Raw genomic sequence first — 288358 nt, 5'->3', positions numbered from 1 at the left:
CGTCTGTTGTAAGAAAGAGCAAACGTGCATTCCCCTTACAAATTAAACCAATCCCAGGATAAACTTGTAGTTTCAATCACACGTTGAGCTGCACGTGCATTGAATGTAACATAAGTATTACTCAATGCACATATAAAGAAGAAACAAGTGTACACTGTACATGGATTGTCTTCACGTGTGACCTGTGAACAGGGTTACTGTTTGAGAAAATCAGGGAACATAGGGGCTTTCTTTACATCTTCAAGAGGAGCACTGCAAAGGGGCAGAACTGGGTGTGGCTGATAGAATACCTTTTCAGAGGCTTCTCCAAGGATGATGATAAATAAATCATTATGTAGGCCCAGAAACCTATTAAAGGATTCCATGTTTGGGCCATTAGCAGAATCTATCATTTGGCATAGGAAGTGTGATTATAGGTGGTTGTGAGCTCGTTCTGCTGGCTGGTGTATGTGCAGGAATGAAAATAATAAACCACACACTTGGTTTATATTCAGAAAAAAAATGAGAGTTCTTTATTGTAGGAACTCCATACTCTGATAGGAAATGAAGAGAGACAGATCCTAACTACCTATCTAGTTTAAGGATGGGCATGGATGCTAAAATCAGTCCTGCATCCATGCTGCCAAGATGGAGGGAGGAGAAGGAGAGAGATGTTGCCTGGAACAATGCCAGGAAGACAAGAGGTGAGAAGGAGGAAACCAGGAGGAAATCATGAGACTAGTAATCTACATATCAAAGGACAGTCAGAGCAGTAAACAGTAAACAGAGTGCCCTGACTTCTATATCTTTCTAACTCTTTGGTTTGTCTCCCTCAGAAACCTGAGGAAAGGGACAGCGATGAATCCTCCTCTTCCAACAGAGGAAACTGGAAGGATCTGAGATGGCCCAGAGTCTCATAATGAAAGCAATGGTCCCATATGCTGGGTGGGTCTTTCAAGGTTAAAACCAGGAATTGACTTTGTCTACACACTCCTGTTTGGATTTCTCCACACCATGCATTACCAAGTAGTTAAGAGCGGCAGGACTCTAATCTGGACAGCCAGGTTTGATTTGCCACTCCTCCACTTGAAGCCAGCTTGGTGTCCTTGGGTCAGTCACACAGCTCTCTCAGAGCTCTCCCAGCCCCACCCACCTCACAGGGTGATTGTCATGAGGATAATAACAACACACTTTGTAAACCACTCTGAGTGTGACATTAAGTTGTCCTGAAGGATGGTGTATAAATTGAATGTTGTTGTTGTTATTAACAGGCACGCAGCAGACATGCAAGGGTTTGTCACAGGTGGGTTTAGAAAGAAAAATTTATAGAGGATTCGGAGTTGGAAGGCTAGCATGAATGGTTATTTGGCAGCTTCGAGCACTGCTCGGCTTCCTATGGCCTTTTTAAAAAGTCCATTATGGTGGCTTGGCACAAGCTTATTATATCTTTCCATGCCTCAGCTTCTCTGAGATCTGTACCAACAGAGTGACAGAAGAGGAGTCTCAAAACAAACATAACAATAAGAGAGGTCAATCTGCTCTTCCGCACTTCATATAGTTCACCAAGAAAACAGCTGGCAATGGATATATCCTCAGTGATGTCAAGAATCCAAACTGTGCCAAGAGTGCCAAATGATGAACACTTCCAACCTGAGCCATCATAACAGTGATGGAAAAGTAACTCTATGAATCTCTGGAAGGGGAAGATGTAACTGTGACGCTCCCCATACATGGAGCACAGGACTGCAGCCTTGTGAAAAATTTCCAGCCTGGCCCGGACACCATGGCCCCAAAAAAGATCCCCTCTGGGTCCTGCTGTACAGTTGAGTTCAAAGAGGCTGCAGCCTTTTGATGAATTGGAGAAACAAGTGATAAAGGGTAACTAATGGAAAAAAGAAATGCAGTTGGCTGAGATTTGTTCTCACTGCGGCATCGATTACCCATAATTCATACAGACTCTGGCCAAGCAGTCCTATCTCTTTACAGGACTCATTTCTGTAGACTGGAAACCAGTTCTAATTCCAGGAGATCTCCAGGCCCCACTGGGAGGTTGGCAGCTCTAGTGTGAGATGTTAAGGACACTAGAATGGAGAACACATCGGTCAGGTCTGGGTTCAGATGTGCTCAAAAAAAGAGGGAAGTCCCTTCCTGTGAATAGCAATCAATGCAGTCAGTAAAGCTGCACTTTAAAGTATTTAAAGTGTCAATTTAAAGTGCAAAGTCATAAGTTAGGAATAAATAATCAAACAACTCTACAGAATAAATAGTTATAACTACAATACCCACAATTCAAAATGGGCTCCAAATATACAATGATATATGATTATGCTGAACTTTCTCCAAATGCTGTTCCTACTGGAAAATATTAAATGGACGCTCCCCAGCCAAGGTAAGTGTAGGATTTCAATGTTGTTCCTGCCAATTGTTAATATTGTCCCTTCTCTCTTACAGGTAGCAACCCCTGGGAAGTCCGGCAGTAGAACTTATACCGCTCGATAGGCTGGTAGTTCAAGCCAGTGGAAAACTTTTTCAAGAGCATACACAGTAACAGTTGACCTGTTAATAAAATAATCCAACATTCACAAATATGCAATGATATGTGATTATGCTGAACTCTCTCCAAACAACTTTACTGACTGCATTGATTGTAGTTCACAGGAAGAGATTTCTCCTCTTCCTCTCCTTTTTTGAGCTTTTATATCCCGTGACGGCCTTTCGTGTTTGGCTGGGTTCAGATATGGTCAAACAGAGCCTCAATCTAACTCTGGTGGTCTTAAGTAGAGATGGGCACGATCCAAAAAAAATTGCCGATCCAGCTGATTGTGGATCAGCGCCGGTGACGATCCCAACTAAACGATCCACACCGATCATCTCCCGTTCCCGATCCATGGATTGTGGAGGCCAAAGCGGGGCGCACTGCTATTCCCAGCTATATGGGAAGGTGGGTGTTGGCGGTAGCCACCGGGCCCAGCGGGGATGGGGAGACGGCGATGAGCCACCTCCCCTCAGGGGGCAGGGGGTCTGGCCACTCGCTGGCGGCACCCCCCATGTGCCCGCCCGCCAGGCCAAAAAGGAGCGCGCTGGCGAGAAAAGAACGGTGGGTGATGCCGGCGGCATCTGTGTTTGTGTTTGGCCGTCTGTGTTTGGCCATCAGAGCTGCCTATCAGAGTTTGCAGGGATGAGATTGGAGTGCCCATGGCTACAGAACACCCCCTTCCCCCTCCCTCCCCTGAGTGTCTTCTCCCAACTTGTTACTGCTTTGCTGCTCTGTGGTTGGAAGGAAGCCCTGCTGATCAAGGAAAGCTGGGCTTCCATTTGGGTTTCCAGGGCGACAGAAGGAGGGGAAACACAGCTCAGGCATTCCCCTGGCTCCGTTGCCCCGGGAATAGATTACTGGCGCCTGAGTGTCTGGCTTGCCGATCCAAGCACGATCCAGCCCCGATCCAGCCCCCTCCCGATCACTGGATCATTGGCCGTGGCCGATCACGATCCGCTGAGTCACGATCGCGCAATCGCCATTATCGTGGGGTTTTTTTTAATTGTAATGCAGATCATGCCCATCTCTAGTCTTAAGGAAGTGGCTGTTGATGTCACTTCAATATAATGTTGCTGTATGGCTGACCATTGTGATAGCTAGGGATGACTGCCCCCCCCCGCCAACCCTGCTCACCTGGCTGGCGGGGGGGGGGGGAGGAGGAGGTAGACCAGGAGTCCCAGAACGCCTGGCAAAATGGCATGCATGTTCCAGAGGCCCTGAAAATGTCATTTCTGAGTTGAAAACTGGAAGTTATGGGGTGTCAGCAGGGCCAAACAGGCTTCAAACATAGCAAAAACAGTAGAAAAGAGCAAGAATCTAGTAGCACCTATAAGACTAACAAAATTTGTGTTAGGATATGAGCTTTCCTGAGTCACACAGCTCACTTCTTCAGAAGTGACTCTTCTGAAGTAGTGAGCTGTGTGACTCAGGAAAGCTCATACCCTACCACATATTTTGTTAGTGTTATAGGTGCTACTGGACTCTTGCTCTTTTCTGCTATTACAGACAGACTAACATGGATACTTATCTTGATCTACAGCAAAAACAGTACGTCTGGGACTGATCTGGCCCCAAAGAGATGCAGTTACTTCTGGTTTTTTCACTGGAACTGACATCACTGGAGGGCTTCCAGAACACACAGGCATTAGAGACATGGATCGAGCCCTACTACCTATCCACTAACCTCTCCTGGTTTCGAGGGGTGGTGGTAATCCCAATAGTAGCTGCCTCTGGGTAGCCTGGCTATGGCCCTTTTCTGGGAAAGATGAAATAAACTGAATTGTTTTAAGTTTCATTTATTACAGTTGGGCATTAATGAAGACTGTGCATTTTCACGTTCCAGCTTGCACACTTTCTATTTCTTTGGATGGACCATCTCTATGCAGATGGAAGAGACTCAGTTTCATTTTCCTGACATTAGGTTCACTTATAGCACACTTTGTGCGAGAGGTGTGTTTTTTTACAGCCTGCAGTTTCTTTAAAAGCATTATAGAAGACATGAGGTCATCTTTCTGGCACCTTTCCACTTGCTGTTCTCTGCTGAAACCTATATCTGACTTCCAGTTATTTTACAGATCAGCATTCCTGTTAAGGGAAAGGAAATCTTGAAGATGAATAAAAATGCTGACTGATTTACCGTTCAAGAGGCACCTGCACTGTACCTGTGGAGTAAAGCTGCCTGTATACTTAGGAATTCTTGGCAGGATTGCTAAAAGGGTACCTAGGGCCACAGGGTAGGCACAGGGTAGCACAGATAAGAGTGTCATTTGTATCATTAGATTCCAGGCTCTTCCAGTCTGAAAACAGAAGAGTTCACATTCAGTGGCTACACAAGGAGAAGGTCAAGAAAGCCACTGGGCTTTCCCATCCATTGGGCATGCATCCTACTTGTGTCCTTCCATCGTAAGAAGAGTGCAGTCCCAAACACAGTTATACCCTTCTAAGCCACTTGACTCCAATGAGCTTATCAGGGTGTAAATCTGCTTAGGACTGCACTGTTCTTTTAATGGACTTAAAGCAAGTTACAAAGCTTTTGAAAACATATCAAATTTAATAATTTAAAACCACAAGTAGATTAAAATCCAATGAAGACTGTCATCTTTGCCTTAAAAATTTATATTTATTTATGTCATTTATAGTCTGCTGAGACTCAAGGCAGATTACACAGGGTGAGATTAGTACAGTCAGTATCAAGAATATTTCCATCAACAATGTCATAGGGTAAATAAATGCAAGTTTACAAAGACATAACATTAGCAAGAATCCAATACAGAGTTGAAAAAATGCTGAAACAGAACACAGGCAGTTCTAGGACTGACATTAGACAACATGAAGCACAGGTAGCTCACAGGGGCATATATTTAAAACAACAAGTAGGACATAAGGCAACATAGTGGTGAAGACTATGGTCCCTAACTCATTAATGAAGCATTTGAGACCCCCTCCTATCTGAGTAAAAAGTCCTGAGTAATACAGCCCTCCTATCTGAGTAAAAAGTCTTTTTGAATAATATGGTTTTGCGTTGTTTGCAGAACTCTAGGAGTGTGGGAGCTCTCCTGACCTCCTCAGGCAAGCTGATCCACAGGGTAGGGACCACCACAGAGAAAGCCTGTGTATGGGCTGCAGTTGATTTCGCCCATGTGCAGGGTGGCACCTGCAGGAGACCCTGTTCAGATGAGCAAAACGGTAGTGGAGGAACATAGGGAGGGAGGCGGTCCCGTAGGTATGCTGGACCAAGGCCGTGAAGAGCTTTTTATGGGATAACCAATACTTCGAACTGAGCACAGTAACTGACTAAAAATGACTAAGGGCCAAACTACACATGACGAATGACACTTGAACAGCAAGTGGATTGAGTGGAGGGCAAGTGAACAGGGAGAAACACACTTGCTGTTCAAGTGTCATTCGTCATGTGTAGCTTGGCCCTAATTTGGAAAGGCTGTTCTGCATCAGTTCCCCTGAGGGTAACACTAGAATGCCAGTAACATGGGAACCTTCCAGACAGAATCAGGGAGGCTGTTCTACAATACACTGCACTTGGGTTTAGAAGGACGATGACTACTTATATGTTGGCACCTTAAGCTGGCCTTGAGTGGAGCTGCTATTTTAGATTCTATTGGGACAGGCAGTCTTGAAGTTATGAGAGTCCCAGCTCATGAATTAGACGTGGAAACAAATAGGAACCAGTGCAAGGACCTTTAGACAACCATAATACAAGCATTCTGACCTACTCCTGCTAATAAGCAAATTGTACCAGCCGAAGTTTCTGTTATCTCAAAGAACAGCCCCATGAAGGGTATGTTGCAACAGTCCATCCTCAAGGCTACTGCATGGCATGGAACTGCTGGAGAGGAGACAACATGTGAGCAATTTTATTGACATAAATACTAGTACAGGTAGGGTTGCCTGTGCCAGGTTGGGAAATTCCTGGAGATTTGGGGGTGGAGTCTAGGGAAGGTGAGATTTGGGGGAAAGGGGGTTATAATGTCATAAAGCTCACCCTCTGAAGCAGCCATTTCCCCCAGGGGAACTGATCTCTGCAGTGTGAAGATCAGTTGTGGTTCTGAGAGATCTCCGAGCTCCTTCTGAGGAATGGAAACCCTATTCATCTCCATTTTGTCTAGATTCAGCTCAGCTTCTTTCACCTCAGCTGTCTGTGGCTGCCAGCTACTTGCCTCAGACTGAGAACTCAGCTACAAGAGACAAATTACACAAGAGGGTGCACGTGAAGGGAATCACAATGTTAGCTGGGAAGCTAAATTTTAAGTTTTAAAAGAGATTGTAAGGCTTTGTTAATTTTCTCCGGGAAAATATGAGCACGTTCCATTAAGCACATGTTCAGTGCTGAAGATGTACCATGCTGCAGGTTGAGGCACAGCTACAAGAATTCCAGGCACTACCTGTGAGTTTGGGGTGTGGGAGGGGAAAGGTAGAATTGTGGCATGTAAATAGCTTTTTGTTTCATAAAAAGGGGTTATATCCTTTGCTTTACCCTTAATATTCTTTGCTCCCCCATTCTTTTCAAATATAGTGCATTTTTTCACACACTACTTTTCAAAGGATAAACAACATAACCCACAATGAGCACAAAATTCCAATAACCTGATAGGATAATACTTTAAACAAGCCAGGGATTTAGGACTTATGCGGGGCATCTCGTTTTCCTTACCTCCTCTATTTTCTCTTTCCATAGCAGAGCAATGATTTGAACTTAGATTTCCCAGAATCTAGTCCAAAATTCTAACAGCTATACCACAGTGGCTTTCATGGGATAGCTGCTGTTAAACAGGAGTGAACAGCCAAGCTTGGGTGAGCCATGCAAGAGGTGTGCTAGCAAGTCACCTGGTGGTTGCTACCAGTCCTGACCACAATTCCTCCTCCAAGGGATGGATTGGCCATTATGGGCATCAAGATGCCTGCTGGTGGGCTGATAGCCTCCCCCCATAACACTTGGGCAAGGCTAGCCCTTTGGCAGAAGAGCTTTGTCCAGCCTGCCTAAGCTCTGCATAGTGCAGTAGAGGCGAGGGGAGGCAGCGCCCAGCCTGCCCAAGGCAAGGGGAGGTGGCACCTGGTCCACCAAAGTAATGCTTAAGGAGAGAGATGAGGAGGTGCCTAGACCCGCCCCCCCACATGTGAGGGTGTGGGTGGGGGGGGTGATGCTTCTCTTCTTTTGCATAGGCATACACTAAGTGTGCTTTTGATGACATCACTTCTGGATTAAAGTGGAAGTGACGAGGTCTCAGAGTCTCTCTTCACAAGATAGCTCAGCACGTGTTCATCAAGTGTAGGGAGACATAATGTTAGCTGGGAAGCATAGTTTAAAAAGAGAGCAGGCAGAGATCACTTCTCAGAGGGTTTGTTAATTTCATCTTCGCCTCCCAGAAGGCTCTGTCAATTTCACCTCTCCAGTCTAAAACTGTGTGGGATCACAACCAGAGGGAAGCGAGGAATGGAAATGGGCTGGAGCTGCCTTCCAGAGCCGGGCTTGGACCTGGAGTGGTTATAATGGGCTGAAGTTTCCCTTCTGGCATTTCACAGCCCCTTCACACAGCTCCAGTGTATAGCAAAGCCTTTGCCCTGCTGCCGGCTTTGTCTTTTTAAACTACCCTTCCTGGCTAACATTGTATCTCCTGACACGTGTTCTTCACATGTCAGATGTCTCATGTAAAGAGACTCTCAGTGGGGCTGACTCTTTAGGAATCAGCCCACAAGATAGTGTTTGAGATAATTGAAGCACGGGACCCCCAAGTAAGAGGCCAGCGTCCCTCGTGTACAAATATGCTTGTGTACAAGTCTTTTGGTTTTATACATTGCCATGTAGAGATTTGAGGGGTAGGAGTTGCAAGAATAATATCAAGAAGAAATTTTTAAATGGGAAAAATTCAGCATGACAAACATAAATGGGTATAAAAATAAAGCCTTGCGCAAGAGAGAAAGTGAAACAGGTTTTTGAATCAAACCCTTGGGGATAAGAAATTCGCTACCATCCCCTAAGCCTAGCCTACCTCACAAAACTTTTCTGAGGATAAGCAGGGAAGGAGAACCATGTCTCTCCTGAGGTTGTTGGAGGAACACAGGATGAAAAAATGTGAGACGGTTCAATTCTACACTGAGGCCGTTCCACATGAAACCATGTGACGACGACGTACAGAATGACAGTATAGGATTCATACGCTGATGGATATTGATCTATTGAAGTAATTCACCTCAAGGGGTGACATATGTCTGCTTTCAGGTCCGCCCCTACCAAAACACCCTCAATCCCCACCCGTGCTCAAATGAGCAAAAGGAGAAAATGGGGGGAAGGAGAAGGATGTCATTGACACCTCAATGTCACTTTTAGCTAGACAGGAGTAATGTCCCTAACGGTCTAGGATTTTGTCGATCTCTGTGTTTTTTACCATAGAGAGATCACTTCTGGGTTTCAGCCACAGGTGATGTTGACATGTTGATGGTGTCCTTTTCCCATACCCGGCCTATGATGCTGTAGCATCCATCTGGATGGAATATGCTCAGGCAATGAGTTAAAGTATCCCCACCTGGAGTGAGCTGATGCCCCAACAGCATGTCGTCTTCATGTCACTAGTCCTTTTCTTGTGCACCTTTTTTGTGCATCTTTTAAGACACTCTTGTGGTGTCCTGGGCACTCTACGTGCCCATACACCAGGTAGCTTTTGGGCTTGTGAGCACAGATAAAGTGATCCCTTGTATTTACTGTCTGGGAGGCACTTTGCGGAACATTCTACCACTCTTTAGCACAGGTCATATGGTTTATTATTGCCCTCACACCTACACATACACTAGTACATTAAGGGACATCTAAAATTCCAACTAGGAAGTGTGTATTATCTCATTAGTTATGGCTGTGTATGATCTATAAGATTTTTTCATGTGGAGTGCGTACAAGTGAATATCCCTTTATTTTTCTGTGTTTTTTTCATTCTATCCTTTCTACTTTGTAGCTATCCCTTTGTTTACTTGGTAGTAGTAAAAGCCCATTGACAAACTTCAGTGCTGTCCTTAATTCTCCACAATTTGTCTAGAGTCCTGTCCTCCTTTTCTCCCTCCCCACTCAGCTCTCCTTGCCATCATATTGCAGGGAAAGTTAGCACATCCCATCAGACCCTGGTATACATGCGGGGGGAGGGGGAATCCTGGCTTATATGTTAATCCTTTTGGTGCCACTATGCACTCTGGATATGCTCAGAGGGACATCTAGGGACGGAGGATTGACATGAGGGGCCATTCGGATAACATGCCTGCTCAAGTTCCAGGGAGTTCCAGGCTGGTATCTGCCAACCCTATATCGCCTCTCAGATGTTCCTATCCCCCTTGGGATATTCTGATCACGATTCTGCCATCTCCCACTGTTCACCAATGTCAGCAATGGTATGATGTATTTTTTTTAAAAAAGGTAAGCTGATTTACTTGACTTCATGGCACCTTATTGTCCCCTGCCCCAAATCTGCTACTACACCAACACAAGGGGGGTAACAAGCTTCAAACAAGTACAACAACAAGACCTGCTACGCCTGTATCCCGCTAAGGAGTGTGAAAACTCACCCGCATAGAATTGGAAGGGACCTCCAAGGTCCAATCCCCTGCACAATGCAGGAAATTCACAACTACCTCCCCCAAAGGGTAGGTAGTTGTGAATAAGGCTGCAAGCTTATTTCAGCTAATTCTAGCTAGAAGCTCCAAGCTCCGCCACCCCCCCCTTCACATTCCTTCCACAGAAACCACACAGTTAGAAACAGTGCTAATTCTTAATGGTGACGCAGTCCCCCAATTTTTTTGTTTTAAAAAGTTAGGACTAGGAGTGCCAACTGGGCTGGAGAAAAATGTCCCATTAATTGAGGCTTCACATGTAGAAATGGGCAGTTGAAGCTTTTTCATGGCATGGAAGTAAATAGCATCACCTGGCATAACATCGAATTTAAGTCTCTGTTAAATTGGCAAGATGTTTTTCTCTAGGCCTGTTGGCCAGCTTAGTTGGCACTGCAATCAATTCGACTACAGGGCCTTGAGGGTGAAGGCAACATGAGAAAAAGGATTGGAAAAACCATTCCCGCACCATAGAGATTGTACTTCTATTCTATACAAACAGCAAAAAAAAAAAAAGTACAACAAATCGGCCCCCCTGCGGAAAAATCGAGACGAGAATATTATTGCTGATGTCGTCTGGTATCAATGTTATAACCTGTGAAAAACTGAAGACACCATGTCTGATGTGAAATCACACATAGACATGTAGGTATGTATATAGGTTTTATTTTTTATATGATTTCAGAAGGGCTATACATTTTGTGAAAACACTTCAATGGTTTCCTCCCAACAAGTTCTCTATCGAACAAGTCCTGCTTTGACAGGTGCTGTAATGAAGGTGTGGTATGGGCAAGTAGGAATTCACCCTTAGCAATAAGGTATTTCCAAAACGGAGATGAATACCTGTCAGTTCCCTGCTAACTTGTACGATGACTGACTCTCAATAGCCAGGAAATGATCGTCATTCAAATACTGGCTTGGGTGGACCAGAAGCTTATGTAAATATTCTTCCCCCTCAAAATTAGCTGTTTCCCAGGTTTCAGAAATTTAGGAAAAGAAAGAGAGAGAATGATCACATAAAGCCATTTACCATAATCCAGAGACAAAAGTTACAAGGGAATTGCAGGTTGTATCTGGTCATATTGTACATTTATATACCGCATCATTCATATAAACTGCATTTAAAATTGTCAACCCAAGCAAAAGTTTCTGGCACATAAAACGGTTCCTTTATGCCCCAAGGCTTTTGTGCAGACAGCTCTCCAATCATGCCATTTTAAACTGCAAAAGGGTGGACTGTATGGTTAAATTACCTGTGCTCTGGAAGCACCAAGTCATTGGAAACAAATAACGGACCATCCTTAAGATAAGTCACACTTTTTGAGGTCTTTTTAACCCCCTTATCCCTGTTTGTCACACTCTGACCCACTTTAACTAATTATAAATCCCTCATTTTTCACAAATTTGCTACTCTCTTTCCGCCTTCTTGAGTCATGGAATACTTTAGGGATGGTCTCTAAACTGAAAAAAAATGTTGATCAGGTCAAATCATTCAGAACATCAACAATTACTTTTAAAAAAGACTCGGCCACCAACAGCAGCAATGTCCTTTTATTCCCCGTCACTCGTTCCTCAGGAGAAAATTCATTTTTGGAGGACGGACTGTCACTAAAAATTTTTTAAAAAAAACATTTTAAGGTAGCCATATTGAAGGCACTAGGAAAGAGCAACTTAGCAATGTGGCTTAATTTATCCCTACTAAATATGGTTGCAATTTGGGTTTTTTTAAAAGGAGGTAATGCCAGGATCATAAATCTCCATTTTCCTGGTCTGCTCTGAAAGTTAGAATGATTTTAAGGCAACCACACTGTAAAATTCTACTAGCTTCAGAGGATACAAGCCCAGCCTGGCAGGTATAGGATTGCCAACCTCCAGGTGAGGCCTGGAGATGTCCCAAAATTACAACTTATCTCCAGATGCCAAAAATCAGCTCCCCTGGAGAAAGTGGCTTCTTTGGAGGCTGATCTCTATGGCAGCACATCTCTGCTGAGCACCCTCCTTTCATCAAACCCCATCCTCCACAGGATCTGCCCAAAGAATTTACCAACCAGGAGCTGGCAAAAGGGACCTTACCTCATCATAAGCTATGCCCGGTATTCTCTGGGAGTAAGGCTGCTATCCTATGGCAATTATTACCTTTCTATGATATAGTAAGCACCACTAAACGCAAGGGGATGTACCTCTGAGTAGACATGCACAGGCTGGTGCTGTCAGAGTCTCTCCTGTGCTTGAAGAAGCTCAAATTTTTCACAGCTTAAAGTCCTGGTGTTCCCTCACAAAGTGGAGATACACACTTGAGCAAAATTCCCACTGTACCTATGAGAAGCAAAATTCTCACTGTGCCAAAGGAGAAGTGGGTACAGCCCCCATGCTGCTTCGGCAGTCCATTTCCTCTAGGCCAAAGGTCCCTAAAGAAGGGAATATGGCAGCCTGCTTCCTGGCAGCCGGGCCCTCTGGCTGACTCTGCCCTCCTAAGCACCTGAAATATTCACACGTCCATTCCGTGCTTTATTGCAGAGTACCACAATCTGAAGTAGTCCCAAACCAGGCTTTACTTAGGCCTACAAAGGCGAGCTGGCTGAGCCTCATTCTCTTTTCTTTGTCTCATGCAGTTTGTTCAGAATAAAGTCATATTCTACTTATTTGAGAAAGCCCACAGTATATTCTTGAGAGAAGGTGGCATCTTAAAGAAGCCTATAAAGTCTTCCAGGGATTGCACCCAGCTGTCCTGCACTGCTTCCATCATTTCAAACTAGGGTTACCAGCTCCAGATTTAGAAATTCCAGGAGATTTGGGGGATGGAGCCTGGAGAGGATGGAATTCAGGGAGGGACCTCAGTGGGGTATAATGCCATAGAGTCCATGTTCCCAAAGAGTCATTTTCTGCAGGGGAACTGATCTCTGTGGCCTGGAGATCCAGAAGATCCAGGAGATCTTCAGCCACCACCTGGAGATTGCAAAGAAAAGAAAGAGGCTGCTCCTGTTCTCTCTTTATATACACCACCTGGAGATTGGCAACCTTACTTCTGACCCAAGTAACTGTTGGCAGGGCACCTATGCAGCAGTCAGGACACTAAACTGATTAAAGAACAACAGTTTTACTAACAGAAATAACAAACTGGTTAAGAAAGAGAAGAAATCAAACTAGCAGTCTTGATAGCTGAGAAAGTTTACGTGCAGAGAACTGGAAGAAAAGCCTAGAAATAGCATTCTGCAGACAGATTCTGCAGACAGACAAGGAAAAGCTCTTTTCGAAAGAAGGTATTCACCCTATAGTCCTGCCTAGCTAGAGCTTGCTGCCCTCTGCAGGATCTTTTCTTCTTTGTACACGAGACGTTGCTTACTTTGACAATAATATCCACAATGTTTGACTTGAGAAGTTTACTAATTTCAGGGCGGGGCCTGGAGTTCTCCTAGAATGACAGCTGATCTTCCAGACTACAGACATCCAGTTCCCCTGGAAGAAATGGCAGCTTCAGACAGTAGATTCTATGGAATCACTTTCCTGCTCAATGAGACAACATCACTTGTGACATTGCCGCACCAGCCACAGATGTTCCCCCGCACTTTACTGGGGCCAATTTGGCGCTCAAACGAGTCAGAATTAGCTCCACTAAAGTGCAGGAGCACAGCTGCAGGCAGCATGATGATGTCATTTCCCAGAAGTGACATCATCATGCAAGTGCGCGCGCAAAAAAGGACACGGAAAAGGCATGAGGTAAATGCCACTCCCTGCCTCTCACTGGGAGGGTAAGGGGACCTGGAAACCCTAATGGCAACTCTGTTACCTGAGGCTAACCTTTTCTGGGCTGCCATATTTAAGCTTTTATAAATTGGGAAAAGGCAGATTTTTTAAGGACCAAATTACATCTCATGTGTGAGGATATACTATCCAATGCTCTGATGTGTCATCTATTTATTTATTTAAGCATTTCTACCCCACTTTTCTCCAACACTGTGGTCTTAAAGTGGCTTCCAAATCAAACACAAAATATACAACAAACATAAAACCTGAAAAACAACAACAATGCAATACTCCAGCATACTGGGCAAGTCGTGGATTCACTGGCTTGGCTCACTGAGATCCCCAGGCTTCAGACTTTATCTCTTGCCTTTCCACTCACACCAAAAGCTTGTGCCTTGCCCAAACCATAACCCTCAACAAAAGAAGGGAACAAAAGCTCAGCCTCAGTCAACTGGTAGAGATATTCCCAGACTTCGGGCCATGTTCAACCTGTAAACACCCATAGCCTCAAAAAGCAGTTGTGTGAGGCCCTCATATGGATCACAGTCTACATAAGGGAAGAATTAACAGTTTCCCCTTGTGTTCTTTCCCCAGTCACAACCAACTCGTGTGAGTTGCTTTTAGTCTCAATAGGGGAAAAGACAGACAAAAACAGGGTGCCTGTCTTTTTCCTTATGAGAGTCAAACGCCAAAGGAAGGAAGAAAGCGCAATCAGAGATATAACATAGGGATGCCAGGTCCCCTTACCTTCCCAGTAGGAGGGTGGGTACCTCACCTTCTCCGTGTCCCTTGTGCATGCATTACCATGCCTGCATGATGACATCACTTCTGGTGGCATCACTTCCAGGTGATGTGATTGTGCAGGCACAGGAGCGCACACACTTTGCAGTGGGCCAATTTGGGCATCAAACAGACACAGTCTGTTTGGGGCCTAAATTGACCTGCTGCGAATCGTTGAAGTGCTCTTAGGGCAGTGCGATGATGTCACTCCTGGGAATGACATCATCATGTCACCCCAGGAGCACACCCGGGAGGCCCATTTCTGCACTTCCCCCCACCCCCACTGGCCAGGTGAGTGGTGGCAGGGGGTGGAGGGTGGGAGTGGGAGATCCCCCTCTCCCATCGGGAAACTGGTAACCCTATCACAGGAGGAAAGTGTTAAAGATCCCTTTCACTGGCATTGTTCCGCCAGGCATTCGGTGGTTGAAGAGGGTGGTGCCATGTCGGCCTCCCATCTTTGGGATGGGGGGGTTCTCCCCACCATTGCACGTGGTTAATTTATTTCATTATTGTTTTGTATGTTGATTTTAGTATTGTTGTTTTCTTGTTTTTATTGATTTTAACTTGTTCACCGTCCAGAGCCTCTGAGGATGGGCGGTATATAAATTGAAATATAAATAAATAAATAAATAAAATAAATGGTAACTCAGATTTTTGGCTGCTTTTTAAGGCACACTGGGAGATCTGATCATGGATCCCCAACATAATACATAACATCCTTACAACCCTATTAGGGCTGCGGCCCTACCCACAACTGCTCCATCAACTGAAAACATTCTTTGTTTCTCAGTTTTGGGAAGATTCAACTATCATATTTTATTAAAGAGACAACAAAGCATGGGTTTAGCTAGTTTATTAAATAGCTAATCTAATCTATTAAATAATTTATTAAAATATGCTCACGTATTTTAAGAGTTTGCAGCGCTAGGCAGCCTTACCCTGGCTGCCCTCATATGGGCAATAGAGATGGGAACGAAGCGGGAAAGTTGAGGTTTGTGGTTTGTCGTGTTTCACAAACCACGAACCATGAACAGACACGAAATTGCCTAGTTCGTGAATAGGTTCGTTTGGTTCATGAATACATCACTTTTGGAGGAGGAGCAGGACTTCAGAAAGCCCATCCCCCCACCTTTGCCTAGGAAACTGATTGATCTGCATCAGGCTGTCTGCAGTGACAAACTAAAAAATGAACAAAATGAACCAACCTAAAAAGACGAACCACCAGTTCGCAAACCAAAAACGGCCTGGTTTGTAACGAACTTTGGTTCATATTTTGGTTCTAATGCACAACTCCACCTTCAGCAGCACATGGCATATGCCTGTAGGGGAGAGGTGGAACCTGCTTATAACTGGATGACTACCAGCCTGCCAATATCTCATGCCTTATTTCATCTGAGAGGAGGCCAGGACAACAACCTTCCCCAGCCTTCATGGAATACATTTGCCATTGTTTTGGGTTGAATATGAGTTAGAAAGTCCATAGGCAAACAATGAAGAATACCTTTAACCAGGGCTTTTTTTCTGGAAAAGAGGTGATAGAACTCAGCGGTAGAACTCAAGATGGCACAATGACGTCACTTTGGGTTAGCAGGAACAAGAGAGGAGTTTTTTAAAAATTTAAATTGCCCATCCGTGAAAATGGTCACATGGCCGGTAGCCCCGCCCCCTGATCTCCAGACAGAGGTGAGTTTAGATTGCCCTCTGCGCCACTCGGCGGCACAGAGGGCAATCTAAACTCCCCTCTGTCTGGAGATCATGGGGCGGGGCCACCAACCATGTGACCATTTTCAAGAGGTTCCAGAACTCCATTCCACCGTGTTCCTGCTGAAAAAAGCCCTGCCTTTAACATTACTTAGAAAATAATTTAGAAAAATTAGCCATTTTCTCACAAAAATCACTTATTGGACATAAGTGGAGATGATACCAGATTTGATTTACACAGCCCCATTTCAGTATTTCATCAAGATGCAAACCTATGAGTCATTTTTACACTCTTTTCCTTCATTTTTTCAATATTAATTTTGCAAGAGTTGTGTATAAACGGTGCAAAAATGATATAAAAGAAAGAAATAACAAGGTTGAAACTTACTAGCTTTTCTGTTGGAGGAAAAGGGGCAAAGGGCCACTGTAAATCCCCTTTAAAGGTTGTAGATTGTGAGGCCTATGCAAAAGGCAACACAGTATGGTGTTGCAGTAAGCAGGAGGAATAGATCATGATTCTTCCCTCTTAGGGCCAAGCTACAAGTGCTGAATGACACTTGAACGGCAAGTGAACAGACTCACATGTATTCCTCCCTGTTCACTCTCGCTCCACTTGCGCTCCACTTGATCACTACATGATCAAGTGGAGTGCAAGTGAACGTGATCAAGTGGAGCGCAAGTGAACAGGGAGGACTACTCGTGAGTCTGTTCACTTGCCGTTCAAGTGTCATTCGTCACTTGTAGCTTGGCTCTTATACCAGTGGAAAAGCTACTTGGATCTAACCTCATCAATGACAGCAATGAAAATGAGGCAGATGGAAACCGTTGACAATGACAACAAACTCTGTCAGAAATGAAAATGATTATATTATCTCCTCTGAGATTTAATCTAGCTGTTATGGTAAACATGTGGCAACTACTGAAAGAAGCAATCCCTCTTTGATATTTACGGCAACGTAACGTGTTGTGACGTCACAATGTTTTGCCTTTCTCCTTCAGCCATTAACTACCAATGCCAGGAGACAGCAAATTGCTGAATATCATGATGACATCATAGCACATCATTTCTGTTATGCATTACGGAAGAAACTGGACATACAGTTTGGCCCTGAGATGCATTAGAAATTTCCGTCATCTGGAACACAAATCTGACAGCAATTAATGTTAGATGTAATATATTAGTCTGATTTCTTAACAGGCATATTTACATGTAAATATGAAATTCAGCATTTTCAAGGTGACTAGTAGTTGTAATAATTAACCAAATTAATTGCATATGTGTAACACCTTTTTTTTTAAGTTCAAAATATGAAATGTTTGTTCTAGCCCTGCCACCCACACATAGCATTTTTCTATTGCCTGGAATTAACTAGTTCAATACTGAAAGAAGGAAATGTTTCTGTTTTAATGTGGGAATGGGCAGGACAGAGGAATGGAAGAGCCTTTATAAGGCACTCAGGATACCCTGCAGAATGGGGCCTCCAAATCTCTTCCAAAGCGTGTGTCAAGAAGACCTTATCTCAACAAGGTAAGAAGCCATTCTTTTCCCTCTCAAAATTAACCTACCTTATGAAATCAGTGTGCAGGTATTATCCATTATCCGTGTGAGGTACAGTCAGGCAGTAATGCAGTGGACAGAGCATTTTGGACTTCATTCAAGGTTCAAATCACAGCTCAGCACTGAAACTCATTTGGTAGCCTTTGGGCAGTTATTTGCTCTGAACCTAACTACCTTGCAGTGTTGTTGTGAGCTTAAAATGGAATAGCCACTGTGAATGCTTCCCTGGGGTTTTGAAAGAAAGGTGTGATGCAAAGGCAATTGACAATTAAAATATGGTACGAATGTGAAAAGGGCACGAGATTCAAACCTGGAGGGGCTTCATTCACATCCCAATCTTTTTTGTAGATACAGTCATAGCCTACATTAAACTGATATTTTATACAGTAGATAGAGATTTCCTAAAATCTGTAAATCATAAAATAGCATTAGTTTCAAGGTTAGGGTTAGTTTCCGAGCCTAACCACACATTGTAGTTATCCTGGAATCATTCTCAGGCCCTCTCAACAGATGAGGTCCGGAATATGCATCTATTATTTAGATTTCTATCCTGCTCCTGTACAAAAGCTCTGAGCAGCTGACTCAAATATTAAATGTCACATTGAGAAGGAGAAAACAAATCACCAAGCAAAGGTTTCCCCTTGGATAGAAAAGCTATTCTATAGATATCTATTTTATTAGATAGATTAGATTAGATTAGATATCTATAGATATCTATCTTATTTTTATCTTGTTCTCCATGCAAGGAGCTCAGGGCAGCTTACACGATCCTCCTCTTCCATTTTATAACAACAACAACATTTGATTTTTATACTACCCTTCAGGACAAAGCCCACTCAGAGTGGTTTAAGAAGTGTGTTATTATTACCCCCACAACAAACACCCTGTGAGGTGGGTGGGTCTGAAAGAGCTCTGAGAAAGCTGTGACTGACCCAAGGTCACTCAGCTGGCTTCAAGTGGAGGAAAGGGGAATCAAACCTGGCTCTCCCGATTAGAGTCCTGCTGCCCCTACACCAAACTGGCTTATTCTTGCCACAACCTTGTCATTAGTTTAGGATGAGTAAGCATCATGGCTGAAAAGGGGTTTGAACCTGGGCCTCCCCAATTGTATCTAATGCTATCAATACCCCTGCTGTATGCAGCTGAGAACATCTAGTGAGTACAAACACACGTGCTTTGACACTCAGAGCGGGACCACAAGTGACGCCTGACACAGGTTGGACACTAGTCAGCTTCCCTCAAGTTTTGATGGGAAATGTAGCCAGCCTGGCCTTGCAGCTTGACTCTCTGACTACTGTCCAATGGACTTTTCAACTGTCACTTGTCCAAGATTCCGCCAAGCTGCCTACATTTCCCATCAAAACTTGAGGGAAGCTGGCAAGTGTCCAACCTGTGTCAGGCGTCACTTGTGGTCCCGCTCTCACTTGAAACAACTGACAACAACCATTTCCTTCCCTTTCCTTTCTCCCATCGAAGCTCTATGAGACAATGCTCTTGAGCAACAGAAATAGCGCCTCTGACTTAAAGGATGAAAGGACTGAGAAAAAAATAGCTACAGCTAAAGTAATTTTAGGATCTTTATCCTAAAATAATAAAAGAATAAAAAGAACAAAGCATCTGAAATTGAAGATTCAGAATGGCAAGCTAAAAGGCGGGGAATAAAAGAGGCCTAAAATCCTCAAATACGGGCACTCAAAAGAATGTGGAAAGAAGTATCAATCTTATCTAAAGGCCATGGAAAGAATCAGAATATGGAATGTTCAGAAATCTACCTTGGCGAATCTGAGAAGGATTAGCAATGCATTAAACCTAGCCAGGCAAAAAACCTTTGCATAGAAAGGGATAGTTAAGTAATATACGTATGATGGAAGAGGGGTTTTTTGGCAGGGAGGTAGGGAAGAATACTAAAATATTGAGAGGAGCAGACCAGATGTGCTCTGAATGTAGTACTCAGACAATCGATCTATCTGCTTCTTAATTAAGGCAAGCATCTCATGTTTCCCAGCCATTTCCATCAATGGCAGTCCATAAAGATGGATCATAAGAAAAGCTCTGCTGAATCAGACCAGATGCCATCTAGTTGAGTATTTCATTTCCCACACACACAATGCCATTCTAAGCTGAGTTTCACTCCTCGAAGTCATTGAAGTGAATGGGCTTAGAAGGATATAATGTTGCTTCACATTTAACTGTAAGGGTGGTCCGTTTTAGTCAAACGTAGCATCTTATCATTTGCATACAAAATTATAATGGGGTTCCAGACAACACTGCTATCAATCTGCTGCTGTTCTTTCCATGTTACATTCCTTCCTCCCCTTCTCCCACCTCGAGCTGATCTGTTGCAATCTTTTTTGTTTTTTTATGTAATAGAAATGCAATTTCTGTAGTGTGTGGATGGTCTTTGCACTACTGTTTCAATAATAACAGCAACAGCAACAGCAACGCAACAGCAATAACAATAATATAACATGCGATTTATATACCACCCTTCAGGATGACTTAACATCTACTCAGAGTGGTTTACGAAGTATGCTATTATTATCCCCACAACAAAACACCCTGTGAGGTGGGTGGGGCTGAGAAAGTTCTCAGAAGCTGACCGACCCAAGGGCACCCAGCTGGCTTCAAGTGGAAGAGTGAGGAATCAAACCCAGTTCTCCAGATTAGAGTCCTGCGCTCTTAACCACTACACCAAACTGACTCTCTATAGTTCTTTGATGACATATTATGGCACGGGTTGCAAACCATAACCTCAGTTGTCAAACTCCAAATTGCTTGTTAGGAGCCAGTTTAATGTAGTGGTTAAGAGCAGCAGGACTCTAATCTGGAGAACTGGGTTTGATTGCCCACTCCTCTGCTTGAAGCCAGCTGGGTTGCCTTGGGTCAGTTACAGCTCTTTGGAGCTCTCTCAGCCCCACCCACCTCACAGGGTGATTGTTGTGAGGATAATAATAACACCCTTTGTAAACCAGTCTGAGTGGGCGTTAAGTTGTTCTGAAAAGCAGTATATAAATCAAATATTGTTGTTGTTGTTGTTATTGTTAGTTGCCATTCTTTAAAAAAATTGTAGTTGGTGTTATTATACCATTACGCTGCTGAGAATTAGCACCATTTCCATATCTACTGATCCCATCTTAATTCAGCTCAAACTTGAAACAAAAGGTATGAAGGTATACTTCTGCCCATGTCAGTGAACAGAAGGGGAAACCGGTGGATGCATGATCGTAAAAGAACAGAACTTGCTGTGTGGATGGGAAAAATCTAGGATTTCAAAAGCACAACATCCACCAATATGTGGATTGTCCAATGTAATGCTGCTAATGCTAGAACGGTACCAGCAAAGTTGCAAAGAATAGTCCCCCTCCCTTGCCTCAAGTGATACTAAGAACACATTTCTATCCGTCAGAAAATGCAAGTGGTTCAAAGCCTGATTCTTTTTGCCACTGGCTGCATCCTCCTGACCCATGCTCTTGAGAATGGCCGAAATAATGGGGATACCTGTTTTTCAAGAATTCAGTGGCGTGAACTTTGGAAAGGAATTCACAAATTGGTAAGTAGAACAGTGTTCCTAATTCAATAAGTTTTTTAAAAAATTCTTTTGCAGAATTATGACAGCAAACTATCAGGGTTTTCTAGTCTGAGCTTTTAGGTCCAAGTCATGACCAGGGAAGGGCCGGTGTGTGCATTGCCCCACCTAGAATAATTCATCCCACTGAAGTATTTCAAAAAGAGGATTTAAACTTGTAATAGGACAGTTTACATTTGAAGAATGAGATAACAGAATAGGAAAATGCCTAGTTAGGGGGAAAAAACAGTGGTGTTTGGTGGAGTCAGATTATTATTCCTCTTCATGATCGACTGTTCTGATCTTGCCTTCTTCCAAATCCGCCTCCAGTGGGAGCAAATAATTCTACTGCATCTCTGCTCCTGGTATGTTTGCACTGTCGCTGGTCCTCAGCGGAGGCTGACCATCGTATCTATGCATGAGTCAGTGTTCTAAGCATGTCTCCTTGTAGTACATAAACACAGAAAGATGGCTCTTCTGAGAGTCAAATCAGAGGACCTGCTTGGAAGTTTGTGTTGGGAACTCCCAGTAATTATTTTAAATTCAAGAATTAAGTACGAGGGACTGATTTGGATCAACATCACAATCTGGGGTGTGGCAGGTTAAACCATACCTGTTTGTTACCCCTTCTGGTGTGTGTGAGGTAGGCACCACCTTTTGGAGGCTTCTGCTACAGCTACAGAACAGAATTATTTAAAACAGTTTCTGTTTTCAATAATAGCTTGAATGGGCTCGGGCTTAACTCTTTGAATTATCTGTGTGAATTGTTGTTAATTATGTGCTTTAATTATACTAATAAATGATTATCTGTTGTTACCCATCTTGGGTTTTTACTATGTTGGGAGAAAGGTGAGGTCTATAAATGTTCTAAATGAAATAAATAAATAAAAATATTGTTGTGCCATTTTCTTTCTCCTAGCTTGGTTTCCCATTATGTTAACAAAATTTTAGCATGATTTGGCATCAAACAGAAAACCAGCCAAACATGTTGCTGCAAAAACAAACGGGGGGAAGAGAGGAAACTCCAAGGCTCTAAATATATAGGCCGAATCCACATGTCTCAAGTTTTCCGCTTTCCCCCCGCCCATCAATCGCTTCTCAGAGGGCTGTTCACATAGTCTTACCTCAATCCTGCCATTCTCTTGCATCTTTTGCATTGCGCCTCAGACGAATTTGTCATGCATTCAAACGCTTCCCTTGCGTGGTTCTCACCGTGGATGTGGACAAATAGAAGCGTTTTACAAGGAGACCGCCCCCTTCAAACCACCCCACTTCCGTGTTTGCAGCCTTTCCGGAACACCATCCCTCTTCGCCATGCAATTATCAAGCTTTCCCACTCTCTCCACAGTATGTCTGCCTGCCTGCCCTTTCCCTTTTTTTAAAAAAAAAGGGGGACTTTCCCAGCATTGTTGCACAATCCCAGCCATAAATCTTAATCGGGGTGCTCCAAAATCCCTGCGGAGACATCAAGGGGTGGCGTCATTTCCATTTCTGTGTCATTTTTAGGATGCCGAACAGTCGGAGATATCGGTGGCTGTTAAAATGATTATTTTTTAACTGTTGAAATTACTGTTATAGCGGAAATCCACCATTCTAACATTACATTCAAGCGTCAAATAATTAGTCTGCCCGTTTGGAGAGTTTGGATCACCCCCACCTTAAATATCAGTTCAAATTAGCCCACCAGAATAATGGTCCAATGAATTTCAAAGAAGAAGGCATAGAATAACATTAACCAATCACAGGCATCGTAGGGGTGTGGCCTCGCTATAGCAATTTAGCAAAAAAAACACTATAGCGGAAATCTGATGAAAAGTGAAAAAAAAATGAACGTGATGTCGTCATCAGCGATGTCAGATCTAAACCCGCCCCGTATCGCAAGATTCTACCAGAGATGTGGACGAAGTATATCATGAGGCAGCGGCAGTAAGAGAAGGGATGTGAACACAGACTGGGACATTGCGGGATAGAATCCAGCGCGATTAATGCACATGAAAAGCGGAAAGTAGGGAAGTGTGGATTTGGCCATATTTGAGAGATGAAAGGAAGGGATACACTTCCAAGGATTTACCAGTAGTGGTGAAATGATCCATTGTTGTTCCATTTCCACATTAACTATTGTGTTTCCTCCCTCTTGTCAATAACCATCTTTTCTTGATTTAAGAACATCAGTCATAATCTGGAATGCTATTTTATGGAGAGGGGTAATTTGTGTAATGCAAGAGAGATGCTAAATCCGGTAAGATGTTAACCACAAAACATTTTTTACATTGTTGCTGCTGATTTGAATATCATCCCATGTGCCAAGTATTATAGTAACTGTTTGATAAAAAAAGTGCAAATTTATCACCACAAAATTTAAATTATGCATTGCCACTTTTATTAGTAGTTCATCCTAAACTAAGGGAAAATAACAGGATTTTTCTTCATGAGAACACAATCCCGTGCTGAAGGGAAGAAAACCAAATGTTTAATGCAAGAGTCACCAATGTGGTGCCCATAGGATCAATTCTGCCCACTTTCCTGGTGCCTGCCAAGTGTTTTTATAAAGTGGGTGGGGCATTTTGCCAAGCATGCCTTCTGATTGGCCGTTGGAGTATTGATTGGCTGGGCAGATTTTTAAAAACATTGGTTTGCCAGAAACTGCTTCCACAGCACAAAGATTTTTACTGTATGACTGAAGGTAAACTGTAGCTGCCACTTTGTGGTTGGCTCTGTCACCTGCAGCAGCCATTTTGTGGCAGCCATTTTGTTGTCGCTCCCACCACACTGTGTCAGAATGCCAAATGTACCTGCAGGCTCAAAAAGGTTGGGGGACCCCTGGTAATAGGATGCTCTGTACAGCTTTCAAACTTCTGTGAATGTCATTTTTAATAGGTTGACAGAAAGAAAGAAATCACCTGAAACTTCATTTACATGCATAAAACACAGTGGATTCTGGCTCCTGAAAACATATGCTGCAATAAAGCTGCAATCCTAAGCATACTTACTAGCAGGGCTTTTTTTCTGTGAAAAGAGCTGGTGGAACTCAGTGAGTTGCCATAGAAGAAAATGGTCACATGGCCAGTGGCCCCACCCCCTGATCTCCAGACAGAGGGGAGTTTAGATTGCCCTCTGCGCCACTGGTGCGGTGCGGACAGCAATCTCAACTCCCCTCTGTCTCGAGATCCGGAGGTGGGGCCACCAGCCATGTGACCATTTCAAGAGGTTCCGGAACTCCGTTCCACCGTGTTCCAGCTGAAAAAAAGCCCTGCTTACTAGGATGTATGGCATACCTGAATACAAGAATCGGCTGTACACCAAAACAGACCCTTGGCCTATCAAGGTCAATATTGTCTATTCAAACTGGCAGCAGCTTTCCAGCATCTCAGGCAGAGGTCTTTGACCTCCCATTACCTGATCCTTTTTTAACTGGAGATTCCAGGGACTGAACCAGGGGCCTTCTGCAGGCAAAGTAGATCCTCTGCCTTGGAGCCATAGCCCCAGGAGGGAAGTACCTGCCATTTATCATAAAATAATGTAGTCTGAGTATGCCTACTTAGGAGGACTGCATTACATGTTAATTTTGTAGGCAGCACAAGGGTATTTTTAACTACATGCACAGTTACAAGATCAAAATTCTACCTCTTTGTTTTATGGAAGTAGCACTTGTTTTAAAAATGACCATTCTCAAGAGGTTTAAGCCATATACTCTTCCTCATTGCCTGAATTCCTTGCACTCTTGCAGTAAAATCTGAATTATGCTAGCTTCTACCTGTCTACAGTCAGGGCTGGCACTCCCATTGAGGTCAGGTAGGTGGTGGCCTCAGGCGCAGGGTGCTGGAGGGAGCGCCGGAGGAGGCACGGGGGGCGGGAGTGCACACCACAAAGCAGCAGCCTCCTATCCCTCCCGCCCCACAGCACCGCTGCTGCCAGCACAAGCCCCCGGCCAGGCACAGCTGCCATGGGCAGGCATCTGCGGTGGCACAAGCAACCATGTGGGAGAGCTCAGAGGCAGTCCGCCACAGCAATTGGGACGGCGGCGGCGTGCGCGCTCCCATGATGATGTCACACATGACATCATCACATAGGCTGGTGTGCGTGCACTTGTGCGCTTGCAGGGGTGGCAGCTGGCCGGCTGGCCGTGAGCACCGCAAACCCTTGCACCACCCCTGTCTACAGTACAGTACACCATGCTGGTTTTTTTACAGTAGGCAATTACATTGAAATGGAAGGCAGGCAGGCCAATCAGGTCTCTTTCAGCTTGCTTTACGTTCTGATTAACTTCTTAATCATGGCATGTATGTACCCCAATGTTTGAACCCAAAGTGCTTGAACTTTTGCAAACATCCTGTCAAACAGACAAAAATGCTGAAGTGGCATTTTCACAGATCCAGCGGGATACTTGCAAAATGTACATATGTACACGTGCATGCGCACGTACACACACAGAGAGAGAAATGTCAGTGGCCTTCTCCGCAAGCCTTATGCTTGAGGAGGGTGGGAATTTTATCACAGAAGGAGGATATCAGTATGTGCTAAGAGGGGTGACTCAACAAGACCTTTTCTTATCACAGCTCATGCCCACAGCTGGGGAGGCAGTAAATACAATCGCTGTGGTCACTCTGCATTTGCATAAATGTCCTATTCATGCTTGATCTCCTGAGCAGGGCTCAGCAATGCTTGCTGCCCAGTCGGCTGGAATTCCCCGTGATGTAGATCTGGTTGCATTAATCTAGGGGCCCTGTGATTTTTATATCACAGGCAGCTATCAAACAGTTATTAAATATGGCGAAGGCTGAGGCCAACTACTTACAACTGGCCCTACAGTGTTTAGAAATTGACATGAGATATAGCCCCCTTTGTGCTGGCTTCACTTGTAATCTAATGGAGAGGTGGCCAACCAACACTGCAGCAAAAGCCATCGCCTAAAATATAAATAGGTATAATTCTCAGTGTTGTATTTTGGACTTTTACAGATTTTCTCTGACCATTCAGCCATTGTTCAAGTACTCCATGAAATTGCACAGCTCTTTGAGAGGTCAGATACTCCCTTCCCCAATAGGAGAAACTTTCAGCGGGACATCTTTCAGGCACATGCGGACTTAAAAAAATGCGTAAGTGGAACAAACGATATTTGCTACAGAATTCTTAGAACAAAATGAAGCTTTATAAAGACAGTGATTAGGGATGCAATGATTGGCCACCAATTCATCAGGTAGTTTCGTTTAAAAAAACATTTTTAAAAAATGTAAATTAAATTAATCCCTAGCTTTCTGCGGAGATTTACGGGCCGTAAATCACATTTTTCAACTGAGGCATGGAGCACCATTGGATGGTGTGAGCTTACACCTGGCCAATAGGAGGATGAGTTGTGAGGCTCCTCTTGCTGTTCAAGCATCTCCTATGTGCTTCCCTTCTTCCATGAACCATGTGGGGTTGCCAGTATTGGTGCGGGTGTCTAGCAGGGTTCCAGGTGAGACCTGGAGATCTCTCAGAATTACAATTGATTTCTGGACTACAGAGATCAGTTTCCGTGGAGGAAATGGCAGCTTTGGTAAGTGGACTCTTTGACTTAAAACCCTTACTAAGCTCCTTCCACTTCCCATATCCTGCCTTCCCCAGGGTCCAGCTCCAAATCTCCAGAAATTTCCCAACCTACAGTTTGCAATCTTAGTTGCTAGAATATAGGTAAGCTTAATTGATCAGCACCTCAAGGCAATTAAGGGAGAAAAGCCATTCCCAAGACATCATTTTCTTATGTGTCCTGATGGAGGGGGCATTCATGGACTTAGCATCTTACAATACAATCCTAAGCAAAGTTACTCTAGCCTAAGCACTGTTAGTTGCCTAAGGGAGAGGAAATAAGACTCCACACCTCTCAGCACATCTTAATGGGCAAGCTGGAATAGTTGAAGTAGATGGTAATTCCAGCCAAGCTTGAAGACAGGGTAGAGTTGCTCAAAATGTGTAGATAGCCCGCAAACAGAGTGTGAGTTTACACTAGAGATAGGCACGAACCTAAATACGACCCAAAAAACCTCACAAACTAGGTCGGTTCGGGGTTCGTGAACCAGGGTTCGTGGAAGCTCCTTTCCATGCTGGCTCATTGGGTTGTATTTACAGGAGCAGTTTAAATACGATAAACTGCCCGTTTAATGGCCCTGCTGCGCAGGTCCCTTTAAACTGCCCAAACCCCAGCCCCTTCACCCTCAGCCCCACACTTACCTTATCCTGCAGTGCAGCATCCTTCCTCTCCTCCAAGGAGGGGTGGGAAGGTCGCTTTTGGCCTCTTCTGCTACCCTGGGTGCCTGCAGGACAACAGAAGAGGCTGAAAACAGCCTTCCTGCCCCTCAAATGGCCACTGTGGCAGCCATTTGAGGGGCAGGGATGCCATTTTTTGCCTTCCCTGCCCCTTAAATGGCCGCCACAGCAGCCATTTGAAGGGCAGGAAGGCTGTTTTCAGCCTCTTCCATTGCCCTGCAGGCCCCCAGGGTGTCAGAAGAGGCCGAAAATGGCCTTCCCACCCCTCCTTGGAGGAGAGGAAGGACTGCGCTGCAGGATAAGGTCAGTGTGGGGCTGGGGTTTGGGCAGTTTAAAGGGCTCTGCTGCCTGCTAGCTGATAGTTTAAAGGGACCTGCCACTTGCAAGACAGGAAAGGGCCCTTTAAGCTGTTAAATGCCCCTTTCCCTGCCATTGTTAAGGCCAGAAGGGGGCATTTAAACCCCATGAACCACTAACCACGAACTGGTTCATAACTGGTCCAGTTCCGTGGTTCCTGGTTCATTTTTTTTGTTTTTGTTCCGTGCCCATGTCTAGTTTACACCCCCACTAATAGTAAGAAAAGTTTTATTGTGTTGGTCAGTTATCAATAAGATCCTAGTTTAATCTATATGTTGGTGTTTCACTTTTGATCAAAGTACAATGGCAGAAGACATCTTAGAAAGAGAAAAGTACTTTGAGTACTGCTGCTTTCCTTTAGACTAGGCTAACAGGAAGTAATTTGTCCAAAGTAAGGCAGATAAGAGATTTAAATCTGGGCCCAAATATTGTTCCCTGCACTGCACTGACTCATTCAGAGGAAACGGAGGACATGATTTTTCCAAATATGTGGCTATCCTCTAGGGGGTTCCTGACCAAATTCTCTTCTCACTTAAGCCACAGGTAGAATCGAGCACCGATCCTTCTTTGCACAATAACACAGTAACAGAATGTTTCCAACATCTGCACACCTTTTTGAACAACGTAAGTAAACTGAGCATTTCTTATGAGGAGTCTGTGCTTCTAAAGATGTTTTTGACGCTTTATGGATTCCCAATCAAATATGCAGAGTATAAAATGATTTGTGTTATCATATTTCCTACATGCAAAAATGTTCCAGAGAGCGACCCTTCTTATGAATATGAAAAGCTGTGTTGATATCCACATGGCAGTTGTCCTACAAGTAGAAGGAAAGGGGTCAAGGTAAAGGGGTACAACGGAGGGTGAAAGCCTATGCTCATTTACCTGGGAGCAAGCACCAGTGAACATACTGGGACTTCCTCCTGAGTAGGCATGTATAGGTATAATAATAACTTAGAATAACATTTATATACCGCCATTCAGGACGACTTAATGCCCACTCAGAGCGGTTTACAAAGTATGTCATTATTATCCCTACAACAAAACACCCTGTGAGGTGGGTGGGGCTGAGAGAGCTGTGAGAGAGCTGTGACTGACCCAAGGTCACCCAGCTGGCTTCAAGTGGAGGAGTGGGGAATCAAACCCGGCTCTCCAAGTTAGAGTCCCGCGCTCTTAACCACTACACCAAACTGGCTCTCTGTGAGTCTCATCAATATTATACCTTTGAAACATAAACTCCTTTACAAACCTAGAATTATTATTGTTGTTGCTGATGTTGTTTAGTCTGCCTTTCTCACGGAGACTCAAGGCAGATTACAGTGAAAACCAACACAATCAATGACTGGGACATTCAAATAGACAGTACAACGGAGTACAGATTGCAGAAATTGAAATTGAAAATTTGATCTAAATTTTACTATTTATTTTAATTAATAATAATTTTTATAGTCCCTGCAAGCAGGCTCAGAGCAGATCACATCGATAAAAGACAATATAAAAGATAAAAACAGGTAGCACAACAATAAAACCTACAACAGTACAATTCAATAAAACACAGCAGTGCTCATATTGCACAGATCCCTCAACATCAAAATGCAAAATTTATCACTTCTACCTGTAAACATTAGAAGTACACTTTATATGACAGTATCCTCAGTATGTTAGTTCAAACTCCTGCAACTTATTTCCTTGGCTATTTAATACTTGCTGACTGGTCTTGTTCTGCAGCTATCTGATTTGTAAGTAGGGTTGAATCCAAAGGTTCTATTCCTTCCACTGGTAGTCCATGCTGCCTGCACTGCAGGAAGGTTGCAGCCTTAAAGCAAACAATTTGGATCCAATTGTTAACACTTTAGAAGTTCCACACCAGAGTGCTCTATTGTTTTATTAGAAAGTGTGAATTTTCAGGAGGGTTTTCATACACAGGTAACAGGGCTGTGCTATAAGGAGCTGCTTCAGAGATGTTTCTATAAAGGGATAGGAACTATAGACTAAACTACTGTGCACTGTCTGTTACTATCATTTATTATGTCATGTTAAATTGCTTGTGTTTTGTTACAACATTTTTTCAGCTCTATATCAGATTTCTGCTTGTTTTCAAATTTCTGCAGTTCTATACCCTATTATGTATTGTTTATTGAATGTCCCAGCTGTTAATTGTATTGAATTACACTGTGTGATCTGCCTTGAGTCTTGGTGAGAAAAGTGGGTGACAGACAGACCGACAGACAACTTGGATGCAGTTTTATGATGTTGCATACCATTCTGGGTTTTTAAAAAAGTTTCTTATAAACCTTGTCAGTTAGCAAAATAAAATAAAATGGCCAAATGAGAAATGGAGCATATAGGGTTGGATCCAGCTAGCTTTTTTACTCAATCTTGCAATGTTCCCCTCCATACTACAGCCCCCATGTCCATGTGTGGAGAAGGGTGGAGAGTGCCCTCAAGTAAAATTTGACTTATGGTGACCCTGGTAGGGTTTTCATGGCAAGAGACTTACAAAGGTGGTTTGCCATTGCCTGCCTCTGCAAACCTGCTCTTCGTTGGAGGTCTCCCGTCCAATTACTAACCAAGACCAACTCTGCTTAGCTTCTGAAATCTGATGAGATTGGGCTCACCTGGGTTATCCAGGTCAGGGCTTTGTCCATGTAGGTCCCATGATGCTCCACATTTTTGGAATGACCAAAGAGAATGCCTTCTCTTTTTTCACTGGCAGAGAAATTGGATGGATCCAAGCAGCATGCTATAGAACAGACCTAACTGTAAAGCAGATTGTGACTCTTTAAAGCAATAAACAAATGTCTTCTTTCCTTTCTTAAAGGATCCCAACAATGAGTGCGCTTGGGTAAAGGCTGCCATGTATTCCATGGAGACTCTTCAACGCCTTGAACTCCATTTCAAAGGAAGACTGTAGTTATCTGTGAATTAAATCAAGCGGCTATATAGATTTATACTGTACAATATATGTAAGCAAAAATAATTGTTTCCAAAAAAATTATAATAAACACTTTTTAAAGAAAGGAAAGCAGAAAAGATGTCCACCTGTCACTCCTTTGTTCTGTTCCATCATGACTTCTCCAAGTATGAGGCAGCAGAATTTATTAGGTGGGCATTGATATGTCATTGCATAGGGAGACCTACACTGATCCAGACATCCCTCCACTTTGCCCACAGACATCCTTCCCACATCCTTATTCTGCCCTAATCATGTTAATGGAAAGCGGTGCTTGGAAAACTCAGACAGGTGTGCCATGCCTGTGTAGGCACTGGCCTTCCATGTGCATCTCACCAGCCCAGCACCCACAGCCAATGGCTGGATTTGTAGACTGAGCAAGAAGGAGGGTTGCCAGGTCCACTTACCTTTTTCTTCCCAGAAGTCTTCATTTTGTGCATGCACTTTACCCATGCACTCTCTCGGGCCTGCGAGATGATGTCACTTCCAGGAAGTGACATCATCACACCAGCCATGGGCATGCTCCCACAGGCATGCTCCCACGGGGCAAATTCAGCCCATTTGAGGTCAAAATTGGCCCCAGTGAAGTGCAGGAGCACACTCGTGGTTGGTGTGATGATGTCACTTCTGGAAGTGATGTCGCTGCTCTCCACTGGGAGTGCACCCAGTGCACGCTTCCTGGGTTGCCTGCCAGTACTGGGCAAATGCCAGGGGGTGGGGTTGTCTGGAGATTGGCAGGGAATGGGTCAAACCCTGGGAGATTGCCAGCTGCCAGCAGCCAACAGGGAAGCCTAACTAGAAGGTTCTTTCTCCATTCCTTGTATGTGCATAATTGATGCATAATTGAAAGTTGATTTTCCCCCACCCTTAGGCACATCTTATCACATGATAACATTATTGTTGGCTTCTCTACAGTTGGAGATTGGATATCTGAATGATCCCTCATTTGGGCTAGGAGCATACTCCTGCCCAAATAGTGGCTGGGGAGGTTTTGTTCTCATCTCACTTAGAGAATGGTAGGCCCCAGATATTGGGGTTTGGAGAAATAACCGCTGCTGAGGGGTTCAACTAAGGAGCTGGCAAGGAAGGGAACACCAATTAAAGCTTACCTCGTGTGGCTCAGGGGCAACTTCTCTCTGCACTAGTATGGTGCAGCCGCAGGTGATGAAAAGGAAACTATGACCTGTGGCCATGTTGAGCTTGGAGCGAGGGTGAGTTGCTCAAATACTGACAAACCCAGTGGGGCAACCTCTTAAGAGGACTTGTGCAATAAAGGGAGTGAGTTTATTTGCACACTTCAGACTGAGGTTAATAAACCCTAGTTTAATGGTGTCTGGTGTCTTCATTTTGGTGTATGGGGCAATTAGAAACTTTACCTTCGAGTTTTCTATGCTCATATAGCCAAGGGATACTTCTACCTCCAGTGTGAAGTGTTATAGTTCAAGAACAACTTTACTACATAATCTGCTGTTTTGTGCAAATGTTGCCTCAGTACTGATTGTTAGTAGTAATGCTGTGATCCTTGCAAATAACATAATAGGGTGGCTGGAGACCTCCTGGAATTACAACTGATCTTCAAGCCATAGAGATCAGTTCCCCTGGAGAAAATAATCAAAAAATGAACTTCACCTGCTTGCAGGGCCAGCCCGCCCATTGAGGCTGGCCTGGCAGCCGCCTCGAGCACTATGGCACTGGAGGGGCGCTGGCCCGGGGGCAGGGGTGTGTGCCATGGAGCAATTGCCCCGTGCTGCTGTGCCTGGCCAGGAGTGCATGCTGGCAGCAGCAGCACAGGGCCACTGAGCGGGCAGCCTCCCAGCCCTCCTGCCCAGTTGCTCTGTGCTGCTGCCACCAGCACACAGCTGTGGGCCAGGTGTGGCAGGTGGCCGAGGCGGCGCGTGGAGCATCTGAGCTGGAGGGCTGGGAGGATGCACACTGCTGCGTGCCGCCCCGACCGCCTGCTGTGCCTGGCCTGCAGCTGCTATGCCCAGCCAGGAGCGCATGCTGGCAGCATGGGGCAGCTGAGCGGGAAGCCTCCCGTTCAGTTGCTCTGCAGGCCAGGTGCAGCCGGCGGCCAAGGCGGCCAGCTATGCCTGGCCCACAGAGCAACTGAACGGGAGGGCTGGAAGGCCCCCATGCATTCACCTTGCCCTGCATGATGATGTCACACATGGTGATGTCATCACGCAGTCCGGTGCGCATGCACATGCGCATGCAGCAGCTACCCTTAAGCTGCCTCAGGTGCCAGCGATGCTGGAGCCAGCCCTGCCGGCTTGCAATGTCCATTTTTATCTTGAAGTGATTGCCATATTGTAGATATGGATGTAAATCAAAATGAGAGTCCTTTTGAGGTTACATGCTGCTATTGGCAGCATTCATTGTTCATCAGGTAGCCTGCTGGAAGCAGCTATTGGCACATGCTCAAGCTTACTGATTGGCAAGCAAAGTCAAGACTGTCCCAGGGGCAGGGCATACACAATTTAAAATTATGACTTTGCAAAAGCAAATTAATGGAGGACACTGGAAAAAGAAAGTCTGCATTTCGTTTGGCTGTTGTTGTTTTTTTTAAAAAAGATAAACAATCCATCTCCTCCAAACAGCATCCTTCAACCAATCTAAATATTTTGCCAAATATATAAAATTGTTGCTTAGTTGCCTTGATAACCATTGCAATCTCCAAAAATTCCCATGTGGCATTAGAAGAATCGGTACGCACAATTTTTTGCAATCCAGTTTATTAAATGACTGGTATTCAATAATTTATTATTATTCCGCCTCATTAGCAAAAAGCTCTTGCAGGGCTTCCATAAGTCAAAAACAAATCCAGTCTCTGTAAATATAGTAAGACAGAAGCAAACATATCCACAATAAAACAAAAATCACTTGTCACTTTCCCTGACACTAGGCAAGCTGTTGATTGCTCATCAAGGAATCCATTTCTGTTTTTCTCAGTTTAAGTTCTAATCGCTTAAGAAAGGAGGAGAGCGTATTATGCACACCAGCCAAGGAACATGACAGCCAACTTCAGTTGTTTTTCCCAGCTTGGTTAAGTACTGAAAGCTGCACTTTCTCGCTGCCACCGTGTGGCCATGAGTAGGAAAGGAATTTCAAAAGGAAACCACAACAGCTTAGCCCCAGGCAGGCCATACACACTATTCGCCACATGAGAGCAGTCTGGCTCCTTTTGTTTGGAATCTGAATTCTGACGCCCGTCTTGCCAACAAGCGGGGAAACTTGGAGAAGATCACAGTCATGCTGGGAAGAAGGCACTCTGCCATCCTGCCATCACTGCTAATTCTTCCTAGGTGAGAGGAAGGTATAGGGACAATTAGTCACTGTTAGTCTCCTTTTTTGCGGGTTTGACTGAGATCCCTTCCAGCTTTCTCTGCTTTTGGAATGGGGAGCCCTTCAGAATGATCGGCAAGTACAGCCCAAGCTGTTATCAGCTGCTTTCACACCTGTTGGATAATGCACTTTCAATGCACCTTAGTAATGTTTGCAGGTGGATTTTCCTGTGTGAAACAGGAAACTCCACTTGCAAGTAATTGCTAAAGTGCATTGAAAGTGTATTATTCAACATGTGTAAAAGCAGAAGGAGTACATGTAACATGTAGGGTTGGAAAAGACATTGACTTCAACACTTCCCCCTGGCTCATCCAAAGCTAGAAGCCTGGTCCTTAGCAGATTCAGAAAGAAGAAACAGGGGAAGTATATAATAAATAATCATTTTAAAGGGCATTTTAACACATGCACGTGTGTGTGTTTGCAGCTGCAGGAGGGTTGCATAGAGCGGTATAGTGAGGGAGACAGGTTTCTTAATCTTCCTAAAATGAAGTTATATTACCCTCCCTCCCCCGATCTCTCCTTGGAAATCATAGTTCCAGAAGCTGTAATGTGTGCCAGGAAGAAAAGGCCCGCCAGGGGCTAGAGAGGGGGCACAAAATTGGCATCAAGGGTCATGTAGTATAAGAGCTGAGCTGCATAAATTATAAATCACTATGCATGTTGTCTCCTCTCTTTCTGTCCTCCCTGCCCTCTTTCTCTGGTGTCACGTCTCCTTTTCTTAACCTTCAGGCCAACTTGTCTCATTTCTTTCTCTGCAGTGTCCTGATTTTATTTTAAGCACCATACAATAAATAATCTATATACAACCAGTTCCCAACATTCTTCCCCACTCTCCCAATAGGTTGTCACATTCTCATGTGACCAAGAAATAAAACCCAGGATGGGTTTGTGCGGAGGCAGAGGGCAGACTTGATGGAGCTCTTTAACCATTTCCATGTTTCATGTAGGGTTACCATTTGTTCCTATGAGGGAAAGGAAATGTTTGCATTTGGGCACAACTTGCATTGAGATCAAAGGAAGCTTGACCTTCATTTATGAGAGTTCTACAAGGGGCTGTAAACTCTAGAGACCCATGCAACATGCTAAGCATACCTTCCCATCACAGCGACAGATTTTTTCTTAGTAATAAAAACCATTTCTGCTTTCACACGGACAGATCCCCTGCTGTACTTGGAATGTTTGCAATGGGGAAAGTCCATGGTATGAATAGATGTGGGAACTTCTCTTGTGGGCGCCACGCTTCTGCATGAGTCAGTAATGTTACTAGCATATTCTTGGTGCAGTATCAGGCCATAAGGAAAAAGCATCCCTCCCACAAAGAGAGCATAAGAATCTGAATGTGTGGGGTCACTGCCCTATAGATGTAGTAAAGCCACATGATCTATACCAGGGCTTTTTTTCTGGGAAAAGAGGTGGTGGAACTCCGTGGGTTGCCCTCGGAGAAAATAGTCACATGGCTGGTGGCCCCGCCCCCTGATCTCCAGACAGAGGGGAGTTTAGATTGCCCTCCGTGCCGCTCGGCGGCACGGAGGACAATCTCAACAATCTCTTGTGACTATTTTCAAGAGATTCCGGAACTCCGTTCCACTGCGTTCCCGCTGAAAAAAAGGCTTGGTTAGTAATTGGATGAGAGACCTCCAACAAAGACCAGGACTGCAGAGGCAAGCAACAGCAAACCACCTCCGTTAGTCTCTTGCCATGAAAACCCCACCAGAGGTCACCGTAAGTCAGCTATGACTTGACGCCACTCTCCACCACATACCTTGATAGGAGCAACCTTAGGCCAATGCATTTAAACCTTGTGTCACCCGCTACACAAGATCTACTGGCATGAACGATCATCCAAAGTTCTAGTTCATATGAAGCTTTCAAGACCACCTATCAACAACTTGCTTATGAACAGACTGGCTTTTCATGTATGTGGTCATCAGCATTTAGCCCAAGTACCTTCTCCATGGCTACCAATACCTTCAATATCATGACTTGCAAGAATCTGCAGCATGACTGCAGAGGAACCACAAGGCCTGGCTATGGTGCAGGGCTAGGAGTGCAGTCCTCTTAGGCAGGGATCTAGGGAGGGCTTCCTGGCGTGGAAGTATTTACAGAGAAACGAGCCCTGGGTGAACTAACAAGCGTGCCATGCAAGGGCCTGCAAAAGAATGCTGCCTTTTCTTCCTTCTCTGCAAGGACTTTTAAGTGGCTCACCACTAACGGTGCCAGGTGCTCTCAGCTGTGGAGTCTGACTGTGTGCTATAAAATGCTATTTATGGTGCTAAGAATAAAATGTGGCTAAAATACTTCTCTTGTCTGTATACAAGTGCTAGTTAATGAAGGGGAAAGGGAATCTAGCCCATGCTGCTTTGAGAGCGGGAAGAACATTATGGTATTGAAGTAAATTATTTACGATTCATTGGAGAGAATTACATAATTAGAGAGAGAAGGTGGATGGCACGAAAGTACAATGTCTCTTCCCTGTGATATAAAGACTCAGGGACTCCAAAATATGTGCATGTGATGGGCTTCCTACGGTCTCCTTAGGCATGATAGGGTTTCTTTTCTTCTCCCCCCAACCATATCTTCTCTCCGTCCATTCTAATTCTATTCTCCCCCTGCTTCCCACTCCCTTCTCCCCACCTCACTCAATTGCTGCTATGCTACAGGGAGCGAGTTTCCTCCAACGCTTTTAGCCCATCGCCTAATGGCCTAAAAGTAGCAAAAAAAGGTCTCTGCAATATTGCAAGGGCCTCTGGGACTGTCAAGGACGTCTTCCTTGGTGTAGGCTCCTTAAACTCCTATTCTTAACAGCACTTCTGACTTACCTGGGTTGAACTTCAGTTTATTGGCCTTCCTCCAGTTGTTACCTAAAAAGGCAGTATCCTGATTAGTTGGGGGGAAATTAGCTTAAAGGAGACAAAGCCAGAAGGGGTATATGGGATTCTCCACCAATGTTTATGGGGATTTTCCTCTTGAGAGAACTCTTGAAATAAACCAGCCAGAAGTTCAACCAGTTTTTTAAAAAAGATAAATAAAGGGAAAATATACAAACACACACACACACACACACACACACACTGGTGGTTAGGGGCTCCAGATAGAGGGCAAATTACTCCCTGGGGCAGGCTGACTTTTTGCTCCAAAAACAATAACTTGATACATTTTACGGTGGTGGATGAGGTGGGAGAGGCTTGATGGGTCTACATAAGGTGGAATCCAGGCATAAAATGGTGCTTGATGACCTAGTGTGTACCATATGGGAAAAGCTATCAGATTTGGTGAATAGTGTTAAGTATTCCTTAATTAGGGTAAATGTGTGAGGGGAAGTGAGGCCAGATGTTGATGAGACTAGTCAAGAGTTCCTTGGGAGACTCTCCAGGGCGTGGAGGGGGCCATCAGTCAGCCAACAGCTCTGACTCTCCTTCTGAAATATTTTTCTCAGACTCTTTCCTGGCTATCATTTATTTTAGGCCAGGCACTGTCTTACTTATGATATTTGAGGAAGGGTGTTCATGGTTTTCTATCGTAAACTGCTCCTCAGCTAGAGGAGGGGCCTGACTGCTAACACAGGCAGTTAACATTTCCAAACAATTGCTCTACCAGCTGAGCAGAGAACCTGTAGACTGTGCTGGCCTGAAGCAAGAGCCACCCAGAAGTAACTAGCAAAAGTCACAGGGGTTAGATTTCAGACAAAGCCAGAGAGCAGAAGCTGAGATCTACAGGACCAGGGAGAGTTCCCCCTGGTAAGCCCCAGGCCAGACAGACGTTGCTTCAAGTTGCTTCAACTGCAGTCTGAGCTTTGTTGAATATTCTGAGTAGCAAAGAAGGCCTGTTCAGTGCCTCATGGCGAAGCACTAGAAGGAATTGAATGGCGGTGCAAGGTGTGAATGTTTATGTCACTGGACAGGCAGCTCTGCCTCTTCTGCCCTCCGTTCCCTTCTCCTTCACTCTTCTTGGACAGCTGCATTCCCCAGGATGCAAGTGTGGAGTTTCAAGTGCATCTAAGGTACCGGAGGAGGCAGAGGAAGGAGGGTGGGAGAGAGAGAGTCTCTTCTCGTCCTCCTGCCTCTTGGTCTGGAGCTGCTGAAATGGCAGCAATAGGGGCAGTAGTAAACGGTGGCCACCTATTAAGTGCCATTGGGGAGGGCAGTGGAGAGGAGGAAACAGATGGAGAAGGTCAACAATGAAAGTCCCAAAGATTTCAGTAGGAAGAAAAAGGAATGTAAATGAACATGTATAACAGTGACAGAAATGAAAGCCACATTTTAAAATAATTTTAAAAATCTTTAAAAATTGCACATCCCTCATCTGAATGAATTCATTGTATTGGTGGCCCACAGAGCACGCTCTGGGCTGACTTGAGGTTTGTATATTAAACCAGAGGCAGAATCCTGACAACCCATACCTGTGGAAGACACTTCTCTCTTTGCGTCACTTTCCAAGTATCCAAGATGCACATGACACTCGGTATTCTGCACTGAATGTTGTTTTCAACATTGGCTGTAACATATAGAACCATTTCATAATCCTCTGTCATCAGTGAAAATGCATTCTGAAAAGCGCCCTTGGAAAATGCCGTGCGGTGAGCGCACAGGGCCGATTTCACAGGCAGGATGCTCCGCGGCAAGCACAGTGGAGTGCGCTCTTGCCCTTAGTCTCTAGATGCCTCAGTAGACAATATGTCTCTCTTCAAGCTGAGTCACTGCATATCCTCGTTTGAACTCACGAATGACTCAGAACGTGTGTGTGCGCGCACAGACATGCACAGATACACTAACAGGCTTCTGATGCTTTGCCGAGGCTCCTTTTAATTATGTATGCAAGTCTCACGCCCTCTTTCTGTCCTGATGGATCACGCTCAGCATTTTACTGTGTTCAGACAGGAGACCTGGCCAAAATTTTGGAAATGCATTGTTGATTAGAATGCTCTGTTTGGATGTATATATTACCAAACCAGAGAGTATCACGACAAAATGCAAAAACCAAGGAAATTCATGAAGACTAATGCACACCACCAATAAAGAATACTTCTATAATTCATTATCATCAATATCTTAATGTAATTAATCAATGGTACTCTGTATAGCCAATACTAAAGCACACACAACAAACCGCACCCCGGCAGCATAAATTTGCAGTACAATACATTGATTAGTACAAGGTCACATAAAGTTTGGGAACGAACTGTAATTGTATGAATATAGGTATCCGCACGTAGCACTTTATGTGACCTTCTTGTACTAATCACTGTATTGTACTGCAAATTTATGCTGCCGGGGTGCGGTTTGTTGCGTGTGCTTTAGTATTGGCTATACAGAGTACTATTGATTAATTATACTTTAAGATATTGATGATAATGAATTATAGAAGTATTCTTTATTGGTGGTGTGTGTTAGTCTTCACGAATTTCCTTGGGTATTGGATGTATATATTGACAACTAAGAATTTCAAATTTGTTGAAATGAACGTGATCACAAGAGCAAGTCATGCAAGGGAGAAACACGATGAAATTAGGGATTTAGAGCGGTGGGGTTGTGAAATTTGAAAACATCCCTTGAGAGTTCCAAACTACTTGTATTTTACTCCGCTTGGATGACATTCACACACTCGGCAAGGACAGTTCTGTGATAACACAATGATGGAACAGACAAATCCTCCACCTCTGCCCCACAGACATTCATATGTCTGAATTATGATTCTGATTGCAATTGGGTCTAGTAGATTTTTAGTGATTGAGTGCTATTGTAAAAAGAACCTTCCCACTTTTAAATTAGAAAAGATAGCTGTAGAGCCAGAAACCACATCTGCCTGTCATTCCAGAATCAGAGCAATATTGGTCAGATTTCTTTCTTTTAAGACTTTAAATAATTAAACAAGGAAACCTCTATCGGTGCCACTCTTTATGATTCTGTAGTCATTCTTCCACAGAAAACTGATACTTAATTATTGACTTCAAAATATTTCTCAACCTTAATTTAACTGTCCTTCTTCAAAGCTTATTAGCTCTTTTGTGGTGAGACCCAGGTTCAAATCCCCACGCTGCAATGGAAGCTTGCTGGACCTATCTTGCCTCTAGGGTTGCCAGGTGCTAGGGTGGGTGGAGATCTCCTGGAACTACAACTGATCTCCAGGCCACAGAAATCAGTTCCCCTGGAGAAAGCAACTGTTTGGAAGGTGGAATCTATGGAATTATATAACACTGAGATCCCTTGCCTCCCCAAACTCCACCCTTCCCAGGCTCCACCCCTAGAAGTTCAGAAACTTCCCAATCCAGAGCTGGCAACCCTACTGACCCTACAGGGTTGTTGTGAGGATAACATGGAGAAAAGAATGATGCAAGCAGCTTTGGGTCCCATTGGGAAGAAAGGCAGGGCATAAATAAAGTAAGTGAATACTTCAGCTCATACCACTCATTCATTTTTTGTCTCTCATTCATCTCACTCCTAGATCCCCTATCATGTCCTTCAGAGCTCTCATATAAGCACGCGCTTGAAGATCCTGCACATATATTCCTCCACTGGGCCCTATACAGTCTATCTATTCCTACTGCATAGCCACAGTTCATACAGCAACAGGGGGTCTATGTGTGATAGAGGAGCAGTAAACCTTATTTTGCCCCACAGTACTATGCAAATAACACCCCCAGGGTCTTGCCGCAGATGCCATATCATGCCAAGAGCTGTTCATGCAATCCCCCCTTCCAACAAGAAAAACAGTCTGATTAGGCATTCACAGCACCTTCCACTGAATGTCAGCCGCAAGCAATCTACGAGCCAGGGCACTGTCTCCATCTTGATGTACCTAAGCAGCCCAGAGGATGCATGATCCCACCACCACCAAATATATTGTTACAGCTTGCTTGAATACAATGCTATGGATATGGGTTTCTGTAAGTGAGTCTATGCCCTGACCTGGATAGCCCAGGTGAGCCAGATCTCATCATCAGATCTCAGAAGCTAAGCAGGGTCGGCCTTTGTTAGTAATTGGATGGGAGACCTCTAAGGAAGACCAAGGTTGAAAGGCAGGCAATGGCGAACCACCTTTGTTAGTCTCTTGCCAGGAAAACTGCACCAGGGTTCGCTGTAAGTCAGCTATGACTTGCGGGCACTCTCCACCAAGTGAGTCTATATTGTGGGCTTGGCCAGAAGTAGAGGAAGCTAGAGCCTATGACAATTTTTTTTCTTGACTTTAGGTGTCTTTTCAGTGGGGCTTAATCATTAGGAAATGGCTTTGTCGATATATGTTGCATGGCATGACCCCCACAGAATTGAGGGGAAGGGGTCCGTGTGTGTTCGGGAGTAAAGAAAAAGAACTTTTAATTCGAACAGCAAGAGAAGCAGACAGACACTGCAGGGAAATACCTGAAGCACCCTAAGGGGGCAGGATCTCTCCTTCCCCCTAGGGATCTCAAGTGGGGAAGCAGATCTGCTGCCTTTCAGAAAGGCCTCTTAGCCTTTGCTCCAACCTGTGCTCCATCTGTGCAATAGTTAATACAGAAAATACTACAAAAATGCCATAAACATCGCTCTCCTTCTCCAAAGGGAATTAGCCCAGATGGGTGACCTTGGTCCAGTCACTTTTCTCTCCACCTAACCTACCTCACAGGGTCATTGTGGGAAAATGAAAGAAGTGGAGAATGGTGAAGGCCACCCTGAACTACATGGAAGAAGGGTGGGATCAGAATGCAACAGAAACCCCATCACCAGGGCCAAAAGTTTTTAAGCACCAGCTTGGATTTTTGCCCCCCTGTGATACATAGTAAATGTCTATAAACATATAAAATAGGCTATGGAAACTTGGTATGGTCTGGCAAGCTATTTATTATGACTTGCTTGGTGCTGGAAATTTTGTTCTAACATGGATTAATCCTCAAATATCATCCATAGAATTATTGGGCTCTTGCTGAGCCACCTTAAAGAATCAGTGGAATTCAGATTCATTGGAGAATCACAAGAGAAGCTTGTCCTAGATTGATAATTTTAAAATATTTGTTGTGGAACCCCCTGAAGCGCCCCTGAAGGAAGATAACTTACACTGAAGCAGACCCCTGATCTACTGAGGCGAGTACTTACTGACTGGCAGTGGCTCTCTGGGGTCTAGGGTGAGGCCTTTCACATCACCTGATCTTTTAAACTGATATTTTAATAATAATAATAATAATAATAATAATAATAATAATAATAATAATAATAATAATAATAATAAACCTGGAAATCCTGGAGACTGAATCTGGGACCTTCTGCATGATGCAAAGTAGATGCTCTACCAGTGAGCCCCGACCCCTCTTCTACAATCCCATTTAACAGGCTGTCCCAAACTCTCTGGTTTTGTTTTCTTATAATAACTGCCACCACCATCCAGTAAGCATTACAAAACAATTTCTCTTCCAAACAAGAGTTTTTGCTGTCTCAGTGTTCTCTGGCTGACTGCTGTTATATAAATACCAACACTAGCTTCTCCGCCTACTCAATAGTTGACAGCCAATTCCCACCCCAAGCATCTTGTAAAAGCAGAGCAACGTTTGGCGTATTTCACTTTTACTTGTTCAGAAGAAAATTATTCCTTCTGATTACTCTGCACACGTGCAACTACCTCATACTGGGTCAGTAGCCAGTATTGTCTGCTCTGACTGGCAGCGGCTCTGCAGAGGCTCAGTAGAATGCCTTTCATATCAACTACAACTGTCAGGATCCTTTACACTGGAGACGCCAGGGACTGAACCTGGGACCTTGTGTGTGCATATAGTAGTAGAGAATGCTGTCAAGTTGTAGTCAACTTATGGCAACCCCTGCTAGGGTTTTCAAGGCTAACAGAGGTGGTTTGCCATTGCTTGCCTTTGCATAGCAACCCTGGTCTTCTTTTAAGGTCTCCCATCCAATTACTAACCGACGCTTACTCTGCTTAGCTTCTGAGATGTGAAAAGATCAGGCTTGTTCGGACTATCTAGATCAGGGCTATGGATGAACAGCAGAGGCTAAATTCTCAGCTTCAACATCTCCCAATTCCCAACCAGCGTGTATACAAGGGTAACAACAACAACTTCAGGACAACTTAATGCCATGCTCAGAGTAGTTTACAAAGTGTGTTATTTTTATCCACCCTGTAAGATAGGTGGGGTTGAGAGAGCTCTGAGAGAGCTGTGACTGGCCCAAAGTCACCCAGCCAGCTTCATGTGGAGGAGTGGGGAATCAAGCCCGGCTCTCCAGTTTAGAGTTCTTCTGCTCTTAACCACTCCACCAAAATGGCTTTCCTGGCATTACTGGGCTTCCTGACATTAAAAGGAATACAGATAATGTACGTGTAATGAGGTAATCCACTTTTTGTGTAGAGAAATACCAGTGGAGAAGACAGGCAACCTCCCCTTATGTTTCCTACCTGTGATGTCTCCTGAGGTGTGGTGGGTAGGGGTTGGCTTACTTACCCTGCTTCAGATTACTCTGCAGTCCTACTCTGTAGGAAGTACACAGCAGACTCTAGTAGCTCCAACAACAGGTCTCTTTATTGCTTGGTTCCCACTGGGAGAGAACAGATAGGTTAGACAACACTACAATTCACACACGGTGGGAGACTGAGGTTGTTTCCACATGTTCCAGCATAGCTCTAAACAAACACAATGAGGGCATCTTCCTGGCATGATTTCTGACCTCATTGTGCCACGATCCCGTTTTTCTGGCGCAATGATGCAAAAATCGCGCCAGGAAGACCCCTTTGTTGCGTTTGTTTAGCGCTATGCCAGGACTTGTGGAAACAACCTGAAACCAACACAGAACAAAACCTAAGTGAGGCACCTCCCATACTAGCCTTGAAAGGGAAACGGAAACTAGTTCTTGAGGGCTTGCTTAAAGGTATACACTACAATAGTTTCCCACCCAAATCCCCACTGCTCCTGTTGCTGCACAGTGGAGCCATGGGAACAAATTGTGCATGTGTGTCACTTCTGGCACAAATCTAGAAGGGACGTCACTGTATTTCCTTCCAGTTACTCAGCTGGTAACCCTGGTATACACATATGCATATACATACTACATGTTACTGTTCCTCAGGAGCCCACGTGTCTCAGCAAAGGTTCATAAAACAACTTTTTTGACTACTCAGTCTTACAGTCCCATAACAGCAGGGCCTTTGAACCTTGTCATAAATCTTTTCTCAACTTTGCCCTCTAATTAAAGTAGACATATTAATTACTATTTTATTATTTTATTACTAAATCTAATAGAAGCGCTTTTACCCTTTTGACTGGGTGTTTTTATTTGCACACTGCTGTGTAATATCATACACTTTGACCGAGAAAACTAGGATTTCTGCAATTTTATTTATCTAGATATTTATATTCTGCTTTTCTCTCCAGTGAGGACCCAAAGCAGCTTACCTCATCACACATAAAGTTTTGTCCTGATGACTCTGGTCAGACTTGATTTAGATGTAGGCATGCAGTTAAGAAGCCCTGAACATCTAATTAGCTTTCCTTTAGCAAATTATTTAACTCCTGGCCAGAGGTACACCACAAATAATGTTTTTGGTTCCTTACTGTGTATAGTATACAAGTAATACAATTATGGAGTGTCTGCTTCCTTTTAAAATTTTTATTATTACAGCAGACCAGGGCTCATTTCGAGGGGCAACGCACAGGAACGCAGTTCCAGCAGTTCCCCAAAGAGGTCACGTGTCAGGTGGCCCTGCCCACCTGACTCTCGGCCATTTTAGGCCCATTTCAGCCTGGATTGGGGCTGAAATGGCCCAGATCGGGCCTCTGACGGGTGGTAGATCACTCTCCCACTCAGCAACGGCCCGATCCTAGCCATTTTGGGGCCCTTTTTGCCATTTTCAGCCCCCTTTTGCCATTTTGGGCCCAATTTCGGCCCTGAATGGCCAGGATTGGGTCCAAAACAGCCAGGATAGGTGATGTCAGGGGGTGTGGCATCTGCAAATCAGTTATGCCCTTGACACACTTCCGGTGATGGCAAGGGGCATGGCATATGCTAATGAGTTATGCTAATGAGTTGTGCTAATGAGTTTCTTCAGTTCTTTTTCTATGAAATGACCCCTGCAAAAGACCATTAAGGAGAGCAATTACGAGTCCAAAAAGTATCTTACCCAAAGAGAAGAAGGTCACAGGCAAGGAACCTCTTCAAAGAATAAGCTTTCTGTCAGTTTAGCTTGTCATATTTATAGGGTTTCAGAACCTTTTCTTAACAGTAGTTGCTTCAAATTCTTGGCTAGTATCTTATGATTTCATATGTCAAACAAGATTATCCATATTTGAAAAATCTTCTTGAAACGTAACATACATAGCAAGTTCATTCTTGCTACTTTTTGTGTTAACAGAGTCTATGTAGAATTAATGATTACAAATTTCTCATACATCTGAGTATTTTGGGTCATCCACTAGTACGTCTATAATATTTTCAGCATCTATGAATTTAGACATTCCTGTCACTCTCAGATAGTCCTTGCATCTGGGCTGTGGCACGTGATATGCATTAGTATGAGTGAGATGGCTTCTTCTAATCTACACATGGCAATGCAACTGTGTAACTCTATTCTTTTATGCACCTCTCCAAGGTTGTTTTATTCTATGCCTAGATTCCCTTTGTGGCCTGTCTAGTTATAGAGCCGGGCTAGCCCTATTTCTGTGTGCAAAGGTGTCTTGAACAACATTCTTAGTCATATCCAGCAATTGTTCCCCTATAGTTCTAGCCATATCCATGACAGTTGTCTTGTTATGAATCAGACTTTTGGTCCATCAAAGTCAATATTGTCTACTCAGACTGGCAGCAGCTCTCCAGGGTCTTAGGCAGAGGTCCTTACTGCCTGGTCTTTTTAACCAGAGATGCCAATGATTGAACCTCGAACATTTTGGCAGCCAAACAGACGCTCTATTGCTGATCCACAACATTCATTCTCCCCTCCCCCAATTTATCCCCACAACATCCCCTCCTAAGATAGGTTAGGCTGAAAGTGACTGGCCCAAGGAAGCCCAGCAAGCTTCCATGGCCGAGTGGGGATTTGAACTTGGGTCTCCCAGATCTTAGTCCAAGACTGTGGTTCAGTGACAGAGCATCTGCTTTTCATGTAGAAGGTCCCAGGTTGCATTCTCATTATCTCCAGTTAAAAGGATTAGGTAACAGGTGATGTGAAAGCCCTCTGCCTGAGGCCTTGGAGAACCACTACCAGTCTGAACAGACAATACAGACCTTGTTAGACAATGGTCTGATTCATTTGTCCAATGTGCTACTGTACTGTACTGTAACCACTACACACATCCCAACCAGAATGGTAGGATACATGGAAGATGCAAACAATGAATATACTCTACTCTAAGCCCAGCCTTTCTCACAGGGTTGTTGTAGAGGGCAAAATAGACAAGAGGGAACTATTTATACTGCCTGGAACTCCTTGGAGGAGCAGGGGAATAAAAACATGAGGGGCAGAATATATTCTTTCTTTATACATATATATATCATCCAATAATTGTACTTTTTATGCTAGAGGTGATCAAAAGGTGTCAATAATTTCAAGTTTGTCCCCTCCACCCACAAAAAAACACCTCACAAAGACTGCATGAATAAAGACAGAATATTACTTTAAAGCTCTGGGGGGGGGGGAGGGGGGATTTGAGTTGGGAGACAGTTTGTTACAGTTGAAACTTGAAAGTGACAGTTGATCTGACACACTGAAGCTAGTATTGCTCACACCTCTTGCTGACATTGTGTGAGAGAGTATTGCAGACGGACCCCCAAACTGAATTTCTGAAGGTGAGGGAGAAAGAATGATATGACAAACCATCGGCCACTGACAGAATTTTTAAGAATCATATTCCCTACTGCCCTCAAAAGGAGGAACAAATTGGACAGAGCAAGAGTACAAAATTATTGAAATGTGAAAGATTGTACTTCTAACAAGGGAAAGGAGGTATAAGGCACTGGCAGTTAGAAAATGATAGAAAGGGTACCCAAGCTGAGTGATCAGCCACTGTTACAAATTATAGGAATTTAAGGAAGAAGAAGTTAAGGATATATGGATGGGTAAATTGTAGAATTATATAGAAAACAGAATAAACACAGTGAAAGGAAACAATGTATAAAATAGGTAAATAATAGTGTTCACATAGATTTCCCCCAGGGCAAAAATAAGGCTGCAATCCTAAGAACAGTTTTGAACATTTTCCTGGGAGTAAGCCATACTAAATAAAATAGGTCTTACTCCTGAGAAGAATTGCTTAGGATTGCTTTCTAAAACAGCAAAATTGGAGAGAGGCAGGTTCAAGTTAAAGTAGGAGACACTGATAGTCCAGCAAAGCTTAAGCAAAATTTGTTTTTATAACTCCCAAAAGGCAGGAAAGGGGACAAAGAATTTCTTCAAATTCACTTCAGGTTATCAGGCCTTAATGATAATCCAAGTAAGAGGGATGGGAAAATGAAGCAGACGGAGTGGAAAAGACAACATTTCTGAAACAGAATGAAATAAATAAATCTGAATGTTGTCATTATAGGCTATAAAGATGTATGAAGAGATGAATGTAGAAAATTCACCAGAGTGAAAGTAAATGAGGGAGCGAAGATAGTTTATTTCTAGAAAAAGGTAGGGAATGTCAAATGTTTTTATGTGTACATACACTGACAAAGCAGAACAGGGGAAGCATTGTTAAAGATACTGGATTTATTGTAAAAAGTCCAGTAGCAGATTTTGGACGAACCAACTTTATTGAGGCATAAGCTTTCGAGAACCACAGCTCTCTTCGTCAGATGGTTCTCAAAAGCTTATGCCTCAATAAAGCTTATGCTTATGCCTCAATATTTTGCAACTACAGACTAACATGGCTAACTCCTCTGGGTTTATTGTGGAAAGAAGAGGGACAAAAGAAAAAAATTAACATATACATAACAAATAACATGTATAAAACAGCAGTGAATTATTGTAGCTGAGACATACAGTAGACAGCAAAACTGCCAAATTGCAAAAGAGCCCTTCCAAATGCCACTTTACTAATTTTGAGACAAGGAGTTTGATTAAGTATCTGTCAATATGTCAAGGAGACAAGGAGTTTGGTTAAGTATCTGTCAATATGTCTCAGCCAAACACTTAGGTGTGAAAAAGTGGTGGCCATTATATATTTAGATATTTATATCCTGCTTTTCTCCCCAATGGGAACTCAAAATAACTTACATCATCCTCTTCTCCATTTTATCCATACACACAAATAGGTGAAATAGGTTAAGCAGAGAGAGAATTACTGGCCCAAGGTCATCCATGCATTTCCAGCACAGAGTGGGGATTCGAACCTGCATCTCTCCATAGTCACAGTCCAACATTCCAGTCAGTACACCATAATGTCACTGTGGCCATTGTCTCTTTAATGAGGTGTCCAACATGTTAATAAAATTGCTTATTGTACAATCATAATCTGTAACAACAATTTCTACATAACATTCAGCAACAGAATACATTCTGTTTTGTATCTATGAGAATAAATGTAAATGTAAATATTCAGCTTAAACATTTATGTCATGCTATGTTAGTCTCTTGCCATGAAACCCCACCAGGGATTGCCATAAGTCAACTATGACTTGAGGGCAGGATTTCATTCATATAAACCGATATCCTAAAATACATTCTTTGCCAGTCTAATAATCAATTTTTAATATCAAGAATGATACATTTCCCTCAGCTAACTGAATCTAACTTTTCTCCAAAAGTAATAATGGTAGTGTAAGATATCATTTAAAGACCAATTTACAATTGCTATGTGAATACTTCTACCCTATAATTCCGTTATTGTTATACTGGGAGCACAATCCTATGCAGAGTTACAACCACCATTTAAGCCCATTGACTACAATAGGTTTAGAAGTGTTTAACCCTGATTATGATTATACTGGGGTTGCCAACTCCAGGTCAGGAAATTCCTGGAGATTTGGGGGTAGATCCTAGGAGTGGTGGGGCTCAGGGAGGAGTTATAATACTGTGCAGTCTACCCTCCATAGTAACCATTTTCTTCAATGGAAGTGATCTCTATAATCTGGAGATATAATTCTGAGAAGTCTCCAGGCCTCAGCTGAAGGCTGGCGAGTCTACTTGCTTCCTACCTTACCTGTCTACACTGAGTTGATTCCAGCATTTTTTCTCTAGGATGGTTTATTTCTGGAACTGGAATAGGGCCAGGAGAAAAATTACTTCAGTGTTTGAGCTTTGAAGCAAGATGCAACATTAGGCAGGGAGCACTCTCGATATTGTTAAAAATAGGACTTCCTATCCCCTGGGTTCTTTGCATGAAAATGGAAGCTTGCCTGTCTTTTCCCTCCTTCACTGGGGCTAGTTGCAGCTGGAAGGCAATTTGTAGGAAAGGCTGTGGCTCAATTGTAGAACACCTGCGTGGCAAGGAAAAGGTCCTGGGTTCAATCTCTGGCATCTTTAGTTAAAAGGATGAGGTTGTGTGAAAGACCTCTACCTGAGACTCAGGAAAGCTGCTGCCAATCAGAGTAGACAATACTGACCTTGATGGACCAACAGGGTGTGATTTAATAGAAGGTAGTTTCACGTGGGTGTTCATGTATATGGGGGGGGGAGGCAGTGGTGCCTCTGTATGAAATAAAAGATGATGAATGATTGCAGAGAGATGCTGAATCCATGGTTCTCTCCTCTATGGAAAGGAGACCTACCATTCCTCCACACTGACATCTTCGGTCTGAACCAGTTGAGGGGGTTAATGTTGGAGAGGGGTTCAACCTTGAACCTTGAAAAAAAGGGGGGCATGAAGGAACACACACGCACACACACTAGATTGCTTTGTTCAGCTAAAGATGGTGTGATCCATTGGTGCAAGGTGTATTCTGTTGAGATTCTTGCAGTAGCAGAATGCATCTTCTACACTGGCCAGATTTAATGTTTTACCATCTGCACTGATGGCAGGAAGATACAAAAATATATTCCAGCTACTCATAGAGTCTGTCCTTGCTCTGATCATTTGATTGTATCACTGGCTCATGTATTATTTCATTGACAATGTTATAGTCAAGCATGCCTGGATATACTGGAACTGGTTTTTATAGATTAAAAAACCATTTTCTGAGCACAAGACTTAAAATTTCATTTGAGGTTGACCAAAGAATCACTGTAGAAGCAGCTAGGTTTTTTGCTGTGGAAATACAGACTGAATTAATATCTTGTGTATAATTTCCTTTGATAACCCCTAACCATTTTCATTATATGATGTTTTAGGAATAAATGATATATGTAGAAATATGATTTTCAGTTAATTAATGTTGTTTGTTCTGCTTCTGTGTGGCTTGTGGGCCTTAATTAAGATTAACTGACCGACTGAATGCATCTTTTGCCACTGGAACACACTTCCTTTAGCAGAGTGGACTGAGAGATACAACCCATCATATCTAATATATCTATAATTCCTCTTAGATATCCATAGGGTGTAAGAATAGCCACATATTGAGAAACACATTGCCAGTATACATATGAAACATGAGTTTCAGAGGACAAGGTATGTACTCTTTTCTCCTGGTTTCCTTCCTTCTTGTTTTCTTTTTGGTATGTTGTAGACTAAATTCCCTCCATGCATCTCATTGCTTTGAAGTCAGAATTTGGGAAAGTATACAAATCTCCTGTATAAAGGGTTTGTCTGGCCTTAAATAAGCATGAATAAGAGTGTGCTGTATAGATGTTTTTCACTACATCTATTTGTACAATCAATTGGTAGATATGTAATGGGAATAACATAATTAACAGTGAAATCCTAAGCAGAGTTACTCCAGTTACTACTCCAGTTATTCCAGTCTAAGCCCATTGAAATCAGTGGAGTAACTCTGCTTAGGAGTTAGCCGTGTTAGTCTGTAGTAGCAAAATCAAAAAGAGTCCAGCAGCACCACCAAGACCAACCAATTCCACTGCAGCACAAGCCTTCGAGAACCACAGCCCTCCCCACCAGAGGGCTATGGTTATCGAAGGCTTGTGCTGCAGTGGAATGTATGGTCTTGGTGGTGCTGCTGGACTCTTTTTGATTTTGCTACTACAGACTAACACGGCTAACTCCTTTGAACCTTTACAGAAGCAAACTGATCCCCACATCAAAAGGAGCTGTTTGCATCTCCATATCAAAGGAGTTGTTTGCATCTCCCCTCTCCTCCTCCCCTCCCCTCCCCTCCTCTATATTTGACCAGTTTCTGTTGGCCCTCCATGCATCTGACGAAAAGAACTGTGATTCTCGAAAGCTTATGCTACAATAAAATTGGTTAGTCTTAAAGGTGCTACTGGACTCTTTTTGATTCTGCTTAGGATTTCACTGTAAATCATGAAATAATGTTATAGTGAATTGAAGGCATCACAAGTGTTTCTTTTTAATGTGATAGACATCTTGGTTGCCAGATCATAAAAAATATATTTAAAAATCTGTAATTGAATTGTAAAATGACAATGAAGTAATAGCAATAACAACTGAAATTCATTCTAGGGAACAAGAGCTTGTCCTGACTTGGTATTTGCATGAGAAGGATGGAGGAGATTTTGCACTGAGCCCTGCATTTCCTGTTTTGCATGTGATCCAACTGGGCTATAACTAGATTAACTTAATCACTATTAGGCACCATCCATCTGATAGCTACACTTACAGTGCAATCCTAAGCAATGTTACTCCTATATAAGCCACTGCTAGTCAGATAGTTCAGGTTAAATGGTGTTTGCTGAGTGTTAGGCCCAGTTTAGATAAGACTGACAGTTTTTAAACTGGTCCTTGTACTTGCTCGTTTCACAACCTATATATAATAAGAAACGTTTCTGGTAGCCACTGATATGAGAGGTGGTTAAGGTTGCCAGCCTCCAGCCTGGAGATCTCCTGGAATTAGAACTGATCTCCTGGCCATAGAGATGTGTTCCCCAGGAGAAAATGGATGCTTTAGAGGGTGGACTATATGACATTATACCCTATAGAGGTCCCCCATCCAAACCCCTTCCTCTCCAGGCTCCACCCCAAAATTCTCCAGGAGTTTCCTGGAGCTGGCAACCCTAGCACCATAGACCTGTATTCTGGTTAGGATTGCAATCCCTCTGAATGATCATATGCACTAATGCTGTTCCTGGAACTACAGAAAGTGCCAGAAGTACACATTATCACCTGAACCTGATTTGCCAACTGCCAACTACAGCTAAAAATCAGTAGCCTAACTACAGTGATACATGCTTTGGAAATGTTGCCAACCTCCAGGTGGTGGCTGAAGATCTCCCAGAATGACAACTGATATCCAGGTCATAGAGATCAGTTCAGTTCCCCTGGAGAAAATGGCTGCATTGGATGGTAGATACTATGGCATTTTATCTTGCTGAGGTCCCTTCCCTCCCCAAACTCCACCCTCTCCAGGTCCCCCCCTCCCAAATCTCCAGGAATTTCCCAACCTGGAGCTGGCAATCCATTTCGGAAACCTCCCAACAGGACTACTGATGCATTTGTTAAGGGGTGATAGTAAACTGTTTATAAATTCCATTTATATCAACATATGGCCACAGACTTGTTAGTTAGCCATTGCTACGAGCCTGTACCATCTTTGTCAAAGGCCCTATCTACAGTGGCACTCTCAAGTAGGGTTGTAAAAAAAAAAAAGAAATTAAAAACATCCCTTTGATTGGCAGCCACTAGGAGGTGATAATGTTTAGCTCCATGCCATGCAAATTTCCAGTTGCTAATTTCTGTATCTAAAACCGCTATTAAAAATGCAGCTCCCCCCTCCCGCCTTTTCTTCAGCATTACTAGGCCAATAGCTGTATGCATGTCAAATATGGTTCCAATTGTGTGGCAGTGTGGGCAACTTCGGGATGGGCCTGGTGCTAATTTTCATTTCCTTAGGGTCCCCAAGGCACTACTTTGGAGGCCCTAAGTTGGGTGGGGAAAGGCAGCTTTAAAATGTAAATAAACAACAGCTTTGCTCATCTGAACAGGACCTTCTGTAGATACCACCCTGCCATGGACAAAATCAACAACTGTCTTGTACCAGCATATTCTCTGTTGTGGCCCTCACCTTGTGGAGTGGCTTGCCTGATGAGGTTAGGAAGGCCCCCACCGTCCTGGCTTTCCGCCAACTATGCAAAACTGAATTACTCGGAAGAGCTTTTTATGCAGGGAGGCGGGCGGTACTGTACCAAAATGGTTCTGAAAGATGCTTTGGAGGGTTAGGGACTTCAGACCATACTACTGTGTATCGAATGTTGTTGTTGTTCTTAATATTATTATTAATAATAGTATTAACTGACACCGGTTGCCTGGAGATCAGTTGCAAGTCCGGGAGATCTCCAGGCCCCGCCTGGAGGTTAGTAACTCTCTCAGTGGGGCTTAATTCTGAGTAAAGCTGCTGCTCTACGTCCCCCGCCCCAAAACCTTCTTGGGCAAGCGGCTAGTTCAGCATCCCTCGCAGCCCAGCCAGGCGGTCCAGCCCTCACCGAGCGCCGGCGGCTCCCTTTCCTGCCATTGGCCGTCGCTGCCTGCCCGTCAAGGGCGGAGTGGCTGTAAGCGGGGCGAGGGCGGGGCCCGGGTGCTCGGCGTTGCCGGGGCTGTCAGCAGGAGGAAGGAAGAGCTTGGCTCAACGGCGGCGCTGCGAAGGGGAGGCAGGCGGGAAGGAGCGCATCTCTGGCCGGCCGCGGGGCTCTGCCCGCCCCCCTTCCTGATCCGTTTCTCTCTCTCTGATTTAGATCAGACCCAATTCTTTTATTTGCACTTGTACCTAGAGCGGAGCCCCCCTCCACCGTCCGTCCAGCAACGGCCCAGCACTGCGCGCGCTTCAGCGGCCAAGGAGGAGCCCGGCGCGTATCGCGACCACCGCTTCGGGCGCTACACCATGCCGGACAAGAAGTTCTTCGAGAACCTCTCAGGGGCCGGGAAGGCCATCGGGGTGCTGACCAGCGGCGGCGATGCGCAAGGTGAGGACGGGAGCCTGGGGGAAAGGCAGCGGAGGGCGGTGCGAAACGGGAGGCTGACGGTTCCCACGTGTGGACGGGAATGCGTAGTGGATGCGAATGGGGGCTCCGGCGCAAGCTTGCCAGCCTCCACGTGGTAACTGAAGATCTGGTATTACACCTGATCTCCAGGCCAGAGATCAGTTCCCCTGGAGGAAATGGCTGCTTTGGAAGATGGACTCTACGGCATCATACCCTGCTGAGGGCCCTCCCCGCCCCGAATCCCTTCTTCCACAGGTTGCACCTCCCAAATCTGCAAAAATTTCCCAACCTGGAGTTGGCAACCGTGTCCTAGACCTTGTCGCGTCTAGACAAGGGAGTGTTGGGAAATGCTACGGAAGGGGACAAAGTTATGCAGGAACTGAGTACAATTTGATGCCGCCTTTCCCCCCCTGCTGAGCTTGTGGCAGCATAGATAGGATGGCTGGACGAGAGAAAGGCAAGGAGAAATCAACAGGAAGAAAATCAGAAGCTTTTAAAGCTAAACTGTTTGGGTTGCAGGAGTAACTGTGGACTTTTTGAGGGGGAAAGGATAGTAATGGGCATTGTGGCATGGCTTGCATTTACAATGAAAAAAGAAGGGGGATTTGCATTTCTTATCCAGACATATAGCCATGCTGGTGTGCAGCAGAAGAGCAAGACTGGGATCCAGTAGCACTTTAAAGACCAACTAGATTTCCAGGCTTGAAACTCCCTTCTTCAATTCCAGGAAATCTATAGTTGCGATTGGTGCCCCTGGACCAAAATCTTGATCTGTTTCTTGTCCAGTGTTTGAGCTGCAAACGTGCTTGGCTGGAGGCAGGCTGAAAAGTGCTCCCTCCTCCACCCCCCCCCCCAATGCATGACCTTCCTCCAAGAGGACTGAGCATCACCAGGCTCCCTGGGAACTCTATTATTGCTCTTAGCCTCTCTCCCAGGGGGAACAGCGGGAGAGATAGCCAAGGCTTGCATTATGTGGATTGGCCAAAATCATGTAACAGAGGAAGTGGCAGGGCGGGCAGATGACAGAGAAAACTGAGCCACATGAGTTCTGCCGCCCTGATGGCCAGCATTTTCCCTTTCATTTTTATGACTTTTTAAAAAATGGACCCTATATGCCAAAATGAGATGGCCCAGGCACCCATCAGTTGCTAAAGGTTGCAAAGCATAAACTACTTCAGAAAAAACCCTGTATGCTGAAAATAATCCAGGAAAGGCTTGAGGTAACAGGAAGGTTTTGGCAAAAGAGAAGCAAACGTGCAGTTTCAGCTGGACTCATTGATCCAGATTAATTGCTTCTGTTTTGGGCCTGCAAAGTAGTATAACCCACCTGCATACATTGAGCCTTCAGGAGGTGAACAAAATGGATTACAGTGGCTAAGTCAGAAAGAATTCTTGTGGTTTCTTCAAAATGCATCAGATGTTCTCATCCGGGAAGTTTATGCCACAGTAAAACTGTTAAGATTTAAAGGGCCATTGCATTCATTTTTACTTTAGATGTAGATTAAAATTGGTTTCTGGAATATTTATGACAGTGGTTAAATGACCTGGAATAAGTGCCTTGAAGAGAATTAGGAATCAGTAAAAAGCACACCTGGAATTCAGTCACCCCCATCCAACAGCAGTCAGGATTTCTTTGTTCTACGGTTACCAACCTCCAGGTGAGACCTTGAGCTCCCCAGGAATTACATCTTATCTCAGGATGACAGAGATCAAGTCTCCTGGAAAAATGGCTGCTTTGAAGGGTGGACTACATGGCTCCATATCCCCACGGAGATCTTTCCCTACCCCTAGCCTTGCCCTCTCTAGGCTCCACCTCCAAATCTCCGGGAATGTCCCGACTCGGAGCTGGCAACCGTAGGTGCTCGATACATGGCTCCCAACTTCCCCTCTCGCCCTTCGTGTGAAGGGTTGCACGCGTGCCTGTTAATCTGCGATTCGTAATTTGGTCAAATTCCATTGGAATGCAAGGAGTAGCACATAAAAAACCGGCTTCCCCGCCGCGCCCTGCAGCTCAGCGGATCGGTTGCAAGATTCCCCCTTCCAGAGGTTTGCCGCGTCGGAAGGGGTTAAAGAAAACGACTCGGCTGTGGGGAGGCGCGGAGATCGGAAGTAGCGCGAAGCGGAGCAGCTTGGAGGAATCTAAGGCTGCAGGCGAGGAAGTGCCAGCGGCGTCCGCAGTCGAGGCGCCTCGGTTTCCACACCAGCAATTAAGAGAGCCGCGTGCTGGGCGCTTTTGCGCACGTAGCTGCTTCTGCGCTGAGAAGCGCATTCAGGGGAGCACGCAACTGTCGCGCCTCTTTCCTCTTCCTCCTCCGAGTAACAGCTCTGCTCGTAGTAGGCTCCGCCTCCGGGCTCGGCGGCCCCGCCCGCAGTGTGTACGTGAGCCGTTGCGAGTCGCTGCGGTTTGTGTTGTCTGGCGTCCAAAGCGGCGTGCGAGGAGCAGAGCCGGCTTGCTGTTACCGGGGCTGGAAAAGGAGCCCCTTCAGATTGATTGGGCGATCTCTGGAGCTGGGCTCTAGTGGACTCCAGCCTTGAAATGATTTTCCGTTTACTCAAAATGTAGGGACCAGTTCAACCACACACACGTAGGTTGCCAACCTCCAGGTGGGGCCTGGCGATCTCCTAGAATTACAATGGCTCTGCAGACTGCAGTAATCAGTTCCCTTGGAGAAAATGGCTGCTTTGGAGAGTGGACCCTGTGGCATTATACCCCAATGAGGTCCCTCTCCAAACCCCACTCCAGGTTCCACCCCCAGATCTCCAGGAATTTCCCAACCCAGACTTGGCAACCTTAGCAGAGGACAAAGGTTTCCAGACAAGGGCTCATACCTGGTCCTCTTAGGGTGCACTCTGGTCTGTGCGCATTTGCCAGATAGCAAGCTCCACTGATAGATTTAGGGATGGAGCTTATACTTCTGTTGTGAATACTCAGTGTAGCCTTGGGGACTACTTGAGACAAGAAAAGCAGTTTCCTCCAAATGTAGAAAGACACATGCAATCTTTTACGTTAATTGTGCTGCTGAAGAACGTGACCCTGCGATGCCAGTGCCCTCTGCTGCCCTGTGCAAGGAGAGTGCTGGTGCCTTGGGGAGGGCTGGAAATCGCCTCCCTGAGTTTACAGCTTAGAAAGAACATAGATGTGCATCAGCCAGAGAGTGAATCCTGGCAGTACTCCCTGCATGACTAGAGCTTATATAATCAAAGCAGCAACTATCAATATGAGTGAGAGAGGAAAGAACATTCTTGCTGCAGCCTATAAACCTCTTCCTGAAACGAAGCCATCCTCCTCAGATTTGCTTTTCTAAGGCTAAGTAAATGCACTCACTAGGGAGCAGGTCCCATTGAACTCACTGGAAAGGTTTGGGGTTGCACCAGGAAGAGCCAAGAGACAACTGTAGCATGTGGAAAACCAAGAGGGAAGAAGGCGAGGTCTGGAAGCTGGAACTGGGATGGCAGCCAACCCCTTTCTTAGAGCCAACCCCTTTTTCTTGTAGGAGGAAAGAAAAGATAAAAGAGAATCCAGCTTAAAGGCTTTGAATGTTTCTTTTATTGGGAGGATTATCAAGAGTATCCCTCTGGGAAGGGGAAAGGTGGGGGTCTGGTTTTATTAACCTACCCAGAAACAGAACCTCTGGCAAAATATCTAATCTGTGTTGCACTAGCATTCTGGGAACAGGCATGCAGTTGGGCACCTATGAATCATGATCTTTCAAGGTCATTGAGACAACATGGGGCAAATGTGGACTGACTAATATAATATGGAGGAATCATTCTGGAATGAAACAGGAAATTCTTGGGGGAGGGGATGCTTTATAAAACGTTCTTTAGATCTACCGGTTTTCCTGGTTTTCTGCAGCCTCGATATCCAAGCACCCTTCTTTGGAGGAAGTATGTATTGTTTTAAGTTACAAGAGACTTTGAATGGCATTCTGTCACTGTGAACACTGTTCACTGGAGACTGGAAGCAGAAAAGAGCTTACATGAAATGTTCCAGCCAGTGTAGGTTTTTTATTGAACTTTCAGAAAATGCTATAACCGATTAAAGTGTAACTTGTGAAAACAACCTGCTACACAGTATCTCAGCTTTTTCATAATCGGGATTTACATTTTCACAATCAGCTTGTGGTTTTGATTTCATTGACTCACTAAATCAAGATCTCACACATGTTTATGTCTCAAGATTCTCGTATTTCTTATCATTATGTAGTTTCCTGGCTTTCTCTTCCTCTATATACATACAGCAAGACTGCAGTTTTAACATATCTGAAGCATGTGTATAAGTGGTTTTAAATGCAGGGGCCAACACAGCATTACACTTACTAGGCAGTAACTGCCAGTCTAAGCAGGTCTATTCAAAGTCCACCTCAGATCTATTTAATGGAGTTACTCTCAGGAAAATGTTCTCGGGATTGCAGTGTAAGATACTTAAATAGAACATTTCTAAGGAAATGTAGCTGGGACGAGGCTGCCAGCATTTTCCAAGTAACCTAATTTTGGGTATACATATCCATTACTGGGTATGTTTGAAAGAAAAGACATCCTTATGATGTCCAGACATTATGAGAAATATCATATGAAATTAGTATCTCTCTAAAAGAAAAGCAAGTTCTGCTGAAAAAGAATCCTGAAGTTAATACAAATCAAAGAAGGCCTTAAAAAGGAAGTTTAAGTTGTACTAGCTGATTTATTTATTTACTTTATAGCCCACCTTTCTCCCCAGTGGAATCAAAAGAGACTTACACTGTTCTACTCTCCTGTTTTATCCTCACACGACCCTGTGAGGTCACCAACAGGCTTCTGTGGCAGAGTGCTATATTGCTACACCACACTGGCTCTCTTTTGTAGGTTGCTTTCAGGCATATCACATTGAATAGCTGGTGACACTTTATGTCTTACTGACATTCTCATTGATTTCAGAGTAATTCTTAATTCCAGCAAAAAGAGTGTAGAATTTCATGAAAATGAGTTTATGGTTGATGTACCACTTGCATAGGCGAGCTGCGTTAACCCGGCAGATGGAGATGATGGCACTGCAGGAATGGCAGGGTGGCTGGTGAGTAGCTGGCCTGGTGAGTGAGTGAGAGTGGAGGGAGATAGAATATCCCCACTCACACCCCCTTTTGGGCCCCTTTTGTGTTATATCTAATTCTGAATCAGGCCATAGAGTGTGGATGAAAAAAATCCACACAGCTAGACCAGTAGAGAGGAAAAATTGGGGGAGGGGTCTGTAAGTCTGGGGGAAGCCCCAGGTTTGAAAAATATATACAAAAAAAGAATACATTGAGGGTAAAAATCTAAAAACCATAGAAGCAATGTGTGCTTCTTTGAGAGAAGTGTGGGATGTAGACTTAACAGTGAAATCCTAAGAAGAGTTACTCCAGTCTAGGCCCATTGAAATCAGTGGGATTAGACTGGAGTAACTCTGCTTAGTATTTCACTATAAATATGTATAAGTTAGGAGGAAGATAAAGTAAGACTGGAGGGAGGGAAAACAAAAAAGGGAAAGATAGGGGAGGAAAACAGAAAAACAGACATGGAGAAGTGGTGGGGGCAGAGGCCGCTATTGGGAGAAATAGAAAAGCTTGGGTAGAAGAAAGAGGAGATGCTGCAGGCAGTGCTATGGGGAGACAAAGAAGAAAAGCAAGAGGGAATAAGAAAATGAGACCCCCCTCTGAATCCTTATGAGTCCTCTACTTGTTTAAATCTATCATTGAATTGTGGGGAGGTTGAAGTGCTCCCCCAGTGGCTTCTGAGTGTTTTCATTTTTAATGTCTGATTGGTAGGGTAAGAGGAATTTTGTGGCGTCTGTTTGCACTTAACAAAACACCCATGACTGCTGTAAAATCTACAGATAGCATCACAATTGTTGGTATTCTCCCTCACGCTCACTCCTGCAGATCTGGTGACTCAGCCGAGGAAACTGATAGTTTGGTCTTGACTCACTGAGAAACTCCTGCTTTCAGGGACATCCTTGTCCATAAGATGAATGCCTTGAATGTCTTGCCCAATGACTGCTCAGTGTTCCCATCCTCCTTGGCTTTTATAAGTGCAGTTACACTGTGGAGAATTAGTATAGCATTTGATGGCAGAGAGTTCTTGGGGTAAAATAGATTGTGCCATTTATTTCAAATGCTCTTATTTTATGTACTATACAAAATATTCTGAATTAATTCCTTCTGGATCTAGGCATTTCTTATGCATCCATATTGTAGATCTTTTGTAGTTTCTCATGGCTCAACAATGCTATCTTCGCTGTCTCCCTTCCCACCATTGTACCGTCTCCTCCTTTGGTAATCACTGCTTTGTCATGCATGCTGGATTTATTTAGCATGTTTCTATGCCATCTTTTCAGAATGAAAGTGCTCTTCATAGCAGCCCACTCAGGTAGAAGCTCACATTTTTACTATGATTTTGAGAGAGAGAGAGACAGTGACTGACCATGACTGTGACTGTTGTGGAGAGAAATGCCAGCTCCCAGACTTACCTGGGCGGTTGGGTTGCAGCCTGCGAGGTGGCAGTGAGGCTTGCAGTGTGGTGGTCGCCATCTTCAGGTTTTCCTAGCAGCTGCTGCTCAGAGGCCCGTGCCCCAGGTTCAAATTTCCAGGCCAGCTAATCAGGGCTGGCTGGCCAGGCTGCTTAGGGGGTGAGGCTGGCTGACAGACCTGGGAGGAACTGTTCCTGCTGAGGTCCATCGCCAAAGTTCTTAGAGTGGGCTGGCCCCTGCCCCTCATCACTCTGCTCACAGCTGGCAAACCACCCTGCCCTCTGCATGCTGGGTTTCTTGGGGATTACCATCTTTAATTATTTTTTCCTTGTTACAACTGGGATTGGTGGTTTGGGCATTGGGCTTGGATCCATTTGTGGGGAGACTGGGCCAGCAAGCCCAGTTTTCCCAGAAAGGGGATCCCCTCAAGGAATCTTGGGTATGAGGCATGACAGGTGCATGTCCAGCTTGGGGGCTGTCAGGGTATCCTCACTTCCAGGTGGCAGGGGATCCACAGTGGGGTGTACACCCATGTGGTATCCTATTAGCTGCCATTCCATGGTTCCTCCCTCAGCTGGTGGTCTGAGGGGGTGTGGGCCAGCCGATGCTTGGATCCAACCCCTATGTGTCAGCAGTGCTCCACAAGCTGTAAACATTGGGCCTCTTTTAATTCCAGTTAACATGTTGTGTGCGTTCTGTGGCCCATGCCCTCACCCTCTCCCCACCCATCAGTGCTGGGCCTGCAACTGGCAATTGCACAAGGTGAACAGCTTTTATATAACAGGTCATTTCACTTAGCGAACCAAAATAACTAAACTCAGTGGTGTGCCAGTTTTTGTTAGCCACAAAATTTATAAAAACATTTATTATTTGTATTATGCTTTTTAAATCTCAGTAATCTTATCTCAGTAATCCTTACAATAATATATTGTGGGAGGGGGGACGAAGTGAGAGAAGGCCCAGTAAACTCATAATAAGGAAGATTTGAACAACGGATTTCCTACTTTCCTGCCATGCTATAAAACACTTCTCATTGTCTGAAAAAGCAGGGTTTAGCTACTGAGTCCGTGCGTCTGACGAAGAAAACTGTGGTTCTCAAAAACTTATGCTACAATAAAATAAAATAAAGTTGGTTAGTCTTAAAGGTGCTACTGAACTCTTTACTGTTTTGCGACTACAGACTAACACGGCTAACTCCTCTGGATCTACTCTTAAATTTTATTTTTGTTAATATTGTTAGTAACTCAGGTTTTGGCAAAAGGAAAGAATATTGAGTTTATAAACCAAACACAGAGGCTAACCTTGGCATGTGCTGTTATCATAAGAGGTCATGAATATGAAATGGAGCAGTGATGTGCACGTGTGTGTGTGCATTAGAAATGGGCATTTACTTTCTGTGTGCAAACATTATTAGCAAAATTTACTGAAGGGAATTTTATTTGCAAAGAATATTCACTAAGTAATTGACTCTGTTTTAGCTTTATTGTACAACATCCTAATAATCATCCGTATGCTAAAATGTGGAAAAGAATGGAATTTTCCAGCCTCTTAGGACTTGGAGCATTTCCATACAATTCAACTGTTCCCTAGTTGCATTTCAGAAACAAAATGAGGGTATGTTAAAGGAAGGAAAAGAAGGATTCAGCCATTAATTGATGGCATTCTAATTTAGCACACATCAAAAATGAAATGGGTTGGTAACAGACTGAAGTACATAAGCAATTTCATTCATCAGTAGGATTCCCAGGTGCCCGATGGTGGCAGGCAAACTCCTAGGGGTTTGCCTCCTTGCCCACTGATCTACCAGCAACTGGTGGAAGGTGGCAAGTCCCCAGAGGTCGCCTGCTTCTGGCTGACACCCCAGGAACACATGTGGCATGTGCAGTCCCAGGGAGCGCAACGACAAAACTCCTGGAAGTGATGTTACTGTGCTGGCTGCGGGCGCACTCCCGTGCTTTGTTTGGGGCCGATTTTGGCCCCAAATGGGCTGAATTGGCCCCACATGGAGCCAATATGATGACATCACTTCTGAGAGTGACATCATCGTGCAAGTGCCAGTAAAGAAAGAACACGCCACTGGCACGAGGTGTCAGCCACACACCCCACCCCCATTGCTGGGAGGGTATTATTTGTTTGGCAACCCTATTCATCAAACACATTTTATCTAAGGAGCCCCTTACTAATAAAATAAAAGTTTGAATTTCATCTGTACATGAAAATGCAGATCTGTTATCTACTATGGGCTTCACTTAATAGTATTCTACTACTCAGTGGGTATTGCTCGTCTGTGGAGAAGCCTAGGGCTACAATCTAATACACAGTTACATGAAGCCTATATCTTCCTTCCACTTTGGTTTTCAGGTATTGACATCAGGGTTGTCAGCTCCAGGTTGGGGAATGTCTGGAGATTTGGGAGGTAGAGCCTGGGGAGGGTGGGGCTGGAGCTCAGCAGATTATACTGCCATAGAGTCCACCCTCCAAAGCAGCTGTTTTCTCCAGGAGAACTGCTCTCTGTCATTTGGAGATCAATTGTAATTTCAAGAGATCTCCAGGCCCCACTGGGAGGTTGGCAACCCTAGTTGGTATAGGAAGGTGTGACAGGTCTGATATACAGGAAAGGTGTCAGATTATCATGCTACATTTATATATGGGTGAGTAAAAACACTTTAGCCTTGAACTCTACTGTAACTTCTCTCTGTAACTTTGCAGTGTTGTGCATCAGTGGGATGAGCAGTATTACTGGTTGAGAACACATTTATTTTCCAGAAATGGTAATATAATTACATTTTTGTAAATATAATTGCATTTCCATTACAGCACTTAAGAAGCCAGTAATAATGAAAGAAAGCATTGCTTAGCATGGCCTTCCATTTGCCTCCTATAATATTGTTCCTATAGCAGCAATATTATTCCTGTGTCTGTGCATTATTATTGACTTGTCAGAATTTTTCAGATTTAAGCAGCAGATGGAAATGATAACAAAAGTCCTAAGTAAGTTCTCTGAGAAGCTGTAAGACATTGAGAGGTGTTGAATATTGACACTGGATTCTATGCCTGCTCAGCACATGAAATGAAACCTATGGAAATACATAAACTTTTAAAAAAACTACAGAAATAAAACAAGTCTTTTGAAATAAGCAGTTCAGGAGGACTACCAGTAACTCTGTGTAATATACCTAATTCCTGTAATTCTTCCATCCTTTTTTGCTATTGAAGTGAATGTGCTCCAGTGACCATGTCATATATGTGGGGGATGGGTGTGTATACAATCCACATCTCAGTGGTATTTGCTGTGTTAGCTAAATGCTGTGTAGATGTTGTATACCTTTGGACACCATGTTCTGGGAACAAATGATAGGAGAAAGTCATCGCGTTCATGTCCTGCTTGTGCGCTTCCTTGGTCATGGACTGGCCACTACTGGAAATTAAATGCTGAGTTTGATGAACTTTTGGTTTGGTCAAACAAGTCATTTAAGCCCAGCCCTAACTAACAATATTTGAAATTCTGAGCAAGTTACCAGGCTCAAGCCTAGTTGAATTGGTATCATCTGTTGTAGAAGCCTTGACTTCTTCTTCCAGATATTTAGGGACCATCTGCAGAAACAGTATTTTCTGTCCGTCTCCCCCACAATACTCCATGGTTGCATCCTAGTATGGAAAACACTGAGGCTAGGATGAGAATTAGCAAAATTGCTCAAAGACAGCTGGCCAAAAGTAGTTACAAGTAGATTAAAGGCTGACTCCAAGATCTGATCAGAAACCTCTGCGTTAGCATGGCATCAAACAGGAAAAGAGATCTCCAGCAGTAGCTGATTTTCAGGTAGATGTAACCCGATTGGCTCAGTTGTTTCCTTTTACTTTATATAATTAGGAAGAAAGCTTATTATGGAAGAGATAGTAGGACAAGTGCAGTTCAATTAGGACACGACTCTGAAGGTGGATTTGAATTCCCTTTAGAGAGATCCAAGTTAAGCAGCTTTAATCATGACTTACGAGCTTATCATAGCTGGAGGAAACTTTAAAGAGCAAGTGAGAATTGTGTTCTTGGATGATGTTTCTAATGGCATATAAAATGGCCTTTGATTAAAGCAGGGTTCCAGTTAATCAATAAATATAGGTAAATGTTATTGAAGACAGTTAAGATGTGGTATAAGTAATCATTGTTTTGTTATGTAAAATAAAGGCAAAAATCTTTCTTTTGGCTTTGATCTGACAGGTTATTGATATAAATTGGGGGCTAATGGACAATTTGAACATCTGAAATGTGAGTCAAAGGTGACTTTGAGGGGTGGGGTTAGAAATAAGATAAGGTTGCAGAAGTGGAGTTGTAGAGCAAAGCAGTGTAACTCTATGGGAGGTGCTGAGGAACAGTAAGTTAGATTTTGCTGGGAGAGAGCTGGACTGGATTTTGTTGAAATAGATTAATCTCTCTTTGGGTCCAGTACTTCCTAGTTCCTACCTGTTTGTTTTTCTTCTGTACCTATGAGATTTCTATTATCTGTATATTTGTAACTGAATAAGGAAGATGCTGTAAGTGTGCTTAGACAAGGTATAAATCATACGTTATCTAAGCAGTTTGGGGGTATTATGGTCTCTGATACTGTCGAGTTTTGATCAGGGCTGAATTCAGAATCTTCCATCCTTATAGAACCAGGCTTTTGGCTATTGAGTTAGTTCTGATAGAGTTGGTATATAGACTACTTCCAGTTCCCAACCATTTTTACTGACAGTGGGAAGGCATTTCACACAACAACTGAATCACTGAATACTTTGGATCAGAAGAAAGACGTGGCTGCACATGCAAATCATAGCTAAAGACATTACCTAATATTATATTAAAATTATAATAGTGAGATGTTAGGAGAGAAGACTAGGTAAGAGTACGAGCTGTAAATTGACAGGTGAACCTTTAAGGTGTAATGACAAGATTATGTTGTCTGGTTTAATGAATTACCACATGTGGTAGGTCCCAAACCAAATGGCATATACCTAAATGTCTGATGAGTCAGTGACTCAGTTTTTGGTGCTATCTTTGGCCAGAAAAGTATTTTCCTAACAAGTCCGAATATGTCTGGCTGAAGTACTCCTGTCTTGTGGGACTGCTATGATGTTTTTCAAGCATTAGACAAAGCTTTCTCCTTGCTACTAGAGGTGCCATCTACAGAGTAGAGTTAGGGGTGTGAATATACCAAGCCGCAGTATGTCATGTCAGACTATTTGTCTTCCTAGACATATATTGCCTACTCACTCAAGGCCTCTGATAGATATCTTTCCAACTACACCGAGAATTCAACTGAGAGGATTTGCACTGGGTATCCTGTCTTGGCAGAGTGCCTGGGAGACTCATACCTGGATAAATGTTTGTGGAGACCAGTTTTCAATTATGGCACTTTTTGTTAAGAGCAGAGGATGTTGTTGTGGATCTGTGGGAGGAACCAGTGGAATTGGAGACAAGAGCCTTGTTGAGGCTGAGAGGTCATAGTGACTGAGTGAGTTTCATGGCTGAGTGTAGATATAAACTATAGTCCAAGTCCAATATTTATCTCTACTGACAGAGTTGTGCGATTGTTTGTGCTGGTATGCCATTGGCTGTCCTCATGGGCCTTCTCTGTTTAAAACACAACAGCTGTGCAGCCATGTCTTGTGAATTGCATGGAGAGGCTGCATACACACCCAGAAATCCTGTGTATAAACAAAGATGCCAAGGCACAGAACATAAATCTACTGAAGACTGTAGTGATTCAGGCATTTACTAGAAGCCATGTAATCATTGTAACAAAGCCTAATTTTCCAGCTTCTGCTGTCCTTTTGCTGGACACACTCATAATCTGATATGTTGTTTATTCATAACAATTGCTCATTGTTAAGCATACTTCAACTGAAATTTGGTAGCAATAATAGCTTCTCCTTCTGTGTTTCCTCCTTCCAGGTATGAATGCCGCAGTCCGTGCAGTAGTGCGTATGGGAATTTATGTTGGCGCAAAAGTGTATTTTATCTATGAGGTTGGTATTCATATTTGTTTGTATTGTCCACTGGCTGTCTTAGTAGAGTACATTTTGAAAGTTTTAACGAGTAAACAATAGATTCAGAAGAGTTAGCCATGTTAGTCTGCAGCAGCAAAATAGAAAAGAGTCCAGTAGCACCTTTAAGACTAACCAACTTTACTGTAGCATAAGCTTTCGAGAACCTCAGCTCTCTTTGTCAGATGCAAGAGTAAGCAAGACAGCAACCCTTATAGTCACAAGAAGAGGCTTGAAGATAAACCAGGGAGTATTGCTATTGTCTGTCAACAGGTCTGCATACCAAATGTATATAGGAGTCTGCAAGACATTGTAAGGGGAGAGGGAATGCACAGAAAACAGTTCCCAGATAACAAAACCTAACTTACTTGATATCAGAATTTGCTGCAGTTCATTTAGCAAGACCCAAGTTTTTATTTTTGGAGAAAACCAAGATTTTAGATTTGTTGTAATTTATTTGACAGGCAACAGGTAGTCTCTTACAGACCCTCTCCTGCTCTGGTCAGGTGCTTAGTTTTTGGCCTTAGTTGTTCATAAGCAATTCTGAAACAGGGTACAGACACATGGGAATCCACAGAAAAATATTTTGGGGTAGTCTGTTTTGTTCCTAGTCTTTTCCTTTTTCAAATTCACTCTACACCTGAAAATGATGAGGGCTGCTGCAAAGAGGAGAAAATTTCTCCTGCTCCCATCACTCTTTCTCTTCCTATCCAGCCAATGACATCCATGTCTGCTTCTGCAACCATATAATTTGTTGAAATCATGGGCTGAACTCATAGAATTGTAGAATCATAGAGTTGGAAGGGGCCTTACAGACCATTTAGTCCAACCCTCTGCCCAATGCAGGACAGCCTAAAGCATCTCCAACAAGTATTTGTTCAGCCACTCCTTGAAGACTGCCAATGAGGGGGAACCCACCACATCCCTAGGCAGCCCATTCCACTCAGATGCAGATCCAAGATATTATCTGTCCACATTTAGTTTTTAGTGCAGTGTGTATTTGGGTATGTACCTGAGTACACATTGAAATGAATGTACTGCAGATGTACCTTATCTACACTTTGATGAGTGCCTCATTTTCCCTGTGATCCTTTACACTGCTAAGAGGCTTTCTTGTGGGTTGGGAAGTGGATTTGATTTGCTGAGGGCACGAAAAATAACGGCTCCCAGACTCACCTGGGGGCCTGAGTTGCGGGCGATGCGAGGGGAGGCGAGCGGGGAGGCGGCATGGGGGCCGCCATGTTGGGGAGGGGTGGGGAGTGTCCAGGGGCCAGGTAACTCCACCCAGGCACATCCGGCGTGGGCCCCTGGTCAGGTGGCTGATCCCCACCCCTCAGCACTTGGCCCGTGGCGGCATCCCGCCCAGCCCTCCCTTTTGTCACAACTTTGGTCTGATCAGGCTGTGGATTGGGGCATTGGGCACTGATCCGTTTGGGGGGAAACAGGGCCCTCAGGCTCAGTTTCCCTATTATGGGGATCCCCATAAGGGGTCTGGGGAGTGAGGAGTGGCCAGTGCATGCCCAGACGGGGGCTGTCAGTCCCCCTCACTCCCAGGTGACAGGGGATGATCCACACAGGGGTGTACACCCACCTGGCATCCCACTGACTGTCATCCCATGGTTCCCCCCCTCAGCAGGGGTCTGAGGGGGTGGGTGGTTCATCGGCTTGGCAGGCGGGTCAGCCGATGCCCGGATCTGTGCCCTATGCGCGCCTTTGCTCCCTGAGCTGTAATCTCAATAAAGTTGTGGCCTCTTTACCTCCAGCACTGTGTCTGAGTGTTTCTTGTTGCCGTGCCCCCTCCCCGCTCTTCCCCCCCCCCATTTAGCACTCGCCTGCAACTCCTGCAAGCAAAAGGTGGAGTTTAGTTTGTTAAATGCATGTGTTAATTCACTGCAGAAGCTTCTTCAGTAGCCATCTGGAGAAGCCAAGAGGAAGATCCAACCAGTGTTTATGCTGGAGAAAAAGGAAGGACTATTCCTCTCTGTGTACCAAAAATAGCTATTTTGGCTGCATGGGACCTGCATGAACAAAAGTCCTGTAGAATGGGGCTGTAGTAAGAGGAGGAATTAGATGAGATCAAGTGGAAAAACTGTCTGGATCCAACCCACTGTAGCTTTTATGTTAATAAACCTCCCTTGTGTTTCAGGCATCTGAAAGAATATATATTGCATGGATGCAAAACACGTTGTCATGTGTTCTTTTCTCTGCGTGCCAGACTTTTTGTCAGTTTGACTCTGTCCCTTGCAAGCCCATGTCTGTCTGCTCTTACAGCTCAGCTGCTGAAGAGCTGTGGACCCCAAGAGTATACAAACAAAAAGAGCACTGTTCTCCTCGGCTGCTTTGTGGCATTTCTACAGCAATTAACTGAGTGCTTATTCAGTGAGTCACCAGTCTGCCAGTATTCAGAGTTTCTCTTTTAACTCACAAGTATTTTCTCATCTGTCCTGGCAGAAGGAAGCAGGTTGCTCCTTTGTCTTGAAGAAACTTTCTCATTTTTTCCTCCCGTGCTGGAATACAAACCAGCAAAACATCATCTCAGATTTAGTTGATGCCCCCCCCCCAATACTGCTCTCTAACAGTCCAGATTAATGTTATATTAAAAAGAGCCCTTTTTATTAATAGAACAAGGCCTGAAGGGCCGGTAATGTTGGCTTTCTTGCCGAATTCTTGAGCTAAAACATGGCAACGGGCTTCTTAACCCCCTGTTCACCAGCAAGGGGTTCTGGCACAGCTATTCTCTAAATATTTATTCTTGATATGAACTCTTTGCCCATTTTGAGGTAGGAATCCTTGTATTTTCAGTGATCCGCTTAGCAGCTGAAACAAACAGTATAAATGCAAGGTTCCGGTTGTTTTGCCTACTATAACACTATTTAATACAGGCTTGTGGTGTGGCGTAATCATTAAGAGTATTGGACTAGGATCTGGGAGACCCAGGTTTAAATCCCAGCTCTGCCATGGAAATTCGCTGGATAATCTAGGGCCAGTCACACTCTCTTATATAAACTTTCCTTGCAAGATCGTTGTGAAGATAAAATAGAGGAGAGAAGTAGGATGTAAGCTGATTTAGGTCCCAGTTGGGGAGAAAGGCAGGATATAAATGAAACAAATAAATATTATGCAGTGCTGGTGCATTGTACATTTCACTGATGTACACACACCTTGAATTGAACTAGCAGCCACTGAAACTGTTTTAAAGTAGCCAAGGTGTGTCCTCGTCCACTGTGGCTGCTGTGACAATAATCAGGCTACTGTATTCTGATCTCGCTGCAGTTTCCAAGTTGTCTTCAAGGGTAGTTCAGTATATAGTGTGTTATAGTAGACCAGTCATGAGGTATGGATTACTATGGTCTTGTTGGCTGAGTCTAAGGAGAGAGTTGGCAAATCGACTGCAACTGACAAAAGGCATGCTTGGTTGCTACTGCAAGCCCTTAACCTGCTCTATAATGCTAGCTGCATGTTATCCCCAGACTTTCTCAGGTCAAGAAAATTATCATGAGGGGACGGGGGTCGGGGGCTGAAATCTCTTTTCCACTCACTCTGCAGCTGTGATCCAAACTTGGTACTAGGTGTATCAGAAATCAGTAGAACATGCAATTTTCATGGGACTATTACACAGGATGGGGGAGCCCATACCTAACCTGTGTACTTCATAACATGTTTTTCTGTTGTTCTGGCTAATGAATGCAAAGAGACAAACATGGCATTCTTTTTTTGTTAAAAATGATTTTATTTAATGGATGGATTATATGTAAGATTTTGTCATTTCTGTTTAATGCAGTCTAGTGGAATTAAACAATCCTGAAATGTTCACACTGGCATGTTTCAGTGATGAACTCTTGTTTCCCCATCCTCTGCATTCTCCTGCTTTCTCATTCACTCCCAACCCCGCCTCCTCTCTGAGAGCTAGTTGTTCTGCAAAGTAATTATACCATGAGGTTGTGGGAAATAGTAGCCCCCATATCTGCCAGTGTTTGTCAGCTGACCTTCTTAGAGCTGAGATAACACGCTAGTTGTACTAGTTCTAATTTAGGAAATGCAAAAAAGGCAAATCAGCTGTGGATAAATTGCCTCCGTGACTGACCTGCCTTTGAACTTTATGTGACTGGCTTCCCGAATTCAGACATTTATCTAAAGGTAGCCTTGGATGACAGAAGAGTTTTATGCATTTAAGAACTTGTAGTACAGCATAATCTAGTTTTCACTGGACCCTTTAAATGGTTAGTACAAAATTTTTTAATTATTGCAATAAAACAGGAAAGAAATTAGGATTGAAGAACCAAAGGAGGGTCAGACCACATTTTACATATCAAAATAGGTCCACTCTTGTGGTCATTCCAGAGGGGTAGCCCCATTAGCCTATTGCAGCAAACGAAAACAAAAGTCCAGTGGTACCTTAAAGCCTAACCAAGTTTATTCCAGCATAAGCTTTTGAGAGTCAGACCTCAGTTTATCAGAAAGGAGTACAAAACCATTTTACAGAGACTTTTAAAACCAAACTCACAGAAAAGGGAGAGAGAGAATTATAGTAGAGAGAGACTGGTTGTAAATCCTACAGCCTTATGGCCATGGGTCTCTGTTCTCACACAAAGGATCACTGTCTCATTGCCTCCCAGTTGGTGGTATTGGCTGAAGACTATTGTACGCTATATATGTTCAATCCACAGTGGCTTGCCTGTTGAAAGTTAAGAATGCTTAAGAGAATGTTTATTCTGGGTATGGCTGTGGTTACTGTAGAATAACTAACTCAAAAACATTTAGCAACTTTTTTGTATAGATAGTTATTGAAGAGGGATGGAGTAGGAGGAAGTGAGGCCCGTGTCTTTGCTGTTTTTGACAGCTGAGAAAGAATCAACAGTTATAGCTTGGGCCTGGATAAATAATTTTAAAATGGGTTGTTCTCATTTTGAGGTAATATTATCTTAGAATATGTTACTTGGCAGGCCCAAGTTATTCTTGCTAGCTGGCAGGCAACGTACGCACAAGATTCAAGATGCATCTTGTTTGCACATGAAGATTTCTAGACTTCTAGAGACACAAGTGGTAGCTTTAGAGCACATGTGCAGGTAGACACTGGCATCAAAGTACTAAAATAGACATGGTCTAGAAAAATCAGGGTTATCCTGATAATCAAGGTGAATTGTAACATTTCATCTTGAGATCCAGTTCAGGTGTTTTGTATCACATATAGACATAGGTACAATCCAAAAATAATACCGATCAAGCTGTTCGTTGATCTGCTCTGGTGATGACCCCAGATCACCGATTCACTCCTATCAAGTCCTGTTTCCGATCTGGGATCTGGGATCGGAGGGGCGCCCCCCCACACACACTTAGAGCAGATGGGGGGGGGAAGTTTTTAACCTGGCGACGAGCCGCCTCCCCTCAGGGAGGGGATGTTTTCTCTCGCACACACGCACGCACTTAGAGCGGGGGGGGGAGACGTTTTTAACCCGGCGACGAGCCGCTTCCCCTCAGAGAGGGGACGTTTTCTCACACACACACACGCGCGCGCACACTTAGAGCAGAGGGGGGGAAAGTTTTTAAGGCCGATTCCACACTACCTTAGCTCCCGCTTTTCTTGTGCAATGATTGCTCCATCTGTTATTGCGCATTCTTCGCTTGTTTGTCCACATTACCCTTTGAATAGCGCTTCTCCTGCGCAATCCGTTGATCACATCCCCTTTCAAAAAGACGGGTAAAGGGGCGGGAAAAACCCGAACGGCTCCGCGGTTTTTTTTTTTTAAAAAAAAGGACAAATTGACGCTATATCGACAAGTAAGCATCCTGGTTCAATGGTACAACGACACCATTAAGATAATATATTTTAAAAAATCACCCGAGACACTTACGATGAGCGCTTGGAACATCACAGCCTGCATGCTGGTTGAAATCATCCGGGAATGGGTGAGCAGTCACGATCTCCTACAGCAGCATCCCACAGCAGAGCTTCATTTTGTCTTTGGAAAATTGAAATCTGTGCCTAACTTGTCGGCACAGTCCGTGTCGGGGCGTAACATGAGCCATGATTTCAGTATCATGTGGATGCCCCCCCCAATATATAAATTGAATTAACATATGAAATTGTTCCTCTGATATTTGAGGTCTGCCCGTTTTTTTAAAATGAGATTAATATGATGAGATGTCGCCATATCGACACGGTACTCTTATTTTTTAAAAAAAGGGGTGGGGACAAAGGCGGAGAATTACTCCTTAATTGGGAGGCGGGTCAAGAGAGGCTCGGAATTCAACGGAGGGCAGTTATTCATCAAAAGATAACCCGCGGCGAAAGTGCAATGGGCTGTGGCGACGCCATGGCGAATTAATGACGGCTTTGGAGACGATGCATGTGAACAGATGAAGGAATGGCGCTGCAGAAGTGAAAAACTGCCGCAAGAACAACGGTAGTGTGGATTCGGCCTAACCTGTCCCTGCCTCTCCGAATAGAGAGAGAGAGAGAGACACCCCGTCAACAAGTTTCAGCCAGCTTTTTTTAAAAAAAAGCAGGGATAGAATCCTCCATCCCACCTAATTTTAAAAGCAAGCAGCCAGTCTTCCAAAAGCATATTTTAAACAGGAAGAAAATAAAACCAGGATCCACATGGATCCTCGCGGATCCTATGTTTTTTTAAATAGGAAAAACACAAATGAAACATCAAATCACATACCAGCTTCTTGCAAAAAGCAGGTACTGGTCTGAGAAGCCAGGAGGAGAGAGATATCTCTTTTCAGTTAACTCTTTCAACGCACTGAACAAACTCAGTCAGGAGAGGAGCGCAAAACAGCTTGATAGCTGCTCTCAAAGCAAGGGTTTTTTGAAAGAGTTAACACTGAGAAGAGATCTCTTCTTAACTCTTTCAACGCACTGAATGAACTCAGGAGGAGCGCAAAACAGCTTCTGCTGATAGCCGCACTCAAAGTTTTCTCTCTCTCTTAACCCATTCCTCTCCCAATCACTTTGCTTATATTTTTCTCAGGAAGCCACCTTTTCACTCACAACTGTTTGCTTTTCCTCACTAGGGGAAATATTATCAAGTTTCAGACAGAGCTCAGGCATTCTCCTGCCTCCGTTGCCAGGGGAATAGATTGTTGGCACCTGAATGTCTAGCCTCCTGGTCCTATCATGATCGCCCTGGTCCAGCCCTCTCCCGACTGCTGGATCGTTTGCCGTGGAAGACAACGATCCACCAAGTCATGATTGGGAGATTGCCATTATCGTGTTTTTTTTTATCATAATGGAGATCATGCCCATCTCTAATCACGTAAGCACTTAATGACCTGAAGAATAAATTACAAACTATTTCCCATATAAATTACAATCAATTTCCCATATATATATATATAGTTAAAAATATCATCATTATTATTAACAAAACAAACAGGCAAACAGTGGCATTATCAAGGATGGTGATTTGCTCCCTATCTACAGTGGTACATAACAGTGCCAATGACTGGTTTAACATGCATGCCACAAAAATGTCAAGAGCATTGGGTATCAAATTTTGCACTAATAGTTGATGTGCTTGCCATTTTTGTGCCATACCTTTACTTCTGTGAACCCCAAAACATTCTGAAGTTTAATTATAATACCGCAGTCAGAAGTACAGTCTATTATGAAAAGGCTTGCTTTAGAAACCAGCAATGAATAGTTGCATTGCTTAAAGAGTAAGCAACAATCTTTTAGCTTGTGCCATACTGGACCTGATATCCTATGCATAGAACCATTTTTTCTGTACATTAGATGGGTTCATGGAGGAGAAGTCCATCAGTGGCTATTAGTCATGGTAACTGAAGGAAGCCTCCATCTACAGAGGCAGTAGACCCCTAAATACTGATGCTGGGAGGTGGCAGCAGGAGAGGTCCTCGGCTTCTATGCTGGGTCTGTTTGGACCTCTAGTGCAACTGGCTGTCCACTATGTAAAAGAGGGAGCTGGAATAGATGGACCACAGGTCTGATCCAACAGGCTGTACTTACATTCTTAAATGCTTTGAATGTATGGTGATCTACACTCATTTCCTTAGGGTTTTTATTGAAAAGATTTATGTACAAGGTTTGGAAGAGACCTCTGTTTGTAGAGCAAAAGCCAGTCCACATTGATGCTGTAAGGCTAGTCAGATCAGTTGGTTGGCTTTGATATAAGACAGCTCCGTGTATCCATCTACCACCAGAAATTAGCTCTTCTCTGCACACTTAATGGTCAAAGTCACATTTTGCAAATGTCTGAAGTACATTCAAAGAATAATTTGGGAACTGGTGTGTGTAAAAGTTTCTCATTGCTCATTAACAACATAATTTTTATGATATGTATGGAACTTTTTTTTAGCCCAATGCAGGTGAAAAATACTATCAGTGCTTAGAGGTATTTAGTCTGTTTTATCTGTTTGGGAAAATTTTAACAGATAAGGCTGAGAGCACATTTACTTTGGAGGCCATTTGTAGTGTGTTAGGGTGTTCAGAGTGCTTCACATGCATTACCTTGTCGTCATCTTACATTATGTATGTACATGAGTGCCATCAAGTCACACCCACCTTATGGCGGCCCGCACAAGAGGCTTTCAAGGCAAGTGAGAAGCAGAGGTGGTTTGCCATTGCCCTCCTCTGCAGAGTCTTCCTTGGTGGTCGCCCTTCCAAGTTTTGACCCTGCTTAGCTTCTGAGATCTGATGAGACTGGGCTATACCGTGCTACCTTCCCTCCTCAATCTTACGATAGCCCTGTAAACTAGATAAGTATTATTATTCCCATATTGCAAATGGAGAAGGGAACCTGAGAGTGGCTTGCCTAAAGACACTCAGTGAGTTCCATGTAAAGGTGAGATAGAAATTGATTCATCCTGATTCATAGTTCTGTGTCTTAACCTCTGTGTGACACCTGGTTATGTCCTGCTGCAGTCTTTGGTAGGACAATCAAAAAGAGTCCAGTAGCACCTTTAAGACTAACCAATTTGATTGTAGCATAAGCTTTCAAGAATCAAGTTCTGTTCGTCAGATGCCTGATACAGAGACTGGTCAAATACAGAAGAGCAGGAGAGAGAAGAGGCAATTAGGGGGGGAGGGGGAGGGAGCAATCAAAACATTCCTTTGCTAGTATATGTAAACATCTCCTTTTAGTGTGTGTATCAGTTGGCTTCAAAGGAGTTTGCCCTGTTAGTTTGTAGAAGCCAAACAGCTAGACCATCCAATTCCAATGCAGTATGGGCCTTCGATAACCACAGCTCTCCCTGCCAGATGCATCTGACAAAGAGATCTGTGGTTCCCGAAAGCCCACGCCAGGTGCCACTGAGCTCCCCCAGACCCCACCTCTGTAAAGGAAATCTGTTACCTGTGGTAATGTGATAACCATTCATAGTCCCTATTCAGTCCCAGCTTGACAGAGTCAAATTTGCATATGAATTCCAGTTCAGCAGCCTCCCATTGGATTTTGTTTTTGAAAGGTTTCTGTTGAACTACAGTGACCTTTAAGTACTTGATGGAATGTCCTGGTAGATTGAAGTGTTCTCCCACTGGTTTCTGGATGTTGCCATTTTTAATGTCAGATTTGTGTCCATTTATTCTTTTGTGCAGAGGTTGGTCGGTTTGCCCAATGTACAGAGTAGATGGACATTGTTGGCACATGAGGGCATATATCAGATTGGAGGATGAGCAGCTGTAAGAGCCAGAGACAGTATAGTTGATGCCATTGGGTCCTGTAATTGTATTCCCTGGGTAGATATAGGGGCAGAGCTGGCATCTGGGTCTGTTGCAGGGCCTGGTACCTGTGCTGGTGACTCTGCTGGCCGATTCATGGTTGTGAGTGAGAAGTCGTTTAAGGTTGGGGGGTAGGACAGTGAGTGGGTGGTGGTAGGCTTCTACTGATTGGCAGGGCAAAGAAGGATGAAACTGTTCCTCTTCCTGAATTGTTCCAGGAGGAGGCTTTTATAACTTACCTAAGGTTTGTGGACAGTTTCCTTTTATAACAAGTGCCCTCTCAAAAATACAGTGAAACCACAAACTGTCTAACAGTAAAGAGAAGCAATGGCTGTTCTAATAACTGTCAGTGAAGAAATTACATGGAAAAGCATGGTTGGGATTTTTAATATTTACATAAAAGCTCAAGCTACCTAAACCAAGTGTCCACATGTCCTGCAGCATACCTTTTGTTAAGTCTGGTATGGATTTGGGGACAAATAAAATCATCATTACATCAGTTGCTGCCCATTTTCTCCTTTCTTGATGTTTTACAATTAAAACACAGCCCTTTTCAGACATTCCAGTGAGTGATATAGATTAGAATGAAAATGCATGGGGTGTAGGATGGAGGCAGCAAATTTTGTCCCTGACATATGCACAGTTTGACATATGCACATTAAATTGAATGACTCTGTAGCACCTGTGCATACGCAGGTTATGCATGCATCACTTTCTCCATGTGCTGGGATCCCTATATCCAGCCATGTGTGAAAAAACAAAAATACTTACACTTGTATATGTGTAGACTGTCACCTGGACATTATTTCAAAGGAGTGTGTAACAGAATTGTGGTATGTAAATATTTTAAATATATAAAATAAATATAAACAGGGTGGATGAGGAGCTTGTGTGGCTGCAGTCTAGCCACTCCATGCATGTGTATTCTGCTCTTTAGAAAACATTTGAAATTAGCCTATTTCTACAGGCAATTCAAGGGTTACTCAGGTGGGCTTTTGCTAATATTCAAAGTGTGACGTTGAACTGTTAGGATTGCGCAATGCTTTTTCAAGACAGCACAATCAGACTTCTCCAAGTCTCCGCCAAAAACTCAGAAGGAAACTGACCTGACAAGCAGTGACTATGGTGTGTAGCTTTAGGAAGTCCCACATCTGCTCATGAAGAGTCATCCCTTTGAATGCATTAAGCAAACCGGAGACGATAGGGCTTTTCTTTAAACTAGACAGGTCTGTTAAATGGAAGGTATTATTATAAAAGCTGGTATATTCGTATGGTGTCCTGAGCAGGAAAGAAAAAAAAACTTAAAATCCTTTCGCCACATGTGCTGGGGTGGGGGAATGTAGGAAAATGCATCTAACCAAGACTGAAATGTTTAATGCGTATTATTTTTCTTACAAAAGATTCTTATTGGTCATAAAAATCCACTTTTATGTTGCTCTTTCAATAATTTCTTGGGTACTATAAAAATATTAATCTGTACAAACAAGGATTCATGGAAATTTCTTCTAATTGTTTCCTGAGTACTATAAACATATTAACCTGTATGAGCAAGAATTCATGGAAATTTCAAGTCCACAATGAGAATTTCAGCCATCCGCAGTTACCGTACTGTATTGGCCAAGGGGATTGACTGTTTCCATGCTTAAATGCTTCTTGCTAAGGTCTGATTTTAAACAGAAGAACTTGCACATGCCTCTCAGCATCACTTGTCTGCATCCACCACATGTGCAACATTAGCACACCAAGAGGTCAGTAGCCTTGGCATACTGATATTTTACACATAGCAGGACTGCAATTGTACTGGCCCAGTTTATATGTGATGCTAGGCCCAGGCAGAGTCACATGGATCGATTCCTCTACCCCTTCTGTGTCATATTTAAATAAGGCTTGTGGAGGGTTAGGTTTAAATTGAAAAGAAATGCACAAATTGTCTGATGAAGAGATGCGTTTGAGTAGAGTCTGTTTGACCAGAACTCAAACAGCAGATGATCGTCAATGTGCAGGCTTAAGCATGTACCTCTAGTTGACCTCAGAAACCTTCACCCGTAGTCAAAGGCACATGCAGATTGCCAGCTATCATTGTTTAAGTTACTGCTGGAAGTCAGATGACTATTATTTTTTATTTCCTACAAGATGGCCAAAGTTAAAAGTATCTCTAATATATAAAAGGCAAGCCGTGTTGCCGATGATTCACTTTTTATCCTGGAGCAAGCACAGTGAGTTGTCAGGAACATGGTGACAGAGAAGCCACAGAGGTGGCAGGGTGGCCCAGTACAGCGTGGCGCCCCTCCCAAGGCCCTGCAGTGGCACGGAGGCATGGTGCGGCATCCCAGCCCTCCCAAGGCCTTCATAGTGCGGCCCTCCCCTTTGGAGGCCCCTGCAGCAATGGAGAAGGCCGCCATGCAGTGGCCTCAGTGGGAGAAGCCCACCACAGGGCCACACTGCTCCCAAGCCCATTGTTCTCACAATGGGCTTGATTGCCAGTCTATTATATGTTTGTATCCATATCTTCCTCCAAGGTGGGCAATGGAATTACCCCATTTTCTCCTTGCAATACTGTAAATTGCCCAAGGCCAATTCATTGCTGATAGACGCTCAAAGAAAATACACTAGAATTATTTTATAGAATCATTTTATAGAACCAGAAAGTTATCGTACAATATGCCAAACATATAAGAGACATATGAAAATAGTCTAGTGTAGTCAGATTATTCCATTAGTATTCAAAATACTATCCTTATTTACTCTTTGTAGCCCTACAAGAGATTAAAATGCAGGGTGGCAAACAAACATATCAAAGTCAAATGGATTGTGAACAAGAAGCTTACTGAAACGAGCCGAACTTTTTTGCAAGACAAATTCTCACTAGTGTTTACACAATTATTGAAATGAAGGGGAAATTGTTACCCTTGTATAGATAATGGTACTCTATTCTGCAAACACCTGCCACTTAATCCTATCACTTAGAGAGATTCACAGGAAGTTCTTTTTAAAAATAGTGTAACTAAAAGGTTGAACAGCATTAAATGCAAGAAGTTGAAACTCTACTGTATTGATAAAATATGCCTAATGCATGCTCAGCTGGGAGTAACCCCTGTGCTACTAAGTGAAACTTACTTCCAAGTAAGCATACATAGGACTGGTGTATAAAAAAGTTTTATTATATGAGCTGCATTCACATGTAATAAGTAATCATGGCTTATTGTGATAAGAGCAAGGATATTCCCTAACATACTTTAATCCTGATTTGGAGAGAGAGAGAGAGAGAGAGATCAATTGTAATTTGGATGAAATTAACAAAGTATGGTATGTTATAGAACTAAATCAACTTCTGAGGCACCAGTGAGGCAAGAGAGTGTGCAAACCTGAGCCTTTCTAATGACGTAGTTTGGTATTATGTGTGATTGCATACCATGGAGCTTACTGTAAAGCACAAAAACAACCTGAAAAAACCCTAAATTCATTTCTTTATAACGATGCATGATATAATGCTTAACTAAATAGAGGTTTTGGACCGAGGTTTCTTCAGCTCATGTCTATTACTGTCCACTACCAAAATACAGTGTATATGATTATCTTAAATTAAGCCTAAATAACAGTGAATTGGCGGATCATGGAAGCAAAAGGACTGCATTCTAAATCTGACCTGCAGCTTATAGGCAAGAAGACCAAGCTTTACCTGCTGGCCTTATATGAATATGAATTTAGCATTCTTACCAGTCCATTTTAATCTTGTATTTAATTTTACATTTCATAAGTGTTTATGTTTGCATGGCAGGCTTTTCAAATGTTTCTCTCTTGCCATAGGGATACCAAGGTATGGTTGATGGAGGTGACAACATTGCTGAAGTGTCATGGGAAAGCGTTTCAAGCATCCTCCAAGTGGTAAGAAACAAATCAAGGAGAATTTTTAGACCAGCATTTATTTATTTATTGTTATTAAGTAAGCCCTGAAAGCTGAAGGATTAAAATCAGAGTAAGTAAGGAAAATGTGTAGCTCTGTGCCTCAGTGTTCTGACTTGAAAGAAAGTCCCAGATATGTATATTTTGGATTCCAGTTTTCTGCTACTATCTGGCATTTCCTATGCTCGTGTAATCTGCTGCATCATTAGCCAGGACTGCTTATTTTCTTCTGAACTGGAGAAATTCACTGCACACAAAAAGCAGCGGAGTAGCAGTTGCACTCGTGGTGGCAGACAAACTGGCAGAGCTTTGGTGCTTCCTTTTTGCTTTCATCCCCCACCTCCCATCCTTTAATAAAAGTCACAACAAACCATTCCTCTATTGCCTGTTTGATTTAAAGACTCTCTTACTATTGGTTTGAACGGGTTCCTGTTGTTGGAGGCAAATTCTGTGCCTCTCCTCTGCATTCCTCTGGCCATTCCCTGCCTGCTGTGACCTGCATCACGTAAGAGCACAGCAGTGCCAAGAGATATTTTGGAATCAAAAGAGCTTAGCTCCATGGCAAATTGTCATAGTTCCAAGAGCAAACTGTGGTTGCGGCTTTGGTTCCTTTTCCTGCCTCAAAGAAGAGGGATTAAGATTGTATAATCAATCATTAACACTTTTTCAGTAAAGCAATTTACATAACCCTTCTCTCTCTCATCAGTGTTATGGGTTGCTATAGGAAAACATTTCATTGCTTCACACAACAGGTGACAGAACTTCTGTCATGGACACCGGTATGATTAAAAATTGAGCCCAAGGGATTGCTGCTTCCTAACTGCATGTCAGACTCATCCAACTGACTTTCATAAGACGCAGCTGACTTGGTTTTACTTCCTGATTTCCTGATTTCCAGTTTCACTGTGTTTGCTAAGGGTGTGGTGGAAGGGAATACCAATACCAATACCAGCTTAAAAAAAAAAAGTAAAGGGAAACTGTAGTGCAATAACATAAGGAAGGCAAATCTCAGATCCAAATAATTCCTCTCAGGAGAAATGTTACAGTCCTGCAGTAATGCTTGTGGTATGTTGCTGTGTGTAGTCAGGGATAGACATACACTAGATGCATGTCACTGATTGTGGCCCATTTTCCAATGTATGTAGATACGTATATTATTTATTTATTTATTTTATTCGATTTATACCCTGCCCTCCCCACAGATAGGCTCAGAGCAGTATATTATTTATAGTCTAATTTTCTCACTGAGACTGAAGTCAAATAGGATCACCAGTTGGGACATTCAGTAAAAAATACAATAGGACATGCATTGCAGAAATTTGAAATGAAAGCCTATCAGCTATTTGAAATATTTTAGATTATGCATTCGGTTTCGTTTTCTCGGCCATGTCGGACGCTCCTCTCCGCAGGTCCGGGAGGAAGCGTCCGAGCACCCTGACCGGGCGGCTGATATGCGAAGATTAGCCCCCAGGACTCCCAGTGAGGGAGGCAGGGTCCGGGACGCTGCGGGAAGAGCCCCCTGAAAATCAATGCGGGGGGTAAATTGCCCGTTTGTCCCTATGGAGGCCGGCAGACGTGCGCGGCGCCTCGAGTGCTGCCGGGCCATGGAAAACGGCAAAGAGCAGAACTAGGCAGAAGCCTGTAAGTAAGCGAATCCCTTCTGTTATTACAAGCATACGCGAAGGAGTGGTGGGATCTGAAGCTAAGAAGGCTTGTTCTTCCCTCTCGCTGAGTTTCAGAATTCGGCTGGCGGTCCCCCCCCCCCTAAAATGGCAGCGAAAAAACAGAGTCCCGCTTTGGGCAAGTCAATCTCGGCTGCCCTGCAGGGGAAAGCGGAGTCGCTCGAGGAATTGGTGAAAAGATCGGTCATCGAAGCCATAAAACCCTTTGTTGACAAGCTGAATGAAACAGATCTAAGGGTGGGCTTAATTGAGAGCGAAGTGAAAACCATTAAGGAAGCAGCGGGGGGGGGGCAGAGAAGTCTGCTCGGGAAAGTGCGTCACTCGTGAGGGCTACGAATAAAGAGTTAAAGCTGGTGGAGAACCAGCTGATCGGGCTACAAGTGGAACGAACACAGACAATTTTGCAGCTCCAGAATGTGAAAGAGGAGGAAAATGAGGATTTATGGGGTCTGGTCTCGGAATTATTGGTGACACCCGCGAAGGCAACTAAAGAAGAGGTTAAAAGCGCCATTTTGGAAGTCCGTCGGGCTTCTTCAAAATATGCAATGAAGCGTCAGCTGCTTCGCAAGATCATTATCGATCTTTCATCTAAAAGGCTCCGGGACACTATCCTATACAACTCATACAATGCGGATCTGGACTTTTTGGGCAATAAAGTCAAGATACTGAAAGATGTCCCATTTTTAGTTCGGAAAAGAAGATTTAAGTATAAAAAGCTCGCAGCTCTTCTGAGGGAACGTGGAATAAAGTACAAATGGTTATTTCCGGAAGATATCTGGTTCAGTTACAAAGATCAAGCTTGCAAGATAATATCAGAAGATCAACTAAGGGATTTTGAGGACAAAAATCCGGAATTTCAGCAAGACACCAAGCAAGAAGAAAAGGCGAAGTCTGAGGGGGAGGGGGAGGAAACGAGCACTGCGGCTGCAGTTGCTCAGAGAGAACTGCGTCCGGGGCCCAGGAGGGGGAGGAAGACTTAATTTGAATTGTAATTTGTATTTCGTAAGGTCAACCACTCCATCAATATTTTACAAAGCTTTAATTTTGTTTTTAATAATGGCAGTTGAAGGGAAAGCATTTTGTGTAGTGTAGTGTTGTTACATGTTGTTGGTTTTTTTTTTCCTTCCCTTGTTCCCCTTCCTTTCCTTTGTATCGTTAGTTAATGTAGTTAATAAAAAGAATTAAAAAAAGAAAGAAATATTTTAGATTATGGTTCATTGTTTGAGCCCAAACCCACATTAAAACAGCCTGAGCATAACGAAGAAATCCCATCTTCTGCTGCCTCTCACTCCAAAGAGTTGCCAGTATAGGCTCTGCTCCCGACCCACAGAAATGGCAATAGGATTTTCGATGTGGTGAGGTGCCTCCACATTTGAAAAGAATAACTGAGAATCCAGAGAGAGGAAAATGAGAAACACTGAGGGAAATCACACAAATTCAAGCAGTCAAGACTGCAAAGTCAAGCAGTCAAAATAAGACCATACGTTCTGTATCTACCTAACATCAGAAAGGCCATTAGGTGTAAACAATTCCAAGCACTGTGCAAAGTGGTCCACTCATGAGGGGAGGCAGGAGGCCAAAATGGTTGATGGTAAATGTGGGGTTATGCAGGTCCAGGCAGAGGTCTAAGCCTCCAGAAAGCAAATAATTCAAAGTAATCCCAAGGAGAGCAGCGGCAGAGATGTATGACTGGCATCCAGAACCAAGACTTCCCCGCTCATAACAGAGGAGTAGATCTGGGTAGTTAAAAGCTCAGTTGGTTACAGATTTGGCCCCAGGGACAGGGCAAAAAGCCTGAGGAAAAAATGAAAGATTATTTTTCTGTCAGCTTTGGAAAGAGAGAAGTGGGTAATGGGAATAAGTTAGATACAAGCATTGACTGGTCAAAAGGGTGGAGGGGTTGTTTAGGGTCCTGGAAATATTTCCAAGCAAATGAACAAAGAGGTGGAGAGAGAGTTATTTGAGGGCATTCTTGATTGGCTACATGGCTTTGGTGGACCGTTCTAAAGCACCCTATAACACTATTGAGGCAGACTTCTATTTGCGGGGAATGCAAATGTGTGTTAAGTTCTTTCTGTGACAGAATGCTACTATGGCAGGATCTTCTATGACTCAAGGCAAACTGACTAATCATGGGGAGACTTTGATTAATGGTCTAACAGACAGACACTGGCTTCCCTCTAGGATGATTTCGTCTATAAGTGTAGTGGAATGAGGTACTTTACTCTGCTGGCTCTTGTGTCTTTGTTGTGGTAATGTGGCAAAAATTGTTTACTCACCAGTGAATGAAAGGGGCAAAAGAAACTGGTCTCATGTCAAGATAAGGGAAGGAAGACAAACCAAAATGGAGGCTTCTTGGCAACAGTATACTTGTGCAAGATGTTAGTAGCTCTTTAGTAGCAATGTATGTGTTAGACCTGTTGATTATTTACCCATCTGTTATATATAAAGCCATTATGTATTTCAGTACTGGCCACATGGTCGTAAATTAACTTCGTATATGCTACTCCCTTGTTTGGTTCTTTAGCCAATCCTTACAGATAAGTACTGGCAAGCCCCTGATCCTCCAACAGAGGAAAATACTGTCATCATCAGACCAGCGTGACTTGGCAGTGATTCAAACTGCTGCCTGTTCCATGGCTCAAAACCATATTCTTGTTTAATAGATCTGAAATGAAATGTTCCCTGTAGAAAATGATCACACTGCTTCCACAGTGAGGGTATGTCAAATCAGCAATACCCATGAATTGTCACTAGAATGAACTGGGTGATTTATCATCACCGAGTCATGCAGGAAATATGATGGGTGAAAGTGTTCTCAGCTTCACAGATAAGGAAGATGATGCTCTCGTGTATCGCTTCAGTTAACATCTTATATTTTAGCAAGCTGCTTACAAAGGGATAGGGAACATAAAGACTGTAGTCTATAACCAATCTATGCAAGTTTTCCCGCTAAGCCACATGTTTCCATTACATGGTGACTCACCTGTAGACTTCTGGTCCTTCGGGTGAAGGGAGCAGGAAGGGTTTTTTTCCACAGGCTTCATGAGTCTCACAGCATGGGAAAAAAGCAGGAAAAAAATTAAAGTATAAAATAAATATTAATGATCTATAGCACCCAAAATGAAATGGAATCATATTCTTTTCCCTTGCAGGGAGGGACAGTGATTGGCAGTGCACGCTGCAAAGATTTTCGGACCCGGGAAGGCCGTTTGAGGGCAGCCCGCAACCTGGTGAAGTGCGGGATTACTAACCTCTGCGTGATTGGTGGGGATGGAAGCTTAACCGGTGCTAATCTCTTTCGTGAGGAATGGAGTGGACTGTTAGATGAACTGGCAAAGAATGGTAAGTTTTGCAGCTCAGCCTGTGCAAAGAGTTCCATTGAAACAGGATTGTCACTAGAACAAGTAGTCCAGGCTATTACATGATTTGAAAAAGGGGAAATTAAATTATTCAGTCAAAAGAAGCTGGCAGAGCTTTATCTAGCTCAGTGCTCCATTTTGGAAGAAGTCCCAACAGACTCTTCATGGAAACATGGTAATATCTCTCTGCTATTTTCCCTATGCATCTAATATGAATTATGGATTGCTTTGAGATATCTTATGACATTTCTCTGTCCTTTCTTTCATTATGGAACTCAAAGTGACTTGCATAGGATTCTGGGGAGATCACCCATTTAATCACTGATCAAACCACCCAGACCTGTGTTCGCTTCAGCATCCTGTGTGCCCAGCCATACCCTGGTATATAGGCCTGATCAGAGGGCTGTGGTAATCACCTCAGTGTTCTAAAACCCAGAGTGCCTGTGCACCACTGTGTAGAGCACTGATAGAGCCCTGTTCCAGGCACATGACATGGACATGCCAGCTAGAAATAAGGCCGAGATGATGATGATAATAAAAACAACATTCAATTTATATACTGCCCTTCAAGACAACTTAATGTCCACTCAGAGTGGTTCACAAAGTGTGTTATTATTATCCTCATGACAATCACCCTGTGAGGAGGGTGGGACTGAGAGAGCTGTGAGAGAGCTGTGACTGACCCAAGGTCACCCAGCTGGCTTCAAGTGAAGGAACGGGGAATCAAACCTAGCTTTCCAGATTAGAATCCTACTGCTCTTAACCATTACACCAAACTGGCTTTCTGGAGGGCTGTCTCCCCTTTTATCCAAATAGCTGTAGTCATCATTCAAGTCCTGCCCTTCCCCTCACAAGCTGCCAAAGTGGCTCCTACAGACTTTTATCTAAGGGCCAAACTAGATATTACCCCTGACTTGTGGGGCTTCTTGTGCGCTGACTGCAGCAAGTGGAGCCCCACAGTGGGGCAATGATGACCTCCCCTCTGCAGCAGTTTCTGCTCAGGAGACCAGGCTGAAGCCCCTCCTCCTCCCTGTGCCATATTCCTGAGCTGACTCAGGCCCTGGTGTCCTTGGGAGCGTTAGTTCCCCTATGCCACACCTATCTGTAAAAGAACACAGTCGGGTCAGGAGAACTGATTTGGGTCAAAGGTAATGTCTACTTTGGCCGTAAACAACTGCTGCTGCAATGGGAACAAATAGTATTGTTAGGCCTGAGGCCTCATTCCTGTCATATATAATCATGTGGTCCATACTGCCTTATAATGAGGTGAGGGACAATACTAATCTTTTTTCTGAAGAATCACAATATAACCAATATATATGCTGAAAAATTAGGATGATAGTAGGGAATGACCAAACTCACAAGTCTAATCTTGGAATAATCAAATGCATGTCTGAGTATATAAAATGACATATTTTGCTCAACCATTTGACATAACACATGAAAAACATAGCTCTGGAGTAGTAGCAACGCTTCCCCCAAATTGGCCTGCCTTGCTGAAGAGGCCTGTTCCACTGTTCATTTTCTTCCATCCATATGCTAGAAACATTACTCAGTAATATATCACTTAGTGACTCAGCTCAATGTGTGAACTGCCCGCCTCCACTGAATGGGGAAAAGTAAATTTGGGACCTGTCTAGAGAAATAACAAGAAATTTTTTTCTTAAAAACCAAAGACGTAATAATACCCATTTGCCTGCCAGTTGTGAAAAAGTGATCAATATTTGTGATGAAAAGGTTGTGTAAGGAGAAGAATATGACTCAGTATTTGAAGGCTGTCAAACTGCTAAATTCTCAGAAGATGCTTTGTGAGACAAAATATACATCTGAGACTCTCCAAATGATAAAGCCCCCCCCCCCCCCAAATACGGTTAGGTCTATCTAGTAATGAATGTTCCCCATTTATGGGGCAGAGGTGCCATTTAATGCAACACCCAAACTGTAATGAAGTTTAGACTTTTCTCTCACATACTTCTGAAACCAGTTTTTACTTTTTTGTGAAACTGTAGGGAAGCCATCTACAATATCTTGATTACGATTTTGATAGGGTCACCAGGAGCTAGATAAACATTATTTGAAAATCAGAAGCAGCTCACAGATCGTTCTTGCTCTAGGTCATTCCCAAACATAACTGATCTCTCTTAAATTATCTTTTATCCAGTCAAAACGTGTGCAGTCAAACATGCACAGTATTAAACCCGTCCACTGATCCCATCAAATAAGTGCTTATTTATGACCCTACACAACTATCTTTTACTGAGTCAAGTCTTGGCCTTCTCTGAGCAGTATTTTTTTTAAAGATTTTGGTGAGGGGTCTTCTCTAGTCCTGTTACCAAAGGTCTTTTGACTGGATCTTTTGTCCTGTGTTCTTCTAGGTCCAGGCAGGTGCTGACTGCTTTCCTATGGATCCTTTGAGCAGTGGTTTTTAGAGAGTTAACTACTTAAGCAAAGTGGTAAGATGGGAGACCACTTTGCTTAAGTAATTATTCTCTAAAAACCACTGCTCAAAGGATCCATAGGAAAGCAGTCAGCACCTGTAAGATGAGAGAGAAGAGCCCCGTGGCGCAGAGTGGTAAGCTGCAGTACTGTGGCCTAAGCTCTGCTCACGACCTGAGTTTGATCCTGGCGGAAGCCGGGTTCAAGTAACTGGCTCAAGGTTGACTCAGCCTTCCATCCTTCCGAGGTCAGTAAAATGAGTACCCAGTTTCCTGGGGGTAAAGTGTAGATGACTGGGGAAGGCAATGGCAAACCACCCTGTAATAAAAAGTCTGCCAAGAAAACATTGTGATGTGACATCCCCCCATGGGTCAGTAATGACTTGGTGCTTGCACAGGGGACTACCGTTACCTTTAAGATGGGAGAGTGGCTCAGCTCTACATGAAGCAGGAAAAAAAAGTTTTAATTCAAGTCAGAATTTTTATACAGCTTTAATTATCTTCTCCCACTTAGAATAGTAATAATAACTGCACTTATATACTAATCTTCTAGACAGATTAGTTCCCTAGTCAGAGCCATGAACAAAGTTAGTGTTATTATCATCCCCACAATACAGCTGGGCAGCTGGGGCTGAGAGGATTGGCTTACTCAAGGTCTCTTGTGGAGCTCATGGCAGTAGTGGGATTTGAACCAGCAGAGTACTGATTCACAACGCTACCACTTAACCACTGTGCTACAGCAGCAACTTTATAGAAGCTTTGGGAGATACAATAGTATAACTAATATACTATATTATGTGTTCATTAAACATTTGGACATATAAATACTTAGGGCTACTCTTTTTGGCAGGTGAAATTGATGACGAAGCTGTTAAGAAGTACGCTTACCTCAACATTGTGGGAATGGTTGGCTCCATTGATAATGACTTCTGTGGCACGGATATGACCATTGGCACTGACTCAGCCTTGCACAGAATCATTGAAGTTGTGGATGCCATCATGACCACTGCTCAAAGGTACTCTGATCTCAGCCAAGGTGTTTGAATAACCATTCGGCTTTTAAACACAGTGAATGGAAAGCTCAAGCAAAGGCTAAAATTCCTAGTGTTTTATGTAACATTAAAATGTATCAAAGTGTGGTTCATTGCAGCATTTTGCCAAGGGTCCAAAGGAGGTCATTGCCACAGAGATCTCCTGACCAACAGGTGGAATTAGATATGACTGAGAACAGTAACTTCAAGTTTTCCTTGTTTTCCTATAACGTGTAATTTATGGAAACTGTGCATTTTCCCAGTGGCAGCCAGTCATGTAAATGGAGAAGTGCAACATGATGACTTCATGCCAAATGTTTCCATAACTACATGCTATCTGGCAAGAAGGAATTCAACATGGGATTCCTGTTTATGCCAACAATCCTTTGCTCCACCGCCCTACATTTTCTGCCTAAAGTAGCACTCTTGTACTCACTTCCATCTATTTATAAAGTCCATGAGGGAAGAAGCATCCAAGAAAGAAACTGACACTATCAAATAACTTCTGGATCTCATATCTGATTGTCTGTTGTAAGATTGATAATGCATATTAGCTCTTTCATCCATTGGGTTGCATCCAGCCAGAATGTTTGCTCAGTCTTGCCTGCTTCCCATCCTTATTACCGCTCACATCACATGTGGCTTTTGTCTGTGCAGATCCCATGATGCCAACCCAGCACAACTTTTTGGGTGGCCACAGACCCTCCCTCCCTTTTTCATCAGTGGAAATGGTGGTTGGATCCAACCCATTATCTTTTGAGTCACAAAGAGTGCCTTGTAGGAATGTTCCTATGTTGTATCAACAACTTTGCTTGGACACTTTGCGTGTAATCAGGGCTTTTTTCCTGGGAAAAGAGGTGGTGGAACTCAGTGGGTTGCCCTAGGAGAAAATGGTCACATGGCTGGTGGCCCCGCCCCCTGATCTCCAGACAGAGGGGAGTTTAGATTGCCCTCCGCGCCGCCGAGCGGCGTGGAGGGCAATCTCAACTCCCCTCTGTCTGGAGATCAGGGGGCGGGGCCACCAGCCATGTGACCATTTTGAAGAGGTTCCGGAACTCCGTTCCACTGCGTTCCAGCTGAAAAAAAGCCCTGCATGTAATACAGTACATAATTTGGTTAAATGACATCAAAATCAATGAGCTTTTAAGTAGCCTAAGAGTGGAAGCTTGTAGCCTCTTCCCTTGTACTCCCAGAAGGAAAGTAAAATCTGAGAGGCATTTCTGGAGTCTTAACCATAGCAGCTGAGTCCTGTTGTCATTTTGACAGGTATTTCTCACATCAGCAGACACATACAGTGGTATGAAAATAACATGTAGATATCAGAAAGTGTTGTGGGAGGCAATCTTGTCTTCTATGGATCAGGTACTCTTAAGTCAGGTTCTTTTTTAAGTATTCCTAGTTCAGTATGATCCTACAGATATTTATTCAGAAGTAAGTCTGGTGATATTCAGTGGAGTTTAATCCTTGGTAAATGTGCAGTTCAGCCTTAGCTCTGTAAATGAACAGCAAAAATGATCCAGGTTTTCCTATGAGCCTAGTGTTACAATTCATCAGGTAGAAACTATCACTGGAAAGCAATTTGTATTTGAGGAGTAGCACAGAGTCTTTCCTCAGCAATTTTACTAAATGTAAGTGTGGCGTAGTGGTTCATGTGTGAGGTTGGATGTGGGAAATGAAAATTTCAGAATGGCCTTGAACAATTCACGATCTTTCAGGCTAATGGACATCACATAGTTTTACTTTTCTGTTCTCAGCTCTTTGGAGGAATGTCAAGATACACGTGTAACAAATAAATACATTCCAAAGGTACATTTTTTAAAGAGGGATGTTTCTTAGGAAAGGAGTACGTTTACGTTTTTTGTTGCTCTGCAAGTATCAAACAAAAAACTTTTGGATCTTCTGCTTAGAAAGAAGATAGACAAGCTTATGTTACATTTGTGAAGACTATCTCTTCTATTTTACTGTTTGTCAGCGTTTTGACTTTTCTCTTACAGTTCAGTAATGTTCTATAAATGGGATTAAAAAAAAACTAATAATAATAGCATTGCTGGGTGCTAATTACTCTAGTATTGTCTTCTCGCACTAATGCTGGCTATTCCTTTCTGCTTTACTGAAGGCAAATGCCAGTCAGTTGTTTTTACAGTTGCTGTACTGGTGTTATATCTCAATGAGCCGTGGGGAAAGGTGGGATATAAATATTTAAATAAATAAAATGTTTATTTTCTTGTTTATTTTATAGCCATCAGAGGGCTTTCTGAGGTGGGATATAAATATTTAAATAAATAGATAAAATATTTATTTCCTTGTTTATTTTATAGCCATCAGAGGACTTTCGTCCTGGAAGTGATGGGAAGACACTGTGGGTATGTATTTTCCTCAATGGTAAACATTTCAGCACTTTCTAGTTCATGAACTTATGTGAATTTTCTGACTCTGTCCTAGATACCTAGCTCTTGTTAGTGCCTTAGCCTGTGGTGCAGACTGGGTTTTTATTCCTGAATATCCACCTGAGCAAGGATGGGAAGATCAGATGTGTGCAAAGCTTTCTGAGGTAAACCTTTATTACAGTGATTTTTTGAACTTTGCCCCAAGTAACCTTAGGCATCCTCAGAAGATTGTCTGAGCTTCCTCAGATCAGTAAATCCTAGAAAAACAGCTTGGCCTTGGGGTTGAGCTAAAATTGGGGGCCCGTTCCATGAACACTTTTCTCCCCCTGTGACATGCACCTTATTTTGATGATTTTTTCCAGCAGTGGTTTTTATGGGGACACAGAAGAGACAAGTCATACTGCCTGAGGCCTTTTCAAGTAGCCTGTTTTCTCTCGTGCACATACAGGTGGCAGGAGCGCTCCATTTTTGTAGCCCCAATTGACTGCAGCTTTGGTGTTAATTTGTTCCAAATGGTCATTTGTCTTAGCCGAATCTGTTTAGCTCTATGGGGTCACTGTTCTTGGGAAGAACATCGGCTATATATCAAACAAAAAATGGTGCTAAACAAAAAGTTGATAGAGGTTGCAAACAATGAACTGATTAATAAAAGATAAAGAAAAAGGGGAAAAAGGAGGGTTTCTCTGGAGAAACTGAGTCAGTAGTGTAGGACCTACTGGGTACCACAGGGTTCTCTGTTGTCCCCAGTACTCTTTAGTGTTTATGGCCTGCCATTGAATGGCATCTTGTGAAGCTTTGAAGGTGGATGTCATTGATAATCTGATGGCACCAAGCTCTGTATTTTATTTAGAAAAGCAGCAGCGGCAGCCATTTTCCAGCCCGAAGGGTCTGATTCGCTGAGCCTGGCTGAGATAAAATTATTAGCTTGTATCTGTAACTAACTAAAGCATCTTCCTCTACTGCAAAGAGCCTTCCTCATGCTTAAGAGGCTCTTCTTCTGAAGGGAAAGTCTTTGATGTTGGAGGAAGGTGTTTCTGTTAAGTGAGCAGAACGATAAGATATAAACTGAAATTTTGTGTTAGGTATATTCCAGGTTACTATCTGGTCTTATTTAAAAGGGTGGTTGACAGAGGACAAATTTGTTTGTTTGGCAGATCTGGCTGCACTTTTATCTTGTATGCTTTTTTTGTCTGACTGATAACTTGGTTGTAATTTGTTGCTTTCTTAGCTACCTTGTGTCTACAATATGTCTCAGAATCCTCTGCAGTGTGCTTGAATCTGTGGCAAACATGTAGGGGTGTCTGAGACAATGAGGTAATGTTGATTTATTACCCTGGTTTTGAAAAGAACTGATTTAACTCTTTTTACATCTGACTCTACTTTTAGACATCATATTGGCCCAGCATTGGATAGTTTGTGTTGAATGTTGTGTGGCTGCAAAGCAGCAGTTGGGTAGGGTCTGTAGGCTGATGTAAGCAGAAGTAGTGCATGAAATTATTCGAAGACTCTTGTTGAACTTTGTCTTGTAATACTTACTCTAATAATATTTTTGTGTTTCTTCCTTCCTAGAACCGTGCACGAAAGAAAAGGTTGAATATTATAATTGTAGCGGAAGGTGCCATTGATTGTCATAACAAATCTATCACTTCAGAGCAAATTAAGGAAGTAAGTCTCAAGCTCCCATACAGTTTACTGATGATATAAGACCTCCTCCTCCCATATTGTCCAGCCAGCCAGATAAGATCCTCTTCTCAAGCCCTAGAGCCAGTTTGGTGTTGTGGTTAAGAGTGCGGGACTCTAATCTGGAGAACCGGGTTTGATTCCCCACTCCTCCACTTGAAGCCAGCTGGGTGACCTTGGGCTAGTCACAGCTCTCTGGAGCTCTCTCAGCCCCACCCACCTCACAGGGTGTTTATTGTTGTGGGGATAATAATAGCATACTTTGTAAATTGCTCTGAGTGGATGTTAAGTCATCCTGAAGGGCGGTATATAAATCGAATGTTGTTGTTGTTGTTGTTACTACTACTACTACTACTACTACTACTACTACTACTACTACTACTACTCTCGGTGTCCCCCTCTGCAGAGATGAGGTGGGTGGTGACCAGAGAGACTGCTTTTTCAGTGATGGCAGCTCACTTTTGGAAAGCTCTTCTCTTTGAGGCTTGCCTTGTATCCATCTTACTTTTCTTTAAGTAACAGTCAAAACACTCCCCTTTACCTGTCTTTTAACTATTTCCCATCTCCTTTAGCTGTTCTGTGGTCTGCTCCAAGCCTGAGGACTTCTATAGATATTATTTTAGACTGCTCCATTTTCTTTATGCTGCTTACATGCCCTGGCATGTTTGCATTGGCTTGATTGGTTTTTTTTGACTTGATGATGGCATTATTTTATTTCTTTAATTGTGAGCCACTTTGAGCAGGTTCTGGAGAGGCAGCCTATATATTTTCTCAATACATTAAAGAATTAACTGAATTCTGTTCATCCATACTGTTCAAAGTCCATGCCGCTTCTCTGTGGTCATTGTTCATAACATATTTATACTTTCAGGTCCATGCAATAAATGTATCATCAACATCATTGAACTGTATTGTGTGCAGAGCTAGGAGGGAAAATGTTTCCACTTTTTTGCTGTTTTTCAAAAATACAGCCCAAGCTCCTGGCTACATATGTATTGAAAAAAATGTATGAGATCAGTTTCTACAGGCACGAGATAGTCAATGGCTGATGGCCCAAGGCTTCAAGGGATTCTGCTAGTCTATTTGGTCTGTCTCTAATGGCCATCTGGTAACCACTGTGCTGCCCTGGAAGCATTTTTTCTGGTTCCTGTGTGCCTTATCCATTTAAATCAAATTGAGGTATGATGCTTGCCCATCGATTGTCTCAGAAAGAAAAGCAAATTATTTCTGAAAGGGATAAGACACACTTATAATGTCACATAACAGTTTCCAAGTTTTCATTGGTTCCTATGTAATACTCCAGCTATGCATTAGTCCAGGTGTATTATAACTGTAAAATGTAAAGCTGTTATTGCTAGATGGTGACATTTGTATTGTAGTGTCTGATCACCCATGACAAGGACAGTTTGTAAGGCAAAATAGATTTCTCAGCCCTGGAGTAACAATTGGAATAGAGGAACACCCAGGAATATAAAGTTTACCAACACTGTTCTTATGCATGGACATGTAGTATATATACATATGATGTGTGGGTACATGTATATCAGACAGATTATTTTAAAGATCTGCAAAACCATTCAATGTTAGGCTTGCCTGAAACTGCAACATAATAATAGAGATTAAAATTGGAGAGCAAGTGTTATACTTTGTCAATGGTACTTACTGGAATTGTTGAAACCATTTGTAGATATTTAATTCATATCTGTAATAAGTACTTGAAGGTCCCTGTGGAAGCAAAATTATTTTTACACATATCAGTTGGCCAGATATTCACACTGCAGAAACGATAATAGAATATTTAGCTTTAAATGGATTTGTCATCCAATCTCATTTTAAACCAACCTTAAAGGCATGGAAAATTAAATTACTTTAACATTCCTGGAACTGGGTCTTGAAAAAGACTTCTAGAATACCTGATGCTTCCTGTATTTCATTTGTTCAAAGATCATTCAGATTTCAGTTCCTAGAGATGCTGTATTGGTAAGTTTCATAAAGTATAAAACGAAACAAACAATTGATGAGACGCAGGTCACAAGTGAATTTCTACAATCCTGAAAAAAGCCCCAGGTTGGCAGAGAAATCTAAAATCGAAATAAAGAAATAGGGTATTTAAAACCCCCAAATAATACAAGCAGCATCTGTAGCTTTAAGCAAAGAACGTTTTTAGTGGCTGCTGTTAGGCAACAGCATTGCAGGCTTTCAAGACATGCCATAGCTATATGTCAGAAAAAATTACTTTGTTTCCAAAACCTGGCAAATATAATCCTGACTGCCATTATCAGATTTAGAACCACCACTTGATATCCCGTAGGAACTCTGTTCCCCGCTGCTGCTCACATGGCTGGTGGGGACAGGCACCTGAAGAGGCTAGAGGCAGGCCTGAGGTATGCATGTTTTGCATATACTCACCTGTCATGTGGGAAAATAGCATCATTTCCAGCACAATGTGGAAGCAACGTGGAAGCACCGGGGCCCATTTGTCCTCAAGCACTGAGTTTGGGGCCAATTTTTAGAGAATTAGCCTCTGTTGCTTCCAAATTGTGCCAGAAATGATGCTATTTTCTGGTGATGTAGAAACACACAGATTAAGTACCTGCTGCCCCCCTCCCCATGCCCCCTTCCCCCAGTTTGGCCCCCAATAGGAACATAATTAAGTAACAGTGTTTCAGGACTCGAGGCCTAACTGGAACCTCTATTTAACATCTCAGCTTGCTCAATTAAATCCGTCTTTCTCAATTTCTTTCTTTCCCAGTGGCTTATTTATTAATAAAAATTCGTTAGAAGGACTGAGCGCAGTTATTTATCAACTGTGCTACAAATCTAGCATAATCTATCCCCCAAGGCTTGCGGGAACAAACTGTTACACTAAATTATGGGCTTCAGCCAGACAGTGACTCAGAAGTGCTATAAAAGGATAAAATTCATCACTGATGAACTGTGAGTAAAATCATTCCAACATGACTAGGCTAATTCAGTGTGTACATGAATAGTCATAAGCTGAACACGGTGAAACCCTTTTCCTGCATTTACAAGGAGCACAGAAAAGTATACCTTATCAAAATTGTATAGTCATCCTAATCCTGATTTCGGTTGCTAATACATTCATGTCTGTTCAAATAATTTTAATGCCCTAGATTGGGGCTATTTGGATACTCTCTCCCCCATGCTGTGTGGTCTTCCTGCTTGCCATACTCCAGTTTTCTCATTGTGCATAGAAGTGAATGCCTAGACCAAGCAGTTCCAATGTATGGGAACATCTCTTACCTTGAACGCTGAAATCTCTATTTATCAGTAGCAGCATCAAGGCTTAGGATAGATCCCATATTCAAATAACTGTAGGATTTCTTGGTTTGGGATTTTTCTTCTATACATGGTGAAGGAAGGGAGCGTGGAAAATGCCCATGCTTGAGGCGTGCCCTCAATCTTCCATGCACAGAGATGTGAGAGAAGGAAAAGGTCAATTCCTGAACAGACCGCCCCCCCCCCCCAAGAGCCTGCTAAGCTGCCCAGTCCAAAGTCTGGGAGATGAGATCACTGCTGCCAAGGTTGAGGGGCTCGATCTCATTGGAAAAGAGTACCTGAAATAAACTGGATTCTTCGGAAATGCCTAATGCCTGGGCAAAAGGAAAGGTTCCCTCAGATCTAGAGTTGGGAAGCAGGAAATAATAGCAACAAGGAATGGGATAGGGCGGGCATCTTCCCTCACTCTGGATCTGTTGCTCTGCATCTGCTTTCAGCAGTCGATATTTTTACCTCAGTCTTCTAAGGTGTGTTGTCGACACTTTTTGTTGTTGTTAGTTGTCTTCCCTCTCTTCAATTACATAATTTTACCAAGATGATTTATTTCTTATAAGAAATGTTTCAGGCTGGAGAGAAATGATATTTTTTTCAATGAAGGTGGTGTGTGATAGATACTAGTAATGGCATACACATTAATTTATTTTATCCCACTCTTGGTTCAGTTGGATTTCAGCTTCGCTGCCTGCAGTTTTTCAAATTTTGGGTTGTTTTCCCTTGCCTGAATGTAAGGAATTCAGAGATTAGTTTACCTACTGTAGAATTAATGGGGTTTGTGCCAATTCCCACATTAATATCAAAGAATTTGAAATTAATCATAAGCTTTATGTAGGCCACACAGTCTTAAAAGTTAAGTTAGGATTTCCTTGCACAGTGATATGCTTGTGTGCTGCTTTTAAACCTGTTACCTTTCTTTAACTTGTATTTTTATCTCTTTTGCAGCTCGTGGTGCAGCGGTTGGGGTATGATACTCGTGTAACGATCCTTGGCCATGTTCAAAGAGGAGGCACTCCCTCTGCTTTTGATAGGATTTTGGTAAGGGGACAGAACCAGCCAGTTTCAGAATTCTGTAGCACTTGATCGGTCTTGCATAGCTCCTTGTTCAGTCTCTTAGAGAGTAGCCAAGATAGCGGTCATGTGCAGTATGTAAAAGTAGCTCAGAGCAGTGCCTTGGTAGAGACTGGGACTATACGTTACTCTGTTGGGCACTGACTTGTGATGCAGATACGTGTGTACTAGGGAGTTTTCACATTGCTAAACATTTCATGTACATTTAGTTATGCTTTGTTTCAGAAAGATTTCAACTCTGTGCTCAGCTTTATGCTTGTTGAAAATTTTCTGCTACCATTCCCTATTGTACCTTTCATGAAATGTCCTATGTGTTGTTCATTATTGTACTTTGATCAGTGAATGTCCTAGCTGTACATTATATTGTATTTCACTTGCACTGTGTAATCCACCTTGGATCTCAGTAAGAAAGACAGACTATAAATACATCCTCCCCTCCCCCCCTCATTATTATTATTGTTGTTGTTGTTATTATTTATCTGGCTGATGTAGAAAAATTCAACAGGTAGCTTGTAGGTGTTGATGTCCAAGTCATCATCTCCTTGTCCAAATTTACTTCTGCATTTAAAGACTTGTGAATGAATATCTGTCTTGTTCTCAGGCAAGCCGCATGGGTGTGGAGGCTGTCCTTGCCCTTCTAGAGGCTACACCTAAAACTCCTGCCTGTGTTGTGTCTCTGTCTGGAAACCAATCTGTCCGCCTGCCATTGATGGAGTGTGTGCAGATGGTGAGTTGCTGGGAGGGAACCATTCGACTAGTTCATTAACAGTATGCTGTTGAGAGCAATCAATGGCCGGTTGTTACTTAGAGCACAGGGGAGAGATGAGCAAAGTGCGTATCTGCATTTAGCACAATGAACCCTTGACATGCCTTCAGTAGCGGTAGTTGAGTTCCACAACCAAGAGAGATGCCGTGGCAGTTATATTTGTAATCCAGGTGACTTAGAACATAACAGTGGTCCACTTGTTATCTTGGTGGTGATTATCTTTTAGTGCCATCCTCAGAACACTTTCTTAGAAGCAAGCACTGGAGAATAGACTAGAGTAGGATTCTGAGTAGACCTGCTCAGGATTGCTCTCTTTCTGTCTTAACACGCTTGTGGTTTCTTCTTCAATGAACGCGCAACATGCAGTAGATAGAAATGATTGTGCCTGTTAGAAGGCACTTTGTTGAAATGGGACATTCTATATGACACAGTCCTATAATGTGTGTCATGATATCAAGAACCCACTGAAAGATGTCCTCTTTTTGTACTGATTTTTATTTTAAAATTATCCTACCTTTCTCAAGTGTTGAATCCAGACAGTTTACCAAAAATTAAAGAATGCAGTGTGAACAGTGAATCAAATGACCTGTGAAAGCTACAGAAAATGTAAGCGACTGGCAACACAACCAGTGCTGCACAAGGTTCGGTTGCTTAAAGTCTCACTGAAGTCACTCAGATTTAAGCAGCCTACCCACGTGAGCAGGTGGCACTGTTATCGCCTGTTTCTTGTTGCTTGTTCTGAACTGCTTTATAATCTTGGAACCTCTTAGAAGGCACGACTTACTAATGTTTGAATATTGATTCTTTGCTCAATTTTCCAAGACCCAAGAAGTGCAGAAAGCCATGGATGGAAGAAAATTCCTCGAGGCTGTGCAACTGCGTGGAAGGTATGACTGTGTGTGCCACTGTTAGAGGAGACTATTCTGGGTCACTTTCCATGGAATACTGCATTGCAGTGTCCTATTCTTTTTATTTATTTACTTGGGAAATGAAATCCTGCCCACAAGTCATAGCTCTGGTGGGGTTTTCCTGGCAAGAGACTAACAGAGGTGGTTTTCCATTGCCTGCCTCTGCAACCCTGGTCTTCGTTGGAGGTCTCTCATCCAATTACTAACCAAGGCTGACCCTGCTTAGCTTCTGAGATCTGATGAGATCAGGCTCTCCTGGGCTATCCAGGTCAGGGTTGTTTACTTACTTACACAGAAAATTTTAAGCCAACCTGGAGCAGCACACACAATAAAAAATGGATTGGATCTAGAAGAAGAGTTAATGGAATCAAATATAATTATCTCTTTCTCCCACTCACGCAATGCATCAGCTGCAGAGGAAGAGGGGGGGCGGTAATTGTACCTGATTCCCACCTCATCACTGCAGCAGTCCCTCCTGGGGCACACTGCTCAGAAAGGAGTTCAGGAGAAATGGCAAGCTGCACAGGGAAAGGAAATATTAGGAACGCTCCATTCTGACAGCTGCTTCTGTGCATTCCTCCGCGAAATCCAATCCAATAGGCCATACTGTTTTCAAAGGAAGCTGTGTGTAAAGCATATCACAGTAATCTAACCTGGATGTGATCACAACATGGCTCACTGCTATAGCTGGTGTATCAATGAAAGCTGATGAGAGGCATTCCATGCCTTGGAGGAGACCTGAGTCGCTAGCTCAGGATCTAGCAGTACCCCCAAGCTACAAACCTGGAGTGGAGTGCAGCCTTTTCAGCACTGGCTGTGTCCTTGGGCGGCTTTGTCATTGACCAGCAGCACCTCAGTCTTGTCTGTACTGTTTCCTTTTTAATAGCTAACAACCATGAAAGAAGCAAGACAAAACATTTCATTCGCCACAAGTTCTTTCTACCTAAAATCTCCAAGTTATGGGATTTTATTCCTAGGCTAATTTGATATTAGAAAAGGAATAAAGCACTAATATTATCTCTGCCAAGTTTAAAATGCTGTTTAACGAGTATGGCTGACAGTAAAGTCTTCACAGATAAGGAGTTTATGTGCTTGGACAGTGCATAGTTATCAGCTATGAAAGTACATAGCGAAGAACAAGTTTGCTTCCTAAAAGATCCTCCCAAGAATCAGATAACATTGATCTGTTGTCTTTCTTGAATGTGTAATAGCAATACTATGGAGAATACATAAAATATACAAAGGGACTCCTTGCCTTTTTTCCTTACAAATGAATCCGTACTTTTTATTAAAACATAATGATTAAAATCTAATATGGTCCACAGAAGCCAGTTACTGTTTTAGTGGTTAAAGCTTGTTCGCAGGACGCCAATTGCTCCATCCATGGCAGATACTTTATCACTATCCATTATAGTGACAAATTCTATTGTTTCTGTGACACTTAATATTATACTTTGAAGTTTATTATTTTAGCTGAACAGAATAAGAAAAATAAGTACCGTACTCTGTCCATCCATCCCTGGTTTAAAGGGCTACCCTACTGGTGGGCCAAAGAGCCAAAACTGAGGCTGTTTTTTTGTGATGAAGTTAATTTCTTATTTTTATTTTATTTTAAGCATTTATATGCCATTTTTCTTACCCACCAAACAGATGACTTAAAAGACAGTTGAATATTGTAAAGCAGAAGCTAAAACAAGAATTTTAAAGTAGCTAACGCAAATGCCACCCAGACTAAGTGGGGGGTTTGCAGTCCTTTTGAAATGTCAAAAGTAAGAGGAAGATCATTCAACTGCCTAGTGCAGTGTACTGTGCAGGGCGCAGCAGAAGTTCACAAAAGGTATTATACCTCCTAGTATTTTGCGGGGTTGGGGCAGGGGGATGCACAGTACGTATAATCCTCTAGCAATTGTTACATTTTGTAGATTCAGTTTTCTGTTTTCAGGTTAAATATTCACTTCTGCACCTGATGAGGATGTTTTCCTTTCGGGCTTGTCCAGAGTAAAATGAGAGGAACAGGAAAATCATTCACCTTCCTCCTATTAACCGAAAATTTATTTTGAAAGCCATTCTATGTTTAATTAAGGCCCTAACAGTGGCTAAAGTAGTAAAGAAAGTTAATAGCTGCTGTAGGCTCTCATCGTCTTTTAAAATCATGACTTCCGGATCCATCTCCCTTTCACATGCATTGATATATATTGAAATAACATTGCTACTAAAAATGCAAAAATTATGTTTATAGGAGTTTTGAGAATAACTTGAACACTTACAAGCTATTGTCTACCAAGAAATCAGCTGCTGAGCTTCCTAAGGTATGTTTTAGATCTGTCCAATTGTCTTCTTCATTTCGAATGTCAATAGTATATGTGTCTTGTATTGCTGCTCACTTTGTAAACAAAAAACAAATGTGAGCAAAATGTTCCAAATTTAGAGAAAACTTTATCCATGGGAACATCTGCTATTATGTTTAGTATGACAGATCATGACTTGTATAGTGAATCGAAGCAGGGTAAGCAATGATATGTAATCTTTGACAAGATGCTAGATTATTGCATCAACCACTAGACCTTTACAAAAGTGTCTTTACTAAAAGTGACATTTCTAGTTGTGAACAGGCTGGATTTATAACAGGGGTGGCCTTATGTACATATGTGCTATCAAGTCGCAACTGAGTTATGATGACTCCAGCAGGAGGCTTTCATGGCAAGTGAGGAACAGAGGTGGTTTGCCATTGCCTTCCTCTGCAAAGCAATCCCAGTCTTCCTTGGTGGTCTCCAACCCAAGTATTGACTGGGGCCCACCCTTAGCTTCTAAGATCTGATGAAACTGGGCTACACCATGCTGCCTTCCCTTGGGGTGGCCTTAGATATTCTCATGGTGGAAGCCTCCACTGCTATCCTTCTTGCACTCCTGTCAACACTGCCTTGTCTCACTACTCCTGCCCCTACCCAGGAGTGTAAATAATAATACTTCCCTTCTCCCTTTCCCCAACAAGCAAACGTTTCCAATATAGCTTCCTCAAAGAGTTCTGGAAATCCAAATGAGCATGTTGGAGTTGATGGCCTATGATTCAGGCTCCTGGGAAACATGAAGGGAAGGAGTGTTAGATGCTCCAGATGCAAGGAGCAGAGGAAATAGGCAGCTATGGGAGGGAGGAGCAAGACGTTCAGTGCTCAGCTGCCATTGATTGTGAGATATCCATTTTCAAATGTCTGGAGTACATTTTATTTCCTGTGGAAAAGAGCAAGAGTACAGCAGCACCTAACATGGCTACTTTTGATCTATTTTATTTCCAGTTTGCATAGTTCTGAGTAGAGATGGGCACGAACAGCAGTACGAACTAAAAAAACCCATGAACAGCCCAATCTGCTGTTCGTGAACAAGCTGTTTGTGAGGCCCCATTCTAAACGAACAGGTGGTTGTTGCAAGCCTTCTTCCTTGTTGTTTGTTGCTGTTCATTAAGCCAGACAGTCTGGCACCTGCAATCAATTCCCTTGGAAACTTAGGCAGGGATTGTCTGAACTCTGAACTCCTGCTGTTGCCCTGGAAATCCCAATCTAAACCCAATTTAGCTTGATAGGCAGGTCTTCCTTCCAAGTGTGGACTGGCGCTCCAAATTTGTTACAAGAGGAAAAGACAAGGGGGGAGGAAGGCTCCCAGCTCTGGCTTTCAGGGAGAGAGAGCTGCTGTTAGAGAGACAGGGTGAGTGCATTGGAGCTTGAATTTTCTTTGTGTGTGATGGGATAGGGATCTACCCCTTCAGGTTCCAGGGCTGCTGCCAGGCTCTGGGGCCAAGCTATTATTTATTATTGGTACATTTCCTGCTGCCTGCTCAGGTAGGGTTTCTGGGAGTGGTGCGGTAGGGATATTGATGACTGGAAGAGGGCCTGCTGGTCCCCATGAACAACAAACGTGTTTGTGAACAGGATCATGTTCTTCAATGTTGGTTGTTCGTGGATGGCAACGAACAATGAACACCATATTCATTTTTTTTCTATTCGTGCCCATGTCTAGTTCTGAGTCATATGCTTCTAGAAGAATGTGGGGCCAGATAATGTTGAAATGGCACCTACAGTACTCTGTTGATCTATGATTTGGTCTTTATGTATTTGCTTACATTAAAGCAAAAGTTCACAGGTGGCTACAGCACTTTTCACTGTATGTAAATTACTAAGACAGCCTGATTGTTCAAATCTCCTGAACAAATCTAGTGGAAGATCAACCAAGAGTGCACTTTTCAAAAGAAAAGGCTGAGTAGCATTTTAAAATCGAATTCATTTAGCACCAGTATGCATGTTGGATGGATGAAATACACTTACTGGGGTCAATCCAACCATCCTCACGAAGTTTTCCTCCAACTTAAGTGACACTTCCTCCAGCGGAAGTGTCACTTAAGTTGGAGGAAGGCTCCTTAAGCAGGAGGAAGGTGTCAAACTTTGCTCAGTCAAGTGGTGGGATAGGGGTTGGATCTACCCCACTTTTTTTTGTATAACAGCTTGATAAGTAGAAAATGTCTGCAACCACAGCATTACTTTAATTTCTTTTGTTCTCTTTAACATGATAGTATCTTGTGTTGTGTATATATTTTTTTAAGCATGAAGCAGTTATTCTTAGCAAGATCTTTATTTTTGCATGGCAATAAGACTTGCGATATGCACTGTTTTGCTTAAACTTCAGGCGTGGGCAGACACAACATAAGATGTACAATTTTGCACCTGACCTACTATAAAATCTCTGGTCTAGCTGCCATTTCATGACTAAGAGGGTGGAGTGGGCTGGAGCAGTTTGCTCTGCTTTATTACTTCTCTGCCCTCCAAGAGACAAGAAAGGCATTAAAGCAGCATTGAAATGCCTCCTGTAATTTTTCATTTATGCTACAGAAACTGTCAAAATTATAAGAATCTTAGCCATTCTTGTACTAGGTGTAAGAATGGAGTAATTACTAGAAGCTGCGAGAGAACAGATCAGGTTCTAAACACCAAAAACTATAGGCACTTTATCAAGGCTTAAAATAGGCATTTGGATATTAGCATATATTTTGGACCAAGGAACCAAGGTTACAAATCCATTTTTCTTAACCTTCAAATGTTTTTAGTTTTTTAAATTACACACTTTAAGTTTTCCAGGGTGTGAGCTTTCAAGAATCAAAGTTTCAAGGGAGCTTTGACTCTCAAAAGCTCACACCCTAGTAATCTAGTTGGACTCTAAGGTGCTACCAGACCCGAATCTTGCTCTTCTACTACAGACCAACACAGCTACCTGCCTGAAATTTTAAGGTTTGGCTTCAAAATCAGGAGGAGTCAGAAAGATTCTGAATGTCCAATGAATGGCTGATGACTCACCAGCTTAGACCACCAGGCTGTATTTGGTTACCTGCCTACTCACTGCTGCGAGACAGGCAGGACTTGGCCTGGGGGCCGGTGCCACTTGCAGACCAGACCAACAATACTCCCACCTCTCTGCTCCCTGTTAAGGTGCTCCCATGGGAGGGCTCCCCACTGCCAGCCCCTGGCTACGTGGCCCCGCCACTGAGAGGCTTGGATGCTGGGGCCTGTGCAGCCTGGTGTGATGATGTCACTTCTGGAAGTGATGTCATTACACAGGGGCTAGGAGTGCACTCACTTAATGTAAGTACTGTGGGCTCCCAGCTCCTCAGGGTCCGGTATTTGGACGGACATCATCTGGCAACCCTAACCATACATTCAGTATAAACAATCATGGTATGAACTGCAGTTTGGATCAAGTTATAATCTTTTCTTACACTAAGGATTACTTTATATACTTAAGGATGTTTTATCTCCTTGTCTTGCAGACTAACTTCAATGTAGCTGTTTTAAACGTAGGCGCTCCAGCAGCGGGGATGAATGCTGCTGTTCGTTCCACTGTAAGAATTGGTATAACTGAGGGACATAACATGTTTTCTGTCACAGATGGATTTGAAGGCTTTTCCAAAGGGCAGGTTAGTAAATATTCTCTATTCTGTTTTTCAAAATATTTAAGATTGTGCACACCCGATATCAAACTCTTCAAGCAGCATGCAATATTCCTACTGTTGAAATACAATTTAATACAGATAGATTTCAAATGGACCAGCAGTAAAGTGACCATTGAAATAGCACTAAAATCAAAACAGAATTTTTGAAGGAGGCCCCTCAAAATTAGTGATGTTTCTTTGGTAATTTTACACTTCCCTAGAAAACTCGAGACCCAAAGAAGCAGCTATCAACAGAGTCATGACTGTATGGTCCTTGCCATTAGAGGCCAGGCTGCCCAGTGTCAGAGGTTATAAAAATATTACTATTACTACTACTACTACTACTACTACTACTACTACTACTACTACTACTACCACTACCAACAACAACTATTTGCAAGGCTGTTATAAGCCGGTTAAATCTTTTTACTTGTGTGAATCCTGAATCATGTTAATTTGCACTGCAGCTGCTGCTTCCCTAGTACTTCTAAGAATACCATAAGCATTTTATCAAACAGAAGGCCATATTTATATAAAAAAATTGCTTCTGGGATATCTCATGAGAATTTTTTCCTATCAGATTCCATGTTATTTGTTCAGAGGGCAGTTTTCAAGGGTGACCTTGGTGGGAGACATGCTTGGCCATTTGCCTGACTGAAAGTAGCTGTGAGAGTATAAAGTATCTTGAGATAAGGCTAGATAAGAAGGGAATGAAAGGCAACTATCATACAATCTGTTGTAAACAGTTGATGCATTAAGGAAGTTTTTATTACATGCTGTATAATATTATGCCTAATCCTGAAGCTTCTGTTGCAGTATATTTGAGTCCACTCTATATAATTTATATATATAATTTTGAAGAATGTCAAGTCTTCCTTCTCAGCCACTTCAGAAATTGGCCTAAATCTGTCAGCGGATCTTTGCCTCCTTATCACTTTGTGACACCTTCCCAGATTTCAGGATTCCATTCTTGTGAGGAGATATCCATGAAAAGGGGAACTGAAATGCATCTCTACTTAAAAGGTGCACTCAAACTGGCATTTTTCTTCACGAGTTGCCACTTAAAATCATGCGGGGAGGTGGCACATCACATTCTATTGTTTGTGCTTCTCTTCCTGGAGGATTCTTTTACTAAAAGCAGATTAAATCATGATAGAGTTTCCCCCAATATTGCAGTTAATTATGGCTCAACTACACCAAATGCTGAGAGTTGTGTGAATGGAGCCTTCAGCTTTTTTCTCGGTAAAAATCAGATGAACAAGTTCCAATTCCAGTTAGAATTAAAACTTTCCATTCCATGCTATTTGACCACCTTGAAATCACCTTGAGAAAATGCTTTTTGACCCACTGGGGCAAGTATCCTACTGGGTAGGTCTCTGTTGTCTAATGTCAGTCCTAGAATTGCTTATGTTCTGTTTCAGCATTTCTTCAACACTATATTGGATTCTTGCTAATGCTGTGTCTCTGTAAACTTGTATTCATCTACCCTATGGCATTGTTTATGGAAATGTCCTTGATATTGATTGTACTAATCTCACACTGTGTAGGGTAAAGGTAGTCAGTCCCCTGTGCAACCACCAAGTCATTACTGACCCATGGGGGGATGTTGCATCATGACGTTTTCTTGGCAGACTTTTTGTTACAGGGTGGTTTGCCATTGCCTTCCCCAGTCATCTACACTTTACCCCCAGGAAACTGGGTACTCATTTTACCCACCTCAGAAGGAAGGAAGGCTGAATCAACCTTGAGCCGGCTACCTGAACCCAGCTTCTGCCAGGATCGAACTCAGGTTGTGAGCAGAGCTTGGGCTGCAGTACTGCAGCTCACCACTTAAGTCTTGGTGAGAAAAGTGGACAATAAATAAATAAGTTTTCTTATTAGGGCAAACTGCAGCTTACAAGGTGAAAAAAACAGTATAATGAGGCCTCACTTCAATCAGGACAACAGTGTGAATTGGTGGTGGGAGAGTAGGCCAATTCATATTACTGACCTGATTGGAATGAGACTTCTCCACACCTGATATTTAGGGGGAAAGAATACTGGGAGCTTGATTCATAAGCACTGTACATCTCATAAAGTTCAGTCAATTTGTATGTTGCCTTTCTTCCTCATTGAGCGACTAAGGGTACAAACAATAAAATACAGCCATATACAGAACCTTAAAATAGTTCCTTGGGATGACTCTGGATCTTTTTGTATGTTCAGTGTTTTTATTGTGATATTTTAAGGTTCTGTATAGGTACCTTTTACCTATACAGAACCTTAAAATATCACATTAAAAACACTGAATATACAAAAAGATCCAGAGTCATCCCAAGGAACTATAAAAACCAGCAGTTTGTTGAAAGGCCTTCCCCCCAATTTTTTAAAATATTGTGGACACAAGTTGCACAAGTCTCTTCTTTCTATAAATGTCTCTCACATGTTTATCCCATCCTTCTTGCAGACCAGCTCATTCTTGGCCATATCATTTCCAGTGTTATTACTGCGTTCTTTTCTGTAGAATTTTGTTATTCTACCCATACACCGTAGAAATTTTATTTACTAATTTTTCTGGCAGAAGCTGAACCTGTATTACCCAATCACATTGCAAAGTTACCTCCCATTTTGATTCAAACTATACCAAATATATCAGGAAATTAGGGGGTAAAATTTAAAAAAAAACAGTTCTGGGAAGGTGCAGTGAATGTACGTGGAAAACACAGATTTGCATTGAGAAAGAGAAAAACTGAACTGAAATTAAAGGCTACAGTCATACTCATCTGGAAGCCACCAAGGTTTTGATTCTTAGTGAAGCTAATTTTTTGATCTACTGCAGAAACGTCCAGCATATATTTTAAATAATGGCACAGCATTTAGAAAATAATTTAATCACCTTCCTTTTGTTTCAAATTACAGATCAAAGAAATCACCTGGGGAGATGTTGGGGGTTGGACTGGCCAAGGAGGGTCAATTCTTGGCACAAAACGGTAATGTAAAAATTTTGTGTAATGTGTTGCACAGAAAATTTAACGAAAACTGATTTAAACATATAATGAGTCAGTAATTTAGTGCGTAGAAATACATATGGACTTGGTGTTACAGTAGATGAAAAGAAAATTATTGTTGTGGCAACTTAGGGCTGATGGTTATTTGACCTGTGCTGCATGGTTGATGTCCTGGTAAACATTTGAAATGGAGACTTCACATGGAATGGGACGATGATGTAGTGACTTCCTGCGCTTGATTGGACGGATAAGCAGATTCTTCCCTGGGAATAAATAGGGAAACAAACAGATGTGCAGGCACTCTGTACATACAAAGCTCAAGGAAGCACACGAGTGAGACATGGTGGTTTTCTGTTGTTGTTTGCTTCATGTATCTGAAGTTCAGCGGCATACATATTGAATTAAAATATTTATATCCTGCCTTATCACCAGTGGCTTCCAAGCAGCATGCGTACAAAATTAAAGTAATGCAAAATAAAACAGAGTAAAATCAATAATCGGGGGTTAAAACATCTGAACTCAGCATTTCTGTTATTGATTATGGTTCACATTTTGTGATAGGCTTTTTCCTCCTTGAATGTATTGTTTATTTAAATATTGAAAATCTATAACATTCATTTATGTATGTACCATTCCCAATCCCATAGGTTCAAACCAGCTTGCGATATTTTAAAAATTATCATAATCATATGCAGGTACCTGATGTGCCTTTCTTCTTCTGGATCTCTCAGTCTCTCTTACGCTATATTAAGAGAACGTTAAAGACAACTTGCTTGCTAAGAAATTTTAAAACAGATTTTGAAAACCTTAAATGAACAGTAAAAATACACCTGCATTTCATGTATATTTACATATTCTCCCTCTTACCCTTAAGCGCATATTTACTTGGGTTTTTTAAAATTTTCTTTTATTAACTTTTCCTACTGAGAGATTATATTTTCCATTTCATCCTTTCTTCGCCCTTAATAAACCCAGTATTTTCAAAAACAATTTTTGAAATTTCTTTATTTAAACAATCTGTAAACCCACCATTCTTTGCAAACGGATAACAAAATAAAACCATCTGTATCATCAAAAATGATAAAGTTTGAGAGGAATGTTTTTTGAGTAATCTTTAAGGGCAGCTCCATATAGACTCCTTGCTGCATCATCCATTAATAAAGAAAACATCCAGATAGAGGCATACAATCATAGTCCCATGACCTTTCACTCATTGTGGCTCCTTTGTCCGATGGTCCTTCCACTCATTGTGGCTCCACTTAACACAGAACTTTGTATAAGCCAGGACATCCTTCCTTCCCAATGAATGGTATGTAACTCTCATTCTTTGCCTAACCGAGCCTCCATTGAGGCTGCCTAAGTAAACTCTTGCATCAAACATCCCTAAATATGGGATAAATTGCAAAAAACTAATGCTATTCCCATCAACATTACTTACCTTTAGCAAAAACTGGAAAGGCTTGATGGTTGGATGGGATGAGTTTATTTCATGGTGAATATGTATATTTCTACTGCAGCAGGTGCCATAGAGATTGTGAAAGGGATCATAAAAGAAAATTAGAGAGAACTAAAAGATTTTTTTTAAAAAATTGATTGGATGGATCTCATCTAAATTTTGTGCATGGAAATGCAACTTCCTTGCCTCCTTTCTCCTGAAGGTGCACCAAATGCCCAGGGATTCCAAAAAGTAACATGAAGGGGCGTTTCGGAGGGCTGTCATAGGAGGCAGCAATTGCCTGTTGCTCAAACAGATCCAACCCAATAACTGAACTAATCTATCATTTTATCTGTCTTTATGAGTCAAGCGATATAGCTCAGAGGGTTCCATCAGTTTACAACATGGAAGCAGAAGTCTTGCCTCAAGTGGTGTGATATAACCCTTTATAACATGTAATATAATAAAATGTAACATCAATATACAACATATGGGTTATTAGGTGTTAACTGAAGATTTTGAAAAAAAAGTCTCACTTTAAGCATAAATGCAAAGTACATTGCTGAGAGTGTCTTTTCCCCCTCTGATATTTTAGCACACTCCCTGGAAAGTATTTGAAGAAGATTGCAGAACAAATGCGTGATAATAACATAAATGGCCTCGTGGTTATTGGTGGATTTGAGGTACATGTCTTTGCTTTGTTTCTCCTGCACATCCTTGTTAACAGAATCTGGAGAGAATTCCAGCAACTGAAATATCTTGTTATGTCAAGAACTGATGCAACGATTCACATGTAAAACCCCAAATAACTTTGGTAGAAACCTAAGCTCTTTATTATTTAGGCCCTATCCTGTTAAATGTTTTATGGAAACGAGTAGTAGGAGAATTGCAACTGGAATCATTTAAAAACTGACTTGCAAGTCAGATCCAGTTCTCAGCTGTAGCGGTTGCAGCACAAGGCACTGCTTGGGCAGCAACAACTACATCAGTAGCCTTTGCAAGGCAAGCGGGGCAGAGCTCAACATCGCTGTTCAACTTGCCATTAAACGGAAAGTCCTCCTTCCTACAGCTCCTAGTTGGCCAAAACATTGTTCCTAGCATGAGGGCCTCTGGGTTGCCTCGATGACCTTTTAAGCAAAACATAAGTTAATAGACATTTTTAACCATGAGAAACATTCTTTTTCCATGGAAGAAGTTTGCTGCAGTTCAGTGCTGAAATATTGACACCAGGAGGTACACCGTGGCAGTAAAGGGGTGACAAAATCCTTTTGTAGCAGTGCTGGAAGCTTATCTCCAAATCCTATGTACTGATAGTTTCTGTACTTCAGAAAACAGCATTAGGCTAATAACCAGCCAACTTTTGTAGAAAAAAATGTTTGAAGCTGAACTGCACAAAACTCTTAAATTGGAGACATAAATGAAAAATAGATTATTTTCTATAAATGTTGAGTTGTTTACAATTTGGTGGTAGCATTGAGACAATTGGAAATGAGGAGCTGTGTGTGGAGGAACAGGAAAGATGAATTTGGATGGTTGTTGGGGGTTTTCCGGGCTGTATTGCCGTGGTCTTGGCATTGTAGTTCCTGACGTTTCGCCAGCAGCTGTGGCTGGCATCTTCAGAGGTGTAGCACCAAAAGACAGAGATCTCTCAGTGTCTCTGTCTTTTGGTGCTACACCTCTGAAGATGCCAGCCACAGCTGCTGGCGAAACGTCAGGAACTACAATGCCAAGACCACGGCAATACAGCCCGGAAAACCCCCAACAACCATCGTTCTCCGGCCGTGAAAGCCTTCGACAATACATGAATTTGGATGTTTGGAGAAGTGGAGGGGCAACAGAAAGAACAAGTCACTCTTGGTTCCTGTTTCTTGTATTTCTCTGTAAAATCTGAAGTGATACTTTCACTTTTCCCTCTATTTAAAACTCATATTAAAAGGACAGTTTGTACATCTCATTTTTACAGGAACAGGGCTCTCAAGGTGCTTCCTGTCCCCTCGGCCATTTCCCAATGGTCTGTTAGTCCAGCTCCTAGCACATGCCGCTGTGTATCTAAAGACATAGTTCTACAGGAGGAATTTTTTTAAAAGTCACATAGAGTCTCCCCCACTACCACAGGAGCCACCCCGGAAATGAAACCTACAAAACAATCAACAAGCTATCTGGGGAAACAATATATAACCAAAATATATCGTATTTAATGATTCATATACAATACAAAAGTGCTTTCAGTGAATAATAACAATATTCCCAATCATTCCACTTTGTAAACCTATGCACTGGTGGAAAACTTTTCATGTATAATCTTCAGGATGCATACAAGCATTCTAATATAGTAGTAAACATAGGTAACTAGTGGGACATTATAGTAACTGTTTTTTACAATCTACAAAGTGTACATAAACAGTCAAATACAGTTTTTCAATTTTTCAAATACAATTTTTCCAGTTCAATTATCAACTCCAATCTCTGTGGCATACACCTACACAATTTCAGAGCATAAATATAGACAAGTCACATCATGTAATTTCCAGGACACGCATTCTCTGTGATTTGCAGCAGTCAGTCTTGAATAGGCATATGAATGGACTGCGCCAGTCAGCGTTGAAAAGACCAGCTACGCCCTACGGGTTTTGCCAGCATAGAGACTCCTCCCCGTTTCGTCCAATCACTTCCTCAAGGGCAGCATTAATTCATGTAATCTGTGGAATGATATGTCTAAATATACTATTCTCAAGCATTTCGGTAGAGTAGCCCTTAAACCCAAATACTTACTCATGCTCACACAAATGATTGTGTTTAAAAGGGAAGGCAAAAGGAGCGCCGCTTCACGGCGTCAGACCGTCCTGAGCCAACCATCATGGTGGTTTGATCTTGATTGTGTGAGCATGAGTAAGTATTTGGGTTTAAGGGCTATTCTACCGAAATGCTTGAGAATAGTATATTTAGACATGTCATTCCACAGATTTCATGAATTAATGCTGCCCTTGAGGAAGTGATTGGACGAAACGGGGAGGAGTCTCTATGCTGGCGAAACCTGTAGGGCGTGGCTTGTCTTTTCAACGTTGTCTGGCGCAGACCATTCATATGCTTATTCAAGGCTGACTGCTGCAAATCACAGAGACTGCGTGTCCTGGAAATTACATAGTCTCCCAGCAGGTCAAAATCTGACAGTGACTGCAACAGCAGAATCATTGTCTGTACTAACGGTGGACACAATTCAGAAACATTGCAAGTAACAGTGCACTCTATCAATGCAGATTGTGTAAGAGTGCTATTTTTAGAAGGTGGAATATGTTTCTTAGCCCCTGTGATTCCACCCTTAGAGTTGTCACTTTAAAAAAAATTAATCATAATTGGCTAATGAGACTCTCCATATCATAAGTCATTGCTAAAAGCTATATGCCTGTTCAGGAAAACTAACCTCATCTTTAAATTATAGTTTTCATCAACATGAGTTCCATAAACCTGTTCTTTAATGAGGACGACTGTTGTTGGAAGACTGATGCAATCCATTTATGAATGAGAAAAGTAACAATATTTTTAGTGGTAATATACTATTGTGCAAAAGTTGCAGGGATGCTTACATTTTTATGATAATCGTTGATGTTAAAAGTATTTTGCTTTGTCTTAGTTTTATGTATTATGTTTCATATGAGGTCTTCCTCTAGTGCCCCTGTGTGGCAAGAATTTGACAATAGCTTTTAAGAACATTGAGAGTGGCTTGAGAGAAGTTTCGCTCCCCATGGAGTACACATGTATTTTATATATTTATTTTGACCCATTTTCATTTTGCCTTGTTAAACAAGTGTGGCAGGTTTTTGTAACAGTGCTAAAAATCTGTTTTCTCGAGAGAAAATCAGAATACATGTATACATCATGAGAAACAATCCTTCTTTTGAACTCTCAGCGATGGGGGAGCTATCGTCTGTCTCTCTCCAGTGTGTGAGTTATGGTAGCCAAATATCTGTGCCAAATCCCCTTCGGTATTGCTACAATTTAAGCCTTGTTCTCTTTTTGTCCCTTCTGATTTTGCATACCTTACGACATGCCCATTAGGCCTACCTGGGACTTTTGGAACTCTGTGCTGCTCGGGAGACACATGAAGAGTTCTGTATTCCCATGGTTATGGTTCCTGCAACCGTTTCCAACAATGTACCAGGTTCTGATTTCAGCATTGGTGCAGACACTGCTCTGAACACTATAACTGATGTAAGTTTCTCCTTTCTTAAGTGCATGCTTCCTAGCATAGTCATCTGGGTTTCTTCTGAATGTGGCCAGAGCTGGAGACTTTACTGGACCAGAACACCATGAATCAAGATCACAATACAAAGCACATGTAAACAACATGTGTGCACACACATGTACACAGAAAAATATATAATTAGCCAATATGCTTAGTTTCTCAAAACTTGAAAGTTGCAGGTTAATTTAGTTAATTATCACATACCAGCTTTTAGCAAGTGATGTGTAGGATAGAAGAAGTCACCGTTTCCGGTGGACTTAATACATAGCAGTGAATTCACGATCAGTGTGCTTAAGATATGAGCACTGTTTGGTTTTGATACTGCGACAAAGAAAAAAAATCTTAGAAGTATAAAAGCCGTGTGTGTGTGTATAAAAAATACTAAATTTAAAGAATTCTTATGGAGTGGCATGAGATTCTGTAGGCCACAACCCACTTATCAGATGTATCAAAAGACAAAATTTAGGGCCAAAGTAGAATTGCTGGGGGATCCACTGTGTAGATCTGTCCCCCCATTCACATCTAAAGCAGGATATGGAGAATAAGTGCGTTTCCCAACACAAATAGAGCATATGCTGCTCTCTTCCCCTCCTTGCCTTGGTGTGCAGTGTTGTTTCCAGCACTTCCCTTCCAGTCTTGCTCACATCCAATATCAGAACTGGGCTCAAAGAAAAGCCATTTGAATGTTACAGGCTATAGTGCTGCAAGGTATGGGAAAAAGTAGGATTTAGCTTCCTTTAGGAGCTCATTTGCGTTGTAAAAATAGCCCCACCTCATCTTCCACTTTAGACGGGAATAGGAAGATATATGTATAAACACACTTCACATATAATTAGACCATTAGAGAAGTGAAAGAGTGCCTGTTTTTCCTTCTGATGTTATCCTTGGCAGAACATTTAAGAATATTGTAGCAGTCTTTACTTCATAGCGTAATAGTATCTGCATGTGACACTTGTTTTCAATGCTGGTACATAAAGTTCTCCACCTCCATTTTTACAGGAAAACTAAGGTGACGCTTTTCTGCATGTGTCTTTGCTTACCTAGCTGTACTTCCTGCTTTTTAAATTTCATTTAACTGGTGTCATTTGGACTTGTAGACTTTTGCACCTAGAGAAGACTTTCTTTCATTGCATTACACTTAGATTGCAGATATAGAAGATCTCTTTTAACAAAGTAGTTGCACCATCCTAAAATGGATGTAGCTTTGCCATTATGAGAGTATTGTGATTTTTTAATTAATTTTGCTTAGATCAGGACCCCTAGAATTTCTTGGGGGCTTATCAAGATTCCTCAATAAGAAGGTCAATAATGGCATATAAGTTTATCTGAAAGACAGCATCTATATCACCATCTGCCCTCCACTGCCATGAGAAGCCATGTGGAATGCATGCTGTCCTCCATTGTCCATAGGCCAGGCTAACATTACATGTGAACTGAATGTGCACCTTAAAGGCTGCCCCAGAACTCTGTACAGCATGTAATGGGGTTCCACAGCAGACAGTTTCCTCATCAGGCAAGTTGGTTTAGAAAAGTTATCCCAAGGATACAAAATTGGAAAAGCATTGGTTGAGATGTTGTTTCCAGATAAACATTCAGCACTGGAAAGGGTTTTGGACTGGATCAACATTTAATGTAATACAAAATGTATTTGAAGCGTTTAAAATAAGAACTCTACCGTGTTTTGTTAAATGCTTTTGCATGCAAAATTAAAATGCAAACGGTCTGTCAATTGAGAAATAAAACGGTAGTTATGCTGAGTTTATTGGGAAACTTTAGTTAGGAATTCTGAAGGAAATGTAAAGTGTCTGCTCATTATGGAACTGATACAGACAGATTCCCTGCACCTGTGATGGACCTTCATAATGGTTTGTAAGTATATGAATAGGGCAGACTCTGTATCTTAGTTTTGTTAGTAAATACAGTGCAAGCCATTTAGAGTGGTGAGCCAGTGTGGTGTAGTTGATCAAGCATTAATCAAAGGAGACATGAGTTCAAATCTTCACTCAGATGTGAAGCTAACTGGGTTACTCTGAGCCATTCATTGTCTTTCAACCTCAGTTACCTCATAGGGTTGATGAGCTGAACTCTCCCCATGTATACTAATCTGAATTTCTTAGAAGAGAGAAGATCAAATTTGTCACTTTAAATAAGACTCATTTAAGATTTCTTCTTTCAATTGATTGTCAAGTCACTACTTTATCAGTTTCACTTGTTGCAAGAGAGCTGATCTATACATTGTGTGTAAAGTGCCATCAAGTTGCAGCCAACGTATGGCAACCCTATAGGGTTTTCATGGCACGAGAGGAACAGAGATGGTTTGCCTGCCTCCACATAGCAACCCTGGACTTCTTTGGTGGTCTCCCATCCAAGTAGCTTCTGAGATCTGATGAGATCAGGCTAGCCTGGGTGATCCAGGTCAGGGCAATCTACATATGCAGATGGAATTCTGCACTGTGCCTCTTTAAACCAAGGCTTATTTTGGAATGCTGCCAGATGTAAAAAAAAAAAATCTATATGCAGAAAGCTAGTATATCAGGTATACTAAACTTTCTCACCGATGTGCTAGTTTTGTATACATATGTTGTACACTTACATTAAAGGAGAATTTACAAATATGGAAACAGCATTATTAAGAATTTTAGCAGCTCATTCTGCAATGGGCAAATCTACTTAATTTCTCAAAGAATATGGATTATGGATTATTTTTCTTGTACTGAGCATGTTCATCCAGTGTACACAATACATACATGCCACACATGATCTGTGTTGGAAATCCTGTTAATGCACACAACACACAAAGTATGTGTTCTTATAGCCCCTATGTGCACAGTAACCTTTCAAACAAAGGCATTCTGCCAAGTATTGCTGCTAGCAAGCATAACATATCCGCCCCTAGTCCTCTGGTGAGAAATCCATCTTTCCACTGACTGTGGAGAAGGGAAGAAAATGTTAGCTTGAGTTTTGAAGTAGGCAGAATTGGCAGAGAAATGTAAATTGCTTCCACCTGCTTCCACAGCCTCAGTCTGATTTGACAGACGCCTCCCAAGAGCTGTACAGTGTGTGTAAAAGTACCTGAAGGTGTGAGGGAGTCTGCAAATCAAGGATTGGTTAGTTAAGCCATGCCAAAACCTGTGGCCTTCATGGCCATTAGCATTTAATGCTTGTATTCCTAGTCTACTTCTTTCCCCCCACTTTTTGGACTATAGAATACTCTCGGTTCAGTCAGATTCTAGAAGCATTTCTCTTCCACTGTCTGCCTTCTCCCCATTTTCTTCACTAAGCTTTTAAAGTGGCTCTGTATATTCCACATTTCACTGATTTGATCTTTCAGCTAACTCCTGTTGAATTTCTTCTGCACCAGTGCAAATTCAGTGACCTTTTGCTGGGCTATGTGAGAAAAACCCCTTCTTAAATCACCTGCTTAGCACCACTGGAAACTTAACCCTTCTGTTGCCACACACAAGGAGTCACTAGCGGAATGCCTAATGACTGTGCAAAGCAAGGACAAAACGTATGTTGCTCATCAACCCTTGTCACACTGCTTCAGGCCTATGAGAGCTGCCTGCAGTTAGCTGAAGCACGATCCCAGTTTGAGGAATTTTGCATCCCTATCTGTATGTTGCCTGCCACTATTAGCAACAATGTGCCAGGCACTGACTTCAGTATTGGTGCTGACACCTCCCTGAATACCATTGTGGAGGTAAGAGAAATAAAAAATGGTAAATGTCTAAGTTACATTGATGTTAGGAAACCTGACTGTTTTAAAAGATACATATTCAGAAGTCTTTACGTGTAGCAGCCTGGGATTGACCTGGAATTGTGGATGGCGAAGGCCACCCTGTTTGAACTCTTGAAACTTATATACCCTTTCCTTTTATCACATTTCTCTTATGGATTAGACTTTAGGGGGGTTAAGAAGCAAAGTGCAGCAAACCAGATGAGTTTGTTGAATAAGAAATAGGTACTGTAAAAAAACAGAAATGCCAAATAATGCCCAGGTTAATGAGTTTAGCTTCCTTCATTTTCAATAATGCATGATTTGGAAAAGAAATGCCCATGTGAGCATTTTAAGGCCAACATTCCAGGCTGTTGTCAGGAGTTGGTTACAGGGATCACAACAGCCCTGTGCTAAAAGATCAACACTGGCTGCTTTTTTGTTTCTGGGCATAATCCAAAGTGCCTTTAGGACAAGGGCCCTCAACATGGTGCCTGTGAGCATCATTGCACCCGCTGACACCTTTCCTGATGCCTGTCAAATGTTTTTAAGGTAGTGGGTGGGGCCAGATGGGGCTTTGCCAAGCTTTTGATGGGCTGTGCAGATTTTTAAAAAAACATTGCTTTGGCATAACCTGCTTTCACAGCTCAAGGATGTTCACTGTGTGACTGAAGGTAAGCTTTGGCAGCCATTTTGTGGCAGAACCCACCACACTGTGTCATAATACCAAATGTGCCTGCAAGCTCAAAAAGGTTTGGGACCCCTGCTTTAAGGCCTAAATGACTTGGGGCCAGAGTACCTGAAAGACCGCCTCCTCCCTTATTGACCAGGCTGCCAGTTAAGATCAGTCTCATAAGCCCTGCTTGCTCTCAGTGCCCCTGCCTTCAGAGGTGAGGTGGGTGGCAGCTAGAAACTGTTTGTATGATTTTTTTAATAATGCTTCGGCTGGGTTTTTAATGCTAGACTTCGATAACTTTTAATGTTTTGTAAGTCACCTTGGATAGGTTCCCTGGAGACAGAGCATATAAATTTGCTAAATAAATAATGTGAATTTTGTGGAAGAATTTGGATGAAGCTGTCGTCTCTCTTACTTGCCCTGGTAATAGCCTTTGGGCAATGTATATTAGAATGAAACAAGAAGTAAAAATACAGGGTTTAACGAAATTAAAATATCACTATATGCAGACTATATGACGATTGTGTTCCAAGACATACTGACATTCTTAATTTTTGTCAAGAAAATTGATAACTTCAGTAGACTATAAAACTGCAGAATATAAAACTAACAGAAATTGAATTATAATAACATTAGATTTATATACCGCCCTTCAGGACAACTTAATGCCCACTCTGAGTGGTTTACAAAGTGTGTTATCTTCATGGCAATCACCCTGTGAGGTGGGTGGGGCTGAGAGAGCTCCAAAAAGCTGTGGCTGACCACAGTCACCTAGCTGGCTTCAAGCGGAGGAATGGGGAATCAAACCTGGCTCTCCAGATTAGAATCCTGCTGCTCTTAACCACTACACCAAACTGGCTCTCAGATGTTAAAGCTATGGAAAAACCTAAAACAGGAATGGTTTTGGCAATTTAAGTTGGAAAGGGCTGGAAATATCTTGAGTCCTTGGATCATTTTGAGAGGAGATCTGAGTAAATTATACCAAGACTATTACACACCAGTTGTTAATAACATTAAACGGGATATACAGGCTCAGCATCAGGAGTCAGCAACCGTACACAGCTTTTGATCATCAGCAGCCACAGGGGAACTCAACGAGCTGCCTCCTGGTCCTGGGAATAGCAGCCACCTCTTGTCTCCCTTTGGGTAGCAACAAGGATTCAGACTCCCTTCGGGAAATAGAAGCTTATCACATGATTGCAAGGGCAGTAGTGGCAGCAGTGAGGGACAAATCTTTTCACACCCCTTCAAGCCCTGGCCAGGTCAGCAGTGCTAAATGAAGCACAACAAGCCTTTCCTTGCCTTTCTAGGCATCCCTCATGCAGTAATAATAACAACATTGGGTTTATATACTGCCTTTCAGGACAACTTAATGCCCACTCAGAGTGGCTTACAAAGTGAGTTATTGTTATCCTCACGACAATCACCCTGTGAGGTGGGTGGGGGCGAGAGAGCTCCGAGAAGCTGTGACTGACCCAAAGTCTCTCAGCTGGCATCAAGGGGAGGAATGGGAAATCAAACCCGGTTCTCCAGATTAAAGTCCTGCTGTTTTTAACCACTACACCAATCTGGCAAGAATAGGGAGATCAGCCTAGAGACCTCTGTGACATTATAAAGCCTATGGAAGGGATAGTGGAAGCAGCAGTTTGGCGATCTTTTCAGCCCTGTCAGCACCACTGGGGCTTGAAAACATGCCAAAGTGGGTGTGCTGAGCTTGCTGCTTCCTGGATGGAAATTGTGTACACGTCTTTGCACCATATGGGTGGTGCAGTTAGTGTACAGGGGGCAAAAGCCGGGGCTGGCCCTGAGTATATAAAGACCTTCCCACAAGGAGAACATTTCAGCCACTTAAAATTAATATCATGACTAAACTAAATTTCTTGTTTTAAGAGTAGGGAAAGTCTATCCAGTACCAAAGATGGGGGGTGGGGGGAGAATGGCACATTCTTGACAAGCTCGGAGGAAGAGGGAATATATGATTTGGCATGGTTTACAGGAAACCAGTCCACATTTATGAGTCACTGGAATAGTGCTTCTAGATTGGCCTACTAAAATCTGTTGAATGCTTAATAAATGGTGAAGGATTTGGGGGCTAGATTTGTCTGTGGTGGCCCAGTAAACAGGGCTGAGTTTCTTGTGGGCAGCCCAACAGCCTGTTAAATGGCTGGTCCGCTGCTGGCAAGCAGGCAATGTGCTGGTACCAGCAAGTGTTTGAGCATCCCTATCATGCCCCAAAGATAAAGCTTTTTAGAAGTCTTTGGAAGTAAAATGAAGAGAACTGACTTCCCCTTATGATTTGCCAAGGTTGTAAGGATCATCCAGAAACACGGAATAGCTTTCTTCTTGATGCTGGCTTTTAAAGACAAGGGTAAGATGAGTACTGGAGTAGCTGAAGTTTGAGTTTCTGTTTTACTGGATTGCCTTTTGGCTTATTTTATGTTAGATATGTAAGCTTTTACCTTCCCAATAGTCTTATAACTCAAAGTCTCAATCCAGGAATAAGAATGAAGAACAAACACAATTAAATTTGTTTGATCAAAATGCTTGATGAAAGAAAATGTTTTAAATTGATTTGCCCAGATTCATTTATTTAATATTAGGGCTAAGAAGAAACATTGCAGATAACCTTTGGAAAACAAGGTTTTTTAAAATTAGTTCTAAGTTCTACTGTGCCCAGCAGATGATGATACATCACCATTCAGGTGGTGAGAATTGTGTTTGCTAGTCATTAATGGCCTATCCTTTGCTAGACCTGTGACCGAATCAAATTGTCAGCAAGTGGGACAAAGCGTCGTGTGTTCATCATCGAGACAATGGGTGGCTACTGTGGGTACCTGGCAAATATGGGAGGCCTTGCCTCAGGGGCTGACGCTGCATACATCTTTGAAGAGCGCTTTGATATTCGGGAGCTCCAGGTATGCACAAAATGTATCTTGCCTATGGTGTAAATTTAGTGTCTGTGAGCCAGTTCACCCATGCACGTTTATCAACAGATTTCTTATCTCTTGGAAACTTGCAGCTGAATATATGAATCCTCTCTGTTGAAAAATTTGCTTTTGAGATGATGCAAAGTTGGGCCCACATGGTTGATTTATGGTGACTTACATTTATCCAATGATAAATACGCATGTGTAAACCAGACAACAGTGTGAGATAAGACAGGGTTCTTTGTATTGTAACTAGCTATAGTGTAACCAAAACTAAGTAATTATCTTGAGACCAACAGCATTAAACACGTATGGGTTGTTAATGTTCATCTAGTTGCATAAGCCCAACAGCCTCAAAGCCACACTTCTTTCTACTGCCCATGCAAACCCTTCCCGTTTTTCATAAGAGAGAGCCGATTCCTTCAACAACACATGCCAGGCAGATGTATGATGCCCACACAATCAGTAATTCCATTTTTAAAGAGTTGAACATTGGAAATGAGGGCATATGTTGGAAATAACAAATTGTAATTCATTCTGTAATTCATTCTGGGTTGGGTAACATGGCTTGTGATCCCTTTGCATCATCCCATCCCTTCTATGAATCCTTTGAGGTACCTGACAAGAAATCAGAGGATGTTCCAGGTTTTTTGAGTATATATCAGTGTCAAACTTCTGTGGGACTCCATATAGCTGGCATCCTCTGTGGGGACGGTCAAAGATGGGTCGTGGGAAGGGTGTTCAGTAAAATGGAATTTAAACTGGTCATCTGGACCAGACACAACTGGGCAAAAGCCAGCCTGCCGTGTGATCAATCATTTCTATGAGGATGGACTCAGTGACTAGAAAAGAATAGGCTGGAATTACACATCCCTGCAATGTTTGATAACAGAGCAAGCTCTGCTTAGGCATGTTCAAGAAGCAAAGGTTAGCAAGGGACAGTCTTACATGGCATGACTCACTCGGGAAAAATGCTTCTTCATAGGCCAACGTGGAACATCTGACCCAGAAGATGAAAACCGGCATTCAGCGTGGTTTAGTGCTGAGGTAAGTTCACTGAGTGCACTGTAAAATCAAGTATAGAGTTGCTAGGAGAAGTGCAAAGAACAGGAAGGAATGGCAAAACTGCTGTCATAGAGTAGAGGAGTACATCTTCCCCAAAGTAGTGTCCGAAGCTTGATCAGGGAGCTTATGCTCTGCCATTGGCTCAGTCCCTGGAATCTACAGCTGAAACTGTTAGGGAGTAAGAGTGAGAGAGACTTCTTCGTGAGACCTTGGAGAGCGGCTGCCAGTCAGAGTTGCCAATCCTGGGCTCAATGGGACAATGGTCTCACATAAAGCGGCTGGCAGCTAGACATGACGTGTCTCCCTCTCCATGCCAACTGGGCACATCTCCCACCCCACCCCCGCCACCAGAAACAGGAATTCTGTTCATGTTTTGAGAGAGAGAAATTATAGAGACTTGTAGAGTCAAGCAGTACTTTGGCCTCTATTAAGTATCTCTCTTGTCAAGTTTCCTCTGTTGTTTTTTTAATACAGGAATGAAAACTGCAGTGAGAATTACACCACTGACTTCATTTACCAGCTGTATTCTGAGGAAGGGAAAGGAGTCTTTGACTGCCGAAAGAATGTCTTGGGTCACATGCAGCAGGTATTTTAATTTTTTATTTAACATTATTGGTAGTCCGCCTTTCTTACTGAGACTCATGGCAGATGACATAGCACAAGCTAATACGATGGAGTGAGAGACTGAAAAGTAACCTGGCTGTGGCGAGATGCATACAAAGGCTTCACGTGCATATCTCCTGCTAGCTTGGAAGCCACATAGATACCAAGAGCTGCAGCAGATGGGGCTTCAGGGCTGCATTTATGGAGGGAGCACCCAGGTTTACCCTTGCAACCCCACTCTGAGGGGAGTTGTTTCCAGGCATAGTTCAAAGTGCTGATTGATTTGATTGATTGATGCGATTTTAGTCTGCTCTCCCCACAAATGGGCTCAGAGAGGAGTGTAACAACAGTTAAAAATTACATTAAAAACATAAGGTACAGTTGGAACAATAATAAAAACTCTAGATGACGGTCCCCAATATACCCAGCCTCTGTAACATTTCAATGGGTGGGAGGTGGAGATAATAACAACTGTGCTTATATACCGCTCTTCTAGAGAGATTAGTGCCTCACGCAGAGTGGTGAACAACTTAGTGTTATTATTATCCCCACAATGCAGCTGGGCAGTTAGGGCTGAGAGGAGTGGCTTACCCGAGGCCACCTACTGAGCTCATGGCAGTAGTGGGATTCGAACCAGCAGAGTGCTGATTCACATTCAAGCCACTTACCCACTGTGCTACAGCAGCTCAAATAGCATGATCTCACTGATGGAAACAACCTTTAAGCAGTAGTTGAAAGACCACCTCCTCCCATGCCCTGATCCTTGTGTCCCTGCCTCAAGAAGTGAGGTGAAGGGTGGCCAGAGATGGACCTTTTCACCGGTGACACCTTGCCTGCGGAATGCTCTTCCCCTTTTAGGTACCAGGCTAAAACATGTTTTCAAGCCAGGTTTTTAATTTTAAAAGTGTTTTGAGAGTCTGCTTCAAACCTACTAAATGTATGTTATTTTAATGTTCTGGTTGCACTTTTAATAGCTTATTAATGGTTAATAACTTTTGTGGTGTTTTGTTTTTGTTATGCTTCACTTCGTAAGCAGGAGACGTTTCATAAAAATCTTTGAAATAAATAAGTAGCACTGCTGACTTTGACAGCAACAGTCATCAGGGAGATTGCACTAAAGCCTTGCACACTTTTACCCTTCCAAAGAAGGGGATCAGGCTAACACCAGTAAGGGTACCCTGTGAAGTTATCAGAGAGATCTCCCAGACAAGGATCAGACTTGGATCTGGGAGATGCAGGTTCAGATCCCCCTCTGGCCATGGCAGCTTGTTGGGTGACCCTGAGCCAGTCACTCACTCTCAGCCTAACCGACCTCACAGGGTTGTTGTGATAAAATGGAGGAGAGAATTATGTAAGCCACCTTGGAAGCCCATTGGGGAGAAAGATGGTATATAAATCAAGTAAATAAATGAATGAATAAACCTGTGTGGTGTCCAAATTTTACCGTTACGGCAGTGGAGAGAACCCCACTGAACCAATTCCCCCTGCAATGGTAACTTAAGAATATTGCCTTTATTCAGATGTGGCTGTGGAATGCTTCTTAAAATTAAAGACTAAATTGGGCTTAAAACTTTCATGAGGAAGTGGATCTTAAACAAAGATAGTATCTCATTACAATTTACAAATTAACATACTCAGTTCTAAAAATGGCTCAAGTACAGATCAAAAATCTTAGAAAGATGGAGCTACTGTCGAGGGCAGGGAGCTGAGGCTCCAGGCCCACTGGGAGTGGGAAGGATGATGAGATGGGAAATGATTCCACCCACCAATCCTTTTGTTCCCATCATCAAGGTGGACAGCATGCCAGTGGACATACTAGCAGCATCCCAAGGATACCTGAAAAGATGTGAAACAGTCGCCTAGAGTCTTACAGCATTATGTATGCTATAAGAACATCCCTGCTAGGGCTGCCTCAGCAGCTCCATTCTTAGAGCCCGAAGGTGCCTAGAAAAGGGCCATGGGTTCTTTTTAGCTTGATTCAATATGGCTGCAAAGAACCTAAGAACAGCCTGTGGGATCGGACCTGAGGGCCATAGAATCCAGTTTATTGTTTCATACAGTGGCCAGCTAGTCACCATAGAGGTCTAAGCAAATAAGGCACAGAGGCTGAGGCCTCCCAACATCAGCTTTCAGATTTGCTGCCTCTGATCTTAGATCCTTTCCCTTCAGTCACTGTGGCTGCTAGCCACTGATGGACCTGTCCTCCACGAATCGGTCTAACCTTCTTTGAAAGCTATCTATGCTTATGGCTGTCACTACCTCCACTGGCAGTGGTTTCCACAGTTTAAGTACATATTGAGTAAAGTAGTATTTGCTTTTGTGTGTCCTGGACCTATTTGCCAACAATTTAATTGGGTGCCCTCAAGTTCTACTATTGTAAGAGAAGGAGAAAAAGCTCCCTCTATCCATTCTCCACCCCATGCCTAATTTTATCAATTTCTACCATGTCTCCACTTGGCCATCTTTATTGCTAGACTCTCCAGCCCTTCCTCTTTAGTACTCCAGCTTCCTCATCATCTTGGTTGCCCTTTGTACTTCCTCCAGCTTTGCAATACTCATTTTTGAGTTTTAGCGATTAGAACTGGCTTGGTTTTCACCATCCTAAATCAACCTGGCACTGTTCTCACATTTGCAGCCAAAACACACCCCGCATTTTGTTACAGGTAGATTTTGATGGTAGAACATGTTGATTTCAGTTTTTGGAACTTGAGCTCCAACTCACTGTCTAACTTGAATTTCACAGGGTGGCGCCCCTTCTCCATTTGATAGAAACTTTGGGACAAAAATTGCAGCAAAAGCTGTACTATGGCTCTCTAAGAAACTGACAGAATCCTATCAACGAGGTGAGCACTGTGAGCATTTCCTCGGATGTTATCTGGTTGAGTGACTCAATTGCTAGCCCCCCCCCCCGGGGGGGGGGGGCAAATAGTACACTTGCGACATATTGCAATATAGCAAACTGAATGTGTCGAGCACAAGTCTAGAAAACGTTCCTGTATTAGGATCAGGTGAGATCAGAGGCCACCAACCTTTTCTTTAATGAGAGATACTTGTGACTAATGAGAAACATCTCCAGCTATTTGCCTCCTCCCCAGCTTTTATCAAGTTTTATTCTGTCCTAGACACGGTACATGAACTATGAAGATCACCAGAAAAGCCCAGTCAAGCAGCAGCACAGAGAAAAATCTTACAAAATAAAATCTTTTTAAAGAACAACAATAGCAACAACAAAAGTCTAGATCAGATCATTTCTTTTCCTGGGACTCCTTAGAAATATGCAAGCTTCCATTGAGCAACCCGTTGGAGACCTCTGCCCAGATGCTACATTTCTCCATAGATCAGTACCTCAATAAAATGAGACTTCCTATATAGCATGTTTTTCCACATGCTTGTTATCTTTATTGAAGACAAGGCCTGAACAATCTGTACCTTTTCAAAATTCAGGGAAAACCCTGGCCTCTGTGATAACATTTGAGGTAACAATTATTGGGTCCTAGATACTAGAATACTGGCTGCCTATCTGGGCAGAATTCTACCTCTTGTATTTGGCCACTCCAACTCTGAACAGCCTTGTCCAGGATATTTGAGAGAGGGCCTTTTCCTGGATGAGCCTAGATGTTACCGACAGGCCCTTCTGTGTGTTCTAGACAGAAGCAATGCTCGTTTACTACAATGTTTGGATCCTACCTTTCCATGATAATAGAGTCCTCAGAGTGGTTATTAATTGGTAATGAACTAATAATACCATAGAAACAAAAACTGTAATAACATAAGCAGTCTCAAAACTATAAGCAGCCTCCAAAATACAACAAACCATCATATTACTAAAATAAAACCAAAAGCTAGAAATAATTGCTACCCAGGAATAAAAATGTGCTGAAATATCAGCATCTTGAACTGGTTGTAAGGCAAGAGATTCCTTACGCTTCCATTTTTGGGTGGGAAGGCTGGAGGAAATTATTAAAAATGAAAAAAGTGTACAAACTTACCATTACTCGGTCCAACCATAATCAGTTCCGCCATTCCACTGGATTGGTGGGACTTCCAAATAAGTATGCTTAATTTATAGTAAATGGGCTTGTTTACACTAGGAGTAATTAAGGCTGCCAGTTCAAGATAGTTGAACCAACAATCGTTTTTCTACATGTACAAGCACAAGTAAAAAGTTCCTTTTAATCCAAGGGCCCTTTTACCTTCTTACAATTTACTCAGCCACTAATTTTCTAAGGACAGCTAAATTTGTGACCCAGGCAAATATGCTTGTGGGCAGGTTCCATTGACTGGGCTGCTCTTTCCCTAAAATGACCTTTAGTTAAATTGCGTATCCTGCAGTCATATTGGTAGATGTTACTTGGTAGTTTCTCATCTAAATGAGAGCTAGTACGCAATATCCAACTTCTATCCTTTAAAAAAATCCCCAAGTTCTTGTAAAATAAATGCATAGGAATTCACTGTATCATAGTCACAATTATTTTTTTTTCTCATTTTCTTGGCTGCATGGGAATCGCAGAGGAAGGTAACGTAATTCTATTTTTAATAAGATTGTATGCCTTCATGTAGTAGAGTTTTTATTTTACGTTTATATGTTACATTTTTATCCCGCTGAGGTAGTGCTGAGAAGTACTCCCGTAAGAAATAAAAGCTAAATATGGCCATTGATGTAAATGTGAAAATGAATACACCGCATAAGCTTTTGCCCACTACAGTACTGCTCTAACCACTAATTCACTTCAGGCTGTTGTTCACTGTACTATTTCAAGATCTAACATGCCACAGGGATTTATTTTTCCACTTCAGTTTTTTGTGTACACAATATTCTCCTGTTACCTTTGTATTGCTTAGAAAGTTTCTCTCCCCCGCTCCCACCAGGAAAAATATTCACCAACAGTGAGGACTCCGTCTGCCTCCTGGGCATGCGAAGAAGAAATCTTGTTTTCCAGCCTGTGGGCCAGCTTAAGGATGAAGCAGACTTTGAGTAAGTAGAATGCTGAAAGGTACGCTAACGTCATCAGATTACCATAGAAATAGATTAGAATTGCACACAGCCTGGCACCAACAGGCTCTGAGGTTCTGTGCATGCAAGACAGGGTTTTCTCTCCTTTTGTATCTCTGTAATGAAAGTCCTATATATTTGCATGGTAAGTTAAGAATGGAAAGCCAGTGCAAATGCCAATAAATAATAATAATGTGCAGATTACTTAGCTACTATGCCAGGCACAAGTATCATACTGCCTTTGAAAACCTTCAGCATGTTAGTTCATTAAGTTACAGTCTCTTAAGAGTACTTCCCTGGAAGTATTGTAAGGTCTTGTAAAGATCACTTTTGTGCAAAGAATTACTGCATGCATGGCTCTTCTCGAGACCAAGTTCCTCTTACAATCTGTATGGAGACTCCAGAGAATGGGTCTTAGTGTTTCTCAGTATTTGTGTTACTCTGTATGCCTGAGTCTAGCAAAGTTCAAGTCCAAAAGCACCAAGACCAACTACATTTCCAAGGTATGAGCTCTCAAGAGTCTGAGCTCCCTTTGTCTCTTGAAAACTCATACCCTGTAGATCTAGTTGGTCTTTAAGGTGCTATCAGATCTGGATCTTGCTCTTCTACTGCAGACCAACACAACTACCCACCTGAAACTAGCAAAGGTGCAAGTGGTATGGGCAAGGTCTTTTTGGTCAAAGGGGCATGATTTACTTCAGTTGAAGGCTACTGAGTCCAGATCCTAGAGAAGCCTGCTAAGACACGTGGATATAGCAGTGAAAGAGTATTTTTTGCCTGGATAAGGTTCAATCCCTGCAGACTTGGGTGGCGGTTCATGGGAACACCCAAGTCTTTTGTGACCTTTTGCCAGTCCCAAAAAACTGTGCTAGACCAGATTCAGACAGTCTATTCCCAATATGTTGGCGGCAGACTTGGTTTAAGCTGCTCACATGTTAAGCAGAAGCCATACTTCCAGTGCAATCCTAAAGGAGAGTTACTCACTCTAAGTTCATTGATTTCAATAGAATGGAGCGACTCTGCTTAGGATTGCAGTTTGTCATTTAACTCCACAAGCCATTTATTTGAGGGAGATGTCAACTCACACCAGCCAGCTCTTCTTGCAAACAAAAATGGCACAGTATTGTCTAAGCAGACTCTCAGTAGAAACCAACTACTTGCAAGGACAACTGGAGAGTGGCCCCTGCCCCCTTCCCCGGCAGAGCTGCTTCATCAGTTACCAGTTCCACTGGTAACAGTTTAGAAGCAATCTCATCCGTTAGTCATTAACAGGCTTAAGCCCACTACAAGCTTAAAGATGAGTGTGACAGCTTTGGTTTGGTCCTCAACAGGCACCGAATTCCCAAGGAACAGTGGTGGTTGAAACTTCGTCCCTTGATGAAAATCCTGGCCAAGTACAAGACCAGCTACGATGTTTCGGATTCAGGCCAGCTAGAGCATGTGCACAGACCAAGACACTCAGATGCCTGAGCAGATGACCAAGTATAGTCATAATGCTGAAGTTGTATTCACTCTCTGTTGTGTGTCCACAATGCTTTAGATTACTTGTTACAGCTTTTTTTTTGTAACATCTAACTTATTGTACCAGCACTTTATGTGGAAAAAAACAAAAAGCAAGTGTCACAGAAGTTTTCTACCGGACATTGTCTTAGGCTTCAAATACACACACACACAAACCTAGTGCCCAACTTAAGATAACCCAATTACCAATGTGATCCTTACCAGAAACCTCTGCAAAACCTGTTCTATGCACTCAGTTCGATGTTATCATCTCTTGCACTTTTACCACAGATAGTGTTTGCACTCTATGAAATATTAGAGAGAGGCTTAGATTTGTGTCAAATTCAAAGAACAAAAATATATGTATGCCCTAACCGGAATAAAATACTGTATTACAAACAAGGTTCAGACCCGTCTGTTAACTTAACACACACAAGACAATGTCTCCAACAGGCTCCTCCCACTCCTCCTCTCGGCTGAATAAGTAACCTGCCCTTGCTGCAACGTTTTACACTGGAGGTGTGCTTCCAGCTTAGAGCTCCTAGGTCAGCCTTCTGGGAAATCACAATTGGTAGTGACAACGGAGGTTGTCTTTCCTACGCAAGTCAATTTCTTCTGTCAGCAAGTTAGCACAGCCATCTCTTTTACACACATTCAGGTTGCTAGTCAAGGAGAAAGGGTAGGAAGAGCCAGTGAGTTAGTGGTGGATTACCATTCTACCCATCTGGCAGTACTATCTGAACAGAACGCTCATCACCTAGGCTCCAGCTATACAGTGAGCCATGTTTTAACAGCCAGTTTGTAATCCAAGAAATTGCAGGAGTACAATATGAATTTGCCGAAAGGTAATTCGTCTTCGTCCTTCTGTGCAGCCCCACATTGGGACTGCGCAGGCACAGGCCGGCTGCGGAGAGATTTTTCTAGCTTTTAGAAGTAATTCTCTCCTCCTTGGGTTAGAATCCCAATAATGTTTAAAAGCATAAGCACACAGTTAAATGGAAACTCAGGGGTGAAGGCAAGAGTATTAAATGACCAAACCAAGTCCTTTAGTCTACAAAGATCTGTGTGAAATGCTTACACAGCCAGATATTTGAAACAATCATTTATGTATCAACCAGTTAAGTTAGCATGTTATAGTCCATGGGCCAAGAGCCAAAAACTGACATATTGGTATCAAGGTGGCAACACTTCTTTAGGTTTTACTGAAAGAATATGTCTGTCCATTCTGTGTCCATTGATGTGATTGCCCATTCTGATTGGTAGCTTAAGCAATTTTTCCTACCTTTTCTAATTTGAGCTATAACTCATAAACCAAATGACCAATTTCCAATTTTAAAGCACTGCTGGAAAGCTACCTGACTTTTTCTTTGATTTATTCCTTATATCACAAAAACAGCAATAGACAGAGATATTATTAGTATTAATTATTTGTAGGGAAATTTATTAGCTTTTCAACAGTACTATAAAATTTAAAAATGTTTGTTTCAAGAGTTATAGCTCTAATCAGAAAAAGGAGGAAAAACTGGGATCAGCCCTCTTGATGACATCATAAAAAGTTTCAGCTACCAATCATAATGGGTTATCACATCAAAACAATACATGGACATATGTGTGTGTGATGCCCTCAAGTCATAGCTGACTTATGGTGACAGCAGGGTTTTCATGGCAAGTGACTATCAGAGGTGGTTTGCCATTGCCTGCCTCTGCAACCCTGGTCTTCTTCAGAGGTCTCCCATCCAATTACTAACCAAGGCCAACCCTGCTTAGCTTCCGAGATCTGACAAGATCAGGCTCACAGGCATATACATTTCAGTAAAACAAAGTTTTGCCACCTTACCTGATACCAACACCTGGCCCATGGACTATTAGTATGAGTATCTCCCAACACAGCAACCTAGGAAGTCTATCCACAACACAAAGAAAGTTACAACAGAGGAAGGCTAGGGCAACCAGTGAGATTTATATACTGTTACCTTATGTAAAACAGAAGTCCCATGAGAAGGAATGAAGATATTAAAGGGGGAGTTTTAATACTATCAATTGGATACAAAATATTCAGCCAATACAGGAGAATCTTAAAGTTTTTATTGTTTAAAAAAAGAATAGCTGACGTCCTAGTTTGACATGACATGATTTAAGGTAAATTATCTAAATCTTAATTTTGAGCTTCTATAAAATACTGATTTACATGTTGTTCGCACCAAGCATGATCAAACTAAGACTAGCTGTGACAAACTTGTCCCAACTAACATGTTCCAATGGCTTCAACAGAACTTAGGCACAGCCAACTTCAGCAGAATTGGCTAGAGCTTCAGCTGAAAAAGCTGCTACTGGTTTAGTGAAAGACAGACGCAGAGCAACATCTTCCTTCAACAAACACTGCTGCAGGGCGAGCTTTTTTAGGAAACACAGTGCAATGATTCCTTCTCAGTATTGCAGGAGGAGTTTAAGTTATTTTGCTATTTGGCATACAAACTAGTTTATCCCATTAAAATCTGATGGCAGGTGTTATCGTATAACCCATGAAGGGTCTTTGGCAGTGTCAGCATTTTCTGGTCCAAGAATAGCTAGTCCTCTTGTGCTCCTCCCAGGAACGAGGTATCTGAAAGACAAACCCCATGTTACTAATCTCTGTGGGAATGGAGAGGATATCGTCCACAGCCAGGGAAAATAGGGCTGATTTACCCTCCCCCCGATCCTGCATACAGAAAAATATGGCCATTCCTGTTCTGAACCAAAGGCCTATTTATACAACTGCAAATCAAACAATCATGTTATTGGCCCCTTCTATTTTCAGCCTTCATTTTCACAAATTGTGTGTAAGGGGCTCCAGCACAATTCTTGGTGGTGGTTGGACATATTTTTTATTCTTGGGAAGATGTGATGCAGCACACAAGGGCACGATCATACACCTAACAAGCTCTCGCTTTCCCCTTGAGCGTTACACAAGGCTTTGCACAGCACTTCTCAGTGGAGCATGCAAACTCACTTGCTGGCTGCCTCCATCAGGTGATCCTTTGCAACAGTAAAAAGGTGCTCTCTGTGCTGCTGCTTCATCTCATCAGAGATTCCGTGCAAAAAGCGATTCATACCTAGAAAACAGAATTCACTACGTTGATAGCCACCTTTCTCCCCCCCCCCCTCTCCTTTGTAGCTCATAAGCTCAAACAGGTAAATATTTGGCTCATCACGCCCATTTTTTCCTGCAGAACCTGTGGTCATGGCACAACAAGCACTGGGGAGAACGGAAATAAAAAGACTGACCTCCCTCCTCAAAAAGTATCAATGAGGACTGAAACAGCACTGGATCTTATTTTGAATGTCAGAATTCTAGTTTTTCACTTTAGAAACACATGAAGCTGCCTTACAATGACTAAGATCCCTGTTTACCTAGTGCAGTATTGTCTCAGCCCGCTAAAGGACCTTCCCCAAACCTCCCTGAGAGTCTTAAAACCTTGAATGTCTGGGATGTGCTCTCACTGGAAACAGCAGTTAAGATTTGCCTACCAATGGTTACGGGCAATGTTCTATCCAACAGGATTTTGTCATTTACTTTGACACTTATTATTTCAAGTGTGATGGTGAGCTCTGAAAAGTCCAATGGTTTCTTCTGAAAAGAGTATTTGTCTGATTTCTGAAATGCAATCTTAAAACGTCCATCAACCATGGAACTGTGACACCCAAGTCCAGTAGCACCTTAAATACTAACAAATACATACTACTTTGAAAAAGTTAAATCCATTACAGACCAGCATGATCTAATCAATAAGCCAAGCCAAGTTAGCAGCTTGGGAAACTCTTTGGTTCCATTTCTGGAGAGGCCACATGGCTTAATTCAGTCCTGGCCTAGGAGAGAGAACTACATACCTTTGTCAGACGGTGCTATGGGAGCATCTACAGCTGCAAAGACAGCAAGCTTGGCTTCGTCGATGTCTTGCTGTGTGAATTTGCCTGCCCTGGCCCACTCAGCAGCTTTTTCAAAGGTAGCCAGCGTTGCAATTGAATTTGGATCCCTAAAGTTCAGAGACTGTAGTTAACACAGCGTGAAAACAAGTGAAGACCAGTCTTTGGACAATGGTTTTCAAACGGGAAGCCCTTCAGGGGTTCAGGGGCAGCAGCCACCCCTACAACTGACAGCCACAAGAAATCTTTAGGTTTGTTCTAGATCCATGTTCCCTTCATGCAGGCTAATAGCATCCCATGGGAACAGACTATGCATTCTCTGGTGGCAGGGTTGGGCCAGCCTCTAGTACCACAAAAGCATCCCCTCTTAGAATCATAGAGTTGGAAGGGGCCATACAGACCATCCAGTCCAACCCCCTGCCCAGTGCAGGATCAGCCTAAAGCATCTCTGACAAGTATTCATCCAGCCTCTTCTTGAAAACTGCCAGTGAGGGGGAGCTCACCACCTCCCTAGGCAGCTGATTCCACTTTTGAACTACTCTGACCGTGAAAAAGTTTTTCCTAATATCCAGCCGGTACCTTTGTGCATGTAGTTTTAGCCCATTGCTTCACGTCCTACCCTCTGCTGCTAACTGGAACAGCTCCTTGCCCTCCTCCAAATGACAGCCTTTCAAATATTTAAAGAGAGCAATCATGTCCCCCCTCAACCTCCTCCAAACTAAACATTCCCAAGGCCCTCAGCCTTTCCTCATAGGGCTCAGTCTCCAGACCCCTGATCATCCTCGTCGCTCTCCTCTGCACCCTCTCGATTTTGTCCACATCCTTTTTGAAGTGAGGCCTCCAGAACTGCACACAATACTCCAGGTGCGGCCTGACCAAGGCAGAATAGAGAGGGGCTATGGCCTCCTGCGATTTCAACGCTATGGCCCCTTTGATAGGCCCTCTTCTGGTACAGACAGGGCCTTTTGGCTTCTGACAACTTGAGAGAGGGGCTTCCCTCAGCAATCTCCAGCCCAGTCCTGTCTGACCAGAAGACAGCAGTTTGTAGGCCTCACTCTTACTTGAGAGAGACAACTCCCAGTTCATCTTCGTTCTTCTGTGCCTCCACACATGGGACTGCGCAGGCGCAGGCCAGCCGCCGGAGAATTTTCCATAGCTTCTATAGCTCCGAAGGGGCCGTTTGTCGCGCGCCTCAGCGACCGTTTTCCCGCCCAAACGGTCACGTGCTCCTCCAGCGACCAACGGCCCCTTCCCTCAGTTCTCTTCTTGCCGCCGCTGGGAGAGAACGTTAGCTTCGTTGCTCTGCGCTTATTGCTTGTGATTGATCTTCTGGTTTATTTGGACATCGGTTTGGACTTCGGACTTCGCTTTTGGATACTGATTTGGACGGTAATTAACGGACGGTTTCTGACTCGGACTGGTTGACCTCTCTTATTTCCGCGCCCCTGAAGATGGCCTCAAAGGCGCTCTTCAAGCGTTGCCTGAAGTGCCATACTAAAATGGCACAGACCGATGGCCATGACCAGTGCCTTTTTTGTCTGGGGGAGACCCACAATGTGACCGCCTGCAAGATCTGTCAGGGGTTCACGAATAAGGCCCGTCAGGATCGGCAGGCCCGGCTGAATTCCTCCCTCTGGAAAGCGGTCATGTCAACGGCAACACCGCTGCCCTCCCCCAAGGCTGGCCCAAGCCCCTCTGTCGGAGGGCGCTCGAGGGCGGGTTCTGTGTCCTCCGCTCGGTCTGCACGCCCCGCAAGTGCCGCAGCGTCGAAGACAACCTCTCCAGCGCAGGGTTCGGCGCGGCCGCCCCGAAGCGCTTCTTCCACCGCGTCGGATCCGAGAGCTGCCGCCTCGGGACCGAAGATCGTGGTTCCGAGCCCTCGGTCGGAACCGACGGCTGGGTCGATTCCGGTGGCTAAGCCGCGCTCGTCGTCATCCAGAGCTACGTCGGTACCGAGATCTTCTTCAGAGCCACCTGCAAAGAAGAAAAAGACCAAGCACCGTCATCGCTCTCCACGCTCGGTTCCGACGGAGGAGGTCATCCTGATTCCACGCACACCGTCTCCTCACCTGGGCTCTCCGGTTCCGGAGGATGTGCCGGACCCGGGCGCGTTCGAGGTTGTACCATCGGCACCTTCCCCAGTAGCTGATCCAGGCCCGCCTCCGAGTCGGCGGGATCGGTCGTCTTCTGGTCACCGCTCACCAGCAGCTGCTTCCAGTCGTGAGCGACGTCGGTCCGAGGAGGGGAGTGTCGGTTCCGTGCGCTCGTTGGCCTCCCGTCATCGTCAAGCTTCGGATCTGCCTCCCGCTTTCCATTGCCAATGGGAAGGGGCTCCTGGTTTCGCATACTCGGAACCGAGGCCCTCGACCTCTAGGCAGGCATGGTTCCCTCCGCCGGCCCGGGGAGAGGAATCGCACAGTTCCGAAGGGGAGGACGTCGGCAGCGTCGGAGATTACGGTTCCGAGTCCTGTTCTGAACCTTCGCCAGACGACAACGTGGCGCCGAGCAGTAGTTCTCCATATGAAGATTTGAGAATCTATGCAGATCAGATGGCTCGGATGGCTCAAGCTTTAGAAATGGATATCTCCTCAGCTGTTCCCCAAACCAAGGACAAGCTGCTCAGGAGGGTCTATGCGGACAATCCTGCAACCGTTGGCTTCCCTATGCTTGAGGGGATAGAGGAAATTGTCGAGAAGGTGTGGAAGGTGCCCTGTGACCAACCTGCCACCTCGAGGAGGATTGAGCAGCTTTATAAGATTAAACAGGGCACCTGGCCATCATTGTTGAAGCACCCTCCGCCTTCATCGCTCGTCACGGAGGAGTTCCAGTCTCGCCGCTCTGGAGCACCCTCAGCGCCACCTGACAAGGAGGGGAGGAAGCTAGATGCCCTGGGTAGACGGCAGTATTCCATCGCGTCCCTAGGGCTGAGGATTGCCAACTACCAGACGATTATGGCTGGGTACCAACTCTACCTCTGGGAAAAGTTGGCATCCTATGTTGGCATCCTCCCCCCTGAACAGAAGGCAGTGGTGTCGCTCCTGCAGACAGAAGCTGTCCGCCTGTCGAAACAACAGCTAAATGCAGGGAGCCATGCGGCCGACACGGCAGCTCGTGGGATGACTTCCGCCATCGTCCTCCGACGCCATTCATGGCTGCGGTCTACGGCCCTTTCCCAGGAAGTGAGGTCCCGGGTGGAAGGCCTTCCTTTCGAAGGGGAATCACTGTTCTCCGCGTCCACCGATGAGGCCTTAAAGAAAAAGAAGGAGGACAGACAGACGGCACGGTCCTTGGGCCTAGCTCCCACTGACAAACCCGCCTACAAGCCACGATACACTCCCAGGTACGGCCCTTACCACTACCAGGGCAGGTACCAGCAGCAGCGGCCGAGTTACCAACCGTTCCCGGCTTATCAACAGCGGCACTACCCTCCTCAGCAGCAGCCCAAGAGGCGTAGGCCGTTCAAACCTCGTTCCTCGCAGCCTCCGTCCCAGCAGAAGGAGCAGCAGGGCCCTGGGAGGCAGTACTGACGGGTCAACCCAGCCGTACCACCGAACTTCTCAGACAGACTGAGGCCATTCCTCTCGGAGTGGGAGTCAATAACATCTGACTCATGGGTCTTAACTATTGTTGAGAAGGGGTACGGGCTGGAATTCATTGAACTGCCGAGATGCTGTTCACCGCTGACCGCTGTCAATAACACTATGGCCGAGCTGGACACTGAAATAACATCGCTCTTGGCCAAGGGAGCTATAGAGGAAGTGCCTTATGAAGGCTCTGTGAAGGGGTTCTTCTCCAGGTTCTTCCTAGTCCCCAAAAAGGACGGGGGGTTGCGTCCCATTCTGGACTTGCGAGGCCTTAATGCCTATTTGAGGGTGACTAAATTTAAAATGGTAACGTTGGCAACTGTGCTTGCCCTGCTCAGGAAGGGGGACTGGTTTGCGGTCCTGGATCTGAAGGACGCATATTTTCATGTGGGGATACGTGAGGAACATAGGAAATACCTGAGCTTTGTCTACCGGCAAAGGGTTTTTCAATACAAGGTGCTCCCCTTTGGCCTGTCCACTGCCCCACGGGTGTTCACTAAGTGTGTTGCTCCTGTGGTCTCCTTCCTTCGGGAGCAGGGTTGTTCAATTTTTCCGTACCTTGATGACTGGCTCATCGTGGCTGAGTCTGAGCCCAGATTAGCCCAGGACCTTGATCTGGTGCTTACCACATGCGACCGATTGGGCCTCGTGGTTAATCTAGAAAAATCTAAATTGGTTCCCAGTCGTACGGTCTCCTACATTGGTGCACTTCTGGACTCTGTGAAGGGTAAGGCTCTGCTCCCCCAGGAGAGGGCTAGGTCCCTAAGGGGTCTTGTGGCCATGTTTAAGAGGAACCGTTTTCAACCGGTACGCACTATCCAGTGCTTGCTAGGCCATATGGCTGCTGCTACTTCTGTAATCCCCCTCGCCAGGCTGCATTTGCGGCCTCTCCAGAACTGGTTTGTACGAAGGTATGATGCTTTTCAGCACCCTCCGTCCCTCAAGCTCTCCGTTCCTAGGAGCATACTGTCCTCGTTGGATTGGTGGTTGTCTGAGGGCAATTTATTTGGAGGTTTCCCTTTCGGTTATCAACATCCTGACATCACGGTGACCACTGATGCCTCTCTGGTGGGATGGGGGGCTTACTGTGGGGATGTCTGTGTCCAGGACGTCTGGACTGAAGGTGAAAAGGCGCTCCATATCAATGTTTTGGAACTAAGAGCCATTCGTTTTGCGCTTGTATCCCTTACAGCTCTGCTGCGAAATCGTCACGTGTTGGTACAGACAGACAACACCACTGCCATGTACTACGTGAACCAGCAAGGGGGCACAGCGTCCCTGACTCTCTGCCGGGAAGCCACGCTCACCTGGCAGTGGGCAGTCAAGAATGGCGTCACTCTGCGAGCCATACATGTGGCTGGGTCAGACAACGCTCGGGCGGACGCCCTGAGCAGGGTTCTGTTGTTAGACCACGAATGGGAGCTCAACGACGGGTGCAGTGGGCTGATCTTCCAGATGTGGGGACACCCGGTTATAGATGTGTTCGCTACGGCGGCGAACGCCAAAGCCCAGACGTTCTGTTCCCGAGCAGGGAGCGACCCGCTCTCTATTGGGGATGCCTTCCTGTTTACGTGGAACCAGGGATTGCATTACATGTTTCCGCCCTTCCCCTTGATAGCCAAGGTCCTGTGCAAAATAGAGGAGGACAGGACAGACTGCATCTTAGTGGCTCCATTTTGGCCGAGGCAAGTCTGGTTCCCAAGGCTCCTGCAGCTATCTCAGCGGACCTATGTGAGGCTGCCCCCTTGGCAGGATCTTTTGAAGAACGGGGACATTCTTCACCACGACCCCGGGAAGCTGCATCTGGCAGCTTGGCGGATCGTCCCTCCTCATTGAATTTTTCTACGCAGGTGGAACGGGTCCTCTTGAATGCCCACAAGCCATCTACCCGGCGCTCTTACGAGGCCAAGTGGCGGAGGTTTGAGACCTGGGCACGTGAGAAAGGGGTGGTGCCTACGGATAGCTCCCTAGGGCTGATTTTTGACTATTTGTGCCTCCTGAGGGACCAGGGATTAAGGGTTACCTCCCTCAAGGTTCACCTGGCAGCTATCTCTTCTTCCCACTCTCGAGTTGATGGTAGCACGGTTTTTTCCCACCCAAAGTCCCGCCAGTTCCTTAAGGGAATGTTCAACCTCTACCCACCAGTGTCGCCTCCTGTACCACAATGGTCACTGTCTTTGGTGCTGGCACGGCTAATGTTGCCTCCCTTCGAGCCTTTGGCGACCTGCCCCTTGGACCTGCTATCGTACAAGGTGGCATTCCTAGTGGCTATAACCTCTGCCAGGAGGGTCAGTGAGCTCTCTGCGCTAAGGTCTGACCCCCCCTTCCTTTTATTCCATCCCAATAGGGTGGTATTGCGTCCCTGCCTGGGCTTCCTGCCTAAGGTAGTGTCCACTTTTCATCTGTCGCAGGAGATATCGCTTCCTGCATTCTTTCCTCACCCCTCTTCCAAGGGGGAAAAGGCGCTGCACACTCTGGATTTGAAGAGGGCGCTAGCTTTCTATCTGGACAGGACAAAGGGCTTCAGAAAGTGTCCTCACCTGTTCGTGTGTTTTGGGGCCAAGGACAAGGGCAATAGGGCTTCCTCGCAGACTCTGTCCAGGTGGATTGTGACGGCCATTAGTAAGGCCTATTCCCTGGCTGGGGCGAGTTGCCCGCTGCAGGTTAGGGCCCATTCCACGCGGTCCCAGGCTGCCTCTTCGGCTCTCCTCCGGGGGGTTCCGTTGGCTAGCATCTGTAGGGCAGCCACCTGGTCCACGGCTGACACCTTTGTCAGGCATTATGCTGTGGATGTGGATACAGGGCGAGATGTGGCTGTGGCCAGGGCTGTATTGCATTCCCTTTTTTCCTAAGGGGTTCTGGGATGCTACGCTATCATGCTACAATTTTGTAGTTGTATGTTTTATATGTATATATGCTTATATATATTTATTGAATATATCCTTATACAAGTGGTGTATATATGGGAGTATATTGTATATATGTGTTATTTTTGTATGTATATTTGTGTATAGTTATATGTTGTTTACACTTGTTGATGGTTCTTGTGTGATACAATAAAATTGTGTTGGACTTCACCCCACCTTCCTTATTGTGTGAAGCTTGGTACACTCCCATGTGTGGAGGCACAGAAGAACGAAGATGAAAACAGGGTTGACATACCTGTAACTTATGTTCATCGAGTTCTTCTGTGCTGACACACAACCCTCCCTCCTACCCCGCTGTGAATTCCAATGCACAATGCTGTGTGGGCTATAACAAATATTGGTGTCTATGCAGGTTGTGGCTATGTGTATTGGTTAAGCGGCGGCAAGGAGAACTGAGGGAAGGGGCCGTTGGTCGCTGGAGGAGCACGTGACCGTTTGGGCGGGAAAACGGTCGCTGAGGCGCGCGACAAACGGCCCCTTCGGAGCTATAGAAGCTATGGAAAATTCTCCGGCGGCTGGCCTGCGCCTGCGCAGTCCCATGTGTGTCAGCACAGAAGAACTCGATGAACATAAGTTACAGGTATGTCAACCCTGTTTTTTTCCCCCTGCTTCTGTCTGGGAGTGGCACGGCTTTGTCATTAAGCATTCTTAGTCCTGTGCATCTAGCCTTTGGAAGATCAGAGTCACTGCTTGCCTCTTTAGCAATTCTTTCTAATGACATGAGGGATCCTCTCTGTAAAAATCATGGGCCATGGAAAAACAGACTAGCTGTGTCAGTCTAGGAACGCAGTAGCCATGGAGAAAATTACTGCAGTCTGCCCTAGGAAATGGCTTCCTCAGTGAATGCAAGAGGTCTTCCTCCAGCAGGTTAGGCAGGCACCTGACAATCACTTCATGTTCTCAGCACTGATATTTTAGTTTCAATGGATGCTATTTCTTGCCAGCAAAGTGTCCCCAACTAGGAATTCTAACTCAAGTGGCACGTGAACCCGCTCAAGAGCTTCTGCCCATCTCAGAAGTAAAGACTGCTCCACCCCTACACCACTGAGAATGGAAATTCACAGTAAGTGAACAAATTTTCCTCTCCAAGCGCTGTCCAGAACCCTCTGCATTTGGACTCCTCAATATAAAACTTTCTGAAGTTGAAAGATCCCTATCCTAGAAACAGTGCATCCTAATCACAAGCCCCACAGTGCTGGCGTTCTTCCTAATGGAAGCACGTAAGGCATTTTTCCTCCAATGGGCTGCCCCACTGCTTTTAACAGCAGGCCGATACAAGTAGTGGTAAGCTCCTCCTTCCCGTCATCGCCCTATATTTAGTACAGTTTCCAATTCCCAGTCCGTTACTTTGGCCCCTTTAAGATAAGCAGAGAATTCCAGTTCACAAACTGAGAACAGAGAGTGCCAGAGGAAGAAACTGCAGGGAAGGCTGCCCATAGTTACCTATAAGAATAGAACGTGAAGATGCCATTGTGGGCAAGCTGGGCACCGCCTCCATAGGCTCCTCCTTTCTCTCTAATTTCCATGTGCAAGAACTTAGCAGTCATTAAGCGGGCAAGGATGCGAAGGCTGAAAAGTAAAAGGAGTAAGACAAGTAACAGGACTGCCCTGAAGATACCCCGCAAGCCCGACTGGCCTCCTTAATTTTTCAAAGTGCAGTTTAATTCTTGTTAACAAAAACTTGTTAATTTTTAAAATGCAGTTTAGACAGCCTGTGTATGTCTCCTATCACCATTAATTTTCCAGTTCACTCCTGCTCTTTAAAACAGGCCTTGTGATTTCAAACATTCTGTAAACTTTTCCGAACCTGAAACTTTAAGAGCCTCTAGCATACTCAACCATGGTTACCATCTCCAAACGTGCCACAAGAGAAATAAATCAAAGAAGCAGGAAAGCTCAACTGAGGAAAGGGTGAGTGAGTGAGTGGAGAATACAAGAGGGGGGGAATTCAGAAAGAAAGAAAACAAACCCATTTTCTCTGTTTGTGGCCAAAATTATTCTAAAGAGAAAGCTGAAAGCTCTATCCAACAGCAAAACTGGGTTTTCAGCTTTGTGACAAATTCTGAGAACATGTGAAGTTAAAAAAACTTCACATGGTTACTCAGCTTCTCTGAGCGTAATGCTCATTTTTAGCTGTGCAAACAACTCAAAAGGAGAGGCTGAAGTTCTTTGCCACTTGGTAGTTTAATGCATGATTGTTTCCACTTACAGGGACTATGAGAATGCCATTCTAGAATATCAAGACCACCCAGAGAGCAGGGATGGCTGACGGGAGGGCCTGCTGGTCCCGCCGGCCCCTCCAACCCATGGAGCTCTGAAGTGGTCCCTCTCTCCGTCAAGCACTGGGAGGGCTCAAATACTGCAGGCTCAGAAGCAGCACTCGCAGCAGGGGCAGCCCTCTTCTCCAAGAGCTCCCATGAGACGGAGGCTGCTCAGACTCTGGCAGCGCTCAAGGAGCCACTTCTGCGCCAGCCAGCGTGGTAGTTTCGTTCCCACCCTCCTTGGCTGCAATGGAACAGTGAAGGGGCAACGCAAAGCCGAGCCTCCCCCAGGCACATCCGTATTACCACTGGCTGCCAAACTGGCCAATGACTTGCAATCAAAGTCCTCGTGAGAGACCTGTTGATTCTGATTCCATTTCTCAGCTCTGTCACAATCTCGGATTCTTTCCCCCCCTTCCTGCAGTTTCGAGTTTCTGCAGCATTTCCAAATGCAATTGGTAGTTCACTGTTAATCTTTTCCGTCATCCTACCTTGCATGCTCTGTGGCTGTGAAGGGAACAGTTCGAACACATTCGCCGACATAATTCACTGGGAAGGGAAGGAGGAAATGGGTCTTCATCTGACACGGCTGGAAAGTGGGATCCTGGAAAAATAAAACCAGTCCCTATTTAGTTCGATCACTTCAGAGAGCCTGTGGTCACCTCCGTGGACCAAAAATGAGTACCATTCACAGTACAATGGTGGGATAGTGGCAACCACCACCTAATCCAAACATGGTAGACTTACTGTAATCAGTTTCCTTGTGATCTGGGCACATGTGAGTGTCTCACCGGACACAGTTTTGGAGTCTGAAGGTTTCTGGAAATACAAGACTTGGTTGAAATGGCATAGACAAAATCTGCGTCCTTAGCCAATTGTGATGTTTCTGCATGGACCGCTTTGGTAGTCTCTCAAACTTTGTCACCACTCATGCTATTGGGCAGTACAACCAGTATCATATGTGGAAAGGGTGCATTCTTAACCCCCGCTTCAGATCTTTATAGGCCATTCCTGAACGCAAAGGGATACATGCATACACCCACTGAAGTGAGAAGACCCAGCCCTTGAAGGCCAGAAACTTCTGTGCACAGAGAAGGGCTTCTTCTAACTAATCCCCGGCTTATGGCTGGGAGGCCTAACAAGCACTGGAAAATTCCATACACTGCAGGGCTTGCTACTAAAGTAAGAGCCATTCGTTTTATGGAAACTGGTGATGGCCACAACAGCAAATTCCATGGGAACAGCCCTACGAGACAGCTGCTTTCCAAAAGCTCCACTGGACGGTCGTAGCTTGCCCGGTCTACACAGAAGCAGAACCTCAGACATAATTACAGCTGAACTGTCATCCCTCCCCAACGGCAAAAAGCCATGCCAATCCTCTCGTTTTCAGACTGAACCGCCATATCTGCAGTTAGGAATATAAAGCATGTTGTTCTTTCAAAACGTGGCAGAAAGAAAACCTTTGCTTACAGAAAGGCAAAGGAAAGCTAGAGACCGCTCCGATACAGCAGTGCTTGACGCTTACCAATAACAGAGCACTTTAACTGGTCAAAGAGCTTCACACACATCATCATATTGTAATCCTTACAACAATCTTATAAGTTACACCCACATGATTAGCCCCATTTTGCAGATGGGACGGCAGGAGGTTAAGGCTGGGAGAGCGGCTTGCCTAGGCCAGCATACAGATCCACGGCTAAGCTGCCAAGCTAAACACACAAAGCTGCCACTGAGTCTGGTCTCAAGGTGAGTGTTGCCAACTCTGACTGGCAGTGGGTCTCCAGGGTCTGAGGTGGAGGTCTTTCAAATCACCTATTACTTGAACATTTTAATGGGAGACACCAGGGACCGAACCTGGGACTTTCTGCACGCAATGATCCCACCTTCTAAATCACAGCTCATTCTCTCGGCCTCCTTGCCATACCAGCTCAGGGAGACCTATGATATCCTTCTCACCACAGTGGTTAAGCGGTCGGGTTGCGAATTAGCGGTCTGCTGGTTCAAATCCCATGACACTGACTTTGTTCACCGCTCTGAGTGCAGCAGAAATCTGTCTAGAGCAGGAGTTACGTCTAGAACTTATTATTACACAGCAGCCTATGAAAGCCTAAGAACATATGGGGACTCCTCTTGGTACTTTGCTGTTGGGAGGATTAAATCAACAGATGCTCAGGGGAAGATTAATATTTAAAATTTATTTTGTTCCGAGTTTTACATGCATCATCTTCTTGTAATTCTTACATTCAAGGTGGATTAGTATTATTAACCCCATACTGGGGGGGGGGGCGGAGTTGAGGGTTGCCTGAGACCACCCAGGGGAGTGGTAAAGGGGAGGTCTGGACCCCCTGCCTCCCTGGATCACAGCTCAGTCTCTCAGATCCTATGCATTCAATCCCACAAGATTTGTATTCAAGCAAGCTACCAGCGGTTAATCACTAGCATATACTTTTGTTATATGGCCAATTATGGTTCTCATTGAAGAATAACTTGGTTTCCTCCTACTAATATTTTATACATTAAAGTGCATCCAATCCTATGTACATTCAGAAGTAAGTCCCACAGAGCTCAACGGGGCTTGCTCCCAAGGAACTATACAGTGGATTCAATCTTCCTCCTTACCTCAACCACATGCGGCCGGACGGGTTTTCGTTCCTTTTTACTCCTCGCAATATTCTTTATGAACTTTTCCACACCTTTTGCAGCATGGGGCATCTGTTGGGGAGTGGCATTCACGGAGCATCTGTCAGAAAGCAATTTTGTACACACAATCAACGGCAAGAAACCAGTTTTTTGAGTTTGCAGAAGCTTTCACCACCTGTCTAGGCTAAATTGCACCAGTATGATCAATACTCAAGACACTTCGATTCGCAAGTCTGTAATCTTGAGAGGTACTTGAAGGCTGTTTTTCTCTGCTCTGGGACGCAGCCAGGTGACAACTTCAAAGTATCATTTTTGAAAGTCAAGTGCCATATTGGAAAAGTATGCAATTTCTTTCTTAGGTGTAATTCCGTATGAATGTTATGCCCTCAAAGAAGCACAATGGCAGAAAAGCATGGGTGATTTTGAGGTACTGTGATAACAGATTTTCTTTCATCAGGGCAGCTTATGTAAGGATTACAGTCTTTAAGCACAGCTTGAAGCAGTTAAGGTGATACGAAATTCCTTTATCGAGGAACTCTGGAACAAAAAGGCCCTCTTCGAACTCCACTGACATCCACTGGCTGAGATTCTGCTGCCAGTAATTTTCTCGGCATCACTGGAAGGGACTGATGCATCACATGGCTAGCCTACCTCACAGGGTAGTTGTGAGAATAAAATGGAGGAGAAGAGAATGATGTAAACCGCTCTGAGTTCCCATTGGGGAGACAGACAGAGTATAAATGCAGTAAAATAAATAAAATCATTCTACCCCCATAGTAATAGCCTGGGAAAAGCCCAGCACATTTTGAATAAATTTAGGAAATAATCTAATGATATTTACTGAACGTTACCCTAAGATAGAACACTCTGGAAAGGACACATAATTTGCATCACTATATTGAACATATGCTGGCTGGTCCATATGGGTAACAAAAACAAGAAGCCACTTGTGAACATAAGACTGAGGTCGTCCCATATGGAGGTAATACCAAAGTATACAGAAAAATATGTATGTATAAAGTATGCTGAAAGGGGGGGGCGAAATGCTGAAAAGGATTAAATAAGGAATGTTGAGAAGGAATGTTGAGATCCAGTGAATATCAGTTAAGAGCATAAGAAGAACCCTGCGGGATCAGACCAGTAGTCTATCTAGTCGAGCTTTCCGTCTCACATAACAGTCAAATTGTTACTCTGAATGGCCAATAACAGGGAAAAGAGGCCAAGGACCTTTCCTGATGCCGCCTCCTGGCTCTTCTATTTAGAGTTTTACTGCCTCTGAAAGTGGAGGCTTCCTTTAGTCACCATGGCCAGTAGTCACTGATGGACCAATCCTCCAGAAGTCTGTCTTTCAAAGCTATATATGCCTACTAGCAATAAGGCCCGTTGTTTGGAAAAATACAACGGGCCCTAGCAACACTGCCCCCATGCTTTCCCCCGCAACGTCAGTCAAGGGGGGGGGGATCGGGGAAGAGATCGAGGGGGGCTCCCTTCTCCTCCCAAGGCCCCGTGGAGATGGCAGAGAGCCCCACCCTCCCCAGCCACTGCAGGATGCTGGGAGGGCCTTGCTGCCATGCTGAGACTTCCCACAGTGGTGGCGGGCTCCTCGGAAGCCCGGAGGCAGCAGAAAGGCTTGATGCTGCAGTACTGGGTCTTCCTGTTGCTGGGCCAGGGCTTCGCGGGCCTCTGGAAGCCCCAAGGCGACAGGAAGTCCCGGGAAGGCCTGGCACTTCCTGCTGCCGTGCCGGGCCTTCCTGTTGCTGGTCCAGGGCTTCGCGGGCCTCTGGAAGCCCTGAGTAGCACCAGGCCTTCCCGCAGCCGCACTGGGCCTTTCCAGTTTTTGGAAGGCTGGGTAGGATTCCAGAATATTCCTCCCCATCCACCCACCGCTCGCCCCAATTCCTTGCAGGCACCCAGCTTGTAACCAACTTGAAGGATCTGCCCTGAGGCTCAGAACAAGCTCCTGAGAAGTGCTGCCCCTTGAAACAACACTGAGGATAGATGGACCAATCATCTCACTCAAGGGGATTCATGTGTTTCTGGGAGGGCACAAGTTTGAAACTTCTCTTGCAGGCAGGGTGATGAACGAGAAGGCTCCGAGCAACGTAAAATTATAACCTGTAGGTATCGTTTTATCACTGTACTTTATGAACCACTGATTGCTGCAGTTATTGGATGTAGGACATTTTTAACTCTTTGCCATTAGTCAAAGGAAGTTTGTTAATTGTTTTTATCTTGGGACATCACACCACACAACTAGCTCAGAAATCTGTTAGAAGGTTACGCAGAAAAGCCAGGAAAAGGCCTGCAACTCCCCCCTAGTCAAGAATACACTGTGTCTATGTATAAAGTCAGATCAGAGAATCTCACCGCATGTTGTCACTGTTTAACAGGTACTTCTTGATGCGGGGCAGCTTGCGCAGCACTGGCTTAATATCGGACATTTCTGCAATTCGCTTCATCAGTTTCACCTGAAACAAGTTGATGGGGAGGGGGGGAGAGAATGAGTAAACACCCCCAGGTTCAAGAAATATAATCCAGGCATTGCTGGAGACACTCTACTAGACACTGCTACTCTGAAGCTACCACTCACATCAAAGGACCAATCCAGGAATCCCGGACAAGCCCCACTTACGAAGCTGCTCTGTCTGGCCCATCTAGTTCATAACTGATTAGTGGGCCATGGCTCTCCAAGACCTCAAGCATGTCCTAACAGTTAACCCTTGAAGTGGAGATGCTAGGGATTGAACCTGGGACCTTATGTGTGCAAAAGAGTCACCTTACCACTAATAGGAATGGACCTAGCAGTAGCAGAGTACAAGGGTGTGTGCATGTGTTCCACAGTGGGGCTGTCTTGTTTCTGAATTCAAAAAGCATTTAGATAATACTTTACAGCATTCAAAATGCCTCTTGCCTATTCTTATGCTGAAATTCTCATGACGTCACCAAAAGACACACTGCCATTGTTATTTCCATTCTAGAAACTAAAAGTAACAGGAAAGCAGTGGGTACTATATGCTCAGTAAGGCATCTCTCCCAGCCTGCATCTCCCATCCCACATGCTGGAGCACCACTGCTGCGGAAAGGAGTCGGCAAGGCAGGCTAACCCATTTGACCGGAGTCCCCAAAGGACACACGCTGCAACAGCTCCCACGCTGCTAAAGGGACATCAGCTCTACCTCAAACCCGCAGGCTGTACCCAGAATACTTTAGCAGCATCACAGACATCAGAATGCAAGCCTTCCCTCCTCCTCTGGCTTCACCTGCTCCATGCCATTAAACAGTTCTTGCAGCTCTCCTGCTGGGGTTAGGGTTCTGCTAGCCCTGATCGAGGCATACAGGTGTCCAGAATCGGGGATCCCATTCGACAGCTCTTGAGCTGCCATCTTCACCAAGACTTTGAAATGTTCCTCATCTTCAAAACGGGGGCTACGGAAGGAAAGGGGAAGAGGAGAGTAGAAAAGAAGTAAAATAAGCCGCCTACTGCAGACAATCCACAAGACCAAAGCACTGGATGGTTTGGCCCTTACCAAGTCTTCCTATAATCCCCAAAATGGCAGAGAAGCTCCTTATTTACATCAATCTTCCATGCACCAAGCCTGGATGTCCACGGTATGATCAAATGTCTTGTAGAAAGGGGATGGGGGGATTTCGACCCAGCAAATTAACTAAAGGCATGCTATTCTATTACATAAGGCAAAAAGGGCTGGCTTCCCAAACTATCTGGATGAGACCTCCCTGGAAGCTAAATTGCTATGTCTTGTTTTGATGACATCATCAGAAAGCAACAACAGCTCAGGGCAGCTGATTGGTGGGAAAGTGAAAAAAGGGTAATGAAACAGAGGAGATGGGATAAAAGAGGACTAGGAACAGGATAAACTATGCCTGCATTAAATCTACGTGAACTAACCTCAAGTCATTCAAGCCCTCCAACATGTATAAGAAGCAAGTTTATTAGGTAGGTTACAGAACAATAAATATCCACAATAAAAGGGCAGATGCAGTAATATACAGTACTTGTTGAATATCTCAGTCCATATGTGCATCATGTCCGGCAGATTTCTATCCAGGCACAATGAAGAGAAGAGCACTCCCTAAAGGAGACATGAGGGAAAAAATCAGATCTCGAGAAACCAGTAAGAAAAAAAGTGCTTAAGTAGTAACTTCAAGAACGTATTTTTGAAAGCAGCTAAGAGGGGACCTTGAACTGAATGAGACACGCAGTGCTGAGGGGAGGAGATTTCACAATCTTTCCCCCAATCTAAATCCTGCCCCCCCCCCCCCCACAAATCACTCTACATGCCTGAGAGAAGCTCCCATCAATCAAGACAGCTAGATGGACCAGCAGAGTTCTCCAAAGGGGCTAGAACCTGGTTGGGGCAAGTCTTTTCCACAATGCCATCTCAACAGGTACAAGATGAGCAGTGGAGGGCTACATCGAAGTAAGTCTCTGAGTACTGCACTGCAGTTCAGCAATGATCAAAGTAGGAACACAAGGAGTGTAGAATGTAAGTGCCAACCAATCTTCCTTAATAAAGGCAGGAGCAACCTCAAAGAATTTCAGATCCACATTCCTAGGAGAACAAACAAGAAGATACGCCAAGCGCTCCTTAATATGCCCTCTCCCTCTCCAATGAGTAACTCCCCCTCGGAAAGGGCCGGCCAATGATATTTTGTAAGGTTCTACTATCAAGGAAGCTCCTGTTGGCTTTTAAATTGTGTTTTATAACCTTTATGTGAATAATTTCTGGTATAAGCACGAGTACCAGGCAGAACTTGGGATAAAATGTGATGCCCCAAATTAGCAGAAAAAACGGGTCCAATTTTCCCCGGGCACCTCTCTCAATCATTCTTACCACCCAACCCTGTAAAACAGGTCAGTCTTCTCAGCCCCAAACTTCATACAGGGACTGAGACCAAGAGAGCGCATCTTGCCTTTGTCCCGATTTCAATAGGTGTGTGATTAGAACCAGGAGTTTCCCGATTCAAGGCTTAATCTCTTTGCTGCTGTGTTACAGTAGCTCTCGTAACAAGCTCACTTTCAGATGATTTGGGAGTGCCTCTGGTTCACATTAAAAGGGGGATACCCGAGTGGTTAACAAAAGACCAACAAATGATCTAGTAAGGCTTGCTTTTGATACTCTGGAGCATTAATTTATCCCAGCCTTGATGTATGAATATCAATGCAAGACATTTAAGCAGCGAGCCACTTGCCTGTTCGTATATATCCAGATGGGAGTCATCAGCAGTGATGTGCGGGCCAACAGTGAGCCCACCAGTCTTCAAGTCAATTTCTTGAGCCTGTTCTCTGTAACTGAGAGCTCCACATCCCATTCTGTAACAGGAAGAAGGGACAGCTGGATCTCCACTCGAGGTCACGGATGCGTGGGCCACAAGGCCAATAATATCCAAATAGTACCCCGTGAAATGGCCAGTCTTGCAAGTCAAGTCCCTCGGCATACATGTCTTTTGCATAATGTGTTCTTTGCAGAATCTCTTTCCTAACTCTTTGCATCAACCTGAGCAAGGATGGATCACGCAGGCTGCTGCAGCCCCACCTTCCTGCAGCTCCTTTCTTCCATCTTCTCTCACAACAGCTATCCTGTGTGGTAAGTGAGGCTGAGAGCGTGTGACTGGCCAAAGGTCACCAAGTGCGCTTCCATGGCAGAGTGGGGATTCAAACCCGGGTCACTCAGATCCTAGTCCAACTATCCAGCCGCTACTGGCTTTCCAACACTGATATTAGAAAAGCACAGGGAATCTCAGAGACTCTGTCCTAAAATTGTTTGGACAGGGAGGGAGGGAAGAAGCAGTGACGGCCAAAAGTTCTCGGAACATTTCCTCTCTCTGCTAAAACTCTGCAGACAACAGCAAAGTATCTTCTCTTTCCCTGAAATGCCCTCCTCCCAAGTTTCTTACTTAAGAGTTGCCAGGTCCCCTTACTCTCCTGGCAGGAGGGGAGGACCTGGCACACATCTTACTTGCACACATGTGCTCCTGGGCTGATCTGGGCCTCAAATGGGCCCAATTCAGCCTGTTTGGGGCCCAAATCAGCCCACTGTGAAGCATGGGAGAATTCTTGGGGATGCTTGATGAGGTCACTCCCAGGAGTGATGTCATCACGCCACCCCAGCAGCATGCCTGGGAGGCCTGTTCCCCGCCTTTCTCCCCACCCCCACTGGCCTAGTGAGTGGGGGTGGGGGTGGAGGGTGGGAGCAGGAGATCTCCCTCCTCCACCAGGAGAATGGCAATAACAACAACATTAAATGTATATACTGCCCTTCAGGACAACTTAACACCCACTCAGAGTGGTTTACAAAGTGTGTTATTATTATCTTCACAACAATCACCCTGTGAGGTGGGTGGGGCTGAGAGAGCTCTGAAAGAGCTGTGACTGACCCAAGGACACCCAGCTGTCTACAAGTGGAGGAGTGGGGAATCAAACCCGGTTCTGCAGATTAGACTCCTGCTGCTCTTAACCACTACACTAAACTAGCAACCCTAACCTTACACCACCCCACTGGCATAACGGCCTTATAAGATGCTAAACATAACATTATGAAACGTGCAACTGTGTTCAAGCCAACGCTGTGAATCTGTGTTAAGACAGACACAAATGCTACTCAAATAGCCAAATGTGCAACATGTATTTCCGTCAGTCACCTAAGCCAATTCAGGTCATCATCATCATCATCCCAGCACGAAAAAAAGTTTCCCAGAGCAAAAGGAGGAAAAAAACCCAGGTCAGGATGTCAAAACTTCTCTGCAAATGCAACAGTGTTAATGACTTGTGATCTTATGGACTGTGATATGCCAGTCTGTGATATCTGGTATTTTCAGTCTAACAGTACTGCCTTTTCTAACATTTAATAGGCCAGCAACAAAAAGGTTGCCAGAGTTTGCATTCCATAAACAGAATGATTATTGCAATATTGGTTACTTTTTAAAATCTTTGTTTTATTTAGACTTCTCTCCCTCCAGCTGTAGTTTGTACTTTGCATTTCATTACGGTGAAATCCAAGAGAAATTTCTGGCCGGGAGAAAAGGAGGGGGGATCTCTTGCAAGCGCCCCTTGTCAGAGTTTGCCGGCATGCTATCACCATGGACTCAAATGCAAGATCTCTTACTTGGTTATGACGCTGCAAAAAAGCGGCACGTAGGGTCTGAGTTCTTCCGGGAGGGTGTTAAGACTGCAGACTGCTCTAAAGTAGACCATGCCGTTCGTGGGCTGAGCGCAGTACTGGACAGGAACATCCTCAGCTACAGGCAAGATACGCACAAAAAATTAGAAGAGGTGCACATGGCAAATTTCTGAGTGCTCTGCTACATTAACACACCTGCTCCTGCATACAATGAACAAGAATATCAGGGAAAGGCTACGCTAAACCTCTCTTTCCTCAGTGCTAGATTACTACATGCAGGGAGAGGTTTTTTGATTAAATGTAAGAAAATTTGATCCGCTCTCCCCTTCTCCCTGATCTAAAGGGAGACACAGTCCAGAATTCTTCCACCCCCATCTAGCATATTATCACCCCGGAATATCAGTGGGTGAGTGCTTATCAGAAAGGCACAGAAATGGGGCAGCTCACAGAAAAGGTATTTCTACACAATTGGGGGAGGCTGGAAGAAGCTCCACTGGTATACAGAAAAATATTACTTCGCAAAATGAAAAAAAATTAGAATGTATGTTAAAAGGCAGGGAATGAAGGCTGCTCAATATCCATTGGGGGATTAAAGGAGGAATGAAGTGTGAAAGAAACTGATGTGCAGGTGTAACAAATGATGCTCCTGCCTTCTTGGGGGAAAAAAAAATGTGTTTATGCCTATGGAATGCAGTCCTACACCAAGCTGCCATGTTGACACAGGCACTTTGCAATTATATACAGCAATGCACAGGCAGGCTCTATATTAGCTATTTAGGCAAACATTACAAGTTTTCAACACTTTAGCTACTCCCACCTGTAAGCGATGTCTCCAGCTCAGTGAACGTAATTCTAGGTTCAATATCTGAAACCTTTAGGGCTGGAAGGCAGGATGTGTCTTGGAGCTGGCTCTGCAGATCCAACAACTCCAAACCTAGCAGACACAGAATATTAATTTATACTCAATACTGCCATCAAGCCTATCCAAAAAGTTATTTTGCTTGCAAGACAGACAGAGGCAGAAACACAGTTTAGAGGCAACAATAAACATCTGAAGGTTCTCCAGGGACGTGACAAAGTAGTTTGCAAATAGCTGTTTCCAAATAGCTGATTCCCTGCCCCCCAAAGGTATAATGGAAGCCACCACAACCCTTTTTTACTTTGAAGAGGCAAGAAAAGGCCAGGAATCTGCAAAGGACTCCTTAAAGCATCTGCCATGGAAACCTTTTCCATACTGCACAGGATTTGGGAATGACGGATTCTCACACACACTTCATGCACACGAGATGCTCACCAGGCCAGCTGGACCTTGTGAACTTCAAACACACTCAACACTCTCCTACACCAGCACTCTGCAAACGAAGATGCGTAATGGGCCAAACTTCCCGGTAGGACATTCTTGATCATTCTGGAGTCTCATTAGCATCGCGGTTCTCTAAAACATGGTCTGAAAAGCAGAGCCTTTCATGGGGAAACATAAACAAATCCCCCTGAGACAACAAAAAAGAGCACCACTTTGACAATCGCTCGGACAGACTATTTCAAACCGGCTGGCTGCAGAGAAGAAAAGGTAAGGCGCCGACTGATGGGCTCAGGGGCTGCTGCGTTGGTTTTTGAAGCAAGAACGATCACGTTCAGTGCTTGCAAGAAATGCACCACACACTTGTGTCATGCAAACTGATTCTAGATACAGAATTTATATACCATTCTCTAGCTCGAGTCGCAATCGAGTCGCAACTGTATGCAGTTACAATACCAACATGAAATGTTAATGCACAAAACAACCACTGCTAATACAACAATGAACAGTTTGTGTGACTCACTTCCAAAAGCACACTAGAACAAAATGGTCTTCACTCGCCTACAGATGCCATTAAAGAGGCAAATGAACCTCCCACAGAAGCAGGATCCAAAGTTAGAGGCCGGTGACTGAAAAGGCCTGGTGCGCCTGCGGAAGCTGACCTAGATTACGTGCAAGCTGAAACTTGAAAAGGGCCTGCTTAACTGATCTCAAACTTTGGGAAGAGAGGAGACACTCTCTGAGACACGTAGGACCCCTCTTCTTCTGCCGCACTACAGCATGTACTGCAGTCAGAGTTATGCAAAGGCACTTTTCAGACATTATGGTTTGCCCTTACAACAAGAAACCTCAGGAATCCTTAAGACGGCATGCTCTGCCCCTCCACTTATGCCTGAGATCCTGGAGAGATGCCAGAGAGAGATTTCCTGAGCTCACCTCTGTATGCTTCATGCACATCAGGCAGCGTTAAATGTTTTGCCAGAGAACTGAACAGCTATTGCTTCAAAACAAAAAGCAGGACTTTAAAGTCCTGTTTTACTCTACCATCGAGACGCTAAACATTCCTTTTGTTAAACAATAAGGCAAAAAGCCAGATTGCTCCCACCTTTTTCATACGTTTGTTTCTTTTCTTCTTCAGAAAGAGCCTCAATCTTCTCTTTCAGCTTTGCTGCTTCCAGAGTCGCTTGTTTGTCATAGAAAGCTCCGTCTGGACTCATCGACAGAGTAAGTTGATGGGGGTTATCCTTTTGCCCAGATCCGTGCCAAAGAAGACAAACAGTAAATCAGTGCATGGGTTTTTCATCTTGGGAGTGAAGCTCTCTCAGCTTATTGGCGTCACTGTGTTAGATGTCACATTAATGTTAATACGGGAGCTAACGTTGAGTCAAAGCCCAACCTTATCGGGGAGAAGAAAAGCAGTTGAAATGAGGTGACAGCTTTAGCCAAAATGGGGCAGTTTCATATGCAGCCCTGACAGCATTGGGGCTGCTCCAGGGTCACTCCATCTCATGAATCGAAAGTTAGATTTGATGCCTCAGGGCATGTGGTAAAAGCATACTCTGCAGCTCCTTCCCAAGCCTGTATCAACCCTATGGAAAGTGGACACAACCCTGACACAAAGCGGTGCTACAGTTATAGGATTCCCCCACCCACACAGTGTGGAATGTCTTGTGTTATCCTGAGGATACAAGCAGGAATCGTGCTACAGCAGCTCCCCTGCTGCCACTACTCCAGAAGGCAGCAGCAGGCAGCAGCAGCCAAGGTTAATCAATGGTGGAGAGCACAAGGCAGGCCCTGTGTCTTGGGTGGCCATGGCAGGGAGTCGTACACTAACCCACAGCCTTCACTGTCAAACAGGGAAACACAAGCGTAGTTGTGTCGCAATACTAACAGAACCAATACTGTATTTCCAAGGATAAAATGTGGGGCGCTGGGCAGGGCAGGGCAGGGCAGGGCAGGGCGATGTTACGCCCCATTCATGAGACATCTAGTATGTAATTTTCTTACCTTAAAGTACTGTTTTACTTTTTTCTGAAGAAAGAGAGGATCCTCTTTGAGGCACTCTCTGAACTGAGCTGTTTTATCAGCAATGTTCAGAAGGTCCACGGGGTCTCCCTCATGATTCCAGCAGGAGGCGATATACTTTTGGGATGAGAGAGACAGGAAGAAAGGCAGGCCCATGAATCAACACAGAAAGCAGAGCAACAAACAAAACACAGAAGTTATTAACCGACATGAGCGATAAAAGGTGGCCAGCAGAAGCAGTTTTGGTATGAAGAGCTGGGAGGGGAGCAGCCCTCGCTCCTGGCCTTGTGAACAAATGACGCCCGATGAAATTTAAAAGGTACGTTGTCACCTACACAGAGGCAGCCTAGCTTCACAAATTGTGTGGTAATATTTGATGTCACCACACAATTGGTCAGATGTTATCAATAGATCACTTTTCAAATGACCAGCCAGGCTGAGCCCTCAAAGAGCCAGCACCAGTCTAGGATCTGGGAGGCCCAGGTTCGAATCCCCACTCTGCCATGGACACTCACTGGGTGCCTTTGGGATCGTCACTTTCTCTCAGCCCAACTTATCTCACAGGGTTGTTGTTGAAGAGATAGAATATAAAAGGGGAAACAACACTGTAAGCTGCTTTGGATTCCCATTGGGGAGAAAAATGGAGTATAAGTTTCTAAATAAATACATTCAATATTCATTGGGCAAAAACACATACCGAGGTCAAGGCAAGCCCAAAGCTCGTCGACTGATGCTTCATTTGGATTTCAATTTTGTGAAGTAGAGCTTCAATTCTCTCTTCGTCAAATCCGTCCCTTGGAAGGAAAAGACAAAAACAAACCAGCACGTGAACCCTTTTAAACTTGACTCCAAAGACACAACCACATGACTGAAATATTACTGAATTCCTGAATTAAGGGCGTGATGGAAACATGAATCAGCAGAAAGAAAGGGCTTCATTTGTTCACGGAAGTGAGCTGTCAAGCGATGCAACCAATGCACAAAACCAGGCAAAGGGCCTAGAATTCAGCATCTTAATAACGCTTGGGCCCATACTTGGGCCTGTACTTGTGAAGTTTCCTTGAGAGGCAGCACAGACATTTTCTAAATCATGAAATGCTGGAAGTCTGTGTCTGTAGATTCCAGCAGTTTTTTAATATTCCACTGGTGGTGGAGCCACGGCACTACCTACCAGAGGACCCCTGTTCAGTCCCTAGCATCTCCAGTTAAAAGGACAAAGCAACAAGTGACGTGACAGACCTCTGCCGGAGACCCTGGAGACCTGCTGCCAGTCAGAGCAGGCAATACTGACCGTGACAGGCCACGGGTATGACACCTTCCTCTTCAATTCTCGGACATGTCCACGTACCTGAGAACTGAGCTTCAGAAAATCACAGAGCACTCCAGACGTGGAACATCCAGCACGCTCCTGCTTTGGCCTTTCTGTTTCTTTTTCTTTTGTATTTATTTATTCAAAACATTTATATGCTGCCCTTCTGCTCAAACAGGGCCCCCAAGGCAGCAAACATCAGGGATTAAAACATTTAAAATATTAACATTTAAAATGTATATATGACTACAAACACAAACATAGATATCTAAACAAACACACACATGCACAATCACGGAGGAGGGCCAATAAGAGTTTACTGGGGTACGCCAAATGAAAAAAAGTCTTTTAAAAGTGAGATTCATATTTTGGAGACGGACTGAAAGTCTGGGGAAGGTGGAGAGGATAAAGAGGAGAGCAGAGCAGTATCTCCAGCGGGATCGGAGAGTGCCGAACAAATATCCTGCGTCCCTCTGAGCCTCTCGCCACCAGAACAGAAAAAGCACATTTAAGCAAAATAAGTCAAATTTGTTGCATCTGCGTCATTGACGAACATCAGAGAATTTAGCTGATAAGTATCCGTTGTTGCCCCAACTCCATATAAAACGATGTGGAAACAACCGTTTCAAACACCATTTACTTCCATTTATCAACAGCATGCAAACCGCACGTGAATCACTGTGGCCATTTCAAACAGCGCCTTTTTTGGGACAGTGCCTCACAGTTTTTTTCCTTTTTACTAATACATTGATACTATACCATACACGTGACACCAGTGTTCACCACTATACATGCACATTATTATCTGTAATTTTTTTTGAAAAGTGAGGAGAGACAGCACTGGAAATGGGCAGGAAAATAAAAGGGCAACACCAGCAGAGGTGCCACAGACATTTCAAACAGTGACTGCAGCAAATCAGAAGCGCACAGAACACTTGCGAATGGCAGAAACGAGGTTTTTTTAAAAAAAAAACTCGCTCAAATAGGACACAAGCAGCTTTGTGTGAAAATAAAAAATGAAAATCCCTTAGTAACTAAAAGCCAAACCAGTTGTGCCTGAAATGGCACAAAAATCCGCTAGCAACCAGCAACCAAAATGGTTTATGAAGGCTGTGTGAAAAGGTACAAAGAGGAATAGGATAGGACACACAAGCCCCCTCCTGAAGCCATTCACAAAGAATGGTCAAGGAGCAGCTCTTCATGCACTTCACATTCTTTCAGATGATGGATACAGAAATGTCCACAATGAGGGCACTCTCAAACCACTCAGCTCTTGACTGACGGAGGTGGAAAGAAAGGTCGGCCTACCACAGGAGCTGATTCCCTCCTTTCAGATATCCCACACACCCGGTTGGAGAACCACAGTAATGCCCATAGTCCAAATTTAGTGCTGTTTCCATAAAAATGAAAGAAAAATGCAATTTGAAATGGCACACCTTGCACTACAGTTTGCGTCTGGTCAAACAAGGGGGAAGGCTTTTACTTACTCAATAACTTCATCAATGGTTCTAGCAATGATTCGCTTCACAGTGTTTATGTTTTCCTCAGCGATCCCTTGAAGGCCGACACTGAAATAAGCCTCTCTCGTGGAGCCATTAAATCTAGAACACAGAGCAGGAAAAACTACTTATAAGTGCCTCAGAATCTGGGCCGTGACTGAATAGTTTCTGGGGGAGGGGGAAGGGGATGTGAATGAACTACGTTCTAAATTATTTTCCCTTCTGTGTGGTGTAACATGTCAGACTTGAGTCAGGGACAGCCAGGTTCCAACATGGTACTTGTGAGGATGAAGGGCAGGAGGGGGAAAAAACCCAAAGCTCCTCTGGAGACAGGATAAAAATGTGGGTGACAAGATGGGATTAATCCAGACAGAACAACTCAACATGCTTTAGCTCGACAACAGGAGACTGTCAAAGCCCAGAAGCTGTAGAGGCTAGGGCAAAAGAGCCAAGATAGAAATGAAGAGAACAACAGCCTCTGTGCCCCTCCCCTCCATTTTCTTTTGTGGGCCGGCCCTGTTTCCTGGTTAGACTGATGGAACTTCAACTGACGCTTCAAGTGCATATTATTTATTGCCTCATTTCACTTCTGCTTTTTTTAAAAAGATAGTATTTTACTGTTGCTCCTTCTATGGGCTTTTATCATGGGTGTAATATTTGCTTTTATGGATTTGATCGATGTTTACTGATTATGTATATGATGCCGGTACACTACTCTGAGGGCCCTGCACCTATGTGGTGATACAGAAATAAATTTTAAAGAGGTCCTTCAAGCAACCCAAATGAAAATATGGATGAAAATGGCTTGATTTAGGTGATCATAACAAAGGTTTGACAAGAGCCAGTATAGTGTATTGTAGCAGCCAGAGTGCCAGTTGAGGACGTGAGAGGCCTTGGTTTAAGGCACTATGCATTCACAATGCTCGCTTTGCTCCGGTCATTCTTTCAGCCTAACTTACCTCGCGGGGCTGCTGAGTATAAGACAGAGGAGAAAAGACACATGTAAGCTGCCCTGAGTTCTTCAGACGAAAAACAGGTTAAGAACTTTTTAGCTTGTTTACAACAACAGAAGGCAATCTTCTGGTTGCAGATGGCAAGAGCTCCCATAATTGGATTTCTGAGTCTTGCCGTTTTGATTCCGTCTCCCCATGCCCTTAATTCTCTCATTTACTTCAGTTCCGATGTGGCTGAGGGTTCCAGTTCAACAAGCAGGACTGATGTTTCACCCAGTTTTATACACACAAATTAATTAATCCTGAGAAGCTCAATTCAAACTGAGGGACATCAAAAACTCCAAGCCGCAAGTGAAATTTTCTGTTGGGAATCCTGCTATGGAACACATCGGGAGGGGTTCTACATGACTGAGAGTGCAACAGACTTACCCGACATCTGGTGAAAAATCTGTACCCAGGCCCGCCTCGATTAAAGCTTTATAAAAGGGGGAATTCGGACCACCAACCAACAATGAAGACAACAGGTTTAGTGTGAAGGTTTCAAAAGTATCTGTAATGCTAAAAAACACAGGCAGGTTTAGAATAGCACCTCGGGAGTCAGCAAATATGCCTGTCAATTATAACTGTAGCTTTGGGGAATGCGACACATTATTGCTGCTACACCGTAACACAGTGACTGACAGTATGACCTACGTAGCAGGACGTCCCCCCATTCAAACCTCATCTCTGCTACAAATTCACTAGAAAGCTTTAGGTAAACCACTCATAGGCAGCCTCAGTTTCCAGTCTGCAATATGGGGATGATGGTAACAATGACTACTTTACAGGGTTGTTGTAAAGATTAGAATAAACACACCTAAATGTCTGTAATTGTGCATATATGTGTGTGTTATTTTTGCCTATATAATCAATTTATGGGTGCAAACTTCCTTCCCATTTTCTTCTCCAATACAGAAATAATGGCTTGCAAGAGAATATTCATGCTGTTAATGTACACAGGAAGGGCTGCTTACTCCACAAAGGCAGACCAAAAACAAGTAGATGATGGACCATTTCTTTCTTTCTTTGACCGTGTCCATGTTGAACAGCTGGCAGGGACAGAAAGAACACACTCTCCATGCCACAAAGGCTTTGTAGTATTAAATCCAATCACCTCACTTTCAGCAAATGGTTTAATTACAGTGAACTTGGTGGCAGTATGAAGTACCAAAGCAGAGGCCACCTCCCCACCAGCACTAAACGTCATAAACTATACTGATATCAATGCAGGTGATGCTGAACACTGCCTTTAAGAGCTGCACCCAGAGCTGTGAAAGTTAGAGGAGTTTCACATGGTGTTATGACAGGATGAAAATACCACAACACTGCCACAGTAGACTGTCCTATTCGCAGGTCTCAAGCTGAGATCAGAGCACAACACATCACAGTCTCCGGACTGCAGTTTGGGGCCCTGGGAATTAGAAGGCTAGTTTGCTATAATGATTAGAGCAGGGGTCCCCAAAACGGCACCTTTTGTTTATGCCCAATAAGAGTTTTTAGAGATGGGGCAGGGCGTTTGCCCAGCAGGGGTTCTCAATGGCCATGCGAATTTTTGAAAATGTTTCAGTGGCAGCGGCCACCACAGCACAAAGATTTTCAGTCACAGTGAATGAAGGAAAGCTGCATGTATGCAAGAAAATATTTTTAAACAGTATGTTTATTTTTAAAAGGCATCATGTAAAACAAAGCTTCTACCTGAAATGCTGAAGAGTTACTATTAGAGTTATGCATAACTTCACTTCTGACATTGGGCCTAACTCCAATGGCAGCCATTTTGTACTTGGCGCTGCCTTCCCGTGTCAGAATTCCAAAGGTGCCCGTGGGCTCAAAAAGGTTGGGACTCCCAGTTTAGTGTGTCAGACCGGCACTAGGAAGACTAGGGTTCAAATCCCTGCTTTGACACAAAGCTCTCCAGGAAATGTTTGGCCAGTTATACTTTCTTAGCGTAGCGGCCTACTTTCACAGGATTGTTGAGACTAAAAATGGACCGTCTCTTCCTATATGTGCCCCAGAGGATACTTCGATCAGCTGACAAACAGTTGCTGGTGGTCCCTGGGCCAAGGGGGGCTCGCTGGGCATCGACTAGAGCCAGGGCTTTCTCTATTCTGGAGCCAACCTGGTGGAACTCTCTGCCTATTGAGACCTGGACCCAGCGTGATTTATCATCTTTTTGCCAGGCTTGCAAGACAGAGATGTTCTGCCAGGCGTATGGCTGAAACAAGCAGTAGAGGCAGCCCCAGAGGCAAAACCAAAAAGGAGAATGGATAAACCACAACTAGGGCTAAAGAGCAACTACGAAGCTGAACGAGCTCCCAATTTTGACCACAGTCGCTTGTACGTAAACGAGTCATTTCAAAGTGCCACAGTGCACTCGTTCAACTTCGTAGTTGCTCTTTAGCCCTAGTTGTGGTTTAGGCATACGGCTGAGACTGGGGCAGGGTTGAGCCTTCAGGCCAGTCTCCTGTTGGTTGGAGGTAATAGTACCCCCTGCTCTGGCTCCCATCAGTTGATTCATCAGTTCCTCTGGTTACCTCCTCCAACCTGAGCGATGTGTAGGTTGGGTTAAGAAAATACAGCTGCCATTCAGGGTGATATTTTTATTCAACTGAATTGTTTGTATTTATGATTTTATTGTTGGTTTTAACTATCGTTGTTATCCGCCCTGAGCCCATTTGTGGGGAGGGCAGAATATAAATTGAAGCAATCAATCAATCAAGAAAGGAAAACCTGAAGTCCTTGAAAGGTGGAAAGCCAATGTAATAGACAAAGCTTAATGCACATCAGTCACTCAGAGGATGAGCCATGTGTCTAAAAGGGATGAAACTAGCAGACACGTAAAGATTCAATGACTCTGCTAGCTCTCTGGAGACTTTGCTTCTGATCAAGCTCTACTGGAACAATGTGAAAGAGAAAGGCAAGATCTAGCCGAGGTTTAGCATCATCAGAACAGTCTCAAACCAGCACTTCGGTTTCTGGTGGCTGAGGTTACCCCTTTATGAACCCAGGTTTTGATGTGTGGACAAAAACTGGGAACACACCAACAGGAAACACATTTCCTCACAGCTGAAGATACTCCCAGTGAGAGAAGCAAGTAAGGATATTTTTTACATTAACCGTTTCCAAACCGACGTACTCGGCCAGGAGGTAGCTGACGCTGACCATGGTCTGCTTTTTAGGGTCTGTAGCAAACGAATCCATGCCACACGTCACGTGTCGTTCTCTCTGTGAAACAAAGGAAACATTTATGAGGGGAGGAAATGAAGCGCTGTCAACTTGTGTTTTTTCCCCAGACTTAGCATTTTGCAAGCATGTTGTTTGTCTACTCCGAGTGGCAAAGAGCTCTCCAAGATCTCATGCAGAGATCCTTCCTTACCCTAAGACCCAAGTTCCTTCAACTGGAGATGCAATTTACTGTACTTATTGTATATATATCTTCTTGAAATTGTGGTTTTATGATGTTGTCACCCACCCTGAGCCCGCCTGCAGGGAGGGCAGGACATAAATCCAACAAACATATAAAATAAAAATAAATAAACCTAGTGCCTCCCATATGCAAAGCATATGTGTTAGCGTATGTGTGAGCTATAGCGTCTCCTGATAGGCGCACAAGCACTAACTATGAAGTGATTAGTTACGGAAAGAGACTTCAATGAAAAGCAGCAGTTCCAGAACCATTGTATGAACGTTTATTGTATCTGGATTCAAGTCCAGATGAGAACTCCCTTTCCCCAGCACGCAAGTGCAGCAGGCAAACCCCACGTTCATTCTGCCTTTAACCATTCCACACTCCCTTTGTGCAAATTCTAGAGGCTGTCATGTTGCTGCCATTTTAGAAGGAGTGAAACTTTGCCAAGCCAGCAAAGGCTGTTCTGTTCATTTTCTACATGTGGATATGCAGGATAAGCGTCTTATAACCAAGTAATAAAAACTCACAGGCTTGTTCCAGGGTTGCTGCGGGGGGACACTCGTCTCTGGTTCAATCTTCTGGAATTTGCTCAGCGCTTCCTCCTGAATTTGTTTCAAGTGTTGCTCCAATGGAAAATTACCGTAAGTGAAGAACCTGTAAATTGATGCAAGGTTATTTTCACAGACAGGAAATGGCTAGACAGGAAAGTGCCTCGGTCCAAAAAAGGCCTGCCTATTTGAAGGAATCCTGGCCCCAGCCCACATGCATCAGGGCCCAGTTTGGCTAAAGTGCCTTCCCTTGGTGTCAGACAGAGAAGGGTGGGGGGTTGGCTACCACCCTAGTCCACATCCTCTCCTCTAGCTCTATCCCTCCTCAGCTGGGAGCCAGAGCTCATCCGTCCCCCTTAGCATCCTTTCTCAAGCCTTTTGAAGGCTCTAGCCAGGCCCAGTGCCCTAACCAGGATAGCCCAGGTGAGCCTGATCTCGTCAGATCTCAGAAGCCAAGCAGGGGCGGCCTTGGTTAGTAATTGGATGGGAGACTTCCAACAAAAACCAGGGTTGCAGAGGCAGGAAATGACAAACCACCTCTGATGGTTTCTTGCCCTGAAAACCTCACCAAGGGTTGTCATAAGTCAACTCTGACTTGAGGGCACCACACACACATAGCCAGGCCAAGCGGCTTCCTTCTACCCAGAAGCCTCAGATGGATGAGGCCCAGCCTGGGAAGGACCAATAGTGCCTCTTGAGCAAATTCTGCCTTGTTATTCCCCTTCTCCATCTCCAGGGTGGAGCTTCCCAAAAGCCGACTGTCCGACAGCTGATGGTCAAAGGCCCAGCTGTCAGTGGGAGCTTGACCCTTAAAGGGCCAGCTGCCATTGATCAGCCGGCTGGTGTGCAACTCTTTATAAAGGTGCCTCAGTCAACTTGTTGGGCTGAGTGGCTGCCTGGCTGGACCCTGAGTGGGGCTGAAGTGTTGTCGCCACTGCCCCAACACTGTCTGAATGTGGGTTCTAATTAAAGCAAAGAATCACAGTGTTTAAAACAGTCAACTACACACAACCCACCCACCCACCCCCCTGGAAATAAAGTTCGGTCTCTTGGAAGAAGTGCTGATTGGTGCCTTCTGTGTAACCATTTAGTTATTTTTTTTCCTGATTAAGCCATTTGGTAAGTGCTATTTGGTCTGGTCTGGCTTCTTCATCTTTGTACAGCTCCTTCATGTTAGTTTAGCAAAGAACCATTATTGACTTGACAGATTATCTGTATGGTTTATAAGTATTCACTCCTCTTTTGAGGAAGACTCTGAAACGAGTGATAATCCGGAAGCTCGTCAAGGTTAAAGGCGAGTCACTGAGAATGTTTGGAATGTTCAGACTCACCATGAAATGCTGAAGGTTTATCTGATTGTATATGAGTTACATTTATTTTGTTATAATACTAATTGACTATCTGGCTGTATTTGAACATGTTTGTAGACTGGATTGTATGTAGTGCATGTTGGATTCATTTCTTATAACAATACACACACAACATTGGATAAGAATGATTTTCATTATATTGTAATTATTTGTGTGCGTGGTGACCCTTATCTCACTGACCGGCCCAGGGGGGGGGGGGGGTTGTAGTTGCCCAAATGTGTGTTCTAGCAGAACTGACTTTTCCCCTTACGGCTACAGACCCTCATGCCACACTGCATGTCATTCTGGTGTACCCCTGAACTTCAGACGCCCATGAGATCAAAAGGAAGATTCTTGAAGAGGCCCTAAGTTGCATGTGACTGACTTCTTCCAGAACTTTGGCACTCAGAAAAAATACAACAGTAAGAATGCAGCTTTCAGCTTCTCTACAAGGGACTAAAGAAGGACCACATTCTCCGATATGAACCTACTCATTCCCTCTTAGGACACTTTTTGGCTGCCTTTGAGCTCCCTGGTGTGTTTGTACAAGAACAAAATACTCCACCCAGGCCTACAACAGTGTGAAGTCGCTGGTACCAGGAAGATAAGGAAACCTAGATACAGGTCTTAAACTGCCCACTACAATAACAGTGTGCTTACGTGCTGCCCTTCTAGACAGATCAGTGCCCTACTCAGACCAGTGAACTGTGTATTATTATCTCCACAATACAGCTGGGGAGCTGGAGCTGAGAGGAGTGGCTTAATCAAGGCCACATGCTGAGCTCATGGCAGTAACGGGATTCGAACCAGCAGAGTACTGATAAGGCTGGAAGAAACATGCTATGGGAAGGGCTCCACATTCCACCTTCCATGGGTCTGATTTTGATTAAAGTCTCCAGGGAACATCAGCTGGAAAGCATGGAGGCACACAGATATCCTTTGCAACAGAACTCTTAAGCGTTTTATTATACTGAAATATAACATCTTCTTTCCCTGTTTGGTCTGGCTATAATTATTAAGCTGGTCTCCACTACAAAATTGGTATGATTCCATCTGGAACCATTTTATATTGGGTAAAGTGGATTGCTCTACAGGCATTCAGAATTTGGAAGCCTCTCGAAAAAATTGCCAAGCAATATGGTTTCCTATTGTGCAATTTTTGCAGGAAAAAGAAATTGTTTCTTCTAACACTCATTGTCAAGAACTATTGAATTTCTAGATGTATGGAACTCCTTAGGAATTGTTATATTTTGGGTTTTGTATGGTTATGTTTTAAGTTAATGTGGAATAAATTTATTATAATTTTTTTTTTTAAAAAAAAAGCTGCTCTCAAAAAAATAGCCGATAGTAAATCCTTAAAGATCCCAAAGGTCCTTTGTGCATGGTATTCCAAGTTATTTAAGACACCATTAACTAGATTGTCTCGAGGGTCTCCATTCCCTGCAGCATCTCATCTACGTTGTAAACAGCCATGCGATAGTTTCAGATGAGTAGGCATGTTGGTCTGAAGTGGAAGAGCAAGACTCAAGTCCCATAATATCTTAGAGACCAACTAGATTTTCCAGGATGTGAGCTTTTGACAGTCAGAGCGCCTTCCGTCAGACGATGGGAGCACTGACTCTCGAAACCTCATATCCTGTAAATCTCTAAGGTGCTACTGGGCCCGAATCTCGCTCTTCAGACATTAGACAGACTCTCACACCAAGCCTGACAAAAGAAGCAACGGTTTTGCTTTAAAACAAAAGACATCCCATAATGGCAACTTCAATGCTCTGGGCCAATTCAAGTCGGGCAAGTTACGAGAGAGACCGTGTGTCGGAGCTCAGCCCTCCGCTTCTACTAACTAACATGCTTCTGAAGCCTGAACTGGCCTGCAGCCATAAAAAGGGGCGGAAACTGGACCATCAGACAAGACCTGGAGCAGACCATTTACGCTGCCACTTCCTTGCAGAATTGAAAAGAGTCCAGTAGCACCTTTAAGACTAACCACCTTTAATGTAGTGTAAGCTTTCAAGAATCACAGTTCTCTTCGTCATAGGCATCTGACGAAGAGAACTGTGATTCTCGAAAGCTTATGCTACAGTAAAGTTGGTTAGTCTTAAAGGTGCTACTGGACTCGTTTCGATTTTGCTACTACAGACTAACATGGCTAACTCCTCTGGATCTATTTTCTTGCAGGCAACTGTCTGAAGCGTGAACTGGCTCAAAGGAGTGAGCTCTTGACCGCTGGCTCTCAGCCTATGGCCCTGCCAGCTGTGAGCCAGCGGAAGAGGAAACTGTCCGAAGAGACACACGACGGAGAGGCCGACCATCTGGTGAGGGAAGGAGAGTGACAGCCCTGGACTGGCTACTGACTGGCAATGAGGGCTGTATGAACGCACACGACGCTTGGTGTGACATCGAGGGAGCAGGAGGTGGAGAGGTCTGAGCGGGGCGTAAGAGCTACACACCAGACTGTCTCCCAGGAAGGTGGCGTACTGTAATCTTTTCTCTGCTTGTTTATTTAAGCTGTACTTTCAGATGAGTATATTATGGTATTTTGCGAAACAGCTTTGCGTCCCTGTTGGGAGAAAAATAATAAAAATGCCTGAATAAGAACGCACATTGAGGATCCAAGGAGGGACAAGCGAGTGGAATTATATACCAAGTTGCTTCTGCATGTGAATGCTGCGATTCAGAAATTTTAAGTACAAATATCCAGGCACTTAAGACTGAGTGCTTTGATGGGTCCCCAAATGGTGTCTGCATTCCCCTTGCTATACGGAATCCAGGGCTGTTACAGCACGTACAGCGCTTCCAAAAAACAAAGGAAAATGCACTCCTGGTACCTTGCATTGCTGGGATGATAGTGGGAGGCGTGGAACTGTTTCAGCTGCTCCCAAGAAAGGTCGGGGATCTTCAGCGGGTCTCCGCCTGACACAACCGCGTATGTGTGATCAGGGAGAACGTGGTTCTGAAGGTGCTGAGAGAACACTCTCTCATTGTCTGTCTTAAAAGAAACATTTCAGTAAGGTCAAAAATACTTGGCAATTTTTAAAACTTCATTTATATCCCACCTTTTTTTGCACTGGGGACCCAGAACGGCCGACACCATTCTCTCCTCACAACCACCCTGTGAGGTGGGTTAGGCTGAGTTCATGTGACTTGCCCAAGGTCACTCAGTGAGCTTCCATGGCAGTGGGGATTCAAACCTCCGTCTCCCAGATCGTAGCCCAACACTAACCACTACTCCACACGGGCAAGTCACATGTGATCATCAATTCCATTCACAGTACCTTAATACTTCGGGGCGGGAGGGGGGGTTGGACATTGTTGAACAAAGTTAAGGGTAAGATATAAGGGCCAATAACCCCTAGAGGTCACAGTAACCTCAGAAGAAAGGTATAAATTGTTCTGTGCCAGGTAAATTAGCGTCCTCAAGTCAACCGGTGTAACATTTACACAAAAGCTGAATTCAAGCATCAAGGAAAACCACAGGTTGCATTCCAGTGAAGGGACAAGCCACGGTTTTGGTATTAAGAAGAATGAGCCTTGAAAGTTCTCTGGTTCACCTGTTCCCTTGCATCTTTATGCATGCCTTGATAATGGAAAACTTCCTGGTTTGCAACCGTAAGATACAACATACCATTACGCCCAAACGACAAGCAATGGCTTGTTTCTTGCCTACACAACAGGAATAGTAACACACTCCTAAGAAGAATTACACTCTTTCAAATCCATTGAAGTCAATGGTCATAAAAGGGCATTACTCTGCTTAGGACTGCACTGCAAACCACCCCTGAGACACGTGCAATGGGAAGGAGGAGCACACGAGCCCCAAGCCATGTTTGGGTGTGTTGTGACACATGAATACAGCCACAATAACTGAACTGATCGACTGTTTGCACTCAGTCAATAACCTGAATCGGACACTAGGACAGGAACTGGTTTGGGAAGCCAGTCTGTCATGCTGACAAGCCTCGGTTACAACCACTGCTCTACCTCCAGGAGCCGCTGCATATTTAGGGCAAAGCTAAACAGATAGAAACTCTGAATCACGCTTGCCAGTTTTATAAGCAGAAGGTGATGAGTTCCCAGCCATGTCAGAATGTGCCATGCCTTGAGCCATAAATGGACCCAATTCAGTCTTCAGAAACAAAGCTCCAGACCAGGTGAATTATTAACATTCTCAGGAATAACAGTTCAGCCAACCTTGCAAATAAGTTCACAGAACTTTCCCTACCTAGTTACCTTGAAGAAAATCGTATTTGCCATAGGTGAGTGATGATTTACAGACCTGAGTTAGAACACTGGTTCAATTAGCCCAACACGGTCTGGTAGTAGATTTTCAACGCCTTACAAGGAAACACAAACCCCCTTTCAACCCCAATGACAGAGTCAAACCCTCAGTTTTGCTCCCCCCACCTGCAGAAAGCCACATGTCACACAACTCGAGACATTCAGCAAGAGGTATCACAAGCCCTGCCTTTCCAAAGACTATTCTTAATAGATTTTAATTCCATCCCTCTGCAACTCGGCTACACCTTCGGGGAAAAGAGTTTTGGAGATACACATTTTAATTCCCAGCTGAAATGCTCCCAAAGCAGAAGAAGGAGCGAAAGAGTTAAAAGGCACTTACAAAGGCTCCCTTCATTTCATTAAAAACGATTCCTTTGAAGGTTAACGGGGTCTGAGGATCTCTTGGGTTCTCATGTTCTAACCTCCAGCCTTCTTGCCTGTAAGAGATTAAGAGGCAAATTTTTCCCTTATTATTGCTTGAGCTCAGGGCTTTTTTTCTGGGAAAAGAGGTGGTGGAACTCAGTGGGTTGCCCTCAGAGAAAATGGTCACGTGGCTGGTGGCCCCACCCCCTGATCTCCAGACAGAGGGGAGTTGAAATTGCCCTCCGCACATCTCAACTCCCCTCTGTCTGGAGATCAGGGGGCGGGGCCACCAGCCAAATGACTATTTTCTGGAGGTTCCGGAACTCCGTTCCACCGCGTTCCTGCTGAAAAAAAGCCCTGCTTGCGCTCCTTTGGATCTTACCAACAGGCTTGGGCAAAAATGCTGTGCTCTTACCAGAAATCTAGATGCCTCAAACAGGGGAAAAACACTGCATCCAAGTATACAGAGAGAAGATTCTGGAAATCCTTAGGATTTTGGGTGGAAAATGGGTAGAGTGTGTAGTCACTAGCTGTAGGGAAAACAATTTTTTAAAATTAATATTATTTTATTTATTTGAAATATTTATAGGTTGCCTTTTCCCTAAGCATTTCCATTGCAGACCTAGCACAGAAAACACTTTAGAGTCGTCAAGTCATTTATAGACTGAAATTATTTATTTATTTTATTTATTTCTGATTTGTATTCCGCCCTCCCCGCAAGCGGGCTCAGGGCGGATAATAACATATTAAAAATACAATTTAAAAAATCATGTACACTAAAAACAACACATTTAAAACAGGATGGTGGACAGACTTCATAGGGAGGGTTAAGATTTTATACATCCCTTTTTTCCAGGCCGGCGGAGGCCCAGCCTCAGCCATATGCCTGGTGGAACAACTGTGTCTTGCAGGCCCGATGAAAAGATAGTAGATCCTGCTGGGCCCTGATTTCAGCAGAAAGAGTGTTCCACCAGGTGGGAGCCAGGACTGAAAAGGCCCTGGTTCTAGTTGAGGCTAGGCGGGCCTCCTTGGGGCCAGGGACCACCAACAGCTGTTTGTCCCCTGATCAGAGTGTCCTCTGGGGAATATATGGGGAGAGATGGTCCCGTAGATATGCTGGTCCCAGTCCGCACAGGGCCTTAATCTGAAAGGTATATATATTTTTTTCTTAAAGGGGAACCTGTATTGCTTGACTTTTGCTCACCAAGGTGACACAAGTCTAGGGGCTATCCATATGCTCAAATTGCTTTATATCAGGTTATACTGTTGACCTCTCTAACCCAGTACTAACTGGTGGCACCAGATCTACCGGACCTCAGAAGAGGATTTTCCTAGCCCTGCGATCTAAGATACCTTAGCCGGAATCTCCACCAGTGCTCATCTGTTGTACAGAAATGGTCATCAAATCCCAACAGCTATGTTGAGAGTTAACAGAAACTGAATAGAAAAGCAGCCAAAAAACCTGTTGAGGAACAGGATGCCAGCAGAAGTCTAACACCATTCTAAAAGCCTGTAGACCCAAATGGTTCTGCATTTTGTTGCGCAGTTTCTAATTTTCTCGGCACTGTTAAAAAGGGTACTGGATGGGCTAGCATGGTTTCATACGGCTGTACATCCCAGTTACACTGGAGTTGTTCATGTAACAGAGTGAGGTTTCACCCTAACAATGAACTGCCACCGCCTGGCAAACACCCAGAAGGCTCGAGATTATCTTGAGCTCACCTGTAAATGCATTCATGAACGTGGAGAGCGATCGGTTCAGCATTTTGAAGAAGGGATCTCGGACAGGGTACTTCAGGGACCCGCAGAGCACAGTGTGCTCCAAGATGTGGGGGACACCTGTGCTATCCATCGGGGTGGTACGGAACTGAACGCTGAAAAGCAAACGGAAAAGGAGTTTTGTTTTAAAATTGAGATGTGTGATAAAGCTCACTCGCCATACATATAATGCAGGACACTGGAGAGGTGGCATAAAAATTCTGTAAATAAGTAATGGAATCCGTGCCGAAGCCAGGATTGGGGAGGGGGCTAGTCTCCTCCTTTTTTTGCCTCTGACCCTCTTTCATGCTAAATGAGAAGATGGTTAGGTTGTTCCTGCTTTTTCCAACAGGACAGCCCTGAATGGCAATCCCATAATTGCAGGAGACTCCCCCTGTTGCTGGAGACTTCCCAAGCCCCAAGCCCAAGCCACGTTTCATTTGGCATTAGCGTTACCTTATGCATCGTTAATTTATTTAGAACATTTCTATACCACCTCCCTAGACCAGTTTTTGGGGTTATGACTCTAACCTTGAGGTCGACGAGGAGCCTGACAGACCATAATGTTCAAATATATCAAGAATAAATGATATGAAAAAACCACTCTCTGTTGTACCTTATCCTTATCAGCTATAGACCATGAATAATAATCCTCATCAACAGGTGAAAATATGAGATTGCAACGCAAAGCACATTTGCTCAGGAGTTAAGGAAAGCAACGTGTCATACTGCCAAGCAAAATGCATCAAAAGAATGTCCCGCACTTTCCTTAAGAAACTCAGGGTGGAGTGTATAAAGTTAATCTGCTTTTGAAGGCAAGTGTGATTGAAAGGATATACTGTCACAAATTGTCCAAGAATGACAGTCAGGGAAGACTGGCCATTTTAACTATCAGGGGATTCCCTGGTGGGACAACAGCCTGCCCCTCCTCGCCCTTGGGCCAGTCCAGTTCAGAGAGCAGGGGCAGCACTCAGCCTGGGTGAGGCAGATGCGGCATACAGGCAGCAACACCCAGCTGAGCAGTAGGGCTGGCTGGCTCCTTCTCCCACTTTCCCTTTCTTCTTTGTGGAGGTGGGATGTTTTCCAGGGCCATTTTTCCTCCCAGTCCACTCCCAGCAATAGTAACACAGGGTTCAATAGGTTCACAGAGAAGCAACAAATTCTTAAAAGTGCCGCATTATCAGCAGACCCACATACCTGAACAGATTATTTGAATCCTCTCGTGCCACGTGCAGATACTTGGCCCCTGTCTTATCATGGCTGAGTTTAACAGCAGTTAAGAACAACTCGGGTACAGTTGTCACCTGCATTGGGGAGGGAAAATACTTTAGATGTTTGCAAGACTGCAACTAACAAGTCCACTGAAGTTTCTAGCCCTCAAAAGTTTGAACTAACCTGCCTATCTTGGTCTTCTGTGACACAGTGATGAGTCTGTAAAGGGGGCAAGGAGATTTAAATGCAAGCATCTTGCAGTCTGCAGAATGCTGCCGCCTACCTGTGCAGACTCTGACACTGCAATCATATGCAGAGTTACTCAGGTCTAAGCCAATTGAAATCAATGGGCTTAGACTGCAGTAACTCTGCTTAGGATTTCACTGTGAGTTGCTGTAACCAAGTTCTTAAGACGGTCTTAATATTCTGAAAAACATTACATACGTCTGAAAAGGATGAGAATTACCAGTCTGCAATGCATATATTTCTACTAGGGCACAACTGAGTATTTAATATTCAGTATTCCATATTACAGAAAACATTAGATGTAGCCAGGGGATTCGTCTTTAATCTCCAATTCCAACACACTGAACACTAATTTGACTCGTACGTTTCTTGTTGCAAGGAATTTAATGCAGCTGTACCCATAATATGGTTTTACTAGATGTGTCTATTTTAGCAAATATTGTCAAAACAGACACGTATTGAAGGAACAAGCAACGCAGAACTGCATGAAAGCTTTCAACCTGACGGTGCCGATGGGACCTGAGTGATGTAGGTCTTCAATAGCTGCAGGGCCTTGGCTAGCACGTAGAGACAAACTACGAAATGCAGGCAAGAACAGACTCTTCCAGCTCCCCCACACAAAACTGTCAATCATCCTACCCACCTACACATACCTATCGCTTCATACTGTGCTCTGAAGGCCACTATGAAGCTATGCCAATATCACTCACTGCTTTCAACAGCTAAAGAAACAGCACAAAGAAAGAATGGTGCTCCCTTCCCCCAAGGTCTACAGAACCTGAAAGAGGGACAGGATCTGTCCCTCCCACCCAACACTGAGAGATATGGCTGTATTCATTTACAGTGTCACCCTATTCAGAATTACTCCAGTCTAAGCCCACTGAAATCAACTGGCTTAGACTGGAGTTAATTTTTACGGGACTGCACTGTTAACAGATGGAAGGAAAGGGGTCTCTCATTTGCTGCAAACCAATTGATTTGTGGTCACTTCTAGCCATCTAGCAGTCATACTTGAGGGCCACTAGCCCAGACCCTTGTGCCTGATATTCTGAAAAGCTATACCAAGAAACCGTGAAAAGAGTCCTGGCCAGAACCAGCCAGGGATGACCACTGTAGACCCCTTTCTCAGAGTCTCTCTACACAAGACATCTGACTTGTGAAGAACACGTGTCGGGAGATGCAATGTTAGCCGGGAAGCGTAGTTTAAAAAGACAGAGCTAGTGGCAGGGAAAAGGCTTTGCTATACACTGGAGCTGTGTGAAGGGGCTGTGAAATGCAAGAAGGGAAACTTCAGCCCATTATAACTTTTCCAGGTCCAAGCCTAACTCTGGAAGGCAGCTCCAGCCCATTTCCATTCCTCGCTGCCCTCTGGTTGTGATCCCACACACTTTTGGACTTTTAGACAGAGCCTTCTGGGAGGCAAAGATGAAATTCACAAACCCTCTGAGGAGTGAGCTCCACAGCCTCTGTCTTTTTAAACTATGCTTCCCAGCTAACATTGTGTCTCCCTACACTTGACGAACAGACGTCGAGGCATCTTGTAAAGAGAGACTCTCAAAGCCAGCTCTGAAGCTCGACTAGTTACAAGTGGAGCTAGAGGTTAGTACAGTTTGGAGCTGTAGTAACTCTCTGCAGGCCAGCTTCCAGCCCAGCACACACCACAGACTGGCTTTGAGTCAACGAGTCTAGGACCGCTGTTTTCATACCACATTCCAAGGAGCTGCTTATTTATTGTGCATTTTTATCCACAAAAATCGCAGGCAGCGTGCACTTATTTTAGATATCTGCACTCCACTTTTCTCCTTACAGGGACTCAATGCAGCTGAAAACGTTGTTTGCCTCTCCTCCATTTTATGTTCACAATAACCCTGTGAGGTAGATCAGGGTTGGGCGAGAATGAATGGATCAAGGTCAGTAAGTTCAACAGGCAAGCAGGGATTTGAACTCAAGACTCCTTGGTCCTAACTGAACACTCTAACTGCAACTTGGAAGCTTATTAGGGATTCCTGGATGAAGGACAAAAGCGGAAAGCTATCTTCCCCAAAAGACAGCGTTTCCACTGTGATCCCTTGCAACATGCACCCACTGGTGACTTCTGGCTGCATTCTAGGCTGCGCTCTCAGTTCAAGCGTGATGACAGCTTGGCTTAGCACTCTACCTGAGCAGATGGCGCAGCTTAGAACATGGTGCAGAACCTGTTTCAAGATGCAGGATTCCTCAGTAGGCAAGCGAATGCAGAAAGCATATCTTAAAAGGGGGGAAGTCTAACCAAAGTGAATCGCCCCAAATTCTTTGGAGAGGAGCACTGCAGAGCCTTGAGAATACAGCAAAACAACCAACCCACAACGCAAAGCCACGGTACCTGCTTGACCGTGAACCCCTGGATATGCTCTCCGACCTTGTACTGCAGGGCTCTTTCGTTGGCAGAGCTGCTTTTCCACCTCCACAAACTTTGGTTGAATGATCTGGAACTATGAACGCTGATTTCAAAACAGGACAGAAACAGCAAACACTTTTGGTCGCTTCAAGTCAGTGCATAACACCCTGCAACCCACCCACCCCAACTGGTACAGTAAAAATACAGGCTATAGTGTATTTACATTTTTTACTTTAAATCTTTCATTTCCAAAAGTGTGGGGGGCGGGGGCTCAAAGCAATCTTGCCCCAAGCTTCCCGTGGGAAAAAATGCATGCAAAAGACAGTCAGCTACAATTGGCCACGACCAGATCAAAGCACAAAGTATCAAAAAACGCAATGTTCACCACATCTACATAGGATTTTTTTAAAAAGGTCCTATGTGAATAAAATCTGAGAAGTCTGGTTTTATTTTTTTGCAATGAAGCCTTCTTATCTCTGTGCAGACTATTGACCGGGAGAAGATGAGAGGGGAAATCTGAGTACACACACCGAAGATAATGGGCAGGATTTGAAGGAAAGATCTTAAGGTTTTGGAAAATACCTGGTGCTCAGAGCAAGAATGTAAAGCTGGGAAAAGCCGAAGAGAACCTCCATGTTCAGAGGCAGTATACCTCAGAATATCAGCTGCCGGAGGGGCCGGGGTACAGAGCTCTATTGCCCTCAGTCTCCACTTGCATGCCTCACAGAATCACCCAACAAGCCATTGTGTAAAACATCATATTGGCCTAGATGCTTTTTCCCCCTGCCCCAGCAGATAAAAATACCTTCTTTTACAGAACTAGGATAGTATGTCACCAGTCAGTTTCTAAAAGTGCAAAGTTTATTTAATGCAACTAAGCAGGGGAGGGAATTTCTTCTGCATTACGCACTGATTGAACAATATAGTGGAAGATAAACATAGTTAGCAACTGGGACCAGCACCAAAAAGGAAAACAAAGACCATCAGCGAAGTCTTTGGTAAGCGGAAGGGAGAATCGCTGAGCACCCAAAAATATCCCAGGGGCATGTGTTGTTAGAATACTGTAAACCTATAACCTGGGGAAGGAACTGAGCTGGTATGCCAACACTGCACATGTAACAAGACTGCAAGCGCCACAGCCCAGTTTAAATGAGATACTGGGCACACACAAAGCCACACTGATCATTCACCACGTTTTAATCAGGGCATGAGTTTGGACCCGCCAGGGACAAACGCAAATCCTAAACCACAGCCTCGACTTGTGGAAGTCGCTCTTCTCACCTTTTGCTTCCCACTTGAGCACGTGCGCTCATACGCAGCACACAGACATACACTTTCTTGTCACTGGTGGGATGGGCAAAGAGGGATTAATGGGAAGATAAAATGAAAACTGAGGGAGTGAGATGTGGCCTAGGAAGAACACCAGTGCAACGTTTGTGGAGCAGAGACTGTAAGATGTAGGAGAAGTCATCTGGCTTCTGGAGTCAGAATGGGCCCAGCTGCTGCTGCTGGAGCAGCAGACCAAAAGAGCACTTAAACCAGCACCCTGTCCCCCAATAACGACGGCCAGGAAAATGCACATGGTAATGTTTCCATCACTGCTTGCACCCATCATCTGGTATGCTACCTTTGAACATGGAGGTTCCACTAAGCCAGCAGCCTGACAAATCAAGAGTCAGAAAGTAGGTACATCAGAACAACATGTTCATAAGGGATTCACACAAGAACTCGTAAAATAGCTTCAGATGTCACAGGAGGGACCCCCCTGTTGGAGGACAACTACATCCTGGGCCCCCTGGTCAACCTGCGGAAGGGGCAGAAGTTCTCTGAATCCCAATATACATACACTACTCCCAGTTCTTTACAAGAAACTCTCTCAACCAGAAATCCAGAGGTTAGGACTTCACAACCACAGGCCCTCTTTCTTTAGTTTAACCCTTGATCCCAGAATAAGGGAAGGGCTTGGAGGTCAAAGGGTCAGGGCTGAAAGTCACAAGACAGGTTTCCTAAACCTCTCTAGTAACCCAGCAAGTGGGGTGTGTGGAATATTGTTAAAAGGGTTGCCAACCTCCAGATGCGGCCTGGAGTTCTCCTGGACCGGTTCTCCAGTCTACAGAGATCAGTTCCCCTGGAGAAAACAGTAGCCTCAAGTAGCTCTCTCAGCCCCACTCACCTCACAGGGTGATTGTTGTGGGGATAACAATAATAGTTTGTAAACCACTCTGAGAGGGTGTTAAGTTGTCCCGAAGGGTGGTATATAAATCGAATGTTATTATTAATATTATTATACCACAGGTTTGGGGTGAAATCCCTTCCCACATTCCCCCTTCCATACGCTCCATCCCTGAATCTCCAGGAATTTCCCAGTCCAGAGTTGGCAACCCTATTAAAGTGGGTGATGGCACAGAAATCTGCAGAGGAAGGCTTTAGAATTCGCAGCAGGCTTTCCCGAAAAAGCGGTGCCGGGCTTCCACTTTCTCGACTTCCGACCAGAACACGCGCCTCCCGTTTCCCACGTGCAGGCTACGCGGGGATACCAGGAATGCGAGACGCTCAGAAGCTTTTCTCCCACATCATCCCATCCTTTGCCCCCGGAAAGAGGCTCCGAGGCCTGAGCCCAAAGAAGCTGTTCGCAGCTGAACGAGACAAGAGAAGACAAGAGCAAAGAAAGGCAGGTTGGAGCCGGCAAAGGGCGCCTCTGAGCACGTGCAGAGTGCCTCAGGCTCCACCGCCCGGGGGATGGCACAGACTTGACCCGCCCAATCTCTCCCACTGCTCACCGGCAGCGGCTCAGCTGCTGCAGCCGCCACCCGGCAGCGCTATACCGGGCCCACATGCTCCGCCGGCCGCTTGCAAAAGGAACCGCGGCGCCGCTCGCTCTGCGGCAGCCCGGGCCTCTCCCCCTACACGCATGCGCGGCCGCCGCTTTCGGCACGCCTCTTCCCTTCGCTCCAGCGCCGCCTCTTCCCCGGCTGCAGACGCAAGAGAGCCCGCGCAGGCGCTGTTCGGGATGTGGAGTGGCGCTTGCAAGTGCGTTAGAGGGTTGCGTTGCAGCCCCCCAATGCCTAAACCTAACGGAGAAAGCTAGGACTCCACGCCCGTTAACTAGCTTAGCAAGACGCGTGAGAGTTCTCTGGCCTGTTCCTGACTAGACGCGAATTGCGCATAATGTTCAGGATATGGCTCAGTGTTCAGGCATCTTCGGCGTGCAGGTGTTGGTTTGCAGTAAAAGAGCAAGATTCGGGTCCAGTAGCACCGTATCTGACGAAGAGAACTTGATTCTCGAAAGCTTATGCTACAGTAAAATTGGTTAGTCTTAAAGGTGCTACTGGACTCTACTAGATTTCCAGGGTATATAAGCTTTTGACAGTGCAATCCTAAGCAGAGTTACGCCATCTAAGCAGAGCTCTCTTCTTCAGATACGTTTGGAAGTGGAAGTATGGAGGGTTTTATGCAGCCAGAAGGTGGGAGGTGTATTTAAAGTACTGTAAGGTACAATAACTCTAATAAGCTTCTTGGAGCAGGGGTGTGAAAAGCAGAAGATGAGCATCAGTAATGAGGGAAGAACAAAGCGTGCAGTTAGTTTCAGGTGGATAGCAGTGTTGGTCAAAAAATGGAGGGGTCAAGTTACAATCTAAAATGTAAAATACGGATTCCTGGAAAGTATTAACAATATGCACAAAATGTAGGTTAAAAACAAGTTAAAAAGATAAGGCCTGGATGGCAGGCTACATGCATATGCTAAGAATGGCTAAAACGTTCTCCATACGCAGATGATAATAACAGTCCACTGATCAATGCAAAGACGTGTTTCAGCCCTAAGGCCTTTCTCAGTGGTCAGTTGTACAACATTTATAGTCAAATAGACCCACATATTCAGAAACCAATACAGAAATGCTCCTGATGCTTTATTGTATTGTGTGGTGTAATACAAATGTTGCTGCAGCAGACCAAGGATTGTACTCACACACGTCTTCATTTGATAATGTATTCTGAAGCTTGGTTACCAATGTATTGGGTGTGTTTCATCAGTCTGCAGTTGAAATAAAGGATAGCTGTGTTGGTCTGCAGTAGAACGGCAGGATTTGAGAAAAACGCAATTTTTAGGGTATATATGCTCCCAAGAGTCAGATACCAAGTGGTGTATATACCTTGAAAATCTCGTATACCTTGAAGTTTATAGACCCTTGAAAAGGCTCAGTCTTTAAGGTGCCACTGAACTCTGTTTTTGCTGTTCTGCATACAGTAGCCTCTCACATAAAGTAGTTTGCATGGTGAAAGTCCACTCATAGCATCTAAAGAAGTGGGCTCCAGTCCCTGAAAATTTGTGCCAATTTTTTTTTTAAAATCATGTGCCACTGGGCTCCAGTTTATTTTAAATGCCTAACACGCTTTAATACCTAAAACAAAGGATGCAATCCTATAGAATCTTACCTGGGAGCAAGCCCCAAGTACATGGGGTGCACTTCTGTGTACACATGAACTGCATTATATCTGGGAGCTCAATCCTCAATAAAATTCCAGGAACTAGCTTCATTTTATTTATTTCATTGGAGGAAGCACTGTCTGCTTAGAAGCAAGTGCCCCAGACTCTAATAATATACCCTGGTGTTCATATAATGTTTTCAAGTGTTGCACAGACATACCTTCATGCCTTGTAAAAGAACTTCGTATTGTTACTCCCAAACGAAAGTTGAGGAACTGCTCAGGCTTACATCTGATATTTTTGTTTTAATTTGATCTTTTAGTGTTGAATTATGTTTCTAGAACTATTGCTGGCCACCTTAAAACTTGACCAGCTGAAAGGCAGGAAAGGGGTATTTTAAAAACTTGTAAGTGAAATCAAATAGATATTCCATCTAACTTTGGTTTTCTGTGAAGCTGATGCTGGTTTGCTTCTTGCCAGTTTTCACCAGGTGCAGCATCATGTTGCCTCCCCTTCTCTATGCCTCTTCCATTCCGAAGAACATCTAAACATCTTTAAAAAGAAAGCAACTTTTTAATCAATTGTTTTCGATTCTTTTTCTCCCCAGGGCTAATAACATTTCCCCCCCTTTTCTTGCTGTAAATCGCACATGCCAGTGGGACAAAAAGCAACCTTTCATAGTATTTGGGCTTCTCTTCCCATGAACCAAACTGTCCTCCTTCTGACTTATATAGTATGTTGAGTAGTCTGCAGAAGAGGTGACTGTATTATATTTAGGGTGTGACTGCAAGGAGTAGCGGTTAGAGTATCACACTGGTGTCTGCTTTGTGGGTTATAGTAATTTCAACCATGTTCAGTTCATTTTGGTTTCTCATTACCTTTATTGGCTGTATCATAGTTATTATACATTTTGGATATACTATTTTTTAAATTCATTTCCATTGGTTTAGGAGAGAAACACATTTTATCTGTTTTCCACTTAGGGTGGAATAACATTTTCAGGGATTGTGTTCCCTCATCCAAGAAATCTTTCCACCCAGAAATTCAGGCAGGAGTAAGAATACTGGCTCTATTTTATTTATTTTTATCTATTTAAAACATTTCTGTGTCACCTCCCCCAGTCAAGGTAACCAAGGAGGCAGACATGAAAACATTTTGAACATGAAAGCATTTTAAACTTTAAAAAGCATTTAAAATAGAAATTTATATAAAATATTTAAAACAAATAAAACATGTAAACACATTAAAACATACAAACGGAGAGGAGGGCTAATAAGAGTTAGTGAGGGAATGCCGCTAACTAAAAATCTTCGCCAACTGGCAGAAGACAGCAATAGAAGAGGAGAGAAGAATCCCCCTGGGGAGGGAGTTATGAAGTTTTGGAGCCACGACTAACCACAACAACAACAACAACAAAATTTGTTGTTAACACACAATTTGTTGTTGTTAACACAACACACCCTCAGAGCAATTTACAAACTTGTGTTATTATTATCCCCTCAACAATCACCCTGTGAGGTGTGTGGGGCTGAGAGAGCTCTGAGAAGCTGTGACTGACCCAAGGTGTCCCAGCTGGCTTCAAGTGGAGGAGTGGGGAATCAAACCTGGCCAGATTAGAGTCCTGCCGCTCTTAACCACTACACCAAACTGGCAACTCTAAGGACTAAGAAGGCCCTTTCTCAGGTTGTCACCCATCTAGCCTCAGATGGCAGGAACACCCGAAAGATGACTGGAGTGAACAAGTAGATTCATAAAGGAGAATTCACTCTTTTTGGTATGCTGGCCCCAATTTGTATAATACTTTTATAGACAATTCCAATTCTTACTTGAAGAGTGAATAAGTTTTCCCTTCTTTCATATGATACCCAAGTGGGGTAGGGGGTGGTCTATTTTTAAACAAAATAGAACATATTGGTGAGGTAACCTAAACCCTGCCCTATCCTGTGTATTATCTTGCAGTGCTTTGAAGCTTGAAGTTTTTTCCCCCTACTAGCTATGCCTGTAGATTTAAAATGGTCAACCATCTCTTTAACTGCTAAACTGAAAAGATTGCATGGACAAGAAAAAACTCCGCTATGCTAACAACATTAGAATGTTGCACTCTGGTGGCTGAGCATGTAGTTTGTACGCAGACGGTTCAGTTCCGGGGTAGTCTTACAGTGTAATCTTAAATAGAGTTACTCCAATCTAAGCTCATTGATTTCAGTGGGCTTAGACTTGGGTAACTCTGCTTAGGATTGCATTGTTAGTGATTTTGGGCCCCTGGGCAAAAGTCTAGGGCCCCCAAAGGATTTCAGTCAGCCAGTGCTGGGGAAAACCTTCAAGTCCTAGGACCCCAGAGACCTACTGCCAATCAGACAATACTGAGATAGATGAGCCAATAATTTAACTTGGTATATGGCGATTGTAATAGCACTTTCTCCATATTCACAGTCACTTACATGGCCGAGAATCCCCACATCATATCCAATAATATATTGAATTATAGAAAGGTCTTCTATTTTTACTACTCACCACTTCCCACTGCCGGTAGGGAGCTCCTTAGCAGTTTAGTTTAGGTGAGCTTGCTTACAGGTCAGGTTTAGCAAAAGTAGTTTGCAGAAGACTGATCTTAGCATCAGGACTGGCAAGGTTTATTTTAATTGCAAAATGTTTTGATCTAGCAAGCTGGTACGGGCCTTTGCAGAAATCTAGAGAGGCTACTTTTAGCTTTTGAGGCCCACCAGCCATCATAAAAAGTAAAAAATGATAACTCGTGAAAACAAAACACGGCGTCAAAAAAAAAAAAGCAAGACAAATTATGGACATTTTCAAAATGCCAAAAAAAAAAAGCATCTAACTTTGTTGTTCGCTTTGAGCTCCAAGCCCAGGAGGTATGGTCCTGTTTCCTTTCCCGTTGGCCCTGAGTTTGAATCCGGGAAAGTTTAAATGGCAGATAACAATACATTGGCAAACCTGTTCCCTCAGTAAAAGCTTTCAAAATGGGAGGGAGTTGAGGAGGTAGAAAATATGCAGGCCTGGACAGGTCATTCATCCTCTGAATAATCTTCCAAGTAGAAAATGCGCCTCCTGCAACTTTCGGATTGACATAGCCTTTATCAGCTGAAAAACAACTATTCACAGCGAATGGATTGAAGCTTTGAATGAACTTCCCTAGAATGTATGATCTTCTTGTTTCATCTTCATGGTCTCCTCCAAATGGGGGGTGGGCTGCCTGCCACGTCGCCCACACGGCATCAGGTTCATTATGTTCGGCAACATGTCTTCCCGCTCGTCCATTAAAGCGAAAGATTCTCTTTCATCTCTGCCCCTAATGAAGACCTGCTACCTTGTGCTGCTTAATTATTAAAGACGCTGCTCGGGAGAGTTTCTGTCGGATTCTTGGCTGAATCGGTAAAGGGTGGTGGTGGTTTCTAATTATTATTTCTGATTCATCTGGAAACCAGAGGAGTAGCTATTACAAGGAACTCAAATGCCTGTTTTCAACTTTCCCAGAGATCTGGAGCATTTAAAAAAAAATCAGAAACCAATTTATTAAAACAAAACCAGCTTTAGCTACACCAAGGGAGTTGCCTGAGTGTCCCAATAGCTCTCCTAACATGGTTGGCAATCCCTTGCACATTTATCTCGACATAGCCAAGGTTAGGTCAAGATTACGGAACTGAATGCTTTAATTTTGCAGACGTGCAGGAGGGGGAGTGGAATGCAGCATAAAAATAAACCTGCTAGGCAGTTTCCTGGTATCATAGCCTCTCCATATTTTTTTTTTAAGTACGTTTCTTTTTTAAAAAAAAATAGCATGGATTTTATCTCATCATGTAACAATACTAGTTCTTAATTGGAATGAACTTTGTTAGCCTGTTTCACTATATTCTGTATAAAGCCATGCTACATAAATATGCATCAAAATTGCTATCAGTCATGTCTCTACCTCTTCCACCTGTGCAAAGACTGTGCAAACCCTGAATTAAGACATAGATACAGTTTCAGATACTGCTTGAGCCAAAACAAGATGGCATGCTAGAAAATGCTGATTTAATACCCTGTATGATCTGGGGACAGAAAATCTAAAGGATCCCCTTTCTTGGAATCATCTGAGTTCAGGCTTAGATCAGCCCAGCAATCTCTTCTGATCCGAAGGACCGCCTCTCACTACAGGTATAGGGTTGGCTGGGAAAGTATAGGAAATATGGGGGTGGATCCTGGGGAGGTTGGGGTTTGGAGAGAGGAAGGACCTCAGCCGGGTATAATGCCGTAGAGGCTCTCTACACGAGACATCTGGCACATGAAGAACACGTCAGGAGGTGCAATGGTAGCCAGGAAGGATAGTTTAAAAAGACAGAGCTGGCTGCAAGGCAAAGGCTGTGCAGTACACTGGAGCTGTGTGAAAGGGTTAAGAAATGTCAGAAGGGAAACTTCAGCCCATTATAACCTCTCCAGGTCCAAGTCCGGCTCTGGAAGGCAGCTCCAGCCCATTTCCATTCCTCACTGCCCTCTGGTTGCCATCCCACACACTTTTAGACTGGAGAGGCCTTTGGGGAGGCAAAGATGAAATTCACAAACCCTCTGAGGAGTGATCTCAGCACACACTGTTTTTTAAAACCACGTGTCCCGGGTAACATTGCATCTCCCTAACACCTGACAAACACGCACCAAGGCGTCTCGTGTAGAGAGACTCAGAGTGGAACCACAAGTGACAAAAGGCACAGGTTGGACACTTGTCCGCTTCCCTCAAGTTTTGATGGGAAATGTAGGCGTCCTGGTCTTGCAGCTTCAGTCTCTGACTGCTGTCCAATGGACTTTTCAACTGTCACTTGTCCAACATTCCGCCAAGCTGCCTACATTTCCCATCAAAACTTGAGGGAAGCTGACAAGTGTCCAACCTGTGCCTTTTGTCTCTTGTGGTTCCGCTCTCATAGAGTTCATCCTCCAAAGCAGCTTTCTGTAGTCTCAAGATCTGTTGTAATTCTGGGAGATCCCCAGGCCCCATCTTGAGGTTGGCAGCCCTGCCTACATGTTCCTATGTGGCAGCTTCCCCCCCCCCATCAAGGTTTATGGTCAGTTCTCCTTTCATCTAAGGCATGTTCTTCAGTGGTCCAGGCTCAGGATTTTTCGGTGGCTGCCCAATGCTTGTGGAACAGCCTCCTGGACGTGGTCAGGGCGGCCTCTACTTTCCTGGCTTTCTAGCAAGGCTGCAAAAGAGAGTTCTTCTGGAGAGCTTTTGGGGTAGCCTGAGCCTGAGCATATCCTGATAGCGGCGCATAAGGTTTTTTTTAGATCGGTTGTTAAAATGGTTTTAAAGTATTTTATATCTCTCGTTTTAAAGTATTTTTTCCTAATTGTTTTTATGCTGTTTTTTTTAGATTGATTTTACCCACTTTGGGTCCTGAGCTACTCAGGCGAAAGGAGAGGACAAACATACGTACCTAAGTGAACGAATGTTTCAAATAAACCCCATTGTAAGTAGCTGCAGTAGGCTGTGATCTATATTACAGGGAAATAAACTCTTCTCCCCTAGTTGTTTCCTAACTTCAAATGTACATAATGCAGTCCCATGCTGAAACTCTCCAAGTCTGCATGTCTTCAGTGCCTTATAAGTAAACCATCTGGGAACAGCATGGTATAGCCCAATCTTGTCAGATCCTGGAAGCTAAGCGGGGTCAGTACTTGGATGGGTGACCACCGAAGAAGACTCTGCAGAGGAAGGCACCTGCAAATCATTTCTGCTTCTCATTTGCCCTGAAAGCCCTTTGCTGGGGTCGCCATAAGTCTATTGCGAGTTGTAACTTGACTGCACATATATACACACACTAGAGAATTCAGGGGAAAACAGGGAAAGCCCTCCCACTCCCTTTTTCCCAATGATTTTTTATTTTACAACTTTTCCAGTGAAAAAATTGGGAAATTTGGAGGAGCACAGGAAAAAAAACCTCCTATGAAATATTTTATTTTTTTGAGAAAAACCTTGTCTAACAAAGCATTTTATTCTTTCCAAATGTACGGCATGAAGTCTGACGATGTCCTCAGATTGTCCAGTGGAAACACTTGTATACTGCTGATATACGCAACATTTTAAAGAGTTTTTTGTTCAAGTGTAAATAGGTTTAGCAATAATTAACATGCTATAATGGGTTTAGTGATAATGCATTATTAAAGAGGTCAGTGTTTTCAATGTTGTAAAGCTTAGCCTAATAGCCAAATGTGCTGGTAGTCCTACCTGTTCTTACTCTGTGACAGAGTTTCTGTCCAAATAATAGGCTTTCTTTTGTTTCCTACAGAATCTCTTTTCTGCCTTCAATTTATATATATATATATATTTTGTACTTCTCGCATGGCAACAATTATAGATCCGTGTGCTGTGGTAGCACAGGGTGTGGCAGTTTGCAACTCCTGCTCAAGTACTGTGTACACTTGCAGTGTTCTTATGGAAAATGAGGATATTTATATTTTTAAATACCATAAATACAGAATGTAGTACAATTTAGAATTTCATATGCTAATTTAAAAATTTGCATTTTATGTTGTTAAATCAATAAATTAAGTTTAGGTTCAATAGGAAAATAAGTATTGCATATATTTCAATTCCCCTCCCCAAAATTTTTGTTTCTCTGCTCCTCCCCTCCAAAGCCACAAGAAACAAAAATGGGGGTCTCCCCCCCTCCACCATGGTCTCAAAATTTCCAGAAATTTTACATCTCATCACAAATTTAAATAACATGTCCATTCATCGAGGCTTCTACTATAGCAATAATTAATTAAAGCCAGCCGTTGAAACTTAAACAAAACCCTCCATTTTCTGTCTGTTTCCAGCAACGGCACCAATAGTTTGCAATCCCATTAAGTGATAGTTTAAGTTATGCTTGTCCTCAAGGGTTTTTCACTCAGGATTCTGACAGCAAGTTTCTAGTCCTTATGGGTGTGGCGAGGCAACAGTGTGACTGCTGAAAATTGAAAAGTCAAAGGGTAGGTAGCTGAATGAGTTGTTGAGGAGAGGGCTTCAAGGTCTTTCAAAGACTCTGTCTCTTCCTCTCCCTCCCTCCCTCTCTCCCTGTCGGTCTGCCTGCATGTCTCTCTCTGTTCTATATTGTTATGCCACTCTTCTTCCAAGAAAGGTCACAGTTCTTTTCTACTTCATTTTATCTTCACAGCAGCCATGTGAGGTAAGGTTAGGATGAGCGATCTGGCATTTGGACCAACCTAAGGTCATCTATAAAGTCCTTCTGACTGATGGAACCAGAATGAATGATTGGAGAGAGAGTTCTACAAACCACAGCCAGCTTTGGTTCCTGTCTATGCTCAAAAGGATAAACATTCTGTACCAAGAGACCTGATTCTGGCAAACTGGGCATGTAAGACTTTATAGAAAGCAGGAGAGATTGCAAAATTCAGCTTTGCTGGTGCAAAAAATTATCCAACTCAGAACTCATTCAAACACAATCAGTTAACTCCACTGGAGGAAATGCAGCAAAATGTTTAATAAAAATTCTTTGGAGAGCCCTCTCCATCAGCCTTTTTGCTACAGATACCAATTTTATTCAAGTAAGTGTGTAGCAATCTTTCATGGGAGCAGGGTTTTTTTTTAAAGAAGATTAAAAAGCAGAACTGGATAATGCCGGTAAGCAGAAGATTAAATGTCAATAGATACGCCATTTATGGTATGAGACTTACTGTAAGGTAACGTCACAAATTCCACTGTTCTCCATAAAGACAGTGAGAGATTAGAATCTTGGATCAAGGAAGCAGCAGGCACATTTTAAAAGGATTTAACCATGTCTTTCCTCTATTCAAATTATCAGCATCTTTCATTTAAAAACATATGAGCCTTGCTGGATCAGACTAGCAGTAATCTAGTCCAACATACTGATTTATACAGCGCTCAACCATTTGCCCCGGAGGGCCAGCAATGCGGTATAGAGGAGAAGGCCGTCCCTTCATGGCCGAATCCACATTACCTCCGCGCATCCTGGTGTTGCGCTAAATGTCCGCGAAACACCCGGAAGTATAGCGTCTTTCAAGCGCGATTTCAGAAATCGTGCTTGAAAGATGCTATACTTCCGGGTGTTTAGCGGACATTTAGTGCAACACCGGGACGCGCGGAGGTAATGTGGATTCGGCTGTTGTCTCCTGGTACTGGTATTCAGAAGTTTACTTCTTTTTAAATTTTATTATTGTTTTATATTTTTACACAACAACGAATAGCAACAAGAAGATAAAACAAAACACAAAGAAAAGACAAAAAAAGCGGAAGGGAGGAACTTCCATCCAATGTGGCTATAATTTAACATACGTTCACTTAAGTCAAGTTCTGAATAATAATACCTGTAATATAACTATTCAATTCCTTAGTCAAATTTCAGATAAGGGTCTCCATCCAATTAAAGAACATTTTTAAAAGAGCTATATCCTGGAAATTCCTTTAAATAAAACTATTCTAGATTATCTTAAAACCATCTTTCTTTTTTTCTCCCCTGAATTAATCTCATCTTAATTTTTTAAGTGTCTCTGTATTTCTTAATTTAACACGTCACCTATCCAAGGAAATCTCTTTAGCATTTTTCCAGCACTGGGCAATAAGTATCTTAGCTGCGACTAAAAAAAGAAGAAGTGTTTTTTGTTTACATTGAGAATTTTCATTGGTAAATAAGTTGAGCAGAGCGAATCCAATAGACGGCTTTATTTGTTCCCGGGTTATTTTAACAATCTCTATAAATATTGATTTCCAAAAATTTGCTATAACTGGACAGGACCACCACATACGTAAGAACATACTTAATTCACCACAATCTCTCCAACAATTTTTATTCTCTATTTTCATTAAGTTGGCTATCCTAACTGGGGTCAAATACCACCTTTGAGACTCCTTTAAACCATGCTTTTGTAAACAGGTTTGCTTCTTCAGTCTACGGACATTTCCTTAACTCACCATGGCTAATAGCCATTGATGGACCTTTCCTCCATGAATCTGTCTGACCATTTTTTAAAGCCATCCACGCTCATGACCATCACAATGACCACTGGCAAGGAATTCCATGATTTAATTACTCATTGAGTAAAGAAGCATTTTTGTATGTCCTAAGTATATTGCTCATTAACTTAATAGAGTGAGCCAGGGCCAATTCCAGATGACTAACCTTAAGTCGCTTCATGCCGCCCTCTTCCGGATCGCGACGGGGAAAATGCGAAATATTGCGTTTCCTCGCGCGAGTTTTGCGCGTCGTCGCGCAAAACTTGCGCGAGGAAACGCGATATTTCGCATTTTCCCCGTCGCGATCCGGAAGAGGGCGGCATGAAGCGACTTAAGGTTAGTCATCTGGAATCGGCCCAGGTTTCAGGTATTACAGGACAGGAAGAAAAATCTCCCTCTATCAACTTGCTCTACCCCGTGCATAATTTTATAACCCTCAGTCATATCCCTCCTTAGACGTCTTTTTTCTACTTTAAAATATACCAAACTTTTCAGACTTTCCTCATAGAAAAGATGCTCCAGCCACCTAATCATCTCGATTGCCCTCTTCTGTACTTTTTCCAGCTCTGCAATATCTTTTTTAAGATATGGTAACCAGAACTGTACACATCATTCCAAATAAGGCCACCCCATGGCTATATACAAGGGTATTACAATATTGGCATTTTTATTTTCAGTCCCTTTCTTAATATCCCCAGCATGAAGTTTGCCCTTTTCACAGCTGCCTTTTGGAGTCTCCCGACACAGTACTTTTGACACGTGTTCTTCACATGTTGGAAGACACAATGTTAGCCAGGAAGCGTAGTTTTAAATGACAGTGCTGGCAGAGATCACTCCATAGGGGACAGATTCCTTCACAGCTCTCTGTCGCCCCTTCCGGAGCCTTTCCCCTGCCAAAGCTCAGTTAATTCAAAGTTTTAAGCTGCAGGGTAAAAGCTCCGGAAGGGGCGACAGAGGGCTGTGAAGGAATCTGTCCCCTATGGAGTGATCTCTGCCAGCGCTGTCATTTAAAACTACGCTTCCTGGCTAACATTGTGTCTTCCAACATGTGAAGCTCCTGCCAAAGCTCAGTTAATTCAAAGTTTTAAGCTGCAGGGTAAAAGCTCCGGAAGGGGAGACAGTTCAGCAGGCCAGAGGCGGCAGAGGGCTGTGAGAGAATCCATCTTCTCTGAAGCAATCTCCCACAGCTCTGTCTTACAAAACTATGCTTCCTGGCTAACATTACATTTCTCAGCATTTGACTGACACATGCAGGGCTGGTGACAGCGTTTCTGGCTCCTGAGTCCAGATACCTGCTCTGTGCGCAGGCGCAAAGAGTGTGCGCACTCTGGCCCTGCACAATGACATCACTTCTGATGTCATCATGCAGGAGCGTCCCCCTCACCTGAGGCGGGTGGCAGAGGCGAAGGGGCGGAGAGGTGAGCGGGGTGGCCTGCTTCCTCATGCACCTCCCCGCTTGCTGCCACGCTGCCGGGGCACCTGGCTCACCGGGAGCCGAGCCGAGCCGAGCAGCAGTGGTGAAGGAGCAGAGAGGCGAGTGGGGACGGCACCTCCTTCTAAGTTCAGCGCTCGAGGCAGCTGCCCCCGCCGCCTCAATGGATGCGCTGGCCCTGGACATATGCTCTGCCATCTCGTGTAGAGAGACTCCAAGAGTTAACATTTTCATTGAGCTATCCATTACAACCCCAAGATCTCTTTATATCTTGCTCTCAGACAGTTCAAACCCTATCTGTGTATATTTAAAGTTAGAATTATTTGTTCCCATGTGCTTTACCTTACGCTTACCAGCATGGAACTCCATTTGCCATGTTGTTACTTGCACAATTTTGATCGATCTTTATATAGCTCTTTGCAATCCACGTTGATTATCACTGTCCAGAACAGCAGGATTTGCGTCCAGCGGCCCTTTAGATTTAGACCAACAAGATTTTCAGGGTGTAAGCTTTTGAGAGTCAGAGCTCCCTTCTTCAACATTCCCTTCTTCAAGTCTTCAAGCAAATTCAATGGAGTTGATTTTCAGCTTTTTAGATACTATCACAAGTATGCAGCCCAATATTTAGCATGGTTACTTACAAATAAGCCCTATGAGCTTAGAGAGACTTACTCCATAATTAACATGCTCAGGATTACTTCAATGCCTCTGTGCTTTCAAAAAACAACAACTGGGAAGTAAATCTCACTAATGTGAAGGGAATAATGTTTAACCTTAGTTTGCACCCTTAGTCCCCCCGCCAAGTTAGCTAGGATAGGATCCTGATACGCTTAAGTCGCTCCTATTATAGCTGGGACCTGAGAGAAATTCTTTCCTGAGGCCCGGAAGGTAAAGTGTCATGTAGCAGTATAAGCCAACTTAATCCTGTTTAAGCGAGAGAAAAATAACTCCAAGATTCGCATCGACTAGATGGGATTTGCAGTAGGCTTTGCCCTTGTTACAAGGCATTCCGTCAACAACTTCTGTTGATTCTGATCGGCTGTTAGATTTTCCTCTTTGTCTTAAATTAAATCAGCCCTGCTTTGTTTAACTGTTTGGGCTGTCATTTTAAAAATGGTGTTCTAGCTTTTTTGTGAAATGAGGATTGATGGGAAACAGTTCAAATGTTCAAAACTCAGGCACAGAGGGCCTTTCTACCTGCCCTGCTTCCCCAGGCCTGTGGTCAGTTGGTGTGTGCCGTCATTGGCAGCCGGCAGCAGCTCTTAATAATGCCGAATGTGAGGTCTGTGTTGAGAAACAAACATTATTTGGTCACCATAAGCCACACAAGCCATAGAAGTGGGCCAGGTGCTGTGTTACTCTAAGGCTACCCCTGTTCCTCTCCAGTACAAAGACAGAAAACACCACCATACCCTCCTTTTTATTCCTGAGAGAAATTTTCCCTTCAAACAGCTTCCCAAACCCCAAGGAACTCTTCTGGAACCTTATGTTATTGGAAGTTCCTAATAAGAACCTTAATTTCCTGTCAGGATCTTTTCCAATACGTGTGGTGCTTATCTTATGCTTCAGCCCACGTCTGTCAGCCAGGATTGAATCCTACAGCTGCCGACCACTTAATAAAACTAGGTTTTATTGATGAGCGTCAACATTAAATATTTTTAGCAGGGGTTACCCCAATAGGCAGTCTCTGCTGGCTGTCAGACATTATGAGCAATACCACCCTGGTTCCAAATGCAGCTGTCTTGAGGTTTCTGGCCTGGGTTTTCCTAGCTTGCATAGATTGCTCCAAGAAATGACAGCCTCATTCCCCTCCCCTTGCATGCTGTATAGCAACTAAAGGTCCAGTTGATACTGTTCAGCAGAATGGGTGACCCCTCCCTTTATGCTCCCCTCCATTGGCTGCATAGCAAAAAGTGGCTGACTTGGGAAAACATCCATTCATACTTAAATGTCTCAGGTTGCTCGCTAATTGTCCCTTCCTCTGCACTAATGATACACACCAGAGGTGGGCATGAACTGAAATACAAACCAAAGTTCGTCACGAACTGGGCCGTTTTTGGTTCGCGAACTGGTGGTTTGTTGGAGGGCATTTCTGATGAACTGCGACAAACCATGACGGTTTTTAGACCAGTTCATTTGGATCATTTTTTGGTTCATCACTGCAGACAGCCTGGTGCTGATCAATCAGTTTCCTAGGCAACAAGGGGGGATGGTCTTTCTGCAGACCTTCTGGTGCCCCAGAAGTGACGTATTCATGAACCAAACAAACCAGTTCGTGAACCAGGCAATTTCATGCCGTTTTATGGTTCGTGAAATGCGACGAACCACAGACCCCAATGAACCATTTCCCCGGTTTGTGCCCATCTCTAATACACACTATTCTTGCCACCTCTACTCAGACCTTAACCAGTCCTGAAGGAGCAAGGCTAATTCTTAGAACACCTACTCCCTGCCCAAGAACGTGGAGCAGATGAAGCTGATCTGAAGGATTATCCCACCCCCCCAGCAATTCTCCCTCAGCTCTGAAGCAATCTGTTAACCTCACACTGAACACATGAACGACTGGATCAAATGTTGCTCTACCGAGGTCAGTATTGTCTTCCTTGACTGGCAGCAGTTCTCCAGGGTCTAAGGGAGAGGTCCTTCATATCACCCGCTACCTGATCCTTTAAACTGGACATGTTGGGATTGAACCTGCAAACAAAGCAGATACTGTGAGCTACAGACCCACATTATTTAGCAATGAGTAGGGATACACAGCACAAGTCTACACATGGAAGAAAGAGCTGGCTATAATAAAGCATTCCCAGCCTCTCAATAACTTGCTGAGCCACATGGAGACCTTTGGCCCAATATCTCTTTGAATCTTGTATTCCTTTTCTTATGGGACTGGGACAAAAATGTCCCCCCCCACTCTTTTTTTTTTTTTGAAAAATTTTTATTGGGTTAGAATCCATTATTTCCACATTTACATTCAATTTTCCCCAATTTTTTCATCTCTAACCCCCTCCCTTTCCCCCCCCTTTTTGTTGACTTCCAACAGCTTTCCAACCCTTTGTCCCCTTTCCCTTACTTTTATTAGCTTCCTCTATCTAAAACAAATATATATTCTCCATTATTCTAAGCAGTACATCCTTAACTATTTTTAACATTATATGCCCAAACTGTAAGTCTTTGTTTCCATCTTAGATAAACAATTTATCCCAATTTTTCAATTTCAGATATTTCTATATATCATAAACCATATAGATCATACATTCGTTTATATCAAACAATTTGACTTATTCTCTATATATATTACTCATTCTATCTTTTTATAATAGTTCTATATATCTCTCCTCACGTAGTCAATCAATTTGACCCATCTATATCTTCAGACATTCAGTTTGGTACAAAACTTATCAGAAAAAAAGAAAATATTGTTAGTTAATCGCTCCTTATATTTAGTCCTTATAATTAATTATTTTCTCTATGTTCTGTTTGTTAACCTATATATATCTATATATATGTCAATCTATTAATCTGACTGCTTATTAATTCACATTTATCTCTTCTCCCCCCGGTAAAGTCTCCCCCCTCTACTTCAATACTTCAGTAGTTCTCAAACTGCCACAGTTTTCCTCCCACCTCCCATTTCTTCTCCAGGTATTGTTTCAGCTTCTCCCAGTCTGTGTTGAACTGCCCTGAGTCCAGATCTCTCAGTTTTCTTGTCATCTTGTCCATTTCAGCCATATACAGCAATTTGTAAGTCCAATCTTCAATAGTTGGCACTTCTTGTACTTTCCATTTTTGCGCATACAAAAGTCTAGCTGCTGCTGTCATATAAAATATCAACGTCCTGTGTTGGGCTGGAATTCCCTCCATTCCCAAGTTCAGTAGCAGGAGTTCTGGGTTCTTATTAATTTGAAATTGTAAAATTGCACTCATTTCTCTTATTATTTCCCCCCAGTACTGCCTGGCTACCTCACACGACCACCACATATGATAGAGGGAGCCCTCATGCTTCTTACATTTCCAGCATTTATTAGAAGTATTCAAATTCCCTAGCGCAATCTTCTTTGGTGTCATGTACCAACGATAGATCATTTTGTAAATGTTCTCTTTGATATTAATACATGTCGTTGTCTTCATTGTAGTTTTCCACAAGTATTCCCATGCCTCCATTGTTATTTCTTTATTAAAATTTATAGCCCATTTCACCATTTGTGTTTTAACTATCTCGTCCTCGGTATACCACTTCAACAGTACTTGGTATACCTTGGATATTCTTTTCTTATCTTCTTTAAGAAGGGTCTGCTCTAGTTCCGAGTTCTCTATTCGTATACCTCCCTTTACAGAGTCCGAATTATATAAGTCTCTGATCTGTCTATACTGGAACCAATCATAGTTAGGTGATAGTTCCTCTTGTGTCTTTATTCTAAGTTTGGATGCTTCAGTTTTAGTTATTTCTTTATACGTTAAACATTGTTGTTCATTATCAACAGCTCTCGGGTCTATCACCTCATATGGAACCACCCACAAAGGGGTTCCTTCTTGTAGATAAATTCTGTACTTCTTCCAGATTATGTATAGACTTCTCCGAACAAAGTGATGCAGGAACATCGAGTTGACCTTTACTTTGTCATGCCATAAATATGCGTGCCATCCAAATATTTTTTTATATCCCTCTAGGGCTAATAGTTTCTTGTTCTTTAATATCATCCATTCTTTCAACCAAACTAGGCAGATTGCATCATGATAAAGTCTCAGATTGGGCAGTTGCATTCCGCCTCTTTCCTTTGCATCTTGTAAAACTTTCACTTTCACTCGAGGCTTCTTGCCTGCCCAAACAAAATCTGATATTTTCCTCTGCCATTTTTCAAATTGTTTGGAGTCTCTGATGATTGGTATTGTCTGTAGCAAAAACATTACTCTTGGTAACACATTCATCTTAACTGCTGCAATCCTGCCCAACCATGACAAATTCAATCTATTCCATTTAATCAAGTCTCTCTCTATCTGAGTCCATAGTTTTTCATAATTGTTTTTGAATAGATCTATGTTCTTTGCAGTTAATTCGACTCCCAAATATTTCACTTTACTTGTTACTTCACAATCCGTTGTTTCCATTAACAATTGTTGTTTCTGCTTAGTCATATTTTTGCATAATATCTTTGACTTCTTTTTGTTAATGAAGAAACCTGCCAAGTCTCCAAACTCCTTGATCTTATCTATCACTCTTGGCATGTTCTCCAATGGGTCCTCTACAATTAACATTATGTCATCCGCAAATGCTCTGACCTTGTATGAATAGTCCTTTATTTTTATTCCACGAATTTCATCATCTTGACGTATTTGTATCATCAGAATCTCCAATACTAAAATGAACAACAATGGAGATAACGGGCAACCTTGTCTTGTTCCTTTACTTATCGTCAATTTCTTGGTCAATTCATCATTCACCACGATTGCTGCAGTCTGGTCTCTATAAATTTCCTTAATTGCTCTGATGAATCTTTCTCCCAATTGTAGCTTTTCCATAGTGGCAAACATAAAGTCCCAGTTTAAATTGTCAAACGCTTTTTCAGCGTCTACAAAGAAGAAACCAACCTCTTTGTCACAACGCTTGTCATAATATTCAATAGCATTGATCACTGTCCTTAAGTTGTCTCTTATTTGTCTGTCTGGCAAAAAGCCTGCTTGTTCCTCCTCTATGACTTCCGAGAGCCACCCCTTCAATCTCTCCGCCAATATCTTCGCAAAAATTTTATAGTCATTGTTGAGTAGCGATATAGGTCTATAATTTTTCACATTAGTCAGGTCTTGGCCCTCTTTTGGGATCAATGATATATTCGCTTCACTCCAAGTTTCTGGAATCCTTTGATCCCTTAAAACCCCATTCATCACCTCTTTTAGGAATGGTGCCAGTTCATTAGCCATTGTCTTATAGAATTTAGCCGTAAGTTCATCTGGCCCTGGCGCCTTTCCTAGATTTGCAGATTGTATTGCCTTACTTATTTCCTCGTCAGTTACTTCACTATTCAACTTATTTCTCCAAGCTTCCGAGATTTCTGGAAGTTTGGTTTTCTCCAAATATGACGCTATTGATTCTTTGTTTACTTCTTTTTTATTATACAGCTTAGCGTAAAATTTATAAAAGGCTCTACTAATGGTAGCCTGCTCCAAATACGTTTTGTTATCTTCGCAAATTTTATTTATTATCTTCTTTTCCCTTTTCTTCTTCAATTGCCATGCCAGGTACTTCCCAGGTTTATTAGCACCCTCAAACACTTTTTGATTCAGTCTTTTGAGATTCCACTCCAATTCTTTATTGCTCATTGCTGTTAGCTGTTCTTGAAGTATTTTAATTTCCTGGTATACCTTCTTTTTCCTTGGTCTCTTTTTTAGCTGTATTTCTTTGGCTTTTATTTTCTCCTCAATCTCTTGTCTTTTCTCCTCTTTCTTCTTTCTTGCTCTACCATTTAAGTCCATTAGTATGCCCCTTACAACCGCCTTGTAAGCATCCCAAACTTTATTGGTTGGTACTTCTTTATTCACGTTGTATTGTATAAAAAACTTTGTCTCTCTTCTCAATATTTCCATATTCTCTCTTTCCTGTAACAAGTCCTCATTTATTCTCCATGCTTTCCTTTTTCTCTTTTTTCCAAATTTCCACATAATTGGGTTGTGATCTGAGCCTACCATAGGCATTATTTCTACCTCCTTAGTCCATAATGCTAAGTCTTTTGAGGCCCAGATCATATCAATTCTTGATAATGTAGAATGCCTTGCAGAATAAAAAGTAAACTGTCTGCTTTTAGGATATTCTCTCCTCCATACATCTTCAAGAGTCTCTTGTTGAATCAACTCAAAAAAAAGCTTTGGTAATAGTCCTCTTTTCTTTTGTGCCGTTGTAGTCTTTTTGTCTAGTTCCAAGTCTGTCACTCCATTGAAGTCTCCAGCAAGAATTATCTGGTCATATGCAAGATCGTCTAAATGCTTCCTTAAATCCTCAAAGAAGCTTTCTTTTGCACCGTTAGGTGCATAAAGTCCGACTACCAACACTCTCTTTAAATTCCAAATACATTCCACTGCTACAAATCTAGCTTCCACATCTTTCATAACAAATTTTGGCTGTAGCTCCTCTTTTATGTACAACACCACTCCTCTTTTTTTCTTGTTGGAGGCCGCTACAAAGTCTTTGCCCAGTTTTCCAGATTTTAAATATTTTACATCCTGCTTTCTGATATGGGTCTCTTGCAAACAAACAATGTCACATTTTTGTTTTAGTAGCCAGTGAAAAGTATTTTTCCTCTTATTCGGTGAGTTTAGTCCATTTACATTCCAAGATAATACTTTACACTCCATACTCATGATCTTGTTGGTAAGTCTTTTTCATTGTCCTTAATAAATCGCTCCATCTCTCGCTCAGATCTGATGCGTTCTTTGGCCCCTCCAAACTCAAAGGACACTCCTTCCGGTAACTCCCATCTGTACCTGATTTTCATGTCCTTCAAAATCTGAATTAGCACTTTATATTTTTTCCGGTCCAGTAACACTGATCTGGGCAGTTCCTTCATTATAATAATCGTCTTGCCATCAATCTCCAATGGATCTTGAAACTGTTTTGTCACAATCCTCTCTTTCATATTTCGTGTTGTAAACTGCACAATCACATCTCTTGGTAGTTTCCTCTGGGTTGCTATTCTCGAATTCACACGGTATGCCACATCTAGGATAGCCACAACTTCCTCCTCCTCCTTCCCCAGGTACTCAGCCAACACCTCAGTCATCTGTTCTTGCGCTGACTTTCCTTCCACTTCTGGCAAGCCACGAAAACGTAGCTGCTTCTCCATATGTTTAGTTTCTGCAACTGACATTCTCCCCTTCACCAATCTCATCTCTGTTTGTTGCGTGTCTGCTAAATTCTCCATCGCGTCTTCTACTGTTTTAACTCTCTGCTGCGTTCCTTGTAATTCACTTCGTATTGTTTCCATACCTTTTTTCACTTCTGACAGCTCCGATTTTACTGTCTGTGTAACCTCTTTAACCTCTTTTATCAGCTCCAATTTCGTGTCCTTAAGTTCTTTAATCATATCTAAAAGTTTTTTGTCCAGGTTTTTATCCAGGTTTTCTATTGCCGATTGCCACTCTTTTTTTGACATCATGGGGCTTGCTTTAGCTCGCTCCCACGAATCCGCTCTCTTCCTTAACTCCGTGGCGTAAAATTTAACGTTTTTCTATTTTAAATGTCCCGGTCTTCTTATAAAAATTAAATTTTAAAGAGTCCAAAATGTCGGGCGTCTTTTCTCTATGGTTTCTCTATGATTTTGTAATCCAAGATGGCCTACTTCCTCTTCCGCTGAAGCCGCGACCCTTCCCCTTTCAAAAATGGCGATTCCCTACTTCCTGCCCTCCAGCAAGGGCCGCTTCTCTCCAGCCACTCTATTATTATTACGCACTTCCTGTCTCCCGTCTTCCCACAGCAGATCTCGCGATGGTGTCTTTTTCTCACAGCTCCAAAGCCACAGGTATTCAAAACAATAGTCCCATTTCTTTAATAACTTCTTTAAACTTAGTCTCTTTTTAAATTCAATTCCTGCCGAGTCTTCCCCTCCTTTTCACTAGTCTGTTGCAGTTTAAAAATCTACTTTTTTTCCTCTCTGTTTTTATCAATCTGTCCCGTCTCAGAAGATAATGATCTTTACCTTCTCTTCACTTTTCTCGGGTTGTAATCGCTGTTTCGATTTTAAGTTCTCCTCTCAGCTTCTTCCCCCCATCGAAGCTTGGGTATGTAGGTCTTATGCCAGCCGAATTGGCCCCAAAACTGCCGCAGAGATTATAGCCGACCCGTCGCAAGGTGGGACCTCAAGGATCGGGAGGGGACCCGTTGTGTAGAGCCCCCCCTCGTCCGAGATCTAGCTCACCCTAGGGTCTTGAGCGTTCTTTGCCTGCTCCCCGCCTGAGAGCAGTCGGCCGCGGGCTATTTTCACCCCGCCGGCTGGTTAAAACGGCAGTCCGGTCAGCTCCACAAGTGGAGCTGCGTTAGACCTCCATGGATCCCAAACAGGAAGTCCGTCCCCCCCCACTCTTGTAAGGGAGGGGAACAGACTTATCTATTATATCCCAAGGTAACTTCACACATACATGCATGTCACTGGCTTGGTCATCCATGGGAAGAGGCTGTAGCTCAGTGAGCAGAGCGTCCACTTAGCATGCCAAAGGTCCCAGGTTCAATTCCTGGCATTTCCAGTTAAAAGGACCAGGCAGTAGGTGATGGGAAAGACTTCTGCCTAAGAGATCCCTGGAGAGCCACTGCCAGTCTGAAAGGAATACTAATCTTGGTGATCTGATTCAGTATAAGACAGCTTCGTGGGTGTATTCATGTGGTTGTTCTTTTGACTGGTCACAGTTGTTTGTGTGAACTGTCTTGATGAGGGTGACACAAGATGATACGGAAGTTCTACATGGTTCTGATCTGGGATGATTGACAGCTGGTAGGGACTACTCGAATGCTGCAGTCTATAGCATGATAGGACATTTTGGAGGTCTTTCATTCATAGGGTCACCATAGGTCAGAGGTAACTACACGGCATATAACACATACAGCATGGGTGAACTAGCTCATGGTGTGGAAGCTTATTGGGTGGAAAGGTGGCATATAAATATTTTAAATAAATAAATGCAGATTTATATACTTCTAAGTATATACTTCTAAGCAGAAGAATACTTCTAAGCAGATTTATATACTTCTAAGTTCACTGAAGTCCTTAGGCTTAGGCAGGTGCAACTCTGCTTAGGATGGTAGTGTTATTCAGTCAGCACATTATCATTATTATTATTATTATCATTATCATTATTATTATCATCATCATCATTATTATTATGCAAAGCATCCTCTGTTGTTGACATCTGAAACTAGAGACCTCACACTGCTCTCCTTGGGTGGTTCTCATCCATTTTAGTCTGGCCCACACAACTGCAGCCCTTGAGGTTGCCCATAAATTTCCATTAAAAAGAATCATCGATATTAAGTTGTAAGTATGAATAAAGGGACTTTAAATAAGTAGACTGTAGGCACTGCTATATTAACCTGTCATTCCATTTGCAACTTTATATTAAAATCATATTTTCTGGCTACAATTGCATCTGCTGGATGTGAAAAATAAATATGAATTAGCTGTTTTTGTGTTGAATGATATTAACGTTCGCTTTGCTTTATTACAACATTCCAAAGCTATATCAAACACTGGCTTTGTAGCTCAGGATGATCTCAGCTCAGCTGAATGGGTATGATTATTGCTAATTCTTATTTGTACAGAGCCACCCACTAGACTGGATGTGGCTAGCAACAACCCCCACCAGTTGGCTCGGCAGGCTCTCATTCTTTTGTGCGCTCTCCTGAGCCTTCTGGAGGCTTGTGTGTCCATCCGTGCACATGTGTGCACAGCAAATGGCTCAGGATCTCTGGCAAACGGATCAGGTTGTATGTGACCCTCCCCCAACTTAATTTTTAATAAGAATAATAACTGTGCTTATATATGGCTTTTCTAGACAGATTAGCGCCCTAATCAGAGCAATAAACAAAGTCAGAGTTATTATCAGGGCTCATTTTGAGGGGGAATGCACAGGAATGCAGTTCTGGCAGTTCCCCAAAGAGGTCACATGTCAGGTGGCCCTGTCCACCTGACTCAGCCATTTTGGGCCCGTTTCAGCCTGGATTGGGGTCGAAACGACCTGGATCGGGCCTCTGACGGGTGGTGGATCACTCTCCCACTCAGCAGCGGCCTGATCTTGACCATTTTGAGCCCCTTTTCAGCCATTTTCAGCCCCTTTTTGCTATTTGGGGCCCAATTTTGGCCCTGAATGGCCAGGATTGGGTCCAAAACAGCCAGGATAGGTGATGTCAGGGGGTGTGGCATACACAAATCAGCTATGCCAATGACACACTTCCGGTGATGTCAAGGGGTGTGGCATATGCTAATGAGTTATTCTAATGAGTTATGCTAATGAGTTCCTCCAGCTCTTTTTCTACGAAATGACCCTGGTTATTATTATCCTCACAATACAGCTGGGAAGCTGGGACTGGGAGGAGTGGCCGACCCAAGGCCACCTGCTGAGCTCATGTCAATAGTGGGATTCAAACTAGCTAGTTTAGTGCCAAACCACTTAACCATTATGCTCCAGCAGATTTTTAATTTACCGACTTTGTATCCACCTTTGTAACTCACCTTTACTTCTCATTGTACCCCCACAATGACTTTGTGAGGGCTAAGAAATGGGAACTGGCCCAAAGCCTGCTGGTGTGCTCCTTGGCTAAGCCATGACTTGAACCCAGGTCTCTTGAATCCAAGTCCAAGTCCCAGCATTCAAAGCACTCTAGTAAACAGTGCTGTCAATAATATACAAAGCTCTTTTGAAATGCAAAAATCTTTGTGCCTGCCTTTAAATTTTAAAGTAGCCCTTCTTTCAAGGAGCATGGGACTTCTCCCATGTTATTCTCACAACAACCCGGTGAGGTAGGTCAGAGAGAGAATATACTGCTGACCCAGGATCACCTTATGAGTTTCATAGTAGAACAGAAGATCGCAAGTCCTAATCCAGAGCTTTAACCACTATACCAGAGTGGTTCTAATTTAAGCCTGTTGGAACTAGAATTGTGTGCTCTGTTACGCCACAATTAGTGACACTGTTATTTCCATTGTTATGATAGGAATTTGGTTTGTTCAAAGACCCTCCAGAAAGCCTGAAGAGGAGCGGCACTTTGAATCCAGGTTCAAGAACAACATTCTGATTACCAGCCCTCAGGGCTTTTTTTCAGAGGGAACATGGTGGAATGGAGTTCCGGCACATCTTAAAAATGGTCACATGGCCAGTGGCCCCACCCCCTGATCTCCAGACAGAGGGGAGTTTAGACAGGGGGTGGGGCCACCAGCCATGTGACCATTTTCGCCGAGGGCAATTTAAACTTTAAAAAACTCCCCCCTTGTTCCAGCTGACCCAAAGTGACGTCATTGTGCTGCCTTGAGTTCCACCACTGAGTTCCACCACCTCTTTTCCTAGAAAAAAAAGCCCTGCCAGCCCATATGATGAGTCCCCCCATTGGTCCGCCTACCCAGTATTTTCTATTCTGGCCGCCAGTGGCACACAGGCTTCCCCAGCCTTATTACCTGTATTCATCCTAATCATGGAGGTGAGGACTGGACCGTGGACCTTCTGCACGCAAAGCAAGCTCTACTACTGAGAGCCAAGCTACAAGTGACGCCTGACACAGGTTGGACACTTGTCAGCTTCCCTCAAGTTTTGATGGGAAATGTAGGCATCCTGGTCTTGCAGCTGTAATGGAGAGCCAAGCAGTAAAACCAGGACACCTACATTTCCCATGAAAACTTGAGGGAAGCTGACAAATGTCCAACCTGTGTCAGGCGTCACTTGTAGCTTGGCTCTGAGCTTCAGTCCACATACTCGGTAGTAAGCAAGGCAAGTTATATAGAGGAAAACATGGTGCCGGTGAGCCCTACAAAGCTCTATCGTCACAGAAGCATGCAATTGAGCTGGAGACGAGTGTTACATGGAAACACTGCAAGCTTTGACAAGAAATTCTGCTTTCCCAGGATGGTAGGTATTAGTTTTTGTTGTCAATTTCACATGCAGAGCCATGTCGGAAAAGGCCAAGATTCCACCTTTGCAGCCCAGCCCAGTAAAGACTAGGGCCGTTTATATATTTTAACAGCATATATGCAAATGAGTATGGTCCCCGTGGGTTTTAAGGGGAAGAAATCAGTTCATTCATTCATTAACAATCTTTAATTTAGTAACATGTACTTTGAAAGAGACATTGAAGACAAATATTTTACTATAAGCCCCTAATTTTGTGTGTGTTTCCTTCTGCAATGTGTTAGGGGCCATCACAGCCCTCAGAAACGGAAGGAAAGAATATCCGAGATACTTTCAGGGAACACCTCTGACCCCTTGTTAGCCCTTCCCAGCATGTTCAAAAGCTGTTTTTCAGGGCCCTGATTCAGATCAAGGCTGCAGCTCAGGGGGGAAAGGGCTGCAACGTCATCAGTTGAAGCTGCCCCTTTCTTGCTTTTAGCCCTGCGCAGTCCCAGGGAAGGCTGGGAACCTTGCCTGGTCAACAGAACTCACTGCTGCCCCTTCCTGCTGCCTTCTGACCTCTGTCCCAGGCTCCTGGCTTGCCATCTGGCAGAGTCCTAACATGATCTTCTGGCATCCGACCTCAGGCAATATCATAGCTTGTCCAAGTCCTTCCAGGGCAGACTCTTTAGATGATAAGGAGTCCCTCTCGGGCCCTGAGATCTCTGATGTACAGGCTCTGTGAGTGCTCTGCAGGCAGACTCATGTTTCTGCCACAGGAACCAGTTGTAGACCCCCATCCCCAGAAAGCCAACAGGCCAGGAACCACCTGGAAAGCCCTGCACCGTGCTGGTACCTTCCAATGACCTGGAGCCACAGCAGGAGGCTTGCCAAGGTCCAACACCCACAGAGATTCCCCACAGATCCTCAGGATCGGAGACAAAGAAGGACCAGGGCAGAGACAGGGACCCAGAGAAGGAACCCACGATGAACAACCCAGGGTCTGCCTCTCTCCCAAGAAGGCCCAGTACCTCTTGACAGCTGGGACTTTAACCCAGTCATCCGAAAAGGTGGGGTTTTTATAGAAGCCTGTAGAAGCTTGGAAGCTTTGCTGGTTCACAGCTTACTGTGGTTGCCTTGACTTGTGCCTGCTTGCCTCCATATACCTTGTCTTGTGTCTACTCTGCCTTACTCCTGCCTGCCTAACTCTTGCCTGCCTATTCACCTTGCCTCCTGCCTGTCTACTCTAGCTCCTGTCAACTATGAAACAGGCCAGGAGTTCTGTGTGATCTGAGCTCCTTGCTTGTGATTTGGCACAGTCTTGGCTTCTGATCTTCTCACTCTGACCTTTTCACTTCTCTTTGACTGTGTCCCTGGTTTCTTCTCCTGGGGTCGGCATAGCTGTTGCTCATGATCCTGGCCCCAACTCTGACAAAAATGGGCGAGAAAAATCAGCAGAGAATGTGTCTTTGTCTTTTTTTAAAAAAACTTTCCATGTTTGATAACTGTGTATATGAGTTTAGTTCATTTATGCCATGTGGGTGGAAGGCTTAAACCCTTCTCTCTCCATGTTGCCGTAACCTGAACTGGGGCCCCAGGCACCAGCGCCTGCAATACTATCCTAAGCAGAATTACACCCTGCTAAATCCATTAAAGTCAATGGGTTCCTTAAAGTCACATTGCCTTACAGCACTCTGTGAAAATTGATGTAGGAAGATTGGTGTTTCTAAAATCCCAACAATGTGCTTCTCTGGAACATTCAACAGTAACAGAGAAAGGATGTTATGATCCATGGAGAGGCTTCAAACAACGAAGGCTGCCCTTTTTATGTGCCCGTATTGGGATCTGTACATTTTCTAAGAGAGCCTTGTCTCTGATACCTACTATCCTCCAAAAGCAGGCAGAGTTTTCAGTCCCTAATTCCTTAGTAAATGCTTTATGAGCAAACCAGTTCAAATGCTGTTTGTAGCAAGCTGCACTTTGCTCTGTGTGACACAGGATGGCAGCAGAGAGCAGCAAGACAGGCCACCGGCAAGGTGGGTAAAGGACAGAATTCCAAATACAACTGGTTGTAGAGTATCTAACGATTCTGTGTACAGTACACACTATTGTACACTATTGTCTACAGTCCCTTGGCTTCCCGTGAGATAGCTGTCCACAAATGGAACAAGATTAATCATTAACCTTTCTAGCGTAATGCCCAGGACTAGGACTGTTAAGAGAAATTCTCTTAATTATTCTTTACCCAATTTCTCTCTGAAACCCAACAATCCTTTTCTTCTTTTTTGGGAATTTGGAGTCAGTCTCCAATCAATTCCATTTTTATACAAGAGAAATTTAAAGAGAAGAGAGGCAGGACTGAAATTTCTGCAAACTTTCAGAATTTCACTTGTAAATGCTCAGAGGCTAGCAACGTCTTCTTGAAACTTCCAACACTCCCGCTAGGAGTGCCGTCATGTGGTGTGTAACATAAAACAACTGCGAGGGTTGAAGTTACTGGTTTTTCTTCAAACAGAAATGAAAGAGAAATCCTTCACTTAAAAGAGAAAAAGAGAATTAAGTGGAATTGATGACTATGTTTTAAAAAAGGAATTTCAGAAAAAGAATTCCCCTTCCCCAAAACAACCCTTCCTAGGACTGGATTTTTTGTTGGCCACTGTGGAAGATAGAGAACCTTTTACTTTCCCTCTTTCACATGGCTAAAGATTCTTGCAGTCAAAAGACCCACTTGAACAACAGCAAAACAGGCAGTTGGGACTGGGCACAAATGCCTGATTTCATGGTTTGGACTCGGACAGGGGCGGCGCCAGGGTTTCTGGCGCCTGAGGCTGCCCCTATGCATGCCCACTCCCCGGACTGTGATGATGTCACTGCGTGTGATGTCATCACGCAGCAAGCCGGCCCCATTGGTGCGGCGAGCGGCTGGGATGGCACACGGGGGCTGCCTGCGCTCCCAGTCAGGCATGGCACGTGGCTGGGGAGGTGCATATGCGTCCTCCCAGCCCTCCCAGTCCGTGGTTCTGCACACCGCCCCGGATGCCTGCTGCATCTGGCCCACAGCTGCTGTGCCCGGTCGGGGGTGTGTGTTGGCGGTGGTGGCAGCGGCACAGGGAGGGAGGGCTGGCAGGCTGCAGCAGCTGTGGGCCAGGCATGGCAGGCGGCCAGGGCAGCGCGTGAGTGGCTTCTCATCCCTCCCGCTCAGCCACCAGCGCTGCCACCACCAGCTCTGCAATGCACGCCCTCGCCCCCAGCACCCTCTCCGGCACCCCCTCCGGCACCTCAGTGCTCGAGGCGGGGCCCACACCTGCCTCAATGGACGCGCCAGCCCCAGACTCAGAGGGTTCCAGGATTACCGCTGGTTGGTTGCCGTGCTTGTAGTGATAGATTTTGGGGTAGAATGCCAGCTGTAAGCTCAAGTATGCATGACTTCCTAGTTGGAAAATGTAGCTAGCCAATGCACGCCTAATGTAGATTAACAGTGCAGTGCATTCTGTTAAGTCCATTGAGGTGAATGGGATTCGAAAGGTGGAACTCCTCTTTGGGTGGCAGTGTAAAATTCAGATATCCGATTTCTCAGTCTCGATGGCCTTGCTCTGTTTTGCTTCTACATTGTGTGCATTGAGCCACTGAGATTTGATATTCTTGTCATTTTGTGTTTCCTTCCTTGCACTGAATTCTTCAGGTCAGTAAAATGCACATTTCCTCCCCAGCTTTTTGTGCACATCACTACATATAAATGACATAGGATATAAAGGAAAGGGGCATATTGGTGCACCCCTAGACAAAATTCTACTGAAGTTGCAAGACATTTACCATAAGGCCTGTTGCACACAAAAGTCCCATCACACCTAACAGCAGCAGTAATGCAAAACCAAGGAGTTGGAGTACTTCCCTTTTAAGTAAAGGCTACAGTATTTGAAGCTTCTTAGCTTAGGAAAAAAACACTAAAAAGAGATGATACATTATACAGTTATCCACCATGGACGGAGATTCCCCCCCCCCCGCCCCTCCATCTCAGATAATGCTCTACCTTATGGTCACTGAATTTATGGGCAAAATGTTCAAGACAGACAACAGTAAGGAGCTGTGGCTCAGTGGTAGAATATTTGCTTTGCATTCAGAAGTCCCTAAGTTCAGTCATCTCCACCGTAAAAGATCAAATAAGAGATGACATGAAAGACCTCTGTCAGAGAACCTGGCAAGCCACATCCAGCCAGAAGAGACAATACTTTAGTAACCTTGATAAACCAACAGCGTAAGTGTTGGATAATCATCGCAGAGTGAATACAAATGCACAGCAGAAATAAGCAGCGCAGACACTTGTGTGTTTAGCTTCTATAAAAGAGTTTACTACAAAAATAGAGTTAAAGGGTATGTGGATAGTAAAATAACAAATAGCCTATCTAAGCTCCATGATGTTCCCTTGTTCTCTCAAGTCCTACATCTCTATAGTTCAAACTGCAACCAAATACTGTAATTGGACCCTGTCTATGTGCAAGAACAGCTAATTGCCCCCCAATAAAACTGATCGGCCAATAGCCGATTCCAGGGTCTCCTCATTGAGCATAAACCTTCCCTTTTCCTCTGGCAGGAAGATTCTACTATACACTTAACTGGCCCTTTGCCAAACAGCCTAGCACTAACTAACACAGACATTAGCTTAACTCTTTCATGACTGAAGGGTTGACATTTGCTAAAAACCCAACAGTAAGTCATCTTCATTTGTTCCTCTATGATTTCTTCATAAGATACCTAATTCCCTTGTGGAATTCACTTCCCCAGGATGTGGTAATGGTTACAAACTTAGGTGGCTTGAAGAAAGGATTTGACAAAGTCAGAGCTGATAGATTTATCAAAGGCTATTAGCCATGGTAACTAATTGGAACCACTTTTTAGAGAAGTTGGGGGTGGCGGTGGTTGGCTTACAGATCAAACAACCTTCTTGGGCTCCTTGGAAATTTCCAGAGGCATCTGGTTGGTTGCAGTTAGAGCAATGACTGTGATGGACTCTTGGTCTTGGTCTGGCTCAGCAGGACAATTTGAACAGACCCACTTTCTCCTCCAAGAAAACAAAGCCCAGCCCACTTGGTCTTAGTTCTGTTTTCCAGCCTCTGCTAAGTGCTGCCGCAAGAAACTGGGGGAGCGCCTGACAAATGTTTCTTCTGGAGTGCCAATTTGTTGTTAAAAACCCAGTCATCCTAAAAGCAGGTTTTAAAAAGAATTTCATAAGCAATTAAAAATGTACTTCTACGAGCATTTAGAAAGGAGCATGAAATCAACAAGATCCAATAATTGCTCCAAAGTGCCATACAGTCGGTGATTAAAACAAATGCAGCGTAACTTTATGATGCAAATGCCGGACCGACGGCTTTAATTCCCGGTCATGGGTTTAATTCCCACTGGCATTAGCCCCCCCCCGCCCCCCCGGATCCATTACAGTTGTTCATGGCAACACACGCAGAACCCAAAGTAGCACTTAGGGATCCACATTCCCCTCAAAGTATGTGCCCATGCTGATCATCTTAATGCACATGTGGAGAAAGCACAAAGTCTGCAGTCCAGTGAGGGAGTTTGGGCATGCTGCCTTGGTGTCTCTGTAATCGCTTTGGTATGGGTTCTGGGAGGCCAATTTAGGAAGGAAACTTTCACACAATTTTAAGTTAAGATTTTTTTTTCTTTTTCACCAAACCTTTTAACAATTAGAACAATAGCACTATTTTTGTCTTTTCTTTAACCAAACTCGTAAGTGCTACAAAAAGAAGAAACTTTCAGCCAACAATGTCTTTGAAAACCACTCAAGTTAAGCAAGTTCAATTTGTTGCCTCCCACCAAGTGATATTGGAGTCCTTTGCCACAATCCTTCCAATTATGAAGCAACTGGAGTCCAGGCGTCTGTCCTCTTCTCGGGGAATTACAGCCCTGCAAGAACAATACAATCCCAGTAATAACAGCAACCAAACACAACACACACACACCACTTTTAGTCACTATTGTTCACATACAACATTTCTGATGACCTTCTTCAAGGTGATAAGAGCCCATTAACTGTTATCAAGCTCCCTAGCAACTGGCGTCTTCCTCAGCTGCCTGGCTGTAACTACTGACTCTTTTCTTAGTGATGGTAGCTTATTTAACAACATAAGAGAGAAAACTGTTCAGTAAGCGCCCGGAAATGAAGGAAGCGCACATGACTTTTAAAGGAATACTGTAGCAGAGCTATAACGCTGCACGTTCTGGCCTCGATCCAGAGACATACAGCCTGTTATGGAATCCTGTCCTCTGGGCAGCTTTGATGTGCTTGATCACCTGTTTAGTAGAGGGCACACAGGATTTCAGTGCTAGGTTCAGTGGCCAGGCTACATACCGAAAGGACAAGAGCCCTTTGGCTCTTTTCCACTCCTTCCCCTGAGCCTCTGGGCACAGCCAGGCCTTAAGTATCTGTGTGAGCAGGAAGTCAGAAAGATATTCCTCAGCTGCTGCTAAGACTAGCAAAATTCCTTCCCTGCCAGATGTTTGCAAACCTAGTAGAACTGAGTATGGCTGCTTCCACACACGTCGGATAATCCACTTTCAATATTCTTTAGTGAACATTTGTAACTGCTTTTCCGAGGCTGTTTCTACACACATTGAATAATGTACTTTCAATGCACTTTAGTTATCCTTTAGAAGTGGATTTTGTGTTTCACACACGAGAATCCAGTTCCAAATGATCACCAAAGGGCATTGAAAGTGCATTATCCAATGTATGTGGAAGCAGCCCATGTGTGGAACAAAAAATCCACTTCCAAAGGATTGCTAAAGTGCATTGAAAGTGCATTATTCAACATGTGTGGAAATGCCCATGTTTTAAGCAAAGATCTGAAATATCGAAAGAGAGATGGGAGGAAAAAATGTAGGAAAAATTTACCCAAAATAAATTTTAAAAAATACAAGCAAGGAACTAAAGGAAACTATGGAAGGAGCTATGGAAGGAGCTATGGAAGCAGCTTTTCATGTTTGCTAGGATTCAGGCCTCAAGGATCTCCTCTCCTGATGAAAAAAATAAAATGCTAGTTTTAAAATTTCACAGATCTCTTGCCAGGATAGCAAATTCTTAATGGGAGTGGAGAAACAAACAGATACGCTACGAAATGACAAAATACATTTACCTGTAGTGGGTGGTATGATGGTTTCTCTGACAGGTAAGTAGAAGAACTTAGGAGTGGTCTTGGACCTGAAAAGCAAGGAGGAGCTATTGCTGTCTTTCCCTCTCTGAACCTGGCGCCTGGGCTTTCAGCCTGCTTGCCTGGTCTCTGGCCTCGTTATGCAAATCCTTACTTTATTCACCATGCTTGAATACAGCGCTGTCTCTAACATGGTGCTGTCCTTGAAGGCATCTCAACAGCTTCAGTTGCTATAGAGGCTGCCAATGCCTTGTTTGGTGTCAGGTGGTTTACTTGTGAACTTATTTCCATTCCTGTACAGTTCAAGGTGCTCTGAACTGGATAGCCTAGGAGAGCCTGATCTCATCAGATCTCAGAAGCTAAGCAGGGTTGGATGGGAGACCTCCAACAAAGACCAGGGTTGTAGAGGCAGGCAATAACAAACCACCTCTGTTAGTCTTTTCCCATGAAAACGCCAACAGGAGTCACCATAAATCATCTGTGACTTGAGGGCAGGATTTCATTTCACAGTTCAAGGTGCTGGTTTTAACCTTAAATTCCTTCATGGACAGGCATCCATCCACATATCTGAAGGGCCACCTCTGATGTGTCCAATTGCCCTCACAGGTTGGCACAGCAAGGTTTCTCATGGTCCCGCTGAGCCACCAGGTGAAAATTGTGAATATCCAGATGCGGACATTTGCTTGGTCTGGGAATTGAGCACTTGGGAATTCACTCTCTGAACAAGTTAAGAAAGGCCACTTCTCTTTGAACTTTCCAGAAAAGCTGGAAGCCTTTTCAAAAAAATTACGCCAGACTCGTGGCAAACAACTCTGTGCACTGTTTGCACGTGTCTTGATGTTGAGTTGTTAAATGTGCCTTTGTTGTTTCCAGGTAGGAAGCCATGTTGGTTGGCAGTAGAACAGTAGGATTTGAGTCCACTGAAGAAAGATCTTTGACTTTCAAAAGCTTATACCCTTGAAAACGTTTTTTGGTCTCAATGGACTCCAATCCCGTTACTACTTCCATTGTATTTTGATGTGTTTTTTAAACAGACCACTTTGAACCTGGAAAATCTCTGTGTTTATCAATCCATCCATCCATGCAAAGCCTTTTGGCCATACCCCCCTGCCAAAATAGTTCTCAGGGCTGCTCATAAAGCTAAAAATAAGACAAAACTAGGTTCAGCTCTATCCCTGCCCCCAGTCAGGCACCATAAAAACTGCATAAAATAACAACAACAGAACTAAGCAGCAATTTTAAATGTCTCCGCATCTGTGTAATGAATAAAACTGCAAACTGATCCACACCACCCAAATGGGTGACTGTATCCTAGAGAGTAACAACATGCTTCGAAATGGCCTCAGCTCCCTCCCTATTGATCCGCCTCAAGAATAATGACCAAGCACGGCACATCAGCAGAATTAATCCAATCTCTCTCTCCCCAGTTCCATCATCTCCCCATCTTACCCTCCAGTGAAAAGTATAGATTTCTTTTACCATTCAGCTCATTCATTTACTGTGTGACAGTAACCTACTTTCTCCCTCTTGCTGATACAAATGAATCGGAGAATCAGAATGTGAGGTGCGTGTGATACCAAGCCCATCAATAAACTGCGCTAAAGGGCTGAGAGAGATCCAATGACATATTCTTGATTTCAGGTTGGCAAGAGGCACTTTCACACAACTTTGGGCTCAAAGCCTGTTTTCAACAGCTTTTCACACGATAAACCCATAGGATGGTTTCTGTGTTTTGCCCTTGAAGAAACCACAGAGCCAAATTTACAGCACTCTACAAAAGAACTGCTTCCTTCTCTCCCTTCCACCTTTCTCAAGAATCCCCTGAAGCCTTCCCCCCCCCCTCCCCGCCGCATCTCTTTTGGCCGCTGCAAGAGATGCGATGATCATTTGTAAAGGGCTGGAAGACCGAATGCTATGAATCAGCCGCCTTCTTGCTGTGGGGAGAATGATGCTGTGGTCAAAGAGGCTGCTATAAAAGCTAACACATTATTGCCTCCAAGTCATAACATTGTGCATGGGGAGACAGAGCACATGACAGCCATCAAACGGTAATGAAACTTAAAAGGAGCATTCTGCAAAGATGGCCATGAAGCACCCTTTGCAGGAAAGAAGCCACAGTGAGGTCTGCCTCCTGCACAGCAGGGGATCAACAGATCTCTTGGGCGCTCCTGCACGTGCACAAGCCCCCCACGCGATGTGTGCTGGGCTATTAGTCAGCCTTCCTGATCCTTCCCACAGGGAGGGAAGTCAGATGGGAGCGCATCAGGCTGTTGCTGGGCAACCATCATACAATCATTCCTTCCCCTTCCTCTAGTGCACGGGCATTATTTATGGCAAAGAAATGGTTAAGAGAAGACAGGGCTTACTTCCACGTGGGGCGATTCCGTGCTGCGCTCTCATTGCTGTTGTGAATGCAAAGGTATTCACGGTGGTAGTGGAGGCTCCACACAGGTGAATTCTCCGTGTTATCCTCTCACGCTTGCCATTTCCCCACCTAACCATTGGATCTCTTTTCACCATTTTTCAAAAATAGGCAGTAGTTATATCAATATAGTTAATGATGCTGTAGCATAGTGGTTAAGAGCCAGTTTGGTGTAGTGGTTAGGAGTGCGGGACTCTAATCTGGAGAGCCTCCTCCACTTGAAGCCAGCTGGGTGACCTTGGGCTAGTCACGGCTCTCTCAGAACTCTCTCAGCCCCACCCACCTCACAGGGTGCTTTGTTGTGGGAATAATAATGACATACTTTGTAAACTGCTCTGAGTAGGCATTAAGTTGTCCTGAAGGGCAGTATATAAATCGAATGTTATTATTATTATTAAGTGGTTGGGTTGTGAATCAGCACTCTGCAGGTTAGAATCCCACTACTGCCTTGAGCTCTGTCTTGTGTGCACCATTCTACTCAGTCTCAGCTCCTCAGCTGTATTGTGGGGATAACACTGATGTTGTTCACCACTCTGAGAGGGGCACTAAGCTGTCTAGAAGAGTGGTGTATAAGAGCAGTTGTTGTCATTGTTATTTACCATCAACTAAAGGAAAAGACTGACAAAAAGCCCACCTGTGGGGGTGGGAATAGTGGATACAAGGGGAAATGGTGCTAGGTGTGTGAGGGAGGTGTGGAAAGCTGTACCTTCTGACCAAATAAGATGTTTTTGGAAAGATCACACCAAAGCCGACTGGGGAAAAATCATACTAAGACAGGAGAACACACATAAAGTGAACAATCACATGACATTGTTGTGGAAGCAAAACAGACAACACCACAGTGGGGGTGGGGGGAAGTGGAGTTAAAGGTCAGTGTGGAAGCAACGAAAGGAGGAGAATCATCTAATTGAAGCATCCAGTAACTAGAAGAACTTTATTAGCCAAGTTTGTATGAACAACATAAGAAATCCAGATAGGGTTGCCAGCTCCTGCTTGGGAAATTCCTGGAGATTTGGGGGGGTGTGGATCCTGGAGACAGTGGGATTTGGGGAGGGGAGGGGCTTCAGATGGTTATAATGCCATAGAGTCCAACTTCCAAGGTAGCCATTTTCTCCAGGGGAACTGATCTCTGTCATCTGGAGATCAGTTGTAATTCCGGGAGATCTCCAGCCACCACCTGGAGGCTGGCAATCCTAAATCCAGAGTTCTTGTATCTAAACTATATCACTTCAGATTGCAGGGCTCACTTGATTGAAAAATCCTTTGAACAAAAATACTGAGAAAATAACATCTCAAGGAGAAGGCAAAGCTGTTTCCTTGCTGCCTCCAGTTCTTTGGTTTGCAAGGATTGAAGGTAGTCGAAAGATCACACCTGATCCTGTCATGCCAACTGGAAGGCCTCTGGGCCTTTAGAAACTTAGAAATAGCAATTAGACCATTAATCATGGTCCCCTAATTTTATGGCCATGGAAGACTTTGTTTTGCTATCATTAATGCAGTGATCCCAATAAGGTGCCCGTGACTACTACAGCACCTGCCAGTGTGTTCTCTGGCTTTTACTTTTTTCTTCCCCAAAGAAAAGAAACAATCCTAGCTTTCCCCTACTTTGTGGGAGCAGAAGGTGGTTCAGAAGAGCCCAGGAGGCATCACCATTGCGTCTGCGCCATAGCGGCCATTTTGTGATTGATCCCTCCCGCCACCACATTGCCATTTTGTCATTAGTCCTGCCCGGGGCTTTTTTCTGGGGAAAGAGGTGGCGGAACTCAGTGGGTTGCCCTCAGAGAAAATGGTCACATGGCTGGTGGCCCCGCCCCCTGATCTCCAGACAGAGGGGAGTTGAGATTGCCCTCCACGCCGCAATCTCAACTCCCCTCTGTCTGGAGATCAGGGGGTGGGGCCACCGGCCATGTGACCATTTTCAAGAGGTTCCAGAACTCTGTTCCCCCCGTTCCCCCTGAAAAAAAGCCCTGGTCCTGCCGCCATGGCTGCCATTTTATCATTTGTCTCACCCCACAGCAGCACTTTTGTTGCGGTGCTCACTACCTGTTCTGAAAATTCCTGTTCTCAAAAGTTCTCTCTTTCTCTCTTTCAGTATCTCTTTCTCCTGCCTTCTTTTCTCCACATTTCCTTCTCCTTTCCAACCGAGTAAGTGGGATAACTTGCTGAAACTCCCTGGTACTTGGAATCAGTCTCCTACCCAGATAGTTGATTCCTCTGCTTTCATGCAGTTTGTGTTTCCTCTTTAATAAACCTTATTTCTGATTTGTATCTTATCTGGACTCTCTGTAAATTCATCACCCAGTCACAGATACTTATTACTGGCGTGTGGATCATTGCAAAGGGTTGGTGTTTATTTTGCTTTCTTCAGCCAAGGTTAAAATCCATGCCAGCAGCTCCTGAAAAAGGAAGTGAGAAGTAGTGGCGAGAAAAGTAGTTTCTGCTTTCTTCATTGTGGGTGTGTTACTCAAATAGGCAGTCTCCTGATTAGTTTGGGGGAAATTAGCTTTAAGGAGACAAGCGAGAGGGGGTAACTGGGATTTTCCACTAATGTTTACAGGGATTTTTTCCTTAAGAGAGCTCTCAAAATAAACCAGTCAGATGTTCAGCTGGAAAGAGAAATGAAAGGGCAAACATACAATCACACACAGAATACATACAAGGATAACTAAAAGGAAATCAGGAAGGAGAGGGGAGAAAGCAATTTTGGAGAAGGCTATAATTACCAGTCTTGAAGATGGAGGTCCGCGGAGGCAGCAGTGAAATGACCAGTGTTTCACAGAGAGAAGAAGAGAAGGCCTGAATGGATTTGGGGATCTCATTATATACTGGTCCCAGAACACAGACACACACACACACTGCTGGCAAGGGACTCCAGATATAGGGCAAAATGCTCCCTGGAGTAAGCTGACATATTTGCCCCCAAAGCAATAACTTCAAGGGTTCTTCGGGGTAATAGGTGTAAATGGTGCTTGACCACCCTGTGAGTAGTAGATGGGAAAAGTGACCAGGTTTGGTGAATAGTGTTAGGTGTTGCTTAATTAAGGTAAATGAGTGAGGGGAAGTGAGGCCGGGCATTGATGAGATTAGTCAAGAGTTACTTGGGAGATCCGTCATCCTAAATTATCTGTCTTTCTGGGGCTTGGAGGAGGCCATTAGTCAGTCAGCCCCTCTGACTCTCCTTCTAAAATATTTTTTCCAGGCTCTTACCTGGCTGGCATCCATTTTGTTTTGTTTCAGGCCAGGCAGTGTATTTGAGGAAGGCTGTTTATGGTTTCATATCTATAAACTGCCCCTCAGTGGGAGAAGGGGTCTGACTGTTAACACGTGTGGGCTCCAATTGAAAAGAGAACCATGTTAACGTGGGTATGTGTCTAGAGTACATAGAAGATAGAACCTTTCTCCATGACGCCAATCTCTATACAGCTGTGAATGAAATTATATCAAATTTTGCAAACTCTTACATGGGCTGATTCAGCCGAGACCCAAGTCTCATCGCTATTTGTGAGAACAAGACCTAAGTGTTTCCCCCAGGATGGAGTTGCCTTTCAAGAACAGTGGATGCTTCTATACTGCACTGGGGGTCTTGAACACAAGACCCTGGGAGACAGGATCCAGCGCTCTCTGTCCCACAACAAACCAACCAACCATCCTGAACCTCAAATAATCTGCAGTGTCACCCTCCTAGTGGCTACCTCAGGAACTGCAGGCTGAGTGAACTCAGCAAGACATGTGACTGAGGGAGCCAATCAGAGCAAAGCTGGGGCTACATAAGCTCTACCTCTGACTTGGCCCCTCAGTCTTAATGCTGTTGCAAAATGACGGCTCTGCTGTGCCTGATTCTTGGACTTGTTGCTGCTGTGGACTGCAGGGGTCATTTCGTAGAAAAAGAGTTGCAGGAACTCATTAGCATAACTCATTAGCACAACTCATTTGTATATGCCACGCCCCTTGACAATCACAGAAAGTGTGTCATTTGCATAATTGATTTGCATATGCCCCACCCCCTGACATCACCTATCCTGGCTGTTTTGGACCCAATCCTGGCCATTCAGGGCTGAAATTGGGCCCAAAATGGCAAAAAGGGGCTGAAAATGGCTGAAAAGGGGCCCAAAATGGTCCGGATTGGGCTGCTGCTGAACAGGAGAGTGATCCATCACTCATCAGAGGCCCGATCCTGGATGTTTCGGGACCAATCCTAGCTGTTTTTGGTCTGATCCTGGCCATTTTGGGCCTGAATTGGGCTGTTTCGGCTCAGATTCAGGCCAAAACGGGCCCAAAACGGCCAAAAATCAGCTGGGCGGGGCCACCTGACATGTGACCTTTTTGGAGAACTACCGGAACTGCGTTCTTGCGCGTTCCCCTTCAAAATGAGCCCTGGTTGACTGGATTCCTTGTGTGCCTCCCACTATTCCTCTGGCCCTTCAAAACAATTGTTTCCTGTGTCAGTCTTGCACTCTGGCCTGACTATGAGTGATTCCGCACACGTTGGATAATGCACTTCCACTCCTCTTTATAGATCATTTGGAATGGATTTTTTTGTGTGCGGAACAAAAAATCCACCTCAAACGGTTGATAAAGTGCATTGAAAGTGCATTATCCGTGTGTGGAATCAGCCTATATCTGCACTGCTTGCCTCTTACCTGTAGCTCCAGCTTCCTGCCTGACATCTTCTTTGGGACTTTATGAACATCTTTCTTTCAGATAAATGTGTCCCGCTCCAACTTGTCTGCCATGGATCCCCTGTGTGGTAGAGGATTCTGGGAGCATCTTCTTGGGGACACGCTCATGTGACTCACTGGCCACTTGGACCTCTCAGTTGTCCAGATGAACACATCCAGTACGTTGCAGGGGGAAATTGGAAGAGCTGACCAAGCTCTCTTTCAAGAAAGTTTGGCAAACATTGACATCTTGAGAGCCCCAATAAAACGTCTCCAAGGATCCCCCTTGAACATGGTTTCAACAGGAGTGTGCTTGATTTCTGATCTCTTGATTTTTAGTTATGAAACGAGGCCTGGAAAATAGTTGCCCAGACTGGACAGCTGAGGGAGTTGAGAAGGAACTTCAGCAAGCAGCAGAGTCCTCGGGCTGGAAGTGCCTTGTCCAAAATATCGATTATGTGAAGGGGCTTTGCTGGAACTGTAAATCACAAAGCCTAAGTGGAAGATTGCGTGTGGGTGGGCCCAATTCATCAATGACTTCGCACTTGCATGCTGCAACCTATCATCGTTGTCCACCCAAACGAAAAATTGTGGAGTCAGCAATACCACCGGTAGCGTGGTACGGTGGCCACCTTAATGAAACCCATTCCTTACAGGCAGTTGCTTGACATCGAATGCTTTGTTCATGAGTTTCAGGAGCACCACCACTGCATACTGATCCGCAGATGCTTCAAGTGCCTTTGTAGAGTTGCAGTTTGCCAGCTCAGCAGTTCTATAAATACAAACTGCTGCCTTTGCCCTCCTGTCTTCAATGAGTCTCCACTAGCAACAGTCAGTCTGGGACTCCGCATCGGAATTTAATGTCAAACATATGTGCAGGGCCTGAGTCACTGCCCCATTGTTGGGTCAAGAAGGCCTTTGATTTTCCTTCCAGGTCCACAATATTTAGGTTTCCTTCTGAGAGTCTCCTGCGTCATTCCGTTTCATTCAAAATATAACTTTGGCTTCAAAAAGCAACAGAAACCACAACCAGAGACTGGCAGAGGCAGTTGTTTAAACTGCACACATGGCTGCAAAGAATAGTTGGCCTGTAAAGTGAGACTCTTTCAAATAGCTTTTTAAAAAAAAGTAAAATGCAAATTAAATGAAGTTCTTTGACAGAAAACTGCTGATCTGACGGAGTGGTGAGGTAATTATGTGCTTATTGAAGATGCTGGAGCCACCTCTTCAAAAGGATAGGCAACGTCTTGGAAGATCTTGTCCAATCTCTTCCAAAATCCTTCTGGAGGATCCTCAGGAATAAATAATCGCTGATTCAAAACCTTACAAACTGTAAGGAGAAAAGGTGGTCTAGTGTAACTAAGAGACTGAATTGTAAGTCAGGAAGTCCTTGGTGTGAATCTTGCCCTGTGTTAGGAACATACAAGGTGGTCTTTAATATATATATTTTTCATTTCCGAAACAATAAAAGGGATACAAAAAAAAAAGAGAACAGGAATACAAATTACACTAAAGGAAAATTAAGATACCCATTACCAGGGTTTTTTTCCTGGGAAAAGAGGTGGTAGAACTCAGTGGGTTGCCAGCACAGGGGGCAACTCTTGGTGGGAGGTAGTGCCCCTGGTACCACATGCGCGTGCACAAAGTATGCACATGCTCCCAGGACCGCACAATGACATCATGTTGGGTCAGCTAGAACAAGGGGGATGTTTTCTAAAGTTTAAATCGCCCTCGGTGAAAATGGTCACATGGCCGGTGGCCCCGTCCCCTGATCTCCAGACAGCGCAGAGGGCATTCTAAACTCCCTCTGTCTGGAGATCAGGGGGTGGGGCCACCAGCCACGTGACCATTTTCAAGAGGTGCCGGAACTCCGTTCCACCGCGTGCCAGCTGAAAAAAAGCCCTGCCCATTAGAAAGATTGTCTAGAGTACAATAGCCATATAACATTTGAATATTCATGTGCAGGTTTATTACAATCATTCTCAGAAATGTTTCCTCTCTCTCTCATTCTACATCTCGCTGTTATGTAAAAGTTGGTCTTAGTCTCTCAAACTTACATCCTCCTGCACAAAATAATGATAAAAATGACTGTACCAATGTTATACTATGTAGCTCGCCTTGAGTCTCTGTAAGAAAGGCAGACTCATAAATGACAAAAATAAATAAATAAAATAAAACCCTCCAAACAGGATTGTTGAAAGGCCTACCTGCTAACGTAAAGCATTTTCAGCATTCCAAAGCTTTATGTAAAGGGGTAAACATTTATATTGATATATCTACTGGCAGTTGCGTCACAGGGTGTACCTCTTCCAGGACTGACAACTTCCGAGAGGAGGTGAGGGCAAAAAATTTCCCTGCACGCAGAAAATTAGTGCATCAGGGAAACAGCTGGCTTATAACTAGTGCTGCTGTGGATTAAATCAATGGTTAGTTTTCGTCACAAAAATTGCTTGGCGGGTGAGGGAAGGAATAGAAGCTCTGACTGAAGACAAGTCATGCCTTAAGAAAAATCCTTTTTGCACCAACAATGCACAGAGCAATTCCCTCCCCCTCTACAACTTTGCACAAAACTTGTGAGAGACACTGCATTACATGCTTCTGCTTTTAGCCACCTCTAAAGTGGCCAAGACGAGACTAATTGGAAAAAAAATAATGCTTGGAAAAAAGGAAGAACCAGAATGAGATAGATTGACTCGATAAAGGAAGGCAGGGCCTTCATTCTGCAAGATATGAGCAAGGATGTCACTGACTGCACATTTTGGAGGGCATTCATACATAGCGTGACCATAAGTCTCAAGTGACTTGATGGCACATGACAGGCAAAGCAGCCCCTGCAATTTGCTATGCCACAAGCCCAGCCCGGCATGATCTCATATCCATTTCTTCTCATACAGTCTGCAGAAGGGGGGAGCATATAAGCAGGTGACTTTTTTGTGAGCCGGAGCAGTTCAGGACATCTTCCAACTGCAGGTTGGTGATGCAGTTTAAGAAAAGCTGCACCTTTTGAGTCCTCTGCCTGCTCTGGGTATTGTACAGCTTCCCGTTCCAGCCAAATTCAACATCTGTGAACTGACCTCTGTCAACAGCCATGCTGTGTTCTCTGGAACTAGAAAAAAATTCTTTTGCAATAGCAGTCTCTTGGAATATAGTAGTCTTCATTTATATATATTCTGGCCTCTTTATACGTTGTTCCAGCCAGGCTGTGAGCTCAGAACTTAGCCTGGAAGAGACTGAAACAAGGCATGAGTCCAGCAGTTAAGATGTCGCTCGCAAGCACAGCTTCCAGGTAGCTGAGGTTGGGTCAATCGCTGCAGGACCGGGGACAGCTCCCGCTGCAAATCCCTTGGGGACTGTGCTTTGACGGAGATTGGAGCTCCGCTCAGCTCAGCAGCTTCTGCATGGCAAAGCACGGGCGAATGAGTGCCTAAGCCCTCAAGAGAGAAGGAAGAGCCTTGGACTGGGGCTTCCTGGGTTGCCTTCTGGTTCACGCTGGGTGTTCTCTGCCTAGAGCACTCGGTAGCTGATCAAGTGATGGTGCTTTGGAGTCTAGTTCCACGCTTGAAGACTCTGCAATCTTAGCATCGCAGACTGAGTCGGAGGCCCTCTTCTTGGGGATGGCCCTGTGGAGATTGGACTGGGGCTGGCTTCGGGTTTGCAGAATCACTGAGGCAGGTTCTCGGAGGTACCCCCCTCCCCAGCAGTGGCCCTCTATGCTTCAGAATCACTACCTGAAGGGTGGAAGCTGGAACACAATGCTGACTGCAGCATGCTGTATGCTATGGCCTCTTTGAAAGACTGTCCAGCAGCCCACATCTATCCATCTGTCTGTCCATCTAGTTTTTACCCCACCATTCCTCCAAAGAGCTCATACTGCTTCCCTCCTCCATTCTTCCACACTGGTGAGGTCGGTTAAGCTGAGAGAGAATGACTGGCCCAAGATACCCAATGTCTTTTTTATGAAGAAATGGGGATTTTCAGTCCATGCCTCTCTAACTACTATACCACATTGGCTCATTTGGTAAGGTACATTTAATAACTTGGGAAAGGAGCAAAGGTGTTGTGAGGAGCTTTGCTTTTGCTAAGCACCTCAGGTCTTGCAAGGCTTGCCTTAGAGTCTCTCTTCCCTGGTTAGTGTAATCTTATAAAGAACAGCCACTTGATGCGATTTTCTGCCATGGGAAGAGCGATGGGAGGGATTCTCTCTCTGTCTCTTGCAAAAAGCCTCAGCTTGGGTTTTCCTTCGGGAGCTTGGCCGGGGGGGGGGGCATAATGAAGGCAGGAAATCCACAGTGGCTTTTTGTAAGAGAGAGAGAATCCATGATGCAGTTCTCTGCCGGGGAGAAGAGTGGTGGAGGGATTCTCCCTCCCTCCGGCTCTCTCTCTCCCCCTTCCCCTGGTGGAGAATCGCATCAAGCGGCTGTGCTTTGTAAGATTACACTACCCAGGGAGCCTGGCGGGACCTGACACTTGAAGAACATGAGTCTGGCATCTCGGGTAGAGAGACTCTTCGCTAGCTATGCTTGCTGTCTCGCAGACTTCTCTGAGACACCCATACCGCATGAAATGAGGCAGCCCTCTTGCTTTGCTTCCCATAATGCCTTACCTTCAGACCAGCAACGTGTCATAATATTAATGAGTATCAGGAGCTGCCACTGATAAAGCCTATATAAATACATATAGAACATTCTGCTTTTGTGGTACAAACGGATTGCTGATATTTTCCTGGCTTCTTTACTATTGCTGTCTTTTCTTTTTTTTTAATATCGAAGGAACTAACTTTTCTTTCTTAGCCAAATTGCACCTCCGTAGCTCCCTCTCCACCCCGTGCACAAAAACCCAGACAACCGTCATAAAAGCTGTCTTGGAAAGAATGATGCCAACCAATTTCGAGACAGGGAAACAGAAAGCGGTCCTCCTGGGTCAAGCTGACATGGAGTCAGCAGCATCATTTGCGAGTGGCGCGTGTCAGAAAAGGCCATATATTGATGGACAGTTGGCCATCGCAGAGCCCGAACCCCAGGCTCTCCACTTCTTCCCAGATCACCACTGCAAGCGCCAATGCAATAAAACTGGGATAAACGCGGCCTCGTTTTGACATGTTTATGCCCTTGCAAGGCACTCTTGCCTCTAAGTCGGAAAGGGCCTCTGTGGCTACATCAGCAGACATGGATAGAATGAGCACGAGGATTCAGCCTTTGAAACGACACCCTGAGCTTTCTGGGGAACCAGCTCCATTCAGGGCCTCTCCTGCTTTTACTTAAGACCTTGCAGCTTTGACAAACGCTAACAACCTGCCACTGAAAAATATCCTCGAGACACATCTGATGTGATGCCAAAAAGGCCCGTGGCTGCTTCTCCTCACTGGACATTTCTCTGAACTTAGAAAGGGACAATATAATTAGCTTTCAGGCTGCCTGCAGGCTTTTATGGGCCCCTGGGCATAGCATGTCCACAGGCCCCCTAGCACCCCCCCCAATATATTTATTTATTGGCCAAAATATTTATATGCCACCTTTCCTTAAGGCTCAAGGCAGTTTACAAATTACAGTTTTAAATATACAAAAGGACCATTCCAAATCACCCCTCCTCCCTTACGAAATACCTGCATTTGGTGTCTGAAGAAGGGAGCTCTGACTCTTCGAAGCTTACAACTGGAAAAACTTGTTGGTCTCTAAAGTGCTGCTGGACCCAAATCCTGCTGTTACCTGCACCCTGTACACCACTGAAAGACATGGCATGGCTGCCTGAAGATTTCTAGGGACAGTCCCTCCCTCACCTCCGTGCAGAGTCCCTTCCACAGAGCGGGAGTTATTGGAGAAGGCACAAGCACCGGTTGATGCTACCATCCCTCTCCTATCATGGCCACTTGGCCCCAGTCTTGACTCCATCTCCCCTTTGTGGCTCTGTTGGAGTGAGCAGAAGGTGACTGGCTTGTATGCCTCTGAGCTCAGCCATTGCTGATGGCTCTGAAAAGCATTGCAGAAGCACTACTCTGTCACTTAGTGAGTGGTGGGAGAGGGGACTGGAGAAGATAGATGCATTTGAGTTCCTGTAAGAGCCCCGTGGTGCAGAGTGGTAAGCGGCAGTACTGCAGCCCAAGCTCTGCACATGACCTGAGTTCGATCCTGGCGGAAGCCAGGTTCAGGTAACCGGCTCAAGGTTGACTCAGCCTTCCATCCTTCCGAGGTCAGTAAAATGAGTACCCAGTTTCCTGGGGATAAAGTGCAGATGACTGGGGAAGGCAATGGCAAACCATCCCATAAAAAGTCTGCCAAGAAAACGTCATGATGCGACGTCCCCCCATGGATCAGTAATGACTTGGTGCTTGCACAGGGGACTACCTTTACTGTAATGCCCCCAGGCACCTTCTCCCACTGGAAAATAGGGAGGCTGACACAGCATCTCCTGTTTGGGATGGATCTCATTTGGGGCAGGTACCCAACCATGCTGTGCCAGGAACCATAACCAAGGCAGTCCTGAGGGAGCAGTGGAGCTGTCTAGCCAAAATAAGATCAAGGCAAGCTTGCTAGAGGACGGGCAGAGGAGCTGTCCAGTCTGGCAGCTGGGCTAAGGTACAAGGAACTATTCCAAAGAGATGTCAAGACACTTAAGTAATTGAAGGAATTTATACCTGACTTTGTAGCCCCATGTCTACTTAGTGTTTTAGTGGAGCCAGTGCTGGTCATGGATTCTTCTTTGTGGCTAGAATGATAGAAAAGGGGGGCTTGGTCAACCAGGTGAGCATTCTGTCTTCTGATATGGACTTTCAGCTTGGATTTACTTTTTCCGTCTTTAATAATAACTAATAATTACTGCGCTTACAACACTCTTCTAGACAGATTAATGCCCCAGACAGAACAGTGAACAACATCAGTGTTATTATTATCCCCATAATATAGCTGGGAAGCTGGGGCTGAGAGGAGTGGCTTACTCAAAGCCACCTACTGAGCTCATGGCAGGAGTGGAATTTGAACCAGCAAAATGCTGATTCACAACCCAACCACTGGAATATATGTGAGTTCCAGTAGGCAACAGACTTCCCCAGGATTTGACAGGATCCATTGGGAAAGTTGTGTTGGTTCCCCGGTGTCTTTCTCAAGAGACTTCTGGCTTCTCAGATACTGGGATCTGTGGGAGGGTACTTGCTGGGATTCATGGAACCCAGTGACTGTTTCCTCTTCCCCTGAAGATGACTCTTTTAAGTCAGGTTCCGGCATGCTGAAGGGTGTGATGTCATTTCTAATCATAGTGACACAGATCCAGCTATGCAGCTAAGAAAACATAAGCTCCCTTAAGTTTTCTGAAGAAGGGGTGGCACATTTCACTGCTTCTTCCCTCCCACTCCAGGCCACTTAGCGCCCTGAAATTTCGTTGTGGCTGGAGTTGGCAGACTTTCAGGAACGATATAGTGAAGGACTGCAGGGAGGAGAGATTAGCAAAAGTTGCCATCCCTTTGCAAGGCCACATGCATTTTTTAATGTGGTTGGATCTAGGTCAACGTATGAGGCTATCTTCCAAGAAGACAAAAAAAATGGTGGCATTGGAACAGTCTAACTTGGGTCTACAAGAACCGTAGCAGTGCATGAACTCCAGCAGGTTTACTTTCATCCTATTCATCTGTCAAGAATTTATCTCCCCCCGCTCCCCGCTCCCCGAGTGCTGATTGGAACATGTGATTGCTGGCTGCATGTCTAGCAGAACACCACATACATATGCCCGATTGCCTTTTGTTCATGCTCACTGTGTCACACATGCATGGTTTAGTAAAGGAGCATGGAAGTTTTATTTTCCCCATGGCTACTTTCACACTAAGAATCTTGTACCCATTTTGCAGCTCCATTTCTGCAGTGGAAAGCTGCAGAAGCCAGCAAATGTTACAAAGAGCACATATAGGTGAGCTACAATGGGAAGAGCATCGTGTTCTCCCTAGCAGACCCTACCATCTCTCCCCTAAGTTCCGTGGATTCTTTTTCAACAGATAGAAAAGATCGATGAGGCCTGGTATGTCCAGTGGCAGCTCTCAGACGGGGTCTATAACATGGTCAAAACCTACACAGCCATCCTGCACAGCAGCAAGGAAGCTTGTGAAAGTTTCGCCAAAGTCAGCAAATTTTACAAAGAGTACATAGAGGTGGGCCATGATTTATGTATGTATGTATGTATGTATGTATGTATGTATGTATGTATGTATGTATGTATGTATGTATGTATGTATGTATGTATGTATGTATGTATTTATAGACTGCCTTTCTCACTGAGACTCAAGGGGGATTACATAGAGTGTGATTAGCACAGTCAATATGAAGCACCTTTCAATAAACAATGACATCAATGCATGTTTACAAAGACATAACGTTAGCAAAAAACCAATACAAAGCTGAAGGAAAGGACTTCATGTTCTGCCTAGAAGACCCAATGGCCTTTCCCCTGAATTCTGTGTTACAAAGAGTACTTGGTGATTCTTTTTCTGCAGCTTTACCACCTCAGCTGTGCACTGCTACATTATGAAGAAAGTAGCAAAAACGCTACCGTGCAACCACCAACCAGTTCACAAGGGAGTTTGTGACTAGAGATGGGCACGAACCACATTACGAACTTCAAAACCCCACAAAATTGGCGATTGCGTGATCGCGATCCGGCAGTTCGTGATTGTCCACGGCCAATGAACCAGTGTTTGGGAGACGTCTGGTTTGGTGCGTTCGGCCGCGGTTCGGGAAGCCAGACACTCAGGTGCCAGCAATCAATTCCCCTGGCAACGGAGCCGGGGGAATGCCTGAACTCTGTCTGCGCTCCTTCTGTTGCCCTGGAAACCCAAATTGAAGCCCAGCTTACCTTGATCGGCAGGTCTTCCTTCCAACCACGAAGCTGCAAAGCAGTTACAAGTTGGGAGAAGACACCCAGGGGAGGAAGGGGGAAGGGGGTGTTCTGTAGTCATGGGCACTCCAATCTCATCCCTGCAAACCCTGATAGGCAGCTCTGACGGCGAAACACAGACCTCCTGCATTGCTCAATGGGACCTGTGCTTATAAATAGCCATGGTCTCCCAGGCTGGGTTTCACTTTCAGCAAGCAGTGGAGTGGGACAGAACTCTTGTTTGCCACTTGCTAGCCTTTGGGGGGAGAGACTGAGAGTATAATTGAGCTTGGATTTTTGTGGGAGTTTCCTGGGGGCCTTGGATTGGAGAGGGTATAACTCCAAGATCCCTTTTGCAAACTTGTCCAAACTTGGGTGATGGCTGTAGGAGAGCTTGCAAAACACTCCCTGGGAATATGGGCTCTCTAAGTGCCACAGGAGCCATTCCGCGCCCAATGAACCGCAAACCGGTTCGGCAACGGAAAATGTTTGTTGCAGTTCGCGATCTCGGGATCGTTGTCGGCACCGAACCGCGAACCGCTGGTTCGTAAAATTTTTTTGGTTCATGCCCATGTCTATTTGTGAGGGTTCCTGCACAAGCAAAATAATACGAGAATCAACTTTCTACAGTTGCTCTCCATCGAACATGGTAAATCTGCCTGATGGACAAACTCATGGCAAAGTCTTTGACATCCCTAAAGGGCAGCCACCTTCCCCATTGCCTGTTAGAGAGATGGTACCATCAGGCAAGACATACTTGCTTAAAGACTGCAGCTCATGCATCCTTCTTAAGGATTTCAACTTGTAAGCATTTTGCTGCTCCAGGAAACAGGAGATTTTCTGATGTCTGGTAAAATGTTGGGTGGTAATTGAATCAGAGATTAGCGTTTACAGGATTAGTGGTCTCACTTCTGCTGGCTTTGCTCTCATCTGTTCATGGGGGACGGAATAGATAGGATACGTTATTAAAAAGTCACCTCTAATATTCTGGTTGTGGCTTGGTGTTTACACAGATAGCTTATATATATACAAGCTATATATATAAAAATGAGAGTAGCTCATGATTGGATTGAAGACAGAATAATTCACTAAAGGTCTGGGCCTTCTTGCCATTGTGAACTGCATTGAAGCCCACACCTTGTCTGGCAGCTGAAATGCAGGATTACAGCCTTTTCTGTTTAATCGTATTTTGAATATTGTCATTTCTAATGCAAAAGGACAAATCAAAAGGTGGGGGAGAGAAAATCCCTTTAGAAGGACAGGAATGCTTATCAGGATGCATCACCATAATGGCTATTTCTTCCTCGACTACCCTTTGCTAGAAGACTTCAAACAAAGAGTTCACTGCTTGTTTCAGATCGATAGATGATTCTTCACCTTTGCAGTGCCTGGCTATGTGGAGTTTGTCTGATTGTGCATTTGTTTTCTTCCAATTTTCCTTCCCTTTCAGGCTCCTCTTTATAGCCATCTCTTTGTTCTGGACTGCCCAATGTTGCAGTGGTCTCTTAGGTCTTGCAAAAGCTGAGCAAAGTGCTCCAAGAATGAGTTCCTAGCACAAGGAAGAGCGTCCTGGTTGCCAGTAAATAGGACCCATCTGCAGGAGTGGGTATGCTGAGAAGCAGACTTGAGGGAGGGGCATAAGTGGCACAGACAAGGTCTTGGGTTATAAACAGGTTATTATGGTATGGGTTAGAACCATGGACAGTGTTATGTATTGGTCAAGCTTCTAGCTCAAACAAGGGTACTGAAGCCTGCACTGTCATTGGTTATGTTTTGCTGGTAGCAGCCAATCAGGGCGGCACGATAAAGACCAATCACTGAGCTGTAAATAAGTTATAATGTATATAGTTGATGCAAATGAAGGGTTCCTGTTATGCATATTCTCATTGGAAGTTAAGATAGTTGGGGCATGGTTTGGGAATGAAAGTTGTGTATATATGTGTGGCTTGCCGCCTAGGTTTTCAGTGATGTTCTGATCGAATAAAGAGCTTGTTGAATCACTCAGCGTCTGAACCCACTATTTAACAGACAGCTCCACAAGCAACAGATAAGTTGTTCTCTACATGAGATATCTGACGTGAAAAACACGTGTTGGGAGAGGCAATGGTAACCGGGAAGAGTAGTTTTTTTTAAAAAAAAAAACAGAGCCTGCGGCAGGGCAAAGGGGCTGTGAAATGCCAGAAGGGAAACTTCAGCCCATTATAACCTCTCCGGGACCAAGCCTGGCTCTGGAAGGCAGCTCCAGTCCATTTCCGTTACTTGCTGCTCTCTGGTTGCGATTCCACACACTGGAGAGGTGAAATTGACAGAGTTGGGTGAAATTGACAGAGTCTTCAGGGAGGTGAAGATGAAATTAACAAACCCTCCAAGGAGCAATATCTACCAGCTTTGTCTTTTTAAACTACGCTTCCCAGCTAACATTGCATCTCCTACACTTGATGAACATATGCCGAGGCATCTTGTCTAGAGAGACTCTTAGTTGAACTCTTACACCTTTTTGCAGACTGGGACGTCTGGCCTAAGCCTTGTCCTGCCAATTGACAAAGAAGATGGCTCAGAGGGAGTATATTGTGGGCTAGAATTTTGCCACTTTATGGCAGTCTACCATTTCTATGCAGGTGTCCTAATGCAAAGAGGCTTAGATAATTATTGAGTGGATTCCATGGAAGGTAGGACAGATTTATACATACAGATACGCGTACAATGTTTTATGATTTTTAAAATCTTATACACTTAATGTTACCATACTAAAAGTCATGTACCCATGAAAACTTACACACCCCTGATCTTTAATTAATATGATGAATTAAAGCCATTACTTAATTGACCAAATTAGCTACAGGCAGGTTTCTTTGCCTCTGCTATGTGTACACTTAATTCATAAGCACAGGTCTCTTCCTTTCTGTAGTTTGAAGTCTTCCCTAGCAATGCTCTCCTTCCTGCTATTAAAAACACAAGTATAAAAAGATGAAAAACAATTGAGATCAGCTGTAACTTCAGTAGGGATGTTTCTGAAATGTTCCTCATAAAATGTCTCCCTTTATTTCTGGAGCTCTGATTCATGGGGTCTTTGGGAGTAGAATCAAAGCATTAGGAACCTTGTATACATATAAAGCAAATTACAGATGTGTGTTTCTTTCAAACTGGCACGGGGGAGCTGTGTCCTTGTATTAAGGTATGAAACTGCCTAATATTGTGTTGCACCACCTAGCTATCGAGCCTAATGCAGTGACTACAACTCCTCTCCAAGGGCTTTGGCAAAGTCCTCTCCCAGTGCTGCAACCAGAGATCATTTTAACTGAGGATGCCAGAGAATGCGCTCATGACCATCTGAATACAGTGCATGTGCTCTTCCACTAGTCTATGGCTGTCAGGTCTCCTAGGCCTATGTATTCTGGTGCCTGAGAAATGCATCTTGCACATCCCTATGGGAAAATGTTAATGTTTCATTGTTAATGTATCATTGTGTCATGGATCTGCTAACACCACCCCAGAAAGAGGCAATTGAGACACTTCCAAAAGCCTCCTTTGATGTGCAGGAAGAGCCCTAAGAGTAGGCTTACCGTTTGTCTGCTTATGATGGATAATCTCCAGGTAATTTGATCTATTGTAAACAGAAATAAGGCTCCGGCCTAGTTGCTGGCATGTCACTTCCGAGTAAGTGACAGTGGGTAGCTCTAGGGATAGCCAGAAACTCTATGATAAAAACCATACTTTACTATAGAGTTTCTGCAATTCCAGTGGCTAGACTGGAGCCTTATTTTTAATTTTGTCCCACTCCCCCCCACAAGAGTCAGCCTGCTCACCCTGGGATACAGTCCTGCCTTCTAATTCAGACTTGGACTCCAAACACCTCCTATCCCCACAACCTGCTACTGAACCAGGGGTCTTTCATCCACTGACCCCTCAAGCCTCTCAGAAACCTGGACCACCTCAACCCTGTTGCAGTACTGGTGGCCATAACTTGGTGCAGCTCCTTTAAGTACTGGCTACCTGCTCCTGGAGGGGACGGGCCTGTATCTCCACCTGCTTGAAAGAATCTTTAAGGTCTCATTTCACCTTCAGCTTTTGCAGGAACAATATCTATGCTATGCTGTTGGCTCCAGCTGCAGTGAACTGACTCCTGGGCCTCAGCCTCGAGCAAGACACATGAGAATTCCTTAGCAAACCTGATTTCCACACTAAGTATAGAGCCATTTCAGCTCTTGATCGGAATGTTTTTATCCCCTTATCCAGGCAGAAACCTTCCCCCACTTCCTCTTGTCCTGCAATGCAGGTGAGCAATTGGAGGGAGACCCCTTCAATAAGTTTCAATGAGACAGGATGATCCTTTGAGGAGTTCACCTCAGGACCTGCAAAAATATCTGCGCAGGCTGACATAATTCTCTCTATGTTGTGAACAGCCTGTCTCCCTGCAGGACTCTTCAAAACAAGGAAGATCCCTTGGAAACAAGCCTTCTATAGGTTGGAATCCTTCCAGTCAAAGTTTGTGGACAGTTTCAGCAACCGACTGATTGAAGCAAATGACAAAATCATGTTGTCCTTAGCTGAGGTCACAGGAATTAACTCTGAGCATTTTCTCCAGTGATCTCAAATTTTCAGAAAGGCCCGCAGCTGTGACCCTTGAGCCAATGGAGGTGCAATGCTCAGAATGAAGACAAATGAATCCCATTGCCTTCAATGGGACTCATTTGTCTTCAGGGCCTCAAGTATTCGGGCTTAACTGTTTTGTAAACTAGGCTGTGGCACAGTCTGCTGAAAGGGGTGAATCGATTTCTGTCATCTGCAAATTTGGAGAAAAGTAATCGTTTTTGTGCGAGATGGTGGCATCGTTCAGTTCTGTGAGACGAAACTGTCTGAGAACCAAATACTGTTCCTCAGCCACCAAGCTATGCATGGCTCACTAGGTGTGTACTGGGTCTCACCAGGATCTCCGCAGATTTTTCAGATTGCCTAAGATTGCAAGCACAGAGGCGATCAAGCATGGGGTAGGTACACGATATGGCTCGGTGAGGTGCATTCAACTTAGAGGGCCCAAAGTTATGCAGGTGTGTGGAATAGGGTTGCCAGGTCCCCCTGTCCTCCCAGCGGGAAGTAACATCTGGGAAGTGACATCATCGCGTGGGCCACAGCTGCCCCGGGAGTGCTCTGTGTGTGTGGGACGGGATGAATTGGGCCCAATTCAGCCCAAATTGGGCCTGAATTGACCCAGAACTGGCCTCTGCGGTGCATGGGAGGGCCTCTGCACTCCGCAGCAGACTGATCTGGCTTGATTTGGGCCCAGATCAGGCACAAATTGGCCCGGAATGGGCTGCTGTGGTGTGCTCTTCAGCGGCCTGACCCAGGCCAATTTGGGCCCAATCCAGGCCGGATCGGTCCCACGGGAATGCACTGTGACACCCCGAAGTACACCGCGCTTTCCAGGAGTGCGTCCTTGGGAGGCCCATGCTTCCTCCACTGGCCAGGTAAGTGGGGGCAGAGGGTGGAGGGTGGAGGGTGGGAGAGGGGGATCCCCCACCCCAAGGGGGGGACTGGCAACCCTAGTGTGGTGTGGTGGTTGTTGACTAGGATCTGGGAGACTTCAGGTTCTATTCTCCGCTCTGCCATGGAAGCTTGCTGGGTGACCATGGGCCAGTCACATGCTCTCAACCTAACCTACCTCACAGGATTGTTGTGAGGATAACATGAAGGGGAGGAGAACAATGGGAGCCATTGTGGGTCCCTGTTAGGGAGAAAGGCAGGGCATGAATGAAGTAAATAAAAAGGAATAAAGAACTTGTCATTTGGGCTTCTTATTTGCTTCTTATTTGCAAGATCACACACAGGCAAGGGCTAGATATCCAGTCCAATTTTGCATTCTGGCAAACTTGAGTTGCAGTAGCGATTAGAGAACTGACCTGGGATCTGGGAGATCCAGGTTCAAATCCCCACTGTGCCAAGGAAGCTTGTTGAGTCTGTGGAGACCCTTGTGACTGCATGGAATGTCGTGCTTGCTGGGACCATAAGCATGGCAATTCTTTGCTTCCCTATCCCATGGCCTCAGGGGGTGTGCATTTCAAGTCATGCACCACTGTGGCCAGATGGTTTCTGCCCAAGAAAGGCCGCAGCTAGCTAATCATTCAAAGCCGATAAAAGGCATTTCTGGCCACAGTTGCCACCTGCTTATCCAGTAGTAAGCCTGAGTCTAAAGAGCACCCCCGAACTACAGACCTATTCCGTCAAAGGGGCTGCAACCCTACCCAGAACGAGTGGCACCTTCAGTTCTGGGTCAGCCCTTGGGGGCTGGGCGTCATCAATATATGGATGACACCAAGTTCTAGATTTCACTATTTGAATCACTATTTGATGTGTCGGTCGTGGCTATGAACTGGTGCTTTGAGGTTGTGGTCAGGTGGCTAAGGCGGGAAAAGCTGGAACTGAATCCAGAAATGATAGAGGCGATGCTGGTCAGGAAGGCTGAGATTTTAGAGGAGCTGGATCCATTTGTCTCGGATATGGTGTATCTGGCATTTGCTGAGCAAGCTAAGAGCTTGGGAGATGCTCACGGACTGAGCCTGGCTGTCTGAAAAGCAGGTGGCCCAGGAACACTTTCTGACCTCTGTGTCCGGTTTGCTGACTCTCTCCTTTCATCAACTTGGCTGATCGGCTTTTGTAGCCTGGGCCTTTTCCATTCCTCTTCCTAGTTTGTGGAATCTGCTCCACGAGGAGAACCAGGTTTGATTCCCCACTCCTCCACCTGAAGCCAGCTGGGTGATTTTGAGTTAGTCACAGCTTCTAGGAGCTCTCTCAGCCCCACCCACCTCACAGAGGGATTGTTGTTATCAGGATAATAATAACACTGTGTAATCTGCTCTGAGTGTGTCTTAAGTAATCCTGAAGGGTGGTATATAAATCGAATGTTGTTGTTATAAAGGGAGCACCAACATCACAAATCTTCAAAAGGTGCTGTAGGGCTATTTTTTTCCACCAGGGTTTTTAATGGGATATAAATTGCTGGTATGGTTTGGGGGGAGGGGAGATTATTCTATTGGTTTTAAATTGTAAAGTTTTCACTATGATTTGTAAGCCACCTTGAACCAGCAGGAAAGGTGGGACATTTAAGTAAATGAGCAGGAAAGCAAATAAACAAATAGTGGTGGAGAGTGCAGTCCAGTAATAGCTGACTCACAGAGTAACTCCTGCTGGGGTTTTCCTCGCAAGAGACTAACAGGGGTGGTTTGCCATTTTCCTCCTCTGCAATTTAGGTCTTGTTTGGAGGTTTCCCATTCAATTACTAACCCAAGCCTACCCTGCTTAGCTTCCAAGATCTGATGAGATCAGGGTGGTGTGGGCTATCCAGGCCAAAAAAGAACGGATGGATGGATGGATGGATGGGTGGGTGGATGGGTGAGTGAGTGAGTGAGAGAGAGAGCAAGAGAGAGAGAGAGAGAGAGAGAGAGAGCGCAAGCAAGTCCCTGTAAGGTGACTTACATCGGGCCAAGCTACACATGACGAATGACACTTGAATGGCAAGTGGATTGAGTGGAGGGCAAGTGAACAGGGAGAAATACACTTGCTGTTCAAGTGTCGTTCGTCACTTGTAGCTTGGCCCATCGTCTTCCAGGAGTTTTGCTTCATATGCTATGCTAGCTGGCTTCAGTACAACTGCTCATTTTAAACTAGCTTCTTTGGCAACTTACCTTGTGATCCTAAGCAGAGTTACACCCTTCTAAGCCTATTGATTTCACTGGATATAGAAAGATGTTGCTCTGCTTAGGATGCTATTGCTAATGCTCTTTTTGATGTCGTTAGTAGTCCTGTTTGCACTGAGAGCCTGCTCTTCTTTGTTGTTGTTGATTATCATTTCTACAGGAAGTTTTAATATCTGCTGGCTGTCTTCAGCTTCAGCTTCCTTTTTAAAAGCTTCTCTGATGATATCGGTTCCATGGAGTTGTTTTTTGAAATATCATAAGTCACTCTGCAGATCCAGTAATGGAAGAAAGGATGGACCAAAATATTTAAATATCTGCTTACTTCAAATGATTAGGGATTTCTAATGAAGAATTCTCTGCTCACTCACCAACTGCAATTCCTAGGATCCTTGGATAGAAATCTTGACAATTCAAATAAGAGAGACTTGTAGCACAGCTGTAGTGTTAGGGCTGAGGTACAAGGTTGTGCATGTGACGTTGTGACAGCAAGACCACAGATTAATGCCAGACACTAATAACAACTGCAACAACATTTGATTTATATATGGCCCTTCAGGGCAACTTAACACCCACTCAGAGCAGTGTAGAAAGTATGTTATTATTATCCTCATAACAATCACCCTGTGACGTGGGTGGGGCTGAGAGACCTCCGAGAAGCTGTGACTGACCCAAGGTTACCCAGCTGGCTTCAAGAGGAGGAGTGGGGAATCAAACCTAGTTCTCCAGATTAGAGTGCTGCCACTCTTAACCACTACACAAACCTGGCTTTCAACTTTGGACAATCATATCTGGAAGAATAAAGAAATCATTTCTAAATTGCTCTCAAAGCATCTAAACCAATTATGCAAAGGCAGAAGATGAATTTTGTAGATGAAAGGGAGGAAAGACAAAGAGTTGCCAACTGGTGATGAGAAGTCCAACCTGCTAGAAATGAACACAGCATTGATGGGATTGGATCCTGTAAATAGCCGGTGGGAGGTGCTGATAGTCTCAGATTTTCCCTGCCATCCCTTTCCTCTGACTTATTTCCAACCTTTGGAAAGTGTAACCATCCAACCATAGCCACATGGTTGGATGGCTGCAGTAAGGAAGAGGAAGAGAATGAGATATCCTTTTGTCTCTTGTGGAAATAAACATTCCAGCACCAGAAATTGCTGGGGGGCGGGGGGGAGGCAGCGGTACTGGAGAAGATCCTGCTATCCTTGTGCCTGTGGATCATGAGATCCAAACCATACACTTCAACTAAGTAATAACGGTGGCATCTAAAAGCAAGTCCCGAATGCCTGCTGTCAACAGTTAGTTTCTCTAGCTTCAGTCCAAAGTTTGGGCTGGTGACACAGAATGATGGATTCCAACAAAATACAAAGCTCTCTGCTTTGAGGATGGTAATAGGTGAAGAGTTGAAAGGTGAGATGTCCAAAAACAATTAACCTTACAACATCCTTCTTAATGCAGACTCTTCAAGATAAAGAAGGGCTACCATGCTCTAGTGGGAATTGGATTTTGACCGAGAGACAACAATGAATTAATCAATAATGAAAAGAATTTAAATAATTAGATATATAGAGAGTGACTGAGGTATGACAGATGTTTCTGTTTTTCTGGGCTTACATAGCTTTCAAATGAAATAACGAAACCCATCCCCTCCCCGGCAAGCACGTTGATGCCATACATCATTGGGTCTTCAGCCGATACAGGCCTGTCTTTCCTCCAGTGGCGTCGATGAGATTGTGTCACTCAGCTGCAGAAGATCTGGTGCTGGAGTGCAGCACGTAGCTTATGGTTGCTAAGGATTTATTAAGGCAAAGGTTACTCGAGGCAAATCCATCATGTAATCTTCGATCTGACAGGGTGCTGCCATCTGTAAGAAGCGGGCGGCTTGTAGTAGTGAGTGCTACTTTAACCAGGAAGGAGGTGGAACTTTCTTCTCAATAGAACATGATAAATCAGGTACCTGCTCTATGAAAGTACAGTAAAAGCCGATGTAATCAAACGTGAAATGGAATTAAGCGAGGCATGATGCGATGCTTTTCCACCGGCTGCTTCTGTCATTTGAGGAGTGGAAACATTTATGCAAAGTCAGCATGTCAGGCAGCAAGTGGCATTAAAACTTCATTCCGCACACTGGGATTCCGTGCGATCCATCATGCTAAGATCTGCTACAGGAAGTCGCACAAAGGGAGACTCCGATTGATATTCCGAATCTCGCCCTGAAAAGCCTGCCGGCAATTTTGAAATCTGTCGTGCTTTTGACAATCTTATTATGGCCTACGAAGAGGCCTTATTTGGAGTTGAACCATTTGGCTGTTTAGATTAGGGTAGCGGTGGTCCTCTTTGCTACCTGAGATTGAAGCATAGCCGGGTTTGAGTCCAGTGGCACCTTTGAGACCAGTAAGTTTTAGGGTATAAGTTTTCGTGCGTTAGAGCTCCCTTCTTCAGACACGAGTCAGGAGATGGGAGGGGTAAAGCAAAGAAGGGTGTCAGGATGTAAAGGTACAAGGTTACAATTTATTTATTTATTAGATGTATATACTGCCCTCTCCACAAGCGGGTTCAGGACAGGTCACAGTATCATAAATATCAATAAATATAACAATCCATAAAACAATAATAAAATATTATAAAATATAGTATAAAACAGAAAGAACATAAGAACATAAGAGAAGCCATGTTGGATCAGGCCAATGGCCCATCCAGTCCAACACTCTGTGTCACACAGTGGCCAAAAAACCAGGTGTCATCAGGAGGTCTGCCAGTGGGGAAGGGACACTAGTAGCTCTCCCACTGATTGCCCCCCCCAAACACCAAGAATACAGAACATCACTGCCCTAGTCAGAGAGTTCCATCTATACTTTGTGGCTAATAGCCACTGATGGACCTCTGCTCCATATGTTTATCCAGTAAACACAGTCACAAGAATCTCCAAGATGTGGTCCTCAACCCACAATTTCAGTCACAAACTTGCTCTGAGGCAGGTACAGTAGATCTAATTAAGATGGTGGAAGCAGAGCAGACAGGATAGTCCGCCAGCTCCTCAACTGCAATCATAGGCCTGGCAGAACATCTCCGTTTTGCAGGCCCGGGGGAACTGTAATGGGTTCCACAAGGCTTAAATCTTGACTGGGAGAGCATTTCACTAGGCTGGTGCCAGAGCCAAAAATGCTCTGGCCCTGGTTGAGGCCAGGCAAACCTCCTTGGGGCCAGGGATCACCAATAGATGTTGATCTGCTAAGCGTAATGCCCTCTGGGGAACATACGGGGAGAGACGGTCCCACAGATATGCAGCTTGATCAGAGAAGAAACAAATCTCTAATGAGATAAGAATCCTATGTTAGATAGACGCATAGTATCCAAGTCACAAGAAACAATAGTTCCACTCAGCTCCGTGTTAGTCACCCGTCGCCCGGAGCACTGTGTTCAGTTCTGAGCACCGCACTTTAAGAAAGATGTAGACAGCTTGGAACGAGTTCAGAAGATGACTACAAAGATGGTTGGTGGTCTGAAAAACCAGCGCCATAAGGAAAGATTGAAGGAACCAGGCATGTTTAGTCTGGAGAAGAGCAGGGGAGGTGCCATGATCACACACTTCAGACATCTCTAGAGTTGTTGCATGCTGTGCGTCTTCTGAGGGCAACAAGGCTTAATCTAAAGAGTTTCGCTTACAGGACAGATCTGGGTTCAACAATAGGAGAAACTTTCTAATGGTAACAGCATTTTGAGAATGGAACGAGTTACCTAATGGAGAGGAAAGGAGGTCCTGCCTTGCTGGAGGTCTTCAGTAAGACACTGGAGAACCATCTCTCAGGGATGTACCAATGTTTTGATTTCCTGCACTGAACAGGGGGTTAAATCAGATGTCCTATAGGATGACTGACTGGAAATGCCAAAAATTAAAGCCGGGATCTTGGGCACGTGAATAATGTGCCACTGAGCTATAATCTCTCCCCATAGTTAAGCCTACAGGAACAAGCAAAATATTTTCTCATTCTTGCCATCTTTAACACTTCCTTATGCTGTTCATGATTGTTTCAGTGAGTTTTACACTGGAGAATTTCTATGTTGACCATTCTCCATGCTCCTTAGTGAGAGAGAGAAGCCATTTTGATTTTTCACTGTAGACACCGAAATCTCTCTAGCCAGATCTGAATTTTTATAAGGTTCCATAGCAATAAATTATTCCTCTTCCTTTTAATTATAGCTCACAGAGAAGCATTTCATGTCCATACCACCACTGTCCACGAGGTGTCACCATGATCTTCGGAATTCATACATACAAAATTTTATCTGATCCTCCTTAAGAGCTCCTTGAAGAAATAAAGCATCTTAGAATAACATGGAAGCCGGGTTTTTCAAACATATACAGATTACATTGTCTTTCCAGTGATGAAAAAAATATGAAGTCCTCTAAATTTTGAAAAGGACCTTAAAATAATGTGTCCACTCGATTCACTGTTTCTAGGGGCTGTTTCAAGTTTTCATTGGAATGACTAGAGGTGATGCATTGTATCCTTTCAACCTGCCAATGAAAAAAAATTTTTTTTTAGATGGTTCTCCCCTTTTTTAAAAAAGAAACTGCAAATAGACAAATACCCCTTTAGGAACCTGGTTGGGCCCAAACCTTTTCCCCCTTTCAATAAACACAGTGAACTCGAAGGTGGTTTCCAGTTTCCATACAATGCCTTCAAAAAGTGTGCTTTCCTTAGCAGTGACCTTTAAATGTTGGCTGGTTGGTTTGGTTTTTTTGTAATGCTTTTATATCGAAGATAATTTTTAAGTCTGTTTCGAGGCTAACATGATATCAAGACCAATCTCTGAGCTAAACGTAAGATTTCAACTCATTTCCAGTTCTCCTGCACAAATTCTGCTCGTTTTCCACCTTTGTATTGGCAGAGTTGGCATCATAGCAGCTTCCTGCAAGCACACAAGTGTTTATTTATGCTGCATTTTTGATCCTTTGTTATACTTCCGTAAATCACTGTGTAAGCATGCGTCATTCTTCTACCTGAAAAGATTTACTTTTAACGTTTGTAAGAGTAAGGATTAGCCACTCCCAGAGAAGCAGATACTTTGTGTTTATACATTAATTCTGAGTAGATCTTTACTCATTTTAAAATGTGACCCTATCATCAGTGGTCCTGAACCTTGTTGAGCCTGTGGGCAGTTTTGGAATTTTGAAATTGTAGTGAACACTATCACAAAATGGCTGCCATGGTTGGTTCCAACCAAAGGTTGGAAGGTCCCCAGCTAAGCATCCTCCGTTTCAGTTTGCCAGCTGTTTCCAAATGAAGATTCCCTGCGGACTCAAAGATGATACCTTCTGGAGCCTTCTGAAGCATCTTCTTCTTCAGTGAGGTGGAAGAAAGCCAGGATTATCTCTTTGCTTTGGGGAAAGATGTTTTGGGAGAAGAAAGAAATGGGCACCTGTAAGCAGTCGGCCCGGCCTCCGCCATCTTTAATAGCCATTTAATAATATGATAGCCATTTAATAGCCTGTGATATTAAATGTCACTGGGCCCCTGGATTAATATGGCAGTTTGGATTGCAGCCAGGGGAATTCCAGCTAACAGTTGCTGAGTCCCGCCTGGGAGACCCAGGCATGAATGGAATGCTGCATGTAAATGCAGAGAGATTAGTGGTGATTAGTTTTGCAGTCTCCTCAGCTCCTAAAGGAATCCAGTGCAACAAAGATCTTGCAGAGCCACCCCCACTTAACACATTCCTTTCCCTCCTTCTGTGATTTGATCTCCTGTCCATGATTGAGGAGAAAATCAACTAGCATTCATAAGTATTTATAATTCATTCCTGGGAAGGTACATTCCCCAACTAAATTCATCAACTCAGCTTCGGTGGACTTCATTACCAAGCTGCCCTTTTGTGCAGAGCCAGGACAAGTTTTGCATTCTCTTTCACACGCCCTGGCAGCTACCAATCAAGGTAATAAAACCTTTTGTTACTCCCAGGAACTGACAGTTGGAGTCTTTGTTCCAACAACTAGGTGGGATCTCCCACCTCAGGGCACGTTTTACCCTATAAGAGTAGTGCCCTGGCCCCATTCAAATCATGCACGCTTCCCAGCTGCTCCCTTAGGGTTGCTTCCTTAAGCCCCTCTCTCTCTGGGCACATTTATTGGATCTGACGTGCTGCTCCCCTGAGGTTGCTCCAAGCCTCTTGGTCTCCTGGCTGAGATCGCTGGCGTTTGAAGCTCTCCCTCTGTGGACTTCCCTGCTCTCTGGACAGGTAATTATTGTCTCGCAATCCCTCAAATATATTCCACCTTCACCACTGCTTTTCCTAGGCCTCTTGTGTTTGCGTGCAAGCTTGTGTGTGTGTGTGTGCATTTGTCCCTTGAATAAAAATTACCCTTTAATTAAGAACACCAGCTTCATGTGCATCCTTGGGATAGGACCCTGTAGATTATTGGTGGAGATCCCATTGTTACCGCCTCTCGCTTAGTTGTCTTCCTTGCCGCAAATTCCCCCACTCTGTATTACACGCAAGGAGACCATTCCAGGTAACACACCAGGAAACACATGTACACGAGCACCATTTGGGGATCACTGTTTTACATCTTGGAGTGGTACCATCCACACTATCACCTCATTATGCTACATGGATAGACCAGGCTAGATGCAAATGGCTGCTAGCTAAACTGAACTAATATTTGGAGGTTGCAGAACTCTGATTAGATATGTACAGGAACAGGATCAGGACTGGATAGGCAGCATCAAAAGAACACTTTAACCCAACCATGTCATCTGCCCGAAAACTATATTTCTCACTTGCTGTGATAGCACAGGTATAAAGAGGGGGTGAACTGCGCATGATTATTATTGAAAAAGTAAGCTATTGACTATGATCTTGGGGAATACATGCCATCAGTGGTGATGAAGAATTTTTTTTAATGCTAACTCCGTAGGTGCAAAGCATCCACAAGCTGCATTACATAAATGTAGTTTATTTACACAGGCCTAACCTTCTCATGGCCCAATATCATTTGCAGCAACTTATGCAAAATAAGCCTTGTAAGCAGCTACCAGGCAAAGGGTGGTCGACATGGTGTCTGATGCAAACATTGAACCCGAGAGTGAGGTGACTCAACTGGAGTTCAACTGCTGTGTAGACAACCAGCTTGATGGAAATAAGTTTGACAGACAATCACTTCCACATCAAGGTGTTCAGCATCCCTGATCATGACCCACCCAGAGTCCTTGGGCGATGGAAACTGAACTAACTTAACCATACTGTCTGACAAGGCCACCTATAGCTTGGGAAGAGCAGTAGATTACAAGAATCTGTAAAAGGTCCCACAGGGCTCGGATCTCCATTGAGAGAGCATTTCACCAGGCTGAGGCCAGGGCAGAAAAGGTCCTGGCCCTAGTTGAGGCCAGCCGAATGTCCCTTGGTCTGGGGACCACCAGAAGCTGTTTATCCACAGAGCGCAAGGCTCTGTGGTGGGCATAATGGGAGAGGCGGTCCCGTAGGAATGCAGGTCCCAGTTCGTGAAAGGCTTTAAATACTAGGGACTAGTACCTTGAACTGGACTTGAAATTCAACTGGGAGCCAGCGCAGCTGGCGTAACACAAGGCTCCTTGTACATTACCAAGCAGGAAAATGCTTAGCTGAGTAAGACTTATCCTATGCCGTGATGTCTTTGTATTTCGAGTGTCCTTGTCTTTGCCAGTGGCAGCAAATGAGGTGGGAAAATACACCATGTGGCAATGCCGTAACATGGGAGTCAATATGGCTGTGTGTTCCAGAGCTGGAGGAGGAGGACCATTCATCTCAAAGATATTGTTTCCAGTGACAGGCTGGAGTTTCCTGTAATGTTTCTCTCCCTGAGTGTGTCCACTGGAATAATTGTTGACTTTGAGCCTGATTCGCTTAAGCACCAGATGTGCTTCTAAACCAATCAGTTTCTTCTGGCTCGTGGAAGTGTCTGACATTGCAAAGCCCCAGGAAGGCTTCAGAGGAGGGTGATGCCAGATGGCATTTTGCCAATTAGTTTTGCCAGTGGTGCAATTAATACATTCGTGGAAACCCACGGGTGGCCTTGCTTTCCTCTGCACCACAGATGGCTGTAGGTGCAGAGGTTCTTTTTCCTGCAGTTTGCATGATTTGCCTCTTGCTAAAGGTGGCATCACCTTCTTAAAAATTGTAATGACAGCTTAAGTGAGAAGACGGACTGTGCTGTGTTCAGCAGAGTACCGCACGGATGAGCCACTATCATGATGCTGTTGGTGAACATCCCTGTTTCTATGGCAACCCTATTATGTCACATTAGCCTGTCCTCTCTGTTACTTAGAGCCTCAAGGTCTTGGCAAACACCTCATTTGCTGGTGAGAACAAACCAGGTCATTTCTCTGTGGCTGGAAGGAGATGGGACTTATTATGATGAAGAGAACACATGTTGTATACACTGTGAATTTCCCATTCCTCTCTTGAAATGGCCATTTACACCTCAAAAGGCGAAGCATTCAAAAGACGGAGATGAAGGGCTAATTAATAAGCTGGAAAAAGACAAACAAGAATCCCGATTTTACAATCTCTCCTTTTATATATTTATGGCATTTCTAAGTTCTTCACCGTTGATGGTTAACCTCAAGGGTTTGGAGACCAAAGCCAGAAAGGAAATCCAGAAAGGAAACACCCACAGCTCTCTTCGTCAGATGCATCTGACGAAGAGAGCTGTGGCTCTCAAAAGCTTATGCTACAATAAAGTTGGTTAGTCTTAAAGATACTACTGGACTCTTTACTATTTTGCTACTGTAGACTCATGGCTAACTCCTCTGGATCTTGAAAGAGCCAAAGGCTAAGAGCCAAGGAGAAGTCCACGTCCAAATGACCTGCAAAAAAGGGAGGAGAGACAAATGTCAAACCACTGTCTTGTTCAGTGGGCTCAGATGTTCCTAGCTTCCTCTCCTCCAAGGCACAGCAAACGGATGCAAAATCTTTCCAAACAAGAAGCATAAAGGCAAGAAATTGCTCTCAGTTACAGTTTACCTCTCCTTAACCCTTAGAAAGGCATTCTGAGAATCCCTAACACATTCATGAGTCCCGTTGCATATAGTATTGGCAACAAAATCAGAGGATTAAACAAAATTAAATTACAGACATTGACAGAAATGTATGTGGCACAAAATGGACCCCATAGATTCACGGAGAATCATATTTAAATGGAATGATGGATAGCATCGTTGTAACCAAGAGTGGTTTGTTACACTGGAACTTATTTATTATTTTGAAAGATTTTCATGTGTGAGTTGCAGCACATTACTCTCCCACTGATGGGTTTTGGTTTAATGTATTTCATGTCTTGGGGTTGCTTGGAATGAACGGTTATGGCAAGAGGAGATTGTGTTCAGGCTTGCACAACCGCCTCTCTTTTGTTTTCTCCCTCAGAAAACATGTTTTTTCTTGAATTTCTTCACAAATTCATCCAACCTCCAAAACCTGAGCCATTTCCAAAAAAATACAGTATTCAGAGATTGCCAGCTGGTGAATCAATTTATCTTAACACCTACAGCTGGCCAACACATCTATTAATAGGATATGCGTTATGGATCAAAAATAATTAGCAGATGTCATGTAGCAATATACACCATGTGCTGGGTGTAATATATGTAAAAAAAACCCCTCTCTCTTTCCCTGTGTATACACACAAAAATACAAGGCAGAGTAACAAAGCAGGGAAAGACTGTAAATTGGATTTTTGGCTGGCTCTACCCTTTTATGAATCTTCACAAACCAATATAACCTACTGCTCTAAATCAGTGTGGTTAACTACCAACAATGAGATTTTATTCAGATATCAGAGACACCACATAGTTTCTGTGAACACTCATTGAACAGTGAGTTTGTTAGCACACAGCTGTTGCTAAATGGGCTGAACTTGGCTGATAATAAGCTGGTGATACATCAAGCTTCAACAGGGCTTCATAAAATGGAGTAGTCATGTGTTAAAATGTAGTTTCAGCTAATAATAATAATAATAATAATAATAATAATAATAATAATAATAATAATAATAATAATAGATATACTGCCCTTCAGGACAACTTAACGCCCACTCAGAGCGGTTTACAAAGTATGTTGTTATTATCCCCACAACAAATACCCTGTGAGGAGGGTGGGACTGAGAGAGCTCCTAGAAGCTGTGACTGACCCAAGGTCACCCAGCTGGCTACAAGCGGAAGAGTGAGGAATCAAACCTGGTTCTCCAGATTAGAATTCTGCGCTCTTAACCACTACACCAAACTGACTCTCCCACACCAAACTGGCGACTGTCCCATTTCTTTAGAGCCCCTTCATCATCAGAAGTGGTATTTTGCACTGCAGTGTGGTGAGCAAAGTAAGATTTCAGATTTGTGTATGTGTGTAAGATTTTTTAAAAATCCAATGACTACTTTAGGACACATTCAAGGTATAACTGGGAAAAGGCCAACTTAGATGATGATTGTGAATCGGCTTTCTACTTCATAATAAAACGTATAGCAGCCTGACTAACACAGGATAAAGACACCATTTAAAAAGTCAAGTTTAGTACAGACATCCATTTAATGTATAACAGTAGCAACTCAGAGTATAAAATCTGTGAGCTGGCCTGAAACAGAGATGCGCCTGGTGAACAACCAACCTCTGGGCCAAATGTTCTCCTCACAGAACGTTCTCACAGTTCCCCTTTCTTCTGTGGTGTAGTCTGTCCCAGGCATTTTCCCTTGCTGCTGTGGAATGGATTGTCAGGGATAATTCAAAAACCACCAATATAGCAGGCCTTTCTTATGACCTATAAGGACCACAGAATGTATTCAACCATGCAGTTCAGAATACCATTTCTGCTTGTGGAAGAAGGGTAACTATTTTTGCCCTGCAAACTCCCGCTCCATGAATGGTTGAATACGTGCTAGCTCTTTTTCAGCAAGCTTTTTCAGGCAAATCTAGCTGGAAAGATATCATTGATAGATGTTGTTTCTGTTTTCCTTAGAGAGTTTTGTATTTGGGTTGCTCTTAACATTGGTAAGTGGCCTTTGTTCATGTCTGTAAGCTGCTTTGTGCAATATAGTGAGGGCTAGATACAAATATTTTAAATAAATACTTTGATAATCACTTGTGATGTGAAACATGGTTTGTAATTAGAGACGGGCACGAATCTGAAATACGAACCAAAATTAAGCACAAACCAGGCCAGTTCGTGGTTCGTGAACCAGAGGCCCGTCAGATCCCATTTCTGACAAACCACCACAAACTTTAGGCTGGTTTGTTTGGTTCGTTTTTTTGTTTGTCACTGCAGACAGCCTGGTGCCAATCAATCAGTTTCCTATGGACTTCCAGCAGACCTTCTGCTGGCCCAGAAGTGACCTTCTGCTGACCCAGAAGTGATGGTTTTCTGACCTGGATGTGACGTTTTCACGAACCAAATGAACCGGTTCGCGAACCAGGGGCAGGTTCATGAAAGTTCGTGGTTCGTGAAATTTGGCGGACCACGAACCACATGGTTCGTTTTTTTCCGGTTCATGCCCATCTCTATTCGTAATAACTTCTGCTGGCCCTATTTGTGCATCAGTAATTCCAGTAGAGGTAGGAAATGGCAAACCACTTCTCTTTGACTCTTGCCTTGAAAATCCTACAAGGTTACGATGTTGGCATCTTATCACCAGCACATTTGCATCATCCAAAAGTATCATGCACCCCTAAAGCCACTCCAAAGAGTGTCTTATACTTCTCATGCTCTCCATTGTATATCAAGACTGCAAGAAGTTCTACTGCTATTCTCCCCAGTCTCTGGAACATCATTGTGAAATGCAGACCCTACTATTCAACCAACAATGCACAGCTTTTTGCTCTATCATGCTGTATTCCCCTTCTTGTTTCAGCCCCGATTACACATGACTTTGGTCCATGCAGGTTGCATTGGCGGTCAAAGGGGACTCCTCAGCCATTTTTCATCAGTAGAAAAGCTAGTTGGATTCAACCCATTGTAGACAGGGCTTCACTGAAGCTATTCTCTGCTTTCTGTGAATATTGTTGGTATCATTATAAAACCAACTCTGCTTTCTAGCAACATTTCAACACCTCGCAAACGACTCGCTTATTTATTTATGGGTTTGTAGTCTGCCTTTCTCACTGAGTCTCCAGGCTGATTATGCAGTTTAAAAATAATACAATAAAAACAGCATAGTGCTTAAAAATATGATGCAATAGATCTGGATCACAGCAGTGGAGAACAATGAACAATTTCAGGTAGGCAGCCATGTTGGTACTGCAGTAGAACAGCAGGACTGGAGACCAGTGGCACCATGGGATCTGAGGAAGGGAGCTTGGACTCTCAAAAATCTTGTTGGTCTCTATGGTGCCACTGGACTCAAATCCTGTTGTTCTAAAATGAATAGTGCAATATGGCTGGATGACAAAATTAAAAAACAAAGTAATAAAAACAATATAAAAATATAATAAAATAATGAAAACTGCATGGTTTTACAAATTTGCCCTCACTTGTCTTCACAAGTACAACCTGATTGGTTGTGATTCTATTAGCAACGGTCTGATGAATTCAAACCATGGTTCTAAATTTATTTATTTATTTATAAAAAGGATTCGTGATTGGTGGAGATCAGCCATGTGACTAATTCAGGAAAAGAAACAGCAGCTGTGCAGCCAGAAGAAAAAAACGGATCCAAAGAGCTGAAAGCAAATCCATATTACCTAGGGGCTGAATTAAACTTGATAAACTTATTCATGTGTTTGCTCATTCCCACATAAAGCCACTTAAAAAAAAATCACAATGCAACAGTGAGGGAACATAACTCCTACCCCTTCCCCTTTTTTACTTTGTGTATTCTATTATTTTAAGCCTTTTTCTTCCAGCCTCGTTCATTCATAGTTTTAAAGCTGAGCTGAAAGGGGTGGGGGAGAATGCTTAAATCACTGGTGTGCAGTGAGGTAAAGATGGGGGAAGGGCAGAGTTTATATCCCCCTCACCCACACATTCCAATTTCAGTTACACATAAACTCTTCTCATCCCCTGCTTGATACACCCTGTGTTTTTTTCCCAAGAGAAGTTTCCAGCTGTTGAAACTGCCAGTTTAAACCCCTAACTCAAGGCTGGCAAATCTTTGGCGCGTCCTTAATTATATCTAATTTATATCACATAAATCAAGAAAAGTTTAGGCCTGGGTGGAACTGGGAACAGAATTAAGCCCCTGGGCTCTTCCTACATGGAACCTGTTACCTCAGTAGTTAGCTGATGGTTTTCTGTTACCGCCCCGGAGGCTCTCGGAGGTTGGTTGCTGGCATAGTTGGTTTCTTACATTCTCCAAGTTGTTGCTGACACCTTCATCATCACCACAGAACATATGTACACGATGAGTGTCTTTATTCTGTCACAGTTTACGCATGGATTTGTTGTGTAGTGGTTAGAGCACTGGGAATGGCTCTGGAAGAGCTGGATTCAGATCCTCACTCTTACTATGGAAACCTGCTGGGCAACCTTGGGGCAGTCATGTGCTGTTAGCCACATCTACCTCATGGGGATTTTATGAGGAGACCCATGTCTTCTGCACTGAAGTCATTGGAGGAACGGGCTAAACATGTGCTAGGCAGGCAGAGAGTGCAATTTTGCCCTTGGAATGTGCCATCACACCCTGATCCACAAATATGCAAGATTTGAATCCAGTGGCACCTTAGAGAGGGGCGCCTTAGCCTTCCTCTCTATAAGGAGGCTTCAGAATTCATATCCACAAGGAACCACTACTTTGCCTCCCTCCCTGGAATTTGGTCCGCCTAATCCCCCTAACTCAGAAACCCTGACGGAGTAGAGTGACCAATACAGTCAAAATAAATGTGGAGACTCTCAAAAGCTTACACTCTGACTATTAGAGATGAACAAGGTTGTTAGAGTGTAAGCTTTTGAGAGGCAGAGTTCTCACCACAACTGAGCCACAAATATGTTACACTGGGAAACTGTTGGACCCACCCATCCAAACATCAGGTAAAGCTGGCTCACTTTGATTCATTTTAACCAATATAAGTTCCAGTTTTATTCAGCAGATGGGTTTATGTTGGTCTTAAGCCCTTCCAAGCAGCTGCTGCAGAAGCTATTGCAGAATCAGCGCAATTGCAGAATTAGTATGCATGGCTGGATCCCTATTTGTTTTAAAATAGAGGTTTTTAAAGAATTCCTCCTGCACCGAAGCCAAGGAAGTTCCATGGGGGAGACAGTTTAAATCCCAGAACTTCCTTTGAATTAGGTGGAGGGTCACACCAGCCTCCACAATGGGACTAAGCCTTCTTCCTCACTAGCTTTCCAGTTGTACTCGTTTGTAAATCCATTGCTAGATATCTCCCCCTCATCCTCCCAAGTTTCCATGTTTCCTGTGAGTCTGTAATTAACACTATTCACAAAGATTTGTGGTTGCTTTTGCATTTTTACTTTGGAGAGAGGACAGTGGCTTAAAGGCAGGATGTGATTCATAAACGCACATTGTGTGATTTCAACTTCTCATCTTCTGTTGATTTTTTAAAAAAACCTAAGAGTAACTGTGGGTTGCCCTGAACTAGGAGCTGCAGAGCCGGGTCTTATCACCAGTGTGTGCAGAGAAGGGTCACTGCCTACACAGATGCTATTTTTGTACTATTGCTACAAAGCTCAATTTATTGAAATCGCTTATCAAATGGAAAATATCCAAACAGTTGGTTAAGTCTTCTGAAGACTTCTCTGCCAGCTTTAAAAAAAAGTGTAGAAAAAATCTGGAAGTATTCATGCTTTTCAAAGAACCAAGTTCTATCTACACCTGCATTTATCAAATCTAGTGAGGAGGATCTCCACATTCCTGGATTTAGGGTACTCCTCAGAGCTAATTCATCATATCCAGGGCTCATTTCGAGGGGGAACGCACTGGAACGCAGTTTCGGCCGTTCCCCAAAGAGGTCACATGACTCTTGGCCATTTTGGGCCCATTTCAGCTTGAATTGGGGCCGAAACGGCCCGGATTGGGCCTCTGATGGGTGGTGGATTACTCTCCCACTCAGCAGCGGCCTGATCCTGACCATTTGGGACCCCTTTTCGGCCATTTTCAGCCCCTTTTTGCCATTTTGGGCCCAATTTCTGTCCTGAATGGCCAGGATTGGGTCCAAAGCAGCCAGAATAGGTGATATCAGGGGTGTGGCATATGCAAATCAGTTATGCTAATGACACACTTCTGGTGCTGGCAAGGGGCGTGGCATATGCTAATGAGTTATGCTAATGAGTTCTTCCCGCTCTTTTTCTACAAAATGACCCCTGATCATATCTAAAGGGTTCATCAACTATTTTTGTAATCCATTTTAATAAACTCTAATTTTATAGTTTAACTCTACATGCACTGTGGCTATATGGGCTACTGTTCTTTACTGTCACCAATGATAACATAGGAAAAAGAGATGTTTAATCTTTTCCTTCAAACATCATCCCCCCCCCCCCCAATGAAATATTCCTTTCAAAATCTGCTGTGTACCCCATAAGGGGAAAAAAAGCAGGAATCTGTATTTCTCCTCATCCATTTTATCCTCACGATAAAACTGTGAGGCAGGTTAGGCTAAGCAAAAGCAACAGTCACAAAATCACGTCCTCTTTTTTACGCAATTTTCATTGCTTGGTCTGTTGTATATATAACCAGTGCTTTTTTTCTGGGGGTGCGTAGGGGTACGCATACCCCTAAACATTTTGTGAATCTAATGGGAGAAAGTAAAATTTTTAAAATGTTGGAATTCCCGCTAAGCCAACTCCAAACATATTATGGATATTTATGTGATTTGTTAAGTTTTATGTAGTGTATGTTGGCAACAAAGATGTTTAGTTATATTTAAACTCACTAGGAGCGCTGTTCATCTTACAAAAAATGGAACGTCTTTGAGCATCGAACACGCCACCGAGATCGCTGGCATAATCGGTGATCGTTAGGGTGCAGACAAATACAAACAAGTCTTCTCTGAGCCACTTGGAGCTCTGGTAGTTGGAATCTAGCACGGTGACTGGTCAGTCTTGTTGCTACCCCCGATGGCTGTGACCAATTTGTGTATTTGTGTACGTTTTGCGCAAAGAGTGCAAAGGCTTTGTCTATACCAAAACTCTTTGGTTGTGCGCACATGTCACTATAGAGGGGCTTGGTTGGCATATTGATACCCATAATTCTCATCACCGACAGTCTTCTGATGTCATTTCCTTTCACAGTGTTTCCTGAGTCTCAGATGGAAGCGAGTGTTTAATCTGTGAAGTTATTGTGAGCTGTGTAATATGAGGTAATGCACGTTCTTGGTAATTTTGTCCATTAACTGCATTTATTTTTTTCCGATTTGAACTATAAAATGGTGATTTTCTTGAGTCAAACTGAGAGTACCCCTAAACATTTTTTTAGAAAAAAAGCACTGATTGTAACTGTTTTATTGCATTATTCTGTAATTCTGTAATCCAGTTGTGTTGCATTGTTTGCTGCATGTATTGTTTATCGTATGTATTTCAATTATTTTTGTACATTGTTCTCAAATTTTTAATCCACTTTTACTGCCTAGTTTGTTGTTTTGACAGTATTTTCCTTATTTACATGATTTGTAATAGTGCAATCCACCTGGAGTGTCAGTGAAAAAGGCAGACTATAAATGAAATAAGAAAGGAAAGAATAAATCCCCTTCCTCTCTATAAGGAGGCTTCAGAATTCATAGCCACAAGGCACCACTACTTTGCCTGCCTCCCTGGAATTTGGTCCACCGAATCCCCCTAACTCAGAAGCCCTGAGAGTGTAGAGTGGCCAGTACAGTCAAAATAAATGTGGAGACTCTGTCCATGACACTTAGGTTCAGAGTTTCTGGAGACCTTATAGATCTCTCACTGTCCAACCCACGAGTTGGCCTTTTCCCAAGTATGCTATGGCAGGGAGTGTCTGAATTGCCTCAGAAAGATATGGGCCAGGTGCTATTGTGATAGCAGCATTGAAAGAAGCCATGAAGAAGTATGAAGGGGCCCAGGCTTGACTTGCAATCCCAGCACCCCTCTTGTTTGAAGTACAAACATTTCCTCTTGCATGTAATTTTTGATACTTTTCAGCCACTTGAGTAACAAAGCTGTTGTAATCTAAAGCTCACTTTTCATTTCAAGTCAACTCGACTGCCTTCCCTCAGTACCAATCTCTCCTCAAGCACATAGATATTTCGCTCCTGCTGGGTATTAACAGAAAGAATCTTCTTTGTTAAAGGACACCTAAGCCAAAATAGCACCCTCCTCTCCTTTGTGGCTCTGCATACATTGGCATTTAGAAGGAATCTCCCCCCAACACTCACGCTTTTCTATCTTGAGCTGTAGTCTCGGGGATTTGGAGAAAGCCTTCTGAAATAAAACTGGGTTATATTCTTTTACCTTATGCAGTTTGATAGCACAAATCCCAGGGCCGATAAGGATGTGCTGGAATATGTCCGTGTAGCTTCCCCCCTCTTTTTCAGGGGTATCCATAATGCCCTTTAGCTCTCCAATTGAACCAGAAGTCTAGGTAGGCCGCGGCTGCTCCTTTTTGTGGTCCTGTGAGCTGTGCTCCCTCCTGATGTACACAATATCTGGAAACCTGGGCAAGAGGAACATTGGAGGAGCTATGGACATTCAAAGGGCAATATTCATGGTATGAGACAGGAAATCTAGCCAGGAATCTCACCTGGAGATCCTTGCCAGGAACTACCACATGAAGCTGCCTTCTTCTGAGGTAGACCATCAGTCTTCCAAGGTCAATATTGTCTACCTTGACCAGCAGTGGCTTTCCAGTAGAGGTCTTCCTGCACTCAGGGGTTTACCAAGGGTTGAGTGAGTGGGACAATTGCCTTAGGTAGAACCCAGAAGAGGGTACAGACATGGTTCTCTTGGAGCAGCAATGGCCATGTTGTAGCATAGTTGCCTTGCTTGAACATCAGTAAATGTGAGCCAAAAGAGGAGCAAAATGAAGTGCCAGTCTTTTCATTAAGAGAGGCTGATATTGTTGTAATACAGCCGCCTTGCCCAATTATCAAGTTTTGTATGCTGGGAAAGACACTGGGCCAATATCACAATGCGAGCAACCTAACCACTGGGGAACACTGGCTGTGCTACTTCTGTGAGGCTTCCTGGATGCAACAATATCTGAGTACGTTACTGGGTGGCCTTGGCCATGCAGTTCTTTATCATCTCATAATTATATCCAGGTATGTCTACTCAGCTACCTCCCTACATGCTACTCCTCCCAGATGGCTTTAAAGGCAGCTAGTGGAAGATGCAGATTTCTCTACCATACCATTAGACTTGGATGGATAAATACTAGAAATCCCTAACAATGCTAGCTCCTAGGATCTGACATCCTATCATGGTATCAGGTGACTTCTTAACTTGGTGATAACACCAGAAAACTTTCTACTGCATTCTGGCTCAACAACAGAAGCAATCACGATGGGCAGGGCTTTTTTTCAGCTGGAATGTGGTGGAACGGAGTTCCGGAACCTCTTGAAAATGGTCACATGGCTGGTGGCCCCACCCCCTGATCTCCAGACAGAGGGGAGTTTAGATTGCCCTCCACGCTGCCGAGTGGCATGGAGGGCAATCTAAACTTCCCCTCTGTCTGGAGATTAGGGGGCAGGGCCACCAGCCATGTAATCATTTTCTCCAAGGGCAACCCACTGAGTTCCACCACCCCTTTTCCCAGAAAAAAAGCCCTGACGATGGGATATGTAATTCCTTAGGAGGAGGCACTACTATTCATGCCTACTGATTGCTACAGCGATGAGAGACAGCTTTGAGGTTTGGGATGAAGTGTGGATACGGAGTGTGGGGAGGAGCCTAGAGACAAACCAAAAGATTCCTCTTGGTTTTCTTGTTTGATTTTGGGAAATCCACTGCCTGCTCCTGCAGCACAATATGGCAGGTGGAGTTGGCTTGATTGGTGGCTCATGCTGGCAGGGCAAGAACTTCATGCATGGTTATGGTTATGCCCAGGGTTCACTGATTTTCTAGGAAGGGATTTTTTTTGAGACCCGTAATGCATTTCATAAAAGATTCCAGCATAGGGCAAAATGAGAATCATGTTGCATTCACACCTTGCTGAGTATTGTATTATCATTGAGCTATAGCAATCATTCACAAATGGATTTTAATGAGCGGAAAAGCCAATCCAGAAGACACATGAGTGTTGTAGCACAATATCCAACAACAAACAACAAAAATGTTGACTTGCATATGTGACCACATATATTGTCATAACCTCATAATTATCATAATGTCAGTGATTCACAGCTTCTCTGAATAATTATTGTGTCATGTTTATCATATTTATCATATGGTTTTATTGATTGCTGTTTTATGCTGTGTTTATTGTTTTTATGTTGTATTTTAATCAATGTTGTACCTTGCCCTGAGCCCACTTGCAGGGAGGGCGGGTTAAAAATATAATAAATAAAATAAATAAATCCAACATTGGTTGTTCTGGATTTTCCAAGCTGTATAGCCGTGGTCTTGGCATTGTAGTTCCTGATGTTTTGCCAGCAGCTGTAACTGGCATCTTCAGAGGTGTAGCACCAAAAGACTTTGTCTTTGAATTTGTCTTTTGGTGCTACACCTCTGAAAATGCCAGTCACAGCTGCTGGAAAAATGTCAGGAACTACAATGCCAAGACCACGGCTATACAGCCCGGAAAATCCACAACCACCATCGTTCTCCGGCCATGAAAGCCTTCGACAATAAATGCAACATCGTCCGGGATGTTGGACATGGATGCTTCATTGTCTCTTCTGCGATGTTAAGAATTTAGATCAGAGAGAGGGGAAGGATCTTCCAATAGAATCTAGGAAAATGCATCTATGCTTTCACAATGAAAGATTTCATACTGACCTACATTTAATAATTCCTAAAGAAAAGTTGTGGAGTGCGTCTCAAGAATTAAACAAAAATATATCTCAGCATTCTTGTGTAGAGCTGCAATTGGGGTTGCCAACAGCCTAGAGAAAAAGCATATTGTTCCATTGATAGAGGCTTATTGAGAAGTTATTTACTAGGTGATGTTACTTATCTCCAGTGTTCCACATATTAAGCCTCAATTAAAGAAAGAAGATATTTTTCTTTTCCAGGCTTGTGGGCAACCCTAGGTGCAAGAGAGCTGAAATGTTGGGTATCTCAGAATACTGCTTTACCCCTTCCCGACTTTTACTGTTGAGACCCTGATTAAGGCAAGTTTGTCACTTGATACTTTTCTTTCTGTGCTGTCATAGATCAAGGCTACAATCAGTATTCTATAGCTTTAATCAGGGCTTTTTTCTGGGAAAAGAGGTGGTGGAACTCAGTGGGTTGCCCTCGGAGAAAATGGTCACATGGCTGGTGGCCCCGCCCCCTGATCTCCAGACAGAGGGGAGTTGAGATTGTCTTCCGTGCCGCCGAGTGGCGCGAAGGGCAATCTAAACCCCCCTCTGTCTGGAGATCAGGGGGCAGGACCACCAGCCATGTGACTATTTCCAAGAGGTTCTGGAACTCCGTTCCACCGTGTTCCAGCTAGGAAAAAGCCCTGGCTTTCATTATAGCAGTCTTTCTCTAAACCTTTCATTTCCCTGTAGGATCCTTGACGTGCTTGACGGAATCCAAAGCATCTTGCGCTTCAGTGTGATATTACTTTTCTTTCCTGTAGGTGGTAGGATTATGGGCCATGGTGGTGTTCTCTTGCTGAGCTTGAAACCACTTTTTTTCAAATGTATGTGATTGTATGGCTTCTTTTGAAAAAAATATAGTGCATTAGAATGTAAGTGGAAGAGCCGATGCAGGTGGTATCATTTGGGGCTTCCTGCAAAAATTACATTCCAACTGCTCGTGTGAGCAGTTTCACATTGGAAGAGCTGTTCAGGGAAAACTGAAGCAACCACTTGCCCCGTACTCTGGAAGGAAGACACAAAATTAAAATGTTAGTTAAAATAGGTTTTTTAAAAAAATATTGACCTATCTGCAGTTACTTGTAAAATATTGAATTAAACCTGCACTCCAGTAATTCAAGCATGGGCTAATTCTAATGGGCTGCCTCCATATGGACCACTCACACTGGGGCAAAACACAAGGCTGCTAATGCTGCACTGCCTCCCTACCATCTCACGTGTCCTATAGAGTCTAGCATCAAGTCTAGCATCCCTCCCCAAATTTCCTCAGGCTCTCATGGCCCTTTCTTATATGCCCAGGGTATTGTCGACTGCCACTTTGGGTTCAGGAACGAATTTTCTTCCAGGCCAGATTGGCCATGTAATAACATAGCAATAATAATAATAGCATTTGATTTATATACCGCCCTTCAGGACAACTTAACGCCCACTCAGAGCAGTTCACAAAGTATGTCATTATTATCCACACAACAATCACCCTGTGAGGTGGGTGGGGCTGAGAGAGCTCCTAGAAGTTGTGGCTGACCCAAGGTCACCCAGCTGGCTTCAGGTGGAGGAGTGAGGAATCAAACCCGGTTCTCCAGATTAGAGTCCCGCACTCTTAACCACTACACCAAACTGGCTCTCCTAGAGGTTTTTTGCCTTCCTCTGGGCATACAGCAGGGGTCACTGGGGGAGGTGAGGGGGGAGATAGCTGTGAATTTCCTGCATTGTGCAGAAAGGTGGACTAGATGACCCTTGGGATACCTTCCAGCTCTCTGTTTCTATGTTTCTATGATGAACCCCCTCCAAAAATCAGAAGCACCAAATTGGGGAGAAGTAACCCCCCTCCCCCATCTGAGTCTCTTAGCCTCTACAAGGCACTCACCCCTGCCACTTTTTAGAGGTTTAGCAGGGACCTGTATTCCAAGCTTTGAGCCTTCTACTCAACATCTCAGGACCTATGTTGCTCCCCAGGTATGTCCTCAGGTGGAACCAACAGACATGAACGAGGAGTTCCTCACCTCTGAGGCATGCACGGGCCTTATTCAGATCACAGCACACAAGAGAGGGGGCTTAGGCCACTCCCCACCCCATACCACCTTTTCCTACCTGAAATGGCACTGAGGATCTGTTATTTGTTCCAGTGAGGAAACTGAATGTGTATTGGCAAGTGACATGTTTTGACTGTGAGGCATAACAGCTTCCCAGGCCAATTTCAGGTTGTGAAAAAGGCAGAGGGAGAAAAGCTTACATCCCCTTTCCCTGTGTCATACTGGGCCTGGGCACAATCCCACAAACCATGTGTCTTCTTGACCCAACCTGTGGACATACCCAGGAAAAATGTGCCCTGTAGCAAGGCCCTCAGTTTGACCCTCAGCGTAACTTACCTTGCAGGGATATTTCAAAAATAAATAAGAATTGTGAGGCAGTTCTATACTGAAGAGTACTATGAAAAATAAGAAATGACACTAACGGACAACCTGGGAATCCAGGCCTACTGTATCCTCTCTCCAGTTCTTTGTATTTCACTGCCAAAGTATTTTGCCACACAGTTACCTTCCACTTGTAGTGAACAAAGAAGAAAGATCACAATTTGATCTCTCTACTTATAACTACAAACCCGTTGGCTGCTCATTTCTTTCAGGACCAGGTCATTTTTAATTAAAGAGCCATGTTATTGTATCACAACCCTTTCCTTGTCTCTGTAATATTTTGCTGATGTCTTGGGAATAAAAGAAGAGCACATGACATTGTCTCTGTAGACCATTGTTCAACCTTCCTGTGTTTCTGAGTTTGTTGCGATGACCCTAGGCAAAAGCTCACACCCTCCCCAGCCAGTACTTCAGTGATCAAATCTGGGAAAAGTTCTCCAAAACTAAAGGTTCAGTGTGATGCCAGATAATCTAGTGCTGATGTTCAAGTGTGGCCTTGTTAGTCTTTCTAGAAAATAGTGGGCTGTGGCCTACCTAGGGCTTTTTTTCTAGGAAAAGAGGTGATGGAACGCAGTGGGTTGCCCTAGGAGACAATGGTCACATGGCTGGTGGCCCTGCCCCCTGATCTCCAGACAGAGGGGAGTTGAGATTGCCCTCCGTGCCGCCAAGCGGCGCAGAGGGCAATCTAAACTCCCCTCTGTCTGGAGATCAGGGGGCGGGGCCACCAGCCATGTGACCATTTTCAAGAGGTTCCGGAACTCCATTCCCCCGCATTCCTGCTGAAAAAAAGCCCTGGACAAACCTAAGCTGAAAGAAGTTCTTCCAGCCTAAGGAGGAACTCAACTCAAATGGCACTTGCTTTGGAGGAAGCTGGAGGAAGGCTTCAAACTTTATGTAGTGAAGGATACATGCCAATAGTAAGAAAACTCAATCACACCTTTTTTGACTACCCAGTCTTTGGATTTGCAGAGCATGAATTGTCATGGGTTGTTGCCGACTTCACCAGATTCTAGCAGAACTGTCAGCAACGAACCCAGAATATCAGTTGGTGGAAAGTTCATGCAGAACTCTTAGAAGGATGTAAGCATATAAGAAATGCCTTGCTGGATCAGACTGGCAGTCCATTTAGTTCAGCATCCCTTCTTTGCACAGTTTTGCCAGCCGTTCACCTTGAAGGGGCAACAAACAGGGCATAGTTTGAGAGCCAGTTTGGTGTAGTGGTTAAGAGTCTGGGACTCTAATCTGGAGAACCGGGTTTGATTCCTCACTCCTCCACTTGTAGACATCTGGGTGATCTTGGGTCAGCCACAGCTCTTCCAGAGCTCTCTCAGCCCCATCCACCTCACAGGGTGATTGTCGTTAGGATAATAATAACATACTTTGTAAACCGCTCTGAGTGGGTGTTTGTTAAGTCATCCTGAAGGGTGGTATATAAATCAAACATTATCATCATCATCATCATCATCATAGAAACCAAGGCCTTTCCCTGATGTGGCCTTCTAGCACTGGCCTTCTAAGTTTTATTGCTTCTGGACATGAATGTATACTTTAGACATCATGGCTAGAAGCCATTGATGAGCCTGTTCCCCATGAACCTGTCTAATCTCCTTTTAAAGCCATCCATCTAATTTAATTACTTGTTGAGCAAAGAAGGACTTCCTTTTAAGCATTGTGAGTCTACTGCTCATCAATGTCACTATGTGCCCCCAATTTCTATTATTAAGACAGAGGGAGAAAAAAAAACCCTCTTTATCCACTTTCATAGACCGAGAGGAGTTATCCCTGTTAGTCTGTATTTGCAAAATAGTAAAGAGTTCAGTAGCACCTTTAAGATGAACCAACTTTATTGTAGCATAAGCTTTCGAGAGCCACAGCTCTCTTCATCAAAGCAGGCTTTGCGAACCCTTAACACGAGCATCTTTGTCAGGTGCATATGCTACAATAAAGTCAGTTAGTCTTAAAGGTGCTACTGGACTCTTTACTATTTATATACATTCTTTACCTCATAGATAATTTTATTCATCTATATCATGTCTATGAAATGATGCATGGGGTAGAAAAGGTGGATAGGGTTAAACCTGTGGAAAACAGGGCTGCTTTTAGATTTTATACTGTGAGAAGAAAGCGTAATCTCTATTCAGGCCTGGACAGACACAATCAAATTTCTGAATTCCTGTTCCATCTCCTCACATTCCATATGTTGACCCGAATACAACTCTCTGAGGATGGCTACTGTGAGGTACTAAGGAGATAAAAATGTTCATCCATAGATAGGGTTGCCCGTCTTCAGGTGGCAGCTGGAGATCTCCTGGAACTATAACTCATCTCCAGCCAACAGAGATCAGTTTCCCTGGCTGCTTTGGAGGGTGGACTCTATGGCATTATACCCAGCTGAGGCTCCTCCCCTCCCCAAACCACACCCTCTCCAGGCTTCCCCACTCTCCAGTCTCCAGGAATTTCCCAACCCGGAAACCCTGTTATTCAAACAGATTTCTCTTGGTTCTTTAAATCAAATCCGTGCCCACTGAATCTCTTCTCCACCACAGCACTCTCTGCCCAACACAGATTGTGGGCTGATTCCGCACACGTTGGATAATGCACTTACAATGCACTTTTTCAATTGTTTGAGGTCGATTTTTTGTTCCGCACACGAAAAAATCCATTCCAAATGATCTATAAAGAGGATTGGTAGTGCATCATCCAACGTGTGCGGAATCAGCCAATGATGGACTTGTTCTGCATATGCAGCCAGGAGAAGCATGTGTGTCAGGACTCAGGAGTCTCAGGACCTTGATGTTTATTCATGGACATGATCGGTTCTTAGTTCCTTGCATGGTCTTAAGAAAGTTGCTGGCATTGCTATTCGTTCACTCCTCACATTTGCACCCCACCCCTCATCCTAGTCACTCAGGGCAGCAGACGTGGATAGGGTAGCCTCAATTTCTCTTATGACAACCCCACAAAGTAGGCTGGGTTGAGTAAAAACAATTAGCCCATGGTCACCCAGTGAGTTTTATGGCCCCCAAAGCTGTTTTAGTCCAGGCCCCTCAAAACACCTAACTTCACATTAGTTTCAGTTTGTTACCTTTATATCCTGCCATCCCTGCAAGCAGGCTCAGCGTGGGTCACAACAACATTTAAATACAGATGTTAAAATAGACAATTTACATAAATAAAACCAGTCAGTAAATAGGTGTCAAACTCAGAAAAAAGGCTCTCATAAAACCATAAAGTGCAGACAGCACAAGGTAGGGTTGCCAGGAGGTTGGAAAATTCCTGAAGATTTTGAGGGTGGAGCCTGGATAGGGTGGAGTTAAGGAGAGGAGGGGCCTCAGTGGAGTATAATGCCGTAGAGGCCATTTTCCAAGGCAGCCATTTTCTCCAGGAGGACTGATATCTGTCACCTGGAGATCAGTTGTAATTCTGGGAGATTTCCAGCTACCACCTGGAGCCTGGCAACTCTAGTACAAGGGTATGACACTCACTCTCAGGGCAGCACAGAGGAACATGGGAAGTGAGGGGGACAGATGCCAAGCCTCAACCATAGGCCCCACAGGGACTCCATTGATATTGCCAGTTTGGTGTAGTAGTTAAAAGCAGCAGGACTCTAATCTGAAGAAACGGGTTTGGTTCCCCACTCCTCCACTTGAAGCCAGCTGGGTGACCTTGGGTCAGTCACAGCTCTGTCAGAGCTCCCTCAGCCCCACCCACCTCACAGGGTGATTGTCATGAGGATAATAATAACACACTTTGTAAACTGCTCAGAGTGGGTGTTAAGTTGTCCTGAAGGGTGGTATATAAATCAAATGTTGCTGTTGTTGTTATGGTCAAACTGTAGTCCCTATGGGCAGATGAATGAGGAATCAGCAGGGATGAAACATCCTTGCAAGGACTGGCTATGTTGAAAAAGTATTCTCTAGACCCCCAGTTACTTAAGTTGTAGCACCCTTGAGCTATGCCTGTATTGCATGAAAAAGACAGATTGCTAGGATGCCGACGGACCGGCTCGCTTATATGACTTCCAAGAAGCAGATGGGTGTATTATCCCCACAGATTTTTTGGCTAATCTGCACCATTCTGAAGCCAAGGGAGAGAATTGTTTTCACCCTCAACATTTGCCTTCTCCAGAAGACTTCTGTCACCTTTGTTTATCCCCTCTAAATCTACAGACACTGCCTAGAACAGCTCAGATGCCTTGAACTTGAGGGAAACGCTCTCACCTGCTTCTTTGGGATCGTGATGCCTGCTATAAATTGGTCTAGATTTTCCCAGCCCCTCACAGAGCATCTCCTGATTTACCTCTCCTCCAACCTGCCTAATATGCAATATATGCTGTGCATCCATGGCGCATTGCCCCCAGTTATGTCCCCAACGCATTTAGCCATTAGTGGATGTTCCTAACGTTGGTTAAAGTTGAATGTATCCACTGCCCCTGATGAATAATTCAGCGAGGTCTGCTTAGCAGGGAGTAAAATTGACCCAGAGCAATGGAAAGGTATCAGGAGCCGGAGGAGACAGCAAGAAAGGTATCTCTGTTGCTTAGCAACGTGCCCACAATCCAGGGAGAGAATCTTATTTGGCAGGGGGATGGGGACAAAAGAAAGGGGGAGAAAATTGGGGAGGGGGAAAGTAGTGAAAGGAATGATTCTATAAAAGCTCATTACAACAGAATCTGACAAGGGAATTCAGCTGAAAAGCTCTGCTAGGTCAGTCAAAGGCACTGTTTAAAAGACTGCTGGAATACACCACAGTGATTTAAGCAGAAGGAATGAAAAACGTTTTCTTGTCAATCCCTTGTTCAGAATTCAGACTTGGAGAAATTCTCATTGATGTATGATCCAGTCTCACAAGAAGAAGAAGAAGAGGATAAGATTAAATGGGCACTTCCCCTTCCAATATTTATCAGATCTCAGTGGAGCAATCTTTATCTCTAGAAGAAGACATGAGGTTAAGAACATAAGCATGGCGGCCATGTTGGATCAGCCCAATGGTCCATCTAGTTTGGTATCACACAGTGGCCCTCAGAAAGCTAGAAGTGGAGCCTCAAGGTCAAAGCTCACCCCATTGTTCACATTGCATCCTTCATCTATGCCGTACCCCATGTGCTCCTTCTGATAATCTCACATTAATAGGGATGGTTTTGCATTTCTTATCCTTGTTGTTTCTGAATAATTCTCATTTTATTGAAAAGAATTTTTCCAAATCAATAAAAATACAGCAAAGAAAGAGAGGAAAAACAGATATCTACCCCAAACAAAAGAACAATAGAAATCAGGCATAATTATCAATTTTCTCTGTGAAAAGAGATGTAAGTATGACATATGTAATACTTACATAATATATAATCCTTCTTATCCTTCTTGTTTCAGCCTAACCCACCATTCTGACTTTGTTTTTTCCTTTATGCCAATTGAGCCCATCGGTTCTTGAATGTTGCACCATTTTCTCTCTCCTCATCTTAGTTATCTCTTGTATAAACAAGATGCGCTTGAACATGTGAAGCTGCCGGACCATGGCCGTTTCCACACTACTTACCTTCATCCGGAACGCTGTGGAACATCATGAAAAAAACATGGAAGATAGCGTCTTCTTGCACGAGTTTTGCGTGATGTGCAAAACTCGCACGAGAATATGCTGTTTCCCACGTTTTTTCCGCAACATTCCGCGGCATTCCGGATGAAGGTAAGTAGTGTGGAAACAGCCCATTAGTCTATCGAGGTCAGCATTATCTACGTGGACTGGTAGCAGCTCTCCAGAATCACATATGGGAGTCAGGCAGGAGTCACAAGAGCATTCCCCCAAATCAAGGAAGGTCTTGGAAGAAGCATCAAAATTTGGTGATCCAAACCTTATAAAAGAAACCCAGCCACACTACTGGGCCAAGATTTGAGTCAGGATGGAGGGCCTGAACTCTGGTTGCCAGACGGGCTACACATATGCTGAACAGATGTGCGAATTTGAATCACCTGCAGTTGCAGATCACCCATCAAGGAGACCCTCGTCTAATCCATTGATTGAGTTTCCTGTCTTGATTTTGTGGCATTGGGGGATGGAACTGTGTATGCCTCATCCCTAGAAGAATCAAGTTATGGGAACGATTTACTGTAAGAATTATGTTTGGGGAGAAAAAAATGCAAGAATTAGGAAAAGCACAGGATGTTCAGCCAAATAGAGCAGCATTTCTTAAGTGTGACCCTGAGAAAAGCTCTCTCTGTTTCTGAACTTTGGGAAGCAGTAAATAAAAGCATTGTGTATCCCATAAACAACACAAGGAGCTGCACAGGATGCTCTTTAACATTGCATACATTTCTCATATTTGTGTCAACAGAGTTGTATGTATAGCTGCCTTTCTGCCCCCCCCCCCCCGGAAGGACAATAGGCCCTGTCTGTTTGCTCTGACAATGGCCTGCAAAAGGCTATGATCAAAAAGAAACTGACGCAGGCGTCAGCCCAAATGGAAAACAAATGGCGAGGGGAAAGTCACTAGTTTTTCGCGGGAAAGAAAATTTCATGTATACATACCAAACCAAATGACAGAGAAGCATTGGCTTTTTAGAAGAGGGGCAAAAGCGGGGAGCTGATCACTTAGGGATGGGAAGTGGCAAACCGCAGCGCTTTAGCATAGTCTCCAGGGGCTTGCAGTGCTTACATTATGTATTATATCCTTTGGCTCAGTTACTGTAAATGAGTGCATCCATTAGAACACATACTTATTCCACTCACTGTAGTGGACTTCTCTCTTTTAATGAGCATAGAGAACTGCTGCCAAAAAGAATGTCAATAGGCTGCAGAGAAGCACTGAGATCTACAGTAGCCAAGGCATGGAAATGCACTCAATTCTGCCAGAGACAGAAGGGATGTTATTGTTCCACCCAAAAACCTGAAGGAAGTTGTAACCAGGGTGGGTGATGGAGTACTTCCCTGGACCTCAAACATCATGTGCATGCTAGCAGTTAGGCATAGAACGTTACATGCGTGAACACTTCTTTTCAGTGTGGAATCACCCAGGCTGCTTGCTCAGAGGCTTAGTCAGGGCAACAGAGTGGCACAGAGTGGCACTGCTGGGGCTTCCCTTTGCCCCTGAAGCTTAGCAATAACAATCTGTTCCTCAGGAAAGTCAGAAAGCTGGATCTTCAGGCCGAATGTGGGTTTTCAGCAGGTGAGCTCCAAAAATCAAGGCAGCCTGGCTTAATGCCATTTGTCCCCAGCATCCTCCCCACAGGAATACACAAGACAACTGTACTTGAGTTCAACTAGTTTCTTTAAACTGCTGATCTAAGTCATGGCGGCAGAGAGTGCCCTCAAGTCATAGCTGACCTATGGCAACTCACCCCCCCCTCCCGTGGGGTTTTCAAGGCAAGAGACTAACAGAGGTGGTTTGCCATTGCCTGCCTCTGCAACTCTGGTCTTCCTTGGAAGTCTCCCATCCAATTACTAACCAAGGCTGACCCTGCTTAGCTTCTGAGATCTGACTCACCTGGGCTATCCAGGTTGGGGAGATCTAATTCAGCAGCTAGTGCTTATTTAAGAGAGGAATGAACTTGGTGGCTCATGGCTCCCATAGGGCTGCCATCTCCGGGTTGGGATATTCCTGGAGATTTGCAGGTGGAGCCTGGAGAGGGACCTCAGCAAAATATAATGCCAGAGAGTCCACCCTCCTTAAGAGCCATTTTCTCCAGGGGAATTGATCTGAGTTGTAATTTTGGAAGGTTTGCACTTCTCAGCTACTAACATTTGGGCAACTCCACCATGGCTTCAAACTTGGCCAGCAGATTTTGCTGACTGTGTTTATCCGTGCCTGCACATGAACTGTGGCAAGGGATGCCAGGCCTCATCTTCCTCCTGCTGTGCAGCGCAGACAACCAAGGGCATCCCCCCCTCTCACCCTCCAAGTCCACCCCATCACACATTCCTGCAGTTACAAGATTGGCCCTTGATCATATAATGCTTTATGGTTCACAGAAATTCACCTTACCTGTCCCGAGCATCCTGCCGTCTTCCTGCTATCAATAGCAATAGCCTAACTATTCCAAGGACCAGGTTTGTGCCTCTGGATACAGCATGAAGCAGATGAAGGACCAAGACTCCAAACTGCCAGTTGTAGGAAACCCAAAATATCCTGTTTGGCTCCAAACAGACAGGCTACTCCCACGTTGCCCCTACAACAGCATGCAACAATCCTTGCATGGGGAGCTGGGATGCCCCAAATTTCTCGGCGAACCTGTTGGGCAGTTGAACTTACTTCATTTAGCACTCATAATCAAACTGAAAGCTGGTCAAGAATCTGTTGGGAAAGCATCAAGCAACTCAAACAGCTGCTGAAATTTTGTAGTTGCTTGTTGGTCATAAGCCGACTCACAGCTGATTGAGGATTTCCACCCCCTCAAACTTTGCTGGGTACAGAGCAAAACTTCTTCAGCAGAGATTAGAGGCCAACTTCAAGATGACCCCTAGATGACAGCAAGTAGCCTGTGAATTCACCTGCACAGGTTGAGAACAGTCTGGCAATTTTGGGCATGGAGCATGGGTCACTTGGGGTCTGTGTGTGGGGGGAGGTAGTTGTGAATTTCCGGCACTGTGCAGGGGGTTGGACTAGATGGTGATTCTATGAATGAAATGGCTGCCTGATAACCATCGCTGAACAAGAAGTGAGCTAAACTGGCAAGTCGTGAAGCGTCCCCAGTGATGAGACCACTTTCCAAACCCACCTGTCTCCCAAAGGCTCGTCCACAGCTCCAGCCCATCTGGTCTTGAGCCTCATTTTAGCTTGTAAGGGGCTGGGGGGACAACAGCGGTCCTGGCCCTGACAACTCTGAATGAATGGATCTGGGGAACAAAGTCTCAGCTTTCTCAGAGCAAAATTGTCTGACTCTTCGGCCAGTCTGCAGCATGTGGAAGTCCTCCTGATACAGAGGCACATATATGGAACCAGTAGTGGGAAATGTAAATGGAATTGGATAAAAAAAAAGGAATGACTTGGGTTTCGAGAGGTGGAGATAAATGAAATGTAAAACCACATTTAATTTTTGGAAACCATAATTTGGCCCATCCAGGTTTTCTAGTAAGTCAAAACACTCCGTGCTTTTGTTGCTCCCTAGAACCCAGCAGGCAGTGCTGAGACATGGGATTTAATAGCACTAGCACAGTATCCATCAACCAGTTTATTGGTCAAATGAGAATCAAAGATTAGAGGCTTAATCCCTGAAGCAAATTTTATTTCCCAGCTTTGATTTTGCTAGCAATACAAAGTCCCCATAAACTGTGCATCTGGATTTATTGGTTGCGCTTTTCTTTTCCAGTCGGAAAATGGAAACAGAATAGCTCTTTTTTCACTCTTGCCTTTCAAAGACCACGAACGACACTCTTTTCATTTCTTGTTTGTTTTTGTTTGTTGTTAATGTGAACTTTTCATTCGGCACACTTTTGTTGTTAGGGCTCCCAATCCGTTTTGTTTGTTTTAGGTCATTTTTAGCACCATGTGTACGCTACATGCCATTTATATATCAAAATAATGCAAAAATAATATCAGCGTGCAATGACGAAATGGGAGGAAACAAATGAAAGGAAATAGCGCAGCGCAGGGGGCAGAAATCCAAACTCAGAGGCTTGATTTGGATGAAACAAAACCAATCTGGCGATTTTAGTGTTGAAATGATGAGCCTGTGAAATTTGATAGTACCCCTATCTGTAACTTAGAGCCAAGCTACAAGTGCCGAATGACACAGGTTGGACACTTGCCAGCTTCCCTCAAGTTTTGATGGGAAATGTAGGCAGCTTAGCGGAATGTTGGACAAGTGACAGTTGAAAAGACCATTGGACAGCAGTCGGAGAGCCAAGCTGCAAGACCAGGATGCCTACATTTCCCATCAAAACTTGAGGGAAGCTGACAAGTGTCCAACCTGTGTCAGGCGTCACTTGTAGCTTGGCTCTTAGAGGCTAGGACCTGTTAGCTGAAAATAGGGAGCTGGTTTGTCAACTGAACATTTGTCTGTCAGCCATGGTGGTTCAGTAGGTTGTTTTACCCGATTCCTTTCTCACAGTACAATACAGCGCAACTGGCTGTTCATGCATGTGTGTTTTCTCATACAACCCAAATTCGTTCTACTTCCTCCATCTTTGCTTCACCACAGCTCTGCTCCATACTGTAAAATCAGTCAAAACTCATATCAAACACTGGATTTCAAGCACTGAGCAGGAAGCTGAGGGTCCAGAAGACACTCCCAACTCTAGGCCTCTATGATCCCATGATTATGTATTGCTTGAGTCATCGTGACTACAGGAGAGGCTTCCGTAGGTGGAACTGAGGTAGAATGGGCAGGAAGATGTTTGACTGGATGGAGCCAACAAAGGAAGCTCACAGACTCACCGTGGGCTGTGTTGGCACCGAGTGCAAGGCGTGACCAGCGAAGGAAGAGGAAGGGTGACAGCGGTCCCCTTCCAGAGCCACAATGAGGTCAGCGCCATTCCTGGAAACAGATCTGCAGGGGGGGTTTTTTCGCCTTCCTCTGGAACCACTCAGGGGCAGGGAGCGGCTCCAACTTTATTTAGCAGTTGGAGCGTTGGCAGGAATCGGGCCTGCAGCCTTCCTCCTATGGTGGTTTTGAGGCATTGGGCTGGATCCTAAAAGGGGTGAGTGGTGCAGTCAGGCAGCTCACCCTGTGTGGATTGGGATGCAAGGGCCGTCCAACGTGGCTGGCGGTGGAATAACGCTTGCGTAACGCTTGCTGTTGTGGGCCAGCGTGGGCTGGAGCATGATGCATTGGACAGCAAAAGGGCCTTCTGATGCCAACGAGGATCCGTACCCATATGCCTGGCCAATGCTCCAATCTGTGTGTCATTTGCCGGAACCCAGACTGAACGTAGCAGCACATAGGTGACAACAGATGCCGTGGACAGAGGCCTGATAGGGTTAGTGGGATGTGGCTCACCTTTTCTTTTGTGAAGACTCAGCCTCCTCTGCATCCACCAATATATCAAGGACTGAGGCTGAGGAGAAATTTCTTCCTGCCTATTTGTGGAGAAAAATTTGGTGCCAATACTGTAATCATCAAGGCCTAATTTTACCAGAATTGACACCATACGTTTCTGTGGCATCCAAGACTGTAGGAGAAAATATTTATTATTTCATCCTCCCTAAAACCGTTCCTTAAACAGCTTACAAAGCAGAAAAATCTTGTGAGACTTCAGTCCCGGCAAGATGGCTGGCTGCTGCCTCTTCTCTCTTCTGGCTGCTGCCTCTTCTCTTGCTGGCCACAGCAGAAGTGGGTGGTTGCTGGGTGGAGGGTGGCTGTCAGGTCTGTTGCCCACTGTCCTTCCATGTTATTATTCCGTGTATGATATGTTGCAATAGCCTCTTGCAACATATCATACACGGAATAATAACATGGAAGGACAGTGGGCAACAGACCTGACAGTGGCTTTCAGTCAGAATTAGATCCACTCATGGTGGACAGGATTTTACTGGGTTTGGACTCAAAGTATATGGGAAATCACAGTCTCTATATGTATGTGGTGTAGCTGCTGTTGCTCAAACAGCTTTTGAATTGCATGCGGGGAAAAATGTTCAAAGGTAAGGAAAAATATCTAAACTGATAAAGAGTTTTTTGGGGGGGAAGGGACAGACCTCCACGTGCTCACATACTGTGTTGGATCCAGCTAGTTTTTGCACTCAATCTTACTTAATCCCCTTCTTGCACATGTCTTTTTGTTTATGCAGCGTCGTCTTTTTTGAGAGTCAAAGGTGACCCTCTTCTTCCTTTTCCACCAGTGGAGAAGCGAGTTGGATTCATCCCACTGTTTCTGAAATTCTGTGCGCTTTCCATAACTGCCTGTGGCAGGATGGATATGCTTTCATGATGCAGAACTGCAAAGTAGCGCTGCATATAACCTCTTGTACAGATGCCAGCACTACAGACTGGAAACTGCCAGAGAGCACTTTACGACTACATCATAGCAATGGAACGGAACCTCTGGGTTGCCTTGACCGAAAGAATTTGGCAGTGTTCTGAAGGTTATTCCTTATATGGAATTGCCTACTGCCTGCCGAGTTACACATTTCAGTTGTTTTCAAGGATTCTGGTTTCCAAAGATGGGGGTGGGGGCGGGGGAATAAGCAGAAGGCAGAAAAATCTCATGAGAGGAGTTTGATGTGAATTCCACTACTTCTTTTGTAACCAGTTGCCACACTCTTGCTGTCAGGACTATGAAATTATGTTACGGGATATGAGGAACAGAAAGGCACATGAAAGCCCTATTGTTCACTTAAGGACTTGAGAATGGATGGGAAAGGAAGGGAAGGAAAAAAATACACCAGATACGTGGGTCTGTGGCTGTATTCTGACATTGCGAATAAACCACAACGTGTTTGTGATGTGAATTCACTTGAAATTCTGTCTTATGCATTCCCTCCCCGCAGCTCCCCTCATGCATGAAGTATTGATCACCTAAACCTACCTGGTTTTCAATCTAACATCTCTCTTTCCTCCATTGTGGGGACCCAAACTGGCTCATCGTATTATTTTGCCCTCCTCTACCTTATCCTCACAACAAAAATCCTATGAGGGAGGTTAGGCTGAGAGACTGTGACAGGATCAAGGTTACCCAGCGAACTTCCATGGTAGAGTGAGGATTCGAACCCAGTTTCTGAGTTGCTAGTATGACACTTTAACCATTACTCTGTAACTGCGGTTTGTCATAGTGTTTTAACAAACTGTGGTTTGTTCCCAGGATACTAACCCAGAATGGTTTAGAATACCAGTCTTGGACAAGCAAAAAAAAAATCTAATTTGATAAAGTGTCTCAGTTTGGATATCACAACAATATGGCCCTCCCAGCCAGCAGGCTTGGCTGCTAAGGCTGGGGGCCGGGTTTGCTGCCATGGAGAGGAAAGGCAGCCTTCCTCTTCCCCAGACATCTGGGGATTGGCCAGGGGGCGGAGATTCAGGGCGTTTCATCCTGCTCCACCCACCGGCTTCGCAATTGCCACGTTGTGCTCAGCCCATCCACCTCTCCCTATTTGCAGTGCAGGATTAGCCAGTTGCCATTAGTGGGGCCAGGTAGGAATTTTTTCTTCTCACCCGGATTGGTCCTTTGGGTGAGTTGTTTTTTTGCCTACCTTGCACTGCAGGAATTTTGTTAATTGGGTGTGGTGGTGCTATAAATAGTTGGCCACTGGGAGGATAGGATCTGGAAGAGTGGGCTGGTGACCGCCTTGGCTCATTCCCATTAGGCAGGAATTGGGGTCTGCCAGGAGCAGTTGGTGAGGCTGTATGGCTGCCAGCTGTGAGGGCAGACTGCCAAGTGGGGAACCTGGACAAGGCCACTCCCAGGCTCCACGGTTGTGGGAGTTAGAACTTGGCGGGGGAACCACTAGCCTGGCTGCCGGGTACCAGCCATCTGTTGGATGGAACACCCCCGGGGCAGAGGGAGCTCGCCCAGACAGGTCAAGGTGGAGGTCCAGGTGGACTTCAGGGCTTGACCGATACCACAGTTAGATCCTTTGCCGCAATGACAGGTTGTGTTATTATATAGTTAATAAAGTGGCCCTTGTTATACCCAAACTTGGTCTCTGCCTTTTATGTTGACTGGGGGGGACGGAATTGTGATTCATTCCAAGACTTCCTGAGGCACACAAATACTGCAATCCTAAGCAAAGTTACTCTGGTCTAAGCCCATCGAAACCAATGGAATTAGACTAGAGTAACTCTGCTTAGGATTGCACTGCAAGTGACTAAAAGAGAGAGGTGGAAGAAAAATCCTCTTTTCATCAGACTTGGGGACCAGATCAGACCCCTCCCCATTCTTTGCAATTAAAAACATTTTTTCAACAACTACTTCAGGTTACCGCTTATAGAACAATGACACATGTCCCTCTGTGATCGAAGCTGAAACAGCTCCCTGTTGAGTTCTCAAGACATCCACTTTATAAAAGCAATCTATTGTCAATGTGTTAGGTTGGCATTGCAATATGTTTCAAAATCACCTTAACTGCAGCTGTTCTGCTCAGGTTCTTCTGAAAAGAGGCAGCGAGAGATCTTTACCTGGGAAGTCGGCCCCGTATGTGCAGTGGGAGAGGGATAAATCAATGGCCGGTGTAATGACTTTGCTACAATGTCGACCACAAGCACACAAATCCAGGCAATCATACACGGCGTAGGGCGCTTCAACCGACACCGAAGCCATTTCCTGCCATGCTTTTATGAATTAGAGCTTGCCAAAATTCACTCCATTACAGCACAAAACGGCTCTTATTATGAATAAAAGCCTCGCATTACATCTGTTTGTGGTATCCACAAAAAAAAAGGCAAATCAAGCAGCTGAAGAGTAATAACATTACTCTCGTCCTGCTTTCTGGCACTGCCCCTTCACAGTCCATCTAAATTGCAAATGGGTTATGTAAGCAACTCAACTGGTGCTCCCTGAGCTCTGTCTAATGGAGGAGGACGTACTCGAGGAGGTGTCATGTGCCAAGTCGAAGCCCGTTTGTTCTGCATTTGAAGACTAATGAGCAGAATGAATGCTCCACCGTGCGTCCAGGCCTCTGCCTTGGAGGGACACCAAACACAAGGTTTTCATTATGCTGATATGAGCACCATTAAGCGAAGTAATTTTGCTATAGGAAATGGAAGGAACAATGGGGTAATGAGAACAGAAGAGGCTTAGAAGGCAATAGGCATGGACGGTCTCAAATCATCAAAACAAGGCTTCATGGGTGTGGGGAGGGCAGAATATAAGTTGAAGCAAATAAATAAATAAATAAAATTGTGGTTGCCAGATGAGTGCCGGCAACCAATAGGAATATTAGTGGGCAGAGACATTTAAATTCAAAGCTATGACATCACTTCCAGCATGAACTCAGAACTGATGTCAGTGTGTCAGCACAAAACTCTAGGATTCCACCAAAACTCTATAGTACAATTATACTATAGTACAACTACAGAGTTTCAGTAGAATCCTAGAGCATTGTGCCAATATGTTGATGTCACTTCCAGGTTCATACCGGAAATAACGTCATGATGACATCACCACAATGTCAGTTTCCACACCATTTGTCTCCCACTGCTGTACTCATCAACAGCAGGATGCCAGAGCTGGAAGGGGGTCTACTGTAGACATAACAACAGTAGTGCACTACCAAGTTAATAGTATGCACTACCATTGGCTTCACTTCACTTGCTACACTGTGCCACTTTTTTTGGTGCTGCTGTGAAACCGAGGAGTCTGGTGTTACCATAGAATGCCTACCTCTCTGCTCATTCCTTTCCAAACCTTGCCCTGAAAATGAAAGCCGTTTTTCATTGGTAGTAGCCAAGTCTGTGGGCTTGGCTACCTAAACAAGTATACCTCTCTCCAAGGTGGCACTTTCTTCTTCCAGAGGAGCTCCTGGCAGGGACAGCCTCACCCAGGGACTACTGAGGTAGTCAGCTCTATCTGGGGCTGTTGGAGGAAGAACAAAGGCAAGGCCACGCCTGGAGGTGCACCACTGGCAACAGAATCCTTCTCTGAATACTGAGGTTAGTTTCAGGTGGGTCGCCATGTTGGTCTGCAGTCAAACAGCAAGATTTGAGTCTAGGAGCACCTTAGAGACTAACAAGATTTTCAGGGTGTACGGTTTCAGCTCTCTGACTCTTGAAAGCTTACACTCTGAAAATCTTATTGGTCTCTAAGGTGCCCCTCAGCTCAAGTCCCGAATCCTGATGTCCACCGGGAGCTGAGGCTTGGACAAAGGGATACTGGGGTGTGCTGCTGCCTTAGACTCTGACGTTGCTCAGGAACAGGGCTTTTTTTCTGGGAAAAGAGGTGGTGGAACTCAGTGGGTTGCCCTCGGAGAAAATGGTTACATGGCTGGTGGCCCTGCCCCCTGATCTCCAGACAGAGGGGAGTTGAGATTGCCCTCCGCGCCGCCAAGTGGCGCAGAGGGCAATCTCAACTCCCCTCTGTCAGGAGATCAGGGGGCGGGGCCACCAGCCATGTGACCATTTTCAAGAGGTTCCGGAACTCCATTCCCCCACGTTCCCCCTGAAAAAAAGCCCTGCTTGGGAAGAGCCTGACAACCTCTCTTTTTCATTTTTGAGTCCCAATGCTGCAGTAAGTTGTATAGTGCAGTTTTATAGTGTAGCAGCCACACTATGCCCTAGTTTTTAGAGGGATGTGATGGTTTTGGTTTAGGATGGCCTCCAACCTCTGATACTGGGTGGGGAGCCTATCCCCTTCAACGATTGCCCCCCCCAACCATCTACAGCTCAGGAGGTCACTTCTTCATGGCCACCACCAATTTTGTTGCAGCAGGAGATCTTCCTGCCTCATGTGGCCACATCCCTTCTGAACAGAATGTGGCCTCCTTAACTCTGAGCAGTGCTCTTCAGTGACAAAAGGCGCAAAGCACACGTTTTTCCTCCAAAGCTACTTAAACTCTCATTTGGCTCGGAACCAATGCAGGAAATCGATTTCAACTTCTCCATTGTCAGCTGGTCTTGCATGCCGCTCTGAAGGGAGCTGAGATCCTGATGGCATGTTGGCCACCCTGGACCCTGGCCATGCCTTGTCTATGTGTTCCTGCAGGCATTGGCCAGGAATAGGAGGCAGATAGCATGCCAATGCCCCAGAAGGTGTAAGCGGCCCAGTCCTGATGGCACTTGCAATGCTGTGTGCAAAAACTTCCCACTAATTGTGGGCAGTGGCTACTCAAGAGGGCCATTGGTTGTGGGCTCGACTTGTTCAGCTCAGATGTAAGTTTTTTTTAATTCCCTTGAGATAGACTTTGGCCCATTTGGTCACGACGAGTCACCCTGTAGTTTGCTTGGTACCCTTTGAGTTTTCAATCTTCCAAGAATTAGAAGAACTCCCAGAGAGCTTTGGGCCAAAGGAACTTCCTCAAATGCTGGAGATACCTACCTGAGCCCCACAAGAGGAGAGACTCTCGGAGCTCTGACTGGCCTGTGTGGCCTTTTATGTACTACCTATTGCTTTAAGTATGATCCTATTGGTGTAGAGCCAGTATGGTGTAGTGGTTAAGAGTGCAGGACGATAATCTGGAGAACTGAGTTTGATTCCCCACTCCTCCACTTGAAGCCAGCTGGGTGACCTTGGGTCAGTCACAGCTTCTAGGAGCTCTCTCAGCCCCACTTATCTCACAGGGTGTTTGTGGGAATAATAATAATATACTTTGTAAACCACTCTGAGTGAGTGTTAAGTTGTCCTGAAGGAAGATATATATATATCAAATGTTGTTGTTGTTGTTATTGTTCCTCTTCTTATTATTATTGGGTAGTTCTTTGTTGAATAATGTCAGTCCTAGAATTGCTTGTGCTCTGCTTCAGCATTTCTTCATCTCTGTATTGGATTCTTGCTAATGTTATGTCTTTGTAAACTTGTGTTTATTTACGCTATGGTATCGTTTATTGAAATGTCCTTGATATTGCCTGTACTAATTGCACACTATGTAATTTGCCTTGAGTCTCCATGAGAAAGACGAACTATAAATGACACAAACAAATAAAATAATAAATTAAAAAGAACGGCTCTGCTTGCCTCTTTAAATGATGTCCCTTTACAGCCATTTGCTGGTGAGTAGACGTGGGCATGAATCGAATTACAACCCAAAAAAACGCACGGACCAGGCCAGTTCATGGTTTGCGAACCATGGATTGTGGAAGCTCCTTTCTATGAACTTCCATGAACTGGTTACTGGTTCGGGTTCATTTGGGTTGTATTGGGAAAGGGACAGTTTAAATGGCCATTTCCCCAAGGAACTTAAACTTTTCCTGCAGCTTGCAAGTGGCAGGGCCCTTTAAACTATCAGCTGGCAGGCGACGGGGGGGATCCCCCCCTTGCCACCTGCCAGCTGATAGTTTTAAGGAACCTGCTGCTTGCAAGCGGCAGGGCCCTTTAAACAGCCCACAAACCCCAGCTCCCCCAGCCCCCCCCAGCCCCAGCCCCACACTTACCTTGAGGACTCCTGCGGCCCGCGGCATCCTCCCCTCCTCCTGTGAGGGGTGGCAAGGCCATTTTCGGTCTCCTCCATCCCTGCGCAGGCCGCAGAGGGATGGAAGAGGCAGAAAACGACCTTGCCACCCCTCAAAGGGCCGCACAGCGGGGCCGCACAGCAGGGCCACCAGCCATATGACCATTTTCTCCGAGGGCAACCCACTGAGTTCCACCACCTCTTTCTTCAGAAATATGGACAGAAATATAACCGAATATGAAAAAAAAATAGGTAACATTCCCTCGTTTCTACTACCAACACTTGCCTTTCCCCTCTATAGTATCCAAATACCATTAAAAAAACCTATTTGATGAGAAGGAAAACAAAAAAGCATCAGCATTTTATGGGGTCCTTTTTGAAGTCGTAATGTTGGATATTATACCCAGCATATGTTGATAGCTGAGCTGCATCCCTCCAATGTAAAATGCATGAGTAACAGTCTCCAGCATCCTCATGGCCAAGATGCACAGAGAAGCTCAAGACGTTTAACTCATATCCCTTAATCTCCTGGCCTGGCTCCTGTCGCATTTTGTAAGGGCTGATAAATCTTCGTGTCCCCCAAAGAGTATTACAGCTCCTAATGGGCTTATGCTATTAGTGTGAAACAAGACTTGCTCAGCTGTACTGGAAACACCTAGTCAATGAAATGGCATTAATAATTTAGGCTTCTCACAATTTCATTTTCACAGGTTTGCTTTGCAAGAGGCACAATAAAAGCCTTTGGTTTTGTTGGATTGTGAGATTTTTAAATGAAGCGTAACATCTAAATACAGAGAAATATGCTTCGAGCATTGTGGCTTCCTTGCGATAAAACATGAAGGGATGGGTAGGAAAAAGCTTAGCTAACATCCTGCTTTATCTTAAGCAGCACGGAAGCGAGGGCCTCATATGCCTCTTAATAGTTTAGTGCCTATGCTTCCTTTATTACCTGGCTCAGAGGAATTGTGCATGCTTTGCACGCAGGAGGCCCCAGGTTCAATTCCTCACTGTTCTCCAAGACTGGTTGGCTAGGGATCCCGATGGTGTTTTGCCATCCTCTAGGCATGGAGCAGGGGTCACTGGGGATGTGAGGAGTGGGAGGTAGTGGTGAATTTCCTCCATTGTTCAGGGGGTTGGACTAGATGACCTTGGATGTACCTTCCAACCATATGATTCTATGATTCTATATCCAGCCAAAGGGTAGCAGACAGGGCTTTTTTTCTGGGAAAAGAGGTGGCGGAACTCAGTGGGTTGCCCTCAGAGAAAATGGTCACATGGCCGGTGGCCCCGCCCCCTGATCTCCAGACAGAGGAGAGTTGAGATTGCCCTCCGCGCCACTCAGTGGCGCAAAGGGCAATCTAAACTCTCCTCTGTCTGGAGATCAGGAGGCTGGGCCACCAGCCATGTGACCATTTTCAAGAGGTTCCGGAACTCTGTTCCCCCGCGTTCCCCCTGAAAAAAAGCCCTGGTAGCAGGTATTTGGAAATGCACCTCCTTGCCTAAGAAGTAGCAGTGACAGTAGACAAAGCTGAGCTAGAAGGAGCAATGTTCATATTAGTATTTCCATATTGTGAGAAGAGGGAAGACTGAGAGACAGTGTCTGGCTGAGGTTTATTTATTGGTGTGCAAATTAGGAGAACTCCATTTTATAGCAGTGATGTTCTTGAATTTCCACTGAAATATGTCTTTCAAGGCCTTGACCTGGATAGCCCAGGTGAGTCTGATCTTGTCAGATCTCAGAAGCTAAGCAGGGTCGGCCTTGGTTGGTAATTGGATGGGATTCCTCCAACGAAGACCAGGGTTGCAGACGCAGGCAATGGCAAACCACCTCTGTTAGTCTCTTGCCATGAAAATTCCACTGGGGGGGGGGGTCACCATAGGTCAGCTATGACTTGAGGGCACTCTCCATGTCTTTCAAGACCTGCCACAGTCAGGATGATGAGGAGTCCCTCTCAGGCCCTGAGATCTTTGAGGTGCAAGCCTCCCTCTGATGGACAGGCTAAAAGTGAAGAATGACACAGGTTGGACACTTGTCAGCTTCCCTCAAGTTTTGATGGGAAATGTAGGCAGCTTGGTGGAATGTTGGACAAGTGACAGTTGAAAAGTCCATTGGACAGCAGTAGGAGAGCCACGCTGTAAAACCAGGATGCCTACATTTCCCATCAAAACTTGAGGGAAGCTGACAAGTGTCCAACCTGTGTCATTTGTCACTTGTAGCCTGGCCCTGAGTGCTCTGCAGGCAGACCCCATGATCCTGCCATAGCAACCATTTGTGGAACCCATCCCCAGAGAGCCACAGTCAAACACAATAATCATTGACTGTCAAACGTGTTCATGGAGAAATTTGCAACATCTTTAGTAATAATTCTCAATGTTAAATTATCAAAGGTGTTTCTCTAAATAGTGCCCTTTATATATTTATTAGTAGTCATCATCGTAATCGCAACAGCAGCAGCAGTGATAGTAGTATTTAGTGTTATTACATTTTTATTTTGTTTGGTGATAAATCAAGATGGGTAGCCATGTTAGGCTGTAGCAATAGAAAAGAGCAAGAGTCCAGTAGCACCTATAAGACTAACAAAATTTGTGGTAGGGTATGATACAGCTGAAGAAGTGAGCTGTGACTCACGAAAGCTCATATCCTACCACAAATTGTGTTAGTCTTAAAGGTGCTACCGGACTCTTGCTCTTTTCTATTACTTTGTTTGGGTTTTCCTAAGTTTTTCTCTCTCTCTCTGTATATTGCTCTGTATTCCAAAAATAAAAATTTTTAAAAATACGTTAATATAATCAAATTTAAACAAAGAATGTGCTGGAGAATGTGTTCCACAAATTACCTTCAGTTCTACACCAAGTTCTTTAGATCTCTTTCCTGGCCTATCCCAAGAGCCTAGTGGTTTTTTATAGGGAGCTTAGTATAGAATATGTGAAAGAGCAAATTTATTTTTCTTTCCCAATTTTTCTTATGAGCTCTTCAATATTTGTTTATGCATTCTGGAAATTATATAGTGATTGTCATAAACATCACCACACCTGTTCCAAATTTCACAAGACCTGTGAAACACGTTTGCTCACAGAAGCCCCATTAAAAAAAATTTTTCTCGAATTTGCTGGCCATCAGGGAAGTTGGGGCCTGCTTTTGATTTTGCACATCTTGGGCTAAACTAGCTTCAGAGACCTTGTGTGATTTACCGTGCACTTACCGTTAGCCTGTGGACCCGTTAAAAACAATTAATGGCTCACCATCAGCCACCGAGGCAATTTAATCTGCTGCAGATATACACTATATGTATTGTTGATGTGTTTCATTTAAATAAGCAATCTCAGAATCCATTTGTTAGAGTTTGCTAATACCAGATATATTTCCTCTTTATTTAACTATTCCATGTTGTAATCAAGGGCAATGTTGTAGCACTAGCCCCTGAAAATAGAAAAAACACTGCCAACATAACTTAAAAAATGAACTGCAGTTACTGAGAATCACTCTGAAGTCATGATAGCCTTTATCAGATGTTTCATCTGATAGCCTAGCAAGCATACATATTGGGAGTGTTTGCTACGTACGATGTTCATGACACATACGGTCACCATGTTGTCTGTCCAGGATAATATACATATTTTGTATATGCTTATAGCTTTGGTACACCTGAACCAGAACTGTACCAAAATGTACATGGGGTGTGTATGTGTTATGTGTCATCAAATCACTTCTGATTTATGACGACTCTATGAATGGAAGACTTCCAAAATGTCCTATCCTTAACAGACTTGCTCAGATCTCTCAAACTAGAGGACGTGGCTTCCTTCATGGAGTCAAGCCATCTCGTTTTAGGTCTTCCTCTTTTCCTACTGCCTTCCACTTTTCCTAGCATTATTGACTTTTCTAGTGAGTCTTGTCTTCTCATGGTGTAACCAAAGTACAATAGCTTCAGTTTTGTGCTTTTAACCTTTAGAGAAAATTCAGGCTTGATTTGATCTAGAACCCATTTATTTGTCTTTTTGGCTGCCCATAGTATCCACAAAACTTTCCTCCAGTACCACATGTGCATGGTAAATGTGCTATTCATACAATGTGGCAAATGAGCATCTCAGGAAGACTGTGAGTAGCACATGTCCCCAATATACACAGTAGCCATGATCCTGGCATGCATGGATGTAATGCCTGAAAAGGACCGATCTTACAATATATGGTCAAATAAAGTATATTCTCTTAATGTGGTTCTTTGTGACAAACAACTTCAAGTAGCTAGTGGGAACACTTAAGGTTGCTTGGATCCATATGACCGAGTTATATCATAAAGAAAGGTCTCTGGCATCTTCAGGTTATAAAAGAGATCCTTGTTTCGTTTATTAGATTTATTATCCGCTCTCCCTGTAAACGGGCTCAGAGCGGATTACAACATAATGCTGTATCAGAGATCTCAGACTATGATGTTAGAAAGAAACCACTGCAAGGCATAGTAGTCAATAACAAGTAAGATGTACCAATGATCTGGCTCAATACAAAGCAGCCTCATTTGGCGAGTGCTCAGATTTCATTATGAGATGGGGAGGTGGCTTCCAAATGCTAAACATCTGGCTGTGCATGTGTTGAAAAGGACACCAAAAGTATGGGAAACTGGGCTTGTAAACTCATGCTGAAAGGAGAGGACAGATTCAATGCCCAAAGTCCAAACTGTATGTTACAATGAGACAAGTGAGCATCACTGACTCATATCGCCCTAGCAATGTAGACTTGAAGAAATATTAGCATTTTCCTCACTTCCTGATAAGCAGCAGCCAATGATGCACATGTGAATGCAATGATGTCTCATCATGCATTTTTTCAGCTGCGTCACTGCGGGGTGGGGTAAATGTCAGTGTAGAGAGCCAGTTTGGTGTAGTGGTTAAGAGTGGCAGGACTCTAATCTGGAGAACCAAGTTTGATTCCCCATTCCTCCGCTTGAAGCCAGCTGGGTGACCTTGGGTTAGTCACAGCTTTCTCAGAGCTCTCTCAGCCCCACCCACCTCATAGGGTGATTGTCATGAGGATAATAATAACATACTTACTCTGGATGGGCATTAAGTTGTCCTGAAGGGCAGTATATAAATCGAATGTTGTTGTTATCATAATATTATGATGATTAATATTATAATATTATTATAAATATGCAGTGATGCCTATGCATCTCCTCTATTGAGGATACCTGTGTGACCCCTTAGACAGTAGATATTTTTATTTACTTTATTTATACCTCCAACTTTTCTCCCCAGCTGAGACCCAAAGCAGCTCACAGCATTCTCCTTTCCTCCATTTTATCTCTACAACAATCCTGTGAAGTAGGTTAGGCTGAGGAAGTGTTACTGGACGCAGGTCACCCAACGAGCTTCCATGGCCGAGTGGGGATTTGAACCTGGGCTTCCCAGATTCTCGTCCGGCTCTCTAACCACTACCCCACACTGGGTCTCTTGACATGACATATCCTAGAGACTAGAAATTACCAGAGTGCGTTGAGACAGACCCACTATCAGAGGGTTAAGCAAAAGGCACTAAACCTTCACGTCATTGTGTCCTGGGATCTTGTGCATACGGAGATAAGAGTAATTGTGCTGCATCAGACCCCTGGCCTGTCTGATTCACCCATTGGCCACCATCAGTGATCTCCCAAGCACCCCAGCAAAGCTGACAAGCAGAGGATCATGGGAATAGTAAGGCCCTGCTGTTTCCTCTTGTGTTTCAGAAAAAGAGGCACACAAAGGCTTTGAGAATGAAAGTTTGTTGTGTGTGTGAGAGAGAAAGGGGGGTGAGCTAGCAAGACAGTGCATGCCTGAGTGTTTTTTTTCCCTAAGCTCAAAAAAATAAGCTGAATCCAGGGTTGTTAGAGGGGGTGACATTTCTTTTTCCAAATTTTTCTTTTTTAGATATTGCAATTGGTTCCTCTTACCCTCTTTTCCTTATGAGAAATCAAAGAGAATTCCTCTTTTGAAAGAGGAATTCTCTTTGATTTCTCATTAATATATTTTTGAGGATTTTTTGGTTTCTACCATGTGATAGCATTGTTTCTATTTATATCACATGGTGGTGCTCTATGTGCCCTTTTGTTACTTCACTGCTTTCAGTTTGTACACTGGATTTTGTGTCGTTTTGGTTGGTACAAATAAAAGGTATTATATGGATCAAGGGGGCTTGGGGGCCAGGATTGCCCCATGTTTTTATCTTCCTCTCCCCTGGCAGTATTGCACAATGGTTAGAATGATGGATTGGGATCTGTAGGAACCAGGTTCACATCCTCACTCTGCTCTGGGAAGCTTGTTGGGAGACCATAGGTCAATCATACGCTCTCAGCCAGACCTACCTCACAGGGTTGTTGCGAGCTTTAAGGGAAGGAGAGGAGAATGATTTAACCTACCTTGAGGCCACACTGGTGCCACATCATTTGTCACTGTCATATTTTGGAACCAAGTCAGCAAAAAAAGATGCTAACCATTGTTCAATGCATCAAAAGCAATCCAGGCATATAAAGCTTTATCATCATATATATGACTTCTTCAAGAACTAATTTGATCTTCCTTTTCACCAAAGAGGAACTGATTTGAAACTGACTCAGATTCTTAAAAAGAGGAATAGAAACAGATTGCTGGAGAAATTCAGCAAAGAGGAATTAAGAAAACTCCACTTAACAACCCTACTTTATACATCTTTCATCATAAGGAGTGTATACTGTCCCTCTGACAATTTTAGATACTTTCTATAACTTTGCGATGTCCTGTGATAGTTCTGTGATAGCCTGTCTCCACCCGGCACATTCTTCTTCTCATTACCTCGGGATGCTGTCTATGGCCCTATCTCAGTGAAGCCCTGACAATTTGTCAAGGGACCATTGATCTATGTGTCAACCCATTTGTGGCTGTTCAGCATGTTGCTTTGTCTTCCCACAAGACAGACTGGCTTTCTGCGCATGTGCAACCTGATACATTTCTACTCCACTCGCCCTTCCTATGCTGCTGCCCACTCAGTGTGTGATTATTTAAACAGACAATTAAATTAGTCATAAAACATAGAAATCAATCATAAATAAATGCTGCATTTAGAAAAAAAAAACCTTTACCATTTGTTGTTTGTCTAGGCAGTCCTGTTAATAGCTGCCAATCTGTTTGGATCAGCAGTGTGTTTGCACTTTTTGCAATTTTGGAAAAAAACTGCGGCACACCTGTTTGTCAGACATTCAAGTCATTTGGTGCCAAGCCAAATAGACCTGGTGATCAGCTCTTGTCTGATCACTGCAGTCAAACATGGGAAGTTTGACAGCGCAATCAATAGGCTTAGACTGGAGTAACTCTTCTTAGGATCCAGAGGAGTTAACCGTGTTAGTCTGCAGCTGCAAAATAGTAAAGAGACCAGTAGCACTTTTAAGACTAACCAACTTTATCATAGCCTAAACTTTCGAGAACCACAGCTCTCTTCATCAGATGCCTCTGACGAAAAGAGTTGTGGTTCTCAAAAGCTTAGGCGACAATAAAGTTGGTTAGTCTTAAAGGTGCTACTGGACTCTGTCTTCACTATTTGAGGTGAGAGTGTCAAACATGTTCAGCGTGAAATCCACAGCATCCTGAGCCCAGGCTGATGAGAAGCTTCTTATTGACTTCAATGGAAATTGGATTAGGGTGTCTATACCTTTTATTTCTCCATCCTTCGAAACGCGGCGATGTCATTCCCACTCCACACAGGGGCCTGTCAGATTAATTACTTAATAGGAAGGGGGGCAGCTTGTGTAACGGTTAAGCATTAGTATTTCCAAGCTTGTTGTGTGTAAAACTTCACAGCTGTTTTTGCTGTGAGTGCACCATGACTTCATTTATGTGGGTGGAGAATGAAAGCCTCCAGTCATGAGCTAATTGTCATATGGGCTACAGCCATCCTCTTCTGTTGGCTTTTGCTGCTCTTTATAACAAGTTTCTGCCTTTATGTGAGGATGGTGCCTAGCCAAAACCCAACATGCCAATACTAAGCAAAGCAAAGATCATAAACGCCCTGATACTTTTAATCTGTTTTTGCATCAGATTTTGTCGATGCGCTCCAGGACGTTGTCATGGTATCACTAGTTACAGGGTTGGATCTGGTGATCCAATAGAATGTGCAAGTTCCCCTTCCTAGATGTCCCATCTGACCTTGGGAAACTTGGTTCTTGAAGTCATGGAAACCATGTGGACTAAAAGTCACATGGTTAGGAGGTTTTAGTGTTCATGGGGAATGGGACACAATTTCCCTTCATGGCTCTTTTGTCAGCAGAGCTGTGCTGATGGAAGAGGGCAGAGAGGGTGCTTCTGCCATTTCCTCCCTCCCCAGTGCATATTGGAGACTCATTGTACTCTCCCAGCCAATGTGATTGCTACTCTGCCTGGGTCCAGTGACCCTGAGAATTAACCTTCTTGGAGCTGGAAAGACAGCGAGGGAAAATGGAAGAAGGAAAAATCTTCAGTCCTCTGCATGAGACATCCGACTCGTGAAGAACACGTGTCGGGAGATACAATGGTAGCCAGGAAGGGAAGTTTAAAAAGACAGAGCCGGCGGCAGGGCAAAGGCTTTGCTATACACTGGAGCTCCATGAAGAGCTGTGAAATGCCAGAAGGGAAACTTCAGCCCATTGAAAGCTCTCCAGGTCCAAGCTTGGCTCTGGAAGGCAACTCCATCCCATTTCCATTCCTCACTGCCCTCTGGTTGCCATCCCACACAATTTTCGACTGGACAGGTGAAATTAACAGAGCCTTTGGAGAGGCAAAGATGAAATTAACAAAAACTCTGAGGAGCTATCTTGGCTGGCTGTGTCTTTTTAAACTACGCTTCCTGACTAACACTGCATCTCCCTACACTTGACGAACACGTGCCAAAGCGTCTTGTGTAGAGAGACACCTTGTGGCCATGGAACACTAGATTGAACCCAGGGGTTAAACTGGGGATGTCGCAATCTTCGCCAACTGCAAAGGAGTTCATCATGCGAACTTATCTCATTCTGGTGAGCAGATCCCAGGATCGCTTCGCTGACCCAGCAGACATCTTAAATGCCTCATGGACTGGTTAGCAGCTATGCAATGGCTTGGTGGGGGGGGGGGGAAGGGTGCCAGAATCATACCCCCTCCTTTCCCTCATCCCTACTAGAAAGGCAGGTATATGCACTCAATGAGATTTCTAGGAAATTTCTCTAAGATCAGGTAAAATACCTGGGGACCATGGCTGTGTAAATTAGAGAAACTCTGCTCTGTGCAATATTGGGTCTATTGATCACTGCAAAGCCTCTTTATACTGTAATGTTAAGGATCTTGCTGACTTTATCGCACAACCATTAACATTATGTATTGCATGGCTTTGTGCTATGCAAATGATTCACAAAGCAGGGTTCGTTTTTTCCTCTTACACACACCACTTTGCTTTACACATACATCCAGTTTCTCTTTCTCTCACATTAGAAAGTCGAGCGGGAAGTGCTGTAGTAATTATTTCTCTGAACAGCTGTCACAGCAACCTTTCTTGCATGCTGTGGGAAGCTGGTAAATAAGAGCTGGAATTCTAGGTGAATTCTCAAGAGAATTTTCCTAGCAGAAGGCAGTCTAATTTTGTAGCATTCAGGGCATCAAGAGGGGAGAAAAGAGAATTTTTAAAAATGCCCTGTGTCAACACATTTAGGGTTTACACTTCTTAGCAGGTCCCTCCCTCATTACTGAGATGGAGAAGACTGGATTTAACTGACATTTTAAAAAGAATTTAAGGGGGTTTGCAGTATTTTTTTAGATGTAGCCATGTTGGACCACAGAAGCTGTTTCTAATATAGCCATTGTCTTGTCCACACCAGCTGCTTTCCCTGTGTGATGGCCAACTGTAGATTGGAACCCGCTGCTTCAATCCATATTTGTTTCAGAGCAGCAGGGCTTTTCTTCTGGGAAAAGAGGTGGTGGAACTCAGTGGGTTGCCCTCGGAGAAATGGTCACATGGCTGGTGGCCCTGCCCCCTGATCTCCAGACAGAGGGGAGTTAGATTGCCAAGCGACAGGGGGGGCAATCTAAGCTCCCCTCTGTCTGGAAATCAGGGGGTGGGGCCACCAGCCATGTGACCATTTTCAAGAGGTTCCGGAACTCCATTCCCCCGCGTTCCTGCTGAAGAAAAGCCCTGCAGAGCAGTATCTGTGAAATGGGCTATACTTTGGAGTTTCTTCCAGGAAAGCCTTTTACTAAATAGCTGGTAATTTGTGGAGTTCATGACCTTATGGCCAAACTAGAAGTTACATTTTTTTTAAAGAGCCGATCTGGGTTCCCCGAACTGGGAGCGGGGAAAGTTAGTTCCCCCTTTCTGGCTGTTCTGTGTGCACAGAGCACTGCAATTAGAATAGCCCAAAAGAGGGAAATAATTCCCTCAGCACTCTTTCTGGCCAGGAAAATGGCACACAGGGAAGGCAAGCCCCCCTCCCCCACATTGCTGTTGCCAGCGCAATCCCAGCTCCCGTTTATTTTTAAAGAGACAGTCTCCACAGCTGCTTCCTTAACAAAACGTAACCTCTAGTTTGACCCTTAGTTTGTTACAGAACAGGGCTTGGAGTCTGTCTTCTCAGATGTTTTAGCTACTGTTCATCATAAAAGTGTTTTAAGGCACTCCTCATTCAGTTAAGCAGCAGCCTTAAGCACACTTAGGAGTGACACCCCCCCCCCCCAACAACTGCACCCTCCTCGTATCTGGACAGTGGAAGCTCTTCTAAAACTCTCCCCCCAGATCTTGTTCCCATGGGAGTGGGATTCCCCTCCTTCCCTACCAGTGGTAAACCTCCCTCAGCACTTCCTTGTGATCCCAAGTGATCTTGGGCCTCCTGACCTTTCACCCAGCGGCACTGCCCCTGGGCTGCGTGGGTGTGGCACCGAGGTTGCCAACAGACCTGGAGAAAGATCTCCTGTCCTTTTAAGAGAGGTTTAATGTTTGGAAATGGATTTGTCACGGCATGTAGATAAACAGCTCCACCTGATACATAACATCTCATTTAGATGCTATTAAAGGGACTGGATTTTTTCCCCCTGAGGCAACTGGTAATTCTAGCGGCACCACTGGCGCTTTCAGGGCTGCAGACAGACCTCCTTCTGAGCTCCCACCGGCTAGCAGAGTCATGGAAGTGGGACAGAGAGCTGCTGTAGCACAGCGGTTAAGCGGATGAGCTGCAAGTCAGCACTCTGCTGGTTTGACTCTCACGACTGCCATGAGCTCAACAGTTGGCCTTGGGTAAGACACTCATCCCGGATCACTAGCTGTATTGTAGGCATAATAATAACACTGACTTTGTTAACCACTCTGAGTGAGGCACAAATCTGTCCAAAAGGGCAGTACATAAGCACAGTTGTTGTTGTTATTGTTGTTGTTAGTTCACCTTTCCCATAGTGGTTAAGTGGTTGGGTTGCCAATCAGCACTCTGCCGGTTCAAATCCTTCTACTGCCACGAGCTCAGCCAGTGGCCTTGAGCGAGCCACTCCTCTCCGCCCCAGCTTCCCAGCTGCATTTGGAGAAAAGAATAACACTGCCTTTGTTCACTGCTCTGAGTGGGGCACTAATCTGTTTAGAAGACCAATATATAAGCACAGTTATTTCATCATCATCGTCATCGTTGTTATTACAGCCAGAATGTGCAGCCCACTTGGCTGCTAACAAGAAAAAAAGCAACTTTGATTCAGGGGGGAAGAGTCAATTGTATGTTCCTTTCCTGTCCAGAACGAGGATGCACGGACGAGGAGAAGGGAAGGTGGATGAGAAGGAGCCCTGGTGCTGTTGTTTTCCTAGATGCAGCAAAGGGGCAGAACTACTTCTACGTGGCCTGAAAGAAGAAGAGAACTTATACAGTTGCTTTCCTGGGAGCAGCCCTAGTGGAAGGTCAGAGAGCTACCTTCCATTCCCAAGCATTCTCCTATCTAGCACTGTTGGAATACTATGACGTACCACACAAATGAGTACACCGGATGAACTGACCATAATCAGTGGTAATGAGTCCGACGAGCCAATCCCAGGGTTAGTTTGCTATCACTGCAAATCACACCCATCCCAACTATTAAAGGTATTTTGGTATTTTTTGACCCCTAAATCAGAAACCACCTTTCCCGGTTCAAGAACAGCTGATTAGCTGCAACACTTTTGCAAAATTTTTGCTAATGAAATAGCTCGAATACAGTCCGAGTTGGTGCCAGCTCTAATATAGGTGCACCAGAAGCAATGCTTAACACGCCATCTGGTCCATTTCTTAATCATTTTGACCCAGCCAAAGTGAAGGATATTGACGGAATTCTAGCCACTACTTGTACTCGGGATCCTTGCCCATCCTGGCTACTAAAATCTTGTAAAGACCACATGTGAGAGTCCTGGATGTCTATCATAAATCAATCAGTAACTCAAGGCACCTTCCTTCAGCCTCTCAAGGAGGCTGTCATCTGCTCATTTCTTTAAAACAAACCCTTAGACAAGAATGATGTAGCCAATTATCACCCAGTCTCTAATCTACCCTTTCTGGGCAAAGTGGTTGAGAGAGCAATAGCTGACCAGCTCCAGGCCTTCTTGGACCACTCTGGTGCTTTGGTCCCTTCTCAGTCTGGTTTTAGGCCAGGCTATGAGACAGAGATGGCTCTAGTTGACGACCTCTGCCTGAAGGTAGACAAAAGCCATGCTTCATTGTTGCTCCTCCTTGATCCATCTGCAGCCTTCGACACAGTAGGCCGTGCCATCCTGCTGAAGTGTTTGGAGGCAGAAGTAGGTATCAGGAGATGTGCCTTGGACTGGTTTAAACCATTCTCATGGGATGAACTCAAGCAGTTGCTACTGGAGACCAGCCATCCTCAGTGTGGGAATTTTCATGTGGAGTTCCACAAGGTGCAGTCTTATCCCCCATATTATTCAACCTCTATGTAAAGCCTTGAGGATAATTTATTTGTAGCTATGGAACTGAATGCCATCAATACGCAGATGACACCAAGCTCTGTATCTTGTTAACCATATTCCCTGGTGATGCAGTAGAGGTACTGTGTTGCTGCTTAACAGCTATTGTCAACTGTCTGAAAGCAAACAAATTGAAAGTGAACCCAGACAAAACAGAAGTGATGCTGATGGGGAAAGCAGAGATCTTGAAGGACATTGTGCTTCCATCCTTTAATGGGGTTCAATTGACCCTGGCAGACTCAGATAAGATCCTAGGGGGTTATACTAGACCCAGCGCTACTGCTAGAGAAGCAAGTAAATGAAGCTGCAAAAAGGGCCTTCTCACAACTCAGACAAGCCCGGAAGATGGCCCCCTACCTTGACATGACTGATCTGGGCACCTGGTTTCATGGCACAGTAACATCGAGATTAGATTGCTGAAATGCACTCTACATAGGCCTCCCTTCAGAGTTGACTCAGGGCCAAGCTACACATGACGAATGACACTTGAACGGCAAGTGGATTGATTGGAGGGCAAGTGAACAGGGAGAAATACACTTGCTGTTCAAGTGTCATTCGTCATGTGTAGCTTGGCCCTCAGAGACTATAGCTGGCAGAACACTGCAGCTCGTTTACTTGCAGGAGCTGGACAGAGCGTGCCTATCACTCCCGTTCCTCAGTCACTCCATTGGCTTCCCGTCAGTTACTGGGCTCAATTGAAGGTCATGATTTTCACATTCAAAGTCCTTCATGGCCTTGGCCCCTCATGTCTGTGTGACTGCCCCTCCCCTTATGTTCTGCCATGGCGGCTTCGCTCATCTGGACAGGGCCTTCTACAGATACCACCCCAAAATCAACAGCTGCCTGCACACATGCTTTCTCTGTGGTAGCCTCCACCTTATGGAATGACCTGCCTGAGGAGGTCAGAAAAGCTCCCACGCTCCTGGCTTTCCACAAGCTATGCAAAACTGAATTATTCAGGAGGGCTTTCTACTGAGATTATAGGGCTGGGTTGTAAGAAGTAGCATTGCTTGGAACAGGGAGTATGTGCTCGCAACTGTGTTAGGTACTGTCTGCTGATATAGACATATGCCCACTGGGGAAGTTTCCGTGTTGCTAAACATGCCATGTAAATTAGTTTGCTTTGTTTCAGAAAGATTTCATCTCTGTGCTCGGCTTTATGTTTGTTTTTCAGATTTTCTGCTACCATACCATAGTGTATCTCGTTTTACTGAATGTCCCAACTGCTGTTCATTATTGTACTTTGCTCAGTGAATGTCCTAGCTGTTGATTATAGTGTATTTTTACTTGCACTATGTAATCAGCCTTGGATCTCAGTGAGAAAGGAGCAATAGCGATAGCAATAGCGATAATGATAACAAGTTGAGAGTGATGTGTCAGGGGTGAGGTTACAGTAATAGCTAGGATCTACAGTAAAATTAATTCATTTCCCAAGACATCCATGATACATCTAAATTTGGCGTTCTGATGAATGGATTGTCAAATAGTTTATCTGATCATTGATAAATCAGTGGCATAATCCCGATTTATGATTAGAGATGGGTACGAACAATATGATCTTAAAAAAGCCACGAACAGCCCAATCTGCTGTTCATGAACAAGCTGTTTGTGAGGCCCCATTCTAAACAAACAGGTGGTCTTTGCAAGCCTTGTTTGTCGCTGTTCGTCAAGCCAGACAATCTGGCACCTGCAATCAATTCCCCTGGCAACCGGAGGCAGGGACTGCCTGAACTCTGTCTGAACTCCTGCTGTTGCCCTGGAAACCCCAATCTAAGCCCAATTTAGCTTGATAGGCAGGTCTTCCTTTCCAGTGTAGAGCTCCAAATTTGTTACAAGGAAGAAAAGAGCAGGGGGGAGGGGGGCTCCCAGCTCTGTTTTTTCAGACTGTGAGGGAGAGACAGTTGCTGTTGGCATTTTGAGAGAGAGACAGGGAGAGTGCATTGGAGCTTGAATTTTCTTTGTGTATGATGGGATAGGGATCTACCCCTTCAAGTTCCAGGGCTGCTGCCAGGCTCTGGGCCAAGCTATTATTTATTACTGGTACCTTTCCTGCTGCCTGCTCAGGTCAGGTTTCTGGGAGAGGTGTGGCAGGGATCTACCCCTTTAGGTCCCAGGGCTGCTGCCAGGTTCTGGGGCCAAGTTATTATTTATTATTGGTACATTTCCTGCTGCCTGCTCAGGTACTGTTTCTGGGAGTGGTGTGGTAGGGATCTTGATGGCTGGAGGAGAGCCTGCTGGCCCTCACAAACAACGAACATGTTTGTGAACAGGTCATGTTCATCAATGTTCATTGTTCATTGTTCGTGGATGGCAATGAACAATGAACACCATGTTGGTTTTTTTTCTGTTTGTACCCATGTGTATTTATGATCAGGAGGCGATTCATACCCGCAGACATCCCTTGGCATCCCTAGCTGTAACACAACCCCAAGATACTGGAGAACCACATTCCCATCAGAATTCATGGACTGAAACTTTACCACCTCTTCCTTCCTATTGCAGCCTGCTGTGCTCCTCCAAATTCCCCCCCTGTAGGTTGGTGGACCCTTGGGAAGGAGAAGTATAGCAGATGAGGGCAGGCAGAAATCAGCAAAAATCTTGCTCAAGTCAAAATTCTATTTGAGTGAACAAAACATAGGATCCAACTCACTGCCTCTAAATCAGATGACCTGTTAAATAATAATGTATTCCCCAATACCAGTTATTAGCTGCCTCCACAATAAATTCACTTGAGAAACATTAT

General features: G+C 44.1%; 2 protein-coding genes across 6 annotated transcripts; one reads left to right on the top strand and one right to left on the bottom strand.

The window, feature by feature from the left end:
• The first annotated feature begins 53927 nt into the window (after positions 1-53927).
• PFKP (phosphofructokinase, platelet) lies at positions 53928-129515 on the top strand. Of its 3 annotated transcripts, XM_054991897.1 has the most exons (23): positions 53928-54271; positions 66703-66776; positions 80287-80364; positions 85220-85409; positions 88712-88877; positions 91211-91255; positions 91335-91443; positions 92849-92944; positions 97199-97291; positions 97926-98051; positions 98913-98977; positions 101238-101307; positions 104808-104954; positions 107868-107938; positions 109987-110074; positions 113448-113600; positions 117182-117334; positions 120776-120940; positions 121938-121999; positions 122492-122603; positions 125364-125463; positions 127490-127595; positions 128945-129515. In XM_054991897.1, exons 1-23 carry the CDS (start codon positions 54190-54192, stop codon positions 129081-129083), a joined length of 2490 nt encoding a protein of 829 aa, XP_054847872.1. In that variant the 5' UTR covers positions 53928-54189; the 3' UTR covers positions 129084-129515. The 3 variants fall into 3 exon arrangements, with proteins under 3 accessions (XP_054847872.1, XP_054847871.1, XP_054847870.1); XM_054991896.1 differs by lacking the exon at positions 113448-113600; XM_054991895.1 differs by lacking the exon at positions 117182-117334.
• A 1668-nt stretch (positions 129516-131183) lies between these two features.
• Positions 131184-177118, bottom strand: PITRM1 (pitrilysin metallopeptidase 1). Of its 3 annotated transcripts, none has more exons than XM_054991892.1 (27): positions 177010-177118; positions 174215-174332; positions 171592-171698; positions 170359-170510; positions 169052-169166; positions 168614-168710; positions 166824-166984; positions 162626-162752; positions 161826-161914; positions 159083-159211; positions 157689-157802; positions 155590-155686; positions 154875-155009; positions 153973-154111; positions 152385-152501; positions 151553-151685; positions 149636-149760; positions 148443-148515; positions 147689-147854; positions 146796-146896; positions 144408-144528; positions 142536-142607; positions 142280-142392; positions 140971-141096; positions 132981-133126; positions 132103-132205; positions 131184-131715 (listed from the first exon to the last, which is right to left on the bottom strand). In XM_054991892.1, exons 1-27 carry the CDS (start codon positions 177063-177065, stop codon positions 131622-131624), a joined length of 3126 nt encoding a protein of 1041 aa, XP_054847867.1. In that variant the 5' UTR covers positions 177066-177118; the 3' UTR covers positions 131184-131621. The 3 variants fall into 3 exon arrangements, with proteins under 3 accessions (XP_054847867.1, XP_054847868.1, XP_054847869.1); XM_054991893.1 differs by having other exon boundaries at positions 174215-174323; XM_054991894.1 differs by having other exon boundaries at positions 174215-174317.
• Positions 177119-288358: the final 111240 nt, after the last annotated feature.

Source organism: Eublepharis macularius, chromosome 11, assembly GCF_028583425.1.
Source record: "Eublepharis macularius isolate TG4126 chromosome 11, MPM_Emac_v1.0, whole genome shotgun sequence".
Lineage (NCBI taxonomy): Eukaryota > Metazoa > Chordata > Lepidosauria > Squamata > Eublepharidae > Eublepharis > Eublepharis macularius.
This window is presented reverse-complemented; position numbering and strand designations above follow the sequence as displayed.

Coding starts and splice junctions, on each gene's coding strand:
- PFKP (XM_054991897.1), top strand. CDS start 54,190: ATGCCGGACAAGAAGTTCTTCGAGAACCTCTCAGGGGCCGGGAAGGCC. Junction 66,777..80,286: donor AAGTGTATTTTATCTATGAG/GTTGGTATTCAT, acceptor CTCTTGCCATAG/GGATACCAAGGTATGGTTGA. Junction 101,308..104,807: donor CAGCTGCTGAGCTTCCTAAG/GTATGTTTTAGA, acceptor CTTGTCTTGCAG/ACTAACTTCAATGTAGCTGT.
- PITRM1 (XM_054991892.1), bottom strand. CDS start 177,065: ATGTGGGCCCGGTATAGCGCTGCCGGGTGGCGGCTGCAGCAGCTGAGC. Junction 171,699..174,214: donor AGGGGTTCACGGTCAAGCAG/GTACCGTGGCTT, acceptor TCCCCAATGCAG/GTGACAACTGTACCCGAGTT. Junction 152,502..153,972: donor GAAACAAACGTATGAAAAAG/GTGGGAGCAATC, acceptor TGTGTCTGCTAG/GTTTGGAGTTGTTGGATCTG.